General features: G+C 42.5%; 4 protein-coding genes across 14 annotated transcripts; 2 read left to right on the top strand and 2 right to left on the bottom strand.

Moving 5' to 3' along the window:
- The first annotated feature begins 11966 nt into the window (after positions 1-11966).
- Positions 11967-27320, top strand: LOC108938529 (speckle-type POZ protein-like A). 2 transcript variants are annotated; one of them, XM_018759118.2, is made up of 12 exons: positions 11967-12230; positions 15097-15202; positions 18552-18687; positions 19779-19900; positions 20097-20248; positions 20431-20558; positions 22013-22190; positions 22679-22734; positions 22887-23009; positions 23398-23540; positions 24316-24369; positions 24993-27320. In XM_018759118.2, exons 2-12 carry the CDS (start codon positions 15144-15146, stop codon positions 25135-25137), a joined length of 1296 nt encoding a protein of 431 aa, XP_018614634.1. In that variant the 5' UTR covers positions 11967-12230; positions 15097-15143; the 3' UTR covers positions 25138-27320. The 2 variants fall into 2 exon arrangements, with proteins under 2 accessions (XP_018614634.1, XP_018614640.1); XM_018759124.2 differs by lacking the exon at positions 11967-12230 and having other exon boundaries at positions 15097-15263.
- A 4996-nt stretch (positions 27321-32316) lies between these two features.
- LOC108937904 (neurexophilin-2-like) lies at positions 32317-46796 on the bottom strand. Of its 2 annotated transcripts, none has more exons than XM_018758125.2 (3): positions 46559-46796; positions 45944-46093; positions 32317-33998 (listed from the first exon to the last, which is right to left on the bottom strand). In XM_018758125.2, the coding sequence occupies exons 2-3, from the start codon at positions 45989-45991 to the stop codon at positions 33258-33260; spliced, it is 789 nt and encodes a 262-aa protein (XP_018613641.1). In that variant the 5' UTR covers positions 45992-46093; positions 46559-46796; the 3' UTR covers positions 32317-33257. The 2 variants fall into 2 exon arrangements, with proteins under 2 accessions (XP_018613641.1, XP_018613650.1); XM_018758134.2 differs by lacking the exon at positions 46559-46796 and adding an exon at positions 46297-46313.
- An 8817-nt stretch (positions 46797-55613) lies between these two features.
- Positions 55614-74280, top strand: tab3 (TGF-beta activated kinase 1 (MAP3K7) binding protein 3). The gene is made up of 7 exons (XM_018758322.2): positions 55614-55807; positions 65036-65201; positions 65492-66740; positions 69126-69286; positions 69517-69610; positions 71591-71674; positions 72280-74280. The coding sequence occupies exons 2-7, from the start codon at positions 65100-65102 to the stop codon at positions 72426-72428; spliced, it is 1839 nt and encodes a 612-aa protein (XP_018613838.1). The 5' UTR covers positions 55614-55807; positions 65036-65099; the 3' UTR covers positions 72429-74280.
- A 482-nt stretch (positions 74281-74762) lies between these two features.
- dmd (dystrophin) lies at positions 74763-280579 on the bottom strand. 9 transcript variants are annotated; one of them, XM_029256738.1, is made up of 80 exons: positions 279890-280579; positions 223235-223296; positions 208594-208686; positions 206825-206902; positions 206388-206480; positions 198035-198207; positions 197439-197557; positions 192300-192478; positions 189876-190010; positions 188040-188228; positions 179572-179753; positions 179185-179335; positions 178953-179072; positions 173840-173941; positions 166076-166183; positions 165180-165359; positions 164157-164332; positions 163477-163600; positions 162992-163079; positions 162246-162487; positions 160675-160855; positions 157976-158121; positions 157486-157698; positions 155501-155614; positions 155175-155330; positions 154900-155070; positions 154088-154270; positions 152613-152747; positions 151512-151661; positions 150240-150401; positions 149084-149194; positions 148701-148874; positions 147592-147747; positions 146591-146761; positions 146162-146341; positions 145180-145302; positions 143845-144015; positions 141978-142100; positions 141740-141874; positions 141259-141411; positions 139467-139643; positions 136874-137005; positions 135643-135815; positions 135219-135354; positions 131096-131271; positions 129987-130134; positions 127756-127905; positions 125052-125216; positions 124479-124580; positions 124185-124290; positions 123705-123889; positions 120781-120898; positions 119912-120123; positions 118716-118870; positions 117435-117624; positions 109927-110099; positions 108995-109151; positions 108511-108631; positions 105622-105890; positions 104770-104916; positions 100772-100850; positions 100048-100108; positions 97476-97526; positions 87502-87563; positions 86960-87034; positions 86474-86675; positions 86195-86280; positions 85758-85915; positions 84914-85083; positions 84682-84793; positions 84317-84453; positions 83911-83949; positions 82691-82756; positions 81836-81901; positions 80919-81077; positions 79627-79870; positions 79131-79254; positions 77872-77964; positions 77533-77558; positions 75443-76976 (listed from the first exon to the last, which is right to left on the bottom strand). In XM_029256738.1, the coding sequence occupies exons 1-79, from the start codon at positions 279969-279971 to the stop codon at positions 77536-77538; spliced, it is 10983 nt and encodes a 3660-aa protein (XP_029112571.1). In that variant the 5' UTR covers positions 279972-280579; the 3' UTR covers positions 75443-76976; positions 77533-77535. The 9 variants fall into 9 exon arrangements, 8 of the variants coding, with proteins under 8 accessions (XP_029112573.1, XP_029112574.1, XP_029112575.1 ...); XR_003798034.1 differs by having other exon boundaries at positions 76915-76976; positions 77533-77619; XM_029256737.1 differs by lacking the exon at positions 77533-77558 and having other exon boundaries at positions 84914-85080.
- Positions 280580-288358: the final 7779 nt, after the last annotated feature.

The following is a 288358-nucleotide window of genomic DNA, read 5'->3' as shown; positions in this document are numbered from 1 at the left end:
CCCAGGCTCAACAAGGGTCATTTCTCCTAAATCATATTTGTTTGGGTAGCTGAAAGAAACTAGAGTTTACTATGGAAACCCATACAAACACAGGAGGAACATGCTAACTTCAAACAGATTCAAACCAGCACCGCAAGACCTGTAAAACACCACCATTCCAACCATTATGTTTAAAACATATAATTAGATTTTTTTAAAGATGTGATTGAACAATGAATAAATGTTAATTTATGTAATTTTATCAATCAATTTTCTAATTTTTTCCTACTTTTTACTAAATGAATTAAAATGAATACATTAGACTTCAAGAGAGAACAACTGTCCATTAGTGAGGATGGCATGAGTGTTATCTTTCTCAGCCTACCGGCTTTTCTGGAGTGGCTTCACAGGCAAAAATCCAAACTGTAAAATAATAGCTGTAAAACGGCTTGACTTTTTGTCTGGTTCTGAGCCTTACACTTGACTAATATAGGCAAGCATCTGGGATCACCACAATTTACTCCGGAGAGGAAAAAATGAATTCAACCCGCACTTTATTTGAAAATCAAGCGGAATAAAAATGGCTCATTCTAGTGAAATTTGTGTCTCATTTCCGTGTGGAGTGTCTGTAATGGGGAGCTTGTGTGCCATTTCTCTTTTCTCTCTTTGGGAAATGAGCTATGAAGAATGATAGTAATTGTCAGTGGACATCTTGTAATAAAGCATCTGCCCTTATATTTCACGCTACATAATCACAACTGTCATAATCCAAAAAAACGAGAAGGCACTGACTGTGAAAAGAAGAAAAATGCTAAGTACTTAAGTATGCAAGAGGACATCTAGTGAAATTTCTCCTTGTTAACAGTTTAATTTCAATTACTCTCTACATTCACCTTGCCTTTGTCAGCATTTTATTATGCGGCCTGACTATTAAGTTTAATCGTTTATTTTTAAATGTAAAATTCTTGCAATTCCCAGTTACTAAATAAAATTTCTGTTTAAAAAATTACCAGCATAAGCAGTAACGCATAAACATGAAGTTTATGATGGACAGGCTGTATCTGGAGGCTTCCTCTTGGTGCTTTCTCATCTGCAGCTGTTACTGGGCAAATAAGAGCAAAAAAATTCTATTTCTCATATTTCATAGACTATTTACTTTACATTTATTTATTTAGCAGACGCTTTTTTCCAACGTGACTTCCAATGAACTCTATATAGTTTTGTTAGCCCGCACACCTTATTCACCGCGGTGACTTACACTGCTAGATACACTTCTTACACTGGGTCGCTCATCCATACATCCATCAGTGGAACACACACACACTCTCTCTGTCACTCACACACTATGGGAGAACCTGAACAGCATGTCTTTGGACTGTGGGAGGACAGTGTTTTGGTGTTTTGTGAAGCTTGTTGGACTAAATTGTACGCAGGTGTTTTTTTTTTTTTAACTGTTTGCCTGTGTTTTCCACTAATGCACACAACCATAACTTTAAAAGTTGGAACTGTAAAACACAAGTCATTCTCTGAGATGCCAGAGCAAACTGCTCATTGCACACGAAGACTCAATAGACTCGATGCTCTTTTTTCATAAAAGAACAGGGTCATGCGCTAACAAGAAAAAGGGCTTTATTTGCTGTTCCAGGGGAGTCTATCCAGAGCAAAGAGAATTCCCAGTCCCACTCAGCAGCCTGGGAGCTTCTGGGCCTCTAAGAGAGCCAACACTCCTAGGTACCAGACCGCTTTTATTTAGAGCACTTGACCTTTCTCCTGGCATTTTACTTAACACACTCCACAGTTTGAAAGCATCGCATTTTCCCGTTGAGCACAGGAACCTGACAAGTTGGATTATCGAGGGCTAAGAATAAGATGTTCTTAATATTCACACCCGGTTTTCGGTTTGACATTGTACTATGCAGCTGGCACATTTCTTGGAGATTAAGAAGCCACACGCTCAGAGGAGGGAAAAGATACGGATTTAACTTGATCTAACTCATTATATATGCAATTATTGCGCAAACCGAAATTGGTGTACCTCTACTCACATCCACTCAGCCAGCTCACGCACAAGATGCATTGCACGCATATAAGAAGCCGCTTGGCTCACTCTGATCCAGTTGTTCAGATCATTGCCGCTACACAAAGAAACACAATTGGACCATGCATATCCAAATCTCCACCCATTTGCATTCGCTTGTAGACATATTCTGAAACGCAGCATGCATATTTATCACAATATGTTTATTGCAAAAACGATTTAAAATGCGCCTATGTTGCAGTGGTAATCTGTTACATTAGTTTGAATTGGAATCTGTAGCAATTATGGCTAAAGAGACAACGTAGGACAGGCATACCTTATTTGATTGCATGCTGCATGATGTGTATTTCAAGAGAGGATATAATGGGTGTTGAGCGCTGCTCTCATCTTTTCTCTTTCTCTCCTTCCCTCACTCCCCTTTCTACATTGCATACGTTCTCTCGTTCTTGTCAGCCTCCCAACTGGCAGTGGTGTGCAAACACAAAGCAGCTTTGAGCAAGCCATCCTGAAACAATACTCCATAATGACACACTGTAGGTCTGTGATAACAGATTCCCCCTCTGGTTTAGGACGGTTGTTCTACTGCTTTTGCTAAAATGGCTGTTACACTGTCAAGATTAGTGTTTTTGTGAAGAACATTTTTGAACACTATAGCTGACGTACATCAAGGGGGAATCATCACATACTAATACGTAGAATTAAGACTACCATGAATAACACAGTACTGTGAATGTGAATTTATGCGTTTATGTTTTGATAATTAACCTTCATGCTAACTAGAAACATGGAAGTTAAAATTATTTTAATTAAATCAGAAGGTGAGAACAAAGCACTCAAAGTTTTGTATTTACATTTATGTATTTGGCAGATGTCGTTCCCCAAAGTGAAAGAGTACACAAAACTTTATTGGAATTAATTTTGTTAATGTAAAAAAATGAAAACAAGTAAAATAAAAAGTAATAAAGATTTAGAAAAAAAAAGAAGCTGAAAAGTGGGTAACATTTAATAATGTATCCTTTTCATATGTAATCAGTGGGTAGTGCTGTTAGGGATATTTGAATGTAATCTGAGTGTTGCTGGGTCAAGCCCCATTATCATCATTGCTGTAGTACCCTGATATTGTCATTTAATAACATCATAGCAACTGCATGTTAAAATCAAAACAAGAACTGTAAATGAGCAAATACACATACACTGAGTGTTTATGTATGTGTTTATGAAAGTCAAACACATGGTAAAAGTAATATAGCATAAGGTGCCATATAACAAAACCTGTACAGTGGAAAAAACATACACGATGCAGTAAAGAATAATATGGTTAGCATTAAAAAAATACATTGGACTTTTTCTAACTCTCAGCATTATAACTGCATTTTGAGCAACAGCCTATAAATGAAATATTGTACATACATACATTCAAACATTGAATACAAACTTTCTTTGGTCAATTAACATTTCTACGCATTCAATGAATGGATGGATATGCTGTCAGACAAGTGGATGCATTTTGAACATATCTGAAAAGATATACAACATTGCACTTACTTGAACTTCCCACTTTGCACTAAGTCTTCAAACATTTAATGTGGTTTGTTGCTTTGACTACATTTATTGCCTCTAGACATGCTGAGTTTAGAGTATTTGGAACATGTGCACGGCAGTGAAATTACTTGATAGATATCAGCTTCCAGAGAGAAGATGCAGCCAGTTTATGCCTCTAGCCCGTAATATCCTGACTACAAGACAGGGTGCCTTTATCAGAAAAAATACTGCTCTTGGTTTTTTGAAAGTGAAAAACATGTTAATATTATTATCTAATTGCCATTGTATTTTGGAAACCTTTTCAATCAATTTGTTATAATACACTTTATGGTAATACGCCGGTTGTGTCTGTCGGACCATAAATAGCAGAACTCAGTTAACCTAGGAATAATTGAGCTGGTCCAAAAGTACTATTTCATTTCTGACAGTATCATGCCAGCATACTCCTCTGAGTGTGCTAAATGTTCCCTCCAGCCTTTTCACTCTTAAATGTTTCACTGTTCTCTAATATTAACAATCAGCATTGTTAATTAAAGTCATTGTTAGGGTTTAATTTTCTAATTTCAGGCTTCCAGGAATGATAATGAGTTTTAAAATCATTGGCAGTTAAATTTTCTTCAAAGAGAAGCAATCTATTTAAACCCTGTGGTCCCTATAGCTGTCAAAGTCTATACTCCTGCATATTTTTCTTTTAAAACTTACTGTGGGGGTTGTTCTCCTTTCAGAGATTAATAATATATTAATATACAAATTTTGTAACTTTTCCTTTTCCAGATTTTTTTTTTAGTAGCCAATGGAAGTCATCGGATTTCATTTCTTTTCTAGGAGATTGACACATTCAGAGCTTCTTATTATCTTTTGGGGAATGCCTTTGTATTTATTTGATTTTCACGTTCTCTTAGAATTATAAGCAGAGAACAAATTATTCTTTATATGTATTGTTCTGAAATGGATGTGAAAACATGCAAGTCTTTATAATAAATTCTTTTATATTTTGATTGCTGTTCTAAAAAGTTTAAGCTTTTATTGTGTAAAAATACAAATGCTATTTAAACATAAACATCTACAAAGGGGTCTCATCTTTTTGTACCCCTGCAGTATTAATTCTTTGTAAGTGAGGTTGCCATGGAAACCCCTTATCAGAGCAGAGCACACAAGTACTAATACTGAAAGGAAGAAAAAACTTTTTTGAAAACAAATTATTGACCTCAGCTGACCTTATTTTATTTTTTATGTTTTAATAATTTTGTATATTTAAATTAGTGAGGGGTGCGGTGGCGCAGTGGGTTGGACCGCAGTCCTGCTCTCCAGTAGGTCTGGGGTTCTAGTCCCGCTTGGGGTGCCTTGCGGCGGACTGGCGTCCCGTCCTGGGTGTGTCCCCTTCCCCCTCCGGCCTTACGCCCAGTGTTGCCGGGTAGGCTCCGGTTCCCCGTGACCCCGTAAGGGACAAGCGGTTCTGAAAATGTGTGTGTGTGTGTATATTTAAATTTACTCATTTAGCTGATGCTTTTCTCCAAAGTGACTTACAATGTTAAGTTACCTACAATTATTTTCCCATTTATACAGCTGGATAATATTACTGGAACAATGTAGGGTTAGAGTTAGCAAAGGCAGCAGTTCTAACCGCTACGCTAAAAGCACTTCCTTATAAATCATGAAGACTAACTGTTCAAATTATCACTTTGGTGGTAAGAATGTTGCGCTTTATTGACTATGGCTCCCTGACTTGACTAAAATTCAATGTTGGAAAATAAATTGTTGACTCTTGACTTGTTGATAATTTCAAGGTTTATCATGAAAACTGACTGACAGAATTGAAATCCAAACTGTCAGAAAGTTTTAATGAAATTAAAAGTATTCAATTCACACATTGACTGAAGCCACTTGTCCCTAGCAGGGTGGCAGCAAGCTGGAGCCTAACCCGACAGCACAGAGGACGCACCCAGGACGGGATGCCAGTCCATCGCAAGGGACGCCAAGCAGGACTTGAACCCCAGACCCACCAGAGAGCAGGCAAAACCCAAACCCGATGCGCCACCCTGCCCCCCCCCCGATATTCACTTCAATTTATTTTTTATAGAGTGCTCTTCTCACACAGTGACACAGAGCGCTTTAACACATTCATAAAGCAAGAAAAACAAATACGTCAGATAAAGAAACAAAGAAGACAGTTGCCTACCGACTTTCATAATATAATGCTTTTATAGAGCTATAAGTATGCCTACTGACCATGGAGGAAAGGAACAAAAACTCCCAACCAAAAATCGAGGAAAAAAAAACCTCTGGGGGTCCAAGGGCCAGTGGTTGCCCACCCCTCCTGGGCATTCTAGATTAAATAACAATTTTAAGACAGTTTACAAGTAATAATGATATCGTTGCTATATGTTAGCTTGAATTCCCAGCTCAGCATGGTATATCTCATCCATCATGGCAGCTGGTCGTCATCTTCAGTCAGTATGGGGGTGTGTCTGTGACCGTCGGCTGGCCTCCTCAAGTCTTATGTAGGGAGACAATGCTCAGGAAGAAGAAATAGTTAGTAAATTGTAACTTAAACAAGTAAAATTAATTTGCATTGGTATAGAGGTGGGAAAAACAAACACATGCAAGTGGAATTTCATTTCGAGGTGGAATGCCTGAGTAAACCTGTAAATCTTTAGTCAACACATCCATCTTCTTAAAATTATTTTGAAGCAGCAGGGCCCAAAATGCTTACAAAAACTAGTGGCCTTCAGATATGATTATTCACACCTTTGATATTAGTAGACTTTGACTGAAATAATTTGTGAGAAAATGATTTAGAAAGGTGTAGTGGAATGAATTGCTCTGATTATTGATAGCATCCAAAACTCAGTCACTTGGTGGGTGGCCTTTCCCTCAAAGGAATTTAATTAAATTGAGCATTCAGATCTTTTCCAGACCAGAAGCAGCCTGTGAGTGCTTAAACAACTTAAAGGTCTTTCTGTCCTGGTGTTGTCCTTTGACTGAGCTCTGATCAGCAGCCATCATGTCAAAGAGCAGTGGGACACCAACAGACACAGGATCTCAACATCTGAATTAAAATTACATGGAGAGGATTTTAATGACCACAGCTGTTACAGAGAGGTATGGTTTAAATGGATGCAATATTTAGTTTTGGCAAAGGAGAGGTTATGTTTTCCTATTGTGGTACAGAATAAATATTGTGAATAAAAAGATATGGCTCTTATTCAATAATTTTCAGAGATTAATTTTAATTTAATTTTTCAAACCCCTTATTATGTAATCACATCCATCATTATGTATTCATTATTATGTTAATGCTGAAGTATAGGCCAGAAATCACAAATCATTACCTGTTACAGATACTAATCTACATTACTTGTATTTATCATGGAATTTAGCATGTAATTAGACAAGATATATTACTGAAGAAATTAGAACCATTAGAAATGGTATCCATTAGCCATTTAACGCAACAGTCCTTGATCATATGCTAACATTTGAAAAGCAAGGTTTTGCACAACAGTACAATCTAAAGAATTGTTTTGGATGTTCTGTGTTTCATCCAGAATGGTGGCCTTAACACTCACTAAGCCCCTGCTCCCTTCCTTCCAATTGATGTTCACTCCTGACTACTGGACTTTGGGTGGAATCCTCCATGCATCGTGAGGATTTTCCACATCTTGATATTGGCAACTTCTGCTTCCTACATTGGTCAGCTCACTATACCAGCTGGTACCTGATGACCAGTAGGGCATAAGTGTTGATTGGTTGGATCTTGTTTTTGCCATTGAGCTGGTTCTTCAGAACCTGTCTCACTCTCAGGAGGTATTTGGCTGTTGCTGTCTTTCTTGCCTCTTCATCATGGTTCCCATGTGACTGTGGGATCCCCAGGTATTTGCAGTTCTCTTGTATTTCTGCTGTGTTGCCTTCTGGTAGTTCAATCCCTTCAATCTCGATTATCTTCCCTCTTTTTGCTGTCATGCATCCACACTTCTCCAGACCAAAGGACATGTCCTGGCTTTAGATTCTTGTAAAGTGGATCAGTGAGTCAATGTTTCACTAATTCTTCACCATTTTTCGCGTACAGCTTGACGTCATACATGTAGAGGAGGTGGCTGATGGTAACTCTATTTCTGAATTGATACCCATATCCACTCCTTGTGATTATCTGGCGGAGGGGATTCAGGCAGAACAGCAGCAGGGATAATGCATCACCTTGGAACTGTATATTCCACACTTGATGGTTATTTGTTCTATTGCCTTGGAGTTGTTTCGAGTGTTATTTTCTACAGTCCCATTGAGTTCCTTATTGTTTTGTTGACTTGTATAGTTCCAGGGATTCCAGGATCCATGTGTGTGGCATTGAGCCATAGGTTTTCTTGTAGTCAATCCAGGCAGTGCTCAGGTTGGTCTGTTGTGACTTGGAGTCTTGGTGGACTGTTCTGCCTACCAGTAGCTGGTGTTTTGAGTCTCTGGTGTTATTTCCAATCCCTTTATGAGCTATGTACTGACCCAGATGGTCATGCAGCTTGGTGCCTATGATTCCTGAGAGTAGCTGAGTAGCTTCCATGTTGTTGAGAGGCAGGTTATTGGTCAATAGTTTCATGGTGCTGTTTCATTATCTGGGTCTTTCATAATTAGCACCGTCATGCCTTTTGTTAATGCGTCAGGGTGGGCACCTGCAGACAGTAGTTAGTTCATCCGTGCTGCTAGGCTCTTCAACCAATAGGTGTGGATCATATCAGATCTTGGGCCGTCCAGCTCTTCATCTTACTGACATGCTGTTGGATATACTTAAATGTAATGGTGACTGCTTCCTGTTCTGGGAGATTGTGATGTTCTGCTCTTAGGTCTGCTACCACTGGGTGTTACATGTGGGTGTTGCTGGGTGTTGCCTCTTTCTGCCATCTGCTCTTCCAGTACTCTTCAGTTTCAGCTCTTGGTGGATCTGAACTCTGGATGTTCCTCTGCTGTAGATGGAGTAAATCTTGGATGGTTCTTTGGTGAACAGTGTGTTTATTCTTATGGTCTCTGTAGTCTTGTAGATAGTGCAATGAGCCTTTGTTTTACAGTCTCCAGGGCCTCAGCTGTGGACATTCCATTTTATTTCTTTAGCACCCAATGCCTCTCCTTCATCTTAACACCATTCTGTACTTGAACCAGTCTACTGATGTCCTGCCTTTATCTTGACTTTTATCCTTCATCTCCATTAGGGGTACTACCTGCCATTAGATTCCTTTCTGATCTGATAGCCAAGTATCTCAAGGGTCACTGTTACATGCATAAGGTCATTGTTTTCTGTAATAGTGGTGAGGATATTGAGCATTGCTGCATTGACATCTGCTAGCATAGCATCTTATGGTTTCTTCTTATCCATCTTGGGTAGTCTGACTCAGGACCCCATGGTAGTTAGCTTAGCTATGATTTTCCTTCTGGTATCAGCAGGTGCACCATGCAAGGTCTGTGGTTCATGCAAGATTGGCATAATGTCCCCAGCATGTTCCCATGAAGGTTGTAGGTTGGTTGGGGTATGTTGTTTCTTGCAGCCTATGTTACTGTCTGGTTGTGACAGTAACATTTTATTGACAATGTTGAAGTGCTGTGTTGGTAGTCATTTTGCAGTTACTGTTGATTTCGGTCTTTGAGCATTCCAAAATTCCCACATGCAGCCTCTCACATTGGGCTTGCTGTTACAGTAACACTCCATTAATCCCAGGTTTTCTACTGTAGTCCATGAGTGGTTTGTTCCAGTAGTCAACTTTTTACCAGAGGATCCTGGTCCTCCAACATCTGGCACAGACATTGTTAAGCCTGGTGACATCCAAGCCAGTACATCTCTCGTCTAGAGGTAGGCAGGTGCAGCATTAGGGGTCTTGCCATCCATCCATCGTCAACAACTGCTTGTCCTCAGCAGGGTCACAGCAAGCCAGAGCCTAACTTGACAACACAGAGCTCAAGACCAAAGGAGGACGGGACACACACAGGATGAGACGCAAGTCTGTCGCAAGGCACCCCAAGCAGGGCTCGAACCCGAGACCCGCCATACAGCAGGCATCGACAGAACCCGCCATGCCCCCAAATTGCAGAAGGACCCAAACGGGTAGGTGGTGCTGACCAGGATTCAAACCCCAGTCTCCCAGGTGTTATCTAGTATCATTACCACTTCACTTTCCAGTTGCTCATATATATGCATGTGTGTATATGTGTATGTATGTATGTATAGTTGCCTTATGATTCAATTGCTTATTTAAGTACAATACATTTTAAGGCTTGACACATCTCTCACTACAAGTAAATCCTTATGCAGTAATGGGATTCAATTGTTAATCTTTATGACATATAGGAAATTATTCCAGTTTTCTTCAGAAAAGTATGAATATCAAACAATCATTAAGCATATTACAAGTAGGTCTGGGTGGCATAAATTCTTAAGCTACAAAGCTGCAGAAAAAAATATAACAGACTGATTTTAATGTGTTTCACACAATTCTATGGCATGTTTTGAGGGAACACCAGGTAACATACTGGTTACAGCTATTACCTTCACCTGCAAAGAACAAAGTTCAAATCCCATCCTGTAATATCTATGAACAAAGTTCTTACACTGAGTTGCTCCAGTTACAATTTACCCAGTCAGGTAAATGGGTCTAAGGGTGTGGTGGCGGCGCAGTGGGTTAGACCACGGTCCTGCTTTCTGGTGGGTCTGGGGTTCAAGTCCCACTTGGGGTGCCTTGCGACGGACTGGCGTCCCGTCCTGGGTGTGTCCCCTCCCCCGCCAGCCTTATGCCCTGTGTTACCGGGTAGGCTCCATGACCCTGTATGGGACAAGTGGTTCTGAAAATGTGTGTGTGTAAATGAGTACATAATGGTACAAATTAGGGTGACAGTGCAGCCTATCCCAAGAACAATTGGGCATGAAGCATGGTATATTTTGAACAGTCCGTCACAGGGCAATAACATAAATGCATTAATTTACTCACACAGTGACGTAGTAAGAACAATTCATAGTCACTAATTTACATGAAACACATGGCATTGAGCTGTGAGAGGGAACTAGAGCACCCAGAAAGAAACCCATGTGAAAACAGGGAGAACATGCAAGCTTCACAAGACAGCGGAATTGAAACTGATGTCCAAACCCAAAACCACACTGTGTGTCAGAAGTACTACCCATTTCACCATTGTAAGCTTAAGTGAAAGAACAAAAGGTGCCTCCATGGGGTGTGGGAGGATCTTCGTCCACTGTCTCACTGCATGGACAGCGGTGGGGGAAATTCCTTATTTTAAGTAGCATAGTAAAATATGCATAACACTGTAAATTGCTGAGGACAAAGGTGCCAGCTAAAGTGTATGTAAATCAAAAGGTGCTTAATCTCAGAAACCATCATTAACATTAAATACTTTACTCAAGTATATACATTGTTTTAGAGAAAAAAAGCCTGACTGATGAATGGACTTTACATTTACATTTATCTATCTGATGCTTTTCTCCCAAGTGACTTCCAATGGATACTATGTAGTGTTACGAGCCCACGCCTTATTCACCAAGGTGATTTACACTGCTAGATATATTACTTACACTGGATCACTCATCCATACACCAGTGGAACACACTCTCTCTGTTCCTCACACACTATAGACTGAGATGTACATTGCTTTGGAGAAAAGTGTATGCTAAATGAAAATTTTATTCTACACTAAACTTATTCATTCAGCAGATGCTTTTCTCCAGAGCAACTTCGAATAAAAACTACCAAGTAGTGTTATTGGCCCACACCTTATTCACCCAAGGTGACTTACACTGCTAGATACACTAACTACAATGAGTCACTCATCCATACACCAGTGAAACACACATTTTCTCTCTCACTCACACACACACACTACAGGTGACTTTTAGATTCACCAGTCCAAAGGAACAGCATTTCTTTGGACTGTGGGGAGAAACCTGGAGGAAACCCACACAGACGCAGGGAGAATTTGCAGACTGACTCCCCATAGACTGAGGAGGGATCGAACCCGTTCCCTCGCACCACCACTCACGATGCCACCGTGCTGCCCGATTCTAAATTTAATTTAAAAATCAAGATCCAAAAAAAAAAGTAATTTCACCAGGCTGATAAAAACTTTAATTTTGAAATTTTGAATTAACTCCGAGAAGCAGCTTTAATTAAAATATGGATGCAATGAAAACATGGTTGAAGTTGGTCTTTAATTTTATAACCCATTATTACATTACATACGTTGGCCCAAAAAGGCCAGGCTAGTTGCAGAGACTCTAAAGCTGGCAGCAACTTCACTGATGGTCTGTGGCAGCGAACAGCGAGCGTCACACCGAAAACGACGGTACTAATAGCTGAGGTCACCGACTGCGAGGCCTCTGCCCAGTGACGCTCCAGCTAACCAGGCAGCCGCAAAGAAGCAGGAAGTTCCCCAGCGCGAGCCCGGAGTGCGCCGCGCATGCGCAGATCGCCGTGGGGAAGATGAGCGGAGCCGCAGACGCCGTTATGGGTACAAAGCAATAGTGGGAGAACTCGAAAACAGCGCGTTTTGTCCACAAGACAGGCAGCGCAGAGCGAACGTTGCACTGGCACAGCGGTGAGACAGAGATACAGGCACGGCGAACGCCGCGGCTCGCGCCACACACTCAGGGATCCGTTCCCGAGGCGAGAGTCAGAGTGGAGCACAGGTTCGTAATTGAGCGTCTCTGTTTTTCTTTATTTTTGCCCCTGTTCGATGAGAATGCGAGGGCGCTGCTCTATGTATCCTGCAAATTTCCCACAGTTTATTTATTTTTTTTTTTTTTAAAAAAATTTCGTCTAAAATATGTAATGGAGCGTTGGTGCGTAAGCCGTGACAGAGAGATGTTGTGGGCCTTTGTCTCACTCTGGCTGGGAGCTGCTGCTGGCAGAGCGGGCTGTGTGTGTGTGGGATGAGGAGGAGGAGGAGGATGAGGATGAGGAGGATGAGGCCGAGCTGTGGCCCCCGGCCAGGCCAGGCCAGGCCAGGCCCGCTCCGCTCGGCTGTGCCGTCTGGCCACCTCCACACGAGGCCCTGTGTCTGTACTCGTTGCCTGGGACGTGGAAGCCTCGGCACGGGCTGTGTCTGATTCACAGGATGGATGTACTCTGTGTGTGTGTTGCTAGCGATAACAACAACAATAATAATAACAACAACAAAAATATAAACAGAAGGCTTGGCTGTGTAAACGGTCCCAACGTATGGACTAATGGAGTAAGTTTCCAGACAGTCAGTGTGCTCCTCTCTTAACCACTTAGTCTAGTGTCCCACTCGGGCACAGGGCGATACAGTTTCATCAAACTAAGTATGTGTGGCATTGAGAAACTCTGCTTCTAGCCCCAACCCCCATCCCAGGCACGTTGTTGTTACTGTTAACCTTAGACGATACCATGTCCAAGGGGACTTCGAATGCTAAACAACTTTTACTGATTTACAGAGTAGGGTATGATTTTTGTATTATTCCTACGCCATGATTGATCAAGGGTACTGGAGCAGGGGGCTGGAATTTCAACTGGCAGCCTTCGGATTACCAAGCAGCAGCGCAAAGCACTACGGTACTTGATGCCCGTTAACATGATGCCCATTAAATATCCTCTTGCCCGCTCACCATGTTGTTCAGCTAGCTCTTGGACGTCACGGTCTCGAGGTGGAAGGAGGACAACACTGAACGTGAACAGCCCACGGTGTGCCTTGCTTAACCGCAAACACTGCACGCTGCTGTGTCATCTCCTCTGGGGGGGGGGGGGGGTAAACGCATGAAAGTGAACATAAGGGCTCAGGTTGCTATGAAGAATTTTCAAATTTGCTTGCTTTTGTTTGGAATACATTCACTTTTAAGTTCTTTTTAAGAAATGTTTTAATATTTTCTTTAAAAAAAAAAAAAAAAAAAAAAGTTGGTCCTGATAGCATTCACTGTGTCAGAGAGATATGTGTGTGTGTGTGTGTGTGTGTGTGTGTGGCCTTTGATTAAAATTTCAGACTTCTTACATGTCTGAAGTTTTTAAGAATTGAAACGCTGCATTCTAAAGAATTTTCAGCTGGTTGCTCTGCACTCCGGAGGCTAAACACCCCTCTAGCTCGGTGGCAGTTGATTTACACAGCATCGTTTCTAACTGATGAGCGTGCGCGCTTGCGATCCAAATATAGCTATGCCCTAGCGACCGTGACAACAACCAGTAGATTGTTAATAATTACATTGCTGTGTTCCATGGAATTTGCCATGTCTGATGATGATGCAAAATGAATTGTGTGACGTAAGAATATATTTGTGGGACATTGCAGCAAGTGTTCCTTAGCTTTAAAAAAAAAAAAAAAAAAAAAGGTTACTAGCTGCTGTATTCACACACCATGTTAAGGCTGCAAATTTTGTGTTTATGTACTGAACTCTGTTTAGTGCTTGAACAGTGCATGGACTTTCTGTGTACGTTCACTCCAGTCTATGTGACTTCTGACGTAAAATGTGCAAGCAGCGGATGTTCCTGAGAGCCTTGCGCATTCACTTCGGTGTCAATCTGAATTTCTGCCTCTGGTTTCTTTTCGCACATCTGAATTACAGAGGAATTAAAAAATATGAATCTGAGGCAGTCACTTTTTTTGGAAAACTTTGAACGGAGAAATTTTAAATACTTGTAACTTTACTTTGAGGCTGTTGGTGATCATTTGTTTTTCCTGTTAATAAAGTTTTATGTTTATTATCCTGTAGAGGTTGGAGAGAGCGGGTTTGGCCTGGTCCTTCTCTCTGGTGGGTTTGGGGGTTCGAGTCCTGCTTGGGGTGCCTTGCTACAGGCTGGCATCCTGTCCAGAGTGTGTCCCCTCCAGCCTTGCGCCCTGTGTTGCCGGGTTAGGCTTCGGTTTGCTGCGACCCTGCTTGGGCCAAGCGGTTTCAGACCGCGTGTGTGTGTGTGTGTGTGTGTGTGTGTGTGTGTGTGATTATCCTGTAGATGGTCTGTCAGAGTTGGAGATAATCGTTGTTAGTGTTTGCATACCTTAAATATGTATATGACACGTTCATACTGTTGTTGCTGATTACACAAGTTCACTATGAGGCAAAGTTTTAGACATGTCACAGTCTACAAAGGTATCATTTGCTGCCGTAATCACTCCTCTTTTGCTGAGCCGTTAATAATAGCTTCCCATCTGTCAAATGAAATGAAATAGATGGCCAAGGAATGACAAGAGACAATATCTTCCTGGGTTAAAACTGTTGATATTAGCCCACATATAAATATGATTCATTTACTTAAATAAGAGCCACAGCTACATTTTATTTATACACTTATTTCGGAATGTTTTTCATGAATCACTCTTTTATGTAAATGTGTTTCTGTATGAAATGCAGCAGAAATCATAACCATAATTGCATGGATGTCAACTCATTTATGTGAATGAGGGACACATGTTTCATTACATCTGGAAACCTGTGCAAAACATTTAGTAAATTTCTGAATTTTTTTCACTTATTTCCTGCTGTTTGTACAACAGAAGATACTTATGCATTAACCAATCCATCTACTGTTATTTATCTTTTCTTGAAGGTGATGGGTTCAACTGAAAGGATCATCAAGCATGCAGTTATTACTTAATGGAATTCTGGATTCCTGACTCAGTTGCCTGGTCACGTTTTTGCCCACTTCACAAGAGGTGACTTTTTAATAATGCCATCTACAGTACTATGAGATATATGACTTCTACAAAGTATTTGGTAAGTAAGTTAACAATTACTGATCATTGATAACATGTTTAAGGATAAGCATTTAATTTATTTTTATACCTGATGTTTATTATGCGACATATCCTTTCTGACTTCCATCATTGGGGCCTTCGAAGAAGGTACTTTCATCTTCTAGCTAGTCACATACATGAGTCAGTGATGTAATCATTTGTCAGTCATGAACATACCTGTTGTGGAAAATCAAACAAAAGTCACATTTTTTTTCTGTATTTAATGGTGAGTAACATGGCATAAAGTGTTACTGCACTACTCTGAATGGGTGACTTAGAGATGTGATGAGTTACTAGAACATGGCACTCATAGCTTAAGGCTGCAGTGAAGTGTTCTCAGCCGTCTGTTGTGAAGGGGCATTATGACCGCCTTCTGCTTTCACATGTTGATATGGCTGTTTGAATTCTGCAGCCAGTCTGCTCCTCTTACTGCAGTAGGCTATGAACAGGTTTGCACAAACTGCCAATCAAGATAGCTCTTTGTCACACTTGCACTCTTCTTGCTTTGTCTAAATAGCATAGACACATTTTTAAGCCTTTGTTTTATAGAATGCCCGTGTTCTTCATGTAACTTCTTTAGTAACTTATCTGCATTTTAAAAAAAAAAAAAAAATCACATTGTTTTCAGTGGCTTATCTGGGATTTTATTTAAATCATCTTACTTCACATAAATGTAATTTCATTATTGTGTCCTAAATAATATAAACAAATGAGGACATCTCCTGTTTTCTCTCCAAAGCCTTAAAAACATTGAATCTGGAGTGTAGTTCTGCATAGGTCAAAATGAAAGTCATACGGACAAAAATCAGGGACTTGTCCTTTTCTGTTGTCATGTACAGTTAGGCATTTTGTTTGACTCAGAGCAAAATATATTTATAAATTGTCAAGATACAGCCTAAAAAGTTATTTTTTAATCTTCAGGTATGCATTTATTTTTATGGCTCTCACCTTTTGGTATGGCCATTCAGTCCACAATGGCTTTTCAGTGTGGCCTTGACTTTCATTCTTAGTACTTAAAATAATGTGTAAAATGTAATAAGAATTACTTAGCATAAAGTTCCAGTGTTTTGCTTGCTGGCTGTTGAATGAATGTCTAATTTTAAACTAAATTAAGGTGCTAAACCAGTATGTAAGTGTGAGTTATAATCTGCGTTTGAATTTTACTTCATGTCGAATCTGAATAAAATGTGTTGGTGAGTTTGTGAGCATTTTCCAGAACTGTGTTCTGTATCACTTTTTAGAACTGTTAAATATTTTCTTTATGGTTATTTTGCAGTTTTTAAGTAGGGTGTTACATTTCAGAACAAATTTAGAAATGTTTCACAATCCAAGTAAATCACTTTGTTTCCCCTTTAGTTGAACCTGTTTGATATTTCTGAATTTGTCAGAAATTCAGTATTTCGATTTTTGATCCCCCCCGATGTGGTTCTAATTTTACCTGTTTATAGTAGTATGTTATGTAACATTAGTAGACTCCAGGTGTTACTACCATTCGACTCAGAATTTATTTTTAATTAAAAGTAGACATTTTCCAATCCAAGTGTTTTCTTCATTCTATTTTCTCTTTCTTTTTGCGGGGTGTGAAAACATCGATTTCTGCATCCAGCCATTGGCAGTGAAATGTACAGAACTGGAGTGTGGGGCTGATTTCAGTCAATTTGCTCCTCACTGTATAGAGCTTTTGTCTGCTGTTTGTCAGTTTGATCGGTAATAAGGTGAAGGGTACACAAGTTTATGGGATGAATTGGTGAAATTGCTGTTGACTAGGTCTTTGTTTACAGAAAATACTTTTCAGTCATTTTAAATAGTTTTAATGTTATTTTAAGTTAATAAGAATGTTAATCTGAAGTCTTACAAGTTAATTTTATTATTGCTATTCAACATTTTTTAAAATCAAAAAATGATAGTTGCAAGTGACCAAAAGCTGACAAACACTGGTCATGTTTGTATGATGTCTATCAAGTTTGTGGCTGCGAAGGTTAAGTTATGAAGTTAAACCTTTAAAATTATATTGATGGAGGGACACAAGTATATCTTTCGTTGATATGACTTGGTGGTAGAAGTGACTGGAGTTACAAACAAATTGAGTTACAAAGATTTCCAGTCTCAGTTGTTTGTAAATTGACAAACCAAGTGTGTAAAGTAATACATTTTTCTGTACAACTTGCTGAAAAGGGGGAAAAAAAAAATGTAAAAACCAAATTAAAATGTTTCCCTAATTCTTTGGAGCGCAGTTGACCGGAACTTGTGAAATCACATTAGAAAAGGCCATAACTAGTTGTGCTGAACACAACGGGGTGATCGTCAGTGGCAGGGGTGGGGCATATAACGTCTGCAAAATTGCAAAAAAAAAAGTCAGTTGCACCATGGAATGACTAAACACTGCAGTGAACCATTGAATTCAAAAGACTGGCCTGTGTATGACATGTACTCCCTCCCGATGTTGACATAGTTGGGACCTGTAGTTACAAAATGAAAAGCACCCATGCTATTTATGGTGCACTCTACAAAAACTCTCAAATCCATGTAGCAACATTTACATTTATTTTTTGCTGACTCTCTTCTCCAGAGCAACTTAGCGTTGGTAAGCTACTTGAAGTGATTTACCCATTTATACAATTGGGTAATTTTTACTAGAGCAATTCAGGGTAAGTGCCTTGCTGAAGGTACTACAGCAGGAGGGGGGGATTCAAGCCTGGCTTCTTTGAGTGCAAGGCAGCAGCTCTAAGCACTACACCACCTGCTGCTCTATGATATGGATATTGTAAAGGACAAATGTGGAACATGAGGGGTATGAAGATGGTTTCTGCTTGATGGTTTCAGCATGAAGCTAGGTAACATCCACCCCACTGTGCTGGGGGCAAGTACAGACATGCAAACTTCCAAAAGACTGTCAGACACAGGGAACAAAGCAGAGCAAAAGCTGAACCCTAACATGTTTTTATATTTCACCTTCCTGAAAGACCAGTTTGGATTAGTTCACATCTTGTGCATGTGTGTGTTGACAAGTAATGATTTAATTTTAAAAAAGGGCCGAAGTCTCAGTTAGCTCAGATATGTGCTATTATGCTCAGTTCTTTCCTCTCCATTACCACGTCAAGGCTAATTTGAAAGGTTTGACGGCGTGTGTTAGAATACATTTGATATTTTTTCCAGTTACAAACTGCTGATGAATTTTATTTTTTATTTTTTCTCTCTCCTTCTCTCTGTTTTGTGTCAGGATGCCTCTCAATTTTTGTTAATGTTCTGTTCTTTTCTCCTTGGCTAGGCTGTGTGCTGAAGTTCAAAGGTGTAGTTGGTGCTTCTGCCCGGGGCTCGGGCTGGCGATGTCACGAGTCTCCAGCCCCCCTCCTCCCGGGGAGATGTCCAGCGGACCTGTGGCAGAGAGCTGGTGCTACACACAGGTAATTTTTCTACTAACATGGCCATTGCCCTTTTTTTTCTGCATGTTTTATGTGTGTTACATTCCGTGTAATTATAGTCCACTGCAGCAAGGTCAGCGTACATCTGACAGTGTTGCTATTATCCAGTTATTCAGTGCATGTTGTGTAGAGACTTTAATCGTTTGGAAGACTTAAAAACTACTGCAAGGCCAATACTATTCCTTTTACCAGCATATGAGTTTTTTTGGCAATTAACTTATCTAGGGATTGTCCAGCTGATTACTTTTCCTCTCCTGCCTCTTCCTTTCTTCTAGAAGCAGGGTAACCAGTGTTCATTATGATTTTGACAGGAAAAGAAAAGCTATGTAGCAAGATCAGACAGTACACAGCACCTTTTTATTGAACAGCATATTATTTTATAATCAGTGTCAGCAAACTTTCCTTCCCACAAGTAATTATATGAAAGCCATCAACAGATTGTTCCATTATGATGTTAAGAAACTAATAGAAAACACTTCTCTTCTAGTTTACTGGCAATTAAATTAGCAAAAGCTGATTGCTGCTTGTGGGGGGCGTAGTGGGTTGGACCAGGTCCTGCTCTCCAGTGGGTCTGGGGTTCGAGTCCCGCTCGGGGTGCCTTGCGACAGACTAGTGTCCCCTCCCCCTCCAGCCTTACGCCCTGTGTTGCTGGGTTAGGCTCCGGTTCCCTGTGACCCCCGTATGGGACAAGCGGGTCAGAAAGTGAGTGTGAGTGATTGCTATTATTTGTAGCTTATGATTTTGTGTCCAGCGCATATGGACATTCCTCTTTCAAAGGGTTTTTTTTTTTTTTTTTTTTTTTTTTTTTAAAAAGCTGATAGTTTTTCCTCCCTCTATTTATCTTGAGTAACGGTAATCTGTCTTAAGTTTTTGTTAGATCCAGTGTTGCCTGTTCCTGATAATGTGATGAAGCTATCATGTTTGTATTAGGAGTTCATAATTTAGGGCTACTTTCAGTCATATCCATTAAGGAGTAAACTTGTTCAGTGTTTTGGTTATGAAGGATAAATAGTTCTAATTTACCAAAAATTACTTTCTGTAATTGCTGGATTTCCCCCCCCCCCCCTTTCTAGGTTAAGGTAGTTAAATTTTCGTACATGTGGACTATAAACAACTTTAGTTTTTGCCGGGAAGAAATGGGGGAGGTGCTGAAGAGTTCGACCTTCTCCTCTGGTCCCAATGATAAGATGAAATGGTAAGATACGGAGTTAGTCAGACAATGTGCAGTGTGTCATTTGAAACAAACTGGAAAACATGCTTTCACTTGGTTAAAGTAAGACTACACACTTTACCATAAACGTAATGAAAATATATTGGTTCTACCTTTTGACTAGGTCTGTCCCTTCACTGGTTTTTCTCTTTGATTTTAACCATTGCTCTTTTTTTGCTAGGTGCCTACGAGTGAACCCTAAGGGACTTGACGACGAAAGCAAAGATTATCTGTCTCTCTATTTACTACTTGTTAGTTGTCCAAAAAGTGAAGTTAGAGCAAAGTTCAAATTTTCTTTACTCAATGCAAAACGAGAAGAAACTAAAGCAATGGGTGAGGAGTCGCAAAGCAATGAGGTTTATAGCAGCTTGAATGTCCCTGATAGCTTTGGTAGCGTTTCCTAAAAATAAAAACAGCTCTTATCAGCATGTCTGACAATGATGTTTTGAAAGCTCAGTTCTTGCTTATACTGATGGACAGTTTTAGTTACTATATACCTGTTTTCTTTCCTGTAGAAAGCCAAAGAGCTTATCGGTTTGTCCAAGGAAAGGACTGGGGCTTCAAAAAGTTCATAAGGAGAGATTTTTTGCTTGATGAAGCTAATGGACTCCTACCAGATGACAAGCTGACACTGTTTTGTGAGGTAATTCTGTGTGTGTTAGTGCTTGTCATCTTTGCTTGGGAAATTTTCAAGGTAATAAGCAAATTCAAAACCTGTCCTTGTTTCTGTGTTTAATATCCCCTCCATGGGGGATATTAAAATGAATTCACTGCTAGAAATGAAAGTAAGTCAGGATATAAAAGATGAATTGGTATGTTTCCTCAGCTGATAACCAGACTGAGAAGTAGAAATCTGAAATGTAAATTGTGTTTGTGCTGCTAGCCTTTGGCAGCAAAATAAATTCATCATTTGCTGGAACTCAGAGTGGTGAATGGGGCTTCACCACACCGCTGCAAGTTTTAAACAGTACACAGCTGCCAAAGTGCATTTATCAAGGACCTGGCACAATCATGCATTTTTAGCTCATCCCAATTTTGTGTAGATTAAAGCATTTACTCCAGAATGTGTTGAACTCTTGTAAGATTAAAAAGTCATTATGTGCCATAAATTGGAGATGTTAAAATAATTTAAAAGGCCTCCTTGAGTGTGTCAGAAGAGGAAAAAGTGTATCCTAATGTCACTTTAGGGAAGACAGGTTAAATAACATTTCTCGGTAAATTTGAAACAAACACAATTATCAGGGTGAAAAACAAAACCTGCAAGAGGCAGCGCTTTCCCTGACAAGGTTTGTCAGATGGTCTATTAACATTTGCAGAGAAATTGGCAATTTCTTAAAGCCGATTAGCTACAAATTGAAGATGGAATATCTTTCCTCATTAATTAAACATTTCCCAGGGAACAAAATTAATTTCCAGTGGAATCGGTTTTGTTGTGGGTTTTGCTCATGATTTTGGGGTTCAGTTTTCCTGTTGGTTTTGTGGAAATGCTGTTTGTTCAAAGTGAGGCTGTTTTCCCAATAAGGATAGTGTGTAAAATTGTGCAGTGTGTGTGTGTGTGTGTGTGTGTGTGTGTGTGTGTGTGTGTGTGTGTGCGTGTGCGTGTGCGTGTGCGCACGCACTAAACTTGTGCAGTAATTAATATTTCCATGCATGAAAAGTCACTTGGATGTAAATTTCAAAACACAAATATTCACTAAGCATATTTTATTAGCATGTCAGTGTCGTTTGGCAGAATTTTCAGGTCACCGGAAGCATTTGGTATAGTTGACAGTTTCCTTGGTTTCTTTCTTTTCTTTTCTTTTCTTTTCTTTTCTTTTCTTCTTCCCCCTTCAAAACAAGTGTAACAGTTATTGCTGTAGTTCTAATGGCAGGACTATTGAGCTCCTGAGTCTAACTATCCATACATCCCACAAGATCTCTTTTAAGACAGTAAGTTGAATCAGGTGACTGCCACCAAAAAGATCCTTGAGGACCGTAGCTGAATAATCATGACTTGTACAAAGGTTTCAGTGTCCATTCAAAACCCCAGATATGCTGGTTTCATTTAATGTTAGTGTCCTTACAGTTCACAATCTCATTGATTCGGTTTAAATTTAGGTGAGTGTTGTCCAGGACTCCGTCAACATCTCGGGGCAGTCTAACATGAACATGCTGAAGGTTCCGGAGTGCCAGTTGTCGGACGACCTGGGGAACCTGTGGGAGTGTTCACGATTCACTGACTGCAGCCTCTATGTCGGGGGACAGGAGTTCAAAGCACACAAATCCATATTAGCAGGTACAGCTCCTCACACACATCTTTAGTTTGTTCCCTCTTGCCCCTGTAACTGCCCTGCTGCCAGGGTGACTAAAAGGATCTGAGCTAGGGGGCATGTTTCCTGTCCATTGTCAGCACTGCTGTGCAATTAAATCATCCGCTGTAGAGACTATCACCCAGCTGCCCCTGTCACATGCCATGATACGGGGGTGGGGAGAGAGTCTTCGAGTTGTCATCTTGAGGATCTTCGTTTTCTCAGGCTATTTATAGGATCACTTTGAGTAGTTATTACAGTTAGCATAATTGAGAGATGCAGAAATACTATGGTAGTACTTGACAGTTGAAGGGAGTACTGTGAAATTCATTTTGCATACTGAAGTTGTTTTGAAGATGTTAGTTTTCCTTTTATCTTCAGATGTTTATTTCATGAACATTTATATTGAGCTGTAAGTTTTTAACTGAATTTATTTGTTATATGGAAGTAAAATGTTTTTTTCTTTTTTAAACAGCAAGGTCACCAGTGTTTAATGCTATGTTTGAACATGAAATGGAAGAGAGTAAAAAGGTATGTTTGGTTTTTGTAATAGCACAAGGTGGTGTGGTTGAGTAGCACTGTGTACTCATTGACAACAATTTCATGCAAATTCATCATTATGTTAAGAGTCTGAACACATTAAGAACTCCATAGCTTGTTGACCATTATTTTTCTCCATCCAGAATCGAGTGGACATAAGCGATGTTGACCCTGATGTTTTTAAAGAGATGATGGGCTTTATTTATACGGGAAAGGCTCCGAACCTGGAGAAGATGGCTGATAACTTGTTAGCTGCAGCAGACAAGGTAAGCCGTGCCGAAATGGACAGAACAGGTGTGTAATTTAAACTGACGTGAGCACAAATTTATTATCATAACATCTACTTGGCCCAAAAAGGGAGGAAAACTGTCTTAACTTTTAGAACTGTAATAAATTGTTGTCCTTTGGACTTCATAGATAATTTCAAATACTATTAATTTCATCTGAATGGTTGGGTTCCCCCCCCCCTTCAAACAGTGTCAAAATATGTCCAGTTTGTTTAGCAATGATTTCAACTCGTTGCCATGTCTAGTTCTTCGGAAGTAGTAAAGATATTTTCCCAGAAAGCTTTTAAAGGTGGAATTCAGCAGTTTTACTGTATTTCCCATGTGGAATATGGAAATGTGCAAAACTTTAGTGTGCTTCAACCCACAGTATGCTTTGGAACGTCTGAAGGTCATGTGTGAAGAAGCCCTGTGCAGCAGCCTCTCCGTGGAGAATGTTGCCGACATTCTCATACTTGCAGATCTGCACAGTGCCGAGCAGCTCAAAGCACAAGCCATAGATTTTATCAACAGGCAAGTACTCCCAGACCTTCTCCATGATGAATTCCTACCTTATTCTTCTTCCTTTACTGTTTTCCATGTTTAGGGCCCAAACTGCAAAGCTGCCAGAGCTGTATTGTAACTGATAGTCTTTTTTGTTCTTTATAGTAAATTTTTGGTGCCAGCAATTTTAAAAGTTTAACTGGACTTGTGAGCTATAGGCTCCTGTGCACAGCAAGTTTAACAGTAGATATATATGCTTGGTGGGACTATTCTTGCCTCTTTGAACTCTGAAATTTCTGACATCAATACATTCTATTCTGTACATTTCTTTCATGTGGGCTGTGGACCAATATATTGTAGTTACTTTAAAAAAAAAAAAAAAAAAAAAACATGGCTGCCAGGACATTATAGAAATGTAAAACAGGTAATGACTGTGAGCTCTTGTTAAGGTTATGAGACTTGATTGATTGTAAGACCATAGCAAAGAACTCAGTTTTGGCATCATGCATAGCAGTTACTTCATTGTATAAATTGTCAGGTCTTTTTTAGGTGGCGACTCTGTTTCAGATAGTTGAAATTTTCCAGTTTGGACTGATGGGGCACTTTGTGAGAACCAGAATATTCAACTACTATTGTCTCATTAATGATATGGTGTCAGTTTTTTAAAAAACTGAGGCTAGACCATGTCAGCTGTGACTGTTTGTTTGCTTTATGAAGTCGCACTCATAGACTTCTGCTGGAGTTATAATGCATATGACCCCACTGAATTCCATATGCAGCTATAATTCATTTTTGTTTTCCATAGATGCAGTGTCCTACGACAGCTGGGCTGTAAAGATGGCAAAAACTGGAATAGCAAGTATGTAATTACCTGATGTATATATGACACACCATTAATAAAAAGCTTATCTCCACCATTGAGATCCATTTGAATTCATTTAACAAAAAAGGGATGGTATTTGTGACAGGTGAATTGTCCATCTCTGAATCAATGTCATTATTGAAACGTGCTTTAAAGATGTTATTTTACAATTGCTCTATCTTGCTGTGTTTATCCTACTGAGATCTTCCTTTCTTTGATAAATAGCACTATTGAAATTTCAGCCATTTGGAACCATATGGAGTTTTTGCCTCTCGTCTTTCTCATATTCTGAAATGTCCACACACAATTTACCGAGTAACTGTCCTCATGTAAGGGCAGGTTTTTTTTTGTTTTTTTTTAAATTTCTTATTTTTATGCATGACACTTTTTTTTTGGAGTCGTCTTGACTTCATTTTTAAAACAGCAGCTTTACACGTAGATAATCATGCAGCATAAGCAGAGCTTGTTACTGTTGTCATTCAGACTGATGTGAAATTAGATGAATAAAGTCTAAAAACTAACTTATTTTGTCATTATCCTGCAGGCATTTTTATCTTAATTGCTTATTAATGAAAATGGTTTGGATGTGTTTATAAATATGCTTCCCTGTTTCTTTACAGTCAAGCGACAGATATAATGGAGACTGCCGGCTGGAAGTCAATGATCCAGTCCCACCCTCATTTAGTGGCTGAGGCCTTCCGTGCTCTAGCGTCCGCACAGTGCCCTCCCTTTGGCCTGCCCAGGAAACGCCTAAAGCAGTCCTGACTGGTGATTTTTATTTATTTTTTTTTTTTATTTTTTTTTAAAGATATAAAACAGACTCCTTCAAGAAAACAAATTGCAAAGGATGGTTATTGGAGGGTGGTGTGCATGTCACCCCAGAAGTTGCTTGTAATAACAAGAGTAGCTGTCTGGTTCTAAGGCAGTTGAATTTGCTCTTCAGGGCTGAGCCAGTGCATAACACAAGGGACTTGTTCAGATGATTGAAGATTTTTTTTTTTTTTGTTTACTTTTGGTCCTTGAGCTTTATTTGCGACCTTTTTCAGTAATTCACAATGGCCTTAATTCAATGCCATTGCTCCAGAGTTTCTATTGTTATTTCTGTATTTAACTGTGTGCCTGCCTTGTCACAGAGACCAGGCCTCTCCAGATTGCACTAGTTCCCATAATGCTCTAATTTTAATATGAAGTTCTGTAGGAACTTTTCACAAAATATGTAATTCATGGGAAATACTGTATAGCCTCTTCTGTGACTAGATGTTAAAGTTTGAACATTCTGAGTGCAAAGTTACTTCTCTGTACTGTTTTTGAATATACGCCCCATATTGATGGCACTGTTCATGTAAAGACAAGCTTAACATTTTCAAGAGACCGGTGTTAAAGTAGAACAGATAATACTTGTGAAAAGCATTATGAGAATTTTTGTAATGCTGGATATGAAATGTCATTAAATGAATTCCCCCTTTCTATATTGTGTACCTCTGTATTCAGGGTAAAACTAAGGATTTGTTTACCAGAGGCTTTGTTTCTGGCGGTTTGTCACACATTGATATTTTTCCGATTCAATATTGATTTGTTCCTCTCATATTATTTGGCTTTTTATATTTTTATCAAGTTATTCAGGTTCCAAATAAGTGCTTCTGTTCCAGAATCAATATTCTGTTTAACAAAAAGTTATGAATTATGAAAGGAAGGGGAAAAATTTAAACTGTAATGCATGACTGTTCTGTAGAAAGAAATCCATGTCTTTTTTTGGTTTTGTTTAGTTAAACAATGACTTATGTGCATATACTACATGTAATAGAAAAAGTTGAGTGGACATCATTTGAAACCCTGTGCAAATAAACATGGCACAAATGTTTGCTGGAAATGGGATGCTGAGCATCAGTTTTCCAGTAGCACAGTTAAATGTTAAGCAGAATTGATATTTAAACCCATCACTTGGTTTTTAACTAACACAATTGTGACAGCCAGATTACTCAAAGCAAATATTAGCCTTAAAATTCATCTGGTCTCTGTATTTACTTATAAAAGTCTGCATTGTTGCAAGATTGTTTTACCGCTTATCTGTGTGAGGATGTTTGAAAAGTTTTGTGGCAATTGTTTCTTTAACTTTGCCTATGTTAAAACTCAATGCACATGCTTAACAGATTACTCCATTACATAGAACATTTTCTAGTGTGCTCTTAGTCTGTATATGTTCAGTCCTCTGTATTCATAGTTTTTCCGCAGTGAAGTAACTGTCAGTCATAGCTGAACCAAAGCAAACATTTTTTTCCACAAGAGTTGCTGCTGTCCCTTGGTTATGACCTGAATGATGGAACATTTGTCTTGATTTTCACACTAACTCGCATTGCACAAAGCTCTTACATCTAAGGGTATATTACAAAGACTGTTTTCATTAAGCGGGCATTTATATATTTTCTTTCAGACACAAGTTATTTTGATACCCTTTTTATGAATGAGGTTCACACCTGTCTTCATATGGTGTCTGGAGATCTATGCCATAGTGTTAGTCTCCCAGAAGTCTGCAAGTTGCCAGCTATCATTGTTGAAGCTGCTGTTAAACATGTTGAAATTTCTTATTTAAAAAAATTAAATTTGAAAATTGAGTTCACTTAATTTGATGTTTTGACAGTGAACAATGAAAGGGTTTTTGAGTTTTCAGGTTTAGTCTTATTGTCTATTTGAATACATCAACCTCTTAACACTGAATGGCTGTTAACATTCACAGATGAATGACACGAAGTCAGCAGAAAAGTAAATGCACCAAAAAAGTTTGGAGTCACTGTGCTATAACATGTAATTTAATGAATTTTGACAAGATGGTTGTACTGTATTGTTTTTTCCTAAGCTGTTATCATTTACATTGAAATTGATTTGCTGTTGGCAAATGTATTAATATTTTGTAAATCTTAGGTGTTAAATCCTTAAAATGTGTTCCTAAACAACTGTGTCAGTTTGTAGCCTTTATTTTAGTAGAAACAAGCTTTTGAGCTTTAGTTTTAGTAAAATATCCTTTCCAGGTTTTACCAGACTTTGGTTAAAAAAATCTTGCTTCACATTAAAATGTGTACATATATAGTCCAGTTGTATTTCTTACTTCTGTTTTGATTATCAGGCACTTTAGATCAGCTGAAAGGTAACACTATAGGTCAATAAGGGGTACTGTACTTTGCAACTTATGGACAAGAGTACCTATGAAAATCAGATTTTCTCCTGAATTGGCAAAGATTTAAGTTTCAAATGTATAATGCTTTTACTTGCCTACAGAGATTAAGGAGAGAAGGAACTTTTCAGCTTGGTCCTTTTGTGTTTTCGTTACTGCATCCGATTGGTTACTACATCTGATTGTCTAAAATTCCACTTTGGGATTTTAATTTGGAACGGAGAAACTGCTCTGGTTTTATCATCTTAATGAGTACCGTTCCTTATCTCTATCATAGGATTACCTGAAATTATTCTATACTTTGGACACAACGCTGACATGGCCTTTGGATAAGGGTCTACTCTGCGTGTGAACCTTTCATGTTCTTTCAAAACCACTGCTCCAGCCAAGAAGAGTTGCTCTTCTGGGCATTTAAGTACATAGTGGTATAGTCTTTTTCCTGGAGCTTAAATGTGCTCCTTGTCTATATTCATGTAATTATGTCACAGATACAGTAGTACAGTATTTTAATTGAGGTTATAGGTTGCTGGTTGTTTTGATACTGGCTATACTGAGTATATATTACCAGAAAATAGATGCTAAGTTGCTTAGATGGCAGCATGCAGTGTTCACCAAAATAAACCTGTAACAAATGTTATTCTTCAGAATTCAATGCATATGGACATTTTTCAGTTCAGATAATGTGTTTGAGCACTGTCCAGGAGCATTCCTAAAAATCTGCACTCAAAATGTAAATAATTGTCAGATATACAGATTTCTCTGATATAAATCATATTTCCAGAATTCAGACTTACAAGCACATGTATTTTTGTACCCTAATATTCACATAATGAGCTATCAAGACAAGAAACACTTGAGAACAAACTTGACTTCATAATATGAATCTTGCTGACATCAGGCACCACACATGGATGCACAGCATCCTCCTATGTGCAAAGTGGCTTCTCCTGCACATCTCGGTTGTCTTGTAACCATGTGAGTACTATAAGAAATGATGTATAAGATAAATTATGAAATCTATAAGGTCTTTGAAGAAAGCTCTATAGGTTACAACTCACATAGTCTACAACCACTTGTCCCAAGCATAGTTGTGGCAAACCAGAGCCTAACCCATCAACACAAGATGCAAGGCTGGAGGGGACACACCCCAGATGGGACACCAGTCCATCACAAGGCAACCCAAACAGGACTCAAGCCCCAGACCCACCACACAGCAGGCCCAGGCCGAACCCACTGCACCACCACACCCCCCCAGGTTACAGTGATAAAATTATTTAAAATAAATACCACAACAGGATAAAACACTGGAAATAATAGTAAAATAAATGGTAAGAAGGAAATGGGGAAAAGGATAGAAAAAGCCTGAAAATGTGTCATGTATAAGTGAAGTTAAACATGTGGCTCTTAAGCCTGGATTTAAAGGTACTCAGAGCAGGATTAAGTTTCCCAAATAATTTTCTCAGTGTTTAAAAGATAAGGCAGAAATACTTCATGCCTAGTGAAAAAAAATGGAACAGCTGCTAGCATAGTGGTTAGCGCTACTACCTTTGGAGCTAAAGGTTGCAGGCACCTTTGGCTGTAGTGCTGTTGAGCAATGTACTTACCTTAAATTGCTCCAGTTAAATTGCCCAGCTGTCTAAAGGAGTAAATAATTGTAAATACCTAAACATTGTAAGTGGCTTTGGAGAAAAGTGTCAGATAAATGTAAAAAATGGGTGAACCTTCTGTGATTCAGGAAAGCATTAAGTTCTTTCTTCACAAATTCTCCTTATGAGCAGATCTTCAGGCATGAGTTACACTCATTATGACATTGAAGCCTGTATTTCTGTAGTGTGATTTCTGTTAGGACTTTGATTGAGACATTGAGTCAGCAACATCAGATTTCTTATAATTCGACTATTCTGGTACTCTGCAATTTTGACATTGTGCTTTGAGTTTTCAGGATGAAACATGAAGTAGTCCTCATATGACTGAAACAAGTGTTCTCTGTTGCATTTCAGTGCTAATGATTGACATTAAACTGTACGGTTAAAATCTAGTCTTCTGAACGCAATGATTTTTGCCGTTCTCTAGAATGCAAAATAACTGAATGTAGTAAAATCCCACTGTTCTGTTTATAAACTTAAAAACTTATACACTGTCAATGTTGTCTCATGTTATGCTTAACTAACACCTCAGAGCAGATGTTGCAGAACTGATTGTGGAATTTGAAATTACATCATCAAGGTGTGATTTTTACATACTGTATTTGACAGTATATATTTCTGCAAATGCTACTTGCACAAAATTCATTCAGATATGGAGTTAGTCTCTGACTTCTGTCAAAAAAGGGAACATGAGTCTTTGTCTTTGTAAGGTAACAATAGACAACACACTCAACTGCACTATTAGAGTGTTAAATGTGCAAGGCTGGGTGCTAAAAGGATGACATTCATTGACAGAGCATAATTTTAAATTTGTTTTGCATGCCTGTACTTTTTTTCCCCTAAATGCCTGCTAATTAAAGAGAATATGCACCCTGGGGCCTAGAGCTGTCAAAAACGTCATCTACACCAACAAAAATGTGTGTTCTGCATTGAGTCCCCTTTACCAGCTCCCAGGAAGATACCAGATATCATCTCTGCATTAATGAATACTGTTTGCTTTTCATCTTAATCACTGCCCCAGCCTTCTGCATGGAACGAGGGAACAGGACCATTTTGAACACCAATACAAGATCAAATAAGATGCTTGTTATGCTTGTACAGATGGCTTGAAATATCAAAACACCCATTTTCTACTCTCATAGACCTTCCCATGTTCTAATTAGCTATCTAGGGATATCCCTAACCAGTTGCTCTACAGTGATCTTTACTTAGAACAGCTTAAGTTCTCATTTTGTACAAGAAAGGGAAAGAGAGACCACTTGAGTATGTGACATACTTAGCTTTTTATGCTTTTTTTGAAATGGTTCAGAATTTATCCATGCAAAATTATTCATCCACATTCTTAATCTCCCAATCATTTAACCATTTTTTGAATTAAAGTCCTTAGAAATTCAGAAGTTAATAAATTATTTTGATGTCTGCATTTAGAAAAGGACTTAATTTTGTTGTTCATTACATTCAGTTCATGTTCCGTTTTCCTTACATCAATTCAATACTCTTATTTGTACACCCTTGTGTTTGTATTTGTCTCTTTTTGTTAGGAGAATTATGTTTTGTCTTGGGAGCTGACTATTGTTAAGGCCATGTGGTCTCTTTTCAACAAGAAGTTGTCTGTTCAACTATCCTTCACAACGTCATGATTTTAGTCAAAAGGAAAAACAAATAATCACTTCTAAGCAAAAAAAAAGTCTTGCTGTACTTTAAAATATTAATTACACACAAAAGAAAGGATGCCTCAGTGATACAATACTGTATCCCAACTTATTTTGCATTATATGGCAATGTTCAAAGACTGGGCCTTATATATTTTTACACTGTACATGGTTTTATATGCTTTATAAAAACTGAGCGTTTGTATTTTGTGCAGAAACTCCAGATGATTTTAATGACATGATGACAAAGAACAGATATACAAACAAAACTTTAACATGAACAAAATTAAATCTTTTTAGGAGTAACACTAAAATACAGTGCATTCTCCACTGCCTAGAGCCTACTTGAAAAAAATACTAGGCTGAATAGCTGTTTTCAATTAAATTACAAATAACTCATTTAAAAATAAAAATGCAGCATGTACTGTTCTACATGGACATAATAACGAGAAAATAATTCAGTTGTGAATGTCATATTACACCATAAAAATGAATGATGACACTAATGGAAATTACTCAAAACGCATGTAACACAAGGGTTTTAACATCTTACCCTGTGTATTATTGTATTACAGAAACAATGTAAATAAAAATTTAAAAAGAATGAACAAAATAGAGTTTTAAACATTATTTAGTTTGCAGTTATTAGTGTAAAGTTTTAAAGAATTGTACAGTATTAGCTTAATGACAATGATTATGAGCTGATTAATTCATTCTTTCAGTAATAAAGGGAATGGTTCATGTAGTGAGATCCCCTTGGTTCAGATCTAAATTCATTCATTCATTCAGTGTTGGTAAACTGAATCAAACTGGCATTGCTATGACATTCATTATTACCAAGACCAAATTTCCAGATCTTATGACCAGTGTTCAGAGTGAAGAACATTATCACCTGCTTTATCCTTCTTGAAAACATTCAGCCCCGCTTTCTGAAATGAACAGAAATAATAATAATAACGAATTTAACCTGTTCATATCTTGGAATCTCCAGTGCAATGAAACATGTTAACTATCCAGTAAGTTTCATACAGCACATAAATGTGTGATTTATCATTTGAAAGGTTTGAATTTTTATATGTGTTTATCACCATTTTTTGGAATATACTGAGCTGAAAAATCACATTTTTCAGTCCAAATAAATCATAATAAATATGACCGATAAGTATGAGTTACATATATATTTATACCTTTCAAAAGTTGTAACTTTGACTTAAATTCTGTATCAATCACGGACAGTCTGTTAGGATTTAAAAATTATAATTAAACATTTACACTGCAGTATTGATGAAAGCACTGCTCATTTGAAGCACACACACACTTTCAGAACTGCTTGTCCCATATGGGGTCACAGGGAACCGGAGCCTACCCGGTAACACAGGGCGTAAGGCCAGAGGGGGAGGGGACGCACCCAGGACGGGACGCCAGTCTGTCGCAAGGCACCCCAAGCGGGACTCGAACCCCAGACCCACCGGAAAGCAGGACTGTGGTCTAACCCACTGCGCCACCGCACCCCCTCATTTGAAGCAATTCAGATTCAAAACAATAACCCATATACACAGAGTCCATGTATTTTTAGACTAGTAAACGTTTACATACATTCAGGGAAAATGTATAAAAAATTGCCTAAAGTCTACAGTTGCAAGGTTAAATGAAAGAAAACCTTAATGCTGCACTCTGCTGTAAACATTGTGGTTAAAGATACTAAAAGAAACAAGTCCAGAACAATTGCTAGAACTCAGACCATGCTATGAAACATATCTCCTGAAGATGGTTTCTAATGCTTCAGAAACTCATGAAACCAACGCCCCAAATGTAAAACCCTTCTGAAAAGATGTGAAGAGAAGTGAACTAAATCAGCACTGTAACCACTGTTGATGGAGAGGTGAGGGGAAAATAAGACTCCTTTAACTGACACATGCAATGGGAGGCATTTAAAAACATGTCCTTTAAAGCCAGATACTATCTGTCAGGAAACATTTTCTAAAACATATTGCTTGTCTTTGTTTTAGTTTTTGTATTTGGTGGAAATGTCAATAGGTAAGTCATATTATTTTGAATGAGTAAAGATTAGTAAAATACATAACCTTCATGCCAAAAATGTCAACACAATGAGCATAATAGGATACAGGGAAAATACAGAAAGAAGTCAAACACACTTTTAATTCCCTACGTACAATTTTTCTATATTGACGAAGCTGTGGTTTTTATAATTACTTTCCGCTTGCAACGAGAAAAAGCCAGTTTTATACACTGTCCATCGAGTCTGATGGCATTGCCTTGCAGATCTACTAGCATCCAGAAGGAATTGACAGAATGTTTGTTATTTTAGAGTGACAAAACAGGCCATCCCAAGTCTCATATTTTCTTTTTTTTTTTTTTCACTTAATCTTAGAGATGAAAGAACATGCAGCTGTGGTGTCACCCTGTAGAGCTATAAGGAGTGTCTTTGTGGTAGTTGTAGTCTGGGCAGACCTTCTGTACCAGTTTGTAGTCAATGCTGTAGAAAGCAATGTAGATACATATGACTTTGAAGGGCTTTGAGCACAACCAGGAGACGTGGGTCTGTGTTTGCTCCTGATAGCACACCATGGACGGGTCAAGGCCGCAGAAGGTTGTTTTCTTAGACCGATCCGTCTTCTCAAACTCAATTCGACAGTTGAATGCTTTGGAGTCTCTGGTCTCCAGCGTGGACTGCTGGGTGATCTCAAACTCCACAACCTTGGTTGGGGGCACCAGGCTCACAGAGACATTTCCCAGGCCAGTGGAGTTGTGGCGGAAGAACACGCTGAATGTTCCATTCCCATGGTCCACTATCTTACCTCTGATGAGAAGGTTCAATTTTACTGTCTTGATGTTTGAATGGAAATCGCCCCAACCAAACATCTTTTTGAACTTCCCTGTTTTCACGATAGGTCTGCGCTTAGTTCTCGCATGAGCATCCTGAACATCTGTTTGATTAGATAACCAGTCCCAGAAGTCCTCCACATTTTCTAAATATGTCATTCCCCTGATGTTCTGCTTGAGCCCAGGAGATCCTTTGGAAAACAGACGCAGGGGGTTTAGAATCCGAGGGCTGGCCGCATCAGGGGACAGATTGTCTTCATTATCCTCCCATTCAATGAGCTCTGTTGTTGGAAGGTGTTCTTTATTGCTGGTTACCTTAAAATGGAAAACAGAAAGAAGCATGTCACTGGGAAGAGAAGTTGAATTCCAAGAGTATAACATTTCTTTTTCAAATGGCCTTATTTGCAATGAAATATACATCTTTTTTTTTATCATTGTAGCCTAAAAGTGATATAAAATATCATTAGTAATAGCATCAGATAAGCATTTATTCTGCGGAAAGAATTAACTGTTGTTAGCAATACCTCCCGGTCATTCAAGATCAGTAATACATTATTCTCCATGTGATCGCTGGTCAGGAAAGAGGAAATAACGCCACTCCAGGCTAAACCTACTGCAGCCTGATGTTTGCAGAGAGATGCATAACAGTCACTTCCGCTAATTTCTGGTGTAATTCACACTGATTGCATGTATAATTGTCTTGCAGTGACCTGACACCCTGTCCCTGCATCGTGCCTTATGCTTCTCTTGTTAAAGTTAGTTGCAACACCATACAAAGAATTCTAGGTTTTTCAAAATTCCTTCCCTTTCGGCATCCAGCCATCATCAACAACTGCCTGTCTCGAGCAGGGTCACGGCAAGCCGGAGCCCAACCTGGCAACACGGGGCGCAAGGCCGAAGGGACACGCCCAGGACGGGATGCCAGTCCATCGCAAGCCACCCCAAGCAGCACTCAAACCCCAGACTCATCACAAAGCGGGCACTGCCCAAACCCGATACGCCACCATGCCCCCCGTTTTGTAACAGCATATGTTAAAGGTTTTAATAATACATTTGCGTATCTCAGCGATAGACCAGCAATATTAACTTTTTCTTCAAATAATCGTATGCTGCAACCATAATCAAAGCAATACGTATATAGCAAAAAGTCCAGATCTCAATCAGCGTTAGACTGAATTTACTGTTAAATTGTGTAACTGAAGAACGTAACAGATTTTTTCCTTTCTTTGGAATAGACATAGCCATGAACTGTGAACAATGTAAATATTATTTGCGCTGACACCCTGTAGTAAGAACAGAATGGACTGCAAATTAAAAAATACACAAGGCATAAGCAAACACATGACAGAAACACAATGCGATAGCTAGACTAAGCTCCGATGAGCTTAATGAATAATCAGTACATCTCTTACAAATTTATCTTTCATATGGATATATTTATCTTCATAATTAACAATCAAGTACTTTCTCACCACTTAAACATAAAATATGAGCTGTTGGACGATGATCCACACTAAATCTGTGTGTTACACTGGTAGCAACTGGAGCATTTAAAAACATTTGAACATCTGTAATCAGGAGATTTCATCTACTAAATAGTTATTTTCTTAGTTAATCGCAGTTCGGAGTCATTTACATATTTCACCAAACAACAGTTCCAGAAAAGTGACATGTTTTACATTTTTGCGCAAAAATGCAGGTATGAAATGAATATCCTGTGAGATTATTAAAATGCAAATGAGAAAACAGTTTAAGTATGATGAGCAACTGAGAAAACTGTCAAGACCTAACGGGGTTGGGGGGGGGGGTATGTATTATGTATCATGTCAGTTTAACTCAAACGGGGAAAAATGAATTTTAAAAAACTGAGTTGACAGAACATCTTTCTTTTTTCACCCTTGCCTTTTCTCCCGAAGCACTGGACACCATTACTAAAATCTGTACTTTAATAAAGTGGACTCTAGGTGTTCAAGGCTATCTTGATGCTAGACAACCTTTGAAACACAAGACATAACTTTTACTCTTCTATGTGCCAGTTACAGTCCATTTTATTTCTAACTTCTGAACTTTGCTACGGTGTGTAGCGAGAGGCCCGTAGCAAAACTTTTCGCTTCCCCTCTACCACTACACTTCCAGCTGTCCCTCCCTGTTGTGAATATTTCAGAAATACACAGGCGCACACAGTTACACACCCGGGCTGATGAAAGAGGTAAATTCGTTGTTGCTATACTGCCACAAGAGGGGACGTGGTGACACAGGGGGTTTGGCCAGAGCCTGCTCTCTGGCGGGTTTGGAGTTCGAGTCCCGCTTGGGGTGCCTTGTGACGGACTGACGTCCCGTCCTGGAAGTGTCCCCTCCCCCTCCAGCCTAATGCCCTGTGTTGCCGGGTTAGGCTCCGGCTCCCTGTGACCCCGCATGGAACAAGCGGTTTCAGATTGCGTGCGTGCGTGTGTGTGTACTGATACAGAACGACGTACTGCGGCTCAGTACACACTCAGGAAAGCCCAACCTCAGTAACCCCATCACGGCATGTCCAGCTCTTACACTCACTGCTAGTAAGGAATCCATAAACTGTTTATGTGCGGTATGTCAACAGAGAGTGTCCACTAGCTCTTAGTGAGCCAACTGCAATACTTAGACAGATGCTGCACACAAAAAGCAGGATGAATCATATCTGACATTAGCTTGTAATGAGCATTATGGAGCTGCATGACTGCTCATCCCCAGGGCAGACATTTCTTTTCAGAGCCTGACATAAAGGTAATTGCCAGAGTGACCAAAAGTAGCATATAGAAAAGTATGAAGAAGTCAGAGCCAAGTGGATGGTGGATCATGTGTGAAGATATTGTTACTGTCTGAAAAGTGCAGTGTTGCTCTCATGGGTTTCCTGCCCCAGGCTACTATACGGCTGGATATCAGAGAAAATCTTTCTTCCGTATTTGCTTCTTCATACTGTACTTGCAGTTTGCAGTACTGACGTGTGTTAACTGCACTGAGTCCATTAAACAGAAATGTCTGCATATTTCTGGGTTCATAGCTATTTTATGCCTGTTTGTTGTATTGCAGCCAGCACAGAAAGCTCCTATTTTGTTCATTATATTATATTTTTCTTTATTGGAGAATGCCCACTTCCTTTATGTATTCTGAACATCCTTTAATGCCCACAGCTTGGGTTAAAAGAAAGTTTTGTTTGTTTTTTACTGCACCACAATAAATATATACAGCAATTTTGTTTTTAAAAATATTGTTACAAATATATTTCTCCTGTTAACTTTTCAAAGATTATATGAGTGTACTCCATTAATCAGTTTCAGACACTGAGAGTAGCTGGAACATTCCAGGATATTCAAAATGTAAAACCAATTTACTGGCCAACTGTAGGTAAATTATTACCATGTTGTTTGTTGTTTTTTCCCTTACTTTTTCCTCTTGCTTCTACTCAGCAACGGAACAACAGTTGCCCAGCGTTTGCGATAAAGCAGTAAAATAGAGCGCACTTGCAGGTTTCCCTGGCACCAGTACTGACCGGGCAGGAACCACTGTTTCCTGCGTGCCTGCAGTCACCTGTATGTAAATGCAAGATGACACAGTACTGCTGGGAGATTAGGCTCACCGCAGGCCTCTCCCTGTCAGAGACTATCTCACAGGGCATTTCATTTTTAATAATTCACTCAAAGGACCTGATCTGGGAGTAAACCCCGACAGGCTCGGGGCACAGTGCACCCCCTCAGCACGCCTGATCCCAGGGAAGGGATTGCTGCACTAATAGACGGAACGGCCTCACAGTCACAGGCTGCCTTTCCTCATCACGGGGGGGGGGGGGGCGGGGGGGTGCACAGCAGGTGCTCGCTGGATGCAACCGGAGGGGAACGCAGACTCCGTGGTGCACGAGTCATGATTTCTCCTGTTACCGTGCTGCAAAATGATTTGCTTCCTGTAGCCAGCAGCTGACCTTTTATCAGTGATATGGGGGAGGTCCTTCGAGCAGCCTGTAAAACAGTGAACACACACACACACACACACACACACACACACACACACACACTGAAGCCGCTTGTCCCGATCGGGGGTCACGGTGAGCCAGAGCCTAGCCCAGCAACACAGGGCGTAAGGCTGGAGGGGGACGCACCCAGGACGGGATGCCAGTCTGTCGCAAGGCACCCCAAGCAGAACCCGAACCCCAGACCCACCAGAGAGCAGGCACAGGCCAAACCCGCTGCGCCACCATGCCCCCCAAACAGTGAATGGCTCAGGCACAAATGTGCTCTTGCTGAACTCTTACTTAACATGTTTAACTAAGACTGACACCGCAACAGGCTCGTTTACTTTACGAGATTTTATTCAGAAGCTCCTATTCGAAATTATCAGAAGCTGCTGCCTTTAAAATTTTAATTTGCACATACAGTATGTGCCATATTTGTCAGATTATAATAAGAACTGGAACGTGTTGTGGTGACTGCCGTCTTTGATTCAGCTCAAACGCTGTAGGTGTTCTTCCTTTGAACTAGGCCTCTGCTGACAGATGTTTTAGTAGATGAGCTGGATCTGATGCAGATATCCAAATAACAAGCTCTGAATGATTAGTAGCTATGGATTATGGGAAACATGAAAGGACTGTTCTGTGGATTGTTACACCACAGTGGTGCCTCCACTTTTGCATGACAAAGCTTAATAACCATCTACTAAAAGGAAGGATAGCTGTATTTCTTCCGCATAGTTTAATTCTATTAACATTTTTAAACAAAATCTTATTAAAATTCCTGCCTTCTTAGAAGCCACTACTCTACCATACTCACTACTACTCTGAACACTAGTGAAAAGTCGTCCCCACATTTACATTCACACCTTTATATTATACAGCTGGCAAAATCTTCAGAAATTAGTACTGTTTTCTACCAAATCCAAACATTATCAACATTGTTTTAACATTGTTTATTCTCATAAACATCCTGTGTTGGTATTTTTCTGTGAGCATTTTTTTCCTTTGGGACATGACTCTCCCAGCATACAATGTTCCGTGAAACCCAACATTTATACGACATTGTCAACAGCACAATTCCTTTCATTTTGAGCAACATTAGCATCATCTTTTGTTTCAGGAAATGTGACGGTTGCTGACCAACGCTGACCCTCTACAACCCATTTTGGAAGTATACTCCATTATTCAGTAATTATCATTGATTAATAATCCATGGCAGGGGGCGTGGTGGCGCTGCGGGTTTGTCCTGGGGTCTGGGGTTCGAGCCCTGGTTGGGGTGCCTTGTGGTGGAGTGGCATCCCATCCTGAGTGTGTCCTCTCCCCCTCCAGCCTTGCGCCCTGCGTTGCCGGGTTAGGCTCCGGCTTGCCGCGACCCTGCTCGGCACAAGCGGCTTCAGACAATGTGTGTGTAATAATCCATGGGATCCTGGGTTAGTGGCAATTGTCCTGTAATCTTAAGACTCCTAATTCGAGTCACAGTACTATGGTAAGGCACTTGTCCTGAACTGTTACCTTCAACATTATTATTATTAATATTATTATGATTATTATTAATATCTCGGTCACAAATGAATGCAGTGTAGTGGCACTTGTTTCTGTGTTCTCACAACAGCCTAGGATGCGATAGTTTTTTTTCATTTATTTTTTACTCTATATGCAGTTCTTTTTAGCAGCAGTGAAGGATGAAGCAACACTCTTTGTCTTTCTTGTTGGTCTCAGAAGTGCACAGGTGCTTCACAGGGACATGGACACACGGAACGGATGATCACTCTTAGGTCAGACAGGCCCTGACAAGCCACCTGAGAAGGCTCAACCATGAAGATGCAATGTGAAAAAAGAAGGTCTAGTCAAAGACAAGATCATACTGCTTGTTCTCCAGCAACCCAGTCAATTGAGGTAAATGAGAGAAATACACATGTAATTACTGCGGAACATTTGAATCGACCGATTTCATATTAACTCTAATAATAGAGTTAACAATCAGAGAATAACAGCGGCCCATGTGTGGATTTTTAAATAGATGTACTGTACCCTCATCCAACTCTGGGCTCCTGCAGGAGCTCTCAGCATAACAGGAGTTACAATTTATGTAGATAAAGTACAGAAAAATAAAAACACAGATGAACTAAAAAAAGATAATCTATTTTGTTAGTGGGGGGAGCGGTGGCACAGCAGGTTTGGCTGGGTTCTGCTCTCTGGTGGGTCTGGGGTTCAAGTCCCGCTTGGGGTGTCGTGTGATGGACTGATGTCCCATCCTGGGTGTGTCCCCTCCCCCTCTAGCCCCATACCCTGTGTCGCCAGGCTAGGCTCTGGCTCACTGTGACCCCGCTTGGGACAAGCGGCTTCAGCCAGTGCGCGTGTAATTTGTTAGTTTATCAAAATTGCAATCACTGCAACCCCTACCAGGAGAACCAAAAAAAGGCTGAGAAGAGATGACCTGACACCAGAGTTTGCTGGAACCAGGGAAAGACCACTTCATTGAAAAATCTGGAAAAATCACATGATGTGGGCTCCTTGCCAAGTCTTTTCCAATTTTTCAACTAGAAATGCCTTGTAAACATATCCACAGGTACTGTGAAAAGTGCTCAACATCAGGCACCCTTCAGGGTGAGACTTTCCGGTCCCGCGGTTGTCATGTAGGTGTGGACCGAGTTTTTCACAGCCAGGAGTGTAAACAGTGAGCCACATGGTGACAAGGAGGGAAATAGCAGGACAGATAAGAGGCAGGAGGTGAACAGCAAGGCAGGTAATGACCACACATTCCTTGCTGCAGGCGACAGAATACACTGCCCTGCTCCCTGTGCCTGGTACATCCATACCAGAATCACCAAGACCTACATGTATGCCAGGAGGGAGGACACAATTAATAAGATCTCCATTTTCTTACAAAGACAGAGAATTAGCAGAAAAAAAAAACACTTAAATTTCAGTGCCCTCTCATTATCCAGTTTTGCTTGCATTTCATTAGCTATTTCAATTTTTACCATTAAAACGACCAAAAGACAAAATGAATAAATGACAAAATGATTAGGCATTGGAAACATGTGTTGACAATTATACTGACAAACTGGTCAGAGATTAATTAGCTGAGTTTGAAATACAACAAAACACTGCTAAATAATTTTAGAAAGGTGGCTCTGAAGATCTAAATGCTTTTAAATACGTTTTCACTCCATTAAAAAATGGCATAGTTTCGTCTGCAGCATCTGTTACATGACAAATCTTTCTCAAAAGATGAAATATTCTATTCTGTTCTATTTATCAGAAAATAAAAATTGAACCACACTTTGGATGTTAAAAATTGTCATTTTAAATTGTAAACATTTTCAATTTATTGGGAATTATTTTTCCAAACTGCTAAGAGCTTTAGATCATTTCAGGTTTTGGTAATAAATGAAAACACTCAAATATAAACATTAAAGGTCTTTTAACAAATGGAATATGATTAGAGAGTTCGTGGACATAAAAGTCAAAACTGCAACGGAGACAAATCTTTGGTTTTTTCCCCATAAAAAAAATTAAATATAATATGGAAATATACATAAAATTATGATCACCTGATCTGGACGGTAATTTAGAATATGGTATTATTTCTGAGAACAGACTTAGACATTGGCAGTTGATCACTTTTGTGAAACATTGTAATCTGCTCGCCTTCATTTACATTTGCAGTTGTTTTTTATATGATAACTGTATGTAAACTACTCAGCCTTTAATCTATTGTTAAAAAAATTACGATGAAAGAAGTAATTTGCCTATTACTGTATGGTCGGCAGTAACTAATAGTATCTCAGCATATATCTGAACATTGTTTCTGAAGAGCTTTTAAAGAGGCTGAGTGTTGCAGTGGCAGAGCTCCAGACTGGAACCGTCAGACAATCTTGTTTACGGAGGATTAAAGCCGTTGGCATTCTTATAGCAGAATATGACCCCAATATGAGCACAGATTCCCTTTTAGAGAAAATAAGCCCCCAGTGAGTCCCAGCGTTCAGACCTGCTCCCACATTTATAGACAAACTGTCTCCAAATCCGCGGTTAATAAGTCCCGGGACGAAAGTGTAGGTTACCAGCCTAACTGGTACATTTCATTATATCGCTCCTTCTCCACCCGACACCCCCCATCCCTGCCCCCACCCCCACCCCACCCCCCCTTTCCACACATTTTTTTGAGACCATGTAGGTTTCTCTCTCACAAGGCAAATCCTGCGAGAGCGTTGATATGGAGAGTCGGGTTTCGGCGGGCCTGAAGTATATAAACAGCGTTTTTATTGTCCGGAGGGACAGGACTCTGAAGGCAGCGATGGCCTTATCGCAGCCCGGCAGCTCTGTAATTCGCCGCGATGATAAAGTGCTGGAGCGGGAAACCTTACAAGGCTGGCACAATCCAGAGATGGATTAGTTTTTTTGACATAAGCTTCCTGAAAAACTAATCAATCAGTCCATGGCGTATAATCAGAGGCATGAGATTAAGGCCCCATTCCTAATCCTTCCACTGTACATTTTATTACACTTTTCAGAGCTAGTTTTCCTTTAAATGTACCGTAAATAAATAAATAATGAATCCGGAGCGTAATTGAACTCGGCAAAGGAGAGTCGGAAAGGGACCCCAAGAGACGGAATTCATTCTGCTTTATTTTGAAGACTGAGCTCAAGCTGTTGTCCCAGCTTAAAGTCCTTTTAAAGTTTGCAGTACAAAGTGCTGTCTGAGTAAAGTCCCTTTTTTGCGCATGCATTTCTGTGTCTTTGCCTTGAATGTATTTACTGTTTGTTGCCAGAAGAGACTTGTCCTCTTAATGAGAAGGCCAAATTTGGATTACATATTTTATGTTCCGTCGAGATCAGCTGCGTTCAAGACAAAAGCCTACAATGAAATCCATGCAAGAAAGTGTTGCTGGCTGCAAGTCAGAGCTTTGATAGCACCATTTCAAAACATAACACAGGCTGCAGGGGGTCCAGTCTGTGCAAATATCGTTAGTGCTTTTGCAAACTCAATGTTTTTTCATTTCCAGAAATTAGACGATTTTACCTATTTATAAAATTGCATGTTTTACTACAGGAAATCCGATGATGAAACCTTCAGGTTGCCACTCCACACTCCCTGTTTCTCAACACAGAGACTGCTCCCTTTTTCCAGAATCTTCCTCCCAGCTAGCAGTTTTAACGAACAAACTAGACGAGAACAGGGTGACTGCTTACGAAGGACCCTTGCGATATTATTCGCGTTTTCAGCCACTCTACTTTGTGTGATTTGATGTGGAAAAACACATAAGAGGCACGAGACGTTTATAGGTAAAGTGCCTCTCCCTCACCTCTTACCATAGGCACCCACCCACAATCTCCAATCTGTTTCTCCACTCAGCCGTGCCCTTTAGTTCTCAATTGCCACGCTTACGTGGAAATGTCACCGCCATGTCCGTCATGATGTTTGACTGCAGCACAGTAAGACAAGGACTTTTATCATGCAAATCACTTTCGCTAATATACGGCAAACATATATACCCATAAAATAAGAGCCAACCTACATTTTCAGCAGTAAAATAAGCCTCAAATATTGGCATGACGGTGTCATCGCTTGCCGTGAAAAGAACGTGCTGTGTAATACGTTAATAATCCATATACGTAATGTAGAAAATAAATTTGATATGGATTTATGGAAATAAACTGCATGATGTGATGAAGAGGCCAATATCTCAGGCGTTAGAGTCACAGCAGAGGACACAAGCATCAGTGCACTATGGGCGAGGAAGATGTCCAGTCTCTTTAAGGTGGCCTTTGGAAAGGTGCCTTCTGCCGACCTGTCAGGTACCTGCAGAGCTTGACAGGTGTCAGCAATGAGAGGTGCACCACTTCTCTGATCATCAATAACACTCCTGAACTGCAGAGTGTGATGTGCAGGGTGTAAGAAAGTAATCAGTTTGGCAGCAAGTGTTTCTGAAGAAGGCTGACCGTGCGGGGTGGGTGGGGTCACAGCACCACAAGGCTGCCACAGAACTCAGGTGAAAACTGGACAAAAGAAAACGTACACTTCACTGTAGATTGCTGTAAGTGTGAGTTCGTAGTTCACTGTCACCTGTGTTCAATAAGCTGTAACTTCAGGCTTTGAAGTAATTTTTGACTTATTAAAATACATTTTAGCTCCTCCTGGCAGGAATACCTTAAATGAAGAAATTCTGTACCGTAACCCTAATGTCCATTACGACAGTTTTTCTCTGCAATATGCATCTAATTTCAGGGAAACGGTTTGACACGGATCAAACAGGTTCTCGCAATGTAGCACATAAAGAACATTTGTCATATTATAAAATGTATGATTTGTTGAAGCGAGTGTTAAGAGCAGCTGACTGATTGTAGCTTTTCATTTCTCTGTTAAGAGAAAGAGCTTAGATCTTAGAAATGTGTTCCTGTGGCTTTTTTTAAAATCCAACTAGCTCGGTATCAGTATCAGTATCAGCGACTGACAACCGAAGAAGTGATTTTAACAATAATCTGTCCGTTCACGGTGTGGAGTCACAGACGCGGAATGTATTATATACACTCTATATGGTAAAGATGAATAAAGATCTTTCCACTTAACTGTTATCACTGTATTTATGCTGTTCTTAATTAAAATTTCAAAGAAGCCCTGAGATATAGAAATAAAGGCAAAACACAAACAAAATGGGCTACTTTCATGAAACACAGTGAAACTTTAAACCGCAGCCCAGAACAACGGATGGGTGTCAGTTATTTGGAGGCAGCTCAGTGTCCTCATACACTGGCTCTTGGGTTCAAGGTACGAATCGGCCCCTGGTGTACGAAACACATGTTTAGCCATGTTAGTGTCAAAATCATGGCGCATCCGCTCCACCATATTTCCCTGGAGCAAATGTGTCTCCCAGACAGAAGGGAGGGTTACAGATTCGAGCCAGAGCTGTGGGACTCGGTCCCACTGGAAACTGCACCACAATATGAAGATTCCCATGAGTGTTGGGGAAGTTGCACGCACACAGATACACACACATGGATGCACCAAGAGTAAAAATAACAGGAGAGATTAATTAAAACACAGCACTGTGCACCAGCCTCGATGAACAAATTTCTCATATTCATCCACTTTTCTGATTGTCAAACAGTGACAGTACATTAAGGACTGTCCTATGCTACCCAACCTTGGAAAGGCTTTAAAAAAATACTGGATCTATTTACTAATGAAAGAATTCCATACATATTACAGGCTTTTTAAAATTACTTGCAATAGTTGAAAATAAAAATTATATGTAAACGCTGTCATTTTCCTGTGCTTTAAAGTTCTGCTTTTAAAAACAAGCGTATTTGAACGAAGCACCTTTGTGTTTCCACGGCACTGCACAGTAGCATCCAGGGTGTAACAGACACATATCTAATTGACACAATTTGCAGATATACTTGTGTTTTGTGCAAATTTACAAGTACATTCGCAATCAGTGTAACTCTCTGAAAACTGCCCGAAACAATACTGTGAATTTTTAAATTATATTTTCTGACTACCATTTATAGGACACTCCATTTTTTCAGGCAATAAAACATCTACTATTAATAATATTAAAACATTTTGCCGCTTTAAAAAAAAAATGACAGCACTTGCAATTATGTTTGTTTAAAAGTGTTAAATTTTAAAAATAATACTTTTACTGATTGCAACTGCTGTTACTTTGTGGTGTTCGTTAGCATATAGGCGCTTGCAAAGGTCATATTTCAAGGTCATCGCTCCAGTTTTCCTACAGTAAATGGGACACGTCTAGTATGGAAGGGTTTTCATTTCTCCGCTGCAACTCTCCGGTACAAAACCCTCAGTTATTTATTTCTTGGACTTTTATTGCCCCCCCCACCAAAAAAAAAAAAAGAATATGCACCTAGAGAGCAATTTAATTCCATCACTCCGGCTGTTGCCTGAAACGTTTTATTGTCCTTCCCAAGAACTTGGGAAGAACTTGGTGCTCTATGTGTGTGACAGGAGTGAAAGCGCGGAGTGCGGTGTCGCGTGTCTGAAATCACAGTCAGATATTAGTCAGAGCGCATCCACTCGTGTGTTTATTTCGACATGAAGCCTGGCGTCTCTCTTCTCTATAATATTCTTCACTATGACAGGACAGCTTAAGGAGAAGGAAGGAGCCAAAAGCTGAAAGCAGCCGCTACTGATCCGTGCAAAGGAGTTTGGTTCGGTGCAAAATCATGCAGAGCAAAAAGAGCCCATTTTCCAGCCGCTCCGCGTTACGCCGCGCTGTTCGCGAGCGCCACGACTGCGCGAGGGACTCGAACTCACCACGTGCAGGCAGAAGAGCAGCAGTACGGAGCTCGGGGTCCTCATCATGGTCGCGCGGCGCTCAGATCGCTGCCCTTGGCACAGCGCGCTCGTCGTGCACCGCGGGGGGGAGGCTGCCGCGCGCGGACCACTGTACCATCGCTGTGGACACTGGTGGCGAGCGGCGAACATAATATGCAACACTTAGCCATGGAAACAAATAGCAGCGAACGCCCTGCGTGTGTGTGTGTGTGTGTGTGTGTGTGTGCTCAAAATGCGTTACTTTCCACACTGACTGAGACAGTAATACTAGTCATTCACTTACATTTTGCTGACGTTTTTCTCCAAAGTGAACTACAGTGTAAGTTACTTACAATTATTTACCCATTTAGGAAGCTGGACATTTTTGTTTCACTGGAGTAATTTCTTAGGATAAGTAAAGTAGTACCAAGTTCTGCTCGGTACTAACTGTAGAGCTAGAGGTGGGATTCGAACGTGCGGTCTTCGGGTCCAAGGCAGCAGCAGCTCTACTACGCTAACATATCAGTATGTTCTTTAAATGTGCGAAGTTCCAGCAGTTTGTTTCACTCGTTTTCTCGTGCTGATGATGATGAAGATGATGATGATGCTCCTCACCCTTCCGCGGACTCCTCGCTGTGTCTCCTCCGCGGACAGACAGAGCTGCGCGCAGCAGCTTCTCTGAGTCTCAGAGTCCGCGAACTGCCCGTCGTCCGCGCGCCACGCGCTCACTCACTCACTCACTCACACACTCACACACACACAGTGACACACACTGAGAGATAGTCTCTCTCTCACACACACACACACACGCGCACACACACACAGTAACAGCTCTCAGCTGAGTTTGGGTAAAACACGCTGACACGAGTGAGAGTGAGACTGCCTGCGGTGCGGCTCCTCTGAGCCCCCCCCCCCCCACACACACACACACACACACACACACACACACACACACACACACACAGAGTTAGCACGGACACTTACACCGCAAACGTTGTACCATTATGGGAACAGACAGACAGACGCGCAGAGAGCGGGACAGTGAAACGCCGCGCGGTAGAGAGGTGTGTGTGTGTGTGTTTAAGAGACAGTGAGAACATAGGGACTGAAGGCGCGCACACACTCCTCTCCTCGTTCCCGTGTCCGGACCCAAGGACTCCGGCGCTTTGAGACGCGTAACAACTTCATTTAACGCGTTAACGCCCCGCTTCGTTTTGTCTGCACGCAGTTGGTTTGTTCTGAGGAGCGACTTCGCAAAGTTATAAAAATGAAGACGACTGGAAATGACTAAAACAGCTTATGAGGGCAGTACTTGCATAATGAAGAGAAACGCAACAGAGTTTAATGAGACAAAGTGACTGCCAGAACACGTCGCTCCCATCTGAGAAAGCGGCACGTAGGGAGGAAACTCGATTTGCAGAAATACTCTGTTATGCGATTATTCATGCGATTAGTTCCATAAAGCCATTTCACTTGGTTTGTTTGCCTACAATCAAATACTAGTGTTTCGCTTCACGAAGAGAGCGTATTTTACATGAAACAATCAAATTAACCGATATGTCTTGTACTTTTTGTAATGCTTTTCTATTTAGTCGACACATCATGTTTAAAAAAATGGCTTATTATAACTATAAGCAACTTTGATTTGCCCAGAGCATGATCTTAGGATAATTTAAAATAAAATCTGACACACTATACTGTATATAGGCGAAGCACATTTTTGTTTTCTTTAATCGCTAATAATACCAGAACTCGTGTGTGTGTGTGTGTGTGTGTGTGTGTGTGCGCGTACAGTACCCTTCACAACCGATGAACTGACGGCCCTCCAGATGGGAAATGACCACAGTGGTTCTTCAGCGCCTCCTAGCGGTTGACATAGTTGTGGCTTTTAACGTGAATTGATCAAAATCGCTCCTATCGTGGACCAAGACGACAGGAAACCCGTCAATGTTCGTCATTTTCTATTCTACTGGATACTGAGGTGTGTTCTGTTTCAAGATAGAGGTGCATGTATTCGGCGGTCATCTTTTACATCAGTAAAATGTAAAAATACAGGGTTTTGAATTCATTATTCTTAACTGAAGTTTCCTGTTCCTCATCTATTTGTGAAATGACCGTTTGTAGCAGTTTTCATTAAATTATGGAATGGATTAATAATGAAGTAAAGTTAATGAACAGACTTAGAAAATAGTGGGATGAGTTTCGTAAAGGTCCCAAGAGAAAAATTTTGAAAATAGCCAGTGTAAAGGTCAATATATAAAAGCAAAAAGGAAAATTGCAAAAAATATATATACAGTGGAACCTCTGAACTTAATTCATTCCAGAGGGCATTCGAGTTCTGAAAAATCAATTTTTTCCATAAGAAATAATGTAAATTGAATTAATCCATTCCAGACCCCCAAATGATTGCCTATTTAAACTATACATACACACCTGATGCACTGGAAGCCTCCCCACTCCTCACCACACTATGAATGCCACTTCTTTTCTTGAATTTCTCGAAGCACCCCCTACTAGCCTTGAAAGGCTCACTATCATCACTCGTTCCAGGGGTGTCTTTAACGAGGTCAGCATGCAGTATCCAACATCCTTGCTTTTTCACATATTATTGCCTCTGATATATTATCACCGGCTAACTGTTTTTCGTTTATCCAAATTAACAGGAGTTTTTCAACCTTATCAATTACCTGTGGTCTTTGCTTTGTAATAGATTTCACTCTTTTAGCAACATCAGCTGCTTTAATGGTCTCTTTATTTTTCAGTATAGTGCAAATTGTAGATTTAGGCATTCAATGCTGTGCAGCCAGATCAACTGCTGTCTCACAGCGCCTGGGTGGTGCGAGAGAACGTGGGTTCGATCCCCGCTCAGTCTGTGTGGAGTTTGCATGTTCTGCGTGGGTTTCTTCTGGGTGCTCTGGTTTCCTCCCACAGTCCAAAGACATGCTGTTCAGGTTCACCCATAGTGTATGAGTGACAGAGAGAGTGTATGATGTATGGATGAGAGACCCATTGTAAGTAGTGTATCTAGCAGTGTAAGTCACCTTGGTGAATAAGGTGTGTGGACTGGTAACACTACATAGTACCCATTGTAAGTTGCGTTGGACAAAAGTGTCTGCTAAGTGAATAAATGTAAACCTCTATCATGGCTCTCACTATTTTCCTTTTCGGCTGATTGTTTTACCAGTAACCTTCTTAGGACCCATGATGGCTTATTTAATATAAGATATAAAAAAGAACAAAAACACGTGGAAATTCACAGCACAATTCAGCGAGATGTTCACTCCGCGAGTTTTCAGGCCAGACTGACTCATACCGGGACATGCTCGTTATACGCACCCTTTGTTTTACGGAAAAAAAGAGGCGTCACGTGTCCGACAGGTTTTAGCCTGAAAGGTTCATCAGTTCGAGTGCCAAGATATTTTTTTCTCAGACAACTCGTTCGAGTTCCGAATTGTTTGAGTTCCGAGGTTCCACTGTATATATTGTGTACCAGTGGTCCTCAACTTAAACTGCATTATGTCTATATCTATCCCTACACTGGACCACAAGCCATTCTTCATGCATCCATCTTCACACACTGCTCATGCAAACTGGGTCACAGTGACCTTGAAGGCAATTTCAGGCAGCACACTTCACACACACAGAAAGCAGGGCTTTGAACCTCCAGCCCTCAACATCACTGTGTCCCCAACCACTTCCGCTTCCATCTGCAATGCTTCTCATCTTCTTACAATTTTCTGCTCATATTTATTATAGCTGGAAATGTATTTCAAGAGAAAATTGAATTCCTTTGTTGGAATTCTTTGAAGGAATCTTTATATTCATTGACTCCAGCAGCAGTTAGTGTCACTTCATCATTACACGTAGTTAAACGCAACTAGACTTTTTTCCAGTGTTAAATGAATCACGGTACCACTGCTATGCGTTACTGTGTTAAATAATTTTTGTGATCTCATTTTTGTCATGCTACATATGAAAAAGTGTGGAAGCCATAAGGGTGAATTATATGTAAGTTGCTAATCCATATTTTTTCTGTCCAGCTCATTTCAGCATACAACACATTGTTCTGGATCATACGTCTGTTATCCAGACTCTAACATAGTGTCAGTTGCATGTTTTTCCATTTCTAAACAAGTTGACTGTAATTATTGGAGAGGAAACTAATGTTTGGCATTTTGTATTTTATGTATTACTTGCGGGGGCGCGGGGGCGCGGGGGCGCAGTGGGTTGGACCACAGTCCTGCTGTCTGGTGGGTCTGCGGTTCGAGTCCCGCTTGGGGTGCCTTGCGGCGGACTGGCGTCCCGTCCTGGGTGTGTCCCCTCCCCCTCTGGCCTTACGCCCTGTGTTGCTGGGTAGGCTCCGGTTCCCTGCGACCCTGTAAGGGACAAGCGGTTCTGAAAATGTGTGTGTGTGTTACTTGCAGGGGGGCATGGTGGCACAGTGGGTTGGACCGGGTCCTGGTCTCCGGTGGGTTTGAGGTTTGAGTCCTGCTTGGGGTGCCTTGCAATGGACTGGTGTCCTGTCCTGGGTGTGTCCTCTCTCTTGCACCCTGTGTTGCCAGGTTAGGCTCCAGCTCCCTGCAACCCCGGATGGGACAAGCGGTTTCTCTTTGTGTGTGTGTGTGTGTGTGTGTGTGTGTGTATGTATTACTTGCGGTTACATGATCTCACCATTATTATATTGTTTAGTGCTAACAATTCAAGTCCAGGTGTTGCTTCTGGACGAGAGTCTGACACAGACATACAGTAATGACCCCACGTGTATTTATAAGTACACGATGCAAACACTAAAGTACAGTGTAGAGGTGAAACGATGAACACGGGACAAAGAGACACAGTGTAGTGTAGTGTACTGTACCGCATTCTCACAAAGGTGAAAAGCGACACCCGAATCTGCGAGTAGGACTCGAACACGGAGGTGTGACGAGATGGAACACAAAAGGCAGGAGTAGACAGGACAGGCACTCGGGACCGGAACATAAACACTTATGGAACAAAACTTGGGAAACGGGTAACTAACGATCGCCGAGAGAGCACAATGAAAAGCTGATTAAGAATCCACGATCTAGCCATGGCTGCTTGCTCCTTTTATACCCTTCTAACCACCAAATTGTGGACAGGTGCATGGGTCTGGTCTAGTGGCACCAAATGGCGCCTCCTCTGGCCCGTAGGGGTATTATCCCTGTGGGTCGTGACAGTAGGCTGATCTTTTCATTTATGTGCAATACTGTGTTTCATTATATGATTGTTATCTTGCCAATTTGTAAGCCTTTTATATTGTGCCGATCACTGTAAGTTGCCTTGGGCAATGCCATCTACTAAATAATAATAATAACAATAATATAATAATAATAATAATAATAACAATAATAATAAATTAATAAAAAATAATTAATAATAAGAATTAATTAATAAAAGAATTAATACAGATACGGTAAAAAGGTTTATTAATCAATTAATAAAATAATAAGAAATTAATAACGAATTTATCTTTATTATTATTATTATTATTATTACAAATGTTAGCCAGGTAGGGCAGTTTTGTACCAAGCTCATCCATCCATCCATCCATCCATCCATCCATTCACCCATCTACCCGATTTCAGTAACGGCTTTGTCCTGAGCAGGGTCACGGTGATCCGGAGTCTATACCAGAAGCACTGTATGCAAGGCTAGGAGAGGTGCTCTGAACAGGATGCCAGTCTGTTGCAGGGTATTGAGACACACACAGTCACTCACCCCATTTACACACTAATGGCAGTTTCCAGTCACCCATTCACCTGAACTGCATGTCTTTGAACTGTGGGAGGAAACCAGAGCACCCACTGGAAACTCACGCAGACATGGGGAGAAAATGCAAAGTCCACACAGACTGAGCAGGGATCGAACCTACATTTTATGGCACTATCAAGGCGCTGTGAGTCAACATCGCTACTCAGTGCCCTGTGCACTGTACAAAGTTTTATACATCAATTTGTCACTTGAAAATACTTTTCAATTTAAACTTTAGGTTGAACTTTCTTTTAGCTTTCTTTGAGTTGGCCAAGTTGTTTTCAAGAAATAATGTTTTTATATATATATAAAGTTTGAGTTAAGCAACAATAACCTGGACAGCATAACTTTTAGATGACATTATTAATTCATATGTTTAAACATAGCCAGGTACCTTTGGCTTTGGGGTGAATGTTTTTGTGCCAATAGGGGAGTGTGGTGGTGCAGCGGGCTTGGCTGGGTCCTGCTCACCTGTGGGTCCGGGGTTCGAGTCCTGCTCGGGGAGCCTTACGATGGACTGGCGTCCCATCCTGGGTGCGTCCCCTCCCCCTCCAGCCCTGTGTTGCCGGGTTAGGCTCCTATTCGCCGTGACCCCAATTGGGACAAGTGGTTTCAGCCAATGTGTGTGTGTGTTTTTGTGCCACTGCCACATAATTTTGTTAGTCATATGGGCTGACACCTACAAGAGCTCCTTGTATGTCTTTTAGGACATTAAACACATATCTTTATGTGTTACAGCAAAGTTCGCATCCATTGCCACTCCCTGGACCTGGAAATAATGACAGGAACTGAACTCAATGCCATTTAGGGAGGGTGCAGGACAGGGTGCTCCCCCTCACGCGTCCCTGACACAAACAATGGGTCCGTTTTAGGCCATACGCCATCACACTAGTTACTTTGGCAGCTGAGGGGATCGGAAACCAGTCTAATAGCTGTGGACTGACCCCATAAGCTCTATTGTTCCAGAACATGAGTTAAGGCAACAAGGATTAAACATTGTCTTTGTAGAAGCGACGATAGCAATTCTGCTGGAGCTGATCTATAGCTGATATATACGCCCCTATGGACAGTCCCCGTCAGCTGTGATGGTCACTGCTGTAGTTTACAATGAGCTGCACACTTACAATGGCTTTCCTGAGTACTGATCACTTTAGACACTATTATACATAGCAAAAGTAAGAATCACTGTCATATGTAGAACTTTGATGTCCTTGTGTAACACTTTTCAGTGTTGAGTGGTTAAAGAATCTGCTGTCCTAACTGGTGACTAATGGGCTCAGATAAGAACTAGGAGAGCGTGCAGCCTGTACGGTCACATTGAGGTGTGGAAGCCACCCGGGGGTGGACACGGAGTGCCACGGTCATGGTTCTTAAACAGGTACAAGGCCTGGACTTGGCAAGAACCACCTGAAATCCGGGGCGCAGGCAAATCAGAAAGTGTGAGCTTACGTGTCCCATGAGACACAATTGTGTTTCACTAAACAATAACATTTTTTCATCTAGCTGACACTTTTCTCCAAAGCACTTTATACTGTCAGATCACCTCCGCTTTACCCATATACTGTTGGACAATTTTGTTGGAGCAATTTAGCTTGTGCACTGTACTCGGGGCACCACAGCAGTAGCTGAGACTCGAACCTGCAACTTCTGAGCCAGAGGCAAAATCTCTAACCATGACGTTATCAGCTGTGCAACCATGGAGTGAATTTACATTGCTTTTAATTTGTTCATTGATTTCGTGTATCTGAGAGGTGCACTTATCTTTGTACCTGCATTAGTTCTTATTTAACCACTTTCATTCAGTCATACTCATTAGTTCCTTAAACGCTACTGATAATTTGGGTATTTAAAGACTGCTTTTCGAGAAGGATGGATTGATGTTGATTTAACTAGAGTTTCATAGCACAGAGGTGACATTTTCACAGCTACTGCACTTTCCGGCAACATAGCACGTAAGAACACAGTCTAGTCATGCTGTCTCCTTTGTGACAGTTATTGCTTTGCAGGAGACGAAACTGAAGTCGTACGTCTTTTAATGAACGCTACAAAACCTGATGGAAATGCAAGGAGAGCTGGCATGAGCTGTCTTACAAAATTCTTTCCCCTCTCACTTCATTAAAAACTTCAGTTGCAGCGAATCAAAGCTCTAAAATATTTTTTCATATTTAAATGCCAGGGGCAGCTTTCCGCCTCCACATTTCAGATGCAGGGGGTCTGCTTCAATTACACTAATCGCGTATTAAAATAACCATTTCCTTTGGAACATCGACATAAGCATACAAATACACATGCATTACCAAAATTTAATCACAAAGCCTTGACTGTGATTTGAACAATTTATTGGACTAATACAATAAGACATACATATATATACTGTATATGACACAGGCCCAAAAGAGTACAGTCCTTAGCTTGGAGAATGGCGACATGTTCGACTGACGGCCCAAGCCAGGGGTGATGGACTCAACCCCTGTTCATGCTATAATATGGCAGTATATACTTTAATTTTACACAGAGTACACAGTTGGGTACACAATGCATCTGAATGTTTACAGTCTTAAACTGTAGATGACAAATGAATAAAGCAGCAGTTTTGTACAGACCGAATTAACATAATTGTATCATTCTTTAGGAATTTTACATTCACATTTACATTTATTCCTTTAGGGGACCGCACATACAAAGGGACGTGCAACTATCATTACTAAGAAGTTCAAGTTACCCTTTAGGTGATGTGACAGCAGGCACAGGCTGACACAATAGGAGGTTTGTACAGCAACAGAAGAGAAATGGATGGATGGGATGGTAGGGATGCAGCAGCAGGGAGCGTGGACTAAGTACGAACAAGCACCTGAACATGATGTCTCATAGGCGTAGTCCTGGATCCACAGGCAAAGTTTTAATGCATTAAGTTCTTGATCCATGTGGTTTATGATGTGATGCCTAGTCCACCCAACCAGTCTAGCTGGGGAAAAACTGATTCTCCATTATGCCCATTATTTTTTGGAGACAGCATCACTGGATCATCAGTGTGGGGACAGCAGACAGCAGGACCTGCTGGCTGGCAAGACAGTATAGCATAGCATAGGATGAAGAAGCCTTGAGCAAGAATTGCTCCAGTAAGAACACGATGCACTCTGCAAATGGGTAAATAATGGTACATCCCATCAGCTAAATAACACATAAAATTAATGTAATTTATAAGAAACCGAGCTTTTGGGTAGTCGGGAGATTGTGGGCGGAAGGAAAAGAAATGTCTGGAATGAAGACGGGAGATGAGCCTTTATGCAGCTACTCACTTGATTGGTTCATATGGTGGATTGTGACAAATTAACTGTGCTTTAGAATCATGTGCCTGCATCCCAGTCTCCCTTTCTGTTGCGCTCATTGTGTTTTTTTCTGAGATGTACGTTGCTTTGGAGAAAAGCATCTGCTAAATGAATAAATAAAAATGTAGGAGAATCACACGTCAGCCCGTTCATTGCAATTTGATGGAAGAAAGGGAGTTTCACAGTATTAAATGACAGGGAGTATAATGAATTAGGAAAAAAGAGTGAACAGAGTTAGAAAAACTTCATTTTAAAGAGTGTCAAGTCAAGCATCTCAGGTTAAGAAAAAGAAGAGGTGACTGTGAGTTGATGAAGCAGTCACTGCAGTTTAAATCAAAACTCTGTTGCAGGTTTTGATCCAAGCTGATATTGGATTAAAACTCCAGTGATCCGCGACGAGGTGTTAAAGGTAACTTCAGCGGAGAACAATTGAAAGGCACCGAGCTGCAGGTAGAGCTCTAGTGCGAGGCATTTACAGTACACCTTTACGGGCCATTGCTGAAGGGGCGCAGTTCACCCTCCGACCGCTAGGTGGCATCAAGCCCAGAAGAATGCGAGACACTGCCTATGAAGATGAGAAGAAGAAGACGACTCTTAGACGCCATATTGCAAATGTGATGTTAGCGCACACACAGGCTTTAGAATTGTGGATAAACGTTCAATTAGTCATCGGTGACCCGCTGCCAGGCCGACGCACTGCCTTAAACCGAAGGCCGCAGGCGGGTCGGTGCTATGGCCGCCGGCTGGAGGGAGTGATCGAGTGGTAAGCACCAGAGACCGCGAACAAGAACGCCGGGTTCGGCTGCCTCAGGTTCTAGTTTACAACTTACATCCGCCTGTCTGCCAGTCTGGTTCTCGTTGTTACAACACAGCTGATGAATGTAAGTGGAAGGCACTCTGCCGTGAAGGTGTGTATTTTGGATGACCGTTGCCCTGAGTGCAGCTGCTAGGAGCGGAGTGGCGCTTGGCATCATTTCAATCAGAGCGAGCCGAGTGTGGCCGGAGCTGCAGCGCAGGCAGAGCAGAGCCGCAGTGCTGACATGGACTAGATGCACAGACACACACGGATACACAAAGCTGCTTTCGTCTGCTTTGTTTCCTTGGTCAGTGTCAACGGCTGCGGGCGCTGCTACACACCTGAGCTGAGGCGGCAGGTACCGGCTCGCTCATTTTTGCACGACCGCTGCCGGAGGAGCTCTCGTCGTCAAGTTTCCTCCTCATGATCCTTTCTGAGTGAACGGCAATGGGATAGCGCTGGACATGCATGTCACGTGTAGGACCTGTCTCCGTTGGCCAGCGTCTCGCCCAGTAGGCAAGCGTTACGTGTCCCACTGGCTTCATTGTTCCAACTGTGTCGCCAGGGACTTTGCTGGTTTAGGTTATGAAACTGGGCAGCTCGGCTGCGGGCGCTGTCTTGGACGTGTCGTTGCGCAACAGACGTATCTTGTGATCGGGGCGCGAGCGCTGAATTCCGCGGCGCTCCGTGGAAACGCGGCTGCCCGAGAGGCGGTGTCTGCCGCACGACACGTTCAACGTGTAACTAACCCTAAAAATCATGCGCAGCCGCGCGTCTTTTTCCACTTTTGTCTTGCCCCTCGTCTTTCTCGATAAGGGGCTACGTGGTGTGTGTTTTGAAGGGTTTACAGCGCGGCTGCGTTGCCTTTGTTGTTGTTTGGCCGCATTGTTGTGAGCAGTAGCGTGACGTACGGTACGGACGCGGCGCCGCGACCGACGTAGTTCTCTCTCTCGCGTCGTCCTTTCCGGTGGCGCGTGATCACACTGCAGCAGTGCAGGTCAAGAGTGACGGATAAGGATGGAAACGCGTCACCCCGCGAGACCGCGCCAGGCGTGTTCCCGCCGGGGTCCGTCGTGTCTGGGATGCGAGTCTATATAAGAAAACAACAGTTGTGACGTCATGAAAATGCAAATATTTGACACAAGTGAAGTTTCCCCAAACATTTCACGTTGTTAAACGCAGTAAAAATGTGCCCCCATCATTCAATACACGTTGCGTGTCCAGCGTTAATCATAATGATTTTTAAAAATTATTTGTACCTACCGCTGCTCACGCAACCATAATGGTAATAGCCACGATTTAGGGGGCAAACAAACAGTAAAAGCCGAGAGAAGGGCCGGTGTCTTGCCTTCTACTTTGGAAGCTCTAGTTAACTAAAGATAAAGAATACAGTGGGTAAATCACTGCAACTCTGCTATAACATTGAATGTCGGCTTCTGAAGAGGTGTCTGCAACCACCAGGATCAGGAATAAAGATAGTAGTAGCTGTAATGTGGACGGTGTTGACAGCAGCAGGTCAGTGCTTTCTTCTGTTGTTGGAGTGTTTTTTTTTTTCTTCTCCCCCCTCTCTCGGGAAACTAGTTTTGGGTTTTCTTTTGTATGTAAGTGTGTTTTGGGAGCGTTAGCTTTGCTCTGGTGCGAAAGGAAGGTGGCCCCCCATAGGCGTGAAGATGCGCTCAAGGTGTGCAGCACAGTTTTGGGTGCGGAGCTCGAGTCGAGGTACAGGGGTGGGTCCAGCGGGTCCAGAGTTTAGCCCTTCACAGTCGCTAGAACTCTACTTGGCTACGTGAGGGGAAAAATCTCTTCTACATATCTTATTGCACTCTGCATACCTCTTTGCTTGAGACTGAGAGGTAGCTTTGAAGAGCTTATTTTACGGTTGGAATATTGTGCGTGTTTTTAGTTTTTATGCACACCTTTACCGACTAGTTTGGGCTTGTCTTTTTGTTAGCTCTTCTTTAAAGTGGGGTGTCACTTCCTCCTCGTTTAACTCACTTATTTAATTAGCTGCATCATTTGATACCGTAATCTTATAATAAGCAAATACATTTTAAATATTATGCCTGTTCCACTGAGTATACATACCCTGCTTAAATAATGGTGACTTGATCTGATTAAGCGAATATAATTGGCAGAACGTTAGAAAGAAGAGAGCACAAGGCCTGCCGGGGTCTTATTTTAGTAGGAACGTCATGTTTTGTCTGTAATTCATCCTCTGTGTTCTGTCTGGAGGATATGTTTTTAAATGTAACTCAAACTGTAAGCGTTGCAGTGTGGACTTCTGATGCACCTTTTAAAGGACATTTTTTCCTTTTAAATGACACTACATCATTAGGGATGGGGCTTGGACAACTTTCTAGAAACATTTTAATTACAGAAACCTGTTTTGTCTCAGGAGGCTTAATGAATCCCAGTACACTTAAGTGTATAAAAAAATCAGGAAGCTGTCCAGACAATTTTAAATGGTGCCGCTTAATAGTTATGAATAACAGTATGAATACACATCTACAGGGAAAGACCACTGTATAATAAATGTTTTCCCTTTGAGTTTGACACTGTGCAACCTCAGCCTTAATATTGGAATACCTAATATTACCCAGGTACAAAGTCAATCTCGACCCCTTTGTCTGTTTATGTGGAATTCATGGTTGGTCTATAGAAGCGTATCATGCACCTATGGTTGCTTGCTATGCTATTTCCACCAGACACAGGATATGGCTTGACTTACAGTCTCGTATCAGATCTGCTTACTTGCAGTATGTTAATTGTGTTTGTGGTGGTAGGATTTCAGTATAAGTATGAGGATTAGTCTGCTACATCCAAGTCAAGGCAAAGTCTTGGAGAAATCGCACTGTGCGGCAGGCCTTCTGCAACATTTGTGTCCAAACCGTTGGTGATTTCAGGGTTAAGAAAATTATAGATTTGTGTTTCGTGAGTAAAGCAGCGAGTTTATATTTATTTACATCAGATAAGTAAATTGCAGTTTAATTGTTGTGGGCAGCTTGTACCACTATCTAGATGTGAAGATGTGGCTGCAGAGCAGCGTGCAAGTGCCAACCTAAATGTTAAGAAACAGTAGCACAGGGGCTAACAGCAGTTTGTGTTACTGGGCCACAACATTGAACACTGAAACCGTGCGATTTTTGCCAACAAAGATGAAGTGCTCTTAAACTGTTAGCTGTTCATATAATTTGCAAAGTATTTTACTGTACATAAATGAATACATGCAGTAGTTATAAAACATCAAATGGTGAAAATGAACATTCTCACCTATACTAGGAATGCAGTGTGGGAATAAATAAGAACAATTGCTGTCTGTTTCTGGACTGATACAGGAAAACAGGTTAGCATTGGTACTGCAGTAAAAATGTAGTAAACCCACAACGCTGGAACACAAACCACAGAATCCAGTGGCAGATTGCCACTACGAACTGTAAATATGCAATGTCTAGAGCATGGTTTCTGTACCGAGGTGTGGAAACATGCATAGTTTCTTGCCAGAAACGGTCATATTATCTTACTGCTTAAGTGGTGAAGCAATTAATTTTTTCTTTAAAATTGTTTTATGTTTGAGGTTTAACATTGCAGTTTCATAACTGGTGGTTCCGTATGAGTCTGTGTTGTATCAGTAAGTATACTCTATAAAACTGTTTTAAAATGCATAAATAGAAATAGTGAACTTCTTAAATATTTGCTTATTTTTTTTTTTTTTTTATTTTTAAAAAATCTTGGGCCTCATTTATTGCAAGGTCACCATTTCTCTCATTTTGTAACCAAGACAGATGAACATGTTAACATGTCCTAAAATCCTTAAGTGTACTTAGTATCAAAACATCAAATGCTATACAGAGAAACCAGATAAATTTCATCACTATTTGAACCTCTCCTCAGTCACCATGTTCAAATCTTGATAAGTGACCCATGTAGCAAGCTAAGCCTGTGATTCTTGTAAGATTTCTGAACTGCTTCATATTTCACTGTGGAGGTATAGCCTGAGAAACCCAAGACGTGGTATCATGTGAAACCTGTTCATCTGATCGCTCATGTGAACAGTTTGACTGTTCTGAGTAAACCAAATGTCCAGATATTATTTTAAAGGAAATATGTCATGATATTGTTTTATGAATATCAGTTTAAATGGCACACTGTATTGGGAGTAAGTAGAGGAAATGATGGCCAGTCCTACTTTTTATATTTTTTAATGTTTTATTTATTTATTTTGAGGAAGTTCTCTTGAGTTCCCTGGTCACGGAGCAGTTCCTCTCCTTCTGGTACCTGAATGTTGTTGGCATCGATCATTGTTCACATAATTATTTCCTGAACTTGTTCTGTTATGTTTCCCAGGGTTAGCACAGCAGCTTCCTTTTTGGAATTTGAATCAAGAACCTCTTCGGTTTTGCCCGGTTTCATAGCCGCAGTGCCTCGCCTTCTGGAGGGTCATCTTTAGCACATGTCGGAGAGGCATAGTAGTACCAAGGCTTTCAGCGATCCGGTTGTGCTTGCTTTTCCACGAAGCACTGCGAGCCCTGGTCCTGGTGCCCCCCGGATGTACACCAGCTCCTTTTCTGGGCTTCAAATGAATCACTATTGATTGGACTGTTCGCCGAAACGATCGCAGCATTCAAATAACATTTAGCTGAGAAGAAAACTTCTCAGTTACATTATACCTCTCCTGTGGACTGTTCTTTGTGGAGATGGTTTTCACTAATAAAATGTTGCCTTAATTTCATTTGTGATATGTGAATTAGTGTTGAACTGGGAAATAAGAACATATTTGCCTAAGGTTGATGCAATACACATTTACTTTATTTAGTGGTTTATCAAAGTAATGAGGTATGTATTGTAGTTTTCAGGACAGAATGTATATTCATGTTTGTGTATGAATTATTCCACCAATTCAGTCTTCTCTAACGAAGGTAAAGCCTTCCTGAAAAACCCTCTGTAATGTGAATTATCATAAGACATGGTGACTAGTAGCTTCAATGGCAAACATTTTACCTGAGCTCCAAAACTAACAGATACTTATGCTAAAATATGACCGAATCCTGCTAAAATGGACACGATTAAAACAAAAGTTGAGTAGGTATCATAACAAAGCAGATTCCCATTATTAAATTAGTCTGTAATACTTTATTACTGTCTGCCCTCGTTCTGCTCTTTGGCGCAGTGTACTTATAAAACGGTGGGTTATCTCCACTCCAGTGGGTGCTCTCCCACAGTCCAAAGATGTTATGAGTGGATTGGTGACTCTAAATTGCCATTATTTTTGTCTGTCTCTCTGCCTGACAGCTTAAAATGATCATGATGGCATCTTTAATTCCTGGGGCATTAACATGAATGTTGCACTTTGGGTAGTTTGAAGAGAACTGAATTATATCTTAAGCCACATTCAGTGTTCTCTGTATATGTGTGTGTGTGTGTATATATATATATAATATACACACACACATTTTTTTCTTCTGATAGACTGCTGTCAACTCAAAGTCTGGTCATAAGCAGAACTGCCAAATTAAATGGCATTATAGTTAGTTGTTTAATAATAATAACAAATAAATAATAAATCACAGGATAATAGCAGCCATTTCAGCTGTTTTTAATTTTCAGTGAAACAGTGCTTAGTTGGTTAGTGAAATGGTCATCCTGAGCCTGCTGTTTACATGCTGAGAATGAGCTTCAAGACATGCTTAGGAAGCTTTGATGTGATTACAAGTGTCACCTTATACACTGCATCAGAGGCCAGCCATCTGGATGGTACCAACAGAACTTTTGGATGCAGAGCTCCTCGTGGATTGACCCTGTACTTGCCTGCAGATTCAGTGTGTCGTTACTGTTTAACTTCTCCATGCTGTTAGTCCCAAAATTGCCATAGTATCCCCCAGGATTCTTTGGGGTGTGTGTTGATCCCTGAGCCTGCCAGGTACAAGTTACTGAGCTGGAGTGAAGCAGTAGGTCAGTAACCTCAGTGTGTTCTTTTTCCTGGTATGTTAGCGAGCCTGACAACAGTTTGTTGCTGTACCTTTTTTTTTTTTTTTTTTATTTAAGAAATAATTTCATATTGCGAAGGGTCGCTCTGCAGGAGTATCCATCACCCTTGCAATATTCATCTGAAGTCCTTTGATAAGCCAGACCAGGCTGCAGGCACAAAAGGGCACACCCCGAAGCAGCCGTTTCACACACAGCCCAGGTATTTCGTCATTTGACTGCCTGCCAGAACCTGTATGTCTAGCAAGCTCCATTATTTGTCATGTGGAAATGGTAGAAAAGACTGATCATCATGATTAAGATCTCCACAGCTGCAGTTAGTTTGTTCTGGGAGTGAATAACCAGATGATTATAATGGTCTATATAGCAGAGTAAAAGTGTAGTGATTATATGTGTACCTCATAGTGTATGATGATGCGCTTCTTGCTGCAGCAGCAGAGGAATGTGGAGCTGTGTGCATTTTTAAAATCCCTTTTCTTCCATAGGTCTAAGTTTAGCCTGGAGTGCGGAGTTCATGTGTTAATAGGGCTTTAGGGAGGGGTGACCGAACTGGAGAGAATCGCACTGATCCTCTGGCGCAAGAGCAGCGGTTGCTCTTTGACGGGAAGGGAGGGAATTGGTGAGAGGGCCGTGCTCTAATTTCCTTGTTTATTCCTAACCAAAACACAAGGCGGGTCATTTGCTGTGCCTGATTGTCAGAAACAGTAGCGAGCCACTATGGAGGGAAATTGTGGAGGGTGTGGTGCACTGCTGTCCTCCACTGGGCCACTCATGATCCTTTTTCAGCAGCAAATAGACCCTTTGGCTGATACAGCATGAAGTAGTGGATGAGTTACTTGAATGGTTACTGCTGAGTGCTGGCTCCAGTGCTTCTGTGTGCACAACAAGGGGCTCCGAAAAGCAGTGTGTGCGCTGCATGTTCGCTTGGACTGATTCCCATCTGTGTCCTGGGGCCAAATACAAGAGCAGATGGGCCTCTTGTGGCAGCAGAGGATGGGTGGAGTGTCTTAGTCAGGATCTCCAGGTTGTGTGCGACAGGCTTGGGCTGTAAAATGTGATTATGGTTGAAAAGATGCACTTTTTTTTTTTCCCCCCCCCCCTCTCTTTGTGCTTTTGTGCTCACACAACACGTGGAAATCAGTTACAAAATTTACACTGATTCATTGTAATATAAGAGCTGGTATCGGTCCCAGGGTACGTGTTCCGATAGGTCAACGTGCAGCACGTGCGACGGTAGCACTCCAGCTTTTATCACTGCTCTTGTTTGCAGTTCATAAACTGAGAATATGGCCATTAAAATCCCTCCTCCTCCTCCTTGCCCTTAAACTGTAAAATATTGTTTTCTCTCTCTCTTGCTGTGTTCATCATAAGAAGTACAGGAATCTATTAAATATTGTCAGGATGTTGCCTTTTATGATTCTAAAGTCTATTGTTTCACATGTTCCTAGAGAGTTTGTCTGCTAATTACATTTATTAATTTAGACATTACCTTTTGCCATAGTGATGTATGTCTTGGAGTAAAAGGTTCATTTGGAGACTTGGTGTAATTTTATTTTATTTTTTTTTTGGTCTTAGAAGTGCAGCAAATGTTCTTTAGTGTGTCAAGGGTGTCCACCACAGCTACCTGCAACTGTTTCTTGTTTTCATTGCTTCAGTCAGGAAATGCAAAATGTTGTCTGACTTTTGACAGAAACAAGATTTTCCACATTGAATTCCAGTTTCTGTCTTCTTTCAGTTATTCGGGCTCAAGGGAACACCCTGTACTGTACTCTCCTAAACAGGAAAAAACTAGCACAGCGATAAAATGGTGCCAATAATAGTTGTATTATGTAATTGAAACTAAGTGCTCAGATAGTAATTATGCATATAATTAGTTTGTAGGAATGCTGTATTACTAGACTTAGCAAAAATGGCATCAAGAATTTAGCCTGACAGACATTGCAATTACAGCTTTAGTGCTGCAAACTGTAGAGAGCACTTTGCAGGAGCAATATAGATTTTAAGAAAGCAGTTTCCTTTGAACAGAAAGCAATATTCTTTTCCAAATTATAATTGCTATTGATAGGTTGGTGACACAGCAGGTAGTGTACGGTGAACATGTCCTGGGATGTGTATTTGGACACGTCCAGTTCACATCTGCCTGCATGTAGCATTTTACCGGTCCTTCCCTGTTTGTGTGGGTTTCCCACAGTCCACAGAAATGTACAGAAGAAGGCAAATAGTAAACCTTTCCAGTACCTTCCCTTACTGGGAAAACGACGCCAATGGGCCAAGCTATCCCACCACTGAATGTACATGTGCACCGTGGTGTTTCTATTGTCTTTTGCCTGACTGACAGCACAATAGAGAGAATAGCGCAAAGTCGAGCTGTACACGTTTCACTCTCAGTAGAGTATAGCTGTGCTCATGGGTCTTTGTGGAGCTTTGCAGTGTGCAGCGGTATGAAGAGGGAATGAGAGGTGCAGGTGGTCTCTTTCCATACGTTTATTACAAGTCCAAATCAAAGACCGTACTATGCCTTCTGACCCAGAATTATACTGCACTTGGGTCTTGAGGTTTGCGCTCCATTCAACAGCAACCTCCACATTTCTGCCGTTTACTGGTACGGGGGCCGTCGTTTCCTTCTGCTTCCCGTTGCAAGGAAGAAGAAGGCCCGACTTTCACGCTCTGCACAAGGTTGTTTCTCCCGGCTGGGTCTCGTTGACATCCGTCAATAATGTCCCACTGTGATGACAATGAAAAAATCTGTTTCAGCTTCCTGTTGTTGTGTTGCCTCTCCATATATGGCAAAGAGGTGTGTTTCAGAGCTGCCCTGTCACCATCATTCATGCTGTACTTACATGAACATGTTCACAAGTAATTGATGATTTCTCACTCCTCCAGGCCATTCATACAGATGTACTTCAGAGAAGTATAGTTAAGTTTGTAAATTGCGTAGTTCAAATGGTGAATGACGCAATTTGAAGGAATGCCTTGTGTATACATTCTTGATAATTGTCATGATGGCTCAGGAGGGTGTCGGGAACTCTGCATGTGATGAATACGCAGGAATTTGCTGGAACAAAGCAAATGTAGTGCAAAAGTGTGTGCAGGCTTTTGTCTAGGTGTTTGTTGTAAAGTGGTTTGGAGCTGACATTGGGACAGTGTGCATATCTGAGGTCTCTGTACTAAGCACCTCTCTCTTTGCTGTCTCTCTCCCCACCTCTGCGGCAGAGGATGAGAGGAGGGCAGGTGGAGAGACTGCAGCGGTGGGGCCAGTGACTTTCTTGCAGCGGGGATGGCGCAGGCAGGCCCCCAGCTCGACTACCAGCTCCTGCACGACCTCAAGCAGCGCTTCCCTGAGATTCCGGAGGGTGTTGTGTCTCAATGCCTCCTGCAGGTACACCCCAACAGACCTCAACCTGACCGCACCCTGACCCACCCCCCTTGGTGCACATGCCCATAAGCTCCTTCTTTAAAAACGGCACTGTAACTGTACAGGCTCCCACCTGGATCCCAAACGAAGATAGACTGGCTCTGGTCTGAGTTCCAATGTTTCAGCCCGGAAGCCCTCCTTATGTCAGTGATCTGCTGCTATATTTTGTCTGTGTCTAATAATAGCCCCTGCAGCAGGAAGTAGCCTGACATTGCTGAATGCCGTTCCTTTTGTCCCAATGCTTTTCTTCACAGAACAATAACAACCTGGATGTCTGCTGCCTCCTGCTGGCCCACGAGAGCAACAGGTACCTGTATGGGGAGTACCATAGTCCTGAAGAGGGCCGTCAGAACCGGAACCACATGCTGCACATCAGCCTGGGTTACCCCTCCCCAGAAGGGCCCAAGGCCAATGGGGCGGGACGCACCCTTGTGCACAGTTCTAGTGACGGGCACATTGAGCCCCAGAGAAGCGGCGCTCCGGCCACTCAGCATTCGTTGGTGTTCCAGGAGCCTCACTCTGCCCCTGCCACCATGGCCCCTTCACCTGGATACAACCCCTTTTTTATGAACAATCAGGGCCGCTCTGCTGGCACCCCTCCACCGGGCCCCACCTACCCCTCAGTCCCTCAGTACACGATGAACCCTATTACTGTTACTTTGTCCCAGAACATCCCGTCTGCCCCCCAAGCCCTGCAGATTCCAAGCTCCCCATACAGCACTGGAGGGAATGCTCTGTACGTTCGCCCCACCCCATCCCAAAGTCCTCAGCCGTCACCTTGGCCATCACCTGGGGTTCCTGTATACCCTCCCTCACCCTATTCCCCATATCCCACTAAACAGATGCCCCAGTCAGCTTACCACTCCCCACCTCCTTCCCAATTCCCCTCACCATATAGCTCACCACAGCACCAGATCCAGCAGACATCCCATGTCTTCCTGCCCATCAGCTCCCCCACCATGACTGGCTTGGCCTACCAACAGCAGCAGCCTATCTCCTATGTGCCCCATATGTCCTCCAAGGCTCCCCTGAAGAAGCAAATTGAGATCAATTTGGAGGGAGGCCAAAGGCCTCCAACTCCATCCCAGCGCAGCAGCTCTCCTGGCATTGCCCAACCAGGTGGGCAACGGGGGCAGAACTCCCTGTATATCAACACCAATTCCTCCCCCAGTTCCCCATCCCGTGGGGTGAACCTTGCCGGTTCTTTCCTCCCTGCAATGTACATCCATCAGAGCCCTGCTCGGCCCCACCCAGCCTCCTCCCCCCAGCCTGCGATCCCCTGTTACATCAAGGGAAAGGTGTCGCCTGGCCGGGCGCAGCGCCCTCTAGGGTCACCCACTATAGAGACGGATTCTCTCCTAAACATGGTCGATCAGTCGGAACACGCTGCTACTCCCGCTCCCATCCTGCCCATCTCTGCGTTTCCTGGCAGTGTTGCCAACAAGATCGACAACGTGCAGCGCCGGTCCAGTTCTGGCTGTGACGACTATGCTTACACACAAGGTGAGTGAAAATGTCTGTTTGTTCCAGGGAAGGGTTGTTTGAAATCTGCCTTTCAAAATAATACCTTTGTCTTTCTGCTTCTGTCGGAACAGTGAAAATCACAAAACAAATCAACAGTCGTAGCAGATATGCAACGAAAGGGAATTAGTGCGGGATAAAAAGTTCCTTCGAGGTGTGTTGAAACCCGTTTTGCTGTTGTCATCAGCCGTTTTACTTGTGCATACTGATGTATCTTTGCTACCAAAGTATTGTTTTAATTTGAAATCATAATACTCTAAAAATGACAAAAAAGATGACGCAACTATTTTATGTACGTTTTTTTATATAGTTTCATAAACAGATTGTTGAATTGGCATGATATTTACCAGACTGTTGGGGACTGATTTTTATTTTCTGTTTCAGAGCCTGCTTTTTGTTTTAAGAGGACTGGAACTTTTTCTACTCTAGTCCATGCACTGGCTATAATGTAGTAAAACAATACTGAAGTTCTTGCTGAGGTGTAGTGTGCTCATTTTATGATTTACCTGGCCCAAAGAAAGAAAAATAAAACAAGATCCTTTCCTATTAAAAATTTCCCTTCTATAGCGGGTGATGATGATGACGATAATTATAAATTTATTTCAACTGATAAAATAATGGGTTCCTGAGCACCACCCCCCACCTCACATGCAAGGTTCCTGCTTTGTCTTTTAACTATGGAAAATTTAATTGAAAACAAAAATGAGAATATTCCCAAAAAAAAAATCAAATTTTGTCACATACACAACCATACACAGTACAACGTGCAGTGAAATGCTTTTATACAACTGTACTGCATAACAATCTTGAAAGAACTCATTTGGACACATCCAGGTTTATGAACCACATATTCAAAATCACCTCTATGTAACAAATTTGCATGTTGCCTTTTTATTCATTTCCCCCTTTACCTCTCCTTGTTTTGTTTTGTTCTGTTGTTCTTAGGCAGCACTGTTGCACAGTGGGTAGTACTGGAGCCTCAAAGATATTGGTTGAGTCTCTGCAGAGTTTGCATGTTCTGTCTGTTTGCATGGTGTCCTCTGTGGTGCTGGGTTTCCTACCACGTGCCGTTGATCTTTCATGTGAATTGGTGACTCTAAATTGCCCTTAGAGTCTGTCTGTGTGCGCGTGTGTCTAAGATTCATTCAGAGTGTGCGATTGTCCTGCAGTGGACTGACATTCCAGGGTGTACCCTGCAGCACACCATAAGCTTCCAAGATATGCCCTGCTCCACAACACCCAAGCCTTGGACAACTGGTTTTTACTAATGGGGCAGCAGTTGGCGTAGTGGCTACAGCTGCTGCTTTGCACGCAAAGGACCCAGGTTCAAATTGAAACTGTTGATCTTGATGTTGTACGCTTGAGTGAGGTACTTACCTTAAATTGCTTCGGTAAAAATTACCTAGGTGTATACATAAATGAGTAAATCGTACGTAGCTTTAGAGAGGAGTGATGACTAAAATAAATCAAATCCTTTGCATTTATTTCCATTCATATTTAGAAATGAATTCAACATATTTTTGGCTTTAGGATTGTAACCCATGTATTGTTCTTATTTACTGTAAAGCAAGCACTAAAGAAGCTGTTTTTAAATGTATTATGGAAAATAAGGTTTGCATTATTAGCACACTACCTTACAAGGCTATTCTCAATGTATTTAATGACTCGTAACACTCAGAAACCCACTCTGCTATAAGGTAAAGTTTAATTTCCAATAAATTCATAGTGAGTTGAATTGCAAAGTCTTCAGTGATAGTCTTTTGAGACAATTCTGTACGATCATTTCGAGCTTTAAAGTAAAAGTTAAGGCTTTCCTATCCCTTTTTTCTTGCACTTTTTTCCATTAGGAATCATTCTTCTGACAGATGATGGTTTTACGCTCTGAGAAAAGGAGTCATGAGATTTCTGGGCGATTCTTTGCTAGCAGGCACATGGCTGTGAGGCAGTAGAGATGTGCAGGAATAGCCACGCCACCTGTTGTGGTTGGGGGGTGGGCTGCATGTTGTGTGGAGCTCAGTGTCACCAAGGCATCTGTCTTGAAATTTCTGTTCTCATAAGGAATTTCCTGTAAGTGTGAGTTGATGGTTCATATGGGAATTTTAGGGTAGAAATAATGTGCAGAAGCCTTTCGTAAGTCACACTGCTTACTGTAACGTATGTATTCGTCATGCAAGGGAAGCCTGTGTTTATTGCACCATAAACAATATGAACGCTTACATGTTTTTAATGATTAACCAGTTGAGTACAAGGTTGATGCCTGTGCTTTTTTTTGAATCTTTGTGTAATTAACACTGAGACTTGACTGCATTTTGTGTATGCATGCATCTGCGTTTCCTCTCTTATTCATGTGTCAGTTTCTGCCTGCAGCCCTCCTGCTCCACCAGCGTGCGAGGATGGAGCGGCTGATGAAGGAGCTTCTCCTGGAGAGGCAGAAGCTGGACCAGCTGAAGGGTGAAGTGAACGAAATGGAGTACGACGCCCTACAGCGGCGCTTCCGCAGGGTCAACAGCTCCAGCTTGATACCACGGGTCAGAGTTCAGAACCACATGTAAATGCTGTCCTGTGGCCGCAAGCTATTGCTCGTGGTTTATGAAAACACAAATAAATGTAGTGACGGCCGAAATCGTTGTAGGATTTTATATCTCAATATAAGGTCAGCTTTACAACTGCTTACTATACTCTTGTGTATCTTTGCACACATTGTTGAGCACTGTGTTCACGTGCCGCACAATTGACATTGCGAGTTTGTGTCTTCCAGCCTGAAGAGATGACTCGTTTGCGTGGCCTCAACCGACAGCTCCAGATTGATATTGACTGCACCGTGAAGGAGACGGACCTGCTTCAGTCCAGAGGTACCGTGTTCACTCTCAGCTTCTTGAAGCTACATGCTTCCGCCGACCTTCATAACGCCTCACAGCTTTGTACCATCACCCAGCTTCATTCCATCCCGCAGCCTGTCTTTCCCTACGTGGCAGCTGGGCTCAAAGTTTTGGGATTTAATACTTTGCCACACTCTCGTTACAGATCAACTTGCTGCTTAGTGCCAAAGTGCTACTTCGCTTCATGGCTCCAAGTGGCTCTTTGCTGCTTTCAGGATCAGGTCACAAGCCTTGTACTGAGCTAGTCAGCTGAGCTTCTGGAAGAACTTGATGTATGATTAGATGTAGTGTAAAACTTTATGCCTTACACATTTGGCTTTAACTGAGCAAACCAGGAAATTAAGGCTTAATGTGTCTGCTCTAATTGAGAGGGAAAGCACCACACTGTCCAGAAAGCATTCAGATGTATTTCTTACGTCTTCCGTGGGTCTCCATCCTGACGAGGTCCTGGACTGAGGCATTTACAAATGGAAATAAACATAATTTTCAGTAAAATGCATGTTGCTTCTAGCACTTTAGTGAGGTATTGTCTGACTGACAGGAAGAAAGTTTTCTTTATCGGAACAGCTGTAATTTGTGACTAAGGCTCTTGGTTTTATGTAGCCAGGAAGCAGAGTATTTAATGAGTGCCACTTGATGTTAAGTAGGTGATCACTGAAGTTACAGGATATTCTCCATTATTATTCTCGTGTGTTTGCTCTTCGCTAAAGATATAAACATATACTGAGTATGCAGATGTACAATACTGAGTGCTCAGCATTTTCAAAAACTGAGAAAGGTATCAGAAGTTACATTGTGTACATTTTGTGTTGAGAATATTCAGATCTTTCCCAAGTTACTGCATTTTCTACCCTAAAAGTCTGAAATAAAGATCCAGTAAATAAGTATAGATGCTGATTTAATTATTGTAAGAACTTTGCAATTGAAAATGAAATGCTTGAATAGTCTTTAGAGAAATTAAAAATGAAAACCTAGAAATATCGATTAGCCCACACACCCCTTGATTATGGATTAGCACTGGTGTGAATGGTCTTCAGAATCACAGAACTAGCTAATGAATCTTTAGTGGGTCAGTCAGAGCCCCGATCAGAGTCTGACTGGGTGTCAGAGGAATATATCGATTAAAAACCAATCCAAGCACAATTGTTAAAATTTAAGCAAAGGGCTGTTTGTAATCTTATCTACCCCATGATTCTAGGCTTGCAGTCAGATGCAAGTAAATGTCAGTAAAACACTTAATTTTTACTGCTCTCCAATAGAGTTTAATTCAGTTGGTATCTAGGGTTTGAGTGCATTGGTAATCAATAACAAGGTGACTAATATTATGCATTTTAAAAGGATGTATTATTTCACACTCTGCATTGGAAAGGTTGTTGTGGACCTGAGTTTTTATTTCAGTCATGAAATAAAGTTTACATTTAAATAAAAAAAAAAAAATCTGTTTTAATTCAGCTTGAAATTAATACTTTAAAATAAAAAATCTTTACAGAGTCTGGTTTCATAATCATATCCAAGATTTTTTTGAGTACAACCTTTAAATGAGTGATGGAATGTCTATTAGCCTTTCACTGGTAGTGACCGAATATTATTATTATTATTATTATTACTACTGCCCTTTTGCTTTACTATATTATGTATGGTTATGGCCACAAATTTGAGGTGGCCTCTGATGTTCTATGGCCCATATTCTCTGGCGGTCCCTACACAAGTGTCAGCTCTGACACGTTTCCATGTGTATCATCGACAGAAATCCTTGCAGGTTCCGTGTTTCCAAGATAGTTCAAAATCTGTATTCTCAAGATTTGTTACTTATTATACTTATAATCATATCCTGTCAAGCATTATGGGATCCACTTATCTGACAGCTTCTTTTAGGTTCTATGTTGATTGCTTTTCACAACTCCTCTGTGTGGTCAGTGAGTAGAACTGAGCTTGAATGTGCTCTTTCTTCAGGGAAATTTGATCCAAAAGCCATGAACAACTTCTACGACAACATCCAGCCCGGCCCAGTGGTCCTTCCCAAACCTCGGAAGAAAGGTAACCCTCAGCCCTCATCGTGGTGTTTCCCGGAGACGAGGCGCAAACGAGAAGCAAAGTTTGAACTGACAGCTGCCAGAGCTGCTTATTACACGTGTTCACTGACACTTGTCTTATTCAGTGTTTCTCGGGTTCTTTGTGTATGTCCTCTGAGGTTTCTTTTTTTTTTTTTTATAAATGCCCCCAAATTATGGTAGGTAATTGTTGCTCTGTTAAGGTTATCCATCCTTCTGACTAAAAGCTGAATGAATCGGGGTGGGGTCTGGGCGACTCATACCATGTCTTTGGAGGTACAAGATGTAAGACAGCACTAGTCCTTGAGACAGTACCTTTTCTGATGGCAATGATTAGGTTTTATCTTTTTTTTTTTTTTATTTTTTATTTTTAAGTGCTGACACTTTCATTTTACACCCTTAGCAGGGAAAGTGAATGGCAGCTGTGTGTGACATTTCTTATGTAAATTTACTGATACCTTGTTTGTCACATTAGTGTCGTCTTGCTGTGTGTTTGGATCTATCGGTCAGTGTCACGCGATTTCTCATGTACCCGTGATCCCCATGTACCGGTAGCACTTTGCTGACGGTGTCCGTGTCCCCGTCCCCTAGACGGAGGCGTGAGCTCCATGCGTGCCGGGAGGCCTGGTCCACAGGACGAAGACTTCGAAGGGGCGCAGTGGAGCTGCGAGAGCTGCACCTTCCTCAACCACCCCGCACTGAACCGCTGTGAACAGTGCGAGATGCCCCGCTGCACCTGAGCCTAGGGGTGTGTGGCCCCACTCTGCCCTCCCCCCACCCATGTTTGCACTCCCCCACCCCCAGTCTCCACAGGAGAAACCCTTCGCATCTGCATCCTGCTGTACCACAAGAAGCCCGAAGGAAGCAACAAAATTCTGTCCTTGGGAATCTGCACGTGTCCCGAGCCCACCGGCTTCATGGGGACACCCCCGCCGCCAGTTTCTCTTCCTTGTTGCTCAGTCTGCCTGTGCGACTCAGTGTTTTCCTTTCAGTTTGACACAAAAAGGACATGGACCCCTTATAGACCGCAGTCTCTGTTCAGGTAGGTGCGTATGCCTCACTTACAGGGTTATGGCAGTAGCTGTGTGGGGCTGTGTTGTTCACGCTGGGGCTACTGGACAGTTCATGCATGGGGGGGTGTCCTGGTCATGGAACCCGAACTACTTATCGACACGGCTGCATCGCCTCCCTCCTCATGCCCCCCTACATCCCACCCTTTGGCCTGGACAGTTTACAGGTTTCTGTTGGCCCAGAGGGGGCACAGGAGCTTTGCTTGAACTGACTTGAAAAGCAAAAGTGAGCGGACTGTGTGGCTGGAGCTCTAGATTGTACACTGTATGTGCTCTGTAATGACACTAAGGGACTCTCATATTGAATATATTCCTGGTACCTTTATGCATATTCTGCTACACTGTAATCTGAAGATGTTTCTCTGTGTGGATGCTGTATTTAATAAAGCACTTGTTCTCTGTGAAACTGCTGGGCTGAGAGGGACACGCTGTGTGTGTGTGTGTGTGTGTGTGTGTGTCTGGTGCACACTGTAAGTATGGCTTTGGATGTATATTTGTCCTTGCAAACAAGGTCATTATGTTTGTATAATTTAAAACGATTGCAAATTTTGTGACATTTGGGGACCACTAAATAATATTGACTGTAGTTTCATCACCTTTGAACTGGTCTTTTTTCCTTTTGTTCTGAAAAGGGGTGAAGGATGGCTGGTATATATCTGAAAGGTAAACCACATGAACAGTATTATTTCAGTAAAGGATTTATAAGGTACTAAATATGCTAAATCTAACAAATTCCCACATTTAGTAATTTGAGATGAGCTCTGGACACAGTTTAATGTACGACTGTTTTTTTCCACTCTGCAGTTCACACGTGTTCAATGCTAATGCCTGGTTTGTTTTCATCTTGCACCGGAGGCAAATGGGCTTCAGGTAACTAAAAACGTTTATTGGTCACATGACCTGGTAGCCATATTGGACCAAAAATGTTGACATTTGCATGTTTGATGTAAAGCAATGAATTGAGAATGTTGGTTCCTCTATTGCCCAGTAACTACCACTTTGACAAATACTGAGTTTTCTGCTGATTCTGATCTGTTTTTAACTCAACCTTCATAATGCTTTGACTTTTACAGAAGATAAATATATGAATGTGGCACAATTAAGTGTTTAATATTGATTCCCTTTTAAAATGCACAAGTACAATTCAGTTGCTGTGTAAAATGACAGTAGATAGTGAGACCACGATGGTAAGTTTTGCTCCCAGAGGCAAGAGAAAGAGAATCCCCCCCGTCAGAGTACACAGGGACATTGTGAGGATCGCGGTGGTCCGTGAGCTCTGAAGGTGACGTGGATTCCCCTCTGACTGTGTGTGACCCTCCACCTTGAGCATGTTGATGCTGCACTGTGAAATCAATCCCAGATGTTCTGGCTCTTGTCACATGATCTGGTTGCTTTACTTTCCTCAGTAATTGATTCCTGTTGTTATATTTGTACTGTATTATTGTAAATATAATCCCTGTGCAAAATCAAGTGCCGTTTTAGAGCTGAGGTCGAGAGCCCTGGTCCCTTGGATTGGTAAAGGTGTGCAGGTTTTTTTTGGGACATGGTTTCCTTTTAATTGTGCTTTTTAAAAAAAAAAAATTATTATACTAAGAAATTGATTATGTTGGGTAAATTATTTTTTTGGCAGATTTTTGGAACATTTTTGAATGTGTCTAACAAGGTTTAGACTGGAAGAGCCTGTGTGCTTTAATAGCTGGGACAGAGGCTGCAGACTTACTTTTTCCTCTACCACCGTTTTGCTTTCATTATTTAACGCCAGTGAGCCACAGCACCGTTCAAAGCCCTGTACTCCTGTCCTTTGTAAAGCTCAAATTGGCCTGAATGCCACATTGTGTAAATTTCCATTTTAATTTGCTGTGGAAATGGTGTGCTTTGTAAATAGCTGAGCTCTTAGAGTTCTTTGAGATTTGAATGGTTTTGTGGTCCGAGTGCATCGCTCCTCAGGAATACAGACTCTCAGGGTGCTTCTCGGATGACGGACATCGCCGTGGCGTGCATCTGTCATTCGGTCGCTGCTGTTCGCTGTGCTGGAATGGGCAGAACCCTGTATTGCAGACCTGTGTCCACTGGAGAGCGCTATCTTCCTGCGGTGGAACAGAGTGAGGTTGAATGAACCTCCCTTGTTTCCGTTGAATGAAGCTTCTGCCTTACTTGCAAGAATTGCTTTGACAGGGGAATGTGACATCTTTTTTTAATTGACCTTTACATTGTTCAATGCTTGAACTAAAGTCTGCAAACAAAATTTAAACTGCTTTACTCCAGTAGAGCCCTCAATGGTGTTGAAATGTGCCACGGTCTGTAACTCCATGTCAGACATTTTAAATGTTTTGTGAACCCTATGAAAGACTGAAAAGATGAAGGCAGTTTAATACACTTTGTGCAGGATAGTATAAATAACACTGTTTAGTCTCCAACTTTGCTTTGATTGGTATTGCTAGAGCTGGAATAAAACTGGCACTGATGGAAAGATTTACTGTAAAAATGTCTACTGTACTCTTGGCTAGTGACAAATTGCTGCAGTAGCAGAGGAATGTCACAGCACTGATACCATTTCCTTCACATGACTGGCTTATTTTCAAAGCTAGGTAGAAACACATGACATATAAATATGTGATGTACCATACCTCACACACTGTACTGGTAGGATGGCATCTGGCCCACGGCGATTCTGCATGAACAAATTAATAATCAATAACTTTGTCTAAAGGGCTTGAATCAGGGACCTGTACAACAAAAACCAGGACAAATGTTAGGATAACTGCGTGCTTTATTGATATACACAGTAAAGCAATATATAATACAGTAGTAAGGCATATATTTGGTGGAACTTGATGTAAAGTAAAATGTATAACAATCATTGAAAAATGAGTACGATACAATTGAAGTTAGAAATTAATATCAGATGTTGAAATGTCCTGAAACATGCTGCCATAATGTGAAAAGTGCTGTTTCAATTGATTTATTCTAAATGCTAAAACATGGTTATACAAGAAAATGGTTTGGATGAATGAAATAGACTAAATACATGAGGTTTCCTCCAAAACACTCAGTAGCAAAGAATTTTTTTCAGAACTCACCCATACTAATTTTCTACGTTAGAAAAATCATTTCCGTCAGCTCTAGTAAGTTACCAAAAATGTATTCCTAAAAAGGAGTGGGGCAATCGAATACATTTGAATCTCTGTGCAAAACTCCACCTGGAGTTGCTAAAATTGTTCAGATTGTGTGTAAATGAGGAGGGTCACTGTCCAGAGTACCTAGAAAGTAAAGTGAGGTAGAACTTGCGTAATTAGTACATAATGATACATAAGAATCTTGTCTAATTGGTATGGAAAGAGCGCTGGTGGGCTGCTCTTCAACCAGTGAAATAACTTTACTGAAAAGAAAAAAACTGCTCTGTTCCAAACCACCACTCCTTTACAAGTCATGTTTTTGTTTAAAAGTTAACAGATGTCATTGCCATTAGAAAATATAGCACTCGTCGTTCACAGCCTTTAAAAACAATACATGAACTCGATGACCTCTTTTCCAATGGTAGTTCCCCTTTGAAAATTCCCAAAACAAAAACTGTAACCTCTAGTTGCCCATGACTAAGAGCGCAGGATGGTTATGTTTAAGGGCGGTCAATGACCTGGATGGATCATTTATAACGCTGATGTTCTCATCCAAATGCAACCACAACACTGTCATTGTGAACGCAGCTCACACCGATGCTGAGCCAAACGGTTACACAATCAATGCATTGCCTTTCAGTCATTTTTTATTATTTTGTTTTTTATAAATAAAACTATTATATAAAGCACCCTTAAGTTTACAATCTTAATTGTTACAAATGTTATTTTTACAATCAGAAATGCGCTCAATACATAGAAACAGTAATTTCACACTATTTTCACACAGTTTTTTGTACAATTGCATAGTACTGTAAAAACCTGTCTTTGTTAATAAAACCATTTTAGACTTAAGAAACTACTGAAAACTACAAGTCTGTAACCATGATCCTTCACAAAAATATATATATAGTATTTTTTCTTTTCTTTGTAAACGTTTCCAGTCCAGTTATCGCGACTATAAAAGCATGCTGTCGGCAAGGGGCGCCAGGCCATACTGTGCCGTGCTACGGGGGCCCTTGTTCCTCCGTCATCACGCTGACCAGGGACTCGACGGCGCGGCTCAGGTCCTCCGCCATGTGGAAGAGGCTGCCCACGCTAGGACCTGAGGAGGACGGGGCGGGTAGGGTCAACGCAGCAGGGTTTTGCCACCTGGGCACGGAATACGCAACTCACGCCACAAAGCAACGCCCAGCAGGACGACGCGACACAGCTGTGTCCAAAGTACACCTGGGTAGCGCTCGCACATACAGTAATGCCAGAAAAAAATAACCGTGCAAGCAAGCACAAACATACACATAAAAGCTGTTCTACTTAAACCATTCTCTCTCAAATGTTTACATTTACTCGGCAGTGTTAACATTGCTCCATGACCCTTTAGTCCTCCAGCTTCACTGACCTCTTTACACACACACACACAGTCTCTGTAGGTACCTTTGCCCAACTGCTGAATGGACAGCGACAATGACACACAACAGCAGTTCCACTCAGAGCATACAGCATGAAGGGAGCTAGAACACCCGAAGAGCCCTAATGTTGGAGAGGAGATGCTGCTACACTACATAGGTGTGTGTGTTGGTACTGATCATAGCTTGCTGGTGAGGGGAGGGAAGAGGACTGAGACAGGTACAGGTGCAGAGGCCAGCGTGCGCCTCACTAACCTCTCACTGGGCTCCCCGGCGCCCTCCTTCCTCACACAAACACAAGAGGTGCACAGAGGGAAGGCAGAAAGAACAAGAGTAATCAGTCTTTCCAGGGAAAAAGGAAAAACCAGATGTTACATGCACAGGGTTCACTGACAGGTTCTATCAGAAAAAAGATGGTGACACTGCACGTGTGTGTGCACTTGTTTTATTTGTGCTTGTGAACATGTATGCATCATGTCAGTTTATCTGTAATAGATGGCATGTGGTATCCATGACTGCAACAGTGCAAATGCATACTTAGGTTTTTGTTGACATCTTTAAAAAGAAAATTGAGTGTCTGCATGCGTGTCTCACCCTGGCTGTGGGGAAATGAGTTGTTGAGCTGCTCCATCACTTCCTCCAGTCCTGTGCTTGTGTCCTGGGAGGGGCTGGACAGTTCGTCATCGCCTGGGTCATGGGAGTTCAGTTACAGCCTGAAAGCCTCACTCACCCCGGGTCTGATAATCCGCAGATCAGCAGTTAAATTGAGGGTCAAAATTAAGGACCTTTTGTGTTTCACCTGAGAAATGGTCCAAATAATTCTACGGTTTATCATTTTTGGCCAAAGAAATTATCTAGTTAAAATATGTCTATTACTGATACAATTCAGGTTATGTATAGCACTCTGCCCAAAGGGACAACAACAGATATCATCCTTACACTTCACTTGTCAACCCTCTGGCTACAGTGCACAAAAAACTCGATACCTATAAGTATTTATTAGTATTTCATATTACTTTTTCAGTTTCAGTCTTATTAGGTTTCTTTGCTTTGTTGGTTCCTGAGTCTATCAGCCTCTTTTTTCGCACCTATATGAGAGTAAGGAGACTTCCAGTATTGAAAAATATTCTAAATCAGGAGCACCCATTTTGCCATGATGGGGGGGGGGGTTTGAACCGAGAGATGGATTTTAAAAAAGTCTGATGGTTGTAATGTTCATGAGGTTTTGTTTCGACATGATTTTTGTCCAAGTATTTTTTTCTTTGGTTGCTCTGTAGGGCATTTCCCTCTATTCTGTCTTGTTAAGCTAATAGACCTTTTCTTTTACACTTTGTGTAAAGCTTTTGATTTTACTTTTCCATTGTGTCAAACAAAATTATATCCCATAATTCCAGCTATTGATGCCTCTGAGACCAAACACATTTGAGTGTCAGAGTGTGGAAAAGACTAAACATTAAATTTATTCATCTTTAAACCTAAAATGCCCAGCAGTAGAAATACACTGGTATAGCAACCCATCGTCCTGCTGCACTTGTGCCCTCCTGCAAACGAACCCAAATTTGTCAGCTACTCAAAACAGTGTGTAACCTGTGAGGTGAAGGGTTTACTCCACTTTTCAGTGTGTTAAATGGAGTTTCCATGCTGTGTCAGCACACCAGGTTTGTGCTCCTGGCCTTTGTCCTGTGTGTCTTTGCTAAAGGCTTTGACAGTAGCACTGTTACGTGTGACTCGTGTGGTGTGTGCGCCCATACCCCATGCTCCCACCACAGGACGTTAGAGATATCTAGCAACGCTCACCAGTGTAATTATAGTTCTGCTGGGCGCGATACACTACTCCAGGAGAATGGACTCACCCATGGTCTCGGTGGTCTGGCTGGCTACCACACGTAGCAGGGGCAGACTACTGTCTGAGCGCTGGGACGAGCTTGAGGGAGATGACAGGGCTGTGGTGCCATTGAGCCTGGTGTTATCCTGAGGCTAGAAGACACGGCACAATGTGAGGGGCTCCTAGCACAAGGAGCCTGTACCACATGGTCCCTTTGCACCACTACTCATCTTCAAAAAAGAAAATAAGATCCACATCTGATAGAGGAAATGTTATGACTAAAGGAGAACCCAGTGATCATGTGGCTATGAATATAAAAGTGGATTTTCCACTGCGCTACTGAAATGTTTGTTTCACGACTCCAGGCCTAATGGGGAAAAAAAACAGACCAACTGAAATCATTTCATTATCTCAAGTGTTCACAGCTCTACCTCTGCTCTCACCAACACTAACTGAAGATGTGTATTTCCTCACATGCACGCCAGTGTGCATCTGTCCAAACACGAGTATGACCCATCACTCACCTGCTCCAGCAGCTGTCTCAAGCGCTGCAACTGGGATTCCAGCTGCTTGTTGTGGTCCTCCAGGATCTGCATGCGTGCCTCCAGACGGCCCTTGTGTTGGCGCAGAAGCTTGGCCTCAGCGATGAGCTCAGCATCCCTGGAGCTCTGGGGGGACACGGGCAGCATCTCGGGAGGTGAGGGCAGTGGTGAGAGGCCCTTGTGGTCATGGGCTTGCTTCAGGCGGTCGTACTCGGCCTGCAGGTTCCTGAGGGAAAGAGTCCACATTAAGAGTGTACCCCTGGCCTGCAGCATCTGCAGGCAGCCAGCATAATATCAACAATAACCTGAACATACCAAAGCACACACATTTTCCTAATGTTTAGGGTAGATTTTTGACCCCACAAACACAGTTAAATTCTGAAATACTGAAAATGCCTTTGTAGAGTACGTGTAGAGTTTATATGTTCTCCCCATGGTTGAGGGATTGCTGCATTTACAGCAGTTTCTTCCCACAGTCCAAAGTCATGCGCTTCAGGTGAACTGGTGACTTAAACTGTCCAGTGTGTATGTCTGAGTGTGTTACACTACAATCATCCACCCATTTATACAGATGAAGAATGCATCCAGAAATGCAAGTCATCTTGGACAAAGGGCATCAGCCAAATACCACTTAATACCAGTTAACAATTGTACACTGTTTTAGAGTAAAGCATCTGGTGACTGAACAAATGTAAATGTATAGTGCCATGAAAGAGTATCGTTTTCCAATTAACTTTTTGCAGCTTTTTCAAGTAAAATTTCATCAGACCTTTTTTGTTCTAGTAGCATATGAATGCAGCCTGGGAGAGAAAAAAAAAATGACACCAGTATTGGTTTTCTCTCATTGCTTTGGTGTCAAAGTATTCTAACTATAATCACCTTAATTAATGTAGTTTGAATCAGCTGTTTGAATACTATAGGCCAGATTTTGCCTGCCCTATCCAATAGGTATCATTTTAAACTACTTAAACCCTTAACAGCAAAACTCTAGTTGGCAGAATACAGATTCATGGAGGCACATCATGCAATGCTTCAAGGAAACTTCTGAAGACCTCTGGAAAAAGCCTATCAGTCTAGACAGTTACACATCCATTTATAAGGCTCCAGACCTCAGTCAAATCACAGTCACTAAAATAAATTGACTGCACATCTAATTATCTTCAACATCAGTGAAATGCAATAAAAACAATACCTGTGATATTCTTTCTCAGGTTCTGTTCATATACTACTTGAACTAACAAAAAGATCTGATCATATTTAGTGTTTCTGTGTACCTGTTCTCCTCCTCCAGGTCACTGAGGACCCTCTCGAGCTCACCCCTCTCCTCTGTTTCCAGAGAGATGAGAATCTGGGCAGGACTGCGTGGTTGGCTCAGAGGGGATTCCTGATTCAGGCTCTGGCAGTAATGCTGGATCAACAGGTGTTCGTCATCACTGTATTGTGAATGAGACAGGATGTGAATTCCAACTGCAACAGGCAAATCGTGAACAATGCCAGCCGGTGAACCAGTTAGCACCAGTGCAGTAACTGATCAGCACCACAGTATCCAGTCAACACATCAGTGTCACTATACAGGAGTGAAGAAGCCAACGTGCAGAAACCACTGAAAAGTACACACATTAATGAAAAGCCGGGCAGGCAGACAGTGTGATAAGAGTGAAGAGGAAAAAAACATTATAAACACGATCACACCTCATGTCTCATACACTAACCTACTCTGTCATCTCTTGGTATGTGACCATCAAACTTCCGCAGTTACACTGCAATTTTATGCAAACCTTTCAACATTTACTCATTCAGCTGACTCTTTTCTCCAAAGCAGTTTATAGTGTTGAGCTACCTACAATCATTTTCCCATTTCTACAGCAAGGTCATTTTTTTACTAGAACAATTTAGGGTAAGTACCATGCTCAAGGGTACTACAGCTGCAGGTGGGATCCAAACCTGCGACCTTTGGGACAATAGGTGGTAGCTTCAACCACAATACTACCAACTTCCCTAAACACAAATTTAAACCTATATGCACACACACCAAAACAGTCATGTATTCAGGCAACTTATTTTACACACATACTAAGAAAAGAAACTTTCACACAAACAGATACACAAATCTTCACACATGCTCCCATCCCCCTCAATACTCCCACTATCACAGTTCAAGCAATGCAGGGAAATTGAAAGCAGAACCCACATGCTCTCATTAGGTGAGATGCTATCATTGATGTAGGATCCATTGCGAGTCTCCATTTCGGCCAACCTGTGAAACACAAAAATGGCAGTCACATGTAAACACACTTTCAATAGCAAGAAAGAGAGGATATCTTACAAAACTTCAGGTTATTATCATTCTGACTGTGGTTTTCACTAAAACCTTTTTTATATGAGCACAGAATTGCAACACCTACAAATACTATTAACTAGTATTTAACTGATGACTTTGTGCAAGGTCATTTCCAATGAAGTATGTACTCCATACAAAGCTGCTTGGAAGTGCCTACACATCCACACAACGGAGCTGTTTAACACACACACAGTCATGTTTTGAGCAGTTTAGAGTCACCAATTCATCAGAAACAATTTTTGGACTCTGGAAGCTACCTACTCTGCTGCTGTGACTCAACAAATTTGAGTATAACTCCCTATTCATAATTCTGCTTCAATTTATTATGTATCCTTCTAATGCGTTACACAGCATATATTAAATACATTTAATTTATTTTCCCTGTCAACCTCATATGAAGCTTGGTACAAAAATTCACATATTTGTCTGATTTCTCCCTATGGTTATCTTGATGGATTGTGGTCACCAGAGTCAGCTGAAATAGTCCCTTCTAAGGCTGTGCAAACAGCCTTTGAAAACCAAATACTCAGTAACTATGAAAAACAACTTACTGCTTACAACACTCCTGTGAAGCCCCCATCCTTACCTACGGCATTCCAGTATGTAGCAGGCCCTAGCTTAAGGTTACTGCATCTTACACTGTATCTCACCGAGTACCAAGTTATTGGATTAAAAGTGGGGACAGCCATGAAGGGCATGGCATACCTGCTGGCATAATGCTCGATTCGGGAATGGGTGTCATCGTGAGACAGCTGGGGGGAGGAGGTGGGCCTAGACAGGAGACAAAAGAACAGTGGACAAAAAAAAAAAAAGATTAGTTCTAATTAGTTCTCATAGTCCTTTCATATTGATATTCACATTGTTCAAATATGTTAGATAACAGTACATCTTGTCATATCTTATAGCTACTCATACAGACACAATGCTTGAATCTTACTGACAGAATTTGAAGTGGTCCATTTACATGCAAACAGTGGTGTCCACATAATTTCAACACTGGCTCATTTGTACTGGTGCATATATCATTCACACATGTAAAGATGTCCACACAGCTTCTACACACCAAGAAGAATTTTTCTATGTCAGCCACTGGAGAGCAGTATTACACAGAGACACGGGCAGGTCAGATAGCCTCAGAACCTCAGAACACCAGTTCTTTAACACTGTGAAGACTTTGCGAGGACACCGCCGCAAGTACTCACCAAACCTGTACCAGTCCTAAACACAGTCCCGTTACAAATCCATAAACGTGCCCGTTATTTAATGACTGTTTCTATCATCTGTACAGCCCAGCTCCGACAAAGAAGAAATTGTCCATTAAATTTGGTTTAAAAATGGAAGGAGACTAACAATGGAGAGCTACATGCCAGACCTAGAGGACTACTGTTTATCTGCAGTTCTGATGACCTCGAGACAATGTGAACTCAGTCCTCAAAAAAGGTGACTTTAAACAACCTGCAAAGGAACAGTGATTGTGCCTACACATTGTATGGCGTTGAGCTCCAAACTGTGAAGCAGAGGTGAGAAGGAATATAAAATAAAACATAACAATGAGGCGGAGGTTTGTCAAGCAGGTGAGTTGTACTAAGCAGTGCTAACAGGTGAGGTTCTCAATGTGAAGGTCTATATAAACACATGTGGCTACATTAGTGTGTATATGTGTGCATGCATGGCAAAACAGAAGTGCTTAACTGTGACTGTGTCGGGGTGTGTGTGTGTGTGTTTATATGTTGTTGACTATGTATTCATGAAGGGCTGTGCATTTACATGCATGCGTACATGTTTTTTATCAGTAGTGTTACTTTAGCATATCTGTGCACTTGAGAAAGTGTGAGGGATTGTGCGTGCTTGCTTGCATGCGTGTGAGTGTGTGCGCGCGCGCGTGTGGAGAAGCAGCGCCCGGAACAGCTGCTCGGAGTACTCACGCATAATCTACAGGCCAGAAGTTGATCAGTGTAACAGGACTGCAAGACAAAAAACGTGAGATGAAGACAGAGGCAGCAGGGAGCAAGTGAGACACTTTTACAGGAGCAAAAAGGTATTAGCATGATGGGAACTGAATGGACAGCAGGGGGCAATGGAGAGCACCCACCCAACCCAACCTCCTCCATAACTTGCACACATCAACACGACCTTCACTGATACCCCGTAGCCAGTTAACCACCCACAGTACGGGTGATTTATCTTATAGCCAAAACATGTCTGGCAATTAAACTTGTGTTGGGTACGAGCTGGCATCTCCAGATGAACCTAGCCAAGGATGAGGGGGCGAGAGACACGCTGTGCACCAGGTGGGGAGACAGGCAAGGGTGTGGCAGTCCCGTCACTCACGTCTCCATGTTGTCCCCCTCAAGCACGGTTTGCACAGGGAGGTAGCCCATCCGTGGATGCTTGGCAAAGTAGCGCTTTGTCCTAAATTTGTTTTTCAGCACCTTGGCAAAGTCCCGCACATCTTCCCCTGACGTTGTCTATAGTGCAAAAAAAGAGGGAAAAGGGTAAAAAAAAAATTAGACCCTTTTTCCAAAGCAGTGATACTCAAGCGCACACACATGTACGCTTCTGACTTTCTTGTGTACTTTACACCACTTTATTGCTGAGGTTTTCTATAGAGCGCAACTTCCTTTTGAGGCATAAAGGCCAGCAAAACTGTGACAATTTACAACAGGATGTCAATTTTACCCTGATTGGTAACATACCGGGGTGCAGTACTCCACCATGGGGTATTGCATCTTATGGCCCTTAGCAACACGTCCAGAAAAGAAACAGCTTTGGCAAATGTCATAGTTGAAATGTTTCAGGCTTCTGTATCTGAGTGGGAGAAAAACCCAGAGTGGTGTCAGACCAGGCATGGCATCACATTCTATATTACAAGCCAGCAGTGTACCATATTTGGCGGTCATTTTACTGCAGCACAGGCCATGAGCTCACCTGAAGCCAATGATGGGGCACTCCTTGCAAATATTGCACTTGGCCTGGTGCTTGGCTGTCTCGGCGGCTGCCACGCGGTGCAGCACCGGCAGCCACACCATCGACTGTGGCTCTAGACGCATCCAGTCCAGGAAGAGTGCCGCCTCCAGCTCCGGCTTGTTATTGGCCTTCTCCCACAGAGAAACACAAAGGGTGGACTAGTGAGAGGGGCGTGGAAAGCACCAGCCATGTGGTTCCATGTGAATAAATGATGAGCTAGCAAGACGTGAAACTGGAGGGTCTTTAGCAGTGTGTGCAGCCAAGCAAACATAGTGAGCCAATGGGGCACTCAAACAGCAAAGCGGTCATTTGTCTCCGTGGAAACTGGCCGACCTTGGGGTCACTAAAGGAATGTAACACTTTGTCCTTGCATATCAGCAGTTTTCACTCTCTCACACACACACGGTACCATATTTTGTCTCTGGGTCCTATCGGTGCAAACAGAGGAGTTTAAGTGGCCCAAAGAACTTTCTTGAGATGCACTTTGCCAAGAAAAAGATTAATGGATTAATAAAACATTCCTCTGTACAGCCCCCACAAAAAACTCATCCTTCACTTGTTCCAGCCCTCTTCAATCCCCCTTTCCTGCCTTCCTGACTCTCTCACGCTCTTTTGCTCTCACTACAGGGGATTACAAGTGTCAGTGTGATGGAGGGAAAAAAGCATGTGGCGCTGTGTGACTGAAGATGCAGGACTCATAGACTGAATGGATTGTACATATGTGTCTGCATGTCTTACGAGTGACTTGCATGTGTGTGTGTGTGTGTGTGTGTGTGTGTACCCCCCAGGGGTAGCAGACACTTACGAACTGGAAGCAGCTGCGCACGCTCGGCTCGATGTTGCTGCCCCCAAAGGAGGCCACCTCTCCCAGCTGCCGAGGAATCTGGATGGCCTCATGTAGGAGAAGACCCAGGCGACGCTGGTCACAAAAGCCTGTTGGACTGGCCACCTGTCTAAAGAGGACTGGGAGCACAAGTGTGTGGGGAGGGGGATCAGTACACACTGACACTGACGATGCATGCACCTGCAGAGACACACTTAAACATCCTCTCCTCTGCTCAGAGGTTCACAGTTCCAGACACACATTTTATCACCTTAAAGTCAGAGTCTACAGTGAAACACCTACAAAGCATAATTTACACAAAAGCACACACCCAGAAACATGCCTGAGAACACACACATTTCTGAAGAGAAAGACAAAGTTATACACACTCATAACAGAAGAGCAACAAGAGTACTTACATCTGTACTTGTCCTCCAGGTGTGCTTTACAAAGTGAAACGATGCCAGTTTTAAATGACAAGGTGCGGATTTTCCCAGTTCGGCCCCTGTGGAAACCACATCTGTTACACACATAGCTCCAGCACACAAACAAGCAAAGAAAATAAAACTCAAGAAATCCTTTCACTAACACAGAAAAAACAGTGCCTCTCACATAAATCACACAGAGCTCCCATGTTCACATAACCATGTCATGTGTTCACGTGTGTGTGAGGGCAGGCCAAAGAGGAGAGCACGTACGTGTCGTAAACATTCAGCAGCCAGTTGAGACACATGTCCACACAGAGCGGCACGTTGACCAGGCTGCTCTGCTGCTGCTCCAGACGGTCATAAATGCTGGTCAGGCAGTTGATGACCTGCATTATGTCCATCAGCTGCTCGTTCTGCTTCAGGTTGTGCTGGTCAAAGGCCTCGCAGGCAGCTGACATGCTGAGCAGATCCACTGCACACACAACAGCTTGTCACACTACAGTAAAAACAACTCTATGACATACACCACCCAGAGCATAGGACTAGGGTTCAAGGTGGGATCATGGCACAGAAAGGGGAGGAGACTGAGTTTCAGGATGGGGGAAGTGAGTGAAAAAGCATAAGGTGAAACAGACAGAATTTGAAGCTGGAAGGTGTGGAAAAAGAACAGGTGGAGACTGTTTCAGGGTAAAAGGAACCATTTGACATGTTATTGAGAGGTGAGACAAGGTGAGAGGGTGACAAAGTAGCGCTTACAACAGAGGGCCTTCTGCAGCCTGCGCAGCTTCATCGCTGTCCTGTAGGCGGAGAACCGCACGTTGTTCAGGTCAGCTGCAGGGGGAGAGGGAAGAGTGTTACCATGGCAACCCTGGCTGCTCTACCCAGCGACACTGCAATCTCTCGCTCATTAAAAAAACACAAACAGATACACAAGAACACCAACACTGCCCTCCCAACACACACATGCACACACACCCCATCTTTATCTTATTTATGCTTAAAGACAGAAACATTAACATAAAACAGTCCCATACAATTGTGCATTTGCTTATTGACTTGCATGCACACTCAGACAGACACACACACTCTCAGTGAGAACAATAGGGGGTACATGGGAGAGGGAACCAGATGAGTGGTAAACTGGGAAAGGAAGGCGAGAGCAAAGGGATTTAGGAGACTGGAGTACAGCAAGGCAAAGGGAGAAAGGGACTGGACCAGGAGAGCAGACCCAGAAACTGTCAGAACTGGATACGATCTCTGGGTGTGTATGGAACAGACACACTGAAGACACTGCTCACCCAAAGACTGGTACAGCTCCGCCATCTTGGGGTGGTCCCAGCAGGTGGTCTGCGTCTGGTGACTAAGGAGAGATTGGAGGTGAGCACACAGCAACACACTGCGAAGGTCATTGGAATTGTACTCTAAGTACACTATGCCAGCAGTCCAGACTTCTGTATTCACACTGCCTGCTGGTACATTCTGTACATTAATATTCACATGTAACATTTAAGTAAAATTCCTGTAGTTTTCACTAGGGTACAAACAATGACTTACTATATACTGTAAAATAGCTTAAAATTACATCTCATCTTGTATTTTTGCATTGTTTAAAATGAACTGCTATAATGTAATGACTACAATCAGTAATAAATACTGCCAAAGCAAGCAAAAGCTTCAGGGCTTCTTTCCTGAAACTGCCATTTGAAATGCTACGTAGCCAAAATTTTAACAGTGTAACAAAAACGTGACAAAATTCATTCCTTCAAAGCCACAACATATCTAACAAGGAAAGCCATGTTCTGTAGGAACAAGGGTGTCTCCCTTTTAATCCAGTAAGGACATGGTGACTCTTTGGTGCCTCTTTGATGCCATGCCATGTTGCTGCGGCTAAAAATGTTGCATGGGAAATCTTTGGGGAACGTGAGATGACAGCAGATTTTCTGCACATTCATGAATAATCTGGTTTTGTTCCCCCCCCCCCCCCCAAAATGAATAATACAACTATTAAACATGCTACTGCACCTTTCCACATTCGAATCATGGTTCAATGTAGGTAACGTCTCTACAATACTACTGAGATAGCCCAGATTCCAATGCTTGCTCATGACTGTATAAAGAGCCCCTTCAGAATGTATCTCAAACTACATAAAACTCTGCGGTCCATGGCTGTGGAACATTGTGAAAAACAAAGTTATCCAAATTTAAACTATGGATCACAAATTTACATTGCGTATAGAGAAACTTGGCACAAAACATGGATACAGAACATGGATATAAAACATGGATGTTGTTCTCAGATGAACTTGAAAGTATAGTACTGATGTACAGCACTGATGAAGAACTTTGATATAGTCTAAGTGAGGAGTGTGGTGATCAGGAACTTGGCTGCAGAACATGAATGAGCTACGGATTTACTATAGATACACTACAAATGGTTACACACATTTTGAGATGCAGGAGGTCAAAGGACCAAGTTCAGAACTCAATAAAACATTAAAAAAAAAAAAAAAATCTTCAAATTGATTTGCACTCATTTGTGTCTCTACCACAGCTGAATACAGAATTAAGAGTCTGAAAAGGTTACATTATTAGTTTCTTTCCATATGCGTTTAACCACAGAAACAAGGCTACCACTCTTGTCCACAACTAAACTACTCTGTCCCAGAACTGTCATTGTACCACTGTTACCACTTTATGAGAATGATCTGAACACATAACCATGCAACACAATTTTCACATAAAAATCATTGTCATGCTATATAGTATTTAAAACTCCTCACAACATTTCCTACAGAGGTTTTCCAGAAGTAAAACATTAAAGAGCAGTACTGCACTAACAAACTACATTTTTAACACAAACATTGTACAAAATTAAGTTCTTACAAGCTAATGCATCCTGTTTCAAAATGACATACCACTCACAGACCCAAACTAGTGGACCTGAAGTGGGGCTGGTACCCCCAAACCAACACTTAAAAGCAACACTCGAAAACAAAGTTTTTATTTTTGAATAAATAAAGCATGCAGATGTTTTCCAATGATGAGAAAATATACTGGTGTGCATTAAATGCCACAGAAAAGAAGATTGTTTGCTTGCTGCACCTCAGCTTCATGAATATGTAAATGACCTTAATACATATGTAATTGTGCCCGTTTTGGTAGCAACACTGCAGAACGTGGGAGGGATTGTGGAAATTCATACCTAATAAGATTTACAAAAGCTGGTGACAACTGCATGAGGTTAAATTCTTGGATTACTTTAACATTTTTAAAAGTAGGTGATAGCTACCTGGGACACAACTTGGGGAAATGGTGAATAACTTGAGTTAACCGTGAAAAACTAATTGACTGCAAACAAAATGTTTTCCCAATGCAAAACACTCACATACATACAGACTCCACAACATCACTGCAATTAACACATACATATCACACCATTATCATCAAAGATAACCAAGCAAAATCCACTAATATTTTTTTCATTTTATTTTCCTTTCCTATTTTAAAAATGTTCTATTTCTTTATTCTGCTTTAAAAATAATTTAAATATTCAGAGCATGAAATCAACCATGCTCTCAATGTTTTCAATTTCACCTCACAACATTAAAAAAAACAGTTCACCTTGCAGTGTTTGGGTAAATTAAGAATAATGTAAACAAAAGTTCAACAAACTTACCTGAAGTAGTCATTCTGACCTTTTACGGTCTTAAATAGAGGCTACACAACAAGACTCCTTTCACATATTCACATATACACACACACACACAACCATTCCTCACATAATAGGGTTAATTCATTCTGTAAAACCACCCCATTGGGCAAAATCTCATTTGAGCGTAGTCATACTGCCATTATTTCTAAAGGAAAAACAGTCCAAGACCAAAAACATGTCACTTAAAATGTGTGAAAATACCAAAAATAAATCGTATTTTTATGCATCACAATAACACCAATATATTCTGCAATATTTATAACAAAAATGGCCTTTTAATGCTATATTGTTTCATTCATTCATTCATTATCAATAAATGCTTGTCCAGTGCTGGGTTGTAGAGGTCTGGAGACTATCCTGGGACACTATCCTGGTGTGAGACAGAGTACACCCTGATCAGAGAAATTTTGATAATTTGGCTCACGAATGTTTATGATATGAAGAAATAAAGTTCACAAGTTTGCTCCCTTTTATTTCATTGTGCAAAGCACCTAGACACTGTGCCTTTAAATGCACATTGCAGTGCTACTAATGACTTTTTAATGCTAGATCTTGATTTCATTGTAAGATTAAGGCTTTATCTACACTAAGGGTTTTCATGCTATTGAAGCTGTTTATATTATTTAAATAACAGTTTGCCTTGCATGATTATATATTATTTCTAATAAATAGGCAATGTTCAGCAGTTAGAACTGCTGCCTTCAATGACTCAGGTTTGAATCTCATACCTGCTGTAGTATCTTTGAGAATGGTATTTACCCTTAATCGATACAGTAAACAAATATATAAATTGTATATCATTGCAAGTAGGGTAGCATACAAACCTAACATGGTACATCTCCTTGGAAAGAAACGTCTGATAAATACTGACAATGGTAGAACTTTCACTTTTACAGCTCTCGACAAGGAAACCCTGAACACGGCACGATGAGAGCTGCACGTGAGCCTGAAGGTCGAGCATTTGTGTGCGCGCTTCACATGCTGGGGGCCATAAATCCCACAGCATGTCCGTGTGCAAGGGCCACAGAGTAATGAAGCCTGAGCGAACGGAGAGGCGTCACACTGCCGGGTCGCTGGGCCTGTACTCCCGCTGTACTTCCTCCTGCACAGAGGGAGAACACACAGGTGTGCGAGTTGCTCGCACCTTCATACACAAAGAGGCCTCTCCCCGCAACACACTTACCACTTCCACAGTCACACCAGACAGCCATGATTTTTCCTCCAAATTAATGTTTGTAGCTACTACTCACATTCTGTCACACCTGAAATGTACCACTCACCAAGTTTTGCCTCACATATTAGCTCAGATGTGTTTTCCTCAGGGAGATGATGTGTAACTAAACAACTGAGAACTGAGTTGTGTTTTAACAGACCTTTCTTAGGGACACCTTGCAGGGTTATATGAAAGTACAGTCCTTGCCTTGTAGGGCGGTTAATGTCTGACGTACAACGAGCTGTTGCGGGAGAACCTTAGGTTACGCCTACCTACCTGCATTTCCTCAGAAAACTTAAAAGAAATGGAAAAGCGGGACTTCTGTTCAAAATGCGTCAGGCGTTTCAGCGGAAGGAAAAAAAAAAATCTCAGGATACCTCAACTCAGCAAGAAATGACAACAGGAGACTTTGCAGTTTTTTCGCACCATATGCCGCGCAGCGAGCAAGTCCGGACAGAGACTGTGGGGCCGCGAGCGATGAGCCGCGGAAGCGCGCAGGAGCGTGACTAACCACAAACTCTCGGCGGACGCGGGAGCCCGCAGTCGCGAGCGCGTCTCGTGTGAGCCGCGCGCGCGCGCGCACAGCCCCGAGATAGGACGAGATACGTCTGAAGCAGGAAAGACCGCCTGTAGATATTTAGCAAATAGCGCCGAGCCATTTCGAAAATGTAACAATTTCATACACAACATTAAGAGCTCCCTCGATAAAAAAAACTAACACAGTGAGTGACAGTTGCTCATCTTGACTGAGCTCCTTGAGAAACGGCAGATTTACACGGGAAAAAGGTCACTCCGTGTTACTGTTTATTCGCAAGGTCGCTAACTGGGTCGTCATGATGCAGCCGTCAGCTGGTCACTCAGCCATCGGCTGTTTCCTGTGCTCTTATTTTGTCTTTAGTCAGTTTATTTGTTCGTGGGTGGTACCGCTCACACCGTGAGATCGCGCCGAACACAAGCTCTCTGTGGTGTTTTACACCAAGAACGAATCCTCGAGAGTTTTGTAAAAGAAAGGTTCCTGCCGGCCTGTAGGGTGTAAGTTGACAAAGGATAATTGTCATTGGTTATTTCCTAAGAGAAGCGGGAACCGTTATTGGGGGCACTATGTATAACGGGGGCTTTTGCGCGCGAACGCAGATGAGGTTCCGCGGTGTGAAGTGAGTTTGTGACGCGAGCTACTGTTCTTAATAAACTCTTTGTTTGCACACTTCAAGTGTTCCAGTGCTTTGTTTCAGGGAAACCTCCAAAGAACGGTGTACCTTCCTTTTCGGACACCACACTCTCCCTTCTATAATGTTGTCTTTGCCAATTCATTATGCCATGTATGTATATACATAAAAGTAAGAAGCAAACCGACTTCCTCTGTTTAAGTAGTTACATCTGACAGATAATCTGTTCTCTGCGCAAACCTTGGATCCTTCGGAAAATCACAGCGCCAAAAATCATATTTGAGTCAAAGTGATACAAAAATTACAAATCGAATGCAAACCAATAAATAACGTGTTTCCACAAATAAGTGGCACTTGTCATGAGGGAAGTCAATGGCAGTGCTGGATCAATGGAACCCTTGTTGACACGGCCACCAACGGGGGAGTCCACTCCTGCCTGGTCGGGACAAAAACAAAATCAGCTCTAAATTCGGCCCTGAAGCAAAATCAATTCTAATTCATCTCTTTGGACACATCCAAACCACACTCGGGATGCCCGCAGCCACTCGAGCCGCACCTGCACCGCTTGCAAATATGTCCGAGTTACTCTGACACGGGTCAGTGGTACTTTAACCATGAGAGCGCGCGCACACACACACAACCGAACCGCTGATAACTCTGACTGCTGCAAAAGCCAAATTAGTGACATGACAAAAACCATTAGTGAATAGAGGAGGATGAGTGTGCAATCTCAGATCTGTGTATAGCGTGCGTTTCTGATGAATCTTCACATTCTTGCCAAGCTCCACACTTTGAAGTAAAATTTTGCATCAGGTATGACAAAGGGAGTGAGAGGACAAAGAGAAAAAGATATACACAGAAGATATATGCCTAGGTATAGACAGTTCACAATCTGTTCACGTTTATTCAATGAGCTGACAGTCTCTCCATTAAAACATTAAGAACAATTCTTTATTGTACCTGAATGGTGCCCAAAAGATGAACACTAACGTGATGATGAAAACACTGACTGAATTGTTTTCTTTGCACATCCAAGAAAATAAAACCAATTGAAAATCTAAAAATAAGGCATGACCCATCAAACGCAACCAACATAACCATTAAACATCAAAAATCACACTCCACTGAAGAAGCGCGTCTTTGTTCACCCGAGTCAAACAAACAATTAGATGCAAAGATAAAATATTTCTGAAGTATGATATGACTGGACTGCCTTTCTGTACAATTCACTGGCCTCCTGTAACTGCATGTTACAGGCATTGCTTTACACGTCTGGGGACTAATTCCTGTCAATGTCGTACACGTTCAACTGGCCTGCACTAAAATAAGATTTATATATAGCCTCATTTCTTACCTCCGTGTCCTTGTCTAAAAAAACTTGTGGTGCCAGTAGTCGCTGAGGAACGCAGAATGGACTTCTACTTCTAATACTGAGAATTTAAATAAAGAGAGAGATAAAACTTGTGCTGAACTCGAGCCAGTAGTAAATGCTCTACACAGCGGATGTACAATCCCAGACATCACTCTTCGGTGGTGTACATCATGTGCGGTCCATTCCCAGTCCCATACCTCTCTAGATAATGTTCTCCACTCTGTCAAATCAAAATACGGAGGGCTTAAAGTGACTACCAGATTTAATCTTTTTACCTGATGCCAGCATTCCCAGGCTCATTCCATCTGGGACTTTGTGTCCTCCCCACATGTAATTTCTTTTCCAATTCTACAACACCTCCTTTGGACATAGAAAATAAGCAACAGTAGTAAACACTACCTGGCCAACTATATTTTTTTGTATTTCTGGCTTAGCTGTATTTTGTGGCTCATGCAAAGACCTGGAGCTCACCAGTAGTTTCAGTGCCACAGTGAGTTCTGAAAAACACAACGACCCTGGTGTTGTCAAACACTTTCCGAACAACCCAGCTAGTCTGGTTTGTGTGTCCATAACCTGTGTGTGACCCCTGCCTTTGTTATGCAAACAAGAAAACTGATGTCTTATGTACTTTGCATTTTTTATGCAGTGGTGCCATGTGTGAACGCAGAAATACCATGTCATACCACCCACACAAAGGAAGAGTTTTTCTGGAAGAACATCTGTTTTGGTACAAACAACAACTGCTCTTTCTGTCTCGACCTAGCTACACAAGCACCTCAGTGATTTACCTCACTGTTCCTCTGTAACAGACTTCCTTTTAAAGCCACTGACATCTGAAGGTGAACACAACTGACAACAAACCCGCCATGTCAAAGCAATCAAAGACACTCCTTCTTTCAAGCAAACTTTCTTCCTCTCCAAGGACAGATGTTCAGAATTTCAATATGCATCTGACATTGTTAAAGACACATGCATATTTCATCATCCAGATACACCTTCTGCAACACCTACAGTGACTATAAACTAGTTCAAGAAACACACTAACACCCTTAGAATCTAAATATCCAAACTGTCAGGAAGGATAGCAATTCTACAAACAAATGTTCAAATAAATCTAATAATCAGATACAGTTGAAAAACATCTTCAACATATTATTATACATAACAATACAAAAAGATTAGATTTTATTTAGACTTTATCTGATTTACTGTTTCATCAGGTGGTACAATCTTTTGGGTTCACTGTAACAGTGCAATACATAACAAACAAATGTGTGCACAACTGAAGTATTTTCAGATTTACCTACCAACCCCATTTAGACTGACAGTCACACTAGATGTACAACAGAATCAAGACTATCAATGTCCAAACTGTCCCACATCTAACCCACACAGGGTCACTGTTGTTGGGTGAAGCCATGAGGGATCTGATCCAAACACCTGACAGCAAAACACCTTGCAGGCGTTGGGTTCGTAACCACAACTCAGAAGCTATTAAGATTCTCTGATGATTATTTTTTGGTGTAATGACCCATCTTGAGACAATCTGTCATATAAAGGGTGTTCAAATCAATGCATTACTACATACATGGACGTTTCATAAGATATTCGCAGGAGGATTTGCGTCTCAATGGATCGTACAAGGAAAGATGGACATCATGACACCATCAACACCCTGAACATCCGAAAACATCTGTCTTCAAGCCCACTCCACTGCTGTACTGTCCAAGCACCAATGTGCGCACCGCAGCCAAATGCGCAAAGCAGCTCAGACATGTCCGTACACGGAGGAAGATCCATCATTTCATCTTTAGTTTACATGACGAAACCCCAAAGCCCGCGATGTGACTGCGGCGCGCGGTCATAATGCAGAAGGACACGGTGTAAAACTAAAAGGGACCAGATCTGGCAGATGTTCGCCCTTGCACACCCGAACCTCTCCGGATTAAGGGCGGTGAAACGCTCCGTTAGTTACGCGGTTCCACTGCGGCGCGCACCACGTCCACGGACGCTCGCGCTGGCGTTCGCTGTGGAAACGAGGACATGCGGGGAATTTTAAATGAACAGCAGCGGCTCTCCCGGCAAAGAGCGAGCAAGGCGAGCCCTCACGCCGAGACCGTACTGTAGTACAACGAATGATCTAATCGGCCCCGTTCTGCGCTGACCGCGGCTGTTTGCAGCTCGGCCACCTGCTGGGGTTTAACAAAACACTGGCAACATCTGATCTGGTGCCGCTGGCGCCGCTCCGCGTCCCCGCTGCAGCCCCCGTCGACCGTCCGTCCGCAGGAGCCCCCACCGCCGAGCCGCCCCGCACCGCACCGCCCCGCACCGCACCGCACCGCGCCGCGCCCCTCCGTCCGCGCACAAGGTCGGCGGCCACTCACTTCCTCGTCTGCTCTCTCATGGTCGCCGCGATCTCAGATGCTTCTGTTATTCCTGTTTTTTCTCCGCAACGGATGTGGAGAGCAAGCGCCGCGCCACAACGCCGCTGTGGCAAACCGCGCACGGAGGTGGAGAAAGGAGTCGACACGATCTGATCCGAGCCGAGCCGAACCGAGCCGAGGCGAGCCGTGTCAGTCCCCCGACGAGAGGAGCGGAGCGCCGTGCCAGACGAGGCGGAGCCAGAGACCCGCTCCCTTCCCCCAGCGCGCTCCCGCAAAGGGTTTGGACTGTGCAGGAGAGAGGTGGGGAGCGAGGGCTCTCCGTGTGAGGAGGCGCAGCTCGCACTCACACACACGGTATGCCAAGTGTGTTCGGTGTGTGTGTGTGTGTCTTAAGCGCACATGCCACCAGTGTGGCCCTTGCTTCTGTTTGCGAAGGAGAGCCCTTTCGCCTGCGTTCCACCGAAAGCGTGTCTGTGATTTATTTTTCATTATGTCCGCACGAATGCAGCGGGCCTACTGATGCACACTGTAGTTATTCTGATGGTTCATCCTCATCCTTAAGATGTTCGTTATCGTTTCAAGTCATATATTGCACGCACGTACACGGGCAGACCTTTGTCAACAATTCACACACGTGTACACCCATGGGCTAACTGGAGTGAAGAATGGTGCTAATGTGGGTGATAACGGTCTGCGGCATTGTAGTGGTTAAAAAAGATTCGATTGAGAAAGGAACGAGGAGGTGTGTGAATGAGACTGAGATAGAGAGAAGGAGACAGTGAAGGAAGAATGAGGGAATGGTGGAGTTGGAAGGACAGAGTGCGAAGAAAAAGCGTGAGACGCAAGGGAGGGGGGAGAGAGAGAGAGAGAGAGAGAGAGACACTTGCACTGCATCCCCACGCCACTAGTCTCCTGATCACGGCAGCACTGCAGTGTTTAGGCAAACTGTCTTAGGCTGCACTACTGCTGGTTTAGTCTCCATAGTCATGAAAGGTGATGATCAAACCTTGTGAATTAATCCTTAAAGCCTGTCCTTTGGACTGGATTCAGCAGGAGAGAAAGATCCCAACCTATACTTATAACCTATTTAAAAACCACAAGTAAATGTTACTAAAAAGCTTGTGTCTGGGCTTAAGCAGTATTTCTGTGTGCCATAATGCAATATAACAACCTTGGAATTAATTCCAGCAGATTTCACTTACTTTCAAATGCTTTCAAGTTTTTTCACTTGGTTAATCACTTGTTAGAGTCATGATTAGGAATAGTTCTAATAGCTGCACAGTGAGGGGGCCCTCATTGGTGCAGCTATTACATGTCAGTACACGTGTAATGTATTAGATGTCAGTACACGTGAAGAGTGTATGGAAGCCTGTCAGCTTGGTCAGTGTTTGTCAGCGCCTTTGCATCCTGCTCTCTTTCACTCACTCAGCGAGGGTCTGCGTTGTTTCCTCGGGTCCTGATTTCACCTTCTCTGTTCTGCGCATAAAGAGGGAGATCTGTCACTCAACACGCTCAGACACACACCTTGCTCCTGCGTATACGGTGAGATCTCTTACTCCCCACACACACACTTCTGCAGAAGAGATTTATCTCGAAACAAATATACATTTGTTCACAAAGAGATGGAGATCTGTCATTTCACCTACTCTCACAACACACATTTTTGCACATGGAGCTTTGAGATCTGGAAATTAACACATTCGTGCATAGCCATTTCGGTGCACAGACAGTAAAACCACCACACACAGAAACACGCAACTATTCTGTGCATTCGGAAGGAGATCTTGCAAAACACACAAAAAACACCTTTGTGCACATAAGAGGTGGATCTGGTATTCATCAGGCACACACCCCTGTTCAACACATATGAGGAAAAATGTTGTACTCAAAGCACACACATGCACACAAGTGTCTGCCTTCTGTAGATAAAGTGTATGCTCATCACACACAAACTCACACCCTTCCTTTGTATGCAGAGAGAGGTTGGTATGACCTCCTCTGACAGGTTTTCTCCATTACATGCATTCTCATTTTGAGTCATTAGTATTTACATGCATTCAATAATTCACCCTTTTAATAATCACTTTCGTAAACTTGAAGGCACGCAGACAAAATCACAGCAATGCAAGTCAAAGACTATCACATACGGCAACCCCATTGTGCCAGTCTCTTTGTTGAACATGCACTCAACACTATCAAGACCTAGACCACAATTCAGCACCAGAAAAGCCTGTGAATTCAAGAAGACAATGGAACTTCAAGAAGGACCTCAGGACTTTCTTTTGACAATAGACTTCCCAGCAGTACTACAGACTCTCTCCTCTTGGACTATTAAATACCCAGCAGGACTTCCTGTTCTCTGCAACATAATGGGGATCTCAAAAGAATTTCCAGTAAAACTGCAGCAACTCTGGGAGCACTTCAGCACAGAGCTGCCGACACATTTAGTAGTATCTTAAAATTCCCAGTAAGGGTGCAGAGTTTCCAGAAGTACTACGTAATCCCCAGTAAGACTGGAGAACACCTAATTTAATGACTGAATTCCAAATAGGGCCACAAATATTGTAATAGGACTGTATACTGTTGTAAGAAAGTGCAAATGGATCTTAGACACAACAGGTAAATAAAATCATAAATAAAATAGGAGCTTAATAATCTATTTCAACAAATTGTTTTATTCTGAATACACATTTCCACAAAAACACTGTAAATGTATATCTTTAACACACTTATTAAAAAAATAACAATAATTATATTATTTTTATTACATAAAAGTTTTTATTATTATTATTATTACTACAACAGTACCTTTGACAGTTAACCAGTGTATGTTATCAATTAATTTGTCTCAATATCAGGATTGAGCTTTTTCATGACCAACTTCTGCACTCAATTACACTGACACTGACTTGTGTTCATGCTCTGATACTCAACTGTCATCACATCATGTCTATTCTATTCCTATAACGGTTTTTAAATGCTGCAATTTTCTTGTTTAATACTGAGCACCTTCTGAACTCCAAAGTTAATGGCTTTCACGGAAAAGCAGGACAGTAAGTGACAAGGCTCATTCACAAAACTATTATGTCATCTAACTATGGAGAGGTTCAATTTAATAACAATTCAATGTTAAGCAAAAAACTCAAAAGTTACATACCAGTGTACTAGTAGTGTATGTTAATGGGACAACACATTTTTTGAATATGATAAGTTACTATATTAGACAATTTGCAGAGCTGTCACAACTTGAAAGTGAGCACACGTGTCAGTGGAGAAGAATAAAGAGCCAATTTTGAGGTGTTAAACATTTTTCACTTACACATTTAATATGTATATTAGAAAACATGCTGTTATATAGGTTGTACACAGAAATTATTTAAGAAGCTTCAACTATAATTTGTTTAATGCTACACAAAAATATTTTAACAGCAGTTGGGAACGCACAATTTAAAAATGCTGTTATGTACGAAGAGAATGCAATATTGTCTTTCCGCCCGTCTTACTCAAATCTGCTGCTTTCCTAGCAAAACTAAATCACACTTTTTAAAATGTACATCTTTCCTCAGAAATTTTATTGCATCTTTAGGTTTTCCCCTTGGACAGTCTCTAAGTGCAGCAGATTATCACTCTGGTTGTTTAAAATTGTACTGGTCCTGCTTCAGATAAAGGTTGGGAGCAAGGAAACATGAGCAAAGAACATGAAAATGCTGTTCAAAGCTGAAGACTCATACATGCCAACTGCATGTATGTGGCGCAGCAGGGACTGGGACTGCTGTATGGATATTTACGCAGCTTTAAGATGCAACATATTTACTTTATATTATTCACTTTATACACTAAAACAATGAAAAGTAATACTCTTCCTTCATGAAATGCAACAGAACTGTGTTAAACTATTCATTTGGTGCAATAACGGGTTAATTTTGTTTCTGATGCCATATTAGAGTTTATCTGAAATAGATACTCACTTCATGTAATACCAGGGTAAGGTACTCACTTGATATAATATGGCACATTGTTGGGAGAGACGGAACGTTCAAACGGACGTTGAACAGAAGCTGAAAAAGAGGACAGAAGTGTGGAATTATTGAAAGGATTTTCTCTTTCCTTCCCTCTTAACTGTGCTGTACACCACAAACCATCCTGTGCTCACCCACTCACTCCTTCCTGTTCTGTCACGTACAAGATCCTTCCCCGTAGGCATCTGAACCACAGCTGAGGGGAACAAGTCCCCTTAGATTTCAAATTTTCTCTTTCCCACCACCCCCCATCACCTGCTTGTAAGACTGGTTCTTAATTTGACAAGAATTAACCTCTTTAAATTATTTGCTGTGTTCTTCACACCCAATTTTTAGACTACACTTAGGAGAAAGTGTGTAGAAATGTAGCATTTCCAACTTCGCACTGACAAATTCTTCAGTGGCATCACCCCCACACCCCCAGTAAGCACACCCACACCAAAAAGTTTTCTTCCATTCCTGCTATCATCACAACGAAAATCAAATTGAGTTCTTCTCATCTGAAAAAACATCACTTGCACCTCATTTCATTATTCCATTAACAAATCAATGCATCGATTTTCAAATGATCCAAATAGGGTCACAGTGATATGGAGCAATTCTTGGGTATTATAGGCTATGGAATATTATTTCAGGAGTGGTAAACCCTGGATGGGACATTGGTGTACTCATGCTTGGACAGAGGGATGGAGAAAGACTTACGAAGGAGGAAGTGCTGGGATTGGGGTCCAAAGTCCCGATGAGCTTCATTCAGCTGTCTGAGATGCTCCTCAATCGAAATCTAGAGTGACAGCAAGAGAGCGTCATGTGGCCATGGAGAAGACAGAGGAGAACTGATCCCAGATGAAGCGCAAAATAGGCACTGCTCACCTCCAGATCACCCGACACATTATATGATGAGGAAGAAAAGCACCTCCCGTAGAGAGCTCCAAAATCTGCTCCACATAACTTATTACAACAATGTGAGAGTAATGATAAGCCATGTTGTTTGAGTGTTCCTGGTGTGAGGGAGGCAAACAATGTGTAAATGATGGGGTGAAGTCCTCTGCATGTGACAGAGAGAGAGAGATGGCATATGAGCTATGTGGAGCTGATATGACATTGATAGATGGCCACCATATATGAGTGACAGAGGAAGGTGATGGGTGATGCAGAAGGACGGTGTGCGGATGGAGTCATCTGAGCAGCGGCATCTGACTAATGACCTGGATATCTGAGTAATGGAAGGTCTGGTTGGATGGTCCTTGACTACAGCACTGGGTGCTGTTAAATGTACACATTACCTTGGATATATCTCCCACCTCCTTCATTTTCCCTGAGTTTCTGCAGGTTTCCATGGAAACCTGATTAGGGTTACGGAGACAAGAGAGCTCAATTGTACCTTTTGGGCATTGCAATTGTCAGATGTGTAATTACTCCTACTTACTATTCAACCAATATCCACCTGCCCAAAATACCAACATACATCCAAATAAATTTAGTATCCCTTTACCTGATATAAGGAGGGTGCACATAGCGCCAATAAAACTCTTGCCCATGTGTAAAAAAACTGTATCTGATGCTACTGGGTGTATGACAGTACCTACATTTGTATGGAATAAAAAAGCCGGTATTACAATGGAGAGTATACAACCGGCAGGTGTACATGGGTATATAACGGTACCAAACATCTACAACAGCAAGTCAGGTGGATGGGTCCGTAACAGTACCCCTCCCACAGAGGAGAGACTAATGCGGAGGACGAAAAAGAAACAAACAATACCCGGTGTATATAACGATAACTCACATCGTCTGAATATACTGTATAACACTACTCACTGCCTATAACAGACGGTGATGTTGGTGGATATAGTGAAGTCACTGGTGAGTATCAGTATCAGTATTTTAAATATTAACTATTAAACATTGCTGGCTCAATGTAGAGTAGATCTGACAATTTGCTGGCAATGTTATGATACACAGATTAAAAAAGTACTGCAATGATTTGGATCACTTTAAAGTGTTCTTGCATAAGTTGAAGCTTCCCATCATTTCATATTGAATCTAAAGCATCTTAAGAGGCAAGACTGAAGATACTGGAAGGATGTTTGGAACTCATAAGCACAAACCACACAAGAAAATGTCACCCATTCAACTTAGTGTTCATACTGTAATTAGATTCTGTCAGTAGCAGTATTTGCCTTGAATTAATGTATTCACACGATGTCTGTGCAGCAGCCTCATGTGCAAAGATTTAGAACAGATATACACATTCATCAGTTTTGAGATAAGTGTGTATTGCTAATAGGGATATTACAATAAGTTATTTTGCACATTGATGTAATAAGAATTTCACAAAACTACTTACAGCAGAGCTGCCCTTGTCTTGGTCTGCCTCAACAATATGAGATAGTTTGCATTAAGATGCAGTAACCGCACACTTTTACACACACGCAGCGCACAGACGAGCCCAGAGACACTACTGCACATACTGTTGCCCTAAAGCTTTCTCCACGTTCTCTTCCAGAGGTCAACAACTTTGGTCCTTAGAATCGATGGAAAGAAAATTATTCACATTAACATACACAGCATGTCGGTTTCAGTACGAAGGAAAAAAGTCTGGACAGGAAAGCTAGGAAAATATTAGTCAAAATGTCAAGAAAATAAGAGGTAATAAAACCCAGTGTGACTCCATGGTAATTGTCACAATGGTAAGGAACACATGTAATCCTGCATGCACTTCAGTCTGGCCAAAATCTAGACTGAAAAAAGATACCTACGTCACTACTCTAAATTCTGACAAAAACCTAAAATATACGAAGTATGAAAGTGCATTTTCAATAGTCTGCAACAGGCAGGCATACACATACACACACACTGTCTGAACCACTTGTCCCATACAGGGTTGTGGGGAGCCAGAGCCTAACCCAGCAACAAAGGGCACAAGGCTGGAGGGGCAGGGGACACACCCAGGATGGGAGACCAATTCATCGCAAGGCACCCCCAGTGGGACTCAAACCCCAGACCCACCAGAGAGCAGGACCTGGTCCAACCCACTGCGCCACGATGCCCCTCATAACAGACATACAGTGATGGCTCAAATCACCTACCAAACAATTTTACTTTCATGCATATTATTTTTACAGTTTAAAGAAGGCAAATCTGTTTGTAAGTCTAGAAGTGGTTTATTTCAAGAACGGGGATATGTCACAAAAAAGTGGCTACTTCTTGGAACTGTTACCATGAGGTAAGTGATTTTTAATGAGGCAGATTGGTCCCTTTTTCACACCACCTTTCCACTGTAATTACCCATATTCCCTTACACTTTGTTGTGACTTCACTGTTCCATTTTCACTACTGGCTCCCATGTTTCACTCTTGTTCAACACAGATATGTTGTTTACATTTATTCATGTAGCTGCTGCTTTGCTCCAAAGTGACTTACAGTCATGAGCTAATTACAATTATTTACCCATTTACACAGCTGGGTAATTTTACTGGAGCATTTTAGGATAAGTACCTTGCTCAAGGGTACTATACAGGAGGAGGGATTCTCTTTGGGTCCAAAGGCAGCATCTCTAACCACTACACTACCAGCTGTCTCAAATTTTATTTTGGTCATTTGGTATTATTACAGTTTATCATTTGGTAAATTTTACATTTTACAATAACTGTGTAACATCTACTGCTTTTTCACTTGCGCAGATGTAATTTTTATTCACCTTACGTCTGCCTGAATTGTTTTATTTTTGCTATTTTATAAATAATTAGATGACAGTGATTTTCTTTCTCTAGTGTTAATCTGTGTCTCTTTGAAATGACATTCATTGCCCTGAATCTTCCATCATAATAACGTTTCCTGCCCCCTGTGTCTCACTTTAATGATGCCACACACAAGCAGCATGCTCTATGTCCCTGTGTAACAACATTACAGGACTGTGGCGAGGCTGAGAGGCTGCTTTCATGAAGAAATACTTCAGGTGTCTTATTGTGTTCACTGTGTTCAGCCATTTAAAGCATGCAACTATTTCGGAGCACGTTTCACTGGGCATATTACAAGGCCCATACACACAAAGCCGATATACTTTACCTCTGCTATATTTATACAATCAGATTTGCTTTAGCAACAACTCAAAACATAACAAAGAAAACAAAATAATTATGTTGCATTAACATTTTCAGTTGGTTTACCCCAACACCCTCTTAACCTGTCCTCTTCATTACTGTGAAGTTCGACTATTTAGTGTTTAGAGGTACTTACTGCAAAAACTAATTTCATAATGATCAGTGTTATGCTGTAATTTATACAATGTCAGCCTTTAGTCCTCATGTCACCCTTAAAAAATAGATGCTATACCAGTCCAGATAGTTTCATTTATTGTTTACCTTTGAAAAGCTCTTGATGATGACAATCCTCAGCTAAATCCGTTAATAATGAATGCAATGGAGCATAGCAATATTGTGTATATGTTATGGCGTTGTCACTTCTGTGACCTTATCATTTTTAGCACAGCCTCAGTAATTCATTTGTCAGTATTAGAGTGTACCTGTCAGAGTCAGGGAGTACTGAACTGTGTCAATGCGGACATCGCCGTCTCAGCATAAACATCATACACTATTTTTACATTGCAGTCCATGTCAATTTAGACTTCTACACATAATTTCCACCGCAGTCAGCAGAATCGGGTTTGTGTTACTTTGAGGTTGATGTCAGCAGTATACCTGCAGTAGCCTCCATCGAGTGTTGAGATCCTCTAGCCTGTTGAGGTTGAACTCTGACAGTTGGATGTCCATCGGGCCAAAGGTAGACGCAAGACCATTCACCTGAGTCACGTTCTCCTTGATGGGGGCAACTTCTGCTCGAAAGGCCTGCCAATGTGCAGAGACAAGGGATTACTTTCCTCATTCCTGGCTTTCTGAGCTACTAATTAGTGCTGCAGGCAGTGAAGGACATGGACTTGAAACCTTGAGGCTACCAGCTGAAGTCCAAAGATGACTCCTACTGTTTTTGTACCCTTGAATATTGAACTGAATTACTCTAGAAAAATGTTCTGCAGATTTCATGCAAATCACTCTTGCTAAGAGTGTACTAAGGAACAATACAACTGAAATATTACTTTCAAAGGCAAACCAGAAGTGATTGTCATCACCCTCTTGAACAAATTGCAACTATTAGTCTTCAAGTGCTATCCAAGCATGACCATTGCACAATGTTCTTACTACAGACAAAGTTATTGACCACTTCCCATTCTGAGCTTCTGTTTACCCTGCTCCTTTCATGAGCATTCAAGCCTGAACAAAAAAACAAACTTCTGCTTTGCAAAGCATTGAGCTGGTGGCAATGCTTCTAAGCCCTGGAACATTTTGCTTGAGGAATGTTAAGGCCTTTCGACACAAGGTCCGGGGTAATTACCTGGAGAATGCAGACTGGCCAAGATTCCTTCCCTGCTTCAAGTGTGTGTTTATGAGTATATGTGCCTGTGTGTGGCCTATGTCCGTTTGCATGAGAGAACTGAGACTGAGGGTGTCTGACGCCTGATCAGCGTGCAGTCAGCTCACCCACCCCTCACTTACCGTCACTTTGTCGATGTGATCTTGAAGGGAGTCAATGAGTAGGTCACCCACTGGCTCCCAGGACTGCTTTACCATCTCCGCCTGCCTCAGCTTGAGGTCCAGCTGCTCCTCGGCATCCTGCAGCTCCAGCAGCCGCTCAAGGGCCTGATCCAGCTTTCGCTGCCAGTCCACGGTGTGGCTGCATAGTCGATCCCAGCCCACACGTACATCCCCTACCTCCTTTCGTAGGACGCGACACATGTTCTGAGTTCGCTCTTCAGGACTGACCTCTGCAACAGAAACACACGTCTATGACACACAAAACACACATATGATGCACACCAAGCATTCACTACAACATGGACAGGATCCCTGGTCTCTGCATGACACAATGTATGACGGTGTTTGTTCCAGATAAGCACTTAATTAATCAGCCCTGATTGGTATTTTGATTAAATGTAGTTCAAATCACATTAAACCAAATGTGCTACTTGGGAACTCACTATACTTTCAATCAAGTTAAATCAAATATTAAATAGACAAAATATTAGAAAACTGTTTTAGGTGCACTTTTGCTAATAAATTGTTTCTGTTAATTTGTTCAATTAAAAATGGAATAGAAGAAATCTTTATTTAATTCCTTTAGGTATTTCATTATTCAACAATCAAGAAAATTAAGCAGTAATTCAAGATTTAAATACACACACACTGAAACCACTTGTCCCAAGTGAGGTTGTGGCAAACCGGAGCCTAACCCGGCAGAACAGGGCGTAAGGCTGGAGGGGGAGGGGACACACCCAGGACGGGGCGCCAGTCCATCGCAAGGCACCCCAAGCGGGACTCAAACCCCAAACCCACCAGAGAGCAGGATCTGGTCAAACCCACTGCACCACCGCGCTCCCTAAGATTTAAATAAATTACATTAATTTTTATGGGTGAAAATAAAATAATTTTGAAACATATTGCCTTATATTTTAGCCATTAGTATGCAGTTACTCCTCAATTAACATGTACTGTGTTCAACGCAACTGGAAAATCAAAGTTGAGTACTTAAGAGTGCAGGTGGAATGGAAACAGGTATAGCGTGTGAGGGTGGTTATCTTGGACTTTACAGCTAAACATCAGCATCCATTGGTCATCTCGCAGCAGAACTGACCAACACTGAGAGGGCATCAGCAATAGGGACACACACATTTTTAAAAACAACGTTTCACTGTAAAAGTACAGTGCTGCAGCATTACAGACTGAGTTATACAGACCAAATTCTCAAGTTCAAGTTGTTTTTATTGTCATTCCTCTATACAGCTTCTGTACAGTGGAACGAAATGTCGTTTCTTCGGAGACCATGGGACAACACGGAACATATCACAAGACAATAAATAAATGCACAGGATTCTTTCAGAACATGTAAAAGTACCAAGCTCAATTAGCACATTATTGCTTACTCTCCCTCTGGGAATTTCCTTGAACAGCTAACTTGGCTGTGCAAGAACACATCTTAAAAACTCGTACTGTCAAGAATGTACATATTTAAAATTAGACAGAAAGAAATGCTAAAACAGTAAATAATGCAGCAGCCTGAGAAGGATGAGTAGAGCCTTCCCATCATCCCTTGAAATTTAGTTCTTATTGTATGTATGTTTATTAGTTTTTTAATGTGTCAGGTTGATGCTTGCAGGGTTACTGTAGACTGGAGTTACTGGATTTGCTGTCTTCAGTTACTGATGGCGGTGCTTTTGTGCAGACGGTCAATGTGTGTAGTGTTATCATTCATGCTCACCTCCAGTTCGCACTGTCTATTGAGGATGGGGTGTTATGAATTCACCCTGAGTGGTTTTCATGGTTTTCAGGGGAGTGCAGGAAAGTAGTTTATCATTGGTTTCTGTTACGCGTATCTCTGGATTACAAACATGGGAAGAACATGCAGATGAGCTGAATTCTATCCTAAGCCTAAACCAGCAACTCTGACACTGCGAGACACAACTGACCAATTCTCAGGACAAGAATTACCCATCTATGTCCCTCAGAAGCTCAAAGATATTCTTCCTTTGAACATTGCCTCAACAAACAGCACAGTAGAATATTCATACAACCTCCCTCAACTACACTACCGCCACAGCATTACTGACTAACCCTCCGTCACAGTTCTGATTCGCCGCTCATGCTTCTTATCTAGCACACTCTATACATCTAAACTAGAAAACGATCCATTCAGCTGGACTGACTAACAGTGACTCATAACCCCTCACTGATATCAGTGAAGTGCTCATTCTTCACAGTGTTGTGCTTGCTATTACTGGATTAAAATCTGCGGGGATTTCAATGCATTTCCTGGTGAAAAGCAGCTGTGACAGCTGCTGTCATCGGCTTTTGTACAGGCCTCATTCACCCACCGACTGAAAGTGCTGCTGTGTTTGATTCTCTGGAATGTACAGGCATGTCCACGATACAATCACAGTTCATTACATCTACATTCTATCAAAGCTCATAATTTCATGAACCCTTTGCTGAAAGTCTCAATCCTTGGACTGAACTGACTGATGAATTAATGAATTCTGCCACATTTTCTACATTCTGTTTACGTTTACAAGTACACTGTGCATTCAGCTCCCTGTGTGTCCGCACTGATGTGTGTGATACGTGTGGTGTGTGAATGTACTATGTTTGTGCGTGCGTGTGTATTATGTGCGTGTATCGGTGAATGTGAATATTGTGCGTGCAGCCACACATTATATCTAAATCCTTGTCTGTGTGTGCAACATATATGTGCATCTGAGTGGGGATACTTTATGCGTATATTTGTACATGTGGGCATGTATGTAATCGTATATTTGCGTCTGTGAATCTAAGTGCTGAGCGTGTAGTGTGCACCATTTGCTGTGTGTGTGAGACAGTGGATGTATCAGGTACCTCTTTGCTCTGCTTGTGTCCTCCCCAGGCTCTCAGTCGGCTGCTCAGCCAGAAAACTGTTGGCTGCCTCCAATGCGCTGGTCACCGCAGGTTCTTTGGCTTTCACCTCCCTCCTAAAGGCCTGCAACACAAAAACAGGGAGCTAGACACATGATCACAGGACTCCTTAGACAAAAACACTATGGGACAAGTAAAAGCAGCACTCATAACTGCAGAGCTAAAAAGCCATACAAGACCAAAATACCAGGACATTTCTTATTGTGGTCTACACAAATAAGTTTAACATAAACATTCATAGAACATAAAACCGTCCTCTGATGCTGATACCTACAAACACATACATTTCACCTTACAATCGCACACTTTTTGTGTTACTGACAAAAAAGCTAACAGCTACAGTTTGCCATTGGATGAGTTAAATCTGAATAGGTCTAGCTGAAACATTCTGGATCAACTGCACATCCCGTCATCCCACTTCTCTCACTCTGTGTGCGTCGAGCTGCTGCTGCACTGCAGGAACATCGCCTCCAATGGGTGCCATCTCATCTAGCTCCTCGTTTTTCAGCTGTAGCCAGGTGAGCAGTTCCTGCAGGGACAAGTGCAGACGCTTCCACTGGCCTGTGCTGGCATCTAGATGAGACCTGTTGAGGGAGGTGTGGTAATAGCACCTGTCCAACTCAGGTATGTCCAATTCCCACCACATGATCTAACAATGCCTGCTCTCCTGTGTGAGATGCTGTATAGTCCTAAGAGGGGAAGTGTGAACGGAATGAATTGCCCTGATTTGTCCCAGTCCTTCTGGGAGAAATAAAGTCACTCTGCTCCGCAGCTGAAAGTCTGTCATTGTTTTCAAAGCCTTGTCTTTTCCAGATGGCCTCGAAGCCCAACTCCCACTTAATGATAGTTAAAAGAAACAATTCAAGCCTATTCTCATTTCTAGCTCCACTGTCATCAAGCAGAAATCAAAGACAATTAATGAAGACCCTCTGAATACAACACATTTTGACGACATTCACAAAACAGGAGGGATGTGTGGAGACAGAAGAGGAGAAGAAACTAAGAGCAGTATGAAGTATAGGGGACAAGTTGAGGTTGAAGGACGTGTGGGGTACATGGTGTGAAGCAGAGGATCAACGTTGTGTAAGACACAAAGTGTGAGGTGGCAACTGAGAAGTATGTTGAATACAGGATGTGAAGTAGTTTGTGGTAACGGGTGCGAGGTGTGTGGGTACAGGTTTTGGTAGAGGGTTGGAATGCTGAGTAACAGTTAGGATGAAGATGTTGACTGGTGTGTAGCAACTAGAATGTGGCATAGAAGGTGAGAAGTATGCAGGGTACAGAGCATGAGACAGAAGGAAAAGGCTGTATGAAGAACAAGTGAAATGAGGACACACGAGATGAGTGCAAGGCACTGACCTGATGCTGAGCGACTTGCTGCGCAGCTCGTTCCAGCGCTGGCCCATGTTGTCCAGCCGTCTCTGCAGCAGAGTCGCGTCCTCTGAGCCCTCCAGCGACTTCAGGATGCGTTGGCCGTTCTCATCGAGTGTGTGAAAGACCTCCGTGTGGGCCTCTATCTCTGCCTGGAGGTCCTGCATTGCAAAGCACAGTGAAGCATACGCTGTGTACAAAGACCTTATTCCCACACAGATTATCCTGAGAACCATTGTCCATTGCCTTCACTTTGAGTAGACTTAGTAGGCAGTAGTTTTTTTATTCAACATAAAAATAATTTATTTTTGACATAATATAGCAATGATATTACTAATGTCATGTGAGGCCCATCAATGGTACAGAATACATTTTTTTGTTCTGTTTGGAACATCAGCAATACATACTTTTTGTTGAGTGTGTGGCCCACTGTGACACGAGAAAAGTGGTCTGATGGGTAGATTTGAATGATCATTTCCATATTTTGTATTTCAAGATGTGGTCACTGCCAGCTAAACTGCTGATGAGCCACAAGTGTTGATAGTCATCAGCCTCTCACAAAAATATTATTTCAAGCACCAAAAGGCAAAATATTAATTAAAAACTATTGAAAAATACTGATGGTTAAAGTGCATCTGAAGGTGTTAGAGTGGAGGAGACAAAAACCCTCACTGAGTCAAGATCTTTGCTCTTGAACTGGTCAAGATTTCCACTTTCCTGTTATTTTTATTTTTCTGTGAGGTCAACATAAACTCCACGTGCACACACACATGCCAACAACCAAAACAACGTGCAGACAATTTACAGCAATCTAGTTTGCAACACAGCGTGTTCAGTCAATCTTTTTTAGCTGAATCATTTTTATTCAGGTTTATCAAAGCAAAAATCAGCATGATGGCAAGTGTAAAAATAAATGTCTAGGTCAAAGTATGAGTTGAGCTGATTCACAGCTTATCTCTTTCTGACATGCGCACTGTCTGATTTTTGGTGATAAGTGGTGATTGCTTTGCTTGGCAGAAATGCTATGCATGTTTGTATTAATGTTGAAGGCACAATCTCAGTTCTGTGCACGATTCCCTGAAAGATTTATCTCCAACTAGGTTTATATGGAAGTACAGACGGAAAGAATTGCTATGGCTTAAACATTATGGGAAAAGTAAAACATGCACATGTCTTATTTTTAGGCAAATAACGTGTAACAAATGTATAATGAATTATATTCTAACACTGATTTATCCTTTAATTAAATATTGTATTAGATTTCACAAATTTTTTCACATTCAGTTAAATATTATTCTGTAAAATGTGTTACTTATCAAGTCAAGTGCTCTAATGAAAATTGACAAATCTGTAAGTGTCAGAGGAACAAACGGGCAACTAGTGCGTGTAATGGATGCAAGGAATTAAGCAAACAACCAGCTATTATTAATCGTTATTTACGCTGCCTTTGCCCAAGGTGACTTACAATGTCAGGTTAGTACATAGCTATTTATACAACGATCTACCCATTTATAGAGCTGGATAATTTTTACTGTATCAATTCAGAGGAAATGTAAACTGCCTAAATGACACAAAGAGATTAATTTCCACAATGATAAAATGCTAATTTAACACATAAGCAGAAGTTTATTTTTTCTGGTATTAAACATTTATTTGTGCACTGCAGAATATCATCTTTTATCACTTTTTCAGGGCCAGATCGACATCGCAAAGAAAAGACTTAACAAACCTTGGCAACAAGGCCCACTTGATAACGTCTCTACCAAATGGGTGGCTCATGGTACACAGACCTTCAGGTTTGATTTTACAAAATACAGGTTCATATGTCACTATCCTCCTCTCAGTAAAATTATTCTTAATGATTGCATTTGAGGAAAAATTGAACTTAATAAGTCCCGAAATGTGTGCAAGTCAGTCTCCTTATCTGGTCAAATATGAATTCCTTCTTCCCCTACCATGACCAAAAGAAGTGGGATTTTAATTTGGAACATAATGAGCTAGAGTGAATAATAGTGTCATCACATTCAATCACTGTAGGTTGATTAGGTCGCAGGGCAAAATAAATTAAATGCTATTTTAACACTGGAAATGACGACTTCTTCTTTCACGGTTTTCATGTTGTGAAAATGAGACCTTAACGTGCCCCAATCTGCCTCTGACAGTGTTACAGGTATAGCTCCACCAAGACTCCAACAATAATTCTACCTGAAGTACCAGAACACTTTTCTCGTCTAGGGTTACAATTAGCTTGATTATCTTTTCTTCCACTGACAAAAGTAAGGAATACAAAAGTGAAAACACATTGCGAGGGTACTAAGTATGGTTTACATCTACTTTGGTTCAAATTTATATCTACAGTGTTGAGCATAGGTCTGATCCTAATATTCCAACGTAGTTCACAAAGTGTAAATCAGTGCACCTGCAAGAAACTTGGTTGGCAATTTGAATAACTACCGATAAAGATGGTACATGGTAATGCCATTGTTCCAAAGGTACCATAATGGGCAGCGTTATGGCCTTGCAAGCTGAAGGAACCCTTTTCAAATCCCTCCTCCTGCTGAAGAACTCTTGATCAAGATACTTAGTCTGAACTAGAACTGGATGGATGGATGGTTAGATGGATAGATGGAGACTTGTCCCTGTTCCTAGTCTAGATGGAAACTGTATGAGGGTACACAATTGTAAGTAGCTTGTTGTACTTGTCAGCAATGCCTTATATAAAGGCATCAGCTAAATAAAGAATAAACATAACAAAAAATTACTTGTGTCAAAGAGTACCAAAACCAAATTCCACACTGGTTTGACCACAAGAGTTTTCCCAGAAGGATGTTATTGCCCTGTGTTTACTCTTTCCAGAGTGCTGGCCATTACAGACATCACTCTCATTACAGAAGACAGGATCCAGCTGTGGCACCTCAAATTACTGGGGAGAGACTGTCAGACATCAAGCCTTGGTTTTGGGTTACATTCACCATTGCTGCTGTATGTCCTACCACAGCCAACAACAGGAAAAATAACAAAGCTAAAGCAGCAGTTCACAGCGGAGCTTTATTCTAGGGGTTGGCAGTTATGGTTCTCAACAGCTGCAAAGTGTATTGGTTTTCTTTTTACCTCAGCTCTTTATTGCATCACTAAAAACAGTTTTATATTTTGTGAATTCAGGCAGTGCTTGACATGAAAGTAAAGCAGTAAATGAAATATATTCTAAGACCTATAGGACAGATTATGATGGAATTGTTCTATCCTACAACAAATCGACCAGGACAAAACTAGAAAACACACCAAGCACTCGCACCTGAAACCCCAACCTGGAATCACATATTGGGTCAGCTGAGGGCCAATGCCTTTGGTAAGACACGAAAAGTGAAGATGATGCTAGCAATTCTGAGACACTGCTGAGACCTTTCAATCAAGTATTACTGCTGCTTTCATCCCAGTGAGCAGAACCAACAGTCCAAATATGGGCAAGCAATCATCCAGCGCTAAACACGAAATCAGGAATCCTGTGTCCACTCACATGCTAAACCCGCTGTCCCAAAACAACAGCCAATAATGAGCTTTGGCAAGGGAATTCTACCGAGGAATTTTTAATTTGGAAAAGTCGGCTTTCCTTTAAAGTCTAATTGTAAGAAGAAACCTTGACATGCTCTGGTTTGTCCATTCCGTTGCACCTAGGTCGTTAACAAGAGCTCCTGTCCTTTTAACTAAAGCATACTACAAAGTTCAAGCCTAATAAATTATTAGCTTTAGTTAAAACTGAACATCTTAAAAGCATTTTTTCAAATATTTACATATGTATATTTATCCTGGCTCATTTACAAAACATGACACTACTTCAGGATTCACTACACTTAAGCAGAACACATTCATGCAAAACTTTTGAATTACCGAAGACAGCAGGGAGTACAACCTAATTTCAAACGCAATCAAATCATTAGAGACCTCCCGTTCATTTGGTGATTAAATATCTGAGAAATGTAACAAATCTCGAAAAAACAGAAATTAAAGTATGAGGACACAAGCACACACACCAAAAACAGCAAGAAGAAACAGTGCGTGACCTCTGACCTTCACATGGTATATTTTCCGGCGTAACATGTCCAGTTCAAAGCTCGAGACACAGTTTGGATTCTGGAAACATGGTTCTTCGTTCCTCACTGCACCCGACTACACACACCTCCCTCTCCAGATGTGTGGGCATGCACTTCTGAGTGTGTGACAGATGCACAGATATAGGGCAGGCATACTGGCAGAAATACATGGATGCATTGTTAGCTGCTGGGGTAAAGAGAGCAGCGCGTGGGCGCTGTTGGACAGAGGCACCATGTATGGCCCCTTCCTGAACAGACCCCTCTCTTCATCTCTCACAGCAGAGCGGGGGCATCTTTCTCCTTCGCTCGCCACAATCAAATGACTTTTCAGAGCTGACGCCAAGCAGGCATTCCTTCCATACCAGCAAGGGCAGGCCAAGTTGTCTGAGCGATTCAGGACAGAGGGAATAATCTGCCTTCCCTTGATACAGGAAGTCAGTTAAGTACAACTGGACCCATCACTCTGCATCTCCAATGTTCCACAAGGAATCTCAGAGGTATTCAAACCCGTTTTCACCAGATGTGCCCTCAAAAACAATCTCTGTAAAAGTCCCTAAGCTAAATCTCAAATGCTGTACTACAGAACAAATCAGAATTAACAGTATAATCTGGGACAATGTCTAACTACTGTACCCTGACAGAAATCACATACATTCGCTCAAATAGAAACAGTCTAAGGGCAACTTAGAGTCACCAATTCATCTGATGCTTTGGGCTGTTGGAGGAAACCAGAGCACCCAGAGGGAATCCATGTTAGCACAGTCAAATTATTAAAATGCACATTGTGTAAATCCATCGTTCAATAACATGTGTTGATCAAGAAAGAAAGATCTAAAATTCTGTCTTGAAGCCAAATTAATTTTGCTTTGAGCTCTGGGACATTACAGCAATCGGTGTAAGTACATGACATGTTGGTATTGAGAGGAGCTGCAGCAGTTATTCCCCTGATAGGTGTGAAGGAAGGACTGTGACAGTAGTAGATCCAGCTTGGAAGAGAAAGACAATGCTGCATGCAGTAAAACAGCAGAGAAAGTAAGGAGCCTAAAGCCCTTTGTGTTGTCAGCACCAAAACCAGAAAAATACTGGGTTAATTCCAGCACTTTTTTGACCACATACAGTATCAAACTTAACAACATCTAATGGAACCAACCCTTTCATTCCATGCTTTATTTGTAATGTATAATTTATTCGGAGGAATGAAAATCGGCTAATGAGAGGCTTTAGAAGTTGCAGGTGTGCTGCTGGTGCAGACGGACGATTAGCTTCCAGTTGAAATAACGTAGTTTCTCTCGCAGAAAAATTGAATAAAAGAACTGCACAGACTTGAAGAATAATTTTTTTTGAGTCCAAAGACCCCCTTTTGAGAACAGCTTAAGATGGATCTGGAGAGGGAATGCAGTAAAATCTTCAGAGTTAAATAAACTCTGAGATTGCACTGGTCCCACTGGAATTATGTGGGATCAAATAACTCTTTCAGAGTTGATTTAACTCTGCCGATTTTGCCACAAGAGGCAACGACTAAAAAAAAAAATAGGATGAATACGACAGGCCACAATGGCACGGATCAGGATGAAAGTAACAATGGTGCATCTTAGGTGGATCACGACTTTTTGTGCTACTTCTACCAAGACCCTGAAAAATTAATGATATTAGAAAAGTGGACTGCTCTGACAGTCATAGATTTAAGTAAGGAATCCAGGTTTTGAAGGTTTCGGAAATTTAAAATGATGAAAAAAATTGCAGATCATCATGCTAGTGGACTGTCTAAATGAGTGCAGTTAAGACTATGAGCTTCTATCTTTACAGGAAGAGCATTCAATGGATTACCTCACTCTTAGTGGTATATGAAAACGTGTGATATAGGAACACAAAACTTCATGAAACACAACTGGTCAGTTTGAAGTCTGGCTCAGCGTTGGGGTGAACTGGACTTGGATAGTAACCTTGTGGTTCAGATTGTAATTATTTTATAAAGTTAGTTTTGAACATTTAGGTTGGCTTATGTTATGACTCTCACGAGAGGCAGACCTGTTAGTTACTTCCTGGTAAGGAAGGGAGCATGGTTGCCTCTGGCAGAAGAGATGGTAAGGAACTGAGCCCGTGCGTAACTGGCAACTATGGACATGCAGTAAACTGTATGGAAATAGCATAATGGAACAGAGCACTCCTGAAGGTGTACATGGGGGCTTTTCTCACATAGGTGTATGGATGAGTGACCTGTTGGAAGTAGTGTATCTAGCAGTGTAAGTCACCTTGGTGAATAAGGTGTGTAGGCTGATAACACGACATAGCATCGAATGAAAGTCACTTTGGAGAAAAGCGTCTGCTAAATAAATAAATGTAATATAAATGTAAATGTAATGTAAGGCGTGTAATTGTAGCGTCCGGACGAAAGTCCGACACGGACACACGTTGCGGTAACGTCGGAATATGGACAAAAAGTATGACCCCACGTGCAGAGTGTATTTATAAGCAAACGGTGCAAACACTAAAGTACAGTGTAGAAGTGAAACGATGAACACGGGACAAAGACACACAGTGTAGTGTAGTGTACTGTACCGCATTCTCACAAAGGTGAAAAGCGACACCCGAATCTGCGAGTAGGACTCGAACACGGAGGTGTGACGAGATGGAACACAAAAGGCAGGAGTAGACAGGACAGGCACTCGGGACCGGAACATAAACACTTACGGAACAAAACTTGGGAAACGGGTAACTAACGACCGCCAAGAGAGCACAATGAAAAGCTGATTAAGAATCCACGATCTAGCCATGGCTGCTTGCTCCTTTTATACCCTTCTAACCACCAAATTGTGGACAGGTGCATGGGTCTGGTCTAGTGGCACCAAATGGCGCCTCCTCTGGCCCGTAGGGGTATTATCCCTGTGGGTCGTGACAGTAATACATCAGGTCAAAGCCTTAAACTCTTTAAGTGCCTGGTAGCCTCTCAACAGTCTATTATTTTTAAGCTTCAAAGTTAAATATAATACACACAACTGTTCATGCAGAGTGATATTTCGTAAAGCATGTGCCTTTGAGTCTGCTCGAACAGCCTGCAGTACAACCACGGAAAAATGTGTTGCATAGCAACAGGTGGGGCAGTGCCTACAGAACGACTCACACTTGTAACCTGAAGGTTGTTGGTTCCAACCCTTGCTGTCGTACTGTTGTGAAAGATTCTTAACAGAATTGCAACCAATTCCAAGCTGTGCGAATAGGTAACACGTACGTTTTTTGTCTTTTGGATTAAAAAGAATAGTAAGACTAATACTACCATGAATAAAAATAACAACAGTAGTAATAATAAAAGTAACAATAATAATAAAAACAGCTATTGCAGAAATGCTGAAGCAGTGACCACGGTCTGTGGGCAGCCTTCAGTGCCCCGTCTTCCTGTCGCCTAACCTGCCACTGCCTCAGGAGCTGCCGAGCAATTGCTGGGTCTTCCAGCAGCCCCTCCTTGTAGGTGGCATCCTGCAGGACGTTGGCGGTGGTCTCCGCCTCCGCTAGCCAGTTGAGGAACTTCTCCAGGTCGAGGTAGAACTGCTGCAGGAGCCGAAGAGCTGCCTCCAATGCTGCCTCCCTCTCGCCAACTCTATCGAGGTGATCAGAGGTGAGAGAGGTCAGAGATCATTTGCTCCATGTGTTAACGGGGAGGAGCAGGCACAGCACAGGTCTTATGCATACGGTCACTGAACACACTCCCCATTATACAACTGCATTATTTACGCAGCGTTGCATTAGATTAAAAACTGCTCAAGCACACATTGCTTGCTTTAAGCTACAAGATACAGTACACGTCCCAAGAAGGTTCCTGGAAAACACAGGAAGCTCCTAGGCTCATGGTCCATGAAACAAAGGAACAGGGCAAAACCCTCTCATAGGAAACGAAAAAAAACCGTTTCCTTGGAAAGAGAAAGCTGAGGGTGACCAGATAAGGCATGAGTGTCTGGTCAGGGCTCCCACACAGCCATGCGCAGGTACAGCCATGCCCTGAGGAGGAAGGGCACACTGCCTGGACGTTCTGACAGAAAGCACAAAGTCTCTGAGGCAATGCCTGTTAGATGTTTAATATTCCGGTGTCTGAAGTCATTAAAAAAAGCTTGACATTTATTCTTTCCCCAAAACACCAAAATCTTTTTCAATGGGGTTCCTTTTCATACAGTAGTCATTTTTGCAGGACTGGCATCTGTAGCGCTACCTAAATGAGCATCGATGTTTGTTCTCTGATGAAAGTGGCTGGGATCACATCTAGTGGCCACGTTACTTTCTCTTACACTGTCAGCTTACAAATTCATCCCTGCAGAGGCTGTCAGGAAGATATTTCTAGATTTGTATTCCACCTACATGTGGATGTGCCACACAGTTTCTACAATGACACACATAAGTTGTACTGTGCTTGCAACCTAGTGCTGTAAACCTACTCTTGTCAGGTGTTATCCCTCACAATGCCTTGCAGACAGCTGACAACTATTTCCACTCCTTGTCATCTTGAGAATAAGATGCAGCTGGTGTGGACCGCGCAGCCCTAACACATTCGCGGGTTGACTTCACTGGGGTTGTGATCCGGCTGGGCCGTGAACCACTTCTTTCGGTTTGTTGGCTCAACTGAACTCTTCCTTGTTTACAAAGAGATGGCACTGCTGGAAAACCACGCTGCTGTGTTTGTGTCTGATGGCCACTCACTGCTTGTTGATGCGGGACCAGGCAGCATTGGCGCTGTCTGTCAGGAGCTTGACTTTGTGAGTGTCGTCAGCGGAGTACTGGACCAGCAGGTTGCGGGCCAGCTCATTGGATTCATCGACCTGTCTCTGCCACTGCTGCAGTTCTTTTACAAAGTGCTGAAAAACACAGGAGATCCCAGGGGGCACCATACTATTATACATTATTAGTATTATGAATTACTTAGCCAATCTTTTGTTGAAAGCAACTTGCATTTTATAAGATAGGGTACTGTACTGCAGCATTTCAGGTACAAGTACCTTTTCTTCAAGAGTGTTACAAGAAAGTCCTCAAAGAGACTTCAACCAGCAACTTTCAGGTTATTAGGCCATGTCCTCAACCACTTCTGTACCTGATACCCCATATATACATACACAATGACAAATCTATACATGTATGCCACCTACTAAGAACCTGGAGAGTAGAAGAGAATTGCTGCTAATATCTCACATTAAGATCTTTCAGTTCTGTGTTGTTTGAGGATGTTCAGTAAAGCCTCCATTTAGTGGTTTTTTTTTTTCAGTTCAACTGCTGCAGCAGCATTTCTTCATGTTCCCCCGTTTCACATGTGCTTATTTCAGAACTCAATTACCTTTCATTCTGTCAGCTCACCAAGCCCCCATTCTCCCCCTTGTTATAAATTTAATTCTGTTTGTTCATTACAGTCCTCCTCATATCCACTGCTCCTCTCCACTCCACAATCCAAGCACCTCATCATGCATTCAATCCTTCGCTTTCTCCCGGTCGCTCCAAACCCCTCCCCCACCCCTCACACCGTTTATGTTAATGTGTCACTTTGGCTGATCAAGAGACACTTGTGAAATCATTACCCAGTAAGTCTTCACAAATACAACACTTCATTATTGTCCATTGTGAAGGAAGAGGTAGACATGAAGAGGCAGAGGGCCACGGGAAATATGAGAGGGGGTTGAGTTCTGAAATAACTTATAATCAGGATCTAAACCACAAACAGTGAAGTTTCTAAAGTGTTTGGCCATGTCACAGAAGCAGCATTCTCTGCCAGAGTGTCACAAAAACTGTGTTGTATGACTGAGGTCTGGTGACTGGTGTGCCCATGGAAGATGGGTAACCACTGATTGACACATGCCTTGTAAACTGCAGCATTGTTGTCCTGGATGATGCCTCTCTTGGAGTCCTACCTTGAGGTCAGCATTCTGGTTTTTAAGTGCATCCACAGTATAAGATATCTCCTTCCACGACTCCAGCTTTTCATTGGCTCTTTTCAGCAGAGGATCCACCTCCTGCTTTGCTTTTAACCAGCGGCCTGAGTCCTTCAGCATGCGCTGCAGCTCGAGTCCACGTTCTGTGAGGCGCCCGTGCACCTCATCCCACTGTGTCTGCAACCTATCAACTGCAAAGCCACAGAAAGAGGAAGTCATAGACAGACAGGCAGAGCGAACAAAACACAGACACAGAGCAAGCCACAGACAGGTACAAGAACAGTCAGAGAAAGAGAGGGAGAGGGAGACGGAGCCAAAGGAGATGAACAGCCCGGGAGAGGAACAGGCAGGGACAGGTAGAGAGATGCAGAAAGAGGCACAGTCATCAAGATATAAAGTCAGATGTACCACAGATATGGAGTAATTTAATAATACTTTATTAGAAAAGTGAATTAAAAAAGTGAGAACTTCAATCAACCGAAAGAAATTTCAATAAATGTTTTGAGATTGAAAAGTATATATTTGTCACTGAAAATAAAGTTTCATTTAGAAGATAATGGTTATTATTTTTTCAAGAGATTAAGATAGACCCTTTTGAGACCAGCAACCTGTCTTAAATGGATAAATTATCATTTTATGGGGACTTACAGAGTGATTATTTCACATTATAGTAACACTTAATAAGCCAATTGTTACATTTGGAAATTGGTAATCCTGTCAAGGAAAGGTAATACTGAAAATCTATTAAACTCCCAAATATCTTTAACCTCCTGTTATTGGATTAGCTGTAGATTTAAACTGAATCTCACACACCTCTGTGATCCTTAAAAGATTTCTATGTGACTTACTGCGGTCTGTGATGGTGGATCTAGCCTCCTGGTTGTTGGTTTTGTTCTTAAGGTTCTGGGCTGCAGTGATCTGGCTTTCAAGCTGAGGACGTTTGTGCTCCAGGTCTTGTAGGGTAGCCTGAGGTACAGGAAAGGGTAACAAACCTCATGCCCTGTCAAATTCACCAAGATAACCACAAGCAGTGTTGATGTGGATCTATACAGCATGTTACACTGGACTGCAAACACACCGCTGTAGCGCTTCTTTAGCCAAGGATCTATTCAGTTTTGTTCCCATTTGTTTAATCTCAAAACAACATTTGTTCAACAGAAGCACAGAGGGAGTCACAGATGCAGCAACACAGAACGACACAGCCCAAACACAGCTGTGTAGGGCAACGAAGCACAGACACAACAATGCAAGGCTGCATAACACAGACAGAGCCATTTTCACACTTTCAGCAGAGGGACCAAAAAAAAGAGACGCCTTTAGTTTAGCTGAATTAAAAAATATGTTTTTACTAAGTTCTGTAAGAATTTTTACATGGTGATGGATCGCATATCAATCGGTGTTCGTTAAATTGTAAATTCACATACAGCTTTAAATGACAAAGTAAGTTATTGAGCATTATTTTAAAACTTGCAATAGTTCTGCAAAGCATTGTACACATATGAAACCATGCTGTCTGTGACAGTACAAACTGTTCCATTATGCTACAAAAACCAGGAGCTAATGTTGCCTGTAATATAGGAAAAACTCAGTGTTTGCACTGAGGAATCATGCACTTACATGGTGTTTCTCGCCATGTATTCACTAATGTTGCCAAAACCTGAACCCAGAGAAGCATTTTGGGTACTAACGATGAGTAAAGACAGCGTGATGGTTTTGTGGCAGAAAGCTCTAACATCTATTTGAACCAAGAGGCCACATAATAGCAAAACAAATAAATAGGTGAGCGAGCAAATAGGTTGTCTCATCTACTGACATCATGTACGCAAGAAAAATCATGAACTGGCTACACTATGAACATCTATAAAAAGAACTGACTTCAGAAGACCCTTGACCACAGTGCAAAACATGTATGAAAGAAGTGCTCTGATTGAGAGCCGGGAGCAACTGCCTGGCCCTCCTGGAGAGCAGCTGTCATAGTCATAGCTGCTCCAGGAGGACAGCCGGTATTCCCAGTGTCAGCAAAAGGAGGTTGAAATCATTAGTGCTATCTTTTTAATTCCATAGCAGCAGGAACACAGGTGGGCTTAATCTCCTAAAGAGAAGGAAGGAGTCGCAGAAGGCAGCGCGTCAAAACACACATCTGATTTGCACAGCTCAGTGGATAGTGATCAAAACTGAATAGACTAAAATTAAAAACATTTATTTTTGTATATACTTATTTCAATAAAAAGCAACAAAATGTTCATATTTTACATAAACATATGGGTATGGACGCAGCTGGCAGCAAAGTGGTTAAAGCTGCTACCTTTTGGACCCAAAGGTCGCAGGTTCAGCTCAACTCCAGCTGTAGTACCCTTGAGCAAACATACCCTAAATTGTTCCAGAAAAATTACCCAGCTGTATAAATGGGTAAATACTGTAAGTAGTTCAACATTGCAAGTCGCTTTAGAAAAAATGGTGAGATGAATGTGAACACTATATATAACAATTCACAATTAAGGGACTGGGTATATGTGTTTTCAAAAAGGTCAGCACAACACTGAAACTGAAAGATACTGAGGGAGAAACCTAGTGATAAATTACCACATACTGTTCCATCTTGTATTTCTACTTCAGGTACAGACAAAATATCACTCAGTCACCACAAAAGAGCACCTTAAATTCATGAACTGGATTGTTAGGGTTTGTTTGGGTTCTGAAAGTCTGTTTTTTTCTCCCAGGAGAGAAAAGAAATAATACCATATTTATTTTTGTGATGGATCACTGGTGCCACAACACTGCAATGGCTTTAAAGAAAAAGACAAAACATTTCAACATGACAATGTAACAAATGGAAATGGTGCCTCAACCAGAAGACATCTTTACATAAGAAAACAAAAAGTTTCTTTCTATACTTCCGGCCCACTGACGCTGATATATATTCATGCATCGTGCCTCTGGCATGGCTGGCATGCCTCTGGCATGTTTTCCTTGAGGACTGATCATCACCTGTGACTTGGCTTCTCCAAGACTAAAATCCTTTGCCTCTTGGTGGTCAAGAGCTCTCTGTCTCACTGCACAACTCACTGAGCTCATCCTCACCAGTCATCAAATGCCTGGCAGTAACAATTGACCCTGGTCTTTGCTTCTCTCAACACATCAGAACCATAACCCAGTCTTGCAGACACATCCTCCTCAACATGAGTTGAATCCAACAGTTCCTCACATCTTACTCTACTACACTCTTCCAAGGTCCTGGTCCATGCTATGGTGATATCTAGCCTGGATTGCTCTAATGTCCCATCTGATCTTCTGACCTCTTTTATCAAACCTCTTCAACTGTTTTAGAATGCTGTAGCACAAGTTGTGTTTGACCTGTTGCACCTGCCCTCCTCGTTTCTCGCTGTTGGCTTCCTGGATCAGCATGCATCAAGTTCAAGACTCTGGTTATGGCCTACAAGACAGTCAATGGACTACCACCCTCAGTACCTAAAGGACTGAATGACTCCTTACAAATCAACAAGAGTACGGTTCCCCTCAGAAAGTGCCCATTATCTAAAGCCCATCAAAGTCCATGATGTGGTGGAACGAATTCTTTCTCTCTCAGAACTACCGAATCCTTTTAATCTGTCAAAAAGACTCTTCAAAACTCTTCTCTTTCCTGTTGTAGGAGGTCTGTTCTGGGATTCATTTTGGAGAAAAGCATCTATGAAATGTATAAATGTAAATGTAAACATCCCAGCATAAAGACATGTACACGCTATGGTGTGTTGAAATTTAAGTGAATTTTTACCTTTTGTTTTACGATCATGTCATTGATTTCCTCCAGGTCTCCCACTGTTACTCTCTGAGTCTGAATCATACGATCAAGGAGTGAGAGCCAGTCAGTGAGCTCCACCCAGGCCTTGTTGAAATGCACCAGAGCAGGCATCTCCATCAGGAGGGAAGAAGGCATCTCACTCAGCGATGTACTTTTACCTGAAGTAGCCAGAACAAGGTTGAGTCCTACCATGTGTATTTGCTTTACACAAAAACTAAATAAACCTTACTACCCAGCAAAAGCTTACAAACAATACCTTGACCAACATTTCAGTACTTAACACATAGGCACAGAAAAAAATCTACACAAATACAGATAGATTTACCACCTTCACACACACTCCAGAAATCAACAGAAAATACCTGCAAAAACTACATTATGTACAAAACAGTAGTCATTTTTCATGTAGTGAGAACAATTGCTTCAGAATTGTGCTGATGATTAGAAACTCACTGGCAGTTTCACAGATTGCAATAGTACTGGGCTTGGCTTTTGATTTCAATTCTTTCAGCAGATCTTGGATGGCTCTCCAATCTGCACTGAGGCCATCAAACTTTCCCTGCAATGTAAGAGAAAGTGCAGTAAAATCAATGTCCATGTAAGGTGAAAAGCCAACAGAGAAATACAGCGAGATATAAACAAATATGTTAATGAATGCACTGTCTGTGTAACTGATTCAGATTAGGCTTCAATGTTTGAGGCTATAGCTTTTAAAATGATGACGCAGATGGCAAGAGTGCTGTTAACCTTCACAGCCTGACTTGGAGGCCTGTCTCTGAACAGGAGCTGACCCTTATTCAGCACATCTTCCATGTCCGGTTGTTTCGCCTGGACAGCAGCTTCCATTTCCTAAAGTCATAAAAAAACAAATAACAACTGCAACCAACATCTATAAGACGTACACACTACCTGATTATCATTGGCAGTGATGATGCAAGACTGGAGAGGTGACTGCCAGGTGCAATGAGAAAGTAATACACTAGGATGAACTGAGGCTTTTGGGTGTGTGAGGAGCTGCAGATTAGGTCCAAAGGTTCACACCGAGACTGGGTGACAGAAGGCACAGGAGAGAAAGTGAACTCAGTGATAGGAAGCAGCAGTAATTGCTGGGCTGTCAGTGCGGGTGTTCCGACAGCTGTGACGATGGATGTTGAGACAGCGACTCAGATAAAAATATAGATGTTGGGAAAAACGAGAAATGTTGGGAAAAGACCTAGAGCTGTTAGTGTGGGTTTTGGAACGGGGATTAAGGGTATAAGTGTGGGGATTGAGGGTTCAGCTCTGTGTGAGTGTAATTGCAGGGACAGGTGAGACAGGAACCTTTGTGTCCATTGCCCCAGGGCTGGCAGCTTGTCTGCAGAGCTCCAGCTGGTCTTTGGTACTGGAAGCCCACAGGGCGAGTTGCGAGAGCTGCATCTGGTACTGAGACAGGTCTTTCAGCAAATCCTCAATCTGCTTCTGCTTCTCAGGCAGATCCTTGGACATCTGGAGATGGCAGAGTAAGAGGGCGCTAAAGAACATGGTTCTTGGGTCCACAGGAAGAGTGTCAAACATCTGAAGCAAGGCAACATCCTCTCTCACGAATTGCAATTAATCAAAAGCACACAAACAAATGCATACATAGGCAAACACATATGGTCCAAACACCCAGAAACAACATGAATGATCCTGTATTATTAATGTGTTTATGAGGTCACCTTGTATTGAATTGAAATTTGTGATTTTCAAGGACCCTTCCCCTAGCTGGTCAAAAGCACTTAACACCAGTAAGGTCAAAATTTTAATCTTTCCAACTTGTAACTGCATGGAGTAAGACAGTAAGTTGGAATGAGTAGGAATAAGACATTGTAACAGAGTAGGTTGTGACTGCCAGCTAAACACTGCTATTTGATGTGATGCTATTTGATGCGATGCCTCTCCACCAAAGCACTGCAGCCAGACCCCACATGACCTTTTTCTAAACATCTTTTCAGAAACAATCATGTGTGAAAACATCGTAACAAAAACTGAGTGAGAAACAATGAGGTCTTGTATAAGGGATCTCCTACCATGCACAAAACAAGAAAACAAATCAAAACAAAAAAAAAATATGCCATTGGTAGGAAATGATTTGTCACCAGCAGCATCCTTTGGTATCACTATACTGGCCTTTCCTGTAATCTTGATGAACATATCAATTTAATTATTTTGGCCTTGAAGTCCTCTACAGCTCTGTCTTTACTAGTAATCCTGGCAGTCTACTGCCTTCTACTAAAAGCTTTGCAAGTACTTAAAACCCATTTCAATGGGTGTCTGCTGGTTAAATTCTCAGAAATTAGTGTGAAATATGCTCTGCTGCCTGTCTTATTAATTCCTCTTTAAAATTTAAACACAGTCAAATCGAAGTGCACACCATTTTTACTCAACCTAAACTAATTAGGAGCTTTCAGTTTCTCTTGTAGCTCACCTATTTTGAGCGTAAATGTAGTTTTGTTGCTCTTTTCAGTTTTTTTTCCTGGAGATTTAATTTAATAACAAAGCACAAATAAAATGTTCTAAGTGCCTCAAGAATTAGTAACTTACTTAATAGTATAACCCCCTTTTACTTTTATTCCATGCTGATGTTGTTTTTCCTCTTTTTTTTCCTGTTTGTCTAATTTACTCCTTCCGAAGAACCTTTGGTGGAGCTAGATCCTCCAGGTTCAGGTCTTTTATTGCAGGGTATGACCTAACATTATACAGAGAATAAAATCAACTTGACATATTAAATTTTACATTATCATTTTCATCATCAGTCCCTAGCTCTCAGATAACTGACCCTTTTAATGATCATTTACATTTATGCATTTGGCAGATGTGGTTCTCCAAAGTATCATGAAATGCATTATAAACAAAAGCACATCCCACAACAGACAAAGGGATGACACACACTGTGAACATTGATGATCAATGGAAGCCATGGTAGCAACTAATAATTCAGCCATCCATTATCAATGACCACTGGGTCCATCAGAGAATTATGGTGGTCCAGAGCCTTTCCTAGAAGTAGGGTACACTCTGGACAGAATGCTAGTTCACAGTCACCCACACACTCAGTCACTCACAGAAACACACACTAGGGGAAATTTAAAGGAACCAATCGACCTGAAACCTGTCTTTGAACTGAGGGAGGAAACTGGAGCATCCGGAGGAAACACATGAACTTTGCATAGCCAGATTCAAACTCACATCTAAGCCCACAGCCTAGGAACTGCGAGACTCCAGCCCTACCCGGTGTGCCACCATGCTGCTGAGGAGCTACTAATGTATACAGAAGATTATTTTGATGGCGGAGGGGAGGAGGGCAAACTAGTGCATTTTTTAACAGTTTTACAGCTCATAAGAAATTTTAGGGGCAGGATTCCTATTCTGTGACAATGTCGGTCTGGACCTAGGCAGCTTTGTGCCACCTCATCGGCAACACAGTCCCCAGTAATTTCACAAACAACGCAAGAGGAGCGTAACACCCAATAAAGTGATTGTTTCGCTGGAAGAAGCTAGAGACAGAGGAGCTGGCTGACTTCACTGTTGCACTTGCTTTTCATCAGCCCTTCGGATGAAAATGAGACTGCAGCTCCCAACCCTTATATTAGTGCTACCTACCCAGGCTAGAGGCCACAGAGGGCCCTTTTCAACAGATACATTTGCTTGTGACCTTGCCTTGATGTCTGTAACTGATTCTCTTTTCTGGTCTCAGCTTGAGCTCATTACATGTGCTTTACCACTCCACATTACTCTTTACTGCAGGGATTCAAAAATATTTACTGAATAAATTTGTATTAAGCAAGCCAATATCTCATGTGGGAGATCAACTCACAACCTTCTGGTTATAAGGCAAATTGTTCATAAGTGAGCCAACCGCATGTGTAATTGGTCTAGTGTTTGATTTGTTTGTACATGCATATATGCACATGTTTGAGTGTGTAGGTCCACATTTGTGCATATGAGATGGAGCATGAAAAAAAAGGTGAGTGTGAGGGCTCGCTCGGCGTCTGTGGATTTATACCTTGGTCCAGCGAGTGTTGAGCAGCTTTAAGTTGCCTTCCAGCTTCTGGAATTTGGCAGCAGGAAAGGATGCACTGCCCTGCACGCTGCCCCCTCTTTCATTCAGCTCCTTGAGGGCCTTCTTGCGTTTTGGCACTTCCTGTACTTGAGCCTGGGCGTCACAGTCACAAAAACAGGAAAACCAGGGTGAACAACAGAAAAAGAGACCAAGAAAAGTTGTCAAATTTCTGTGTGGCTTACATTCGATATTTAAGCAAAACTGATATCTTTCACTGATAAAAACATTTAATGATTTATCATATTACAACCCAATAACCAAAAATAGCAAAAGTGTACATCTAATAAATCTAGCAGTCCTGAATTTGTTGGCTTATAGCAAGTTCTATGAATTTATGTATAGAAATCATAAAACAGTTTACATGGCTTTTGTGAAAAGCCTTACTGAATTCTGATGGAAATTCATAGCACGCTGTATACCCTTCAAGTAGTTAAAGTCAAGAGACTTGCTGCTTTCAAGAGACTGTAACATCCTGAAAAAGTTTTACAGTGTACTTTTTCTTTGAAAACTTGCACTCAGTATTTGAACTGAAGTGCTGAATAGCAGGGTCCTTGTGTACTCCAGCTGTTTTTTTTTTTTTTTTTATATTCAGTGTTAGTATAGTACTCTTGGGGAATTAATCAGCCAAAGGAAAAGGATAGTGGCTGCTGCTAAACAGCAAGACTCTGGTGGCTAAGATTCACATGGAAGGGTGAAGATAGAACAGCATGGAAAATGTTTGCTGCTGATCCTGATGCCTGATGAGCTGCGTGCTTGCTTCTGTGAAAGAACATGCTCAGTACTGCTCCGTTATGAAGGTAATGTCAGGACAACGGTATAATCTTAACTCTATGAAAGCTACTTAGGATTTCGGTGCAGGGAAGGATATAAGAGGTGTGTGATGATTTTAGCCAGGTTGGTCAACGCTATTTCATTGGTGCTGTGATCCAGTCACTCGAGAATGTGCCGGCTTATTGGTTCACTGTTTGTGTTTGGTGATGAAAATTCTGAAGTTCGCACTGTTTGACGTTATGACACTAATTTCTTCTTCACCAGTGGAATAACTTTCTAGTCTAAAATTTCATCTCATATTAGAGCGTACAGCATTACATATCACCAAAATAATATACCGTAAGTATTGCACATTAACAGTATCTATTGGAAGAAGGTTGCTCATGGAATGGTTGTATATGGGCATGGATGAATCATTCCACACTGGACCCTGAGAATATAGAGAAAACACATCTGTTTCTTTTTTATGTTACTGTTTGTGATTACATACTTGCCTTGCTTACGTTTCTTGACAAAAAATATCAAAGGAAGAGAGTCTGCATTCCTGTCAGCCACTGGCTATTTGTCACGCTTTATGGCCCAGCGCAACAGAGCTCATGTCGACTGGAGGCACCAAGCAAATGTCACTGCAGGCAAATGGCAAATCGCAGGTGCCCAGAATGCCCCACGGATCTGTTTATGCAGCGGTCTGCAGAGATACTCCGGCCTTCATAAGCCCTTACCGTCCCCAGTGGAAAGATGGCAATTATGTTCTGCGGCTGTAGAATTCCCAGTCTCAATCAGTGGAAGACAGAGCGCGATTCTAAGGCCCAAGTCGCGCTGTGATCTACAGGACTCAGCACGCATGAAGCCGGGGCCACTGGGGAGCCCAGGTTTAAACCTGTTTTAATGGAGTACAGTGTGGCACTTTCCTGCTGCTTCCACAGGAAGCTTGTGAAGTCAACAGGGCACACTTTGAAATGTTTATATGCAAGGGCACCATAGTAGCTTTGCTGTGGCAAACACTGGTGTCTCACAGGGCTGTGGGTTCATACTCAGGCCTTAGTGCTCGCAGTGAGGAGTTTTCATTTTCTGCTCGTAATGAAATATGTTTCTTCCCACATTCTTACTCAAGAGATGTGAGAGGCCGTGTGGATTTAGGTGTGCCCTGCAATGGGCCGGCATCCCGCCCAGGGTGCACCATGCAGTACAGCCTGTGCTTCTCAGGGTAGGGACTGAATCACCACGACCCTGACTAAATGAGGGAATGTGGATGAAAATGAATGTGTGGATGGATCTGTATTGGACCTTTTCCGATCTGGTGCATTTAAATCTGCCTAACATTACAATGGATCTTTCCAGTAGATAGACAGCTTCACAACGCAGCGTACATATCTGAGCCCCATGACACACTCTGGATTTACCTGCACTTTTTCTAGCAAAGAGCTCAACTGCTCGTGATCACCATGCTGAGGGACTGTGGAGATGATGCTCTCAACACCATCCAGCCAGGATGAGAACTCAGCCAGGTCATCCTGCAACTCATGTAGGGCCTGTCGTGCATCTGCCGACCTGACGGAGACATGAGGAGCTTTGATGGAGTGTTGTACGCACATAGGCTGCATGGATCATGTGTACAGACAAACAGATAAAGAACACACAGTACAGGCATGCATAAATGTTAACTGGGTACATACGTAATACCAGTGGATAGTCTGAGCACACTTTCTGGAAACTATTTTTTTGTTCTCAACGCATTAGGTTAACTTGTCTGATCAGGAAATGAACAGGTCTTCCCACCTCTTCTGATGCAGTTCCAGGGATTTATGACACTTGTGTCTTGCTTTGCTTTCGCTCTTTTGTCCATTTTGCCTCATACAATTATTGTACAGATTGTGTGTACTCAGACTCTTCCCTGGTATTTTACACGGAGGCAACAATATCTGTACATCACAATATGTACAAACTTTACATTTTGTATGTACAGCTGGGATGACAATTTTTGTATGCTTCTGTTTCATAATTTTCAATACAGTATTAGTTATTTTTAAATCCGTGTTGGACTTATTTGTGCAAAATAGCTCTCAGCTGGCCAGAGAGCACAGAGCAATGGATGTGTCCTCAGCCAATCACATGGTGTCATGTAGAAAAGTGCCAACTGGAGCAGCAACACAACCTCCACCGCTGGCAACCAGCAAGTTGCAGGCGACTGACAGGTCAGTGAAGCTGCTTTATGGTATAGGCTGCCAAGACATCCCAGCCAGCTGAAACCCTGCCTCGCTTGGCAAAATGACGCCAATTTGTTCTGCTGCCAGGGAAGAACCAGCCTGCACCCAGGAAGAGTGATTGAACTGACTGAGTCATTCGAGGGCCTTTTGGGCATGTATTAGGCACACCGATGCATAGCACAGACAAAATATATTACCCATGCAGTGCACATACACACCACTACTTACAGAATACTTGCAGAATACACAAAAGTACACATAAAAGAGTATGTGATCTCCACATCTCCTCCGCCCAGTGGCCATACCTCCTCCTCCTCTGTGCAAGCTGGCGGCACACATCCTCCCAGCGTGTGTTCATGGACCTCAGCTGCTCCTTGAGTAGGATGCCCTCCTCCTGGCTGCTCTGCTGTACAATATCCTGCCCAGTGGCATTGAGGAGTGCCACTGCTTCTTCCTGAGTCCCCACTGCATCCTGGAGCTCCTGCAGCATGGATCAAACAAGCCACGCCAAGGGCAAGGTCACATCGAGACAAGATGCTGCCCAAGCACAGTTACATCACTGGAAGTTTCACAAACCACAAATTTAACTGTTCCAGGGCAAAACAAGTGTTAAAGTATTTTTAAAACGATCAGATGTGGAATGAATTTAATATATGCATTAAAAAAATGATGTATAGTATCTTCCCATACAGTCACTGTGCTCTTCATAATACTCTTTCACCTTTATATGATTATTTATATCTTGTTTATACTTCATACTTAGAGAAGAGCTTTCACTTGTAACCTTCTTGGTCACATGAATAGTTTTAGAAGTACGGTATAGGTTTAGAGGGGGGCGCGGTGGCGCAGTGGGTTGGACCGGGTCCTGCTCTCCGGTGGGTCTGGGGTTCGAGTCCTGCTTGGGGTGCCTTGCGACGGACTGGCGTCCCGTCCTGGGTGTGTCCCCTCCCCCTCCGGCCTTACGCCCTGTGTTGTCGAGTTAGGCTCCGGCTCCCTGCGACCCCGTATGGGACAAGCAGTTCAGAAAGTGTGTGTGTGTGTGTGTGTGTGTGTGTGTAGGTTTAAAAAGTGACAGATCACGGGACGTGTACATTTGATGAACAACACCAACCATCACATTAATGTACCTTAAGTGAGGTGATAAAATATAAGTTTTTGAGATGTTCCAAAGTACACCACTGTACCCATTAGCAGGTGAGGCTAATTCATGTGCATAATGACAAGGCTGAGTATGCCAATTAGACACACGAGGTGGAGTTCAAATACATTTTGCAAATTTTAGCCAAAAAATTAGTATAATCCATCTGATATGCAAATAAAGGTTTTAATAATCCCGTTGAGGCAATTTATGAAGCTTTTTAACTGTACTACAGAAAACATGATCCTCATTTTCATAGTAACAATACAAAAGTGCTTAGAAAAACCTGTCTGTATAAGTAGTGTTATCCAACACCTTTTAGCTGCAATCAGAAGGCTTGGTTTACAGATGTCTGCTTAAGCCCCAGAGAGTAAGTGCAGAGCATCACTCATTAGCATTTCAAGGAGGTAGCAGGTGTCATGGTATGGGCAGGGAAAGGAGCCCTCTTCAAAGATAAGCTGCTGTGTGCACAAAGGGACCCTCCCCTCTTCACATCAAACCGGGAGCCTTTGTCCCGTGGCCCTCTGATCACCACCCTGCACCGATGGAGACGCCTTGCAGTGCTCTTCCCCTTCGCAACACAGATGTGGGGAGCGCTGGGATGACGGCCCCGCTAAGCGGACCGGACAGGGAACAGCTGGCCATGTGCACACGCCAGCACGGCGAGGCGCCAGCCCCTATCAGCACAGCGGACAGGTAGCAGCTGACCTCGTGCACATCTGAGAGCCAGCTAGTTTGAACTGCATACAGGCCAGGCTGCCGGTCAGCTTGTAGAGGGAAAAGACAGATGTTCGCAATGCATTGATCAGAGCAGGTCAAAAGTCAAGGCACCAGTGCTGAACGAATGACGGACGACTGACACCTCTTCAGCTACTGCACGCTGTACAGCTTTCCTTGAACTGAGCATCGAGTCACTTACAATCGTGTCACTACTCTGTTTTAAAAAGTGCATCTAAACACTGATACTGATGGCAGCTGAGCTGCAAGAATGCTCTCTAACATTTGGAAACATCATACCAAAAAATGGTGCACAATGCAAACCCAAAGATTCTCTTAATTATTTCAAGCTGATTTTTACAAAACGCTTGACATTTACTCATTTAGCCGATGCTTTTCTCCAAAGCAACTTACAAGGTTAAGCTACCTACAATTATTTACCCATTTATACAGTTAACCAGTTAATCAGCTGCCCCCGAACAACATTTGCAGTTATGCCCATTCTTCCATTTAGCAGTGTAATTATTATGCTACTGGTTCCACATGAAGAACCTGCACAATTGATTTTCTCTCCTTTGACGGTCAGCCTTGTACAGTGAAACCTATGGTAACCAGGGAGAGATGGACCAGACAACATTGCAGAAGAGGAAAAACAGAGCTGCTCATGACACGATCCCAGAATTCAGCTGTCAGCAGAGAGATCCGGGGTCTGGCCAGGCGTCACAAATGAGAAGCATTTATGATAAACTATTGTCCTCTTTAAACCGTTTCCTGTTTCTCCAGGCTCAAGCATGGATCTGCGAAGGATGTCTCATCTGTTCTGAATAAGGACACAAAAGTGGGATGTGCTGTTGAACTAGGGCCGCCTGCTGAGAGTGATTACATTCATTTAAAGCTCTTTACTTCATTATGACTCCCTCACTGTACAGATTGGTCGAGGAGAATGGGGGTGTATGAATGGGGGAGGGAGTGGTCATAAATTCTAAGGAAGCTTGCTTTACATGTATTGTAATCCCATCCCCTGCAATGACTTTCAACAGCCTGGGGGAAAAGTACCGCCAATCTGACGCTCCCAGTCGCCTGGAGATACCATTGCTCCTGCTCCTGGCATGGGGTTGCCATGGAGATAGAAGGAGTCATCCCATCGGGAGCATCCTATATCGCCAGACCTTTCCCTTTTTTTTGTTGGGCAAAAACTGCAGGCAGCCACAAGCGAGGTGTCACGTGACCACCATTACAGAACAGACGGAGCGTGCTTCCAGGACGCAGCAGAACATGCCACTTATTCCACATTAAATCATCGGTTTCAAAGAGAATGATTACTTTTATGATGAATGGCCTATGATGAATGGCCCAGTCCAGTGCATTAGCTGTGTGAATGTGTTTCAGCCACTGCACCGCTAATATCTCACTGAAGGAAAGGGAACATAGAGACAAGCATCTCCCTCGTGTATTATCAGAGCTATGCCTCAGTCATGAAGGCAGATTGTGAAGTCTTTTTGACTAAGCTGTAACCAGTTAATTTGTTAAGACTGGTCAAGCCATGTAATGTACAGAGCATAGGGATCTTTCTGGATGAACGCAGAAGATCTGAGAATTTTACTGCAAGGCAACACTGAGCTCTCTATCATATACCAGAGGTGAAAAATATGTACTGTGAGAGAATGTAAAGCACAGATTTCTCTATCAAAGAGCACATAAGCACATATCTCAGTGTCACACACCAAATACACACAGATTAACCCACCACATATCATATAAGCACAGATCTCTCTATTGCATTTCTATCACAGATATCACCATCACAGAAAGTATAAACGGAGTACCACACAGTTCTACATTCGGCACAACTTTACACTGGACCGTATTTCCATTTCACTTCTAACTTCCTTCACAAACGGCAAGATGCGGGTGACTAAACTCAACTAAAAAGCTGGTTTTGCCCTGCTGAAGCTGGGAGTCCCTGGAGAGCACACGAAAGCAAATTGTGGCATGGTTAATTAGAGCCTTTCATTCTGAAGCAGCCCTGCATGTGATCCAAGAGCAGCCGCAGCACAACTCCAGTGGCCTGAGCCTGTGTCTTCTCAATCACAAGTCCAGCACTAACTGTCACGCCTTCATCGGCATAGAAGGACTGCGTCACAATCGCACATCCCACTGTCTCATGCTGATTTATTTCCACGAACATGGCATTCAGACACACATACATCCGTTTGCGCGCTGGGAAAAGCACGCACACAACACGCACAGGCAAGAGGGAACTCAACGAGCTGTATCGGCAAATCTATTTATATCCTTCTCCTGCTGCAGCCACTTTGCGCTCTCAGTCAATTATCTATCCATTGAAGTAAACCTTCTAAGGCTAACCCTGAGAAGCACACATAACATCCCTAGTAGGAGCAGCCTAGGTGGCTGCCTTCAAGATTCTAGGGATTCAGGTCTGAGAGAAAAGGCCAACTGTTTGAGCGGAGGCTGTCTGTCAGCAACACTGCAGGCACAACTCATGGGGTGACAGTGACCTTATAATGTCCTTTAGTGTACTGCTGGGACAAGGCCAGGCAGGTATCGCTAACCTTCAGATGGTCTTTGGCACGGATAGGGTCCTGCTCCACCTGCGCCAGCGTCCGCTCTGCATCGCCCAGCCACTCAGTCATGGTCTTCAGGTCCTTGTTGAAATTATGTAACTTTCCCTGGGATGACTTGAAGCGACTAAGGAAGGAACACAGTGAAGCACAACAAACTGCAGTACAACACAGTGAAGGACACACATCCAGTACTAATAATGTGCATAAGAGATAAACATAAAAATTTATGCAGAGGACATTAGAAGTATGGGACAAGAATGAATATTTGAATCAACTTGAATATTTCAAGCCATTAGTCACAACATAGCACAGTTTTACACACTTTTATTTCCATTCGACCCTGGTCATTTTCATCTCTATTCTAATAGTACATGCGCAAGGCAGTCCAAGTGCAGTTCAGCAGGACACGTACGCAAGGCGATCGTGGTGCAGCTTGTTGACCTTCTCCCAGTTGGTGTTGAGCAGAAGCAGAGTGTCCTGGATGAGACGGGTCTCTGCTGGAGAGACGCGGCTGAGAACCTCCTCCTTGCGGCCCCGAGCCCTCTCTACTGGGGCCACCAGCTTGTCCAGGCTCAGCTTGGCATCCTGCAGAAACACAAACACAATTCATCAGACTCCCAGCAGCGCATCGATTCCGCCAAGAGGCCCTGTAACGCAGTTGTCTAATCCACTCACACTCGCATTGAAACATCTGTTCCGCCAACACCTCTAGTAACTGATAGGGCTAATCCATTGGCACTCCACTGGCATTGACATCGTATTGTTCTTCTTTGATTTACCAGCACAATCCCACAAATGTGTTCTGTCCTCCGCCAGCCCAAAATGTTCACTTTCTTCTAACATGATCTTCTTCTAAACCTTTGCTTGTCTGGCCAGCTTGAAGTCCACTCATTCCTTGTCCCCAACACTGACTAGTGCTACTGAATCTAATCCATCTGTCACCCTTCAAATCCTGATAATTCACTCATTCACTCCCACACCCTGAAATGTCAGTCCTTCATTATATGGACTCTATCTCTCTCTATGTATATATTTAATATATATATACTTTTTTTTTTATATCAAGACTTCATCCAAAGGTCTATGATGCAACCTTTACCTCAAATAAATGAAATTCTGTGTTTTCCTGGAGACATATAAGACATCACAGACATAGACGAATGCAGAAAATTAAGAACAAGGAAAACACACACTATGTCTACAACTGTTTGTCCCGAGCGGGGTCTCAGCGAACTGGAGCCTAACCCGGCAACCTGGCGGAAGGTTGGAGGGGGAGGGGAGACACCCAGTACGGGACGTCAGTCCATCGCAGGGCATCCCAAGCGGGACTCAGACCCCAGACCCGCCAGAGAGCAGGCCCTGGCCAAACCCGCTGCACCGCTGCACCCCCACAAGGAAAACAGAGGAAAAAAAAACAACAAAAAAAGCAAAAATGGAAACATGGAAACAAAGAAAATGGAAACAGGGAAAACAAACAAAAAAAAAAAAAAAAAAAACAAAAATAACTGTTTTCTTGTCACTAACAGTTTTACCTTGACTCAAGTTTTTTTAAAGTAATGATTTTAATCTCTCCTCTCACACACACACACACACACACACACACATACACACACACACACACACACACACAGGCACAGACCCACCTGAAGGCACTTTTCCTGTTTGGGCAGCTCATAGAAGACTCCTGCCCAGTACTCTGGGGAGTTCAGGAGGAACTCTGTCTTGGCGATGGAATGCAGGAGATCCTGCAGATCAGACAAGTATGCTGGGGCCTCCTGAACACAACAACAACACCACTTAGTTGGAGAAAAAAGCAAGTAGACCTGAACCTTAACACCTAAACCAATCATTACTTAGGATTCTCCAGTACCAGTAATACGTGTCTACTCCAGTAGAACTTCAACCAAAACCCAGAACCTTAGTAAATTAAAAAACTGGTTCCAACCTTATTCTACCACCGAATATAAAAATCAAAAAGCAACTTTGAAAATTTACCACTCTACCTTTAACTCAAATGAAAATGTGTATTAATAGTGTTAACTGTTGTCCTATCTTTACACTGCTTCAATGTGAAGACTGCTCTACTCACAGAATCCCCATCTATTCCAAAGCTGCAGACACCACTGCCAATTATCTATTCATGTCGCCCAGTTGCTATCACTCTACCATAATCTCACCAATTAGTTTCAGAACTTCTCCCCCAGTCATCTAACCCTGCTCTCCATTGATCCTTACTTCACCCATCTCTGTACTCTGGCAGCATTCACTAGTCTCCAGCCCTTCATATGTACACCACCGGACTGCCAATTACTAACGAGCAGCAGGAATCTGAGCGTTACAGAGGAAAAGCTTCAAAAAGAAAAGACACATACTCATTATATCTGACAGTGTACTGAAATGTTATAATTCCATATGTCCATACCACGCATTATTTTCATAACATAACCACCAAAGTTATTTTCCTGCCAGCTGCAAAGTAAAAAATACTGCAGAAGCACTATCAATTTATTATCAATTAATTATAAAAAATAGTACTTTATTATTATTGTTCATAATGTCAAATATGAGCATGATGCAGAATCAAAACATGGAATAGAGGTAATGCAGTATAGAGCTTATGTACAATGACAAGGCATGACTCAGAGGTAGAAACACAGCTCTTTGTTATTTTGATTCAGCAAACACATTTCAGAGAACAGGATTGAGATGGAGAGCAGGTCAACTTACCCTATTAACCGCACCTCGAAAAGCCCATTAACTAACCCATTAACCGAGGCAGCCCTGTCCACTGCCGCTGAGACCCCTGCATGTTCCCCTTTCATAGAAACACCTACCTGTCCACAAAACAGCAGCCCAAAATTAGAACTTTAACTAAGCTTGTGATATAAAACAGGATCTCTTTTGGATATTCTTTTCAGTTTTTAAATAAACTGAGACAAAGTCAGAACCTTGAGGCCTAGGGAAATACTGCATTACAGTTTCCACCACTGCACGGGAGTCCCATTGGAACAGCATAGTTTTGGTTCCAGAGCATTTAATTTATTTGTGTAGGTGACATTTTTAGTAAAAATGGGTGGCACTGGTTATAGTTTTACACATTTCTACCATTTTTTACCCATTTGAATAGGGAAAAGGTCAATATGTTGGCAACTGCTGGCCTGTGGAACAGTCGCCTAACCACTAGGCACTTGCTGTCCGATATCAATAAGTTTAATCATGGTAAACTGACAGAAGATACGTAAAGAAAAAGATATGAGAAGATATATCCCACAAAGCAGTTTCTGAAAAACAGTAATTTTAATAATTGAACTTGAATAAGTCAAAGCAAAATGGGGGCTGTTTTTCAAAGTATTCAACAACGAGATGTTAAATGGGTTTCGAATTCTCAAAAGATAATAGATTAGCATATTTTAATAATTATGTATATATAATTTATGAGGTCCAAATATATCCTTACTTTATTAAAGTAATTCATGGCATACAACAAATAACATCCAAAAGTGTGTAGTAACCTAAAACAAGTTTTCCCCGTTTTTTGAAAGTTGAATACCATAGTGAAGCCTTTTTGATTTCAGTGTTGTACAGTTCAGAGATTGAAAAATGTTTTTATTTAGCAATACAGTTTTGTTTTTGACATATGTATTATAGTCTACAAATAATAATTTCATATAGGTTTTTATTCACAAGTATTGTGAAAAAAATTCCCACTTAAGATATTCATTACCATTAAGTTTCCATGTTTACTTGTAATTTCTAGTGTTTTTAACGATTTATAAATCATCTCAAACATATTCATAAACTACAAAAACTTGAGAAGCTTTGATTTATTTATAGAAATAATACTTTCAGTGCTCAGTGCTTATTCTTTTTTAAATATGGCCCAAAGTGCACAGATATAGGATGATTGACAGCATGTGCTGCAAGCAGGGGTTTAAAATAAATCACACAAAGACCAAACAAACAGAAAATCACATTTCAGGGGAAGAGCAGGCTTAAACACTGAACAATGGCGCGGGGGGGATTAATGATGCAACAGAAACCAACATCTCCTCCTGCTCCAAGGTTTCATGGAAAGTGACGGACTGATCCCTTGATCGTGCTGTTTGGTTAGCCACCCTCCCGAGAGCTCCTTGTCTCAGTCTCATGGTTAGTTGCACCGGGTTAGTGGCAGTATCTGCAAGGCGGGGGGTTAAGGGGGCCAAGAGGGCCAGAGGCATGGGGCGGGGGGGAACTCACACTTCTTATGGAACGCTGGTAGGGAGCAAACGCGCTCTCAACCTCTCGCCAGCGTTTGTTGAGCTGGGCGAGGCAAGGATCCACGAGCTGCGCAGCTCCCCCATCTGACAGCACCTTGGCCTGAACCTGCAGGTCACCCAGCTCCACACTCTTCTGCTGCAGCTCCAAGTCAATCTCCTAGTGAACAGAACCATCCACAATCACAGAGGGAGTGACCAGGCACACGGGGACACCACTGTCACACTCGGGCCAGGGGTTGGCGGGAGGGGGGCAATATACAGTCACACAGAGAGAGCACATCCACACAATGACACAGAGCAAGGCTTAGACACAAGCACTTAGGAAAAGGTCACCCTCCACCCAGAAGAGTCTCACACTCAGTCTTGACCAAGGGAGGAGAAACGAAATCAGCATAGTGTGAGAGAGAGAGAGAGAGAGAGAGAGAGAGTGTGAGAGAGAGAGAGAGAGAGAGAGAGAGAGAGAGACCACCCACACAAAGGTAAAAAGGATGGGGGCACACCTTTCAAACACTGACATAGAAAAGCCACTCACCACCAAGTCACCACACTGAGAAATCTTTTGATTCAGTCAAACAGGGCAAATAAAGAAAGTATGATCCCTTTGAGGACTCAGCATATGAACTTTATTATGTCTGCCGGTGTTGTTACAGTCCATTGTTCTTCCACAAACACTTTGTCCAGGTGTTCTGAGGCTGAGCTGTGACACTATTTGAGAGGCTCTGCGCATCATGCAGACGAAGAGGTGTACTGCATATGTATCAGCCTTAAAGAAGCTTTCCTTCCTAAGTATGTGCTGAAAAATGTCGCCAAAAGGGAAGGGCGGGTCCTGTGTTTATCTGGAAGAGGAGGGTGCAGCTCTCTGAACGCCTACAGGCAGCTGAGGGATCTTGCACAGGCCGGCTGGCAGACCTAAGCATGCCTTTCTCTCTCTCGGCAACTCAGGACAGAAAAGAAGCGATGGAATGAGTGAAGACACACAGACAGAGGGTGTTGTGTGCGGACATGGGGAAGGCAGTGTGCTTGGACGTGTGACGGAGTGCTGCGGGTGCAAGTGACACTCAAACGCAGGGAGCGAGCATCCGTTTAGCGAAAGGTCATTGTGATTATCTGTAACAAAGACACACACAGTGGAGTTAAACTTTCTGGAGACACATCCTGTGGACAGAGCCTACTACTCACCTACTACTAGTCTACTACTACCATCCAGAGATGTGCACATCCTCCGTGTTATTGTGCTCTCCCAGCCTGCTCTCTGCACATGTGAATGGGAATGTACTTTTATATGCTTATGTTCTTTTGATCCAAGGTTATGTCGCTGTTGTACTGAAACGTCCACTGTCCATTGACAAGTACACAGGTGTGGTGTGTGATGTCGTTGTTTTGCGCTTTACATACTTACCTGGTGAAAAAATGCTGTCGCTTTGTCCGGTAACAACCATCCTGCTGCCTGTAAAACTGCCTTCCTAAATCATGCCTACTGATTCACAGGGGACTCTTATCCGCAGTGAAATGTCCTCTGTCCCCTCTGACACCAGCGGGATGTTGTTGTGTACGTTGTGCAGAAGTTCGGGTTTCTGCTTTATCAACAATGCTTGTCTGTACTGATTATTTATATCGCGGGCACTTGCGTGCAGTATGTTTTTGTTTATGTACGTAGTACATGTTTATGTGTATGTCTCTATGGCTATGTTAGTATGTATACATGCTTGTGTGGGTGAGGTTCTTTTTCTGATAAAGAGACCACTTGAGCAGACTGTCTCTGAGGGACCTACCTTTACCCTCTGTTCCCGCGGTGGGTCGGGCAGCTCTGCCACACTCCTCTCAATGTCATCAAGCCACTGCAGCAGGTCATCTGACTTCCTGCGGTACTGGTACCACTGCGGTGCGATTGCCAGGGCCTTCTTCTTCCTCAGCGCTCTCAGATCCTGCAAGTGCAACATACCATATGAGGGTCATAGACCACGTGTCTTCTTCATGTCCTTTTTGTATGTGTCACTGCATTAATATTGGCCTTTAATTTACGTATCTAATGACATTTGTATGATGGCTTCACTAAGTCTTGATTGAATACTTTGATACTGTTGTACCACAAGTGTATGATTGCTTGTGTGCCATGTACAACTCCATATTTGTGCAGACATTTGACAGCATCCTCAAGTGTGTCTGGGGATGTGCTGTACCTGTATGGTGTTGTTCTCTCTCTGTGTGTGTGTGTGTGTGTGTGTGTGTGTGTGTGTGTGTGTACTCCAGTACCTTCACGGTGTTGTACTTGGTATTGAGCTGATTATGTTTGATGCGGATCTCCTTCCTTTTGTTCTCATCAGGAACTCTTTTCTGCAGGTTCTCCCCCTTCTCTAATAGCTCTTTCACAGCCCCCTCCTCACAGTCCTGCAGGGAGACAGCAAGCAGCATGGCACACTTGGGCCCTACTCTTTACTCCAGTACAGTACCCTCAGATCCTACCCTGTACACCAGTAAAGTACACTCATACCCCATCCTGTTGGAAGTCCTCTTCTTTCAGGTTCTCCCCTTGCTGCACCTCCTCATCCAGCAACCTTAACCATATCATCGCTTCACTGTGGTACTGCTCCACTTCCCGCTCCGAGGCTGCAGCCTGTGATTATACACACACACAATCTTGGTACTCTTTCACCTTTGACAAATACATGTTTACATTACTGTAAAGAGTGGCATCTGGTATCTGTAGTATTAGTGTCTCCATCCTGCACATACACACTAACCTTAGTGTAGCACACATAACAGTAATATTAGTATCTCCAGCATTCACTGAAAGACTTCAGATATTCAAAATATCCTCCTGACAGCACACACACAAACACAATTAATGCACACATACACTGTAGTACTAGAGAGATTTGAGGATGAGAGAGCAGTGATAATGCAATTTCACTAGCGCACAATCAAAATACGGTTAGACTGTGGTTTGACCGCCATTTCATCAGATCTCAGCTAAAGTGCAATTAGAGTGCTGTTTCATTCAAGTATGGTTATTGTATGATGATAGATTGATTTCCCAAGATATTAAAATGCATTCATTTAGGCATTCATTAAACGGCAGTTAAATTGTAATTTTAATGGAGTGTGGTTTAGATTTGGTTTCAATAGGGAGTGATTAAAAGTGGTTTCAGTCAAGAGTAATTGGAGTGCAGCTTTTCAGAGTGTGATTAGGATACAGTTTCACTGGAATGTGACTGAAGTTCAGCGTCCCTGAATTTTGGTTTATCCAGAGAGAACATGCGGTGCACAGGAAGAAATATTACACTGCGAGTGGATTATAGTTTCAGCCGTGTCTTACATGGGTGTTTTGCGGCAAGGAAAAATGGCTCTGGCTTAAATTTTACTGTATTAAGACTTATAGTAACTGGCGCACTCTTTTGCCAGAGCAGGTGGAAAGATGCTGGGATCAGTTCAAAACAAGGCAGTTCAAGGCAGTTTAGAATGTGCTAGATTAACTTGCTGGGGAAGGTTTAAAGACCTGTTGTATAGGACCCCTGAACTCAGCAAAGAAGAACTAGCTAATTAACAGCAGCACAGTGGCACAGTAGGTAGCTCTGGTGCCTCGCAGCTCCTGAGCAATTATTTTGGACAAGAGTTTGCGAGGCTTTTGCTTGTTCTCCCTGTGTTCGCACGAGTTTCCTCCCACAGTCTAAATATGTATTTTGGGTGAACTGGTGAGCATAAGGGGGGTGCGGTGGTGCAGTGGGTTGGACCACAGTCCTGCTTTCCGGTGGGTCTGGGGTTCAAGTCCCGCTTGGGGTGCCTTGTGACGGACTGGCATCCCGTTCTGGGTGTGTCCCCTCCCCCTCTGGCCTTACGCCCTGTGTTGCTGGGTTGGCTCCGGTTCCCCGCAACCCCGTATGGGACAAGCGGTTCTGAAAATGTGTGTGTGTGTGTGTGTGTGTGTGTGTGTGTGTGTGTGGTGAGCATAAATTGCCCTTTTTTGCATGTGTGTGCGTGTGTGTGTGTGTGTTACATTGCTCTGCTGTACAGATGAATGAATTACTGTAGGGAGTTTAGTGTAGCGTGCATACCACTGTAAGTCACCCTAGACAAAAGAGTCAACTAAATACTAGTTATCAATGTACACTGCTTTGGAGAAAAGCATCTGATAAAGGAATAAATATACATGTAACATGGACAATTAGAGAACTGTATGCTGCACGGCAATGTATCATCAAAGAAATTCGAGAATCATGACCATGGTTAATGGCCATTCAAAGACCAGAAGGTACAATGAAAAAATAAGCACTCAGTCAAAGGTCCACTACTAGTCTTTGAGCGAGATGTAAACAGGTGACCAAACTGTTGGATCACAGCAGTCTTGGAGTACGCAGTACCTGGCTAGTCTTGATCCGCCGAGAGATGGCCTCAAAGCGCTGGTTCAGCTGCTCCAGTTTGGGCTCCACCAGAGCCCGGCAGTGCTCCCCCTGGTTCTTCATCATGTCCTGCGCTTGGGCTTGTACCGCCTCTACCTTCACACGTATGTCCTCCAGCTCCGTCCGCAGAACCTGCATGGGAGGCAAGGTGCAGAATTGACTCAGGTGCCTCCGATGCACAGTCGCTCTGTTGCACCAGCAACATGGATAGACACTGAGCTGCTGCATCCAGTGGATCTTAGGCTTGTTCCTTACCACAGTAGAGTAAAGTAAATTCTGAAATTCACCCTGGTGCCACTGAGTGCAATGAAATGGTCAACTTGGGTAAAGCTCTCTTTGCACACATGGGACTCATGTACAACTCAGCCGGCTGACTCCAAAGAGAGCACTTCCATGTATTACGTATAGGATACACCTAAAGTAGGTCAGGGTTGCTTCATGAAATATTCATGGTAAACTCGCTGGTACAGTTTTACATATGGCCCATTTCTCACTTTCATTCTTACCTGGAAAAAAAGAACTCAAGAAACTTTTTAATTGTCAGCAAAATATTGCTACCTAAAATGTTCAAACAGAAATAAAAATTTTAAGGGTAAACATATTTATGTCAGGTCAACTTTCTCACCACCAATGTGAGCTAAATGCCACGACTCAGTAATTGGGTCTGTAGACAACCCTTTTAGCGACAGTTAAAGATGCCCTTTTGTGTGCTGAAGGCTAAAGAGAACATGCATCTCTTCGGTTGCATGTACCATCGTCATTCTCTCTGCTGAATTTCCTTATGTAAAGCAGCGCAAAATGACAGCTACGAAAAGGACTGTAGTTGTTGTTGTAAAGTTTAATCTATCAATGAGTTCACCAATTAATGCTGAGGGTTACAGGTAGGAACCCCTGGAGTGGCTGTCAAGAGTAAGTATGCAAAGATGGGAGTGCAGAAGGTGTCACAGTCTGGAACTAATTAGCTAAAATATTACATTCATATCAATACATTATATCTAATTAGATTTTGTCCGCAAACTAAAAACATCACAATCCATTACAGCACAGTTGGAGGGAAAAAGTGCAGTACAGAGTAATTGTTTTAATCACTATGCTGAAGTGATAGACACCTTAAAGCAATTATTGAAAATGTCAGAATATCAAAAGCGAATAAATACCACACAGAGTGAAACCCCCCATGAACATAAAACACACATTAAAATGATGTCCACTTGGCTGTGCAACTAATAATAACAACAACAACAACAACAACAACACTAGTAGTACTAGCAGTAGTAGCAGCAAATTAACAACAACCTTGAGCACATGGTCCCTGGAGCCCTGGGTCTCTGACTCATCCAGCATGATCTCGGCTCTGTACATCAAGGCAGTGATCTGGGCAATGTTCTGGTCCAGCGTTTCCACCTGCGTCTGGTAGTCCTGAGAGGGAAAGAGGGGTGTGCTTGGGGAGAAGCCACCGTATGAGCACACCTGATCCAGTGCACCATCCATCACAGCCACTCTGTTTTTCTGACCTTCATTCTTGGACAACCCCCAACAAGCTGTGTACTGGCTGTACAAAAACACTGATTAAAACCAAAAACATATTTCCCTGGCCCGAACAGCAGCCACACTGAAGTTCCAGCCACACAGCACTAATGAAGACTGTTTATGGGTGCAGTCTCAGTGAGCGTGTGGAGTGCTGGCAGAGTAACACTGGTTTCAGTGAGACCGTCCACTGTGGCTCCTGGGAAGCTGATGAACGGAATGATGCGACTACATGACTGCAGAGCTCCATCTGCAGGACCTCAGGTCTTATTGCAGCCAGGATGGAGGGACAGTAGTGGTGCACCTGCAACGAGCTGCCCTCATCTCTCAGCATTATGGTCTCTTTGAGTAACGTGTACAGTGTGGAAGTGTGGGGACATCTGCTCTCCATGCAATCATTTGATCAGCTGGAGAATTAGATGATTTTAGATAATATCTAGGCACATCCTGAAGTAGGGACAACAATTAAATAAATGCACACATACACACACACAGAGTCTGAAACCACTTGTCCCGAGCGGGGTCACAGACACACCCAGGGCAGGACACTAGTCCATCGCAAGGCACCCGTAGTGGGACTTGAACACCAGACCCACCAAAGAGCAGGACCCGGCCAAACCCACTACGCCACCGCGCCCCCCTCAGTAATAAAAATAATAATCCGTCAGGGAAGTAGAAATGGCCCCCCAGCTCACCGACACAACATGGGAAACAAGTCCCTATTCCTTGCAAAAGAGACACAAAGACTCACCAGTAGGAGGCGGAGCCACTCTTCGCTACGGGACGTCACTGCGATCCAGTTGCATTTGAGCAGGCTGACCTTGTCCTCCACTAGACTCTCCTGGCCGTGAAGCACCGCCTTGAGGGCGTCAGCCAGCTCACCCACACCCCGCAGCTGCTGCTCATGTTGCTCCGTCTCCTTCTGCTTAGCCTGCGAGTGACAATGAGATGGGTGGCCCGAGAGCCGTGAGCGAGGTGTGTGTGTGTGTGTGTGTGTGTGTGTGTGTGTGTGTGTGTGAGAGAAAGAGAGAGATACACCTGAGAGAGAAGTGTTTTATCTCCAGGGCAGGGAGACATGCATGAATGACAGGGCTGCACTGGAATATATCGGTTGGCAGGACAGATGAACAGACAAACTGGGGCCTGAGAGAGGACAACAAGCTCGCCACAAAGCCACTACCTTGGCCCAGGCCACCTCAGCATCCAGATTTTCAGGCATGCCGTCCACATCGGACCTGCGCGTCAGCTCGGCATCCGTGACAGCCAGCCATTCCGTCAGGCTGTTCACCTCCTTCCGCAGCTTCCGTGACAGTTTCAGGCTCTTCTCCAGCTCCTGCTTCCTCTCTGTTACCTGCACACAGAACATTCATTCAGAATTAACCCAGCCTGCGAATACAGACCACTGCCTTTGACAATAGTCAGTGTGTAGCTCCAACGTGACAAGACAATGGTGCCGCCTGCAGGAGATGTCAAAGAATGCCAGAAGCAGAGGGACAGGCCAGTTTGTGACCCGCTCCCTGAAGGCACCTCGAATCCTGAGCATTAGATTTTAACGTCAATAAAACATTGGTGCGTCCTCCCCTCCAGCTTTGTGCCCTGTGTTGCCTGGTTAGGCTCTGGCTCATTGTGACCCCATTCAGGACAAGCAGCTTCTGACAGTGTGTGTGTGTGTGTGTGTGTGTGTGTAAAACAGTGGTTAAAAAACAGAAACTTTCCATCCATCGCTATGGGATTGTGTGTGATTCGCAGTGTGTGATGTGCATGAGCAAAGGATGTTGAGAAAAGGAAACGAGGCAGTAAACACTGAGGGAAGTAAGAAAGTAGAAATACAAATTATGGGGGAAGTACAAAATGAGGTGGAAAAATTATTTCCATTTAAAGTTTAAAATGTAATTGTTTTTTTTTTTTTTAAGTTTACTAGGATATTTATGCTTAGCAGCTGCTCTTTGTTAGTGCAACTGCACTGTGAAATAGGGTCAGAAAACTTCAGTTATAAACTAATTTCCTTTTAAATTATGCTGTTGCTGGTGCTGCTAAGTGGCCTCTATTGCCATTTATGGAGACAAAATTAGAGAGCCAGTGATTAGAGCACCAATGAGAACAGAAATGGGTAAACAAGTTGGGGTGCTAAATGTGGCAATCGGCAATAATGAGGGCCAAGCGTGGCCCTGAACCGCTGACCTGGGCTCCCAGCTCATTATACAGCAGCTTGAGGGCAGTTAGCCGATCATCCAGCTCCTTGGGGTTCTCCGTCTGCTGTCGCTGGACGATCTGTCGACCTGTCTTAATTACCGTCTCCACCTCCACCTTCACTTCACTCAGGCTCTTGTAAAATTTCTGTCGGGAGAAAAAGTAACGTGAGCAGCAGTGTGCCGCACAGCCCTTGCTCATTCACTTTATCACCCCATCAGTCGCACGGATGCACATTTTTGCAGTGGATGCCGTAGCAGTTATAGCCATTGCCTTGTACGCGAAAGTCCTGTGTTTGAAACCGGCCTCTTGCTGTAGTAGCCTTGAGCAAGGTACTTACCCTCCATTTCTCCAGTAAAAATTACCCATCTGCATTAATGCATAAATCATTGTAAGAACTTTTATGAAAACCTTTGGAGAAAAGTGTCAGCTTAATCAAAAAATTATAACACAGAAGACTTTACTGTAAACTCACCACAACCAGCAGCCCCTTCTCCCACTGTCAGATGAATTCTCCTGTACACCTTTTCCTGACTCGTTGCTTACAAGCTGCATCTTCCTATTCTCAGTCCCTGATGAATTACACTCACCTCAGGCCCCTGTGGACAGTACACGCTTTTCTCTCGCTTATGAACTTCACTATCATAAATCATACTTTGTCCCACCACATTTTTTTATAAACCCACTCACATTCATAAGGTACAGAGTCACCTTTTGTTTAAATAACTCAAATGCACAGCTAAGAAAACACTGCACTTTCACTTGGCACCCAGTGTAGAAGAACACAGGAACATCTGGTTGTGTAGAGATAAGGCTACGACTTGAAGTCCAAGGGTTATCAGTTCAAGACCCCCCACTGCTGTAGTACCCATGTCCAATGTACTTACCCTGAATTGGTCCAGTAAGAATAACCTTTTGTATAAATGAGTCAAATACTGTGTTGCTTTGGATAAGAGAATCAGCTGAGCTAGTAATAAAAGCACCTCAGCCTTACAACCGACGAAAATGGAAATCTTAGCTCAGTTAGTGCAACTGAGCTAAGATTTTGCTCAGTTGCACTAACTGACCAGTAGCTAGTGATACCGGGTGAGAATACCCACCATGCACTGGTCCAGTTGCGACTGCACTACGTCTTGCTCCACGCTGCGGATGCCCAGCACCCCAAGCTCAGCCTTCACCTCGTTCAGGATGCGCTCGCACACCCTCAGGCGCTCGTCAAAGTTGGCCGGTTTTTGAAAGAGCCGGAACTTCTTGAGCACCTCCTGAAGCTTTTTCTATAATAAAAGAAGGGAGGAAGTCGCAGAGCATCCTCAGAAATACTATAACTAATATCCCTCCTGCTATAAACCAATTTCAGAGCCAAGCATTTAAAACACTGCCTTTTCTAATGTGTGCGTTCACTTACTCCTCTGGAGTACGGAAAGACACCGGCATTACACACAGGTGTGTTGTGGGCTATACCTGTATGAAGTGCACATCTCACCTGCGTGAGATCTATCTGTGAGAAAAGCCTGTCAGATGCATCTTTGTTTTCACTCTTCTTCCTCATCTCTGCCAGAGTCTGCTCATGGTTGTTCAGCTCTGTCTGGATTTTCTGTAAAACATATACACAATTTATCCTATTATTGGCTTAAGCCTGAGCAATTCAGTTTGCTATAAAAGAAGGAGTGAGCGTTCCTAGGTGCGCTATGGAGTGAAAGTAAGTTAAATAAATAGAGTGTGAGATGTCTGAGCAGACATTTTTTATGTACAAGCAACCGCATTCCAGTTAGTTTGAGGAGTGTGTGTGTGGTATGAGAACGCATGAAAAGGAGCATGTATACACTTGTGAATGGTGCAGGAGTGGCCGAGACTCTCAGCGCATAAGACTACACCCCAGGCACGACTGCCCCTTTTCCACAAGGGGGCGTACGGCTCACGTGGGAGGGTCTGCACGTACGTGACACTAGAAATCACTGTTAATCTCTGATCATTTCTCAATGACTTGCTACTTCGGGAGTCATTACATCACCCAGCCATCATCTTGTCTAATCAGAACATTCTGTTATGATTTGATTCTTTTAACTATAAGATGCCATGATATAATTGCTGACAAATGCATGGATGGGAGTGCTAGGTGGGTGAAATGCTCTGTGTCATGTTTTATAATGAATTCATGCCTTGTTTGTGTTGTGAGAGTGATGAACTGACCCCCAGGGGACTGCAAACACAAATCTCTCTCAGCCCTTAATTGCGCCCTGCACTTGAAGGCCAAAAGCTGGCTTTGGTAAATAAGCTCATTTCAGCACGGAGTGCTGACAATGAGTAATGGCTCTTTCCGACAAAGAACCGCCCTCACAACACAATTTCAATTACAGAGCTGCACGCTTCTCACTTTCCCCCCAGCAGAGCCACAGAGCCCAGCCTGGCTGACAGACACAGATCCCTGCTGAGCTGCCAGGTTCTGATGCACACTGACCCCTCTATTACTTCCTAAGCCAATCTAGCAGAAAAAAAATACAGCTGGCCTCTTGCAAGGCTCCCACAGATCCAAAAACCAGACTGAATAACGTCTCTGAAATGAGTATCAGCTGCTTTCCTACAGCCTTCTTCTTCCTTCATCCTGTACCTCCCTAACCCTTTTGTTTTCCCATGTCCACCTGTGCCTCCTGGGGGATCTGGCCTGCGTCGATGTGGTCAGCAATGTAGGCGGACAGGTGGCGGTCGGTAGTGAGAAGTGACTCCTGGATGAGACGCAGAGTTTTGTCATTCTTCTGCGCTGACTGCATGCTCTTCTCCAGGTCTTTCTGCCTCTGTGCCGCCTGCAACAAAAGGGAGAAAACACCCACAGCGTCACACACGGAGCTCCATCGCCCACGTGCCGTCATGCACCTGCAGACAACAAATCCATACAGCTATTGCAGCACAGCACAGACAGCAACAAAAACCACACACGGTACCACAACATAACCGCTACCCATGGCTATCCAGCATCACAGTTCAAAAACAAATGTCACCTATATGTCCCCACAAAACTCAACACGATACAAGGAAGCCATAGATGTAGCAATACTGCCATACTGTCACCTGGAAAATTCTGATAAACTCGAAATGAGACAAGACGGAACAAAAATCGTACATATGTCCCCAGCATTGCGGCTCCGTTGGACTCCGCTGGAGCTGATTGCGACCAGAAGCATGTCAGTGCTTCTCACCCTGAGCTCTGAGCCTACAGTTACATCACCATACGACCACTGACAGGAAGCTGTCAGGTTCACCAGTAATCCACACAGTAATCCGCTATTTATATATCTGGCCGACTGCAACAATCTGTTTTTAATTCTTTAAGTCCTCACACTTAGGATGGCATCGTGGTGCAGCAAGTAGAGCTGCCGTCTCACAGCACCGGGGCTGTTTGGGCGTAGGTTTGAATGCGACTCAGCCTGTGTGGAATTTGCATATTCCCCCTCTGTCTGTGTGGGTTTTCCCTGGGCATTCCAGTTTCCGCCTCCATTCCAAAAAGGAGCAGTTCAGGTGATTTGGTGATCCTAAATTGAACTTAGCGTGTCAACGAGTGACTGAGTGTGAGTGGCTACCCTACGATGGACTGGCCTTGTGCCCAGTAATTCTGAGAGAGGCTGTGGACTGCTGTGACCCTGACCAGAGGTTAGCAAAAGTGCATAAGTCTACACACCTAACAGAGCTCTCCCTAAAGGAAAGTTGGCCCTGTACAAGGCAGGTCAATATTGCAAGATTCATAGGAACAATTGTTTGGATGGACTGAACGAGCATTCATTTCCTGCGTACCCTTATTCCTACAATTTCTTTTCCCCAAATATTCAGGTGGAATGACAAATACCCATCATAAACTCATCATTTATACTAAGTGTAAAAAGGTAGAATTTTCCTAAGCAATCCACATCAGTTCTCACCTGCTGCATTAACTCGTCCCAACGTGTGTTAAAGGCACCCAGCTTTTGGTTGATGAGCTCATCCAGTACACCTCCATCCATGAGGGTCTGAGCCAGCTCACGGATCTGGTTCCGATTGTCTTCTGGGTGGCAAAGCAAGCTCTCCAAAGACTGAGAAGAGAAAGACAGATTTTGGATATGTTAAGTGAAGTGTGAGGGATGTCAGAAAGGCAACTTCAGGCTGCAGAAGTCCAAAATGGGAAAAATAAGTACTTTACATACTAGAATGAGTCCATAAAGAGCTTCAAATATAGGGTGTACTGGTAATACACTGGCTCCTCACCTTACAAACAGTTTTAACCTGAATTCTCTGTGTAATTTGCTTTGTTCGTAACTCCAAAGTGACTGTTGCCACTAATGAGCAATGACTAAAACTTTACAGACGTCCCTCACGTTATCTGCAGGTGCAGGTTTGGGCCTGTAAAACCTCAGAAATTACCAGGAGGGGAAAAAAAAAAAAAAAAAAACACATTTAGTACAAACTATTGGTCACAAAGACTATTTTGGTCTGTTGACTGATTCATCCCATACATGTGTGGAATATTTAGTACTTGTTACTGATCAGTAACACTCAGGAACACCAGACAGGAGCTGTAAACACTAGAAGTGATTTGAATTAATCCAACGTCACATTCCAGTCCTGTTTTGGGTGCGTTTTAGTACCATCTATCAACTGGATTCTGAACACAGGTTGCATCTGGTCCACAAAAAAATAAAGCTTAGGAAAGTTACTGGTGAAGAAAATTCAATTAAAGTTAACTGGATAATATTTATATCTTCAAAAATTACAGACTCAACCACTGGTAATACGTGGAGACAGAGAATCACCAAGTCAACATGAGTCGATACAAGGGTATACACATTGTGTACACGTATACATCAAAGCCAGCATACGGGCACAACTGAATGGTGTCTGCATGGTGTTGGACATGGCCACAACACAATAAGCTTGGTATAGGAGAAGAACCGTTTTAATAAATGGGTACGGCAAGTTCAGCTGCAAAGGTTAAAAGTGAGTTGACACAGCCTACTCCACAGGTACAGTGCTTATAAGAGACTCACGTCCAGTGCTTCAGAGATCTCCTCAGCTTCTCCTTGAATATTCTCAGTCTCATTCAGCTTCTTCTCCAGCTGGTCAAGCCAGCCATTCTCCAGCCCCAGGTAGGAAAGCAGTTCACACCAGCATGCCCAGACCTCCTGCAATACGGCAGAAGAACGAGGATACTTTATGGTCCAATGTGCAGAGGACAGAATTTTTGCCAAAGCACATCTTTCTACCAGCCAAAACATACTCCATATGCATATGGATGCCACGGCAGCATCTGTGAAATTAAAGAAGCCATAAAATCATAAATACAGGCAGTCCCTGGGTTACGAACGTCCAACTTACGTACAACCCATAAAACCCCCCTCCTTACTGACCGAAAGTTAATTTTTCTGTCACCCATAAGTAACAATCAAATATAAAAAATTTGAGTTACATACAATGATTCGTAATAACAAACGGGCGCTACTTTGCGATGCGCATCAAAACATTGCGTGTCTACAGCGGTTTGTCGGCTTGTGGGCGGGGTGCATGAGCCCAAGGTAGGACAGACTTCCTTCTTTTCCCGTTAACAGTGTCTCGTGTGTTACTGTATTTGTCTTTAACTTTTTTGTTTTTATCCTCCTAACCATGGCACCAAAGCATAAATGTGATGCAAGTGATGGTGATGCATCAAAGACAAGGGAAACGATCACGATTGAAACTAAAGTGGAAATAATAAAGCAAAAGGTGAAATGCCAACGAACAATGGAAAAGCAAACAAAGTTTATTTAATGTTTTGCACATGTGTGCGCAGACACTTTCTGTCTCTTGCTTCCTCTGTCTCTCTCTCTCTATTATAAATACTATAGTTGTCATGACCACGCCCCGCACCTCAACCAGCAGCTTCAGTCGGACCACTCAGCTATAAAAGACACTTCTCTACCTCTTCCCAGTGGCGGAATATCACCCGACACAACCCCCCCTCTACGTTATCAAACCTAGCTCGCTTTGCTCTTCCAAATCCTGTCCCTCATTATTCCACAGTCCCGCTCCACGTCTCTTTGATAACGACCACCCGTCTTGTCCCTCGACCACAATTTCGAATCCTCGTCTCTGTTAGTTTGTCGATCGACCGACTATTCGCTCGACCCCAACCACGAGAACATATCTAGGCCTTTGATTCTGAATAAACGATCCTGCACTTGGATCCCGCTTCCTCCGTGTCCTCTGTTCATCATGACCATGGTAACATTATCTCTTTCTATGTCTCTCTCTATTATAAAAACTGTAGTTACTATTATTAATATTATTACTGTATTGTTATATTAAAGATGTTTTAGTGTATCCAGAAGTGTTTCTTTAATGTTTTGCTGTTCCGACTTACATCAAAATCCGACTTAAAGACAGACAGAGGAACGGAACTCGTTCATAATCCGGGAATTTCCTGTAAAGGGGCAGTTGTGACCAGGATCTCTGTGCCTGTATGCTTTGGCTAAAAGGTCCACATTACCTCTAAGGTTTTGCACTTCCCATCGAGACGGCTGCAGAGCCGCTGGTAGTTTGTGGTCAGGACGTGAAGCTCGGCCTTCAAGGCCTCATGGGCAGCTGGGGGGGCCTTGGCGATAAAGCTGTTCACAGAGTCCGTCAGCAGCTTGACCTTCACCTCCTTCTGGTGGACCTCCTCCTGGGCCCTCTAGGAGGCGGAGAGAAAGGGCCGCTGAATCACACATGACACAGATGTCACATTATACAGTTCTGACACTGACATGATACTTATCACACTTTCTGAAAATGTGAAGTTAACCGTGGCTAGTCTGACATTCAGGTGTCAATGGATGCAAGAAAATTAAATAACCATTGCTGCCATTAGTAAAAAAAAAAAAAAAAAAAAAAAAAAAAACTGCTCCAGAATGCATGCTTCTCTTATACATGTTTTCATGAACTGACTTTTATGTTATGATATTATGATGTGACCACTTGAAGGTGTTATGATGTAACTACATGACGCGATGATGTTTGTTTGGGTAGCTAACGCAGCTGCTGTGGTTACTTTTTAATCTGCATGAACAAATCCACTTATTTCACATGGATAATTTCAGCTCAACAAGGGCTGCAGCAGGAATGACACATGAATACTGAAAAACACAATATAAACACATTACAGAAAATCTGTTTCTGTGTTGAGTTCATGTATAATAAAGTATACAGTTGAGGCAATACTTTGTTAGGGGAGAAAATATAGGTCCCTGGCTCTGACCGTCTGCCCAAATTTAGTCCAGAATGGCTTGGTCCTCAGGAGGTAGAGGTCAGCAACATACAGACCTTCAGCTCTTCCACAGCTTTGCACAGCTCCTCAGGAGTTTTATACTGGAAGTCCCGCTCCAGAAAGTCCTCCTCGGCCTGTGTGATCCACTCCTGCATCTCAGAGAGATCTTTCCGCAGGCTCACGGTCTTGTCCAGACCTCCCTTCAGGGCAGACTTCTTTGCATAGGCCTGTTGGAGACATCACTGCGAGTGTTCTCTCACAAGAAGACCAGCACACTGGCACCTTCTGCATGTTGTACGAATAATCTAAACAAAGCAGAGTGATGAAGGACCTGTTTGCAAATGTTCTCCCACTGGGCATTGAGTTCAGCAATCTCTTTCTGCAACTTGCTGGCAAAAGCTGGCTCCGCCTCCTTCTTCAGGGTGTGGCCTACTTCATTGATGCCGTTCAGGCTTGGCTGGATGGTGTGGATGTCATTCACCAAGGCCTGAAACATGCAAAGAATGACATCCATGTTCGCACAGTGAAGAGCAGTGCATGGAAATCAACGAAACACTCCATCCAGGAGTGAAGTGATTAAGAGGGACATGAGACATTTAGTTTTGTTTGCACCCTATGCCCTGATGCAGCTGTTCTCTCTCCCTGAGCTGCCCTCACCGTGCACTGCTCCAGCTGTTTCTCCAGCGCCTCTGAGTCACCTAGGGCTGGCCACTCTTCATTCAGAAACACGTCCACCTCCACCATCCACTTGCGCAGCGTCTTCGTGTCATTCTGAAGAGCAAACGGCAGGGAACGAGAGCGGGGGGACCAGTCAATATTTCTGAACCGGCCGAACCTCGTACATCAAACATGTGTATTCCTCAGATTCCAGCCAACACACTGATGTCATCAGACCACCCTGCTTTATCTGCGCTCAACCTGACCTTTACCTCCACTGCACTGCACAGATAGCCATATACTCTGCAGCACAGAGATAAGGGAAACAATTGAGAGGATCGAAGGATGGGGCAAAAAAGCTTGTCAACTTTGTTATAAACCAAATCAAGATGTGGCAGAATTTATCTTTATAAAGTTTCTTAACACAATAAATGCTCAGGAAAACATTAAGTATCTTTCAGGCACCTTTTTAATTTACAAGGAAAAAAAAAAAAAAAACTTTGAAAGTCATAAGTTGTTTTAATCCCCTATGCAAGGAGTTCCACACGTCAACTTTAATTTAGAAAGTAGTTTGCTTACGCTCTGAGCACACGACATTGCAAGGCTTCTCCCTCACACTTCCGTCACTGGCATTATTAAAGCTTAGCAAATTATATTCCTTGAGTGTATGAAGTTGATACTCACTGGCTTTTCAACTCTAGTTGCTCAGTACCCAACCCTTCTTTCTTACATTCAGATCTGTCCCGCCTCCAGGAACCTCTGTAACCCTTCCAGACTGCTGCTCTTCAATTTCAGTGTTCCTACTGACACTATGCTCCTGTAGGTTCCCACTTAATACCAGATCTGTCCCCTTCACCACCACCTGCTTCACAAACCTCATCCACACCTTCTTGTTTCCTGCTTGAACTGCTGTTATTTCCTGATCGCTGTTCTATCAGCCTGGGCCAGGAAATCTCTGCCTGTCATTCAGAGCAGCGCTGCCAATCTGTTACTCATCGTTGTCTGCTTTGGCGAGTCCCCATCTCTCCTTTCTTCTCCCTTCCAGCTGGCTCCCAGTCACAGAGGGCGCCCATTCCAGAAACCCAGAGCTGGCTTTCTGCTCTAAGCTTCTCCTTTCAGACCTTGCTTACAAGTCAATACCCTTTGCTTTTCAGTAACAACATGGCTTGCATCCCCTTCTTTCTCTATTATCCTGGACTCTGGTTTACCTGCTTCTCTGATCTTAACCTTGTCATAACAGAGCTTCTTATATTAGCTTGCTCTTTCATTTATATCCTAAAGCATAACCTTTAAAATATTAAACTGTTCTTGACAGGATCATCTTGACAAACTAATAGATACTAGTGATTCACCAATGTATATTTTGTAACATTGCATTACCAAGCTGGGGAAATGTTGGGTAAGACAGAAGAATGTGAATCAAAAACATTTGCTAGTAGCTGGTACAATTTAATCCATTAATAACAACAGGGACAGCTAGTAGTATAGTGGTTAGAGCAACTCCCTTTAGCTCAAAAAGTTACAGGTTCAATCCTGACCTCAGCTGTAGTACTCTTAAGCAAGGTACTTCCCCTACATTGCTTCAGTAAAATTACCCAGCTGTGCAAATGGGTGAATAACTATAACCTTAACACTGTAAGTTGCTTTGGAGAAAAGTGTCTGATAAATGTAATAATACCATATATTGTCAGATCCTAATATTTTGCATACGTTCAAGTGGCTCTGAATAACAGTTACATGTAAAAAATATGCAATGATCAAAAATGGTAAAGCCAATTAAGTCAACAAAGCAAATCACTTTTGTTTGTTCTTGTTTTACCTTATTTGTTATGTTACTCTTGCCAGCTGGACATACTTTGATTATTTTACATATTTATGAGGCACTTCTCGGTTCTCTACAGAGAGAAAAGTTCTCTATATACAGAACCGTTCACTTTTTTGTTGTCTCCAGGCAAACGGACACAGGCATAAAAAGGCCACAGTACCTGGAACTGCTGTAGTTTGCTCATCAGGTCCTGCAGCTTCTGTATCTGCTCTGCCAGCTGCACCGACAGCTTTCTCCACCGCAGCAAGATGGCATCAAGCTCTGAGCGGTACTTATGGCTGATCTCGTGGGGAGCCTTTTGGCACACCTGCTCCACTGTGACTGTCAGGTAGTCCAGACTGCTCTGGTGCTCCTGCAGGGATACCTGAAGAGCCTGTAGAAAGACACACAGACATTGGGTGGAGTGGAGGACAGGGGTGCTTGAAGGCCTCATTGTTGACATATCAGAAACTCAGAAGCTTCACAGAGACAGATGAAGATGACAGTTCACAAGACACAAACACACAGATTCCACTAGCTCTTCACTCATAAATAGACCTTACATTCTTCTGATCACATATGTGTAGTTGTGAACCAGCAGAGAGCCTTTGTAAGGTTGCTTATTCATGAAAAGACACAAGTCACATTGAAAGTCTCGCACATAAACAGACCTTGAGGTCTTTGAGTCTCTGCTCCATGATCGGGTATTCGGTGACAGCGGTAGAAGGGATGGACACTTTGGCCTCACATTGCTGCATCCAAACAAGTAGCCTACTGGTTGTCTCCTTGTAACGGACTGGTGGTAGGCTCTCCTGGACTACACAGAGGGAGATGGCTGTGTAAATTGTGTGCATACCAGAGTTCTTTAAATACTTCAAAAGTGTTAGAAAAAGTATTGTTTCCCAAGAAGCTCCTGGGTATGGGTCAGGCTGTTGAAGAAAAAGGAGAAATTCTTAAAAAACAAATACATACAAATAATCTGCAGCTGAAGAAAAGTTGTTATAACCTCAAGGAAGAGGAATGCAATGGTCAGAATCTTGAATGTGACACACGTCAGCAGCTGTACAAATGAGTTAACAGTGACAGACTGACGACTCCCCACAGAAAAAGAGGTAGCAGGGAGAGCAGCAGTTAAGGATATAACCTTTCATCCAGAAGGTTGCCAGAAGAGCCATTGTTGTAAGGTACATCATTTGAATTGTTTTGGTAAAAAATCAATCTATTTAAAAGGCACGAATTTTACAGTTCCCCTAGAGTCTGTTTTGGAGACCTACTGAGAGAACTGTCCTCTTCCAGAAAACATGCATAACACCATTGCGATATTTCAAGCAAAAATGCTTTCTTCAGGAAACGCAATAAAAATTAATGCTGGGTAAAGAGAAACTGAAACAGCACATGCATCTTTAGTAGCAGCAACATGGTGAGCACACAATATGAGGGGCCTGAAGCCCAGAGTCTGCAGCAGCTTGTAGCAGAGTGAAGGACACAAAGCACCTCACTCACAGCTCTCCCTCACCTGATATGGAAAGTATAGAATTTCCATGATATTGCTACAATTTGGGATAATTTCAGTTATTGTTCTGCATGTTTTATATTAATTGTCTCTCACAAGGGCCATTTACTTTGAGAAGCAGATCAAAATGTGCCATGAAATTCTTGCACTATCTCCAGTTCTCTATTTATGAATGTGTCGATTTCTGCGTCAAGGTTTTCATTAAAGACGTGGTAAAGTACTGTAATGTTTTCAAATTCTGAGACAAGAAGTAACTGAATTTTATATATCTAAAACAGAGAAATTTTCTATGTAAGAACATTAATGTGTACCTGAAGAATGGGAAGGCTATGCACTTATGATTACTTGCTCAAAAGTGATAAATGTATGCTTTGTCAGTGATCTTCTAACTGGTCCTTAATGAAATCATTAACATTTACCATCAGACAACAAAAGTCACAGTAATCAATGGGTATCAATAAAATCTCTGAAAAACATAAGATGTATCTTACCTTAGCTGCTGCACAAAAGTCACACTGCTGAAGGTCACACTGCAGCTGGCTACAGCTCCTCCCAAACCACAACCATCCTGCAGTCGCTCCACATGAAGTGAGGCAAACACACAGGCGAACCCTCCTCTCACGTGTCACCCAGCCCAAGCAACATGCCCTAACACCCCCCTCCTCCCAATGAGGGATATATAAAGACCTCAAACTTCACTCCTCATTACCATCAACATCTCAATACCCCTAGCTCTACCGTGAAGCAAATGAGATTGAAAACAAGTATAAATGCATAAACGATCATCAACCAACAGACACATACTTATTGTAAAGGCCCACAAAGCAAAGACATATACTTGTTATTTTGTTAAAAAACACAGGGTCATGGGAATGCAAGCACAGTATCCTACTGGCAGAAAAGTCATAAACACAACTACACACCCTACAGTGACGAAGTGACAGCTGAATGGCATCTTCAAATGCAAGACACGAACATGGAGACCGCAGACCCCAAGACTCTCGCATGAGTAACTAATTAGCCCTACACCTGATCCTCATGACATTGGATACAGCTGGCGTTTCTCCTCATTCCATAACCTGGGGACAGTCCAGAACAATGCTACTTACACCATGAATTAAAATCTCATTGAGGAGAACAAAACAAGCACATGTCCTCGAAGTCTCAAAGCCTGTTTAAGCCAAACAAAGACCCAGAGCAGTCTAATCTTTTAATAGACCTAATCCTGGTCACACTAACTTAGTCTCTCCAGCTCCAGATACACTATGCTAACTCAATCATGGTGCATATTCATTATTAAATAACTGTTACCAATTTATATACACATTCAAGCAATTCAGATTAGCTCAGGAGCACTATTTCAGTTCTGGCTCCAGTGTGGCAGAATTACATCCCTCTCTCACTCAGAATTGCTGAATCCCTCTCAACATTCAAGAAGTATCTCAGAACACATCTCTGTACTCAGTTCTCATTAGACTAATTTCTCCCCTGGTCTTAAATGTTCTATAAACCTGTACTATACTATCTTTTTAAAAAAAATGTACATGCAGGTACTCATGTAATGTATAGTAATGTATAATAGTTTATACCATGGTATGAGACAAATTGACTGTACTCAAGAATCATGTGTCCAGGTCTCTTTGTCTCTTGGTGTATTGCGGCTTTTGTGATGTTTTTTGAGATAAACGTCGTTTGAGAAAAGCGTCTGCTAAATGAATAAATGTAAATGTAGTACAACAGGGTCTTTCAAAAGATGCGAACTGTCAGGGCAACCCTGGCAACCATGTTTTTCCAAGTGGTCTTCTTCCATATGCTTTTATTTCACAGAAAGCCCAGTGGGCCACCCCAGTTACTCACCCAGCTGCAGCTGTTTCAGGCGGGCCTGGAGGTCCTCCAACACCTGGTGGTAGTGATCTGTCAGCGACCGGATGTCAGCATCGAAAAAGACAGGAGCGTCCTCCTTCTCCTGCAGCTCCTTTGCCTGTTCTTTCAACTGCTTCACCTGGGGCTGCAGAGCTGAGAAACGGGTCACCTCGTCCTTGGGAGAGCAAAACACAAAGAGGACAGGAGAAAAACAGAAGGTGGGGCAGAAAAAGAGAGAGCAGATGAACACAAAAACTGAAGCGTAGTGAGCATTCTTCTCTGCAAGGGGAGAAAAACAAAACCCACAGCGAGAAACTAATAACAATTTGGTGAAGAATTGAATGAACTTGAATTAGTGAAGCATTCAATTGCCTCAACAGGCAGTGAGGTGTGGAGTCCACTTTGATGAAGATACTAGAACAAGAGACAACCATCCAATGGAGAGACCAAACAGCTAATACTGACAGCTGTCTGACAATAGCAACAAACTTCAAAAATAAAGAGTCTCAATCCTTCTAGCCATGACATTCTACTAAAAGCAGACTCTGTCCTTCCAAAAGACAGCAAAAACCATTGTTTGGTTAATTGGTCCATGGGGACAGTATTATTAATCCTGCACCCACTGTCTCCTAATCATGGATAATAGAAAAACGAAAGTAACAGCGGTGCTGGTGTGTCAGCTTATCAGAACGTGGGACTTTCATCGGCACTGTTTAATTAGCTTCATTCCCTTTATTTGATTAGAGTTTATGGAGTGACACACGAGAGCCTCTGGCTGGACTATAGCATTTTTTTATTATCTGTTTTTCTGAGCAAACAATAGGAAACGGTTAAGAAATAGGTATGAGGTACAAGGTGGCTTAGTGTTTGAGACTAGGCAACTGTAAATTAAATATAGCCATCTTGAGTCCCAAAAGGGGCCCTACTGTGGAACATTACTGGAAGGTACAGCACTTCATCTGAATTAGATCATGGAATTAATATTTAGCACTATAAATCTGTTCATTTGTGAGTTGCTTTGTTTCTCAATTCTTCGGCAAAGTGACAAAAAAAATAAAACGATCAGTACTTCATTGGATTTGATTTTGCCCTGGGGTGGAGTAAAGTCACAGATGCTTTCCAGGTACTTTGGGCAACGAGATCATATCATCCACTGCAATCTCCTAGTGCTTCACCTTCTCACTGGAAACTTGGCCTCCCCTGATGCATATACTTCTAAATGAACTGTTAGCATAGTTTTCTTTGCACACTGCAGTGGTTATGAGGTTCTGAACTGTCTGAAATCTTTACACAAAAGCATGACAATAGCAACATGGTTAAACTGATTACGTCACACACATCAAATCTGGACTGTATCGCTTGTGATTTCAGAGTTTCACTTTGATTTTACAGTCCTCACAGCCCCAACATCTGCTCATCCTACCTAGGCATTCAATTACATCATGAAGTGCAAATAACACCGAGAAACATACACATTGACACAGAGAGCAATTTAACGCTGACAGACTGACACCCAGTGTAACACAACACAACACTTAGGGGCACACCAGATGAGGGGCGTCTACCTTGCAGCGCTCCAGCTGAACCCGCAGCGGCTCCGGCTCAGACGCGGGCGGCTGCTGGCCCTTCAACCAGTTCTCAGCAGTTACTACGGCCTGCTCCAGCTGCTGGAACTGGTTATAGAAGGCCAGCACCTTAGTCTGGTAGGCCAGCCAAGAGAGCCTCTCGTCGAGCAAGGCACAAAACTCCACCCAGCGGCTGTTAAGCTGCTCCGCAGCCTGCTGGATATCGTCCGCCTTCAGACCCTCTACAGAGAATAATTCAGAGTAACTACACTGGCTCTCTAAAAGACGTAACATTGAGTAACTAGACAAGGCCAATGTAAGATGTAACATCAAGTAGTGAGTCAGGTGCATGTAAGATGCAGCACTGAGCAACAAGACCAGGCCTCTGTAATATGTAATGCTACAAAACTAGACTAGATCTCTGCTAGGTAAGATGTAACACCAAGCAATTACATCACGCCCATGTATGATGTTAGACTGAGTAACTATTTCGGCCCTGTGTAGGAAATATCACACAGCAAGTACACCATGGGATACAATAAAGAGCACTCAACCAAGTCCGTTTGAGAATAAAGCAAATATCATTGATGAAATGCTGAAAATGTGAAAAGTGCAGCTAAGGAGACAGCAAAGGACACAGGAGCCGTTATGGGGACAACAGCAGAGACAGAGACAAGGGTAGCCATGGCAACAGTCAGAGGACAGGCACATGTGTTGCCATGGGTACAGGAAGGAGGTATGTTTACCACTGGCCAGCTGATCCACCAGGGCCTGTGCTGAACGACTGGCTTCCAGCAGCTTCCTCATCTTCTCTGGCTTCTCCCGCTCTATCGCCTAGCAGAGAGGGAAAGAGCGAGGGAGAGAAGGAGTAAAGAAAAAAGTGAACAATTTGTGTGCTGTGTAATGCAAGGCATGCTTTTTGAGATTAGTCAGTTGAGTGACTGATTAATTATTTAACTAACTGTGGCTCATTCAATGCACTTTATTTGCCACTGTATTCAATCGTGAAAGCTGTTTTGAATATAATCATCTTTATAATGTAATGGTATACATCAGAGACAGTGTGTGGCTGATCTGTGACAAAATCACGTAGAGGTGTAGCGGCAATGTAACGGCACATGGCTGAGCATGAAGAATACGACGAAGAGATTTAAATGTATGAATATATTTGTGGGGGATATGATGTGAAAGGATGCTGACGTATGGCACACTGAGAAGTGGTGAGGATTACCAGCACTTTCTCTTGCAGTTCTGACACACTGCCCTCTTTGCGGGACACGTTGAACTCGGGGCTCTGGAGGATGGCCTCAGACCGCGTCATGAAGCTGTGTAACTCGGTGAAATCCACATCCAACCTTTAGGGGAAATAAAGGAACAATGCCGCTGAGGGTACAACCCACCCCTCACCTCCCTCTCAGACTCTTAACACACCTCTGCATCCCACAAGTCCACACGAGAACACCTCTGCACAATTCCCAGTGACAGTGTTCAGCCTTCAGCGTATTTGAGATACATTTGAAGGAAAAAGAACTACAGCAACACATCCAACACAATTACATGTACCATTAAGATGTTTATATCATATTCATCACTTTATAGTCTGACAGAAATTACATAACACTACACATGCACAGTAGCAAATCACTTGTAACACTGTCAGCTATAGAGAATTTTTCAAAAACGGCAACTGCCGTGTCAGCACTGAAGAATAGAACTGAGTCAGCCTTGAGCTCCCACATGAGGGTTTGAGTCTTATTTGTTTCACTTTTTATCTCCTGCATCCATTTATTCTCCTCCTGTGTCCCAGGGTTCAAAGTCAGACCTCTAATCGCTTTACAGTTGGCACTGTGACATTTCCTTCCACTGCAGAGTGCAGCCGGTCCAGCCCAAGCCCACCTGAGGCAGACCCACCTCTTTCGGAACTCGGAATCTACAACAATCTGCCTCTTCTTCTGGGGGGGTGGAGGAGGCGCCTCCTCCTTCACATGCGTCCCTGTAACCTGCCCCCGTGTGGTCACCTTAGTCACCGTTGACAACACGGTGGTTTTTGTCTGTTCCGTCTGTGACGTGGCAGCAGTCAGGGAAATCTGGGGACAGCGCAAATGTGACCATGAACACCGTGTGCATGAAAATGAGCTGCAGCTGAGACACAAGCTTTCCTTCTGTTTGGTAAGAATTTGCAAGTCCTCAGGCTGTTAACATGTGATCAGCATCATGGTTAAACAGTGGCCCAGTTGTGCTGGTCCAAGAAACAACACCTGAGGTCATTACAGCTTTTTTTATTTGTACACTATCTGTCTAATAGGATTGATTGATATGTTCTGAGATTGACTAAACAGCCCGTATCCCATGTGTGCTGCAGCTGTGGAGTCAAGGTCAAGGCCTTGTAACCGTACACCAGTAATAGGACTAATTTCTGTATATTTCTTCAGTTGTTAGGCCCAGTTATTTAATCCCTGTTTTGAGATTACACTCAATCCCAAAACAAAGATGCACAACTGAATTTTGTGTGTAGCTTGAGAAAAGTGGTCAAGTATTTTGAAAATGTTTAAATCAAGTATATAGAACAGAGACAAAAGAATTTGCAGGGAATAAAGCTATGGCTCCTGCCTTGAAGATGTCAAAAAATTTGTGGCTGCATGTCTCTGAGAAGTTTTTTGACAACTACAAGAAGTATATCGAGTATGAAGGAAAGCAATTTGAAAAGGAAAAGGTCAACTCAGCGAAATCAGATGCAGAATTACAGGTTTAGTCTCAAAACTTTTCCATCAGCCTATGTCTCTATATAAGTATCTCCAACAGAAATGAGATTCAAAGATGAGCAATGTTCTTAATTTACAATTCCTACAGACATCAAGCCCATACACAATTTTCAATGAAAGCCTCACTGAAAACTGAAAGCGCTCTCTATGTGAAAACACAGCAGCATTTTACCTGGGAGCTGTTCTTCTCCAGTGCTTGGACCAAGCTTTCCCAACGCTGGGCTAAATTCTCAAGCCGCGCCTCCAGCTTGTGGGCTAGATCTTTGTTCTTGACACTGGACAGCAGGTCCTGGCTGAGGGAGCACAGTCTGTCCATTGTCTGCTTCTTCACCTCCAATTCGCCCTTGACAATCTAAAAGGCAAGGAATGCCAGCAAGTTTCTATAGTGTACTTGCAGCAGCCTAAGCCACTCCCCCAACCGATGACCGCACTTGAACAAAGGTTTACTGAAGAAAACAAGGAGATGTGGCCCTTTAACACTGACTGATAACTCTTTTTAAGAGGTGATTGTGGGGCTAGATTAGAGAGCTGACTGCTTTTGTGAGTCTGAGTAGTCCTTTTCTATTGTGCTTGGAAAAGACCCAGAAGGACTTTTCATTGCTTTGTAACTGATCCAAAGGCATTTTTCTTTTTCACAGTATTTATCTGATATACTGTCGCTGATTTTTTTGTTTAATATGGGGCCAGTCCAAATTTAAAACCCATTTGTCCATCCTCCTTCAACTCGCGCCTTATCATTCCTGACCTCGGCACACCTCATTATGTCACAACATCAGTTTACCTTTCATCTGATTAATTCATCACTGCATCCTACATCTTGCAAGATCAATCACAACCTGCTCCTTAAGAAAAAAATAATCTAGTACTCTGTTATTCAATATACATTTCCTAAAAAGGCTGACACAACAACAGGACCTCCAGTGATGACAATCTTTATATGAGCTTCCTCACCTATCCTCAGATCCCACAGTTTTTCTCAGCCCGACCGAATGTCCCAAAACCTCACTAAAGACCATCACTGGTTGTAGCTTCTTAATAGTTCAATTGAAGCCGTCCACTATTACTCACCGCAAGCTTTCTCAGGTTGGCCACCATCTCACTTTGGTCTTTGAAGCCACTGCACTGGATTGTGCGCACAAGATCCTCCTTCTCACTAAGCCAAGAGTCAAACAGACACTGAGAGACAGAGACAAGAAAAACAAGTGTTTTCTTAGGAGAGCCAAGGCTATGGAAATGCATAACAAAAGGTTAATGGTGGTGAGTATACATTTTCATATGATGACGGAAAATGTAATGTATGAAAAGTACATTTAACTGATGTAGATGCAAGCATTATATTCTTTGGTAAGGTAAATGTGCATTTCTCATTTAATAAGGCAAGCAGACGTGTAAAAAAGAGCCAAACATAAGAAAGAAATGGTGAGCAAAGGAAAAATAGAATTTATGATGTATCACTGTACAAAAATAACTGATTTCATGTTAAAAATAACACAGTAATTACATTTACACAGAATTTAATCTATTACTGGGGTGTTCAGAATCTTAGCTTTTGTTCCATTGGTCATCCATACTGATGCAAAGAATATTAGGTCTTCACAATGAAACTTATAAAAGAAGAAGTTTATTCTGATGTGCAGCTAAAAGAAAATGTCAGAATTTAACTGTCTGGTCCTTTACCAGTGTTATGCAGAGAAGATGTAATATACAGTAGGCCACACTCAAACTGATTTTTAAAAACCTGATGTGCATCCAAAGAATAGTTTTTATTAACGACTCCAAAGATTTCTGGTTATAATAAGAGGGACAGTTTCCATTCCAGCTGGTGGGTATCACCAGTCTTTTCGAAAAAATATGACAAACACATATCCTTCCTGATTGCTGGGAGCATTGCACACGATGCAATTTTATGATCATCCACTGCAGGCTAGTGACTTTCCAGTTTTTAGCTTTCTTAGCCCAGGGTTGTTAATGAAATGACAATTTCAAAGTGACTTAAAGTGGACCTAGAGCAAACCTCAAGTATGCCACTCCGGATTCTTGCGTCTTCAAACTTATCAGTTTACTTTCTTTGAATGAAAAATGAAAGTAAGATGGCTGCAGTCAGACCTCTGTACAACAATCCAAAGTTTGGGTGTAATGTGACAACTATAATCCTGTCTCAAACATTTATTTTCTATTAAAAATTAGTATCTGATTAATTTTTTGTGACCACTTGTCTGAAACGCAGAAGCATGGAGTGCGAGGAGGGGTACATCCTGGACAGGACACCAATCCATCACACATTCAGTCTCACACAATTGTGCACTACAGGCAATTCAGTCACCAGTTCACCTGAAACAAATGTCTTTGGACTGTGGACAGAAACTAGGGCACCTGGAGGAAGTGAATATGAGCACAAAGAACCCACACAGACTGAATCTGTCTCAAGCCCAGATTTTAACCCACAGCCCCAATGTTGTCAGGCGTTTGCACTATCCTAAATGCCACTGTCCTACCTACAAAAATATACATGTCCACAAATATTAGAGAAATTTCACTCTGGTTTTTACCCTAGTTGCAGCACCAGAACTAAAACTGCATTAGCCATCAATCACACTTACATTTACCCGTTTAGTTGGAGATAATAATGGTCTACTGTGAGCCTCTCATGCAAGTACTTCTACTATACCACTGCTTCTAGACCATAGTGCTGTTTTTGATAGTATTATTCTTACCAATCTCAACAAAAGATGGATTCCTGTGATGGACTGTCTGAAAGCACTTTTAAGATGCTTGCCTAGTATTGAGATAATTGTAAAACTGCTCCCCACTGACATCATCAGTTAAACAGAGTTCCACAGGGGTCAGTGCTGGGATCTATACTCTTCTCTCTTTGTATGATACCTGAACAAAAAATTGAGGCATAAAACTAATTTTAATTTCTGCTGATGATACACAAAATCTATTTATTGATACAAACAAATGACACCATGACTGTAGCTGTCACAGCAAACTGCTCACTTGAGGTAAAGAAAAATTAAGAAATGCTGTCTCTAAAATGAAAAATAAATCAGAAGTCTTGTTACCTGAAGAAAATAAGGCAAATATTACTTTACTGGTAATACATATTAATTTTAAGGTTTTAAACTTCACTTTTGCATACTAAATTAGAACCTCAAGCACCATTGCTGGAAGGGATATGTCTTTAATTACTTATGCTAATTCTCTACCTAAGATATGCTATTCTCCAGATAAGGAACGTTGCAAAAGAAGGACAGTTGCTTTCTGTGCAAGACATGGAAGAATAAGAGAATACATCTCACAAGATGATTGCAATGCCTTACACTTAGGGAGTCTAAACAGCACTCCTGCTACGTTATAAATTCAGAATGCTACAGCAAGATTTATTACAAGATAACAGGTTCCAGAATTTATTAACACACTACACCAATACTTATGTCCCTGCATTCCCTCCCAGAAAGGTTCAGGACAGAATTTAAAATTTGAATCTTTACATACAGACCCCGAAGGGGTTAGACTCTACATACAATGCTGTCCGTTAAGTATTTGAACATTGACTTTTTTTTTTTGGCTTTGCGGTGCAACACTGGATTTGAAATAAAAGGATTGCTGAGGTTAAAGTGCACACTATCATCTTTAATTTGAGGGTACATCTATACTAGGGACTACAGCCTTTTTTACACATAGTACTCCCATTTTAACACACCAAAAGTAATTGAACAAATTAACATAATCTTGAAAAAATGGTCATGTTTAGTACGTCGTTGCAAATCCTTTTCATTTGATTAGATCTGGAAATCTGCTATCCATAGACATAACCAGATGACACATATCATCTCTTGTGATGCTCCGCCAGTCCTGTAATGCAGCTGTCTATGGTCTCTGCTAATTCTGGTGGTTTTTTGCCTTTAGTCTTGTCTTCACTAACTGAAGCATATACTTAGTGGGATTCAGGTCAAGTGACTGCCTTGGTCACTATCTGGCCCTTAAAAACTTGTAGTTTCTTCCGGGGCACTAATGGAGTACCCTTAGTTGTGTCATTATCCTTACTGACTGCGTTGTATATGCCGTAACACATTTTTATGTATAAGCTAGAACGATCTCTTCTATCACAAAAAACAAACACTTTCTTCTTGATTCCTGGAATAAATTCTGACCTCTAAAACTCAGTTATGAAGCCCCTCAACTGTGGGACAGCGAAAAATACAGTGGATGGTATGATGCATCATTCAGTAAATTCACATGTAGACATGAGGTCCTCTGGGTAAAGCTCTTGGTCCATGCTGCCATGTAGCTGTGACAATTTGTAGTAATCATACTTATCTGTCATTCCACTCTCAAACTGTCACAGCATATCCAAGGTCAACCTGGCTAAGTTAAGACCTGCAAGTTTTTCCACACTTGGTCTTCCAGACCAACTGAATATCACCTGCTAACCAGACAGAGGGAGTCTGGACAATCATCTCACTGCTCTAGAAACTCCTTAAAAAATGGTAGTGTGCAGTGTTAGCATGCCAGGAGAGGCTGGGGTGGCCATTTTACCCTGAATCCCCAGAGGTTTTTTTTGTGTCCTATCCCAAATTATGAAGTGTCAATTCTTCTCCTCTGGTGTCTTCTGGCTTTCTTGCACACCTGTTGTTTTGTATTTTTACTAATAATTATACTTGTTTCACGTCATTCTGTATTTTTGTACAAACCAAAGCAAAACGCTTTAAGGCAAAATGTAGTGTGGTAAATATATCTAAATAATCTGAATTGAACTGAGCTGATGTCTTCCCACAGTTCTTTACGGACTTTAAAATTGACTGCTGAATTGTAGAAAGAGAGTGATGGAATAAGTGATGGAATAAGGAAGCGGTACACTAAAATCTTGGGCAATCAGTAGACTTTGATCACAAAGTAACAGAAAAAGATCAGAAGTAACGCCAAGGAATAACAACTGGTGGCAAAGAACTTGCTTGCATTGTTATGCTACTTGCATCTTGATGCTGATGCACTGGAAATGAAGACATGACTAATGTGCCCCCAAGAACCTTGAAAACCAACCTACTGCTTGATAGAAACGAACACAAGGAAAATACAAATGTAGAAAAAAAAACTTAGAGGTAGCAGAAAAACTAGCTAATTTTGGAACGAATGAAGGAAGAAAAATTGCTTCTATTAAGGAAAATGGCTGTTTGATTCACCTGCATAAATGTATAAGCGTAGACTTGAGGCATGCATGCATTAAAATGACTCTGATCAGCACTATTTGGAAGGTACACATACTAAAGGTATATATCAATATAATTATTTTTCAGAATAGCATAAGAACCCATTCAGCTGCATTCTGTTAAGTCAGGTATACTCTAGTATATGAGAGGTACTGAACTCGGCACCAAAACACAATCAGCTACATCCACCTGGGTCTGTCAAGAAGTGCTTCAAGGAGAATTAAAACGGTAATGAATGCAAAGCAACAGGCACAGGGGGGACTTTACAATAAACATGAGGCTGTATATAAAACGCAGTCTAATGTATTAAAAAAGTGAATTAAACTGTTCTTTGTGGTCACAGAGTACATCTCATTAAAAAAGACCAGTTTCAGGGCAGTGTCAGTTACAATTATATTTAGTAATAATTCACAAAAAATCTAATTAACTATTAACTTCCTTATTACTATTGTAAATATGATATTGTAAACATAACGAATTCTGCGTGACGTGAAATACACATTTTTGGCCGCACGGGTTATTTATTCTGTGCATAAAACACACATCTGAGAAGTGCTTTAAGGCAGCAGGGCAAATAGTAATTAATTACTTGAAGCAGCCACAAGGGCTATAGCTAATTCAATCCACCAAGCAGAGTTACAAGCAGAATAAGCTGTATAACTTATCTGGGCATTCAGCTGAGACTCAAAAGTGTTTGAAATACCTCTTGGTCTTTAACCACTTTCAAAATGTCAATTACAGTTGGAGATATTAACCTCCAAACTGAAGCAGGTCACATGAGTCACTGTTCACATTCACAAAGAAAACTGTCTAAATAATAAGACAAAATGTGTTTGAAAGTGATTACCATTTCAAAACCATCTCATTTTACAAGAGAAAGGCTTATGTGAAGTGTCACACTTTTCTAAATGATTTCAGTTATTTTAATTCAAAAGCAATGGAAACCAAAATAAAATATTTCATAAAAACAAGAATTTCTCAAATTAGTAACAAGAGCCTTTATTTTGGAAAAGGCTGAATTTAAATGTTTAATATAAGTTTGGAAATTGCTTTGATCAATGCAATAACAGAATTCAGACGGACTTGATTTAAACAAAATGTTTTGGCCTTGAAAATCAGTTTAATTCAAATTAAACCTCTGCGGTGCTCTGCACTTTCACGTTAAACTTACAGACTCTAACATACTGAGAATAGTCAGCGGCACTGAATGAAATAAGTGAAAGGACAGTCCCTTGTCTGAAAAATACTGCTGAAAAGATAGAAGGTAATTTAAAAGGCCATTTAATATTAAAAACAAATGTGCAGCTAAAGAAAGCGTGCGATAAAAATAATATTGGAAACTTGCTTCCAAAGAGGAGTTTAGGAGAAATACAATCTCATTTTAGTTTGTGTTGTGACCCATCGCAAATAAGTAATTCATAAAAATAGCTGTGTCAGAATAGGACAGGGCTTTCAACGCGTGACGTGAATGTACATTTTGTGTGAAGATTCAGGATAGAAATTAATAATGAAAGTCAATGAGAAAAAGGTAACAAAGTGGGCAACGTGGTGGCAAAGTAGGTAGTGCTGCTGTGTAACAGTGCCTGGGCTGTCTGGGTGTAGATTTCGGTTCAGTCTGTGTGGAGTTTGCATGTTCTTGTTTCCTCCAGGTGCTCTGGATTCCTCCAACAGCCCACAAACAAGAGTAACTTTAAATGGCCCTTAATGTGTGTGTGTGTTGGGGGCTACCCTGCAATGACCTGATATACCCCTGCTAGCCTAGAAGCCAATGATTTCAGGGGCTCTAGACCACCACAACCCTGACAAGGGCAACAGGTTAACAAATGTGAGTGTAACAAAGTTTTACACTTCAAATTAAAAGTTCTGGAAAAACTGACAAGAAAATTAAACAGAACAGAAAATTTAACAATGTGTACATTATGAAATCGGTCCAAAACGTGCTAAATATATCTGGGACTGACAGGAAGGCCTGATGTTGAAAGAAGCCATAGCTCTGTACACTGTATCTACACACTGAGCCTATCAGGGCAGTGAGATAAAGCTCTATCTGTCTTTCATGGAGCGCTGATACTCTTCTTTCATAATGGAGGCTGTGTGCTCCAGTGGGCTGAGACAATTTGAATATATGTATAGTGCCATTGAGATTCCTCCACAATAGAAAAGCTTCTCGATATTGGATATGGTGCTGCAGAAATCAACCAAACAAAAGGGTAAGGTTGCTTCAAAAGATGTAAAACTAACTTTTTTGGAAGAATGTAACAGAAGCTTTCCTGGTAACTCAGACCTACCTCATAAATCCTTTACCAAAAACCTAAGAGAAAACTATTAGGGAAAATGTTAAGGTCTTTGCTCTGTGCTGCACAGTTCCCTAGACAAAAAAAAATAATACTTTTGAGTGCAATTCCTATGCAGACCCCTGTCCTGCAGCATATATTGGGCTGAATGGTACCAAGAGGGCACCACTAGTATCAAAGGGACTTGCTCATGAAACATGATTACCGCTTAACGAAAAAAACATACATTTTGGGCATTGTCAGCAAAAAGATTCTGGAGCTGATAAAATGTCTGGCACTCCTTCGACAGCATGCTATGAACAAACTTTTACAAAATGCTTACTTTAATCAGAGTATAATCAGAGCTTTATATTCAGTGACTCAGATTTCAAATATGTAAAAATGTAAAATGCTGAGGGACTTGGACAGAAAAAGGTGAAGAGGAAAAAAACTGATATTCTTAGATACTACAATCAGCAATACATTTCAATTTCATAAACAGTAACCTTTGCAAAATGTGGTGTGCTCCTTACTGCTTCAGTAGTATCAAAGTAATATTATTCAAACTAAATATAAATATTCTTTGTAGTACAATGGAGTAACTAATGAAGAATCTGGAGACGGCTCTGCATTTAAATTGTGTAAAACATATTTCATATGAAATTAGTTCTGTGAATGTGAAAAGCTTCTATTATAACATATTTGAGAAATCCTCCTCTAATTATTTCAGACTAAATAAGTAATTCAGTTACTATTACCTGTTCATAATCAGTAAACTACATTTAATTTGGGGCACACCTAGATTAAAAAGCCATACTAGGAAATCAGAATTATGAGATCGGTATAATATACAGTATATACACACACACACACACACACACACACACACACACATATATACGTATGATAGCCTTGAATATTTTCAGTTACTGTTTAAACAGTGCTAAATAAATTTTGTATAGTTCAGATACAGTAAAATGGATTTCAGTTAGGAAATTTCTAAAGGAACATGAAAAATTAAGATGTAACCGGGACAAATTTTTTTGTATATCAAAGTCAAAAACATTTCCTGAATCTGCCCACTCCAAATGAATCATGCACAGCAGTCAGCTGCCCAGGTGTTGCATTTTTTTTTTTAATAATTTTGAGGAGATACCCTCTCTAGCAGATGAATGCTCTATATATTGACCTGAGAGGATGAGATATTTTCACCCTATCAAACAGATGCTTACCTAGCTGCTCCTTAATACATCTGTTCCCTACAATGGTACTATGTTATACGTTCAGAAGAACCAGTTCTTCCTACCAGCTCTTTAGTCATTTAGCCGAGCCAAAATGCCACCCACCTGCTCCTCTGTGAAATGTTGCCACTTGAGGAGAATCTCTTGGAGTAGAACCCAGCGGTCCTCTGTCCACCTGCAGATAGCTGCCCATCTGTCCCCCAGTTGCTGTAGGAACAACACATACATGTCGGTAGTGCACTTGCACTCATCTGAACACAGTCAAACCTCCCTTTGGTACTGTGGACACGGGGGCACCTGTCTTCTGTAATATAGACCTGTTCCAAGTTTTCCAAGGTTGGAGACAATAAGTGCTAGCTGAGATCGAAGAGACAATATTACGTTGGATTTAAGTTTGAGTTAGGCAGCATAGGCTTGATTACCACGGCAGTCAAAAACTGGGTGTAGCAGCCAAAAGAAAAGGAAGGAAGTTAACTAATCGGGACATAAATATAACCAGACACATTGGTTACAGTACATGGTTAAATATGGTTAGAGTAACTCCAGGAATCCACAGGGCCTTTATACACTTCATGGAATTACAGTCTGTGCCTCAAAGACTGTACCTCATCATTTTCTCATAGACTTTGTCATTACTGAAATTATTTAAATCTTGTTTCACCTTGGACATTATGATTGTATATATATTACAATCACATCATAGCCTAGCATATGTGCAATGGCCATTATGGGCTTGCCGCCTTCATGGTGGGTAATATCTTGAGTTTCTCCTCAAGAGTAATTGTCCTCCTCTTCTTCTTCCCACCAGTAGCAGGAGACACAGACTGGTGTTTCTGTGATATCATGGATGCACAAAACACAACGTAGATACAGGGGGGTATCTATATAGCGACCGCGTGGCAGACAGAGATGCGGATCGCTGCCGCTGCCCAGCATCACAAGAGAGCATCGCGCCGCATATTGCTTCCCCGGAAAAAAAAAATTCAAAATTCAAAATATGGTTTCTACTGAATGTCTATCGCCAGCTCACCATTGTAAAGTCGAAAAATCATAAGTCGAACCATTGTAAGTCGAGGAACATCTATATATATTTTTTCAATGGTACTTTTCAATGTCAACACACTGATATTCAATGAATATAATTGAGATATGTAATCTTTTTGCATTGGCAGTGTTACAACATGAAAAAGTTCATATAGTATGTGAGCAATAACAAGAATTAAACAAGAGACTACCAAGCAAAGGAGAAGGGGATATTTTTCATGTTAACTGTCTATGTGCCAGTTGGAACGTGTCCCTGAGGTCTTCTGGGATGAGGAGCACTGGCAAGATGGTAGCCATTTTTTGGAAAGTTTGCCTGCGTGACTATCAACTTGATGAACTGTTATTACACCTTAACGGCAGTTATAATAATAAAAAAAACGATAGCTGGCACACTTCTAAATGTGTACAATTTAAAACAGTACCTTGTGATGGCTGATTAATACATAACTATGTAAAGGACTGTTTCATCAGGAAATCTCCAGAGATAAAATCTGACCAAGAGAGAAACTATTCCTTTTGGAAATCTCCTACACCTTTGTGTTCGTCACGGTATTACTAATCAGTGCACAGGATTGCGTAAGTTTCTTACAACTGCTACTTTCACACTTGTCTTCACACAGCCACCCAAAAGTCAGCAACCCATTAGTACCATATTGTTAAACAACTCATTACATTTTCTCTTTCTTTTACTTAAGACATTGTATTAACAATCTTAATGCATAAATCATCACAAACCTTCAGCACCACCGCAGAGGTGATGATATTGCTGCACAGCTCCAGTGTATATGTCACGGCATTACTAAAGCATGCTACATTAGTTATCACATTACCACATTATCATATTATTACAACAGTGTCACCATGTATTTTTCAACACAATTCTCTTACTCCTGTTGTCTAAATGTGTGAATTCAAATGTAAATTTTCTGCTTGCTCCCTGCGCTGCGTTCCTTTCAATGACGTGCACATTTGAAATTTTAAAAGAGCCTAATAAATGCACAAAGATGTTTACAGCAAAAAATGAAAGAACTGAAAATTAATCCTGGGAATATTAAAAAGGAAAATAAGTAAACATAATTAAAAAAAAATGAAAAATTAAAAAAGAAAGGTTTCACAATTCAAGGAATTTTTCTTTAAATTAATTAAGGTATTACACAAAATGTTTCAAACCGGTAATGAGCTTCGTTCCCCAGATTTTAATTCCCCATTACTTTTACTGGATTCAGTCATCTGAAATTCTCCTGCGGCTAGGCAGTTCAGAGACATGGTGTGAGCTCTCCATGAGCCCAGTCAGGGTGATGGCCTTCTTTAAAAAGTCCACTTTTAGCCCAGTCCACAGTGCAGCAGACAGAAGAGGTCATCCATTTGGAGGAGCTTCTCCTTTTTATGCCTTGTCTGCCTACTGGCAGAATAAGCTTCACCTACCATTCAGGACTCTGAAATCCATCACACTCTCCAGGAAAAGACTCAAAACCTACCACTTCAGACTGCGCTGAAAGCTTCCTACTTACACTCTGCTACTTAAACCTGAGCACTTTGTTTATGCTCTTGTATATTTTAAATCCCCTTAAGATATTTTATTCAGAACTAAATGACTGCTACACTGCACTGAATTTGCACTGTACAAACCGAATCTCGGCTCGCAGAGATGGCCAATGCGGTTTCTGTACTGATTTTACTTTTATCTGATAAAACTGGAGGTCACTTGAGATACAAATGTCTGCTCTAACTTCAGCCACTGTTCTGCCAGGGATGTTTGTGACGCAGCCAGTCGGGATACCTTGACCGTATGAAACCCTCCCCTGCATGACAAAAACTTTTATAGCTGACGTCCTATCACAGATGCCAAGTGACACTGTGAATAATGCTACAGAAAGAGACTCAGAAATAGCGCCTTCTCTCCAATCCATCCATCCATCGGGAAGCTCCTACCTGTATTAACCGACATGCAGCATGTCCAGTTAACTCGGCGATTGCCCTCGATGGCTTGGTCTAATTGCGGCTAGAGTCGCTCTTTCAGCACTCCTGAAAGCCCTGCAATTACCCAGCTGTACCAGAGTGGCAACTTTCATTCGTCATTTATAAAAAAAACTAATCAACAAACAAACTAATCTCAGCTCATTTTGTACAAATCCAATATTCCATACAAGCATTCAGAGTATAAAGGAGATAGGGGCCCTTGAATTGTGTTCCTTTGCAGCTTTTGTGGGCATATCTCATTAAACCTACAGGAAAAAACAACACTCCTTTCTTACCGAAACTAATTCAGAAAAGAAATACACCGTGCCCCATTACTGTATCAGAAAGACGCAGCCGCCCTTTATCATTATGCACCCAATATTGTGTGAGTGTGCGTGTTCATGTAAGATTGTGTTTTTTGTGGCAGACTCCCTCTCTATTTCTGGCCAATTACACTATCAAATGCCATATAAAACGCAAATATTTTACAGCTTCAGTTTCCCTCGATATTTACTTACAATAATTTCAGCCTATTTCAGTATAGTTAATTGTGTAAAAAATGTGTTTATGATCCAGCTTTTACTGTTGCCACTTGTTGTCGGAACTCTCTTTATTGCTATTATTATGTGTCCTAGCTGACATAAATTTAAAATTTGCCCTGTGTACAATGGTGGATTTTTTACTTGGACCCATTCAGGCTAAGCACATAGCTTGAGGGTGGTACAGCAGAGCCCACAAAGGGACTTACGGGACTTAACATCACAATCCACACATTTGCTACTCACAAAAATCAAACTGAAAAGTTCAATCTAATGCCTCAGCTAACTGACTGGAAATCAGTTGGCAGTTGTTTCCATCTAACGTTCCAACGTGAGATATTTGGCACAAGCACATATTGTTGTGAAATATTCTGCTGGTGCCCAAAGTTTTGCTTGGGTATTATCAGAATAAAGAATATAGATTTTGACAGAAAATTGTTTGCAGTTCTTGGCAAGACTTACTAGTTCACTCCTACCCAAATTCCCCTGTAAGAGATCTATAAAAGACATCTTGACTGAAAAAGTTTTACCCATTTTAAGGTAACTTAAAGGCCATTTTCATAGCAAACCAGTCTGCAGTCGCAATGAACCTGCCAAATGTATTCAATCCACTGGAGAAAAAACCTTAATATGTTCTTCCTTGACAGGGGGCGCAGTGGTGCAGTGGGTTGGACCGGGTCCTCCTCTCTGGTGGGTCTGGGGTTCGAGTCCCGCTTGGGGTGCTTTGCGACGGACTGGCGTCCCGTCCTCGGTGTGTCCCCTCCCCCTCCGGCCTTATGCCCTGTGTTACCAGGTAGGCTCCGGTTCCCCGCGACCCCATATGGGACAAGCGGTTCAGAAAATGCGTGTGTGTGTTCTTCCTTGCCATTTCCTCAACTGCTACAGCTGAACTACATACACATTCACCGCTATAAGCCAGTCCCATGTTAGTAATGAAGAGGGCCAGTTATTAGCATGTATGAAATATTTCAGCTCATTTTTGAAGAACAATTGCATTAAGCAGACAAGAAACCCAACGATTAAAGAGATTAAACTTTACTATATGAAACTTTAAAGACAGATTAAACTTTATATATGAAAATTAAATATGCAAATCAATTATATACCATAGTACAAATTAATGTTTGCTTCAAAAATAAAAAATGCATGTTTTGTATTATCTGATTATGCCTTTGGGCTTTAAATATATGCCTCTCAGAAAGCTTGAGTGACTGTTTATATAGGTGTGCTGACCTACTCTCCTCTTGTATGAAGGTTGATAAGAAAATTTACATAACAACTTCATAACACTTTGAAAATCTGACATTTAACAGGTCTATAAAATTCCTCTCAAAACACAATTTTCAAGTACAGTTTTACACCCCTGTTAAACACTGCTTAGCAGCATAATTTGGTGAACATGTTGCTGCCCCCTAATTGGGTGTCAGTTTACTAACAACAGATCGGACTGGTAGCTGGTGATCTCTAATGAGCTTATGTCAGAGAGTTTACTGAACCTCAGACTCAGAGATTCTCTGTCAGTGTTTTAATTGCATATTGTTCAAAGTCAGGAGCGAACTTTCAATATGTTTTCGGCAATATTATGTCACTATTGCATAGCTGAAAATCACAGCTCCATTAATTTTCACATGTGCATAATTAAAATCAATCATATAAACCACTGGCAAATATCTAACCTGCAGTTTCTCCTCCAAGGCTGCTGTGGCGCTGTCCCCACTGGTTTCATCCACCACCACCACCATATGGGTTAAGGAATTCACACGCACCTGCTCCATTTCCAGATCTTCTTGGAGCAGCTGCAATGTCAGAGGAAAAACACATTCAAAAGGGGTAAATGTGGGTATAAACACAATTGCAGTGAGAAGAGGAGAAGTAAGAGCCACAGGCAGGCACCAGGAGATACCCTACTTTATGCTCCTCCACTTGATGCTTTATATCCACCAGATCAGGCCCGAGTGGCTGTGCCCCTATCCGCCTGATCCGGTCCTCTGTGAGCTCCAGCCAGTCAGTGAGTTGCTTCAGCTGCTGGTTCTGCAAGTCCATTAGCACCTCGTGTAGCCTGGGAGAAGTTCGTGGGGGGTGGGGGTGTGACAATGAGCAAATGGCTTTGAAACCCAGCCACACTGACCTCAGAGCCTAAGAGGAGTGCAATGAGAAGGTTCCACGGAGTGCACAAAGCTGACACACTGCTCCTGTTCTGTGCACATGTCAAGCACTGACTATGATATAAACTGCAACTTTGACTATTTATGGGTAGCACCAGTGTGTTCATGTGGTTCGGTGGGTGCTTCATACCTGCTCTGCCGCTCCATGCTGGCCACCCGCAGGTGCTCCCAGCGGGAGTTGAGCAAGTTCATCTGCTCCCGGATCTCATTCTCTTCTTCCTCAGTGAGACGGCCATCCAGCAGCAGAGCACTCCCTGCCTGCAGCACCCTTCCTACGCTGCCTTGGTGGGATGTCAGTTCAACCATGTAGCCCTGCACAGAGACCAGACCGCAGTTTACCATCCTGTGCATATATGCACAAGCAAGTCTACAGACATAACAAACTGAACAGACAGTGGACGCAAACCGAGTCACTTTGGTACTAGGAGCAGCTACAGAAAAGAGGTGGCTCATTTCCTGCTCAAACCTGTTAACCAAATGCCTTGCAGACGAAAACCAGTCTCCAGCAAGTGTACTCAAACTTTTGACTGGCATTGTACACACAAGAAACACTTCTAAAGCAGGTGGGTAAACCGCTGCATTATGTTTACGAGTGGCTGATGAAAGTAATATTAATATTCTACATGTCAATTTCTGAACAGCAAGTTCAAGTTTTCAGTTGTAACAGTAATTGAAAAATAACTTGAAGTTGATAAAGAGAGGGTGCGGTGGCGGAGCAGGTTTGGCCGGGTCCTGCTCTCTGGTGGGTCTGGGGTTCAAGTCCCACTTGGGGTGCCTTGCGACAGACTGGTGTCCCGTCCTGGGTGTGTCCCCTCCCCCCTCCAGCCTTACGCCCTGTGTTGCCAGGTTAGGCTCCGGATCACCGCGACCCAACGTGGGACAAGCGGTTTCAGTGAGAGTGTGTGAAGTTGATGATTTATTTTAAGCACAAACTATTTACATCCAGTTTAAAATAACAATGAAATTATTTTTGTCCAGCATACTGTAGTCTGAATGAAAAGTAACTTGAATGATTGATTGTAATCACAAATTATTTACATTATATATAAAAAATGTACTGTTATTCTTTCAGCATAGCTTTGCTGCATGAACAGGACTGAGTTATTCAGTTTTGAAAAATATACTTTTAAACACACACAAAAATCAGACTTCAATGTGGATAAGTATTTGGTGATACATACCTTGATTCCAGGTTAAAATTTCATCAACGAATATAGCCAGAGATATTTAACTCATCAACACACTTTGTAAATAGGTCCAACAGAAACAGCCGAGATGTAACAGAACCAACAACCTTGAAAGCTCAGTCACATCCCCACTATTCCAAATGTGTTGCATAAATTAAAACTAAATTGTGACAAGAACATCTAATTTAGTACAAGAACTGATTTACTGAAGGCTTGTGGGCATTAACAAATTTATGTGGGATGGTAGGGCACATGACATCTGGCAAAGAAAAAAATTATAGCAACCATCTGTCATATTATGGTAGTTTTGTGTTGCCTATAAAATATGGTTTGATTTTTGTCCCTCAGGACAAACAATGTCCATGTATATGGTGCCTACTGAAAACTGCCCTCTCCCTTGAAATGAAGCACAATTTATTTACTTATTGTATATCAGCAACTTTTTATGACATTGCATGAATTATCACATACTGCTTGAGTACTCATAGCAGACAAATATTCTCGGGATTTCTTCTAAAGCTATGTCATTTCCTTGTTCAAAAGTCAGTAACTACCTATGAAAAAGCCAATATAAAACAGCAGTTTATTACGGTTATTTATCAAGTTAAATTACAATGTATATAACCTAAAGTAAATGCAGTTAAATATAAATAGCATTCAATATTTGTTTTGGCAAAATTTCACTTACATAAATATATAAATGTCAATATATGTCTATATTTAGCATGTGGTTTGGGGTATCATGCACCTTTTCTGACAAAACAAATATATAACCTACCATTTTTATGCCATGAGTTGACTCTTTAGTAAGAAAAATGTACAACAAGCAGTATGTCTCTGTTCATATAAATACACAATCTCTTCTTTTTCTAAACTACAAAACAGATGGCCTTGTCATCTGCTGTGTATGTATCAGCTACAAGAATACATTGTACAAAACAAAAATAAACAAGCTATGAAATGAGTCATGTCATGAAATATAAACACAAACAAAGCTCTGTATATTATGACTACTAATCTCTATTTGTCAGACCCAGCAAATATCTAAATTTACCACCCAATAAGCTTGATTGTATGAATTTAGGCTATTATGAAGATTATTACATGTACAGGCAAATATTCCAAACCTAAGCAATTTAAGCAGGCAGCCTCAGTACAACTCAAAGCATACATCATTAAAAGAAACACATAATCAATGACAGAGAACATAAGACTCCTGAATGAGAGAAAGACAAAGTAGTGCAATAAAGCTGCAATCCACAGGATATATGATACAAGCAATTTCAACAGATGAGTAAAATTGTCTTGGTGGTCCCGTTCATAACTTTTATAACAAATTTAGTTATACAAAAGTGAATCTAGTCTTCTGTTCCTGTGGAATTTACTTAGTTTAGTATTAGATCATTTTTACTTTCCAAAGATGGTTAACAGAAGCACTATGGCTGCTACCAAAGACTGTAAACATCACAAAATGCTTGGAGACAATGTCTTCAGTACTAATCTTGAAGCATAATAGAAAAATTTAACATAGGCATTTTTCTTTCCACCTTGGATTAAAGTTTGTATTTATTTAAAACTAAAAATTAATATTGGTTTATTTCCACACATGAAAATGCATGTTACAAAACTATATATATAAATATTATGACTTCGAAGTGGAAGTTGGTATTATCTAATTTCCTGGTTTAATGTATCCAGGAAGAAGTTCAAGGGTAAAACAAAATGAAAGAAAGAGTGCTCTTCACTCAAGTTTTCCATATAGTACATTGTGCTGCATCTCTGCGATTGCCCCTGAATATGGGAAAAGAAAGCGCAATCAGTTAGGTTCTTTAACACATCGGCACAGCAGCTGAGCGCTGAGCGCACTCCTGATACAAGTCCACGCTGTAAATAGCCCACTCCTTGGCACTAAGCCTATCAAAGGACCCACAATCATAAATACCTGCTTTTGTGTTTACCACATGTGTTTTAGTGACCTTTCTCCACACAAAAAGATTTCTGAGCAAGATATAATCTTACAATTAAGGCTAAAATACAACCGGGAAAAGCACTGCGTAGGAAGGGTCAACTTCAAAGAACTGATTACAGTCACTTACTGCTCTGAAACTGCTTTCATATAAGACGTCATCCTCAAATACAAAGATTAAAAAAACAATGTTGCTGTGTGACCCCAGGGGGACAATATTTCAATTTCATATCCGTGCCTATTAAAGGATTTCTAGCACACTGGGGGGAAAGATTTGAAGAGACAAGAAAAACAGTTTTTTTTTTGTTCTTCCCTCAGACTAAATCCCACACCTACATGGCGAAACTACCTGCTTCATTTAGCCTTATTGCTGTTATTATTATTCCTGTGATTATTACACTGATCAGCCACAACATTAAAACCGCCTGCCTAATATTGTGTAGGTCCCCCTCATGCCGCCAAAACAGTTCTGACCTGTCGAGGCATGGACTCCACAAGACCTCTGAAGGTGTCTTGTGGTATCCGGCACCAAGACGTTAGCAGTAGATCCTTTAAGTCCTGTAAGTTGCGAGGTGGGGCTTCTATGGATCGCACTTGTTTTTCCAGCACGTCCCACAGATGCTTGATCGGATTGAGATCTGGGGAATTTGGAGGCCAAGTCAACACCTTGAACTCTTTGCCATGTTCCTCAAACCATTCCTGAACAATTTTTGCAGCATGGCAGGGCACATTATCCTGCTGAAAAAGGCCACTGCGATCAGGGAATAGCGTTGCCATGAAAGGGTGTACGTGGTCTGCAACAATCTTTAGGTAGGTGGTACATGTCAAAATAACATCCACATGAATGCCAGGACTCAAGATTTCTCAGGAGAACATTGCCCAGAGCATCACACTGCCTCCACCGACTTGCCTTCTTCCCATAGTGCATCCCGCTGTCACCATTTCCCCAGGTAAACGACATACGCGCACCCAGCCGTCCACATGATCTGACAGAAAACGTGATTCATCAGACCAGGCCACCTTCTTCCATTCCTCCATGGTCCAGTTCTGACGCTCACATGCCCATTGTAGGCACTTTCGGCGATGGACAGGGGTCAGCATGGGCCATCTGACCGTTCTGCGGCTACACAGCCCCACACGCAGCAAGCTGCGATGCACTGTGTCTTCTGACACTTTTCTATCACAGCCAGCACTAAGGTTTTCAGCAATTTGTGCTATAGTACCTATTCTGTGGGATTGGACCAGACGGACTAGCCTTCGCTCCCCACGCACATCAATGAGCCTTGGGTGCCCATGACCCTGTTGCCGGTTCACCGGTTGTCCTTCCTTGGACCACTTTCGGTAGGTACTAACCGCTGCATACCGGGAACACCCCACAAGAGCTGTCGTTTTGAAGATACTCTGACCCAGTCAGCTAACCATCACAATTGGGCCCTTGTCAAAAATCGCTCAGATCCCTACGCTTGCCCAGTTTCCTGCTTCCAACACGTCAAATTCAAGAACTGACTGTTCACTTGCAGCCGAATATATCCCACCCATTGACAGCTGCCATTGTAACGAGATAATCAATGTTATTCACTTCACCCATCAGTGGCTTTAATGTTGTGGCTGACCAGCTACAAGAAAGTTATTGATGCTTTTGCACAAAATGTAGGTGTAATTCTGGCCAATCGCATAATGTGAAATTTTGCTTAAATTTCGATGATGTATCTGAAGGCTACAGTCGCAGGGCCCTGTCTGAGAACGCAAATAAGCAGCCTTCAGGTGTCAAGCCTGACATGGTGAAATGCTGTGCAACAGAATAATAAACTTCTACTTACACCAAGTTACGTTTTGTTTCATTCCTTAGCTCATTTTATTCGAGGTGGTGCCAGCAGTAGACCCCTGAGGACACTACATATGGCGGAGAGTGCAGACATTTCCCCCAGCATTATCCTCATTTAAGCCACACACCGGGTGGCACAAGAGCAAGAACAATAAATTTTAAAAAGGATCTTGCAGCTACTTTCCCTGACATTTGTCGTGTGGTCAGTAATGGACCATAAGGAGTCACAGTAATATGAATTTCCACTATCAAGAATTAAAACTAAAAGTGTCTGCACCAAACCTTCCCTACTGCACTGAACGCAGCCTCTTCCTCCACCTGCAGAAATGGCCTCCTTTCCTGCTTTTCGTACATTTGTCTAAAAACATCAATGTTTTGTTGCCCAAAGTCACAATGGCCAATTGAGAACAGAATGCTCTCTTTCCTCTGCAACAGAATATACATTGTATTAGTTGTAATGTACATTAGTTGTTGAAGCAGGACACCCTAATGTCCTTGAGGACTGTAATCCACTTACAGCCCAAATATTAAGATATATGGGAACATCGTATTACAGCCACAGGCTATTTTTGTATTATCAAGACTAAGACAAAAGAGGGATTCTGAGCCGTGCTTTATCACGGCTTTATTGATACCCTGCCAGACACAACAAGCAAAACAAACTAGCTTTCTGAGCAGCATAATAAATGGAGTGAAGAAGAGTATACTGCAATGTTTGAATAGCAGGCTTTTGTTCGTGTAACAGCAATATTGTACTTTACAAGTTATCGTGTCAAGCTGTTTGAAGCCTCTTCATGGTTACTGGTTCAAAACAGAGGTACTGTAAATTAAGCAATTGTGCAGTACGTGGCGCACCAGTGTGGGCACGGCTACATAGCGCCAATTAAAGAGAGGTCACACTGCAAACTTTTCAACCAGCCTATATTTGCAAATTGTCATCTGTAAATTAACATGTATTCACTCAGAGTAAAAAAAAAAAAACAAGTAATATTATCCAGCACAAATCCAAGAACACGATTTAACATTTTCAGTAGCTGAGCAATAAAAACGCTCCGATAACTCAGATAGCGAAAAAGTTCAAGTGGTTCTAGTAAAAGTGATTAATCAGACAAAATGCTGACAAAGTGAAAAGCCAGACTAAAGCTCAGTACATATATATGGAGGAAGGGGGTGAGAGAGAGATTTACACCCACCAGAACTAAACATTTGAAAAATAAACTATAACTTACACCCACCAATACACCATTTATGACAGATATGACTGAGGTTTAATAAACTGACAGCATTCAGCAGCACAAATTTAGCATCTCGGTCACTTATTGAACTCTACGTCCCAAAAATTGCACACATCATGCGTTCTGATACGAATGTGCACACATAACAGCTCACTTCTGTAAACTTGTGTTTGCTTTGAATGACAGCTACAGGAATATTTCTGCTTTGAAACACTGAGAGTATTACTTTCCAAAGGCTTTTTAAGTGTGTTATCACTGGGTCACCCCAACCACATAACAACAAAAGAGCCTTCCTTTAGCCACATGTTCAGAGCCGTCAGATGTTGAAGATTATCATCATGCCACACATTCACATCTATCCTACAAGAGGGTAGTTACAGGTGCTCAGGCTCAGGCATATCCTTGTGCCATACTCCTAGGGTTATTCATGTGCAACTTGCTCAAGGCTATTCCTCTTGCAAATATTTCGGACTCTCCTCTTCTTGCATATTCAGTGCTATTCTAATGAGAGTGTTTTCACAGCAATTTCCAAATATTCTACTTTTTTTCTCGCATTTTCCACTAAGATTGAGGCACAGAGGTTTCAGACAGCCTCTGTGCTAACAAGCCAAACCCCGCTGCTTGTTGAAAGCATAAATGACCCATAGACCTATTTGGTCTTGTGCAAGCCCCATGTCCATCTCTATTTCCTGTGTAGGGCGATGAACAAATATGATCAGGCAGTCAGGTGGAATCTCATCAGCGCAGGCTGGGCAAAGCAGTGACAGAGTTTAAGCGCCAAGCCTGAAATCACAGAGTAGCAACCAAAAATACAAACATTGTCTAAATTTTTTCATTTGAGCAAAATCAGTTTAAAAAATACTCAGAAATGTCTTGTATTCAGTGAAAAACATTTCAGCATTTCTTACATTCTGTGAGGTACGTAAAGGTTATGGAACATGCAGAAAATGTTATAAATGCTCCTATGCATGCCTTCAACACAAAACAGACAAAATTAGGGAGCACCCTTCTGGAGAAGGTGTGCTTGTTCATTTTAAGAATTGCTGTTATTTACAGATGAATATAGTAGCGCCTTGTGATTCCAATTCGTTGTGGGCCTGAAACATGCATCTGTTTTATTCACATTGCCAAAGCTTATCTGTACGCTTTCAGTAAAACCAAATGGAATAAACTTGAACTGAGAGGGAGTATGGAAAGAGAAAGGACTCCAGAGCTCACTCAAGGTTTTGTTTTCACACACTAGAGGTGTCATTTTGTAAAAGCTGCTTCCATGTTGTTGGGAAGCATGTGTATGAAGTTTGGTCCTTCTCCAGGCAGCATCATATTCTTATTCAAGGTCTGTTCCATCTGCGCTAGCAGTGTGCAGCCCTGCAGCCACAAAGTCCCCATGCAAAATCTGTTATTTTTAATCACGTACAAAATGCCAGCAGTTAACATTTTGTATATTTACAAACAACACACAGTGTAACAAATACATGGTATTAATGGGCACAGCAAGAGCCTTCTGCATAAAGGCAAGGTTTCTTAATTTTTATACTGCCAACAATATACAGAGCAAGAGTACTGGAGTTATGGAAATAATTATATGTTCTTCAACAAATGTGATCAACAAAATTATTTGGAACTCTCAATTATCTAAAAATACAATCCAGCAAGCACAATCAGGTGCCCAGTTACCATAGTGTGCAAACTTGTACAATTTCAAAAAGCTTACAAAGGTCTCCTACATTATCTCTGCGTAAAGCAAACAATCAGATGAATTCATCACAATGGATAACGTCTGGTCTTTATATATTCTATAACTAAAAAGTTTCCTCATAAAGCATCTGCGTTCACATACAGTTTGGGTACTTTAATTTTGAGGCAACAGAATTAAAACAGAAAGAAATTAAATTATGGAACTGACACATAACAAACTGGTATGTATTTAAAGAGAGTAAAAAACTGTGATTGCATTTTCATAGTGCTTTTCTTTTCTGTAGATTATCACAGTAAGAAAATATAAAGCCAATCATTCATAACAGGAGTTTTCCACCTCTATGTCCTTTCAGCATGTTAGAATTTTCCTTGCCCTCTCCATAAATAGACTTACCACCTCAATCCCTTTCTATATACAGTATAACGTATTTACAACCAACCACTCCCTGCTCCACCTCAGATGGTTATCGCCCAAAATGTTCTTGCTATTTCTGGAAATCATATCCTTCTCCTTCCAGTTTTTTCCACCAAGATAGTATCACAGCTGAAACACTGCGGCAGAACAAATCCTGCTCCTTAACACCTGTTCTTGCTCCCTAAGTTCGCTTTCATGCCACCTGTTCCACCCGACTGCACCCAGTGGCTTCCTCCACACCTCTCCTTCCAGCTGGCCCCATTGTCTCGTACCTCATGAGTGTGGAACTGTTCCTTCACCACCTCCACGTGGGAAGAGATGGGGGGCTGGGCCTGTAAGGTGTCTTCAGCAGAGAGCAGCCAAGTCAGCACCTCCTCCAGAGCAGCCTGGTACCTGTCCAGATGAAGTTCTCCCCGTGGCATGGGGCTGCTGACAGACTCCTCTGCCAGGCTGTCAGGGGACTGGGGAAGGGGAGAGAGAAAGTCATCAAACTGGCCATTACCAGTGAGCATCCAGGAACCTCACGTGCAATGCAGTTTCATTGTAATATCAAAATCCAAGCCACATCCAGCGTTGAACATACAGTATCTCTCTGCATAGCACTACACACATACAGAGCGTGCATAAAATAATATAGATGGTCCCTGCTATATGTTGTTTTGCAGATATTTGAACATATCTGACTACAAGAAACTTTAAATCCACAAGATACATCACAAGACCCAAACACTGATGCATTTTAATTCAAAATTGAAAGCTACAAAAAACAAGTATGTTTTACAATTTGAATGGAAAATTCTTTGTACTTTATGATCATAAAAGATGTTTCAAGAAAATACTGTACTGGTACATATCTTTTACAGTACAGTAGTACACATGTTTTCTATGGAAATAAGGTACAATTGCCTCCTGCTACGACTGCAGTCGATTCACTGTGCTACCATAATGTATCTACAGCATCATAGAAAAATACTGTATTATTTAAAATTAAATCAATAACTGAGAATAAGCATGGAAATGCAGTAATGATTAGATAAGAAGTTTAATAAATATGAATTGTAGCTGATTATATTCAAAACAAAAACAAACAAAATCTTTAGAATCTCCAGCAAGAACACGAACAGTTGAATAGGCCTTTACGCTTTTCAGGCATTTAATTACATCACATCAGTCCACATTAATAGTGTTTTTGTTATTACTTATGGGAAAAACGGTCAGGTTGTATGTTTCTTCCTAACATGTTGTTTTCAGTGCATATTATTGTGATGGAGCAGCAAAAATTTGGATAGCATGCAGCTGAACAAAACACAAAACTCTAATTATATATATGAAGATAATAAAAGTTGAAAAAAGATGAAATTAACATGCACTTTTAGATCCAAAGCGGAAAAAAATCTATATGATGCATGCTGGTGTGTCACGGAGTATGTGAAAATATATTATGCAGTGCATGTATAAACATGTTTCTGTGAAATGCTGGTGTGTTAGCAAGCTTTGCATTCTTACAAGCATAAGATACCTTGAAAATTAAATTCTCTCTGTTGAATTCTCTCCACTACCTACAGTATGTCATTGGTGTGAGAACAGAAACAGTATGGAGGACTACCGAGTAAGACTGACAAGAGGCCTTGAAACGCATATGTTTGATTAAAGGAATACATTGGTATTATGCCACAATGAAGAACATACATGGAGATGTAACTCTTATTGTAAAAATGAGCGCCCCGAGTCTTCGTGCGCCCTCAACCCTCACTGAAAACCACATACATACATTGTATTAGGAAAACAACGTCCTCGACTTCGTAACATGTTGATGTGAGTGAAATGTTTTAAAAACACAATATTCTAAAATGTATTAACATATATTGTTCACAACGAGGATACTGAACTCAGGAAACAGAGTGGCACACTCCTACCACTGAGTATCCACCCTCATAACCTGTATACATTTCCCCAGGGACAGGAGTGTGGCAGAGGACACCGAGGACACTGAGGACACTGGTACTGCGGTTCAGTGTAACATGAAGGACAGAGGCCATGTGGTTAGAAACAGGAAGTGATCGAAGAGCTCATGTGACCAGAAGCAGGAAGTAAGCAAAGAGACAGACCTGTGAAGTAAAGCGTCTCCTCTTTTGTTCAGGTGACTTGACATAAGCTGCTTGAGTGTAGGCATAGCTTTTGTAGCGTGGTTTAGGAGTAGGGGAGGGGCTGCGAACTCGACCCTGAGCCACACTCACTGTAATCTGAGAGATTAGGAAAAGAAAGAGAAAAGGAAGGAAAGATTCGTGGGCGGAGTGAGGAAAAGTCTGAGGGAAATGCATCAGACAGAGTAGCACTATGAATCCAAAAACACTGGCCCACTTTGAGTCCAGTAGAGAAAAGCAGGGTTTTTTCCCTTTTATCTAATAGATGGCATACAGCTATGATTCTAGGACCCAAACTCATTCTTGCGGTGTTGTCATCAAGTCGAGAATGTCTTTTGGACATTCCTACTTTTAGTCTAACAGTTACCACACACCATCATTCAGGTAAAAGTAAACCAACCATGTACCATCATCCAGCCGATATATGTACCAACCACATAACTTCAACCATTATTCCATCTTGTAAACCTCTAAAATCATACATTCTACAGCCCAGCCACAATGTAGCACCATGCATCCAATAGTCCTCCAACCCCTGTAACGTCATCCATTGTACATCATAAAACCTTGCTAAGGCATCCAGTCTATAGTTCACCAACAATATAAAACCTGCCAATCAACGCACCACCAGCCATGTAACGCCACACAGTCTGCGGACCACCAGCAATGTACCACTATGAAATCTAAAGACTAGTAAAGTAGCATCATCCACTGTCACCAGCCAACTGTGCACTATAATCTAAACAACACCCTTCCAAATGCATAACATCTTCTAGTCTGCAGTCTATGGACCAACCTAGTTTATCACCTTTATTTATCTATTGTACCTTAACAGTTCGTTGACCGACTCTGCTGTTGTCTACCAGCTGTGTACTGGTACCACAGTACTGAACCACCATGTGACCTACAGTCCGGTAACATTTTCAGTATTTTAATATAATGACTTCATAACACAAGGCCTAAAACTACGAGCGCAATATTACAAGCCAGTGTACACCTAGTCCATAGTTTCCCCGTAAAATCTACTATTCAGCCCTCATTCTGCCAGTATTATAACATCTAAGTGTGCAGTCTACCAACAATAAAAATTGGTTATTAAAAAAACAAGAGATAAAAGTGAAAGAAGAGAATAAGAATTTGAGATTAATTATTTTCTCATATTCTCTTTTATCTTTATTAGGGTCTCTTTAATCATGACTAAACATTTGAATAATTAATTAACCATTATAGGATTCTCTAGAATTGCAGAGCTGCGCTGTTCCAGAACATAGGTTAAGCCCCATAGTTAAGACTTTAATTTAATTATGATTTATGTCATTTGCTGGTTGTGTCAAGGGCTTCCATAGCAGTCTAACAAAACTGAACCCATTTCCCCAAAGGAGGAAGGGTTTAAACTGGCTATCTTGGTTGATAAGTGCCTCCTTCAAATATACTGGGCATCTGAGGAACCACAGTTAGAAATGTGCTGCAGTGGGAGATGTGCTGCTTCACCAGCTGTGCCTGCTCTCTCGCACACCGTGTCCCGGAGCCTGCAGCATGGAAAGAAACCCGTGGGCTGGCATTCTGAGTGGCTCTGCCAGTAATTGTTCTTTTCCCAAGGAGAGGTTGAGTCGCACACCTCAAACTAAGGTTGGAGTCTGATCAATGCCATCTGCTGGGAGTTCTGCAGTTGTATAGCATGAGTGAGTTCAGTCATCTGTAGGCAGCAGGGCCTGAATGTGCCAGGTGATCTCAGCTGACTGCTACACAAGTGCCCCCTAGGGACAAGCTGGACTTCTGCAAGTTGCTGGTTTCCTGCCGTGACAGGAGGTCTGAGTCTAGTTCACTGTGTGACAAATGGCCACGGGCTGACAGGCGTGTTTATCGACCTGAGTGCACATACTGTGCCCTCGAGGGAATGGGAGGTGGCAAAGTGGACAGCCAAGGTTAAGAGATAATTGGCAATGAGTAAATTGGGGTGAAAACAGGGAGGAAAAAACTTCAGTAATGAGACAGAACAGGTAATGCCATCCCAGTCAGGGGGCTTCCTGCAGTAATCTATTGTAAAGGAAACCTGGGAGCAGCAATGCAAAGCAAGATCATGGCAGTGCTTGGAGAGGTATGTACAAACATGCACTGCATAGCCACAACATTACCATGGCAACATTGCCAAAATGCCATGTGATCCAGAGGTGGGGCAGCCACATTTTTCAGCCATGCGTGTGGACAGATGATTGCAGTGAGATGACAGAGGAATCACAATGCTGCTGTGATGACTGTACTGCGATAGCCATGTGGTGTCTTTTGGATGTCTGTGTGTTTGCAGCTTTATTTTAACGCCTTATATCAAAGATCCGTGTTTATGACGCTGTGTTCGTCTGGAATCAGTACTTGCATCAGGCGACTGACCTGTTGGGAGAAGCGCTGCTTGCTCTGCATGTGGACGTGCTCCTCCAAAACCACCGGGCCTGAAGGCAACAACTCCACCTCTTGGATGGCCTCCATAGTGACACCGTGTGGCAGGACTTGGAAGAGCGAGGTGACGTACATGAGGATGGACTTCTTATCTGGGTGGGCTATGGCCACATCTAAGACAAAGGCAAACTGTTTTATTAACTGTTTCCTAATTAGGACAACTGGCAACATTCAAAAAGGACCAGTGAGGGCAAGCTTCACGTTACTACATTTTGTGATTAACTGTGTAATTTTGCATGGTTTACAAAATATAATTTGTGCCATGCCAGCAAAACACTCTGATGCTGAAGAGTTCATGTACGTATGTGTTCAGAAGACAGGGCACCAGAAGAAGAAAGGAAGAGTGCAAGCGAGCCTATCAGTAGGGTGGTCATGTTGCTCTGTGCGCTATTTTTAACTCCCCCTTTATTGCTCCTTTCTGGCACATCAAGAACCATAATAACCCACAGAGACAGGAAGCATTTTATTCATCATTAGTTCTGATGAGACTCTGAACACTTCTGCATCTCTGCTCCCTCCCTCACACGCAAACAGAATCGCACGAAGGGCCACGCACAAATAGCCGCGTACACTCCCTCAATTTGCACTGCTTCACTTCTCTTTCATACCCCCCCAAAAAAAATAAAAAATTTGACATACACACAAAAGGAACATGCACGTGCGCACACACACACACACACACACACACACACACACACACACACACACACACACACACACAAATGAGCAAAGGACTCAACATTACTGTACCTCCTCCCTTGTTAAAGGAAGGATCTTAGTGTTGCTCAGGGATGCTGCAACACACTGCCAAGATTTGTTTTGCTTTGTCTTCAGGAAGGAGGACCTGAAGCTGTGTTCTTCTCAAAGCTACATTTAATACACAAGCCACAGTAGCAGCTCTCTGCTACACTAACAGCCCAGGTTATTCCCACTGTTACGGAAAGCATTGTGTAACACTCATAACGGTTGCCACTGTACTCCAATTACACCATTTAGTCTTCTGCAATGCCATGTGAAATACTGGAATGCATTTTTGAAAATTTGATCTGGTATTACATGTATTCAGCGGGTGCTTTTCTCCAAAGCAACTAATAGTGTAAAGCTACCTAAAATAATTTGCTCATTTATACAGCTAGGCAAATTTTCCAATGGAGCAATTTAGGGTAAGTGGCTTGCTTAGGAGTGCCACAGCAGGAGTTGGGATTCTTGCCTGTGTCCTTCAAGCTACAATGTTACTATTACTTGTAAATTGACTTAAATGTCTTTTTTAATCTAGAATGCCCAAGAGGGTGGGCAGCCACTGGCACTTGGACCCCAAGAGGTTTCTTCTCTCCATTGAGTTTCAGTTGGGAGCTTTTTTGTTCCTTTTCTCCATGGCCAGTAGACCTACTTACAGCTTAATAACTACATGGATAATGTATTACTCTAGTACATAGTCAACTGGTTAATTTGTTTATTTGTCTTATGCCTTTGTTCGGCACTCTGTGTCACTGTGAGAGAGGAGAGCTCTATAAAATTGAATTTAATTGAGTTGAACTGAACTGAAGGAGGCAACTCTAACCACTGCGCTACCTGCTGTCCCAGGTATAGTCCACACGCTGCCATTAAAATATCCATTTTCAATGCCTTCCATATTTGTCTGGTGTTTCCAAATAATACATGCAACTGAGCTGCCACTTTAACTGGGCGAGTCACTGTGCTGAAGTGACTGTCCTGGGTGTAATGGTAGTTCCTGCACATTCATGCAAACCAGTTACTTGCTTTGTGGCCAATCGAGCAAATAATTACTTTGCTCTTCCTTTCCGCAGCTCAACTCTCGCGTCACAACATTACAGCACCCTGGTGTCATGGAAGCCTCTTCCCGCTGCCTCCAGCACACTGCGGCCCTGCCACTGCTGGCCCCCAAACAGCAGCTTTACGTGTTACACCTCCATCCCCACTCCTTCCACTATTGTGTTTTCCACCGGCTGTGTCGCGGGATACAACCGCAGGCACACATTGACACGCACACTTCAGATCGAAACGTGCGGTGCAGGTTGAAATGCAATAGCTTTGATCCAAGTCTCAATTTCAGCAATGCCTAGAGACTGCCGTTTTCAGTTATTTTCCATGATTCAACCGATTATAAGTCATAATTGGGATAAATCAACTGCTCCTGTAAGTAAGGCTCAGTAAACAAATTTTTCAGACCCGAAAAAGGTCCAGTTCTTTCTATATTTCAATTAGCCAAAAGAATACTTACAGTATAAAACAAGAAAAATATATTCTCATGTGATGTATACTAGTTCATATGGTGGAATGTGATGTTTGACTGTTCTTCAGAATCACACATCTGCATCTAAATCTCTCTTTCTGGTAATGTAATTCACTGATTGTTTTTGTTTCTGTGAGATGTACGGTGCTTTGGAGAAAAGTGCCTGCTAAATGAGTAAATGTAAAATACATTCTATATATTCTACACAATATGTACTCTATGGAAGTAAATCTCCATGTGCAAATACCTGTGGCATAACAACTTGTCAGGTATGGAGGGACCAAAAGAACATAACTGACAAAAGTACTCATTTAAGTTTAGATAAATATTGCCCCCACCCCATTACACCTATGGCAAATACACACAGCCCCTTAATTCACACTTACAGATACACTAATCTTATCTCACCGTTTCCAGTTACAGCATCATTTACAGTGGCTCAGACTACTTTTTCCACTCAAAATCTTTATCAAAACTCTACGGCTTCTCACTCCGATTATCGTTGTGCGACACAAATCATGTTTTCTGTCCTTTCTGACACTAGAACCATATCGACACTCATTACAGCACAATTCTCCATACAATACAAATGCTACAGCTATATTCCCAGAGCCTGACTCTACAGCTTCATCGGCACTATCTCCAATGCATCTTTAATGCAGATCTCTACATAGTTCCACTGAGCATAGCAATGAATGGCAGAGGGGTAAATAGGGAGCAGAGTAATGGATAGCAGGAAGGTAAATGGAGGCCAGAGTAATGGATGGTAGGGGGGTAAATAGAGAGCAGAATAATGGACAGTAGCTGAGTAAATGGAGAGGGCTGCACTTGGCAGTATCTGACTCCAGTAAATACCTCCCCTATATTCCAGTGTAAGTCCTGACACTGGCCTGTGAAATAAATGATGTGCACTTCCCACAGATTTAGTTTGCAGCCCTGTCTCCGCTGATTCAGCCTGTTCTGCAGAGTAACATCATTCGTTATCCATTACTTTTCACCATGACCGTGCTGTAGATCAGTGGTGGGTCTGACTGTTTTCAATATAACTCTGGCGTGTCCCAGTGATCGCCATGGCTCTTATCGCTGTGCTGCTCTTGTGTCTTAGTACTGGACGAGAACGTGTGAACTGCAGTGAATCATGAGGTATTTTACATCTACATCCAGCAGCTTGCAGGAGTAGAACCCAGAGGCGGCAGTGGCTTCCCACTTAACGTATAGTGTTGCACATAGAAACCACACCATGTAAACACAAAGTGGTTCTCATAATACAAGGAAAAAACCAAGACAGGTCCAGCCTTCACCAAAATACACTGTTTTATACAGACTATTTCCACAAGTCTGAAGTTAGGTAGGTCACAATCTGACATGGCAGTCTTCACCAGTTAAGACCAAGTCTGTTTTACCTTCAATTAGCTTACACCATTCATCCAATTACAATAACTGCTTTGTCCTGATCTGGAACACAGTGATCCAGAATCTATCCTAGAATCATTGGATGCAAGGCTGAGAAGGGGTACACCCTGGACGAAACAAGAGTAACATCATTCGTTATCCGTATGTTACGTGTTATTCGTATGTTACATGGAAGCCACATACACAGACACAGTGGCTCACCCACTGACACTCATCAATTGACCTGAACTGCACTTCATTGGACTGTGGGAGGAAACACCACACAGGGAGAACATACAAACTCCACACAGACTGAACAGGGCTCAAACCCATGTTCTCTCACACCATCCAGGTGCTGTGAGGCAGCAGGGCTACCCACTTTGCCACCGTGGCACCATTAGCTTATACCACATAAAATACTTTTACAAAGAAGGTCTTAATCTCGCCAAAAAAATTGAAATTTTGCCTGATTTATAGACAAAAGGAGATTCCAAGGTAGATTATCCCATAATTATAGAGCTCACTTACAAAAGGCTTAGCCACAAGATTAACTTTAAGCTATTGTTGTGTGTAACAAAAGCCGAGCCACAGCAAACAAAGCAATCCTGGAGGCTTGTATGGGACAAGAAGCTCCTTCTGAGAGCAGTACTTTCTTCCCTGCGAAACGGCTGCTATTGTACAACGTCCACTCTTTCCTCCTTAAGAGCATGACAAAAGAAGAGGCACCCAGAAAGCTCAAATGATGGAGAAGAGCAGAGGGCACTCACAATGGTTCATATGAAACACGCATCTGCCATTGTTGCGGTGCTAATGGAATGGATGACAATGATGTCAGCGAGACAAGGAACATCTAGTATGACAAAGAAAGGCACTATAAAAAAATCCTAACCAAACGCACTCGTCTCCATTTTGGCCCTTAAGGCTCTGTCAGGCAAACGCATAAACTGTGCGCTAATACAACTGTCTCAACTCTGTGATTCTGAGCAGATGGGATACCACGTAGGGTACTGACCTTCACGCTTAAAGAGGAGGGCTCTCAGAAGTCTGAATCAAGCAGTATGTCAGAAGTCTGAGCTACATCATGGACACCAGCCATATGGAGAGAGGAAGTAGGCAACTGCCAGTCTTTTAGTTCACACACAGAGCCCGATCACTGTAATTCTCACTACAAAATTTGTCCTCTGCTCTGTCTTCCTTTTCACCTTTCCACTGACTAAAGTCGGATTCCAAAATTACAACTTGGCTTGGCTTTTTTTTCCTGGTGGAAGGAGGCCGCACATTTGCATCGCTGAAGCCTTTTAAACTACTATTTGGCTTTTCTTGAAGCGAAGCTGCAATGTGGCATGGCAGGGACACCATGTTAGTTCGCTGTAGTTTAGGCCGAACTTGCCTCAGACTCTATCAAGCATGCCCAAGCACTCTCTTACCCTCAGGGTCCAGCAGTTTCTCTATGCCCAGGTGGTTCTTGGCAACGCTGAAGGCGTGGTCCAGCCTCTCGATGGATGTCTGTTGCTGTTCCACATCACTCCACTCAAACAATTCCGGCCTGGGGGAGACCAAGTGTTGTTTAATCTCATCATACCTCCCTTTAAAAGAGGCAGGCTGCATTTGCAGCATACTGCCCATTAATATATGCTTTAATCTCACCTAACCTACTAACAAAATATAAACTAGCCCCATCTGAAACATCTCATTAAAGCATGAAGTACACTCATGCAATGAGGAGCAAAGCGCTGTTTCAAGAATTAAAATCCTAAACTGAGGAGCAAAACTGTACAGCCAAGAATTAAGAAAACTCAAAACTACAGCAGTGTATTATACAGAAGAGTCGTATTATACCTTGCTGCCACTCAGTATGAGTGGTCCATTCAGAGCAGGGAAGGGTGATAACTGAGAGGGTGGTGAGCAGTACAGCATTATAAGACAGCAATAGCAAGAGTTCTTGTGGTGCAAAGGCTGCCAAAGTAGTATTAGAAAGTATGTCAAGGTGTGTGCCCTGTGCCAGTGGCCTGCGAATTCTCACCTGTGGCTGTGGATGAGGGCATTGAAGGCCAGCCCATCAGACCAGCTACTGGAGAAATTGACCACATTGACCCGCGGGTAGTCCCGAGAGGACTGACGCACCCAGCTCAGCAGAATCTTTTCACTGTTGGTTTGCTGTAGGTCAGCCATCACATCTTTCATCACATCCTTTACCTGGGGAGTGATACGCACACACAGACACAAACACACACACACAAATACAAAAGTTATACAACTTTGAAATTCTGAAAATTTCTGAGGCACAGAGGCATTATTACACACCCTTGCAAGAAGGCTTATATCACCATTCAATCCTTTTCTTTTTGAAAAGCGGGGGGAACAAAGTTCACAGAATGCACATAAGACATGATAGAATAAAACAGAGGATTTCAGTTAGAATGCTATGGCTAAGCAGTATTGCAGAAATAAACCCTGGGAATGGAAACAGAATGTTTGATTGACAAAGATGCACCTCAAACATGATGGAACCTTCATTATTATCTGGATACAAAGCTCAACATTGCCAACTGAATAGGATCAAGGCCTATGATAAAGCCCTCAGATATACTTCAAAAAAGGGAAATGGCTTAAGTGGGTATAGTATTCAGTGTTTTCCTGGAAATACAAAGAGTACATCAAAATCTAGATAGAGCATTTCCACCCTGTTAGAACAGAAATTCCAAGATGTATGAGATGCACCAGACTTTGCTCTTAAAAGTGTTCATCACTGAATGTATCAATGTGAACATTTAAAATTCAGAAACCATTAATTTTTCACATAACACTTGCACACTTGTTTTTGCCTATATAAAGTTACAGTGCCCAGAGGGGATAGAGTACCCAGCTGCCCTTTGCACTCCAGAGATCTGTATGTCCTTTTCTGATGTTAAAAATTTCATTCCTAGCCTCTCTTACAATGTGTCTCTTTTCCACATCTTCCTTCAAACTGTGTAGTATTAATTTCTTTTGCGCCATTCTGTAAATGTCTTCCTAATTTCGTTTATACTATATTTATAATATTGCTAAATCTTCTGTTACTTGGTTGATATTACTTGATAACAACATTGGCAATGGAGACGCAAAGAATTCAAATAAATTCAATCCGATTAAACTAATCATAGGGTCAGATGGAAAAATTACCTAAAAAAACCAAGAAACAAAAGGAAGGAAACAGTCAGTTACTGCAGGTAAATGTAACTAAATCACATCAATTCCAGTCACACAACATGGGGACCCCAGAGCACTCTTAGTAGTCAAGCAAGGAAATCTTTCAACGATCAAGAGAAGCCTTGAGTAGGAGAGGGAAGGACAAGCCCACAGACCAAAGGACCAGAGAACAGTTTGATTTGAACACCTTTATTATTGTTATGTTAAATCATGTTAAGCTTTTATCCAAAACAACTTTGCCAGTTAAAGAACTGACTAGTTCCTAAAAATCTGGGTTAAGCACCTTGCTTAGGAATACGAAAGCAGAGTCCCTTCTGGAATTAGAAATGACAGCCTTACAGTTGGTGCCCTTTACCACTTTCCCACCTACTGCTGCAAAGGACCAGAGTCCATGTCACTATATCAAGGAGTAACAGCAGTTGCCAATTCAGCAGCTGTAGAAACATGGCCTCAAGTGAAAAATATTTTCCCATGAAGAAATATGGGAAATGTCCCTGAAAGTCTGCCATCACACTATGACGTCAGTACGTGAATAACCATTTACGAGCCATAGATGCTGTGACAGATCAATTTTTTTCAGAATTTCAAGCATAACTTCAGAAATTGCCAGTGGGTGGATCCTGCACATGCCACCAGGTTGTCAGGAAATTAACATTCACAAAGAAAGTTACATTTTAAAAGAAACTGAAAGAATATTTTATATTTTAAAAACATAACTGGACATTTCTTCTTTCAAAAAGATATTGTTTGCCAACCTGGTAAATCCTAGGACATCTGTTATTCAACAAACCATGTTGACCTACCAATTTCACTGTAATAGCTACCCTATAATACCTCAAACAGATCATCTTTAGGAAATTACATTTTGACAGTATTTAACGTTATAACAGATAGGTTCTCATTAACTTGTCTTTTTTTTTTTTAAGTAATGTACATGCCTATTAAATAGCTGTTGCTGTTGACATGATTTTATATGCGTGTTGAGCACCGTGCAGTTTGCTGGCCACTTCGTTAATCTCGAGATTATGGGAGGGGATTTAACAGCCGCGGACTCTGAGTCTTCGGGGGGGGCTCACACTGTGAAGACGCCCTTTCGCAGCACAGTCTGCCCCCTGCAGCTGTTTGAGTGCCATCCATGTCATCCAACTATTGTGAGCATAGTTCCGCTGAGGGAAAAGTGAGGGAGCATAAGTTCTCCAAAGGCTTAGCTATCCTCCACTGTGTTTTGTGAACCTACGGTCTGTGTGAAAGCATTTGACTCAGCAGAACATATATCACAGAACAGCAGAATCATATATTTTACTTTAAGTGTGAAACAAATATGTAGGCCAAGGAATTAATTGAATCAAACTGGATGTAAAGATAGCACAAAAATACACACACACACACACACACACACATTTTCTGAACTGCTTGTCCCATACGGGGTCGCGGGGAACCGGAGCCTACCCGGCAACACAGGGCGTAAGGCTGGAGGGGGAGGGGACACACCCAGGACGGGACACCAGTCCGTCGCAAGGCACGCCAAGCAGGACTCGAACCCCAGACCTACTGGAGAGCAGGACCTGGTCCAACCCACTGCGCCACCGCACCCCCACACAAAAATACACACTGAACCCATTTGTCCCAAGCAGGGACTGCGGTGAACCAGAGCCTAACCCGGCAATGCAGGGCGCAAGGCTGAATGGGGAGGGGACACACGCCGGACAGGATGCCAGTCCAACACAAGGGACTCTAAGCAGGACTTGAACCCCCGAGCCACCAGAGAGCAGGACCCAGCCAAACAAATTGCGCCATTGCACCACCACACCCCCCACTAGCACAAAAATTGTTCAGTTTAAACCTAAAGATCATAAAGAAAGTAAAGAGATGAGTCATGAGTTTTTTGCTATTAATGAAACTTCTTATGAATCATTAATCACCGATACTGTGCTGATGATGGAGGTTCTCTTATTACAGTATATGTTCAATCAACAGTTAATATTTGATAGGAAGGCAACCTGATGCTCAAAACAAGTCATAACTTATTAAAGACTCTAGTTATCAAAATTAGGCTTCTAAGCATGAGATTATTCAATAAAATATTAAATAATGAAGATCAATAAATTATTGATAATACTTACTTGATACTATTACAACACATTGCACATCCCCCATAAAAACTCTGGACTTCAAAGATACAAGACAATGTTGTATTAGAAAATCAGAATCTTTGGTTGTTTAAATACAAATGTTCAACAAGTTAAAATAGCCTCATTCACCTGGTACTAATAGATAATGTGCTGCCTGCCTCTAACCACACACAGTTCACCTGTTACTTGTAAGTACACCTACATTTATTTGCTTAGTAGATGCTTTTCTCCAAAGTGACTTTCAATGAACACTATGTAGTGTTACCAGCCCACACACCTTACTCACCATGGTGACTTACACTGCTAGATACACTACTTACACTGGGTCACTCATTCCTACATAAGTGGAACATACACACACTCTCTGTGTCACCCACATACTACGGGGGAACCTAAACAGCATGTCTTTGGACTGTGGGAGGAAACCCACACAGAGAAAACACATAAACTCCACACAGACTGAGCAGGGATCGAACCCACATTCTCTTGCAGCACCGAGGTACTGTGAGACAGCAGCACTACTTACTGTGCCACCATGCCACCCAGGTAAATATGTAATTCTACACAATCCTGCTTAACTCTATGTTCTTCATTGGGTCTGGTGAATTTTAAATATCTTTAGCTATGTAGCAGAAAGAATTCTGATATTACATGTCTTAACATGTTTATTAGAATCCTGAATTCTTCAGTAAGTGTGTGAGGGCGCTACTGTACCAAGCAATTATTTCTTTGTTTCTTCTGGGATTCAATCAATAGGCCCGTGGATAGTCATCGTATTAACTGACTGAGCTGTTCACCACTTTTTCTCACTGCTTTCCTTTTAATGCACTCTAAGCTTCCAAGATATTTATTTCTGAAAATGACTATCTCAGTAGATTTTTCTATGCAGGATTTTTTATGTAATATGCTTTATGGGGCAATAAGTTAAACTTTCTACGCATAAAGTAAGTCTCGAAAAATCTGCACAATCACATTCTGATGACACATCTAACATTACACTAAAGTTTAATTCTAAAACTATTTCAGAATTTTAGAGAGAACTGAGAGTAAAGGCTCAGATAAGGGAAGAATTGCTCTAGGTTTTATGTCCTCATCAAAAATAATTAGGAACTCATTATTATCATAATTGGACAGCACAGTGGCACAGCGGGTAGCGCTGCTGCCTCTTAGCATTTCCGCTGTTCAGGCTTAAGTTCGTGGCTTATCAGAGTTTGCATGTTCTCTCCATGCTCCATGTTCGCATGGGTTTCCACCACGTGCTCCAGTTTCCTCATACAGTCGAAAGGCATTTGTGACTGTGTAGCCACCCTGCGATGGACTACTGCCCTGTCTGGGGTGTACCCTTTCCATTCTTGCATCCTGCGTTTGTGAGGTAGGCTCTGAACCACCACGACTTTGAACTAGACAGCACATGCCTTGACTCATGACACTGAGTATTATCAAAATTGAACGTTATTAGCCTAGTCAAAACTGTTCTTTCATTGGTGATACCTTGTACATCATGCAGAAACTCAACTGTGAAATTTCAAAATCAATGCTTAGAATCTAAAGCATTTGGGGTGTTCTCTAAAGCATGATTTTTACAGACATGTTATTTACAAAATGTATTTTACCACTTACTCTGCGGTAATAATTTCAGAATGCTGCACAGAGCCTCTGACCACACTAGGTCATGTTGTGTCCCATTAGCAACACGCACTCTCTGCAACGGGTGGTTGGGCACTAGGACAGAATGATGGCACAGCGAGTAGTGCTGCTGTCTCACAGTGCCTGGGTGGCACCGGAGGAGGTGGGTTTGATCCCCGCTTAGTCTGTGTAGAGCTTGTATGTTCTCCCTGTGTCTGAGTATCCTCCCACAGTCCAAAGACATGCTGTTCAGGGAGATTGGTGACTCTAAAATCACACATAGTGTGTGAGTGACAGAGAGAGTGTGTTCCATGGATGTATGGAAGAGTGACCCATTGTAAGGAGTGTATCTAGCAGTGTAAGTCACCTTGCTCAATAAGCTGTGTGGGCTGGTAACACTACAGTTTTCAGTGGAAGTGGCTTTGGAGAAAAGAGTCTGCTAAATGAATATATTTCAATGTACTACGTTCCAGCACGTAGAAGCCACCTTTTACTACGTTAACTTGTTTGTTAAGTTAAATGCTACATGAAATACGAAAATCATTTGCAGGTACTGGTTTATACAATCGGTAATATGCAATGAGTGAAGTTACGCTTCAGGGGCATTAAAAAGGAGTTTAAGGTCGCATGACAACACAGGTAAGAGGAGTGAGCTACCGCTGGCACCTTGATCGGGTGCTCAAGGCTGTGACAAAGTCTATCAGTGTAGGGACGGTGCATAGTAAGACGAGCTGGCCAACAAAGCACGCCACCGCATTCATCGCAGAACATCTGATCAACCGAGGTCCAGTTGCCTGGGCAAAGTTTTCTTGTAGTGAAAGATCCAAAACACAGTGACTCCAGGCTACATCACTGATGATGTGTCCAGGTGCCAGTGAGATGTATGACATAAATATATATATATCTCACTCACACACACACACACACACAGACCACTGACTGAAACCGCTTGTCCCGAGCAAGGTTGCAGCAAGCTGGAGCCTAACCCGGCAACACAGGATGCAGAGCCGGATGGGGAGGGGACACACCCAGGATGGGACGCCAGTTCACCGCAAGGCACCTCAAGAAGGACTCAAACCCCAGACCCACCAGAGTGCAAGAAGAGGCCAAACCCGCTGCACCACTGCGCCCCCCCATAAATATATATCGCCTCTCAAATATTTTCACGTCTAAGGTTTTTCTTTATAAATACTTCTTCTTATGCAGTCAGCTATGGTATTTATGCATAAACACAAATTTTATTGGCTATTAACGGCTTATACGGAGCTAGCCGTTTATTATCAAAACAATTTGCTTTGCATGAGGAGGGTGTAGTGGAGCAGCAGGTTTGGCCAGTGCCCCCTGTGTAGCGGATCGGAGGTTCGAGTCCTGCTTGGGGTGCCTGGCAATGGACTGGCATCCCCTCCAGGGTGTATCTCCTTCCCCTTCAGCCTTACGCCCTGTGTTTCCGGGAGAGGGTCCAGCTTGCCACGACCCCTCTCAGGAGAAGCAGTTGTTGACGCTGATTGGTTGTTTTCCATGTGAATGTCACCTGAAACCTCTATCCTGCATAGTTAATTTGCAATCCATCCATCACTATCACTTTGGCTAACACAGGGTCACCGTGGTCCAGAGCCTATCCAAGAAGCATACTGCATGAAGCTGGGGACCCAGTGGATGGGGCAACAGACAATTGCAGGGAAGCAACACACACTCATTCACATACACACACAAAGAGAAACTGTAGTCACGTGAAGCATGTGTGAACTATGGGAGGAAACCAGAGCACATGGAGGAACATGCAAACTCTGTAGAAACTGAACAAAATCTGAACTTATGCCCATAGCCCAGGGGCTGTGAGGCATCAGCACTATCCACTGCACCGCTGTGCTGCTATTTAGGAATACATGAAAAAAACAGTTGCCTAGATATTGATAGCAGAGTGAGGAATAGCTATGATTTAAAAGATTCTTTAAAAAGATAAAAAAAAAAAGTAATGAGTTATTCTAGGGCATGGTGTAATGGTATAAGTTAAAGGGAAGCTATCAACGCATTTGTTCTCTCAACTGCAATATATGAACAAAAAAGCTTCTCATAAGCTAATTGGAGCAAAAAAGACTGGGTGAATATGGAAATGGAACGGCATGTGCGTTACCGCTGAAAGTACATCTAGCATCGCTTCAGTGGGTTGTGTAGCTGCCTGCTTCATGTCTAGCAGAAACAGCCCAACTGTGGCGCATGTCTGTATGAAAAATATGCCGTCTGGGGTAGGAGAACATTTTCCATCTCACACTGGTGAAACTGTAGCAACAACAAAATTCTGCCAGTAGGAAATATTAAAACCTCAATTTAAGAAGGGGAGGCATCCAGCTTCACCTCTGTAATAATTATTGAGCACAGAAATATTAGATAGTCTGCAAAGGAGTTTTTATCCTTTCATTTCGTTAGTAAATAATTTCGTGTGACTTGTCTCCACCTCACACATAAGCACTTAGACATATTTCTGACTGTACAGCTGCAACTCCTAACTCTGCGGCAGCTCGCACTTCTGTCCAAACACCCTCCAACATCTGCTGCTCTGCTGCTTCTTCTCATGCTGATAAACGCCATGAAGAGGCTGCTGCTAGAACCCAACTCCAAAAGCAGAACAAGCGCTGTTTTAACAATCAGTGCGTGTCATTCCTCTGACCTCACGTAAAGTTCCGTGTGCAAAGTTTATTCGTGACACAGGCTTGTTTCACACTAGAGACAGGATCGACATCACAGACCGGGAGGCATTTTTAAAACTCTGAATTTGTAGCAAGTTATGTTATATTTCACACTAAAAATGAAGCAAATCTAGTTACAGAGCCATCAGCTTCGAAATTCTCAGATTTTTATTCTTCAATAGCCATTCTTTCAAAATTAGGTTCATTACAAACCTCAGTCAAAACACAGTCACTTCTAGTAGATATAAGGTCTTTGTTATGCACTTAGGATCTTTTGTTTGCAAACGCTGATCACCCAGTCGGCTCCTCTCTGCTAGCCTTGCTACTTTTGGCTGTGGGCCATCAAGGGAATGAGCTAGCTCTGAGAATGTGTGCATTTTTTGGCCACATTTTTCCAGCAACAATCCAAACATCCTTCATCAAAGAAAGAAACTTACTGAGCTGAGCACCTAATATCTGTTTCTAAAGACAGCTAGAATGCTATTATTCCTTGGAAAAGATCACCTAGACTTCCCTCCCTTTATCCCTCAGAGGCCATCACCTGCGTGCGGCGTAACGCCTCTTTTAACAGCACACACTGGACCTCACACAACTCAGCACTATCAGCTCTGTGCCAGAACATGAATTCAGAACAGCAGAAGGAACCCCACAAAGACACAGGTTCTAAACATGAAGATATTCACTCATACCCCTGACAGAGGTATGGTAATACTGGCACCTTCACAATATGGTCCACACTCACCTGCCAATGGAGGATGATGCTCCAGATGAGGCCCAAGGTCAGTTTGTGATTGCCATCGACAATGTCCGCTCCACCTATATTCACCAGTTCGACCTGCAGAAAGAGCAGAAGTTTGGGAGGTGTTTATGTGTCTATCTCTGTATTTCTCTATATTTCAGGAGAACGAGTTGACTACAGTGCCACATGGGAGGTGTGTGCGATCACAGAAGGAAACATACTGGAGGAGTAAATATTAGTTGTCATAGAGCAGGAAAAAAATGCATCACACTAATTGGAGTCTGAGAGAGCATGCAGTTATGGTAGAAGCTGTGGGAATTCACTGCAATTATTATAAATGAATATGAATTAATATCCTTGGCTGTTTCTCATTCCACACTGATCGCATCCAAAACTAAACCCACACCAGGCGACGCTGGCTACAGCCGTGTTGCACTCACATTGTTTTTCTGTAGGATCTGCAGTGCTCTATTGACATTGTTGAGCGAGTGGACGCGAGTGGAGCCCTTTTCTTTCACCTGGGAAAAGGGAAAGGCAAAAGTCTCATAAAGGGCAGGAGTCTAATTGTAGTGCTTTCTAAGAAACAAGGAAGGAGAAAATGCATTATGCAAAATTAGAAAGCAGTCTATGGGACCACAGTGACAATGAGAAAGAGAAAAGCACAAGGAACAAACTAATGTTGTCATCAGAGGATTAACCTCACTCAAAATGCCAAGAAGGCACCAATATTCTACAATTTTATGTTAAAGGCACTGCAGCATATATAACACCTAAAGTACTCAGCATAAAACATACTGTGGTACATCCAAGGGCATACATTAGCATAACTTAATTTTTTAAACTCTCAATTATATTTTCCACTGAATTTCAACCAATTTTTCAATCCATTGTCCCCCAGATTTAGTCATTTCCAATTCCATATTCAACTGGCTTGATTACACCTCCAGAGCTTCTGTGAAGCAATTGAAATGTTTCACTGATCCATGTTCCTGGCAATTTTATTTCTTCTTCAGACTGTGAATCGCAAGGTCCCACGCAGTACAACTAAGTGCTGACCACAGTCCACACTACGGGGAACTTGCAGGTGCAGGACACGCCACTGAAGGACATTAGTGACGGCCAGATAAGCAGCCCTGACTGATTTAAACACTCCCCAACTCAGCGGAACACTGCCAATTCGTTCCACCACCACAAGACCGCGTCACAACTGTTGAGTGACATACAGGAGCTCAGATTAAAAGTGTGAAGTCTGGTGAGAGAGAAAGGTGACATTCACACTTTGGGCTTAGACTCAAGGATGATGATTTTTCTACCCTACAAGCACTGGGCTCTCTGAATTATACCTGTAGGCCTTCAGTGGACATATTCAATCAGTGTTTCACACACACACAGAGAAGCCACTTGTCCTCAGCAGGGTCACAGTGAACCGGAACCTAACCCGACAACACAGGGTGCAAGGCTAGAGGGGACACACTCAGGACGGGACACCAGTCTGTCACAAGGGACCCCAAGCAAGACTCGAACCCCAGACCCACCAGAGAGCGGGACCTGTCCAAACCCCTCTACACCACCGCACCCCCTACTCAACCAGCGTTTCTTCATTTCTAATTCATCTGAAGAACATGAAAAGAGGAGGTGATGAAGGAAGTACAAATCGCAACATGTGTACAAAACACATGGATATCTTAGACGTTTCCTTACACAGCGGGAGCCAATAAACATTAGTCTGCACTTGGGAGGGGAGCTTTAATTGACCAAGCTGCTTGGGAGGCTCCCAAATATAACCATTTTGAATAGCTGCCAGAACAATTATAGATTGGCCCCTGCCTTTCTGAAAACCTTGAAAATCATAACAATTTACTGTTTCTCAAAAAAACTGGTAATAATTAAACTTTTATTAAGCTCTGCAATACCATAACAAGTATGAAAATGTGCTAGTAGGACTGCAAATTTTTAACCACAAGCAGGGAACCAAGCTAAAAACCAGTGACCTAAAAGGAACTGATAATGCTTTGTTTTTACTCCATTGATAATTTCATTGGTCACTGTGGTCACATTGCTCAGACACTTAAACGGTGTAAACTATCGGTATTCTTCACTGATGAATTCCCCTGCAAATATTCAGTCACCTGTAAAGAAGGAAGGCCTTCAGACAAGTTGACAAGACAGCATGTTTGAGTTGCATCAGTGTTACATCAATGTAACTCACCAGTTCATGGCCTGCCAGACCCTCGAGCAGTTCCAGAAGGCGCCGCCCATCGCACAGGTCAGTAAAGAGATCCCGGATGGGGGGCTTCCCAGCCTGCAGAGAACCGTTAAGAGAGAAGGTCACACAAATTCTCTTACATTTACATCACTTACATTTTTAAGCTACCTACAGTTACAGTATTTATCCATTTATACAGCTGGGTAATTTTACTGAAGCAATTTAAGGAGAGCACCTTGCTCAAGGGTACTACAGCACGAGGTGGGATCTGAACCTGTGACCTCTGGGTCCCTACAGTACAACTTACACTACCTTCATAAATGCTACACTGTAATCTATAACTATACAATTAAAGTTGGGCAAACGGCAGCAATTCTTCCTACGTGTGACCGGATATATCCCAGAACAACCAAAAATTTCCCCTGCACAAAGCCAGAAGCTGCTTAAATGATGAAGCCCTTTTAATGAGCACAGTTCAGACATTAGAGAGACATGGAGAAGGCCCACTCAAAAGAGGAGCTCCCAGCATTCAACAATCTACGCAAACGTTGCTCAGGCAAAGAAGCTTCATTATTCCCTCTGTTGCTCCGGCAGAAGAACTCTAATGAAGCTTTGATGTAAATGACTGTGCAATTCTGCTTTCTTTTATGCATATCTCACTGCAGTGGGCTTGGGAGCAAAATACAAAACTGAATAAACTCCCCGGTTAAAATGCTTTCATCTCCTGGAATGTACAACTCTAAGTATTTATGTGTTAGACGGCCTTCGCTCACAATGCAGAAGGAACGCGTTCCGTTTTTTAAACCTTAGAGATGATGGCAGAGTTTGCCGTTGCCTAGCAACTGCAGGGCACTTCCTGACATGCGCTTCATGTCAACAGGGTGCTTGCGGTCACATTTGCTTTGCGGTCGCATTTTCGAGCTGTCCTCCAAGCCACGCTGTCACTCCATGACCACAGAGCCATCTTTCAGTGCAACTTTTGAAAAACAAAAAAACCATGTCACACTTTTAAGCCGACAATCAAAGTTACTGTGACTTTTTAATAGCTTCCAAAAAAGCCAATGTAAGTTTCAGGGTGATTGCTCTCTGGATGGTCATATGGGACCTGTTACCCAACCAAGAACAAAGCTGTTCAGACAAGAGGAATCATATCTAGCACTCATAGTGCACACTCTTTACTGTACCGCACTGATAAGTTTAAATGGCCGCCAGCCATGAGAAATGTTTAAAGTCCACTAATTAAAACTCACTAGACCATTAACGGTGAAAGCGTGGACATTTGGCATGTCAGCTGCAGGTTTTCAGCACACCAAAATTAGGACCAAAGGCTGTCAATCCAGCTAAAATGACTTCTACACTTAAATTTACAGCTATGTTCTGCTGTCAGAAAATCTTTAGCTGTGCATTTAATGAGCGCTGTGATTTGGCATTTTATGGTGTTCTCCGTTCAGTGTGTTTCATTTGGTACAAGAGCTTCTTATTTTAGCACCGCTATTGTTCTGTCAGTGCATGAAGTTGAGTTAATGAGGAATGATTGAGGTATTATATTGACTTTCACTGTATGCCTTCTTGAAAATGTTTTCTCAACCACGGAAGGGGTTGAGCTGATGACTATACAGCAGTTTTTGGTGACAACATTTTTTACTTTACACAAATATGCTGAATTTACACATAAAAATGGTCAGTGGTACGAGCCACTTAATCCAATTTTTTTAAGTTATATTTTTAAAGGTCTTCATTATTCTTTTCTACTTCTTTCAAGGTACATGGTCAAATTTTAAATTATACCAAGCATAAAATGAATCACAGTCCAGATACTGTAAATGATTTTTAGTGAATACCCAAATATATACAGTATGTATAGCTGATCAATAGATACATTTACTGTACATGTTCTTCAGATCTCCATATTTCATGTTAGTTAAACTTGAAGCAAACTGATAACCTTAGAATGTCATTCAAAATGAATAACGACAGACTCGATCATTGCAATAAAATGTACATTAATCAAATTACGTAATAAAGCACGAAAAAAAAATCCAATGCATTATTTGTTAACATCCTAACATTTGCACGACACTTGATTACGTCTACAAACATAATAATAATATTATGCGGAGAACTGTGTGCCAGTAACCTGCAATAGGTAAACTAAAGCCACTTATGTTACTTACTAACATAAGGTGCACACTAAGTACCATCAGCTCCCACACTATACAAGGAATATAAAAACATACATCATACATATATATACACATCGCAATGCTGCCCGTTCCATTGAATCAAATTTCCCCTCACTGCTTAACTCCATTATACTTCAGTCTTACTTGCCTGGTTGCATGAGAACATATTACTGTACAACAGTAATACCATCAAATTCAAGCCAGATGGAACAGATGTGCATGTGCTACCAATGTAGAAGATATATCGCTTAATGTGTACAACCTTATTGTGGTTCAAAGCATTCATTTCACACTGAGTATCAGTAACAGATCCTGCAGAATTACATCGCAGTTGCAAATACTATTGACAGGTCTGCCATATTATTCTTTCCTGTAAACAAACATCACCAGTTGTGTACATGTACAACTAAAATTCTTTCATCTTCACCACGCTCTCGCTCAAACACCCCTGGCCTCCATTAATTTACAATGCACGGTTCAAAATATTGTATTGAAAAGTCCTGAGCTGGGCCCTCCGAGGCAGAATGAAAAACAGCCCAGTCACTGCCGTGGTGCTTCGAAAGAGGCCCACCGGGAGCGCGGGATATTGATTACAGCGGGTAAATGACTCGCTGACACATTTAGAAATCTCGATGCAAAACAAATGCAGAAAATATGGACGTGGCCCTTGACTGCGAATAAGAGAAGCAAACGCGTGAACCCCAAACAGGGGTGCGAAACGTGGAGGGACAAATATCTGGCCCTGTGGAACGTAGCGCCATCAAGTCGCCACGGTGTACATTCGCCGCACAAGCAGGATAATATGCGTAATAATATCAGACTTATCAGATGCTAAACCACTTTAAGGCTGGGGAAAAATCTCGTTCCTGGCCGGAACCCAGGCCATCCGAACCGCGATGGCTCAGAGGGGGCCTTCGATTCCCCCGTTCACCCTTAATTAGGCCCCAGGAGAGCCCGGCCTGGCTCGAACGCACTGTCACTAATTGAGCTTCTCTCTGCAAAACTGCGGTTTTTTTCTTTCACATGAAGAGGAAGCGCAGCACCCTTAGAACGCGGAAATTGAACACTCCTCTGTCATTCTGCCTATCCATGTGTGTCGGGGAGAAAGAGGGAGAGGGTGCCATCTAATTGCTGAGCATCAGAAATTCCAGCAATGTGTGCAGCAGCAAGACAACAAACACTTCCTACTTGGAAACAAAGCGCATTTTATCCCATACATTGGTAATTGAGAAAGAAATATTCCGCTCTTCGGTGAAGCGGAGTGGTGGATTCATGCAACGAATGAGGAGGGAGGATAGGAGAGGGGGGAGAGAAGCAGCCGATGAAAAAGAGGAGGAGAGCGAGCAACCGAATAGCATTAGACTCAGCTCCCTCTCCTTGTCATTGGCCTTTTCTGCGCTCAGAATCCCTTCGCCAATATGTTATGTATTTTATTAGAAAATCTGAAATATTCTTTGCTCAAAGCACATGATGGATGTTTATTTTTTTTGTACTTCTTTCAGTGCCGCTTATCTCGTTAGATCCGTCTCTTTGTACAGCTGTAGCAAAAAAACATTCACCTTGCAACTGCAATTCAAATTCTAAGGCAACAAGAGCCAGTAACATTTCAGTTCTCACATTTTTAGCATTAAAGCCAAAATAAAGCGAGCCCTATTCATAAAAATATTATTTTTATTATTATTATTTTACTGTTATACTAGCTAATCGCGTTAGAAACAGTGGAGCATTTGAGGTACAATTTTAGATATTTCCCAGTTTATTTGCATTTCCTTCACTATGTTAGGAAATCTTCTAGTGCGGAGCGAAAGCCACCTCCATTTCTTTGTCTAGCCATTAGCTGGCAGTAACACACACTCGGAAGAGAAAGAGAACAGCGCTGTGTGGGATCACTTTCATTCAGCTCACTTCCACAGTGTTCGCAGTCTGTGGAGAGACTGTGTTCCTATTCTCGGTCATTTTAAATTGGATTTAATTTTACTGTAGTCCAAAGATAAAGAAATATATGTTGAAATGAATTCAAAAGTATTCAAAATATTATGTACTCTAGATCTATCCAAAATTTCTGATTAATTTTACCAGTGAACAAATTAAGGCACATCTGTTTTATTAAGCTTGTATTGATTAAATTACCGGGAGTGCGGTGGCGCAGTGGGTTGGGCCACGGTCCTGCTCTCCGGTGGGTCTGGGGTTCGAGTCCCGCTTGGGGTGCCTTGCGACGGACTGGCGTCCCGTCCTGGGTGTGTCCCCTTACGCTCTGTGTTACCGGGTAGGCTCTGGCTCCCCGCGACCCCGTATGGGACAAGCGGCTCTGAAAATGTGTATGTGATTAAATTACCTTTACCATCTTAGATTAAGCTACAGTTAATCTACATCTTTAATTGTGTACATAATAAAGAAAGCTGAAAGTGGCGCATCACGGACAAACACTGGAAATACTTATGTGATTAACTGGAAAACAAATTAAATATTAGCAAATGAGGCTTTTTTCAGTAATTTTTAAACAATTTATTAGTAAATCAGGCTTTTTTAAAAAATTTTTAAACATGTTTTCTCTAATGTCACTGGAAGTTAATTTACAAAACATAAGTGCTACACTAGGAGGCGTGCGGTGGCACAGTGGGTTGGACCGGGTCCTGCTCTCCGGTTGGTCTGGGGTTCGAGTCCCGCTTGGGGTGCCTTGTGATGGACTGACGTCCCGTCCTGGGTGTGTCCCCTCCCCCTCCGGCCTTGCGCCCTGTGTTGCCGGGTTAGGCTCCGGTTCTCCGCGACCCCGTATGGGACTAGCAGTTCAGAAAAAGTGCTACACTACGATGCAGTGCTCATGTCCAGGGGGGACCCTCCCTCATGCCTTAAGCTTCGGGGATACACAAATCCACTGCAACCATGCAATGGACAAGCAATTATTAATGAGAGGTGGATGGGAGTGTTATAGAGTATTTTTGTCATCATTATAGCTTTGTCTAAGATTTTTACAGAATGTAATCCATTAATAAGTGGAGGGACAAATGTTATTTAGCATTTACTGATTCTGTCTAGGAGGAAAAAAGTGACTTTGGAGTTATGAAGAAATCGCGTTACAAACCATTTTCCATTTCCAGTTGTGTTGAGTTGAGGACGTAATGTATCATTATTATCATCAGTATTGCCATCGTACTCAATGAAATACTGAGCCTTCAGAACCACTGGCTCCCACCCAACAGGATTTGTCATTCCTCTGTGTCCCAAACTGTTCTGAAGTTTGGTAAGATTTGTATTATTTCAGAAGTGTTCTGCTCCCCTACATCCTCTATATTTATCGCATTTTAGAAGAAAGTGCTGCTCGGTGTGAAATGCCTGATGATTGCAGGGTTGCGCACATTCTCTCCTCCCCGGTCTGCCGGGTCTGTCTGTGTCAACTGGTTTCAATAGCGAGCCAGTGCTCATAAAATCCTGTTTCTTATTGTTTTTTTTTCTCCCATACTTTTATTTTTTCATTATTTTTTCCGTCTCTCTCACACACATATGCACACAAATAGCCTGTGCAGGACTGCTCGCGCTTCACGCTGCAGGGACCCTCGAAAGTTGGCGGATAAACAGACTGACGCAGACTGCACAGTCAATAGCAATCTTCAGCAGTACAGCACAATGAGAGGGCCATCTCCGTGCTGTATAGACCTTCATCTGTTCAGAAAGGACCAGTTTCGCAGAGTTCCTCCTACACAACAGACACGGGACCGAAGAAGAATTCTCAGGACTGAGGAGTTTCCCATACACACACAGCAAACTTAGCATTAAGGGTTTCCCCAGTAGATTAAGGACAGCCCACACTTTGAGTATGGAGGATGTTCCGCACGACAGCAGTGTTACCACTTACACAATCCCCGCCACTGATACACTTTAGTAAATCAAGCTCAGTAAAAGAAGGAAAGAGGAAAAAGCTGTTTGCATAATTGCTTTTTCACATGCATTTCAGTAAACAACTGTTGCCCCTCATTTTAGCAGGTCTGAATATGTGTGTTAACCCTGGTGCTAGAGTTGATTAAACATCATCATCACCCAAATCATTGTCCCTCCTCAGCAGGGGCTGGGAGCCCCACTACTCCAAGGCCACTGCAGCAACACGTTTTTTACTGCATTTCAATTAGTCATCCATTAAAGCTGGGGCACCAAGTGAGGGTGGCTTCTATCCAAGTACAGATGCTACTCGACTCACGATGGTTCGACTTACGATTTTTCAACTTTACAATGGAAAGCCGGCGATAGACATTCAGTAAAAACCATACTTTGCGTTTTGAATTTTCATTTCTTCCCGAGCAAGCAATATGCAGTGCGATACTCTCTCACGATGCTGGGCAGCAGCAGCGATCCACATCTCCCAGTCTGCCACGCGGTCGCTATATAGATACCCCCCTGTATCTACGTTGTGTTTTGTGCATCCAAAATGTCGCAGAAACACCCATCTGTGTCTCCTGCTAGTGGTGGGAAGAAGAAGAGGAAGGCAATTACCCTTGAGGAGAAACTCAAGATATTGCCCACCATGAAGGCAGCAAGCCCACAATGGCCATCGCACCTATGCTAGGCTATGATGTTCGGTAGGTTAGATGCATCAAATGCATTTTTGACTTACGATATTTTCGACTTACGATGGGTTTCGCGGAACGTAACCCTATCGAAGGTCAGGGGCCACCTGTAATCCGTTCAATGAGACAAAAAAATAAAAAAATAAAAACATTAAATGAGGACACACGCCACGCTCTTTGAGGACGGGAGTTTTCCAGCCCTTCCATAGAACATGTTCAACTGTTGCTTGCACTCAAAACACTTTGGCCCAGATCCTGATTGTTGACCATGTCCTATGTCCCATATCCCTACACCCCCACCCAATTAGACTGCACATAACAGACCATAAGTGTACCACAACGATGTCCTTGTTCAGCATATGCTTCTGTTTTGCTTCAGCAAAATATTCAAAGTTTTTAATGCCTAAAAAAGTCCAGACAAATGAAGCCTTCGCAACAAACATAGCTCTGTTCACGTAACACGTTTTTGCTGTTGCCATTACATCTTTCCAGTTGTTCTTGATCAGAGCAATGTTTCTTCATGTGCTCGTAGGGGGGTTAAAAAATGCTTATTGTTGCTTCTGCCACCTTTGCATGTGAAATGCCATGCAAAATAACCCAGACTCATCCGCTGCCACACACACACACACACACACACACACATACACACACACGCAAAAACTGTACATATGAATGTGTGTGACACTCAGCCTCCAGTAAGGACAATCAACCACTCATCTCCCGTTTCCATAATTTCCCATATTCTTATTATGAAATTCTGACACCTGGGTAGGAAGATCTAGAGCTCAATCTGGCCTCTTTATTGAAAACAGAATATCAAACTGGGTGAGAGAAAAAGAAAATACCTTGTCGCTTTTTTTTTTAAAGGGCAGGGAGCCTGAAAATGACTTCTATACATCTGTCATATCAGCCTGAATCCATCAGTCTTTCATCTCATCCTTCCTCAGATCTGTATTTCTCTACACCATCTCGTTCTCCCTCCCGCCTACTGTCTCTAATTCTATATCTCTGTCTGCCTGTGGGAGAGCTCTCTCTAACTTGTATTAGAATTCAGGATTTAATATGTTACCGTACAGTTTCTCGTGCAGGGTTGAAGGTAGCGGCAGCAGGTTATTTCTCTCTCCATCACTTGTTCTCTGGGAGATGAGGGCAGCAATATTTGCGTTGCTCTAGGCACCAGTTTAGAAGTCAGCGGCTGTCTGTGTGAGTAGGTGGGCCTGGGGTCAGTATAGGGACCTTTGGGTATCTGTGTGTGTGTGCATGCGTACACAGATATTGTAACCTGTGTCTGGGATTGGGGTCAGAAGGTCTGTCAGGTTCTGGATCACTGGACCGCTTTTCGTTTGGACTTTGGCTATCCTGGTAAGGGTCATGGGATGAGTCTATGCATGGGGTCAGCATGGAGGTCACAGGGTGGTTTTGTACAGGGGACTACTGGCAATTAAGAGGCTGGGGAATTCTGGGCTGAAACATATTTCATGCGAGAAGAGACACACATGGGACCAATGTTTGTGAGTGAAATCTGTTTTGAAATTCATATTACCACTTCATTGATTTATTTAAACAGTCTTTTTCTCCAAAATCTGCAATCGTTTTGTACAGCAGTATATTTTACTTGAGCAGGGGGTGCGGTGGCGCAGTGGGTTGGACCACGGTCCTGCTGTCCGGTGGGTCTGGGGTTCGAGTCCCGCTTGGGGTGCCTTGCGACGGACTGGCGTCCCGTCCTGGGTGTGTCCCCTCCCCCTCCGGCCTTACGCCCTGTGTTGCCGGGTAGGCTCCGGTTCCCCGTGACCCCGTATGGGACAAGCGGTTCTGAAAATGTGTGTGTGTGTGTGTATATTTTACTTGAACAGTCTAGGCGAAATGTTTTTTTGTCCTGCTGTATCATTTTTTTACTAAAGCAATTATGAAAATACCTTAATCAGAGGTACTACGGCAGGAATCTTCCCACGGATGTGAAACAGTAACCTCCAGGTTATTAGTCTATAATTCCTTAACGTTACCTTACACAACGCGTCTAACTTAAGGGTTATACAATATTTAGAACTGATATGATAGTCTATCCTCATTTTGTTCCTCTCTACTCAGTCCTGTTAACAGTAACATATGTTACTTTTTAGGCAACAAAATATTTAGGCAATGTCCAGTTCTTTGTTCTATATGAAGGCTGGGTTTACAAAACCAGCCTCTACTTGACTAGTGTATTCATATTATTCATAGTCAACTATTCATACTCTATAAAATACCAGCAGGCAGGACCAAAAAGTATCAAGCAAGGAGCAAACTAGTATTTAACATTTTGTGGAATAATGTGCACTCATGCAAATTACTGATGTGAGTAAATACCAACACATTTGGAGCAGAAACATTAGCTAACCAAGGAACGACTCTGCAGTAAGCCGTTTATTTTGCAATCAATACAAAATTAGCCCAAAACAAATAATATCAGCAAACTTTTTGTTAGGTTTTTAATACAGAGGTTTTTTTAGTTTGACTAGAAAGCTAGTTTTTATGGGCTATTGTTACTCTCCCCATTAAGGCTGTATTTACATCTTTCATTTATCATTATCTAGATCTATCTATCTAAAACCATACTGACCTGTTCCAAAGAACCTATTTCCCCTATATAACTAAGTAATTACTTAATATTGGACATGGAGGGATTATGTCAAGTTGTGCTTTGCGATGTGACACTCTTCGTTAAACTACAATGTTATAGAGGTATAAAGTTAATTTGTCTTCCTGATCGCCCGCTGTAGAAGAAACATAATATCTGGACGAAAAACTTGGGAGAAAATAAAATCAGCTGACAGCTGAAGTTCAGGTGCTGCAGCAAGCATTCTACACTGATGCGGCCCAGTTAAACTGTGTCTGGTTTGTGGTCGTGTCAGTGTGACCAGGGCAGCGCTCACCATCACCATCCCTTTCTACTCGGGGCCTCTCCTCCACTCAGACATAAACAGAGACTATATGCAATGTCACCAGTAAGGTCTGTTATCACCCAAATTCAACAGCTCAGGTTTCTAATATGTAGGTTTTATTAAAAACCCGGACACCGGAGCCCAATTGGTATTCCACACAGCTCTTAATGAATTTATACTGCCACACTTCTCGTCAGTACATTAGAGTTTTGCCATGAAAAGGGTAGGTAAAATAAAGATCTATAATCAATGTACACGTCAGAACTTTTCCCAGAAAGCAAAGTTAACACTGGCATAGGTCAGGAATGATGCAGTTTAGAAATGATGAAAGGATGAAAGAGACAGACTTGAGAAATGAAATATGTTTTACCATGTGTTTAGAGTTACTACTGGGACAACATCAGCTATTCCTAACAGGCTCCTCCTGTGTTTTCAAAAGAAGACAAAAGGTGAACAAGGAAATTAAATACAGAAACCATTACCCTAGTAAGTCAGGGTGCTGTTCAGTCTGCTGGTTGTAATTGTGTGCATAGTCATTCCAGCCAGGGCTGTAATGGCCTTCCCCACTTTGTCCTTGAATGAGTCCAAGTAAAAAAATGCTGGGTTAAAAGAAACCCATGCTGGGTCAGTACAGTACAGAACACACACTGGTTTACAAAACAAGGCAGAATGCTGAGCTATAAAAACAGCCTAGCATGATGCTTTATGGCGGTAAATACCTTACCAGTGGATCAAAAAGTACACATGACTAATGTTTTGTATAACTCAGCTGCAAATGGTTCTGTAAAAACACAGGAAAATGACCTTAAGCTGGACCCAAACAACCAAGCATGTATCGTGTTCCATATTTTCCCATGGATGCATTACATCAGTCCACCCGTTTTATAGTATGTCTGAAGTGGTTGAAAGCTCACAAGGTGAGACTTCATTCAACCCCTTTGGATCCTGGAACCCGATTCCATCGTGAGCTGCTGAGTGGTCAAGACCCATCTGTGATAGCTGTAATCATTGTTATTTGGCAGAGAGCTGATGGTGTGACCTGAGTTGACTGTGGGTGCAAAAGACATCATTTTGGAAAGAGCAAGTGGTGTTAAATTTACTGTACTGCATCACTCCCAGGCCACGGGTTGTTGCATGTCTCACCAGGGTTGAGGGTTGCTCTCATGTACTGTCCTGCTTCACACTGAAACACATCTATTTCTTTGTTCACACAATCCGTTTCACTGACTAATATTCAGCAGCTCTACTTGGAACTCCATGATTTTTCATTCGGTCCTCTACACAACAGTAGCATAACAAACAAATCAACCTTCAGGACAGGCACAACGTTATTAACGCAACATATGAAACAGACACAATTCAAAAGAGGTAGCCAAATTGCTCTCCCCATTAATTACCAAACTAGCCAATCATACATGCTTCCCAGATGGGAGTCATGGTGCTTCAAGGGCACCCATATTGACACACTTATTGAAATTTCCCTTCTGATTTCCCCTCCCTTGTCATGTCAGAATAGAACTGGGCCGTCTGCTGCTTTCATTAGTTTGCTTTTGTCTCGACCTGTTGGGTGATGAGACGGAGTCAGTAGAATCCTCAATACAACAACCCGATCCATGGTAACCATGACAACAGCACACCTTAAACCTCCAGTAATCCTTCGGAAGATTAAAGGGGGACAATTTTCTGTTCAGCTTGCAGCCGCATTCTTGTAAGTGTCTCTCTGCCTCATTTTCCCAATCCAGGAGACACATATCAAAGAATTTCCATCTGCTGTATCAGCAGTCTATGGGTTTGAACATGTATATGCATGGAAGGGTACACTTATGATATCCACCACCAGCTTTTCAGAAGACTGTTAATTTGAGTGTATGAGTAGTAGAGGGATGTTACCCCGGTGATACCTAGCATCAGCTGCATCAGCAGTCTATGGGTTTGCACAGGTATACACTGTACATGGAGGGTTACACTTATGAGTCCTGCCCTTAAGTTTTTCTAAGGTGCCTTTCTTTTTGGTTTAACTTGTTCTCTATGTGTAAGGTGCAAGAGAAAAAACAAATCATATCAATTTTACTGCATGTAATGCACAATTTTGACCATTGAAACAGTGGTTTCGAGTGTATTGTTAGAGCAGCAGAGGTCAGGTATTTCACCCAAGAATGCTATAATTGCACTCTTCCTGGGAGTAGAGCTGGAGGCTTTGAACGTCCTCTACCACAATGCAACCTGCTATTCCACCGTGTTTGATTTTAAAAATTCTGCACATTGTCTCGTCTAAATGTTTATGTTCTTTTGTCAAGGGTCATCCATTCTTCTTCCAGTTATTTTGGCTGCTAAGTAACAGATCTGCTTCTCATTACCAAATGGGACAGTTGTGTATAACTCCATAATCAAGCAAAAAGCAGTAACATATCGTGCCAGGTATTTTCAAGCCCAACAGTCAGCTACAGAACAGTGTGCTGCAGAAAACTGAAACAAACTCACAGTCAATAGGAGGGTTAGACATGGATTTGCGTTAACTGAATTGATTTGAATCTGAATTGAGGCAGCAAGTTGGGCAAGTCTCTCCCGACCTCCAGACGTGATCAATGATTGGTCTTGATTGGTGAAAATATAGAGTTGACTCATACAAGTAGGCTGAGGCAAAATGCAAAAGAACGTCTATTGTCGTTCCCGACAGAGCGGGGCATTCTGTGCGAACCTGACAGCGAGAAATAAGCAAGAGGTTTTGACTCAAATTTGAGCAGGAGTGCTTCCTGTTATTGCAGCCCATTTCTGCTTTATGTAAAGGAGAACAGACACTGGAAGTGGTACAGCATCAGGGGGCTGGCCTCAAGAACAAGCAGCTCCAAAGATCCATTCAAATACCGTTAAGTAAATTGTCTGATGGGAACGTTATTCCACAAGCTAAAAAAAAGATTAATCTTAATTTAGGAAAAAAACAACATCCCCCTCCTCCCATCTATTTCATTATTGCAAGCTTTTTTTTTTTTACCAAACACCTGGTGTTTCCAAACTATTTTTGCATTTGATCTGCCACTTAGTTTTAAAAGTGCAAAGGGGCAAACAGCCCTACACAATAAAAAGCTGAAACAACTCCAGTGAAGATACAAAGGTCAACCACGGTAATTCTAAATGAAGCTTAGAAACTGAGATTTACTGAAATGACAGAGCACTGAATCCGAATCATTTAAATTCAAAATAAATGCTTGTATGTGCAAGAACAACCTAGCACACAGAGAGCATATATCCGTTAACAGAGGTAATCAGAGTCAGCACTGCAGTTCTGCCAGATCACTGTGAAGGATGAGAAGCTGCAGAGCTGGCCTTACTCATGCCCCTGTTCACACTCAGCAGGATGCTCTCCCTCTACTGTAAACCCCTGCTCACCTTCTGCCTTTCTGCTGTATGCAGTCCCATCTCTTCTGCCACTACCCACCTCAGTCTTTCCGCTTCTGCTACTGCACCGTAAAAAGGGTTTACCACTACATGTCTTTGGACCGTGGGTGAAAACTCACGGGAACACAGGGAGAACACGGTAACTCAGAGAGCCAGATTTGAATCCAAATCCAAAACCACAGCTTTGCGCATTACCCACTGTCTCACTTTCCCCCTGCTGTGCTACCATAAATATTCCATATTTCTATTACGACAATAATCACTCCCATGTCATATACCATGTTTTCCCTCTTCTGCTTACACTATATTGACATTGTCTCCTCTTCTACTATTTTTTCAGTTACACATGTTGCACTATTGTGGTACTCTTTTACACTATATTTCTACAGATTTTTGTCTTTTAATAGCACCAAGTTTAAAGGATTCCCTCTTCTTTTTGCATCTCTGTTAAGAGCCTCTCCTCTTACTCTTTACATATATATTCATATTACATAGAGTATTCACACCTTTACTCCTTCTCGTACGATATTTGCATTGTCTCTTATAGTTCTCTTCTTTAACGGATCAACAGGTCTCACTATCGCCATCGGCAGCCCAGCGTCCCTTTAACTTAGAACTGATTTAATCGCCTGTGGTTTCAGCAAGCTAAGTGACCACTCCACTAAATCCTCTGAACACACAGACACTGCTGGTATCACTAACACTGTGGCAGTTACTCAAGTGTTTCCACTCGCAGAGCCATGAACTCATGCACGTTTGCCGAGCCCAAAACAGCCTACCTTTTTCAAATGGTCTTGCACAACAGACAGTTAGACTGCTAACACAGCCTTTTGTAGCGCAGCACGCGTGCAGCAATCCACGATAAAAGGGAAACCGGGACGGTGAGCGTCACGAGGGCCGGCCGCTGACGAGCAGACACTAAACACAGCCCTCAGGAGCTGTAGGAACCGTGATTGCCGGTTGCTCTCCTGTCATACATCGCTGTGATTACTAAAACGGCTGTCTGGTTTAAAGCTGTAGAGTGTCGGAGCGCTGAGTAATCTGATGAGAGAGTCCGAATCCTCATTCATATTCACCGTGCAGCGTTAACGTTAAAAAACCTTCTTCTGCAATAACAGTCCACGCTAATCAATTCCGCAGCCACACTGGCAGTCCTCTGCTGCATTTTAGAAGTGCGGCCCTCCTTTCTCCTCGTTAAGGCCTTAATTGAGTTAAACAAGCTTGGCAGTGGAAATGTACTCAGGGCCCATCCTTGCCACCCCTCCCACCTCGGCTCCCACCCCCGCTCCCACCATTCCGGCCACCATCGCTCACTCATCACACTGTGACTGCGACGTGGTTTGCCTTGCCTAGGTCCACCGTGACAGCGACGTGTCGTCTCGGACACACAGCGACAACAACGCGGCCAAGTGTCCGTCACAGTGCTTTATAAACCTGAAACACAAGCAAGCCTCCATCTCCAGCTCAACATTTCTGCAGCGTCTCCTACGTCCTGCCCAGTGAATCATCCCAGTCAAGAATGTGAAGACAAATCCTTGATCACAATAATGCACCTTTGAGAACGCTGCTAGGTTTCACACCTTACCTTGGCAAACTGAGAGTTTATCCATTTTGTGAACGTTTTCTTTTGAACATCTTCTCTTTCATCTGCAGAAGAAAAACAAAGCAGAAAGGTTTATTAAAGTGTGGCATGTCCTGAAATGGATATGCAATGATTTATGAGAACCAGGTGTGTTTTGAAGCTAGACTAATAGACATCGTACTGCAAGGTTATTCAATTCATGGTCTTGGAGGACAAAGTCCAGCAGGTTTTTTGATCCAGCCAGGCAGTGAACCATCTGATTCAACTTAGGGACTTGACTGAACCCATTTAGCTTCCATTCAGGTCTCAATGGTTTAAGCAAAGCTGGAGAACCTGTCAAAAGCAACCCCTGAATGACTTCAATTGCCCTGCTATGTTGTGCTGGGTCTTTTTTAAAAAAGGCACACCGAACCTAACAACTTTCAGTGTTTGGAGAGAAGCCTCCAGGACAGCAAATGCACACATTTTTGCGTTCACTGGGTGGAGAATCGACTTGTTTTTTCGTTGTCACTGACGTCCTCAAGCCTGAAACTTTGCGCGATGAAATCCCAACTCAGGAATAACAGAGAAATGTTCCCCAGGTCTCAGTATGCGTCTCACGTGCGGAATCAAGATAATGCAGATTAGTCACAGCACGGGCACACATCGTTGTTGGCGCTGCTGCATTGTGGGTTCACCAGTGACCCAATCAGGAGACTAGTGTGCAGCAAAAAGGGCACGCACAAAATAGTATAAATATCACATAGCAAGATCTGGGAATCCAGCCTGCGAGCTCACAGCTCACATCACGGGCATAGTCGAATCGATTCCGACTTAAAATACACTTAAAGGTATAATGGATGGCACACTAATCAATAACGTCTATTATACCTTTCAGCAAACCCCTAATGCATAAATACAGAGGAGCACAAAGCTGCGACGTGCGAGATGGAAGGAGTGCGCTCACTAGTCACAGCCACTTCTCTCCTCGCTGCTCCCTCAAGCCTATTTACGTTCAAGTTTTCAACATTTTGCTCAGCGCACGTGTATAAAGTATAAAGCTAAATGTTAAGGGCATTTACATAAACAGATCTCATTTCATTCTTTTTTCTTTCCTTCTACGCTGGTAAAAAAAGAATACTGCACAGACAGGTGTCTAAAGTATTTGGTAAAAAACATATCTTGAAATAATTGAAAATGGAGTTTTAACAAGTTTTTTTTAGTTTTTTTTTTTTTTAACATGCATCACTGTTATATACCAGTGTCAAGGTTTCCAGACACTTCATCTCCCTCTCCTCTCCAAAGTCTCTCTTTCTTCAAGTATCTTTCACCTCTCCCTCAGGTTTCCCTTCCTCTCCACACATCTTACTTTCCTCTCCCTCTGGTCTCTTTGTCCTCTTCAGTCATTTTCTCCTCTTCAAAGTGTATTTCTCCTCTCCAAAGGTCTCACTTTCCTCTCCTTGGTTCTCTGTTTTCCAAAGTCTCCCTTTCCATTTCCTCCAGCCTCTCTATCCCCAGCTCTCTCCGAGAAGACTTTACCCAGGGATCTGCTGCAGAAAAGGACTAGCAAGATGAAACCAGGAGGGAATAATGAGACATCAGGTCATTGCAGGGTGACAAGCTCCCGTACACGGACAGTGCTGCTGTGACCTGGCGCAGTACAGCTGCTGGACACCCCAGTCTTGCCCTCCGTGGCACGAAATCCCACCCTAGATCCTCTCTGACCTGTGCTCTGAACAGCTCAAATTGCAGCAACAACAGACTGCAGCCCTCTGCACAGATTCTACAGAAGGCCAAATCTACAGGAAAGGCATCTGTTTATAAATAATAAATGAATATAGATCTTTTATATGTCTGCCAAAAAATTTGCAAGGATTACTATAGAAGGCATTCACGTGGATTGCTACATTCAACATACACCCCTTTACGCACATTTCATCAACATTAAAGCAATACATGACTTTCACCCCACGCGAAACCAGTGAGCATAATACATTAAGAAGTAAGTGTTAAGTAAGTGGTTTGAAGTAATACGTTCAAAACCAATTTGACTTCTTTGTAAAAAGTTGTATTGGAAACGCGTTAACGTCATTCAGTCATTTGGAATGAAGGTAACATTCCAGACATTTACAAATTTTGTAAAGATTTCACACAGACAAGATGAGGCTGTCCAGCTTTCACTGAACCTGTGAAGACATGAATGGGAAAGCAGTGCTTTGGGGGGCTCATGGGCTCATTGCAGAGAGACAGTGGTGAACCACCAGGGCTAATCCACAAACGTGTGGGCTGTAGGCAGAGGAGTGAAAGAGGAGAGAGTCAGGACCATTGTCATCTACAATCATGGTTTAACCACAGTAAAAAAAAAAAAAAAACACTAACACAACAAATGTAAATAAAGACCACAGTGGAAGAAAGATACACCACGGCTTTTTACATGTTCACTCGTCCGATTTTTTAAACGCTCACCCTTGCTCTCTCTCCGTCGTCTCCCTCCCTCTCTCCCTTTCTTTCTTTTTCTCTCTCTCTGACTGATTCTTACCATTGGGAGAAAGCAGTCTATTTCAGATTACAGCAGCTGGAGAGATAGCAGCACCCCTAGAGGGACAAGCTTACTATCATCAGGACTTCAACAATCAACACAAGAAAACTTCATTATTTAAAGCTAATTAGAGCGTATAATTTTTAGTAAATTATTAATTTCTACCTCTTTCTAATGTCTCCTGTTGTCAACTGCGTTTTTTTTTTATAAACTCCCCAAACATTTGATTTTGGGCCTGCATAATCTGTTGGTGTCCTTGTTCATCAAAATACCTATATCAGCTACATGAAAACACGAGGGTTTATTTAAGGCTACATCATAAATCCCCCAATGCGCTACGTTTCTGTTGCATCTTCTGTTTCTTTTTCCCATCCACCACCAGAGCTGGATACAAAGACTGCCAGGGGTGAAAAGTGATTCAGGAATGACAGGCCAGCAGTGTTACGCCACTTCCTGACATTCCTTGAGAGTCTTTAACCATTTTTGTACGTGACCCCCAGTGAGTTCACCGGGTCACTTTCCTGACAGATCTTTTTCGGTCAGTGGTCCAGAGAGATGCTCCACTGTAAACTATTTCAGGGTTTGTGTTTACGCGAAAAGTCACGCTGAAGCGAGGACGAACACAAATATTTAAATTCCATTCAAGGTTACCCTCTAAAGCTGGCGATGCTTTGATAAAGAACTTAAGGTGACCCCTGCTAATTCCCAATGGAATGACAGCAAATAATAGCAGGTTCCTTAAACTGATTTAAAAAATACAATGCATGTGCTGGTTCCAGCTCCAGTTTTAGTGCATCTTCTTACTGTGCATCACCTGTAGGGGTGTTTACCACACTGAACAGCTCAGTTTCGGAGGTGAGCTTGTCAGTCATTCAGGAAGTCACTCAGAAAACTCTGCTTTCGCAGAATGGCCAGGCTCTTCAAAAGCAGATCCTCGCAGTTTGCCAAGCTCCTATACACAGTCCCTCACACACCAGGCCCCTGTCCCACAGTGTAGGTTCCTTGTGCTGGAGGAACGTTTGTCTTGGGGATTCCAACGTTGTATTCTCAGAACCTGCCGTTCACATCCTCCAGGAAGGCATACCAGTTGGCACTGAGGAACATTTATAAAGGCTAGCTAATGACAACTAAAGCGCATGTGAAATGCAACAGGCTTTTCAGCTGTAGTCTTATTGACAAAGCAGCGTGATTCTAATAACACTGGCTTTGGCAACAGTTGCAGTTCATTTATGGAGAAGTTTGGCCTTCCTATGAGGACAGAGAGGGCCTTTCCTTATTGTCAGACAACACTGTTTCCACCGAAGATGGCGTGCGTGCAGACATCAAGTCACCGTCCACATAAAAACAGAACAAGATGTATTTGATCCACATGTAAACAGAGAGACTGTTGCTGCCATCCACATCTAAACACAAGGATCACCACTTCATCCGTGTCTAAACAAAGAGACTGCTTTACCTCCTCTGGTTCTTATTGTCTGGTAGGGAAACCCTGCACAGCTGCCGGATCGGGAGCTGCCCGTGGAAATGCTGAGCCCACGATAGGAGTGAGATTTGCGGTTTTGACAGGATGCAGCAAAAGCCAGGGTGGGGAATAAAGAAATCAATACTCTATTTAAAAGGCCGTTTCACTGCAATCTGCTGAAGCCAGGCAGGTTCCTGATGTAAAAAAGATGTTGTGTTTAGGGTCATTAAATCTCCTCCAACACTAATTTTACTTAACCGAATGTGAAGCTGAAACATGGGAAAAGGACATTAAACAGCCCGAGTGCCGTGTTTCGTTCCATTTTCCTGTCCCGAAATACCACGTTTTATGGCATCATCCATCTAAGCAATCTGCAGTTACTCTGAAATTCAAATCCATTTACTTTCGCCCACTGTTTCGTTTTAAATCGGAGGTCTCCACTCACCCCGTAGACATTTGGGAGAGGGAGGCCTGCCATGCGCTATTTCCACTGCGAGCCTGGATTTTCATCTTTTACCATTTCGGTTTTTTCCTTTGATTATTCATGAGAGCATCCCATGCAGGACATGCACCTGAATTACACAGACATGCTCTCAGAAGCATTACATTTACATTTTACATTTACATTTACACTGCACTCAAGGACAGACGCCTACATTTATTCATTTACGTTCATTTAGCAGACGCTTTTGTCCAAAGCGACGTACATCTCAGCAAAAATACAATTTTTACTACCCTAGGCTCACAGTCCATCTGACCGAGAGACATGTTCACATGCACATTTATTTACTTAGCAGACACTTTTCTCCAAAGCGACTTCCAATGAACTCTATGTAGTGTTATGAGCCCACACACCTTATTCACCAAGGTGATTTACACTGCTAGATACACTACTTACACTGGGTCACTCATCCATACAGCAGTGGAACATACACTCACTGTCACTCACACAGAAAACAGATGTGAGCATAATCTGTTGGAGGCACGCAGAGCAGCCACAGAGACCCTCACGCAGGCTAACACACCCACCGAACACACCGCAGCACAGTATTCGAAAGTGCTTAGTCGGGCAATTTTACACCCTCTTACTTTTGCTGTCAGAAGAGAGAAAACTATTTTCAAGGTACTTTTGCTGTCAAAAGAGGCCAAAAACCCCTGCCTGTGAAGGTGAGGATAAAGCAGCCTCTAAAGGCAGTGTTTATGAGAGACATTTTACGACCTCACCTTGTGTGTACATGAGTGTGTGCGCACCTCACCTCCAGCTCCTCGGATAATAACTCTTGCTGCAATTCACTGAGCATGAAAACTCTCGGATTCGCCACGTAATGTGAACAATCCCCTGCTCCTCCATCATTGGAAAGCATCTGTGACTGACATCTGTGATTTCATTTATGAATTAAAGTATGGCAACCAGGCCCGGTGGGTTGCTAAGTGATGCCAATGCAGTTCAAGTGGAGTATTTAATGATCAACCTGTTTAATTGATTGACATGTAAGGATCTGGTGTCAGATATTACAGGGAAGAGCATGTCATACACTCACTTACACTGGAATGGTTAAATATGTCCACTGTAGATGACACTGCATTACACTGAGTTTACACTTCCCCAGAAGGAGACTCACGTGACAATTTTTTATGATGATTACACCATAAGGGAGGGAAAATAAGTTCAAGGAGACTTTTGCCTCATAGTACAACACCTTTAAGTTTGCTTAAAGCCCCCAACTTTCCCTAAAAAGTGATGCGACCCTGATGTTGGCCATCAGTCCTTCCTCCCTCTGGCCCCAGCGCTGGCCATCACAATGCCCTAAAATATTCATCAGCCTGTGTACATTTTCTGCAGGTGGGAGGGGGGGTGTGCACTTATTAAAATACCGAAGGGACTCTCCAGCTCCAGAGAGCTCTTCCTCAACCAAGGGTTCTCCATTAATCCCTGTCTAGGAGTGAGCTGAAAATAACCATCTCCGTGGTCCGTCTCTCTCTCTCTCTCTCTCTCTCTCTCTCTCTCTCCTTTTCGCTTTGCCATGAAGATACACCGGGCCGCTCCTTCCTCCTCCAGTCTGGGCCCTGGCGCATCGCAGGGCTGTCACACCGGCTGCAAGTGTGCAGAAATATTCCTTTATAAAAATGCTAAAACATAAAACAATTTCGGGGGTCAATCCTACTCGCTCTAACATGGTGTCCAGAATGTTCCAGACACAGGTGTCCATCTGTCATGTGACAAGAAGAGAGTATGGCCCCAAGAGGAGCTTTAGCACATCTCTATCTAGGAAAAACAAGACCCGAAGACTCTGTGCCCAATTAGAGAGACTCTGTATCTGCTCCGTGGGCATCGACTGAGAGACAGGACACACAGTGCAGCAACACAGACCTAATATCTCTGTATTTGTTATCAATTCTATATTCTGCTCCTCATGTAACATTATCGTTAATGTTTTAACAACCTGTACTCTACCAATTTTATATGTAGATGGCCATGTAATGTATGGTTGTATCAACAGTGACATCAAACTGACTACTTTGATACTCATGTGTCTGCATCTGTGTCTCTCCATCTGTTGGTGAAATGCACTTTTATCCACTCTAAGTTGCACAAAACTTTGGAGAAAAGTGTTTGCTAATGCATAAATGTAAATGTAAGTGTAATACCGTGCATCAAGGTGCGTAAAAACACGCAAAAGCACATGTACAGGCACCGGAGAACCACACAAAAGCACGTGTGTATACACAATCATGGGCACACATACAGCACTCAGGGAAACAGACAATCATGCAGCAGAAACAATGAAACACTGCGTTGAGCTAAGACACACGCATATACGTGAGGATATGTGGCAACAGAATAAAATCCAATCGATAAACAGGTTACATTAAGTCGGCAACCAGAGCAGAAACTGCTCTCTGAGTCCTTGAAGCGAGACAAACACAACTAAAGTGCCATTGATTCCCTTCTGCCTAAAATAGGTGTGACCATATTTACATACAAAAATCAATTTGTAATGCTACAGCAATTACATTGTACAAATTACTGTGTTATATATAGACATCTATTAACAAGAACAGATCGCAGGAACTCTCATTGACTCAGGAACTTATAGAATGACTCAATAAGTTATAACAAGACATGGACCCAAAGGTGAGTATTGACCGGGCAGGACCCAACACCTTAAGAAGGGGAAAGTCCACATAAAGTTTTTGGTTTGCGATTTTGCCCATAATTGACAATTTGTTAACAAATTTTGTTTGCTTGTAAAAAGTCTTTTATATAGTTTTTTCATTGCTATAAAACTTTTGGAAGCAATGCTGTGTTAAACAGTGTAGCACTGCAAACCATAAGGGATCGACCATAACGTGCAGCAAAGACCTTCAATTTTTTGCAATTTATGACGTCTTTAAACTTTGGTTCACTGTGAAACGTTGACAGGGAGGTTTGAAGTACAGTGTGGCATTATAAATTTTAATAGAACAATAAATCCAAGTTATCATCATAATACTAAAACTATTTTAAATGGAAAAATAAAAAGACATGGTAAAGCAGAGCTGTTTGTACTTTAACTACCAGACACTATCCATTAGGTGCAATGAGCACACTGATAATAGAGGATGCAGGAAGAGCTGTCACGTGATTATAGTGAGGGAACACAGCTCTGTCCCCGTTAAGTGGAGGAAGGATTTTGCAAGGGTCCTCGTGTAAAACTGGAATTAACTGGAGAGTCCTGCATGTTGCATACGTCTAGACACAGTCAAACCAGAAGAGAAAGTTGTGATGACAATGGCTCCGTGTCAAGTCTGGGATCTAACTGCACGTGCCTCTACAAACTGAACCTTCGCATTCGGACCAAGAATTTGCATCATGGGAAGACCAGTAACTGCCCCTGTAATACAGTGCTACAGCACTGGTACCATTCCAAAGAACAGACAAAAACCGTTAAACTCCTAACAAAAGAACAGGAACATTCTTGCTGCCTTACAGTGTGGTGTCAAGTTTGATAAATGCCTTCTGCAAAAGGATAAGCTGGACCGAAACACCACAGGAAACTGTAAATTTGTTTGCCAACATAAAAGCAATTAATCACTGCTCAATGGTGTAATCAGAAAATACAAACAAATTTGAAAAAACAACATTAATCTGTATATTGGCACAAACCACCAACCTAATACAGGGCAGCAGTGTTCCCAGGACTGCACTTTGGGAAAGCACAAGGAACCGGTCAATTCCGGGGCTCTCACTCGAACACTCCTGCGCAAAGGACACTTGAGAGCCACTAGCTGACCTGAACCACACACCCATTGGAGTGTGGAAGGAAACTGACAAAAGCTGCTCACAACACAGGCAAGAGCACACACTACATTTACATTTATTCATTTAGCAGACGCTTTTCTCCAAAGCGACGTACATCTCATAGAAAACACAATTTGTGCATGGCATTAAGAAAAAGTGACATAGTTGCAGACGTGATTCTTAAGTAAACCTAGTTTGTTACTTTCCACTTGATGCACCGATGTTCGTTGCTCGAGTAGGTGCATAAAACGAAGAACAGATGAATCCTGATAACCTTCCTACAAAATTCTTTTTTTTTTTTTTTTTAAATAAGGTACACAAACATTCACACAAAATGCAGGAGCAGCGGCTCTGTAAAGACTTTTCTGGGAACGATCATAAAGTTACGGTGCATGAACATTTACACCATACATGAGCTGGAGAGATCTTGGGAGAACTGGGTCCGGAAAAGGTGAGCTTTCAGACCATTCTTGAATGTAGACAGAATTTCTGCAGTTCTGAGTGAGAGGTGGAGATCATTCCACCACAACGGAGCCAGAACCGAGAACTTCCGTGCTTTACTTTTCGTGCGCGGGACCACCAAGCGAACAGGAGTAGACGAGCAAAGGGGTCTGGCAGGGGTGTAGCGTTGTGTAGCGGTTGTGTAGCAGTGTACATCACAACCATAGAACTGTGAGCTGCCAGCCTACAAACTTTCGACCTTAAACAATTCCCAAAATTCTAAGTCTCTCAAAAGTCTCTCAAAATCTGCATCACGTATGTCTGTAAGACAGCACGAAAAAAAATTCAAGTTGGCTACAGTAGGCTTTAGAAGAGTTGAAACAATTCCAAAAGTGTATGTGTTTGTGATGTGGGGTCATGTGATTACAACAAAACTGCTGATATCAGATTTAAAGCTCCATTTTTATTTTAAAAAAGAAAAGTGGATCTCCCCACTGTGTCTTCTGTGCCCTAGCCTGGCATTGATTTACTATAATGTCATCACAAGCTTCAGCCACTTCTCTACTGGGAATGGGGTTTCACTCTCTTAAGTGCCAATCTTCCACTTTCCACTTCTAGGCCAAAAATAACTCTTAAACAGGGTTGAAGAACAGGGAATGGGGGTGGGAACATCATTAGGAATTGTCGATGTGTGGAAAATCATTCCCGTGTCACCACTCTGTGAGGGACAATCGCACAATCACATGCCGTGGCATTTTGACATTGTGGAATTTGGTTGTATGAGGTGATGGTGCAGCACATCCAGTTAATTCATTAGGTGTGTTAAACTGCAGACTCCCAGTTGGGGGTTTTCTGCTGCAGTGCCATTTTGTGAAATGGCATTCGACAGCATTCCGGTCACATCTAAGATTAAGCTCATCTTCGGTTTCAACGACTGTAATGAAAAATGTTTAGAACAGTGGTCTCCAACATGGTGCCTGCGGGCACCTGGTAGCCCTCATATAGTCTGTGAGTTGCCCGCCAATCACGTTCTATAAATAGGCTCAGTTTTAATTATTGATTTTAGTTTTTTATAATACTTACAAAAAATGAAAAAGTGTTAACATTTCATATAACATTGAAACATCAAATAAAATCATCATTTGAAAAATTTAAATATTTAGAAGTTTACGCATGTTATTGTTAACGTACGTAGCGTACGTTTCTTGTAGGCTATTCTGTGAGTTGAGGCGGTAGCGAGCAGAAAGCATAAACAAGGTGAAATCAACTATAACAAAAAAACAACAAAGGATTAATTATGGCTGATGGTGCACCAGGTCCTGCAAAAAAGAAAAAGACTTATTACTTTAATGAGGAGTGGGAGACAGAATTTCTCTTCACAAATGTCAAAGGCAAAAGTGTATGCCTCATCTGTGGGGCCCGGCTAGCATCGCGGTATCCAAGAGGCACAACGCGGAGAGACATTTCACCACAATCCACAAGCCCTTCAATAGCAGTTATCCACCAGGTACATCACTTAGAAAAGAAAAAGTTAACGAGTCGAAAGCAACGTTAAGCAGGCAGCAATCATTTTTTACCGGACTCGCTACGAAGTCACAGGCTGCGACCGAAGCTTCACTTAGGCCGGGTTGCTCATTTTTTGACAAAACACAAAAAAATCGTTCTCGGATGGTGAAATGACTGTGATAGCGAACACACTGTTTAAAGATCACAAGAATGGAGATGAAATCATGTCCGCACTCTCCGATGTTCAACTCGGGGCGAACGCAATCGCACGACGAGTCACGGCTGCGTCAGCGAACGTAACGAAGCAACTGGAGAAAGCCTTAGGTTCGTGCAGGTGGTTTTCCATCCAGTGTGATGAGTCTGTAGGCCTAGGGAAATGTGTTCGGTGCAATGTGAAAGAAAAATTATAAATGGACATATTTCAAGAAATTTTCTTGGAATATTTTCCAGGACTGATTGTTTAATAAAAAATATTAAAACAGCTTGTGAGAAATCATTAACATTTTTTATGCCAGGATATTAAGATATTTCATTATCCCTTTGACATAACGTTGTTAACTGAAAGTTAAAAAAGCACCATTGTGTTTATATTTATTATATTTATAACAAATTATATATTTTTTGCCCGCTTGGGGTGCCTTGCGGCGGACTGGCGTCCCGTCCTGGGTGTGTCCCCTTCCCCCTCCGGCCTTACGCCCTCCGTTACCGGGTTAGGCTCCAGTTCCCGGCGACCCCGTACGGGACAAGCGGTTCAGAAAAGGTGTGTGTATGTGTGTGTGTATATTTTTTGAGTATATCAAACAAGTAGCCCTCTAGACTATTTTATCCCTTCAGGGAGCCCTCACTCACAAAAAGGTTGGAGACCCCTGGTTTAGAACTTTGAACTAAGATATTCATCCTCATCCACGTCCACGTCCATGACCATGAACCATCCACTGTCTGCTGTGTATGGCCACCAACTGCTGGTATCTCGCAGCAGCATTTTGTGCAGTGGTGCAGAAATAATTAAACTGTCCTGCATTTTCACATGAAGCAGGCTGTTTACACTAATGAGCACTAATCATCAGTAAATGGGAATACAGGGTTTTGCAGGACTAGATGTTTAAAAGTGTTTTGTACGAATGGATGTTAGCCTCTGAAATATCACATTCAAGTAGCAGTAATTAACCAGATAATTACGTGGGGAAACCCTTGTGAACTTGAGGAGATCATGTGAGCCCTACAGAGAGAGATCTGACACCAGATTAGATAATCCTACAACCATGGAGCTCTGGGGTGCCAGGGGTATGGTAGAGCCACCGTGCCTCCTGCGTTCCATTTTAGCGCTGAAAACGTTTGGCTAGGTGCCAAGCACTTGTTGGTCACACTGTACGTGTTCATGAACAACGGACTTTCTTCAAATGGAAGGAGTTACATGTCCACACCGAACGATGAAACCCGAGATCCTGCGGTGAACAGCAAGCTAACTGAAGCATTTGTGATGAGCACAGTATCTTAATATCTTGTATCCTCAAAAACTCTTATTCTGTATAATTGCTTTTAGCAGAGCTATTCCCCAATGCGATAACTGAGGACACTAGTCCATTAACTTGTTTTAAAATCCACCCACTTCAGCTGACCTTTCGAATTGTACGCGTATCCCTGGCAAACACCCATCATGACACAAAAGTACGTGTATACGAAAGATTTCCCCAAAACTTTCCCAGAGAGCATAACTTTGTCCCCGGAGACACAAGGATCACCGACAGGAATCAGTTGTTCGCAGATGAGACGGCGATCAGCTGCAGACAGACAGGAGAGTGATTCGAAGAGATCGGGCAAGACAATGAGCAGGTGAGTCATGATCGGGAGGGAAAAACACGAGAGAGGAGTCCTAGGAAGGGGTGTCATGCTGGTAGACAGGCGGGGGTTGAGGGTTAGCCGGGACACCTTCCTAATGTATCATATCAGAGGATTATAGAAGGCTGCAAGGGGCCCTGGTGTGTCTGGAGATTAGCATTCGTCTACAAAGAGCACGTAGAAAGCGTTATCTCCTTCAGACCCGGAGGAACTCGTGAAAAGACTTCAGGATTTCTTTTAGCCAAGAAATATAAAACCTTTGCCAGAAATAACTTGGAACGTTCTCAATTTCAGACCTGTTCCAGGCTCTTTTCCCTGCGGTTCACATAAATATCTGCCGTTTAATACAGTATGCATCGCAGCTGCCTAGTACAGTAGATATCGCTGCAGTCTAATGCTCCACATATCTCCGGAGCGAATACAGTAGATATCGCTAATGCACCAGATAACTCTCTTTGTCCACTGGTTTTTAATGATATTACTTTCCTATTTTCTCCCCTTTGCGTCACATCCCCTGGTTTTTTTTTTTTTTTAGAACAGTCCCTTATAAGGTTGGACTGAAACCAACAGAGTTCGATCGAGGTCCTCTTCCATGAAGCACAATGAGGCATCAGAAAGGCCTGCTGGTGAGCACAGTGAGGGAGCCATCATTTCCCTCAAAGGCACCGCAAGGAGGGAGGGGGGTGTGGAGGGAGTACGGCACCAATAAAACTGCATTTACAAGCGTCGGGCTCCCTGCACTCCCTTTCAACTATCGAAGAAAAAAGTGGGAACGCCAGCAGGGGAGCGCTCCTTGTTTCACATCTTCTGTAAATTAGCCGTGAAGCCCGTGCCACGCCCGCCCTGCTGGCCGGGGCTCCGAGCGTTACCGATCAGGCCTGGATGTTCCATCGGCGCAGGGGAGGGTTTTCCACCTCCTTGAACCGTCCAAGGAATGCTCCATGCTTAAGCTCCTACAAACAGAGCCTCAGTGTCTGGGTGCCGGGTCGCCGAGGACGGTAAACAGAGCGGCGTTGTCATGACGCTTCTTTCACAGGGAGCGGTAGCGATAATTATACTCGCTGGGTCAACTGCAACAAATGTCAAAAGCAACAAATGGGTTTTAACACAGTTCTGTCGCCAAACAAGACTAGTGGGGATATCTTGGGTACTGGATTAACACAAAGCCGGCTTTAGCGGCAGCATAATTGAACTCGCAGTTCAAAAATATGTAGATCAGAGCTGGAGTTAGTCTTGTGCTAATTCCCAGTGAGTCTCACATTCACTTATGATATTTAATTTATTCTTCTGTTACACGGGAAATGTAGAAGTCAATGCAGAAAACTAACCGGACAGAGCTCATTTAAATGACAACACGGTTCTCAAAAAATTCTATTAAAAATTGACACTGATTCTGAGTTACTTGATGAAAACATAAGAAACCGGTTAGTTCATCTTAAAGAATCTTGTAACAGATATACACCTATACATATTCTATAAATGCAGCGTGTTATTTTACGGTGACACACCACAGAGTGCACACTCGTGCAACTGTGACACATACAAAGCTTTTTGACATTATAACACTTAATGGTCAAATGGGCAATACTTAGTCTGTTGTCCTTTTCCAGCTGAGCTGCAGAGGCAGAGAGAAGCTGACAGAAATGAGGCCCTTTGAGGCCTTAGTGCAGCGCTTTGTTTGACAGTCCATTACAGACCTGCGCACTGGCAAGACCTATAAGACCGAAAGCTTTCTAGTACTAAGTGGTGTAATTGAGATCATCAGCTCATGATCCTCTGAGCAACGTGAAGACGCTCACCATCAGTCCCAGCTTGCTGCTTGTTGAAGAAGCCACTGCCTCTGTACACACGGTTCTTCTGCATGGAGAGACCCCCCATCCCCCCCCCCCTGCCGATGTCATATAATAAAATGCAGTTTGACTTTCATGCACAACTCTGCTGTGACAGATAACCCGCCGGTCACAGGAAGAGATCATGGCACCGTGGAGAAACAATGCCGGCACTTATCTTTGCACACTTCTGCGTTACTTTTTTCCTGCAGCCATCCGCATCACATACGGCCTATGAAGTAGTTCCTACCTTGGTGTGTTTGTGTGATTGTCTGTGTGGGTGTGCATGTGTGTGCTCCTAAGTCTGCGTGTATTTCAGTCCGAGTGCTACGTTTGCTCTCATGCGATGAGAGCGTCACAATCGTGATGTCAGCAGTAGGATCTGCAAAGGACCAGCTCTGCAGACCACATTGTGTTGTTCCCACATCTTAATAACCATATCAGTCTGGCTGTCACTTTCTGAGGACCTGCTATCCAGACATTTTATTACACCCCAAGCCAGGCGCTCATTTCATGCATATTAAAACCTTGATCGAGGACTTAAAACCGGTTTTCATAGCTGGGTACCAGGCCGCTAACTGGGAAAATTGTAAAACGTGAACAATCCACCCCAACTCCCCCCCACCAGAAGGGCAATGAATATTTTATCAAGGTTGCAAAGACTTAAACAGGATCCAAACAAGGCCTGTTAAACTGCCTGAGAACATGACCACCAGCGTTTCCTGGGCACGAGTGCAATAGTGAGTTCTGAGCGGAAAAAGCTCACTGCCAGGTCCTCACCTGCATATTGAGCTGCTTCTTTTTCACAGGAAGTGCCCTCAGTAGCAGGAAACTCAACAGCTACAGTATGTTCCATGAGAAAGGAGAGATAATATCATGCTGAACAGCAGGAATGGCTAAACTGCGTGGCTGCTCTCCAGAGACGGAGGTCCGTAATCAAGCAGAGCTTGGAGGAGATCCAGCTTCTCCTTCAGCACCTGTGCAAACACCCAGAAAACACTACATATTCCACATATTTTTATACAGGAAAGTAGATAGTCGCTTACCTAATTTTACCTTAGCACCTTCCATTCTGTGTTCCAGAAGGACCAAACAAAATAAACAGTACTGTGACACAATTCAATGAAATATATAAACATATGACCCATGAACCACCCAAAAAGATAAAGAGTAAGACTGCGTGGAAAGAGAGCGTAAGACAGGGGCTACACCTTACGCATTAAGCTAGTAAATGGCAGAGCACTCGAGCTTGAATACATTCACACACTAAGGGCAATTTAAGAGTCGTGGATTGACCTGAACAGCATGCCTTAGAGATGTGCCAGGAAAGCAAACCCACGTGAACATGATGAGAATGCTGGAGAGGCAATAACATCACCTTCAGAGCAACAGAATATCACCATAGTATTTAAAATACTTTTTTTCTAATGCTGTAATCGCATGTTATTTAAAACAAAGTAGCAGGAGAAATCACGTTGATGAATGTGTGTTATAAATACACTCTGTCGATGTAGAGGGAACATAACCTCAGTTTTCTGCATTAAAGTGAGATTTAATTATTCATGGCCCCCTACCTGTAAAGCAAAAACTGTCTGTGCAAATAAAAATCCACAATGAATCTTGCAGAGGTAAGATAATTTGTTCATAGTTCCACCCAGACTGAAGAGTTCAGTGACGTGAGGATGAAATTTACCATTTCAAGACACTCTTTTTTGCTTTTCGCGTCAGAACAGATACACCACATAGCCTTAAATCTACACAAGGAGGTGGACACAATAATAGAAGTCAAAGCACACAAAATATATTAAAACACCAATAAAACCCAAGCAAGAAACAGAAGCAAAAAGGCAAAAACTTGTTTACACTGGAAGAGTGTAGACTGATATATTTTGCTTGGTTTGACACAAATCCACCCTGCAGATCACTTTATGGCCTCAACTGGTTATTTGTGGGCAGAGGCCTAAATGTCTTCTCCAGTAGAACATTCACCATGAGGCCTCTGATAAATCACAGCACATTCCACTGCAAATTGAAATAACAGAAAATAACATGAGAATGAAGTTGCAACACATACCAACATACCAACACAACACAGCAACCAGATATTCAGAAACCTTAAAATCACACAGGAAATAACTCACCACTGTATACAAATCTGAGGAGGACCATTCTTTCCTAAACAAGCAGTGGATGTGCAAGTATATAAACGTAGTGAAAGAAAGGGCATACACAAAAGACAAGGAGTCAAACGCATCAAACCAGAACACAGGCCTCAGTGATGGAGTAAGGAGCAGTGGAAGACAAAACACACTGCTTAAAAAACAGGCTCAGGTCACAAGTTCCAGAACAAAGAGAGACCTGCTATTGTACCTCTGATTGATGTACATAACCAAAATGCTTAAGTTACCGGTCGACCTGTTTTAAGTACAAAGGATGGGGGGTAGCTGAGTATGCATCAAACGTTGAGAACACTTCTGGAGGAAAAACAATGTAAACAAACTCAGAAAATAATGAACTACAAAAACACGAGCAACTATTAGAAATACAGGACTTCACTGAAGCACAGCTTTTCAAAGAATATAAGTATTAGAACTAAAAACTTAAACATATAAGTGAAAACCTGGTCTCTTCGCTGAGCTATATGAAGCGATTCGGTTGTAGGCGGTGAATATCTGCATAAATGACTTCAGACAGTGTGTTGAAACAACCTATAGTCCTCAAGAAAAACCTTGTCAAAACACAAGACACGTTCTTTCACCAACATGAGAGCAGGGATGCAGTGGAACCTGGCTACCCGAAGAAGCACTCTCAGAGCTCTGTGCTGACAACAAACGAAAGTCATAATATACCAAATAATAAACACAATTTTGAATAAGCAAAACAAATCCATCAAAGTCCTAAAGACTAAAAATGTCAATCACTGCGTTTTGTGGATTAACAATAAATGAATAAAGGAATATGAAGAAAAACACAATCTGGGGGTTCTGTGTGACAAATACAATACTGAAACTCCAAATCAAAATATAGTCTGAAATATAGGAACCCATGTTTCATTCTTTTCGACAAAATGCAAGTTGGATCTGAGAAAATCAGTTTTGCTGGAAATTTTATAAACAGTATGAGGGGGCTTCCAAAAAAATCAGGCTTGTACAGTTCAAGACAAAACACTGAGTATTGCTTTCCGGGCTGAAACAGGCAAATAGCCATGAATAATGAAAATATGGATACATGTTTTAAAAAAAAAAAAAAAAAGGCACTTCCTCCTACTGTAACAAGGCCTTCAAATCCCAGTAGATGAGCTGAGAAAAGAATTCCCAAAACCTGACTGTTTGGAGGCCTGCTGGATTAACCCCCCCTTCTCAAAGGGGAAACCTTGAGACGGCATCACTCATGCACTAAAAACAAGAATCAACCTGATTATCTCATTGCACAAATAGAATTACAGCACCTACTAGGATGCACATAAAATCACAAAGCAATATTAAGCGCTGCTGGGTCCCTAAAACATATCGCGGCACGAACAGTGCGTTCAGAGTATAAACGATAAAGAAATATTATGAAAATAAATGACATGTAAATATAAATGTGGTATGTTATCAAACTAAGAGTGTTTGGGGACCTCATTACATTCACTGTGCCATTCTCTTTAATAGCACCTTTGTATTATTTGCATTTATTTCATTATTTGTCTTTAAGTTGGATTAGCAGGGAGCAGGCTGGCTTAGTATTGGTTTAGCACTTCTTTAAGAGCTTTCCTTTGTTTCGCATTTTGTTTCCCTCATTTACACAACAAAGACTGTTTGTTTTCTGCCTCCTCTCACCTTCTTGCTGCCTGTCTCTCGAGACGCTACCTGGGTAATGCCCGGGAGAGCCAGTCCCGCGATGCTGAAAATCAAAACGCGTAACATCATTCGCATTTTGTGTCGGTCATTAGAGGTCTGCAGCTGGTGTCAGAATACACTACATGAAAAATTTGTCAAATACATCAATTTTATTTTTGGAAACGTTTTCCAGTACATTCTTTACTGGAATGTACAATGGGAAAAACCTCTATTAACCTCTATTGAAAACTCTTTAAAAGCAGGGATTTTCAAGCCAGCCGGAACCTGGTGCTTCCTCACACCATTTGCATCTGAGCTGCCAAACGCTGTCAACAGGCCAAGAAAGAGTCCACAAATTTGACACATCCTGTTCTAAAAAAAGAGGCGCGGTGGTGCAACGGGTTTGGCCGGGTCCTGCTCTGTGGCGGGTCTAGGGTTCGAGTCCTGCTTGAGGTGCCTTACGTCCCGTCCCGGGCGTGTCCCCTCCCCCTTCAGCCTTGCACCCCGTTTTGCCAGGTTGGGCTCCAGTTTGCTGCGACCCTGCTTGGGACAAGCGGTTGTAGACATTGTGTGTTGCTGTTGTTCTAAAACAGGTTTTTCGGAATTTACTTGGTGAAATATCCTTATAAGACCCAGTGCGCCTTGAATAAACCTATTGAAAGGAGGAACCGTTTGATTCCAGAGAACATTGACAGAAGATCAATGATCACTGATATAGACGATGACAAAGGGAGACAGATAACAACGTTACTGGATATATAAAGAGATTCTGATGTTGAGAAAATGGTATTTCTCCTGCCTTGTGCTTCTCAGCATAGCTGAATAAAAGAAACATTATCTGCTAATATTGATGCACTTTGTTGCACTACAGCTGTGATTGCGCTTTTGTACCCAGCGCTCCGCTGTTCAGTTAATATGAGCATTTCTGGGAAAATGTGGCGTTCATTGTAAATGCCACTGCGAATTACGATTGGCTGGAGAGAGCCTGCGCTCTGAATCTGCTTCTATGTGCTCTACAGCCTCCAGGATCCCCACAGTCTCCCACGGTTCTGCAGTCTCTATCAATAATACACTCTCCGTCAGTCCTGCGCAGCCGATAGCAGCTCCGCGCCATGTACATCAGCCTTACTGTCCCACAGAATCTCAATCAGATCAATCAAAGGCACGCTCGTCCTGCACATCCAGCACAACGGTTGCTGGCAGCGCCTTCCATCGAAAATAGCCACAGAAAGTCTAACCCTTCAGGATAACCCATCAATTTAAAAGTCATCTTTCCAGCCAGTCCTGGGAGGAAGACGTAGACGTGTGTTTGCGGAGTCGGTTTTGGCAATGCGCCGACCTGTTCCGGGCTGATTTACTCCAGGTGAGCATCTCCGGCACCAAAGCACAGCGGCACTGACTAATGGACACATGATAGGAAAACCTAAGTGCGCTTGGCCTCGATAACCTCGACGCCCCGTCAACAGACCTCCGGACCTCAGACTGATCCACGCGCTACTGCAACTCAATCATTCATTGGTGCCTTGCTGGAAACTATGACAAGTGCACTTCTTCAAAGGGAGGAAAGACAATAAAACAACAAGCAGGAGGACTGACTGCATTAATCTGATCGATGTTTTTGACTCCCGTGGAGGGTCTGTCCTACAGCCCCTCCCCTACAGCCCCCTGCCCTCCACCCCCAGGGCCCACCCTCCGCTGCATTCCCACAATGCCGAGGCTTTTCGCAAGAGAACCCAAAGACACAGTGAGCACGACAGCTGCTTTCGTGACAAGGAACTGAGCAGAGCACAACCCTTAAGACTGTTGATGTCAGCACTTAACCGGAGTTGTTTCCGTAAATAATAAATATTATTGCAGTTGCTCAATACAAAGCATGGTGAGAGTGTAAAAGTGCCACCCCAGGACAGTTAATGATCCTGCCTAAATGCCTGGGCAGCAGTTATCTTATTCTGAGCCACTTCAGCGAATGTGTTCTGAGGGCCCTCTCTATAAGCATCTGCTTGTCTCCACCCATACTGAAAGAGAGCATACTGAGAATTTCCCCTGCGAAGAGAAAAATGTGTCCGTGCTCATGCTGAACCAGGCTGCCTGACAACAGCGGTAGCATAACAGTTGCCGTTACTGGGAGGAGCTCACATCCAGCTCCAAGTCCAAACATAGCTCCCAACTGTAGAGCATTGCAGATGGTGAAGCTGGCAACAGACCTGAGGACTCCCTGAGGAGTTCAGCCATCTTCAAGGACAACTAAGACAGCAGGAAACCCATTGCTATGGTTATGGTCCCTGCACTGTCCACCCTGTAGTACAATGTTTCTTCTGCAGGGCCAACCCCACTCCATGCTTTTAGAACCAGAGAAAAAGAAGCAACCCTCCCATTTCCAGCACCCCTTACCAATGCAGAGCAGAGGCAGACCCCTCGGAGCAATGAACTCTACGGCAACAGGTGGTCTGGTTCAAAGTCATGAGGTCACTAGTGATTGTCTGTTTCCCGTTCATCCGTGTCAGAAACTATATTAGGAAAGGTGAAATGCTCAGCTACTGTCAGCCGGGTGGACCTCTCAGCGCAAGGAGGCAATCTACGACGCACACTGATTCTGCATGTCAAAGGGGAGGCTGAGAAAGAGGGTCTTAGATTCCTCCATGCATACGGACAAGGCTAATTGCTCTCTGTGCAAGGGGCTGAACATGAAGGTTCCATCTCCAGGTACGATCACCCTGAACGTCGCAGCCCCTTAAATATTTTTTAAAAATAACATACTAACACTGCGTCAACATGCGCAACGCACAGCTGACACACACGTTACGGCACCTGGCTCCAGGAAACAAAGCAACGTAGATCTTTGCCAAAAACCATAAACAAAGATTTGAATTTAATGGACCCGAACAACAGGCGCAGCTCGCTTCAGCCGAATGTCAGTGGGAGGAACGTGATGCCCTCAGCCCTTCTAATCGCCGTACACGCAAGCTCCGCTTCACGGTGCAGCCGTAATCGCCGAATCGCTCAACCTCACACCCTGGGTGTAGTCACTGCACCTCTCTGCACTTCACACTGCTGCTATAATTACTGTCCCCTTTGCCACTTCACACTGCCACTATAATCACTGCAGCCTTCTCTCCTCCACACTGCCGCCATAATCACTACTTTATTATACGCCTCACACTGCTCTTTCATTACAATCACTGCACAATGCCGCACAAAATGGAAATTCTTTTCATTAAGCTACTGCTGCTGTTGCTGCAAGACAGCGCTGTGCTGAAGACACCTATCGGTACGTTGAAAAAGCATGCATCTGTGTACAAGACTGTACCGTCAACTTTCATTCAAGGCAAGCCTGCCACTGTTAATCCAAGGAACTACGAAAGAGCGACAGCAGTATCCAAGATCATTGCAGTTGTTATTTTGTTGATTAGCTGATGCCTTCATCCAAAACAACTTATGGTCGTAATCGGTTATACAGCTCCGTCTTAAGCTGAAACAATTCATGTGAAGCACCTCACTCAAGGGCACAAGAGTAGCTTCAAGCTGCAAGTACCTGTCCTTGCCTGCTGCTCTGCACGTCACCACTCAAAAATGTCTATGTTCCGCAGCATCAAATCCATTCCTTCAACTCATCAGCAGCTGTGTCCACATGTATAATCACAAGGAAGTGGCAGCTGGTTTATTTCAGCTTTTCCTGTCTTTGGGTTTACCGTGTGTTTGGGTTAATTTGGATAATTTTCATTACGAGAGGTTGTTGCATGGTTCAGTTTAAATCTGTTTTCGGCTGCTGAAAGGTTAATTAGCTTTCACTGGTTAGTTTTCCCAAATAGGATCGGAATCCTTATACTCTTTACAACAAACCTTTATGTAAGTCACTCGGGACAAAGCGTCCGCTAAATAAATAAATGCAAACGAGAGAGCGAGAGCACTAAAACACGGCAGCGCTGCTCATGCAGGCCAGCCAGACAGGTGAGACAAACAGTCATTTCTCAGGTGTCCTGCTCTGCCTCACTCAGTGTGGTTTACAGACCATTTACCTGTCTTTGTGATCCACTGTGTCACTGAGGTTGCCATCAGTCCGCACACTGAAGTTGAGCCCTGCCCCATTAACTCTCCTGGAGACCAACAATTGAGGCATAACTCAGAGCTATCCAGAACACTCAGGCAGAGCGTCTGCCCCCCTGAGCAGCGCAAAGCAGAGAGCAGCGAGGAGAGCAATGGAAATCAGCAGCTGGTCCCAAGGAGGCTGGCAGAGCGACGGAGAGCACAGAGCAAACGAGAGACCCGGAGAGACCCTGCAGCGAGACCAAGACATCTGCTTGTGATTCTAAGTAGACTGTCACCTCCCTGCCATCCTGGCTCATTCTTCTCCTATTGCGCATCCGCTGGCAGCTCTGCCCCGGAAGCCGCGTGGAGAGGAGAGCTGGGCCTTTGAACTCCAAAACTCTCAGGATGCTGGGAGAAATGAGCTGGGCTGGAACTGTAAGGACAACTAGGTCAAGAGACATGTGATGGTAACAAAAAAAAAAAAAAATAGTAACAGGAAGCTCTCTAGTGACACTGTGCAGAAGAAAAATTGTGACAGACAGCTGCAAACCTGGGGGAGCAGAAGGAGAGCGCTCGTTCTTAAATGGTAATGCCAGTGCAGCTAAGACGAGTACTCAATTCCATGGCAGTGCCAGGGCAGCTCTGTGCTACTTCCCATGTAGCTAATATAAGCTCTGCACTCAATGATAATGCAGCTGTATGAAATATGTGCTTTCTCTTCTATGGTAATGCCATGTGAGCTAATATATGTTGGGCTCGGAAATAATGTCAGGAAAGTGAAATGGAGGTCTTTCTTTTGTGTACATCCAGATGCTTCCTGCACACAACGCCAGTATTTGCTCGCAAAGGAGAGCAGCATTTACCAGTGGTCCCCATTTAGTGTGTTTCCATGTATTTCTGAAAGCACATCTTTAAGCAAAAATGTGATCGAAGAAGTGCACCACTTCCATAATACATAGGGGACACGCTCTGGAAGACAGTGCATTTGAAGACTTGAACTTATACACGTCAAATATCATTTATGAAGAAAATAACCATCCATTTTAACAAGGACATTTGTCAAAACAAAGTAGATTAAAAACAGTAGGAACTGTACTGATAAAACAATAGTAAATTTCATCAAACACTGCTATTATTACACACACACACACACATTTTCAGAACCGCTCGTCCCTTACGGGGTCACGGGGAACCGGAGCCTACCCGGCAACACAGGGGCGTAAGGCCAGAGGGGGAAGGGGACACACCCAGGACGGGACGCCAGTCCGCCGCAAGGCACCCCAAGCGGGACGTGAACCCCAGACCCACCGGAGAGCAGGACTGCGGTCCAACCCACTGCGCCACCGCACCCTCTCCACTGCTATTATTATTGTTATAATAATTCTCTTGAAATGTTTGTGAAAAATTTACTTTCTGCTGACAGGATCTGTAGACCCTTACGTGGGATTCTTCATTTGACATAGTAAAACGAGACCACACTGCATGAATTAAAGGTCATAAAAGCCATACTACAGAAAGCACATTATCTGATGGTGAGGTGACATCAATTCTGGGACGTTCATGATGTGAAACCCAAGGGAGTCTTAAATTTCTCTACACCAGCACCGTACGAAGAGCTCCTGTGAAGTTGTACTCATATCAGATTGTCATATCGAAAGCAAGATGTCGGTGTCATAGAGCACTCAGAAAGAAATGGGAGAAATACATCTTCTGAAAGTGGATCTCCCCCTTTTCTACGCTGACGAGCGAGGCCAAGAACTCCAGAATGCAGGTGTCCACACGAGAGGGATGTGTGCAGTATGCAGATAAGATTAACTCAAAAACAGTGAAATGAATCAGTGGGAACAAACTGCACTGAGGGATGGAATTGTCTGGGAAAAGGCAGCATGATCTGGCAAGCACAGAGTCCAGACTCAAAAAAACCAGAGTCGCTTTTACCCATCGAGACGCTGACCGCATGACGGCGAGCTTATAGCACACACCGGCAGGTTTACAAGAACACAAGTTGAAAAGATGAAAAGGACAAACAGCTGTGTGCTCATGCCGCCTGCTGCTTGCACCCATTTGTGAGCGTTGAGCGCAACAGATCCGAAGGCTAAACGCATAAGGCCTCGAGTAAGTGGCAAAGCAAGTGCACAATGTCAGTATCAGAGAACCAGGGATAAGGAAGTGCAATTGCATGGCACTGTTTCAAGGTAAGGGCCAAGGGTCGGTTTTTCAATTTTAAATGGAAAAGTTTCACTGCGTGCACACATATATGAACAATACACACACACACACACACACACACACAGTTCTAGTTACTGCCTCCTACCCATATTCATTAACTACAGCCCATTGCTGCTAGAGAAAGATTTTTTCCACTTTAGGATTTTTTTAATTACTTGATTTTTTTAGCACATTACATAAACGTTAAAGAAAACAAAATTAACAAGGGGGAAATGCACAGCTATGGCTCAAAGCAAGCAAATGTGTGTGTCCCAAGTCATGTGGCCAGCACTGGTCCAGCTGCAACTCCCGCTGTCGCTACCAAGTAACCACTGAATATTACTGACTTCCAGTCGTCATATTGAAACAAGAAAGTCTTTCATTAATCAAACAAGCGACATAAAAAAGGCACAGTCCTATTGCAAGGTCTCCCGTCGCACTTCATTCAACAATTGTGTGTGGCTGAGGCAAAGGCATTTTGTGCTTTTGAGAAATGGAAATGCTTGATTTATTTGGCAGTGGACTATGCGTATACAAAAGCAAGCACTCACACAGATACAAAGAGACACACACACACACACACACACACACACACCTGTCTAACTGGATATGTTCCATTCACCTAGCGCACAAGCACCTCCCATGGAAACGAAACCGTGGTCTATTGACAAACAAGCACAAAAACGCCAAGCCAGGTTCCACTGCTCCAGCAGCAGACCGGCACAAAAAAGGCGCCCACCGTGCATCAAGAACAAGCCGGCTGTGTCAGACCTTTAATCCCTTTTTAATCAACACTGGTCTCCCCACTGAGAGCAGCTGAGTCATAAAGATCAGCCGTGACCACAACACAAATACACAGTGTGAGAAAACACATCGAATCAACATTGTTTCCACATCACCTGTCAATGAAGATAAACTTTGTATTAAGACACTGGCCATTTCTTGTATCTCCAAAAAGTAATTAAAATGAAAATGCGACCCTAAGTCAAATTTAGTTACATTTATTAGTGGCACTGCTTTATTAAGACAACAAAAGGCTTGCAATATCTTTGAATACAGCATGTTCAATTTACAAGCTTTTTCAATGCCAGATGTTTGTAATGACATTGATCTGGCAGCATTATAAGTTTGAATCAATGTTGTTTCCTAAAAGTCTACAGCCGAGGAAAGGCAGACCATTAATAAGCTCCACACAGCACACACCAAATACTTCTTTTCACTGTCAATTATGGATATTCTCATTCAAAATCTCCTATATCTAGTCCTGCCTGGTAATATATTTGTTACATTTTCATGCAAGACAAGATGGTGGCAAACAACTAGTAGTTGAAAGTTATGGCCAACCATATCAAATGCTTTCTGTTTATTTCTTTTAGTGCAGTGAATGTGTACTCTCGACATAAAGCACACCTAGCAAATAGCGTTGTTAATGATTGATTGCTGACAGTTGAGAGCAGTGATTATGAGGTCATATTTTTTGTATCAGTAGTCAGTTTTAATGAAGACTAACCAAATACAAAATTACTAATTTCTTCAAACACTGTCATTTCATCATCCCTGCATGACAATAGGATGCACTTTTCTTTGCTTCTGAATCAACCTAAATTATAATTCCCTTGTTTAGAGCTGGTGGTTTCCAAAGCAGCATGCAATTTTTACCCATCCGTGCAGCTGGAAGAATTCCAGCTGGGTACCAACTAAAATTTGTCAAAACCAGGCCTGGAATGTAAACAAGAAATATGCAGATTACATGTGTACATCCTCAACCCTTAACTACCTGAAGCCTAGTATCTTAATAATGTATAATTATAGAAAAACAATTATGAAAGCAAAATAAAAATGATAGTTGTCACCCAAGCGCAGGATCGTGTATGGTGAAAAAGAGTGCCCACCGGGACTGTCGGGGGTTTAGTCAACGAGCAGTTCTTACATATTCCAGGTTCTGGTGGTCGGTCAGGACTAAGAACAGGTGAGTGGCCCCCTCCAACCAGTGCCTCCACTCCTCTAGCACAAGCTTGATTGCTAATAACTCCCTGTTACCAATGTCACAATTCCACTCGGTGAGCGACAGCTGACAGGAGAAGTACGCACAAGGATAAAGCTTTGTGGGGGTTCCCTGTCTCTGTGAAAGGACTGTCCCTACACCCACAGTTGAAGCATCCACTTCAACAACGAAGTGCAATGAGGGGTTGGGGTGTAGGAGCACTAGGGCAGTTGCAAACCATTGTTTGAGCTCCTGGAATGCCTCCAGGGCTTCTGGCTGCCAAATGACCTGGGACCCCTTCCCTTTTAGCAGGGAAGTGAGAGGAGCAGTGATACTGCTGAAACAGCGAATGGATCGGCGGTATAAATTTGCGAACCCCAGGAAGCTTTGTAGGGCCTTTACAGAGGTCAGGCGGGGCCAATCTAGCACGGCCCTGATTTTGGCTGGGTCCATGGCCACCCGTCCAGGCCATGAATGAAGCCCAGGAAGGCTACGCGCTTCTGATGGAAGAGGCATGTCTCACTCTTGACAAAAAAATGATTCTTGAATTGGCTAGGCAGAACCTGTTGCACATGCCCCACATGCTCAGCAATAGAGTGTGAGAACACCAGTATGTCATCCAAATAAACCAGGACACATTTATTCACCAAATCCCCCAGCACATGATTCACAAAGGCCTGGAAAACAGAGGGGCACTAGCTAGCCCAAACAGCATCACCAAGTACTCATCATGACCTAGGACGGTGCTAAAGGCAGTCTTCCACTCGCTCCCCTCTCTGATACGGATCAGGTTATACACACTGCGAAGATCCAATCTGGTGATAACCTGCACCCCATGGACCTGTTCCAGTGCTGCTGTGATCAATGGCAAGGGATGTGGGTATTTTGCCGTAATGTTGTTAAGGCCACAATAATCGATAGAGGGACACAGACCACCGTCCTTCTTACCCACAAAGAAAAAACCCACAGAGGCCAGCAAGGTAGAAGGATGGATGATGCCTAATGTCAAGGCCTCATTCACAAAGTCCTCCATGGCCTTCTGCTCAGGAAGGGACAATGACAATGAGTACACACAACCTCTCGGAGGGGAAGTTCCTGGCAGGAGGTCGATAGGACACTCCCACGGCTGGTGTGGAAGCAGGACAGATGCTTGGGACTTCTAAAGACCCCCACAAGGTCTCTGTACTCCTTCGGCACAGAGAGAAGCTGTGCAAACCCAAGGCTTTCAATGAAGGTGGACCTACAGGGTAGGGACAAACAGAAGGAGGTGCATTGTTCTCCCCGGGAGATCAGCTCTTCTGCGCTCCAAGAGAACACAGGGTCGTGTAAGGCCAGCCAGGTATATCCAAGGATGATCAGGGTGTCAGGAGAGTTAATGAGAAAAAAGGAGGGAGCCTTCTTGTGGCAAGCCCCCACCTGAAGCCCTAATGTGTCGGTACAGCAATCCACTATGCCCTTCCCCAGCAGTTGCCCATCGAGTGCACTGATTTGTAATGTCACGTCACAGTCCCTTGTGGGAATGTTGTGGGTGTTCATAAAAGTGATGTCCAGAAAGCATCCGGCTCCTCCGGAGTCTACAACTGCACACGTGACTAACCGGTGAGCTCCCGCTCCCCAAGGCAAGACAATGGGAATGTTAAGCTGTGAGGCAGGATGGAGGGGGTCACTCACCAGATGTCGCATTCAGGGAGTTCCCGTCGATGTGGGAACTCATTCAGGGCATGTTGCTAGCAAGTGACCGGAGCTGCCGCAGTACAGGCAAAGACCCTCTCGGAGGCATCGCTGTCTCTCAGTGGGGGTCAGAGGTCCTTGACCAACCTCAAGGGTGTCAGAGCAACTAAGAGAGAGCCAGATTCCCTTACAGTCGGCCGGGTGTGTTGCAGGCCCTCACCAGCCAGGGTTGTCCAGGGCAATGGCATTCTTTATGTACTGGTTCAGGGTGCAGTTTTCGCCCCAGTAAGCAAGCTAGGCTTGGATACAGGGATTAAGGCCCTACTGGAAGCATGCTAGTAGTGCGGCTAGGTTCCACTGGGTGGCTGCAGGGAGGAAGCGGAACCGTTGAGCGTAGTCCAGGATGGTCCGGTCACCCTGTTGCAAGGTCAGCAGGCCACGGTCTGGTGTCTTACTGACAGATGGGTGATCAAAGGCAGTCTCAAACTGCTTCCTGAAGAGTTCATATGAGTCGGGCTTGCTCTGCCTCCAAACCGCAGTGGCCCAGGCTAGGGTGGGGCCCATCGCTAGGGACACCAAATAGGTTATCCGGCTGGTGTCAGTGCGGTAGACCTGCAGCCAGCTGCAGAACACCACTTCACACTGAAGAAAAAACCCTTGACACTTCTCTGGGTCGCCATAATAAAGTTTAGGCACGGCAAGCCGGGGGTCTGTTGATGGGACAAGAACAGTGCCTGGTTAAGACGTGGGATCTGGCACCGGAATGGGATTCCTCTTGGTTCTCGGGTTCTTTTCTGTTGAAACAGACATAAGAGCTCCTGCAGGGTGCCGGATAGTTGTTTCAGCATCTGCTCATGGGATCTGAGGGCTGCTCCCTGGCCAGAGAAAACCTGCTGCAGTGGTTCAATCTCTGCTGGGTCCACGTCGTAAGCGGAATATTCTGTCATGCAGAACAGAGGATATGGAGGAGGTAGGACCCAAGCACAGGACCGTGTATTCAGAATTCGGGGATCAGACTTGTTCTCGTGGTCGGGGGCAGGCAAATAATCAGTGGATCGGCAAGGAGAACAGGAGCAAGGAGCTGAACTCGTGGTCGGGGAACAAAGCAAACGGTTGATTACCAGAGGGTCATGGAGCAGGACTGGGGAACACTGGGGAACGATGGGGAACAGGACATGTCATGCATAACGCAAGGTAAGTTGGAGAGCACAGAGGGGACAGTTGTCTCAAAAGAGATTCCACAAGTGGGAAGTGGTCAAGTCGTGGCTTTTACAGCCAAGTGTACCAACTGAAGTCAGGTGCTTTAACTGGAGCCAGGTGCTGCTGGTCGAGGTGCAAGCGTGGTCGTGACAGTAGTTTGTTTCAATTAGAATTTCCATCAACATAAAGATGGAAACCAATAAAGATGGACATCTTCTCTATAGTTTTTAAAGTTTGGCAGCAGAACATCCTTCAGGTGAATAAGCTGAATTAGTTTCACAGCTATGTACTCTGGCGGTCCGCTCAATTCATTTTTTTCCTGTTTTTCTTTCTGAAATTGCAAGGTGATTGGTACATGGGGGGTGCGGTGGCGCAGCGAGTTTGGCTGGGTCCCGCTCTCCTGCGAATCTGGGCTTCGAGCCGTGCTTGGGGCGCCTTGTGACTTACTGGTGTTCTGTCCTGGGTGCGTCCCCTCCCCCTCCATCCTTGCACCCTGTGTTGCAAGAGAGCAGGACCCGGCCAAACTCGTTGCATCACCGCACCCCCCTAATAAAAAGTAGTTAAAGTTACAGTATAACCATATATTGAGGGACCAGGAAAAAACAATTTTAATGCCATTTGTTTTCCTGATGTTACCAGGTCCACCTCAATGAATTTGTTCAACCACTGTTCTTTAAGAACTCAGTAGTTCATTCATCAATCACTGAGATACACAGGAGACTCCACTGTGACACAACATATTTAATATACAAAAAGCTGAAAAGATCACTGAAACAGCAAACAATTTATGAATATCAAGTAACTAATAAAGAATAAGGTCACCTTTTTCCTTTCGAATGGCTTCATTCCGGGGTTGTCATACAAATCCAAACAGTAAGCAGTGCAATATTAGGCCATTCTTTAAGAAAGAAAATCTGCAGCCTTTGAGGGGTGAAAGAGGTGGAAATCGACACTACACTCTGTGCTACACAACTTCCCAGAAATGTTCAGTGGTGTTTGGCTCTGCAGACTGAGGAGCCCATGGAAACCTTTTGATTTTATCCTGGTGTTTATGAAACAACTCCTGAATCAATTTACATTTATTCATTTTGCTGATGCTTTTCTCCAAATCGGCTTGCAATGTTAAGTTACTTAGAACTATTTACCCATTTATGCAGCTGAGCAATTTTAGGGTAAGCACCTTGCACAAGAGTACTACAGCAGAAGATGAGATTTGAAATGGCAAACTTCCAAAGCTCTAACCACTATGTTATCAGCTGCCCCAGTATGAGCATGAATGGAGGCATTATCATCTTGGAATATGGGAACATCATGATGAAATGGCATTTGCACCATAAGGTGCAGCTGGTCACCTAAAATGGTTTCGCATTCCCTTGTCATTATATGACCACGCAGAGCAATCATCGGACTCAGTGACTTGCACAAGATGGTTGTCCATACATCACAGAACCGCCACAATATTCAGCAGCTGACAACAGAAAAAATACTTTGGCCTTGTCCAAATAGAAAGATGAACAGATGTAGGAAAGAGAATAAAAGAGAACTCATCAGACCATATTACCCTTTTCCCCATCACAGGGGTGTGGGTTTGGTGCTCATTACTGCAGGTTTTGCATTGTGGTGTTGTTAATTATGTGACTGCCCTCATCAGTGATATTCAGCATGCAACCACTGTTCCTCTTCGGTGTTGTTTCTCCTTGTTTGCAATATGCCGACATGATATTCAACAGAGTTCCCTTTTCCCTTTTAAATAATTCAGTAGTTTTTACAAACGAAGCACCTGAATTTGTGTGCACTGACTATTTGGCTTCTTCCAGTCTCCGTTTATTTCCATTTCGCTTTTGAAACCCACACTTTAAAATGCTGAACGTCAGGTCTTTCACATATTGGATTATCGACTGTATATGTGTAACTCATTTTGTAACTGTGATTTACTCGAAGTGTGTGTCCTTTATTAGGTGCTGGAAAAGGTTTGCCACGTTGAGTGTCTATTCCAGTGACCTCTTCACGCCTTTATTTGGACATAAAAACTTATATGACATTGGTTAAATGTGAATTCTTCCTGAAAGTTTGTGTGTAAAAAAAAAAGTTTGCTTATTTTTTTACTTTTTGATAAAAAGTGCAACATATTAATGGTATTTGCTGGCCTCTGACAGAGAAGTTCAAAAATTTGAAGTCTATTAAAATATGCATAAAATTGCCTTTTTGCTTAACTCTTGAACTGAAAACACTACAACAAAGACCATTCTGTAAATCTAAAAACAAACCATACTGAATCAAATAGCTGCATAATCAGTCAAATTGGCGTTACACTTCTCATTCTGATTTTCTGTTCTATACCAAATTTAAGACTGATAATGTCTACTTATATTCCAGCTTCTACAGAAGCCATGATACTTATCTGCAAGCACATCTGTAAACAGACTGAGAAGTGAACCCAGCAAAAATAAAGAAGAGTGGAACAGTGCAACAGGTAGTTCTGCTGCCTCACAGCTTCTGGGCTGTTCGTTTTGGCATATTCACTCTGTATGGAGTTTGCACGTTCCCTTAATGTTAAAATCGGTGTCCTAAAATGGCAAACTGGCCCTTTAACATGAACAGTTCAGTACAGATTCACTTACATGATTAATGTATATAAAGTGAAATACAGCAAAATGCCTGAATTGCCCAAACAAATCCAACAGCAAACTGACAAAAGGTAAAAAGATTGACAGGAATAAATATCACACTTCTAATGCAAGAAACCCCAAACAAATTTTATTTTAGGTCCTTAGCACTAACTACGGTCTCTGGCTCACCCAACTGCATGACAACTCTTTTTTGATTTTTTTATTGTATTTTACTGCACAGACCATTTCTCTACACTGGGAAATTGATCCTCTCACTTTCTTAGCAATTCATCAGCAAACACCTGTTTATGGTTCTTACTGGTACTTCAGGACCCCACTCATTATACCAGAATTCCGTATTTAATTTTTAATTTGTGCCAAAAATACAACATACATTGTACACATTTCTGGGGTTTTTTTATTTGCTTATTTGTTTGCTTACAAATAAATGACTAGTTCAACACACACACACACACACACACACACACACACACACACACACACACACACACACACACACACACACACAGACTGAAGCCGATTGTCCCGAGCAGGGTTGCGGCAAGCCAGAGCCTAACCCAGCAATTTAGGGCATAAGGCTAGAGGGGGAGGGGACACACAGAGGACAGGATGCCAGTCTGTCGCAAGGCACCTCAAGCAGGACTCGAACCACAGACCCACCAAAGAGCAGGGCCCATTCAAACCCACTGCGCCACCATGCCACCACACCCCCACTAGTGCAACAGTACTTCTTCAATAAACACAACACACACAACCTAAGTTAATTCTGGAGTCCATTGAAATGAATTGGACATTGAATCATGAGTGAATGCAGTTGCTAGGCAGTGAAGTCACACCTTCCCAGTGTGTAACCCTCTATTAGAATGGAGAGTCATCGCTAGTTCCAGGCCTGGACCACAACAGCGGTCGTTAATGGCACATAAAACAAGCTACAGTTTAATATGAATCCTTTGCTAGATGCATGATTCCAGCTGGTTCGGTTGCGGATTAGACTGTAAATTATCTAAGACAAGAGTAATTACCCATTTAATAAAGAACATATGTGTTTTTTGTCTTTACTTATTTCAGCATCCTCAAAATATTTACTCTATCCCACAAAACTTAACTAATATGAGTGGATACTGTATTTGTGCTATACTGTTATGATGTGATGCATTATAAGCCGAAACAAACTATTAAGAACACCTTATTACAAGTTACACAAGGAATCATCCTAGGACAAACTGTTGTGTTAATTCATGCCAAAAAAAAAAAAAAAAAAAAAACATACAGCAAGTAAGCTCAGCTACTGAAAATAACAATCAGCTACATTTCTAAATCAAATACTCCAAACACAACCATAGAAGCAAGACACGAAAAATAAACCAGGCACAAGTCCAATCTGCTGCTGCACACAGCAACTACATGTGTACCGAGCAAACAGTAAATGTCCCGTGTAGCTTACAGCGACTACACAGACTAGGGCAAAGAGGAAATATGAACAGCTGTTCCAAATAACCAAATCACAAAGGCAAATCACAAAAAAGCGAATGCGAACATCAAATAGCGAAATGCTCCAAAAGGGCAGCAATTTCACGCCCCAATTTACAATAAATGACTGTAGCTAACCTTAATAAAGGAGCGCTCCCCTCTAGAGGGCATCGCGGAGCAAACAGCGTGGTGTTCTATAAAGCGCTGCATGTGAATCGATGGGGTACCGCTTGTTTCCCACGTGCCGCGGTCCTCAGTGTCTCATTCACTGGTTAATCAGTGGCAGATGAGGCTACTTTCTAGCACACATTCCACTGCCAAGTATATTACATACAGCACATATCTATATATTGTAATAATTACTAATAATGATAATAATTTGTGTAAGAATGAATGTCACGCGTGCCTCAATACTTCAAAGGGTTGGGGACAAATGGGTTCCATTTCTCCTTCCTCTAAGAGGCTGTGTTACACGGCGGGGCGTGAAACGTCGCTGTAGGAATACAAAAAGGCAGCCGACATATAAGCGCGATAAAGCGCGATTTATGGGCGCTGAAAGTGATGCGCAATAAGCGCGCTGTCAATACAATGAGCGCATCCCGGGCGCACAGCTTCGTCTAGACTGGATTCATGGCTCAATCTGTCTCGCGGACACGACAGCCTGGCCAGATAAAAAGGGAGGGAGGCTCGCCATCCCTGTAGCCGGAGCCGCGGGCCGGGAGTCGGGAGTCGGGAGCCGGGAGCCGTCACTGGAGATCCATCAGAGTCCACGGCACGCAACGCCCGCGCGAACTGCAAAACACGGCTGCGGGGATTAGGCGGCTTTATGGCATTACATTATAGCGCGGGATTATTATTCCCACATCGGCAACTCAGCCAAGACTGCAAATAATCACAGGGCCTACTCACTTAAATAGTCTGTATAAAATATGCATTGAGCCTCCGTTGAAATATCAGAGTGTCTTCTACAACTTTGCGTCTTTCCAGGAGCAAACAGCGAGTCCCTAATTTAGGAACATAAACATTTTGAGCGCGAAGATAACGCTTCGTCTCCTGTGTGTGACACTTATGACGAGCTCTCCAGTGCAGCCTTTAGTGTTTGTGTTGCTCTTGTTTGTTTCAATCTTTGTTGCTTTGTTTTCTTTCCCGACAAATGTTTACTCTCCACAAGGAAGCGATCAGGGCTAAAGTGCGCGAGAATTAAGACAAACTAACAGTCAGGGCGGGAGATCCTCGTGGGAGGGGGGGAGGGGCGGCTAGGTGACAGGTGGCAGCTTCAGAGCGGGCTTCAGCCCAGGCGGGATTACGGTCGCCCTTGGACGAGGCGGATAAGGAGGTGAGCGGGGCAGAGGCGGCCCCGGGAACGGCGTCACACACAACGCCACATTATTTTTATTTTGAGGAGAAACACCTTTTTTCTTATTTCGAGCCTCGCGAAAACAAAAAAAGATGATAAAAAAAAAAAGCGCGCCTGTTGCCTGCTGCCACTCAATTAAAGCCTTCACACGTTAGCAATTTAACGTTTCCTTCACGGTTGTCTTGGCGGTTTCTGGACCCCAGTGCAGAGGTCCCACACACGAAAAAAAAGCTCCCATTTGAACTTACATCGCCTTGTACTGAATTAACAATAATTGCCTCGTGTGTTTCATTACCACTTACTTAGTCACCGAGACCCCAGTAATGATTTCCGCGAACCAAAGCTAAAGCTCGGGCCCGCTAATCCCCGCAGCTGGGATCTGGGGTAAACTGACAGATCTGTTTTTCACGATTAGAGTCAACCGGCTTTTAAAGGGGAACTTGTCTTCCGCGCCGCACATTCACTGTCTTCACTCACAGCGCCAGAGGTGCAACAGCTGCGCAGCGCAATTCGCGCGCCCGCTTGCGAACCGCAGACGCCTCGCGCTGATGCGCGCGGTCGAACCGTCTATGCCTGACCGTGTCATTCTACACACGCGTCATACTCTTAAATAAATCCAGCCTGGCGTCTCCGTGAAGAATCATTACTGGTAGTCGGGACTAACAATTACTTGCATGAATTATTGCAAGAATCGGAACCCCGACATCCTGATATTATTCTTCCACACGACGAACTGAGGGGCTCGGAGGCGGACTGGGCGCAAGCACATGCAGCACATGCAGCACATCGAGAAGAGCAGCAGTGAAAAACATCCCCGCTCCGTCTCTGTGCTCCCTGCGATCTCTGTGCTCGCTTCCGTCTCGGAGAGCTGTGCAGATCTTGCGCGCTCTCCCCAGACACAACTGACACAGACAGGGTACGTGCCTGGAAAGCCTGCAATTTATTCGCACTCCAAATCATTAAAACACGAGTAATAAACAGCTGTCGAAGAAGCCAATTAAACTGTTCTAGTAGACTGCTCATCGTCGCTCTATGCTAAAATTGTTATATTTTATCAACATTCCATTCTGCCAATTTCCACCCAGTGTCTGCATCATTCTTCAGTTAAATTAATCAGTTTCTGCTCCACGCAACTACGGGCACTCTTGAATGTTTGAAAGCACTTTCGCCAGGATGAAGGATTGTTCCGTTACAATAATAATTCCCAAGGATGAGCAGTAAGGAAAAACAAAAACATAAAAACGAGAGCTTTCGCGAACTGTATGATACTGGGTCGCACTCATAAAAATATGAATATCGCCGAATAACAAGTTGAAATTTGGGCTTTATGCGCACCGTTCTGACACAACGCCGGCACATACCCTCTGAGCAGAGTAAAACCCGCCCTCGTCCAACGCCTGCAATCCGGTCGCCCGCTTCTAATTACACCAACATTAAGTTGAGCCGCTGAGAGCCTCACCTTCCATGCCAGGTGTTTTCTTGCTCACTCCATCACGATCCGTTCAGCCTGATATGACACGCACGCGGCACACGCACAGGCTCTTTTCACAATCTGTCATCTCCAGGGGCGCATCCTCCTCCGAGTGCTGAGGGCTCCACGGAATCGACTTCAGTTCGCGCAGCTCGCGCCTCTCCCGCCGCGTGCTCGCGTGTATGTGATGTGCGCCTATGTGTGCGCGCGTGCGTGCGTGTGTGCGCGCGCGAGTGCGCTCCCCCTCTCCGGCTCTGTCACATGCGCGTCCGCCGCGAGGTCGCGAGCCGCCGCAGCGCTCCGAGTAAGTAAACCGAGGCACATAAAGTATACAGAACGTGACAGCCAGGAAGACAATATGAGCGCTCTTACAGAAGGGTTAGCGTCTCACCAGCTCTATCCTGCGCGTCAAACTTCTCAATCTGACAAAGGTGTACATTTCTAACTTTTCATCTCTGTCAAACGCTATTTGCTCATGACATTAGTGCCCCGTACTATGCTGAGTGACACGGCCGATTTATCTTCGCTACCCTGACAGATCATTTTCAGCTACTGAACGAGTTTCATTTCTACATTGTTTGCAAGAGAGCCTTACTCACCTGAGTCTATTTGGCTCCAAAACTATGATAAGCTGGATAAATTCTAAAATACGTGAAATCAGAGCTCATATTGTCACTTCATCCGTTAAATGCTGTACATATATATCTTACGTACTATTCTCGACATGATTAGGGGTAAGGTCAGTCTTCTGTTACAGAAAATGCGTGTTCAGTGTGTTCGTGGTGCTCTCAGCCAAAAGAAGAAGACTTGCACCAAAGAGACAACGTTTCAGGTCACACAGTCAGTAGTGGATCCACTAAACTACGATATTGAGTGAAATGCGGAAAAACTTAAGTCAAGTTAACATTTAAATGTATTGTGCACCTGGACTCCACAAGCAGCAGTTTTATACACCATAAACAAAAACCTCAAAGAAAATAGCCATTTCAGTCATCTCTGTGTTTGTCAAGAAGGCAATTTTCTTTCATGTTGATACCCATTAAACACTTAGTCTTTATAATTTTAATATAACTAAAAAACACTTTATGGGTAGCACTGGTGCCTCATAGGTCTTAGGCTGTGGGTTTGAATGTGGATTTGAGTCCAGCACAGTCTGGGTGCAGTTTTTATATTCTCACTGTGTTCCTGTGGGATTCCTCTGGGTGCTCTGGTTTCCTCCCACAGTCCAAAGACATGTGTTTCAGGTGGACGGGTAATTCTAAAGTTTTGTAATTATCATTTACTATTATCATTTATAGGGGGCGCGGTGGTGCAGTGGGTTGGACCGGGTCCTGCTCTCTGGTGGGTCTGGGGTTCGAGTCCCGCTTGGGGTGCCTTGCGGCGGACTGGCGTCCCGTCCTGGGTGTGTCCCCTCCCCCTCCGGCCTTACGCCCTGAGTTGCCGGGTAGGCTCCGGCTCCCCGCGACCCTGTATGGGACAAGTGGTTCAGAAAATATATGTGTGTGTGTGTGTCATTTATAAAGATAAAAAGGAAATTTACAGGGTGCCGAAAACTCATCTCCCTCGAATGAGAGTTCATGAACTGACAAAGAACATGTTTAATAACCAAAGGTTTCCACTATTGCTCACTATTCCACAGAATCCAAATAGTTGAAACTGTTCATGGTCATATTACGAGCCCATACAGAGCTATCTTCCCACATAAATAAGGTGAGTTGACCAGTGAAAAGGAGAAGGGTTAATGTGGGCACATGAGACTGAAGTGGAGGATGTAACCTTAGAGATTTTATAATCACTTTGGAGCCCGTGGGCCATCACTGAAAATCTTTGGAGTCTAAGGCTCAGAATATCACTTACCTTGTTTTGCCATTTCCTTCATTTCCTTGTTAAAACTGAATATGAAGTCAGACAAAATTGTTTTCTTATCATTTCTTGTAATATTGTTCCTTTATTTCTGCAAAGCATAACCCATTTGCACAGAATTTGCTGGCAGTTATAAATGGCAAATACATTTGTAGCTGCTGTACATTCATAAGTTGTGATTGCCTTTTACCTCCTTACTCTGCCATTACTGGAACTGAAAAATTTGCTCCACTCTATTTTATTCTTTTGAACTGTAATATCTGGTGCAACAGCTTAAGTACAAAAAGTGCCCTGTGAACATTCATGGCAGATGCTATACTAAATGTTTAACACTGCAAATTCATTAGTTATGTCACGCCTGATTCCTGCTGATAAAAGTAGCCAAATTGTCATTGTTCACACTGACTTGCTATTATACACATCTTATAGTGTCTACTTTAAGACATTCTTAATCCTAATTTAATACATCATTTTCTTCATTTGAAAGTGCATGGTTTTACTTTTAAACTCGCTTATCATTATTTGAAACCCCCATTGTCCTTGTTTAAAAGTCTATTATCGGACTTAATCTCCATCTGTCATCCTCAGTTTTATTGCCACTTGTCATCCTCAGATGTCCAAAAAGATGGCTTTCTTGGGCATTAAACAGATTTTGGTATAACAATAAGCCTTAACATCTTAGTTTGTATTAATCTGGTTATGATTAGCTGAGATTAATACAAATTCTGGCTCACACAATGTGGAGAAAACATAAACATTCAGAGTTTAAGCAGCACTGCTCACATGGTTGTGTTAATTTTGTCATAACACATATCCAATCAGTTTCCTGTAGACTACAGATATTTGAAGTAACATAAAAACCATAAGATCTCACATATATATTAATTTTGTCATTTTTATCTTGAGTCTAGTTTTTCTGGAGAAAATGCATCTCTAATTACCAGGTCCATCAACAGCGGCTTAAGCTTAATGTCTTAATGTCTAGCAGCCAAACAGTGGTGCATGGTGCAGCAGAAGGCTATGCATTTGTGCCTGTCTCTATGAAAGCAACAAGAACAGATGAAAGACTGATTTAATCAGATCTATTCACTGTATCTGTATGCAGAATGTAATAACCAGCTATTGCTCTGCAGCCACCAAAAGAATGCATCAGCAGCAGGCTCCTTAAATTGCAATATCATACATTAGCAACATGGAGACACAGGTCCCCCTTCTTTTTAATGAGCTTTATTCTGATTATTAAAGATTTTTATTTTGTGTTTCATTTTTATAGATTTGTTTAAATTACAGCAAACAGGCAGTAAATTCCTGGTAAATCTTTGCAATGCGATCGAAGGCAGTTGCTGCTTCACTCAACGTTCTGTTCTGCACATTGTGTGGAGCTCCAAAGTCTCCTCCAGTTAGAGCAGCCTGTTCACTTCCATGGGCAGCAACACATTCTTTTCCATTTATGGCTGGGTTGCTAAATCATGTCAGCCAAGGCAGCCAAGATGCTGAAGATGGGGTTACTGAGGTATCTATCCACCTCTTTTCTGCAGATACTTCACACTGCTCAGCAGCACGTCTGCCTTTGACGCATACACATTGCCACAAGAAGACCATACAGTTCAGCTTCTGGATAACTTTTGCTTCATTTGTGCAATGCCCTCACCACAGAACACCGACAGCTTTCTTTCTCCCCGTGCAACAGGGGTCATATGCCAACCCACAAGATGTAAATAGGTACGAGGTGCTGCACATTGACCTTGATATGGCACCTAAAACTTCTTTTAATTGCAAAGTAACTCCTCTGACCACTACGCTTTGACTTATGTGCCATTTATCAATGTACACTATGGATTTTCCAGACTTCTTTCTTTAACCGATAGTAAGCAACTGACTACTTGGATGGATATTGTGGTCATTCATTTGCAAACTAAGAGGAAGAAGCAGGACAAGGATGTAAATGCTTTTTCATCATTAGTTGGGACATTCTGAGACTATAATCCAGAAAGACTGAGGCAGTACTGAATTTCCTGACCAACAACAACGAAGGTGCTGTTCTGTGTCTGACAGGGTTTTTCCTAAATATTTATGCATTATTATTTATTATAATATTTATTATTCTTTTTCCTTATTTCATTCTGTAATTAAGGCAGAATACACAAAACCAAACCTTTAGGACCTATTACCAGCAGATAGTAACACAACTGTATTAAGGATGGTACTGTATACAGAGATTACTCTGTGTTTCCCTAGTTATAGATACTCAAATAATTGTCCAAATGTAAGTATGGGAATGAAGCCTGTGCTACATGAAGTTTTTATAGTTGCTGGGAGACGGACACACCTGTGCTGTTGTTCAGCCAGAAGCTTAATTCTTCAGGAAGAAGATCCATTGTCATCACAGGCACATTAGTTGAATCTTGTACCCAACATGCTAAACTCACAATATTGCTGGTTTTGCAGATTCACATCAACTCAGCATCATGCAACAGAAACCAAACACATATGTGCCTGGGTAGGAAACATTAGCCCCAGTGCCATCAGACTTATTGACCCCAAGGGGGCACGCGCACCTTTAGTTTTCCGTAACAAAAAGTAATAATTCATGGCATGGAAACAATGTCCTTTTGATCTGAATTCCATATATTCCTCCTAACATGGAAGTTAGTGATCTAAGCCAAGTACAGCTCACAGGAGTCATTTTACACAATCCGCCCTATTGTGCGAGCTGTAAAAAAAAAAAAAAAAAAAAAAAAAAACACTTTGGCCCAAATCCTGATTCAGCTGTCCAGCACATTTGTAAGGCATGACAGTATGATAGTGACAAGGTGGAAGTCAGCATGTCACTGATAAAAGTGGACACGAACTGTAAAAATTCCTTCCACTGTTTCTGAAAGTGCAACTTTGACTTCAATAAATGAAATGAAATAATAATTATGTCCCTCAATGATAATTTATATAAAAATAATATCCATTGTATTTTGCATTGCTTGTTAGCCAGCAAGTTATAATAATTGGATCATGCTTCCAATGGACATGTAGGTAGGTAGCCATCTTGCTATTGCTAGAACTCAGCAGTTAGGGCCCAGACGGTCACTGAAACATACAGTTTGACTTACAGTGCCGACTTAATCAGTTTAAGTTCTTTTCTGAGTTCATAGTCATTTAAGGGGATCTGATAAACCTGCTTGTCTCATAAAGTTGTAAAGCCCTATTGCAGAGTATATCTCCTCTCTCTCCCTCAGTGAGAGTAGCCAATAAAGTACTAAGAGCAGAATTTTACACTGTGAATTTCAGCACCATGGAGATCTCCACCTCCAGCACATGTATGGAGACACAAAAAGACTCACTTGAAGAGAATCTCTCTCCATGGCTTCTTTACTGATGACAAGTGCCTAATGCTTACTTCAGTTACTATCAAGAAAATCTCTGCTGTTCATTATTGTTAGAGGTGATGACAGGTTTCCTTGTGTAAAATGGTGAAACATGAGTCTAGGCCAGACTATAGAGCACATAATCTCCAAGGGACCTCTCCGTATTTGGCCTGTCTTTGCTTGCAGACTGCAATCGGTTATGGATTATGACAATCGTTCAGTGTCTTGAATAAAGGAAAAAATAAAAGCAGGTCTTCCTGTTTATGCATCAAAAATACGTGAAAAACAAACAAACATATTCTGCACATCAGAATTCTCAAAATAATACAGAGAAGAAACCAAATTACAAGACATGAGGGAAACATTGCCTTGTAAAAGGCTACCCTTTCAGGAGTGAGCTATGGGCCCATCACTCAGCTTTCAAAGTTGTGAACAGACAACGGCATTGACCAATGTGCCTCTCAGGTGAAGATTGATGACTCGAGTAGGTTGCCAGAGCATTTTGCAGCCTGCTTTCCTGAAAAGATGTGACAAAGTTTTAACTCAGTGTGGAATCCATTTGACTGCCAATCTTAATATCATTCAGATTCCGATGCATCCATGGGTCATTGAGTTGTCTTGATGCAGGATGATATAGGAAGCACCCCAGTCTGCTTTCTGTACAGAACACCCCAAACTTTCAAAGTCTGTCCTCTGCAAGGGCATGGGTATGTCTGCAGACAGTACAAATATCAAACCACCGTGACTGTCAAAAAGGAAAGACATGAAACCAGCCTTCCCAGCAGATACCCAAAAACTGCATCACAACATGCAATCCCAGGTGTCCCATTAAAACCTGGTGAGTCTTGCTTTTAATTATTATTTTATAACAACATTAATTATGCGATATTCGGCAATACCCTCACATTCAGGAAAATGGAAATGTGTTAATTAAACTGCACATTTTTTATTTTTGGGGTGACATTAATTTTCTGGCGTTAGTGTAGGGGGATATGGGGGGTTATTAATATGCGTGAGGAAATTTTGTGAATTGCTGCTACAGGGAGTGCAGAGCGCTGCTGTGACTCACAGTATCACAGTAGAGAATGTAGGTTACCCGTGCGGTTCACTATAAAGAATGTAGGGTATCTCTCTAGCACTCTCCAGGGAAAACGAACTGGGTCACTCCCATGTAAATAGATCTACAGTCTAAGTCAGCCTCTCGTGGTTCAGAGATTTTCCACTTTCTTTTTAAAAAAAGCGGACTAGGACCAACACATCTGACTCACCGTGCACATTTGCTATAAACATTCTCTGTAGACATTAATTGATTCCACTGGCTGCTGGAGTCAAAATTAGAGCATTAGATTGACAGATGGTTGTCTGCAGTGACATAGATATCTGCACATTTATCTGTGGTCTTGAATATGATCCACAAGTGTGTCAATGCGAGGGGCAGTGGGTAGTGTGGCAGTTAGGATTGCTGTCTTGCAATCAAAGAACATGGGTTCAGATCCCTGCTGTACTATCTTTGGGAAAGTTAATTACCCTAGATTGTTCCAGTAGAAATTACCCAGTTTTACAATAGGGTAAATTAAATGTAAGCAGAAGAGTACTTGAGCATAATGCTACTGTTTGCCTTGGATAAATAGTTCAATAGTATAATGACAGACACGTATGTATTTATGCGGTGCTTCCGTTATGTACGTTCTTTCAGTAGTTGCTGGTGTTATTTTAGTTTGCTAACTGTCTGTCTGTTGTCTCCAGCAAATTAATTCTTGTGTTTGTTTGGGCATGTTAGTCAGGGAGGGACTCAGAAGTCTGTGCTATGAGTTATTTGGTTTCGACAACTGTGGTCCCTGCTCCGTGGGTTATTTGTATGCGCCACACAGCACCACATCCAATGAGGAGACAATTATTAACGGCTGCTTAATGAGATGTGTGCCTCATTGAGCATGCAGCCCAGAGACTCCGGGTGTACAGTAATGATGACCTTTTAACCCTGTTAACAATTAAAATTAAAATTGTCTTCTCACACTAACCCACAGAAGACACTGACAGATGAAAAGCTTACAAGACCAAAGTTTTCCTAGACCACTGTTTTTACTGAACACATTTCTCCCAGATCATAGTGTTCCTTCCCGTGTTACAACCACACAACACAGTCTCTTCACAGAAATACGCAAACAGCGGCAGCTCACTAACACCTCATTTTCATATGCTTATAGAATGGACGAGCGAGGAGAAAATGTAAGGTGCATTTCAAACTCAGTACTCATCTAAAATCACTGAGATCCAGGTGTTTTAGTATGCTCTTTGCTATTTATTTCTTCTCAATCATGCTTCTATGGGGAATTAACAAAACTTTAGGTAAGCTTTCATCCCACATGATCAGAGATGCAGCAAATTCATTCTCTAGAGCAGAGCCATTAATTCCAATGAAACACTTCACCTCCTAGCACTCCGCTTGCATCATTATGGGAAACTCCCAAGCCATTACTTTGTCAAATACACTGCTTGTGTTGTGTGCTGTGTATACACCATGCATAACATCCCTGAAATGAGTTAATGTCATAGCAATTCTTTTTTGCATTGCATATTTTACTTAACATTTATTACATGATTTAAAACTGGAGATGTTTGCTATGAAAGACAGATATGGATGATCACAAAAATTGTTCAGAAAAGAGCAAACCGTAAACGAAACTTTCAACACACCTATGTAAATTTGGCCTGCTTTTTGCATACATGATGTATATTTTATCATGAGAATAACTTCTCAAAATTGGACTTTTTGCTTATGTAAGACATGTACAGGATAAGAAATTGAAAGAATTAAAAACTCTGCATATCAAAATTCAGATGTGATCAAAATAATTCAAAAATAATAAGGTTTGAGACGAAGGTACTTTTCAGGTAACCTGTGAAAAAGGATTGTATTTTAAGTCTGGAATCTAATCAAGAGATCATATTTGGGTGTCTGGATATGCATCATGATCACAAAATACCTCTTAAAGGTGTAAAAGCTGAAGCAGTTCCCTAGTTAGATAACACTGCTTATTCTGCAAGAGTCTGCAACAGCTCCATGACCGCCTGTTTCCTTCTGCTATAATCAACGTATCGGCCAGTCTGTCAGCAAGAGAAGGTTTTTCTCTGTTTTGTGACAGCTCTTGTAAAACTGTGTTCACTTGGCCATATGGAGGATGAGGTATATGTCAGATTTGTGACTGCTCACTTCCAATGAGTAATATGTCTATTGCTGTACCTCCCTGCCAGTCCGGACGTGGAGATGTGTGGGAAGGTGCAATTACCAACACATATTTCCTGGCTGTCTCGACGTGTCGAAAAGCTGAACAGCTATACATCACTTTCAATAATTAGCGCTAAGACTGATGCACCTACATGGCTGTTTGAATTAGGACATACGTGACAATGCCTCAATGCTTGTACATTACTGTCAAAAATTAGCGCAACTATTGCCACAGAAGCCTGCCAGCACGAATGGGGAGCTATGCGCCAAGCTAGTACAATTACCTGCTCAACTATTCAGGGCCCCCAAACAAACTACAGAGAGCTACAGCTGTGAATGCTAGCAGTTCCACCTGGATGAGATACTCTCGTAGCTGGAAAAAAAGACCAGTCATTTCTAGTAAATAAAAACAGATGCCAAAGCTCCAGTTCAGCTGCAGGACGGACTGTTTTCAATATTATTTATTATTAATATAATTTTTGAGCAGCTTGGTGGCACAGTGGATAGCTCTGGTGTCTCACACACACCACAAGGGGTTCTGTTCACATGTGATTTTGAATCTCTGTCCAGGGTGTACGCTGTCCCATACTGTGCACTTCTGTGATAGGCTGTGGATTAGCACAACCCTGTAGTGGACAAGAAGGTACAGAGAATGAATGAATGATCACTTAAATTATTTCTTGAAATAAAAACAAAATCAAAATTGGGCTTGACTATTGCATTTATTTACTTAGCAGACATTTTTCTCCAAAGGGACTTCCAATGAATGCTATGTAATGTTATCAGCTCACACACCTTATTCACCAAGGTGACTTATACTGCTAGATACTCTACTTATAATGGGTCACTCATCCATACATCAGTGGAACACACACACACACACACACACACACACACACACACACACACACACACACTCTCTCTCTCTCTGTCATTCACACACTATGAGGGAACCTGACCAGCATGTCTTTGGACTGTGGGAGGAAACTCATGCAGACACGGGGAGAACATGCAAACTCCACACAGACTGAGTGGGGATAAAACCAATGTCCTCTCGCACCACCCAGGCACTGTGAAACAGCAACACTACTCGCTCTGCCACCGTGCTGCCTATTATGTCATTTTACTTTAGCCACTTCACTTTATTTACTTATTTTCTTTATTTTTGCCGAAGAAAGTTCTCAGTTAGGCAGATTCAACAAAGTGTCTGGACAAGGATATCAAATCCATGACTGCTAATGCGGGTGCAATGCAAAGTAAAACTGGGTGTTGGGTGACAGTAGTAACAAGCTTCTGAGTGCTGATGAACCAAGTGGCAACTAGACCTAGAACTCAAAAGGGTACCCTACTGAGACACCCCTGCGTGTTCAACAGTCGGAAAATAGGGTGGAATAATCACAGCCATCTTGGGGATCCAGGGAAAGGAACAGCTAAGAGGCATCCCAGAGCTCAGCTATCTGGTTAACGCACACACTTGGGTGTACGTGAGTTTGGCGACCCCTAGTGGATGGCTTTAGAACAGTTTTTGTCGTGATGCAGATCACTTCCAGGTGGCCATGCTTGTCTGAAGCACAAGTGTTATTAACAAAAAAGCCTTGGGGAAGCAGTGATGATTTGAATGTGAATGCAAAGATGGAGGACCTCCTGGCCAGGTGAAAATCGTCTGCTGGCTTGGAAAGGAGATGAAAATGAGCTGGCCATGAATGAAAGGTGTAGACGAAGGAGAAGGTTTTTAGCCAAAAATAGCCCATTGTAATTGCGGTGCAGACAGTGAGGCATAGAACCTGAACAGGCTTCATCGGGAGTTTCTGGAGAGTGCCAGAGCTCAGGCACAGATGAGCAGCACCAGGCAAAGGAAGAGGGACAGTGCACCATGAGAACAGCGAGGCAGGCGGAAGGAGAGGAAGACCAGGTGGGATGGGTGGGTCATGATCCGAGGCAGGAGGCACAAATCGCCGGCAACATCTGGCAGGACTGGAGCAGCAAGAGGCAGATGCGGCTAACAATCTGTGCAGGAGGAGTAGCAGGATTGCAAGCGGAACAGCGCTGATATGACAGTCGCCTTGATGTCACTTAAGTGCAGCAGGACACAGAGTGCAAAGGCCTTCCAGAGTTTACCGGTAACACTCAGTAGCCAGGTTCTCCACACTGCAAGATGAAGAAACATGGACTGAGAGATGCATTGCTTGACATCCAGTATTTGGTGTCGTAGCTGAGGACAAACATTCAAATCCTGCTATGATACACTTGAACAGAGTACTGCAGGAATTGCTGCATTAAAGTATCGGACTATAAATGAATAACAATTTCTTTCACTTTGTATTGAATTTGTTGAAAAGGCCTTGCTTTTTCTTTAGATTTTGCTGCGATTCTCCCATTCCAGTAAAATATTCACTCACTATAAAATATACACACACACACACACACACACACACACACTTTCTGAACCGCTTGTCCCATACGGGTCGCGGGGAACCGGAGCCCACCCGGCAACACAGGGCGTAAGGCCGGAGGGGGAGGGGACACACCCAGGACGGGATGCCAGTCCATCGCAAGGCACCCCCCACTATAAAATAAAGAATATATAATATATTATAAAAAAAATAAATAGTGGGGGCGCGGTGGCGCAGTGGGTTGGGCCACAGTCCTGCTCTCCTGTGGGTCTGGGGTTCGAGTCCCGCTTGGGGTGCCTTGCGACGGACTGGCATCCCGTCCTGGGTGTGTCCCCTCCCCCTCCGGCCTTACGCCCTGTGTTGCTGGGTGGGCTCCGGTTCCCCGCGACCCCGTATGGGACAAGCGGTTCAGAAAAAAAATGTATTATAAATATAAATGAATATAATCAAGAACCTGCTTGTCCTCATTAGGGTTGCCAAAGCCTATCCTGAAATCACTGGATGCTAGGCTGTGGGAGTACATCAAGGATGGAATGCCAGTCCATAGCAGGGCTGCCACACATTCCTGCTGCACTACGGGTAATTTGTTGACTATTTCTGGTTTTCAGGATAAAGGCTTCCAAAATCATGGAACTAATTCAAATGTTAGTGCAGTTTGTCTAGTGGTAAATGTTGCTTATATTTTCCTGTTGGCATAAATCCCCAGAGAAAATAAAGAAACTGGGGTCTGGGGTATATTTGAATGACTCAAACGGACAGACACTAATAACAAGGATGGGTTGGGGGCAGATGTTTGCAACTGGCCACTGGAAGGGAGCAAGTCAGTACAGTGACAAAACACAGCGGCTGCCACTAGGAGAGAGCAGACAGAAGGACTTGGGTCTACAACAATGCAAAACAATGTATGAGAGATCACTACCTGAGATGTCATGTGGAGCAGGATATTGACAGCAGATAAAATCATGAGCCACTCAGACTAATCTGACATGAAAGGAAGCATATATACAAAGTTTTATACAAACATAATAGACGTGTTTAAATCAAGCCCATAAATATATTCTGACTCTCAAGCACATATATCGTTTTGGAAAATGTTTCTGTACATGCTAAAATTAATTAATACAATATATGTTATTTTCTACATCCCATAGTATTCAGTAGAGCATGACATAGACATACACTGGTCCCATAACTGGTCCCATAACCGTAGCAATATGCCAGGATTCATTCCAGAATGCAGAAGTCTCATACTGCATATTCAACAGAAAATTTAAAAGCAAACTCCAAGATTTCCAATGGAAGCTGTTTGTGCTAACACAGTTCTGAAGTTTAGGATTAAGTTTTGATCATGTCTAGCTGAAGTAATTACCCAGCACAATACAACCATGTACAAAAGCAGGCCCAGAAGGTTCAGGGATCAGAGGAGAGCATAGAGGAGGCATCACTCTGCTGCAAAGTTCAGTGCTTCAGCACCATGTGTGAGATCCAAAGGAGATGAAGGAGTTCACTTTGGTACACAGCTCTGCGCACATCACACCCTGGCAGCACTGGAGTCACTTTCACTGACTTCAACAGCATTTTTACTTCAGCTCATACATATGATGACAGATTTAGCCACAACAAGGTGAGCATTTTGAACCTGGTAACATGGAAAGGGCTATATCTGGATAACTGCAATGTCTATGAAATAGACGTTGAGTACACATTAGCATTAAGTGAAACTTTACTACACTATCTAATGTAATGTACTGCAACTAATCCAAAGGTTACAGCACAACATCTAAGTTTTTCTTTTGTTCTGCAAAGAAATTTAAAATATTCATCTACTTTGTAGGGTACCGAAGAAGTAAATCGCATGATGCAGCAAATCTGAAGGAAGAAATAAACATTGCCATGCAAGAACACTGTTTTTTTTTTTTTTTCCTTCAATGATCATATGCTGTCCAGGGTGGCATGAAGGCCCCACATGTTTGTGTGGGTTTCCTCCTGATGCTCCAATTTTCTCCCACCATCTTTTGCTAAACGTGTTTAATTGTCTCTCTGCTCTCAGAAAATGTTTTGTCAGCCTCATTGTTCATAAAACCTTTATGATATTACACTAATAATTCTAACATGGATATCTGCCCAATAAAGCAGTTGTTCATAATCATTCATAATCAATAAAATGTGTATAATCCAATCCACAGCCAGTCAGTTATGCAATTTCCATATGTAAAGTATGTGTGTAGGTCCATATCTTTACATGATGGTTTGCTTCACAGAAGGCTTTGCCATGTCTATCTGTGTGTGATCTGACTTAAATTTGGGGTTGAGCATATTATGCACTTTCAAATATGTCTATTCACGTACCCGAGTTTTACAGTGTGTTTTAATCTGTGCATGCATGTTTTAGCGCGAGCCAATATGGCTGAGTGTGTGTCTGTCTGTGTGTTTAATGTTTTTGTGTGTGTTCACATTTGTGCACTGGTACAGGACCAGTGTGCTCTGGGGAATATACCCTCCGTCTGCCGAAGTCGGCTACCTCCCACTCATCTTCATTCACTAACCTCTAATCTCATTAATGTAAAATCTGCCTCACACAAAATCTCTTAGTAATCCAATCACTCTGGTTACGCTGTATTTCTAATTCCAGCAGCATTCATATGTAAGAAGTTTCCATTCCAGACAAGAAGTGATTCACATTGTGCTTTCAGAAAAAAAGACTTGTTTTTCATGAATTATTGTTTCTTCTTGGTTTACTATTGAAGTCTGTTTTATTTCTCAAGTTGTTACCCAGTGCTCAGCCTCAGTCTCAGCACTCAATACTTGATAACCCTCCCAACAACACTTTCCACAAAGAACATTCACTTTATCCATCAATATGACGAATATCAAAAAGCCATGCACACTTACCAACATGTATGCAAATACACATAAACACTTGCCGCAAGTAACACTGGTCAGAATCCCACAGAAGAAGGTGGCTTCGTGGTGTATCAGTAGATGACATTTGCTTAAGAGACTACAGTCTTTCACTCCGAAATACATTTTACCAATGTAAGTACCAAGGTTAAGGTACCCTTTTGCACTCCTCACCAAGGTACTCAACCGGGAGTGCTCCAGTGAATCATCTAGTACCAACTATTATTGATAATAAAAGCCAACTGCTGCTGATTAAGAGGGCAATCAAGGCATGTAAAAAGTAGCTTGTCTGAGGACTGACAGAGAAGACTGCTAGACATTTTACTGGAGCTATTCAGTTTAAGTGCCTCAGTTATGTGGGGAAAATGTAGGCCTTCAATTGGCAATTTTTAGGGTTAGTGGTCCAGCACCTTAACTACGTATCACACTAGCTGCTAGCGTGCTAAATGAAACAGTATGCGCTCAATGCAATTAAACTTAGTGTAGACTTTAAATAATGATAATTCTAATTCGGTATATTTACAACTCCATGACTCTGTAACCCCTAAATATACTGTAACAGCCCTCCAATAAAAACACTGCAGAGTTAAGCCATGCACCAGACACAATGCTTTCACTATTTATTTTGATTCCGGATCTTTCTTTCAGCACAGGTGTCACCTCATCTGTCACCTCATAAGGGACAAATCCACCCATCCATTTTCAGTGGCAGCTCATCCAATGCAGGGTCATTGTCATCCAGAGCCTATCCCAGAAATACAAGGTGCTAGACAGGGCAATGTCTGAATGGAAAGCTACCCCATCACAGTGCAATCACACACACATTTAGTCAGTCACTCATACATGCACTAAGGGCAATTTAGAGTCACCAGTTCATCTGAAACACATGTCTTTGGACTGTGGGAGGAAGTTTCAACACAGAGAGAGCATGCAAACTGCACAGACTGGGCTTGATTCAAACCCACCTCTGAAAACATGGCCTAGGAGCTGTGAGGCACCAGTGCTACTGGCTACTGGCGCCATCTATTGGTAATGACTAGCAATTCTGCACACTGGACCTCTCCCCTTCACATGGTTGGGAACAGTTTTCGCATTGTGACCAGGCTCATATGGTTCACTCAAGATGCTATCTTTAGATTTTGAAAGGCCGCAATCATACCGAACGGACAGCTGTGTTATGCAAGGTCGCGCTAAAATGAGAAAGAAATTGGACAACAAGCAACGACGGATCTGTGAATCTGGGAGCAGTTACTGGGCTCAAGCCCTGACCCTTTGTAAGTAAGGACATGGCATTGGAGGGGTTATCAGGTCAACATCTCAGACCCTCCCTTCAGCTGCATAGTCTGTGTGTTGAAAAGTACTGGTGTCTCACAGCTCCACAGGAAACAGGCAAAATTACTCACAGGGAAATCAAGACTGTGCATAAACTGTATGAAAAAGATCAAAGGTTTAATATACTTAAATATTAGTGTATGGCAGAAATCAGGGAAGATAGTATAGCTGCATTTTTAGCCAATAGGCCTCTAGTCTTGTCTGTCTTGTCTGAGTGTTTTCAGAGAGCCGTGTCAAGAGGTTGCTGTACAGGATCCTGGGATCGACTGAGGAAGTGAGCCTTTACCCTACCAGATGACAATAGTGCTGCATCCCTGGGGAACATTCAGGAAGCCCAAGCGAGTAACAAGAAGAGAGCCAGCACTGTACACTCAAGAGGAAAAGGAGATTCTCAGTTAAAAGAGAGAGTAGGCTGGCTAATCTGTATAGGGCAAGAGGAGCCTGGCCTTAAAATAAGCTGACAAAAAAACATAAAAACAGGAGGCAGGACAGTGGCATAGCAGGTAGCCCCAGTTTCTTGCAGTGCCTGGCCAAGGGTATGGATGTGGGTTTGAATCTGGCTCAGTCTGTGTGGAGTTTGCATGTTCTCCTCGTGCTTGTGTCCGATTCCTCTAGGTGCTCCAGTTTCCTCCCACAGTCCAAAGATGTATATTTCAGATGAATTGGGTTTAAAAATTGTTCGTAGTGTTTGTGTGTGTGGCTGCCCTGCGATGGACTGGTGTCTTTTCCAGTGTGTACCCTACCTCATGACTCGTGCTGCCAGCATGTGCTCCAGACCATAGCAAACCTCCAGTGGGCAACTGCTTAATTCATTCGTGTTTCTTGAGAGACAGGGGAGAGTAGACAGCTCTAAATATGACAGAACCAAAAAATTCACAATGCCATCCTGAAATAAACAAGTCTGCCCACAATTCTTCGCAACCCACTTTACGATATTGGTTTTCTCCTTCAAAGACAAGCTGCGTATTTGTCCCAGATACCAACACCTGACATCTTCCGCAATACAAGGTAATACAACTCTCACAGATGGGAATCGCCAATTTCTTAACCGCAGGACTTTGAACCGGAGAGGCCCTGATACAAGATGGCACCCTAATTACCTGGGCTTACTACGTGTCTCTCTTCCAACTTAAAACAGCCCTTTTAATGAGAACCTACCAACCCAATGGGTCCTGAATGGGTCAGTGAGATCCAACTGTCTCAGGAAAGTCTGGTGACTTGTCTGTTTTAATCACTGTGAAAGCTGAAGCTGTTGCTGCATGCAGAGCATGCTGGGTAAGAGAGAATTTGTAATGGATCTGCTGGAAGAAACATGTTCACAAAGTGATGGAATGTCATGAAAATTGACAAAGCACTATTGAAAAAACCTCTCCTCACAATTTAATTTATTTGCAAATGGATGCAAGAAGGTTTCTGGCCCAGAAACATAGTACTGGTGGTTATCCATTTTGAATCGAAAGTTATATGCTGAAATGTGCTAATATATTTTTTGAAGTAGTATACAATGTTGACTTTTTATGCAATGTCATAATGATTTTTTCAGATGAACACCTTGCAAACTTTTTGGAGGAGCACATATTTACAATTTGATTGTTGAAATCCACACACAAACACACCCGACCACCGGAACATACTCTTACCCAAAGACACACATTCATACACACACCCAGAGCAACGAAAAAAGAATCCACGCTGTCGACACAAAACATCACTCTCTTCTATATCTCCCTCGTAATCTAGTTTATAGCACTTCTCTCACTAATCTACTTCATGGCACAGGAGATGGAAACCCAGGCAGATAAAAGCTGCTGAAATTAAATCAGGTGAGCATTAGCTGCCATCACATTTATGGCAGCATATCCAAGCTTTACATATACACACAGGTATCCATTGGGCACTGACACAGGCAAGGCCGTGCACTGAAACCTTTCAGAGTAATTTGATGCAATTGCTGCACTTAAAGTTTAGGGATTTATTTTCACTGATACCAGTTGGTGACAAGAAGCCCTCTAAAGGGCAACAAAACAATTAAAGAAAACGCTATGACATGACTGACTGACATAAAACCACAATGCAAAGTTTACTGGGGTGTTCAATAAAAGCTTTCACCTTTGTTACAGCAGACCACTCATAGCATGCAGCCCCACTGCCTTCAATCAATGGCAACAAATTAAACCACTGTAGTAAACTGATCATCAGACAAATATAGGGAGAAAAATGGAAACACTAACAAAATGTCACTCAATGGGCTATTGAGCTGCAGTGTGTAGCCAGGACATAATGGATATAATATAATTTAGCATGGAGTCAACAAGGGTTTAAGGCTGTGCTACCAGAATCTAGCTGTCCACTCTGATCCATTTAAGTAGCCATTTGCAGAGATTTCTGATGTTGTTTGTGTTTTATGTGTAAAAATGTCTTTGTGGCATGGCGGCTGGGAGTCATATGAAGGATCGGTACAGTACATCCATCCTCATGCTCCTCAAACACAGCATGCACATAGTTTGCGAGAGAAAAGCTTTTCCCAAAGACAGTACCCTCAGCAGAGAGGAAGCTCTGCATTATGGGACAAAGGGAGTCATGCTGCAATGGGCACATATCACGTTACATTTACTTCCCTCTAATAAAGGCCTCTAATGGAATGGAGATCATGGCAGTAAAATGGACAGCACATCACTGTGGAAGTGCCACCACCTTCAAACATTAGAGTCCAGTGCTCCAGGGTGTGGTTATATGTTTGTCGATAACAGGGTGAAGAGTGATCATCAAGCTGCAGCACAGCATCCCTCAGATTACCACCATGCTGAGCACCTTCCTGTTGCCAAATGCTGTGAACAACTTTTTGGGATTCCCCGTGTAACAACCCTGGTTTGACCTCACCCGCAGTTGCTCTTCAGACTCATTTTGCAGCTCTGACTAATTGCCTCACGCTTTTGGAATTTGCAATTCCGCCCACGGTTGCTCTCTGATGATAATGATGTCTTTCCCTCTTCTTCCCTAGAGTGACATTGCCTTGGAGACAATTCCCTGTGACATGGCACCGGCTACTCCCACAGCCTTTGTCCCCGAACAGCTTGCCAAGCACTCATCAACTGCATCCTATTCCCATCTCGGGCCCCTCTTGGACTCTACCAAAGTGAAGGCACAGCCTGCTTTAAAAACTGTCAAGGGGGATGCAACTCCTTACTGTGAATATACCTTATACGGTGATCACACCATTTGCTTTTTTCTTCATCAATAGATACAGTCAGGGGAAAAATGCACCCTATGAAACACATTCTTAAAAAGCGATTCTTCAGAGGTCATGCTTTAATTACCATGGCTACCACTTTGGAAACACTCTCTTCTGTCCTTCCAGTAAAAAATGAAATTACAAACAAGATGCAAGAAGGAAAGAGAGAGAACCCCTCAATCCAGCATCATATGTATAAAAAAAACCTGAGCAGATCAGGTCAACAAAACTAGCAAAATGTCAAAATCACATGACAGTGAAACATGACCCACATCAATCAAGAGCAAAATATTAAACTTGGCAGGTTAATGGTAATCTTAGAAAAAGTTGCATCGCCCCTACATAAGAGCCTTACAACCCAGAGACTACTTGAATACCACAGAGCTGGAGTACTGTACACCTACGGGACCACACCAAAACAGTATCACTTCCTAGCATAAAAGTTCAGTTTGCTCTTATTGAGGAAGGTTATGGTCAGCAAAGCAATTATTTTCTTCTTCTTATTATTAATTATTATTATTATATTTAGCCAGTGGACTTGTTACTAATGGATTGCTATTTCAAATCAAGGTGCCAAATCTACTGACACTTTTTTCTAAAACTACTCACAATGATGGATAAGCAACATTACAATGATTTACACATTTATACAGTTGTCACGCGGAACACAGCGAGCCGGGACGGCTGAACCCAAGTGCAGCGTTTTTCGTCAGAAGTTGAGGGAAGAGGCAAGTTCTCAAAACCAGGGACAGGCGAAGGGTCGGTCGATCGGCGAACAGGACAGGAATGAGGATCCATGGATGTGGCCGGAGAACGAAGCCAGGAGTCAAAAAAACCAGAGATCGTGAATAGAGTAAGAGTGTGTGTAGTAACGCGAGGAAGGGCGGTTGTCCCAAACGAGATTCCGCAACGGTACGGGAGCTGAAGAGGGTCTTTACAGGGTGAGTGATTACTCAAGAGCTAGTGCAGAGTCAGGTGTTGTCGCTTGTGTTGTGGGCGTGGACGTGGACGTGACAACAGTAGGGTATTCTGGAGTATTCTTGCTGTATCAGAATGCAGAAAAGTACCTCGTTCAAAGGTATTACAGCCGGAATGAGGGACTGAACAAGGGACTTGAGTAGCACAGCCATTGAGAGTGACAGTCCTAACTACTTTAATATCCAATGTCTCAGTAATACAGATGGCATATATTTATATACAGATGGTCCCCCACTTACAATGGGGTTACATTCCGATAACTTGCTGCCTTCATCCTGGGCAATCATCTTGAGTTTCTCCTCAAGAGTAGTTGCCTTCCTCTTCTTCTTCTCACCAGTAGCAGGAGACACAGATGGGTGTTTCGTAGACATGATGGATGCACAAAACACAATGTAGACACAGGAGGGGTATCCATATAGTGTTTCTTATTAGAGCAGCAGTGTCATCTCCAGCCCTCCTCACCCATGTCTATGTGGTTTCCCCACCAGCTGGAAGGTAACTACTTTACAGGTTTGTACTGGGACATCCAGCAATGATATTTATTTATCCAAGCAGCTACACTCAACTTTAATTCCTTTGTTTTAGACAGTGTGAATGAATACGCAAAGATGTGAATACAACCATAATAGTACTGACTTGAAAAATCTATTGAAGCTGGCAAAGTATTTAGGTTACCAGTGCTGATGGCATTATGAACGTAAAGATAAAGTCTAAAATGTAATAATATTTAGAATGGTGGAGCAGGCTACCGTCCACTGTCCAGTGAGTCTGCCATTCCATACTGATACTGCCGTTAGTTCCTACCCTAAATGTCATGCCCGCCTAATCCGTCCACACCCTCACCGCAAATTCCCAGAGCTCATCTTTACCATAAGGGTAGAGTAATTATTTAGGAGTGGGAGATACGCTCCAGCTCCCTCTGTACTTCACACCCACGACCTCAGCTTGCCTCTCTGCTCTTTCATTTCTTCCAGATTCTTAAACAGAGAATGCAAAACATGCTAAATTATTATTATTATTATCACCGCGACCATCGCACGTGTTTTGAGAAAATGTATATAATAAACTGCTGTGAAACTTTCTTCAGTGACGCTGTACAAACTAAGTAAGTGTCTGGCCGTCAAAGTGGGACCCGCGAGAGCGCGAACCGCCGCGGTCTCGCGCGCCGCTATTTAGAGCCGCCAGTGACCCGTCCTATTTCAAAGAGCGCAAATAGAGCGAACCTCCACTTTAAATGTACTCCATCAATTATTGAGGCGCTCCGAGGTGGGAAAACACGGGTGACACGTTTTATCGCCACACGATCGAGAGAAAAACCCGTCCATGATGAGCCGAAGGGTGGTTTTCTCTCAAGAGCTCACAAGTCAAGTCAAGAGCTCACCTTCCATCAATCAATCCATCTGCCATAATTATTATTTATTGATACTGTTAAAGTTGCATGCGCCAAATGCGCACGACACGAGCCTTACGCGTTACACTGAATATATTACAGTACTTAAGTTCAGCTTTTAAAGTTTCTGGAAAAAACCACACGTCACGAGCATGACGCGCAGGAGGAGAAGAAAGAACGGGTAAGTTTCCCGCAGAAACTCAAACTGTTCACACGCACAAACGCTAGCGTTAATAGTACGTCGTCGGGGGGAAATATCCTCCTACCTGTTCGACTCCTGATAATCTCCCCAAATTCGTCCTCCGCAGCATCGTCTCTGCGATCTTCGTGGTGTCCGGCGTCGGCCATGGCGGAGCAGCCCAAGTTTAATCCTCACGTGAGCGTGTACTACGAGTGGCGGGAGAAGCGAGGCGAACGGCGCGCGCTACCCGCTCAAGTGAAAGAATCTAGAATGGGCGCTGCGTTGCGCTGCGCTGCGCTGCTCTCCGTGCCCCGGGGGCGGCCGCGCGCAGGAGCCAGGGAACGGGCAGAGAGCGCGTTCTGAAGAGCACTAACAGGTGCTCGGGCATTACCCGCTCAAAATAAAAGCTCGAAGCCCGGCAAGAACGCGATGAACGCTCTCTGGAAACCCGAGACGCGATACGTCAACTTCCATTTCCGTAGCCCGACAGCGTATCGTGTGTTACTGTGTGGCACAGTGGGTTGCTGTGTGGGGCGCTGGGCGCTTCTTGCTCCAAAAGAGGAATGAGGGATTCGTGTCAGCTTAATATCCGCGTCTCCGCTCCGCGCACCTTTGCCAGGAACATGTGATAAACACTAGTCGTCTAGTGCTATACTTTTCCCCACTACGGGAAGCACAAGTTCAGTTTTGACGTCCCGCTCCCGCCCATCGAGCCCGCGCGCGCCCGCTCCTCAGCGGCAGAAGCACAGCGAGGGACGAGCGAGGAGGGCGCGCGCGCGGGCGCGTGTCTCGCTGCGTGTCAGGTGCGCGAGCCGAGTGGCGCCTGTCAGGAAGCGCCGAGTGACACGCAGCCTGCGCTCCTCCGTTTCAGAACACATAGGCACTATGCGTGCGTGCCTGTTCATAGACAAAAGTGTAACCCTAAACGATATAAAGTATGTATGTATGACATGTAAATCTTGTGTATGCATTTCAACAGAAGACGACGTTTTCATTGTGAAAGTGCCTACATGAAGGTGAACTTTTAAGCCCTTGGCTTAATTTAACATTCTCCAGATTACCTATCATTCTGTACACACCAGATATCAATAAAAATCAACAATTATGTGAAGTGAACTTTAGAGACATTACATATACACGTGTGTATCTATAAATACCTGTATTACATTGTATATACTTATATAATGTATGCAATTTAAATGATTAGTCTGAAGCTGTAGGGGGTGTGGTGGCGCAGTGGGTTGGACCACAGTCCTGCTCTCCAGTGGGTCTGGGGTTCAAGTCCTGCTTGGGGTGCCTTGTGATGGACTGGCGTCCCGTTCTGGGTGTGTCCCCTCCACCTCTGGCCTTATGCCCTCTGTTACCGGGTAGGCTCCGTGACCCCGTATGGGACAAGCAGTTCTGAAAATGTAGTCTGAAGCTTTGATTTTGCATGCAACAAAATAAAGAAAGCAAAACACCACACAATACATACAGTACAACATAGTTGAACCATAACTCAGTCGCTCTCACTTTTATTAGCCTCGTGTTCAAGTCTGGGTCGCAGTGGCGCGGAGCCTATCCTATCCCGGAGGCACGAGGATAGTTATGCTACACCCTGAACAGGACATCAGTCCATCACAGTGTTCAAAGTGTAACACAATACCACATTTTCATCTCAGCCTTAAATTACCTGAGATCACACACAGAGTGGCATCACCTGCGGAAGGTCATTTCCAAGTGGGTGAGTGTCAGTCGGGGTAAATCTGGTTCAGTGCAAGTCAGTGCTTGGCGTCTGGTGCACAGCTGCTGAAATGTGATGATCTGTTTACTGACACCACCAGGGCTCTTTTCTGCACCGCCCCCACGGCTCGTAGTTCTTCTGCTGGAGACGTGAGGAGCGGTAAGGCTCTGCGTGAAAACTGTTCCGAGCTTTGACTCTTCCATCCTTCATATTCCAAACTTCCCCCCATTCACCGTGCTCATCCATCACACCCCCTCATTCGTCTTGTTCATCCATAACCTTTGCACATTGCGCCAGACAGCCCATCCTGCCCAGTAGTCAGCTGGTTCACGTTGGACAATATTCATTTTGCAGCCCTTTTGTGACATTTTTAAATTAACGTTTCAAGGGCGAGTTTACATGTGGCATTGTGCACGTCGCACGGATTGTGACATTAGTCAGCATGACATTATGAGCTTGTTTTGCACTTCTTAGGACAAATGTGTCTCCTGTCCTATTTATTCCAAATGATATTTGAGACCTCATAATTCCCTGTGCTCCAGGCATGAAGAGATGGCATTCAAAAGTTCAGAGATCATAAAAAGCAGGCACCTCGACTCCTGAACCACACAGACGGCAGCTAAAAATACTTGACTGTGTGGGAGGTTGGGTTCTGGAAGGTCATTATAGTATCTGCTGCACTGCTCTGGGTTTTCCTGCTGCCACACTCACAGCAGCGTGACCATACTTTTCCATTAATCTCAGATCCTCAAAATAGTGGGAAGACGCTAAAGCAACAGGCCACACTTGACTGGAGCGTTCCGAGGCTCACGTGACACTTCGAAAGTAAACACAGTAGGGTGGTTTGTGCAAAGCTGCACTCTGGGGACATATCGCTGGACACAGGTCACTTGAGCATTGTCTCCTCTGAAAGCTTTGTCTCCCATAACCTGTTCATTTTGCTGAAATCAACAAGGCAAGAAGTTCTCCAGTAGCAATTTCCATCGTCTCTGTTCACCGCACGCAGATTAAATGAGCATAGAAAATAAAGTACCAGAACCTTTTCAAGTATCTTAAAACGAAAATAAAAAAATCATTTTTGCTTTTAGCAGAACAACATCCAGCTAAATGTTGATGGCAGTAAATTTCAGCACACTGCCAGTGCAATTTTGTGCACATTCTCTGTAGTATGTCAGCCCACTGTCTAATTAGCAACCTGGATGATTCACTTGAATTTTTTCCTGAATTATTAATAACTTTTCAAAAAGATCAGCTGCTGTCATGAACTTTAGAAGCAGTTATTCACTTTGCAGAAAGCAGCACTCTGTTTAGGTAGCTGTTCTATAAGCTGCCGCTCTCATTATGTTGTTTATTAATCACATAGACCGGCACTGAACAGTCACAAACGTGTTATTATTATTACCCCTTTTCACATATTCTAATGTTTCATTAGTTGGGGAATTATACTTATTGTATTGCAATATACAGTACATTACACTTTGCTTATATTTTAGAACCTTTCCGCAACAAAACGATACGTTATGATTTTATACGTTTAGTTAATTCTCTTCCCTGTAGGCTGAAGCAGAGAGCAAAACAAATGAACACACGAAATAAAAAATATAACTACAGAAATTTGTCACGCCCCCGACCACATGCCCAACAACCACACCTATGGGAAATTAAGGAGGACGGTATAAAAGCAGCAGCATGGAAACACCTGATTGGGGAACCTCACCGTTAGGAACACGCAACTCGTTCCTCGACCTACGACCCCTGACCCGTGTCTTTTGTTTGCTCCTCATTCTCTCCTCCCGGTCCTCTCTGCTCCTCTCCTCCCTCTCCTTATCCCAGTATCCTTGTTTCGGACGATCCTTGGCTCTCCGACCTACGGCTTCACTCCATCGACCACGGCTTTGTGTTACCTCCCCAAGCAACATTTGCAGATTGCCTGACCCTCGCTCGTCCCCGACCTCGCCTTCGTCTTCCCTGACCGGACACAGCACTTGCGACTGAGTCCCTGGAGTCGGTCTCCCACCATGACAAAATGAAAGCAGAGAGAACATATCTAATCATGGACTCAGTGTTAAGCCACACAGATCTTTTTTGTATGAGGAGAAACCACTAAACAGAAGAAAGAGAGGCTGAACTACGAACCATACACCACAAACCGCCTTCGGTACAGCCCTTTTTTAGTTTTGGCCTGTGTATTTATTGTCCGTACTCGTTTTGTGTCACACCATGGTCTCCGGAGAAATTACTTTTTGTTCCACCGTACACAACTTGAACTTGAAGTGCAACTGACTTCACAGTAGAGAGAAACCGTACATTGACCACAATGAGTGCTCTAAACCATAAATCTGTACGTGACCGGAATTCCCAAACGTCACGCTCACAGGGTGTGAATGACACTCATATTACCAGTGTGACATGTAGCAAAATCCTCTCATTGTCCTCACAGACTGTATCTCTTTAGCTTCATCATAACAGCACTAATGGAAGACATAAGTAGCAGAATTTTACCTTTTCTATTGTATCCCATCATCGCAAAATTAAATACTGGAAATAAATATTTACTCATTTAGCTGATGGATTTCTCCAAAGCAACTTCCAACATTGAAGTACTTACAATTTTTTACCCATTTACATAGCTGGGTAACTTTTTTTTTTAACTGATGCAAGTTGTTGCTCAAGGGAACAATAATTAGAGGTGGGACTCAAACCTGCAACCTTTGGGTCCAAATGCAGTAGCACTAGCCACTACACTAACAGCTACCACAGTATCGCCTCACCTGTACATTTAACTTAAATATAAGTTAAATACACATGTGAGGAGAACTTGTCCGGTGTGACTGATTTTGGAACCGATCTGCGCTACCAGTTAAAATTAGTTGTGTGCAACATGTTCCAATAGCTCAAAATTATTTTCACGTTGTCACTTACTTGTCAGATTTCAGATGTGTGTGAATTCATCAGTGATAATGCAAAGTCTTCTGCGCGTGAGACACTGCTCCTGGTTCTGATGTGTTTGCGAGGATGATCTGCAGAGCTGTGAAGAAAGTGGATTAGAAGGGCTGAAAGGGTTAAACATGTAGTATTAAGGCAATCCATGGCAGTCACACTATCAGCCCTATATAGGTCAGCTGTCTTCTTGGAAACACTCCTGGCCTCCACTGCAGTGAGAAATTCATTACCTCTTTCTACAGGTTTTTTTTCTTTGTCAAGAGATCAAAATTGTCATTAGAGACCAAAACCCCCAGAGTCTCAGCTTTATTCCAGACTGGGGATTTAAACAGTCACTAGCAGTAACAGAATGGCGATGGGCTTGTTTTGCAGAGACCTTAGTGAAATTATTGACGCAATTTCTCCGAGACCTGAGACCCAGGGATCGTTGATCATTTTTCGGTGCTCTGACGGAAACACCAAGGAATCACCTGGACAACACTGTCTACTGCCTTCCTGTCTCAGCTGTCCTGAGCAGCTCAGCATTCACACTCCTCCTCACTCCTGAATGAGTTCATCTGACACTTTTCTCAGAAACCGTTTACAGTGTTGAAGTTGTATACTAAGCTACCTACTGCCATTCTTACCCCTTTGCTCAACTGACCTGGTTTTCACAGGATGAAATTCAGGACGGACTCCTTGATCATGGTACCAACAGCCAGAATTCAGGATTCAAACCCAGGCACTTTGATTGCAAAGCAACAGCTGTAAGTTGTACTCCACTTGTGGAGAACAACTGGAGGTAAGTATAGAGACACCTGGTAGTGCAGTGGCTAGAGCTGCTGCCTTTGGAGCCAGAAGGTTCCAGGTTAGAATCCCACCTCCAGCTGTAGTACCCTTGAGCAAGGTACTTACCTTACATTGCTCTGGTAAAATTACCCAGCTGTATAAATGGGTAAATAGGTGTAGGTACCTGAACATTGTGAGTTGCTCTGGAGAAAAGCGTCAGATAAATGAATAAATGTAAACACGGGACTGCAACAGAACTACAGGAGGGCTCGCCAGCAGTTCAACATTGTTGTATAATGACAGGAGGCAAAAATAGTTTCCAAAGAACAACAGGAGGTAAATCCACCACTAAACGGCTATGGTAAATCAATCAGCACAGTCTGCAAACTGAAGTATAGGAGAAGGACACCACAAAGTGGGACTGTGAGATCATGAAGTGTGGTTTCTTCCATTCTGTCAAATATAAAAGAGTATTTTACCTTTTAAAATAGTTACTCTTTATCGCTTACATTGTTTAATTACCCAATTCCTGAATCGAGATCATCTTAACGCTTATGCCCCTTTATAAAAAGGATATTTACTGGAAGGAACAGTTTGGCTTTAGAAGCTCAGTGCACCTCCAGGTCCTGGACGGTGGTGTGACGCAGAAAAGTGGTCATCAGTCCAGATCTTCAACCTACTCCTGCAAAAGACTAACAGCTAATGAAGACAATAACTATTCATGCTAATTTTAAAACTCCTGATACAATGGATCCGCAGTATGCTTCTTTTTACATATCATTGCACTCACTAAATAAGGCACAAACTAAGTGCGTAATCACTTTTCCTTCATCATTCCCTATAATTCATTCCCTTAATTTGAGTATAGAATGGTTATGTCAGGCTTAAATTTATGCTAATAACCAGAACTATTTTTTAAAATGACAGCTACTCATTACAAATTCAAAGGGGGCACTAAATCTGTGATTTAGCATCACTGGCTCGCTGATATGATATTTATGCTTTTTCCTGTTGGCAAGGCAACAATTCATGAATTTTTCTATTCTTTCTTTATTTATTCCTCTCTTTTCCTTGACAAGAGGTGGTCTGTCCTCCTGTCGAGAACTCTGTGAAACTGGACAACTCTCTCATTTTGCCTACCTCACCGACTGAAAGCCTGGGCGTAATGATGGACTCGAAGTCTCATTTTCTTTCAACCGCTCCAGCTGATCCAGAATACTGCTGCACAAGTTGTTTTAGACCTGCCAAAGAGTTTCAATATATCCCTCTCTTCTCATCTCTCTGCGTTGGCTTCCTATAACTAAGAAATTCAAGACTCTGGTTATAGCCTACAAAACCATCAATGGATCTGCTCCTCAGTATCTACAAGACCTGATCACACTCCAACCAGACTGCAACCTTCCTCCACCTCTGCCCTCTTGTGGTTCCATTCAAAAAAGGTCTAACCGTTTGGGCTCTGACTGGTGGAATGACCTCCCTCTGTCCTTCAGAACTGCTGAATGTCTCTAAGAAGGGTCTCAAAATTAACTTCTTTCAGACTCGCTTCTCCCCTGATCTTGGAAGTGCATGATAAACATATGTTTATGGTTAATAATTTTTAAAAATAATTTGCTTAATAACGGAAAAGTCTTTACGCAGCTACTTGTGTGATGTCTACTGGTTCGTACAGTGGGAAGTGACAAATTGACTGTACATTTACATTTACATGTATTCATTTAGCAGACGCTTTTCTCCAAAGCGACGTACATCTCATAGAAAATACAATGTGTGCATTACATTAGGAGAAAGAGACAGTTGCAGACGTGTGATTTTTAAGTGCAGTTAGTTTCTTTCCACCATATGAACCAACGTTTATCACACAAGTAGCTGTATAAAACTCAGAATATCGACTATTCCTGATCATCTTCCAACTTTTTTTAGAGATACACAAACTTTTACGTACATTACAGGAGAAATGGACTGTACTCAACAATCACGTGTCTACATCCAGATCTCTTGTGTTGGTGTAATGCATTCTTTATATTGTTCTCAGAGATGTATGCCACTTTGGAGAAAAGCATCTGCTAAATGAATAAATGTAAATATAAATGGTCGTGGCGAGAGAGCAGTGTCTCAGATACATGTGACAGAACCCTTGTTGGATGCCGAATTCCTTCTTTCCATCTCTTGTGCCCTTCAGCAACATGCAGAATGTCTTCAGAGGAGAGCAGAGATCAACACAAACATGTTCTCACAGAGCTCTGACTCATGAGGAAAGGTGGTGGGCCCTTGGAGACAGCAGACTGCACACACACACCTTTGTGTGGATGGCTTTGACCATGTGGGGGCGCTGCAGACCAGATGATCATCTTCATGTGAACTTCAGATATGGATCAAACATTCCATCCATATGTGGAAAAAATGCCACCATCTCAGTGTGTTTGTAAATGCTGTATAGCAAATACTGCATTTTCTGGATCATGCAAGGGCATAGAACCAGTGTTAAGACCCATACAGATTAAATTACATTTATTCATTCAGTAGATGCTTTTCATCTTAGAAGCATATAACTCGGAGTAAACAAAAGTGCATTTCACCAACAAACAGAGAGATACAAATACAGACACGCAATTTACGAAGAACAGTCACTTAGTTAAAGTTCATTGTTTTTGTCAGCATGTTACACAAGTAGCTGCATATAGAATCAGAGTCATTTTTTTAAGAGATGTGTTTTGAAACCCTTCTTGAATGTAGAGAGTGTTTCAGCAGTTCTGAGGGAGATCATTCCAGCACACTGGAGACAGAACCGAGAACCTTCAGCCTTTTGGATTGGACTTGGATTTTGGACTTCTCGTGTGTGTGTCTGTGTGTGTGTGTTGGGGGAGGCAGTTAGCAGTCTGGTTGGGGCATAGTGAGTGATCACGTAAGCAGCTTTTGGGAATGAGAGCCACTGACAATCTGGTAGGCAACAGAGGTTTGCAGCTAGGATGGCAATTCTGAACATTTCATATAGAGACTTTGATCAAACAAACCCTAACGGGTGGCACGGTGGCATAGTGAGCAACGCTGCTGTCTCACAGTGCCTGGGTGGTGTGAGAGGATGTGGGTCTGATACCCACTCAGTCTGTGTGGAGTTTGCAT

Source organism: Scleropages formosus, chromosome 12 (genome assembly GCF_900964775.1).
Source record: "Scleropages formosus chromosome 12, fSclFor1.1, whole genome shotgun sequence".
NCBI lineage: Eukaryota > Metazoa > Chordata > Actinopteri > Osteoglossiformes > Osteoglossidae > Scleropages > Scleropages formosus.
This window is presented reverse-complemented; position numbering and strand designations above follow the sequence as displayed.

Excerpts from the sequence above, each read along its gene's own strand:
- LOC108938529 (XM_018759118.2), top strand. The coding sequence starts at position 15,144 with ATGGAATTCTGGATTCCTGACTCAGTTGCCTGGTCACGTTTTTGCCCA. Across the intron at positions 19,901-20,096 it reads CCCAATGATAAGATGAAATG|GTGCCTACGAGTGAACCCTA; the intron begins GTAAGATACGGA and ends TTTTTTTGCTAG. Across the intron at positions 22,735-22,886 it reads AAATGGAAGAGAGTAAAAAG|AATCGAGTGGACATAAGCGA; the intron begins GTATGTTTGGTT and ends TTCTCCATCCAG.
- LOC108937904 (XM_018758125.2), bottom strand. The coding sequence starts at position 45,991 with ATGATGAGGACCCCGAGCTCCGTACTGCTGCTCTTCTGCCTGCACGTG. Across the intron at positions 33,999-45,943 it reads TGCTCTTCTGCCTGCACGTG|GTAACCAGCAATAAAGAACA; the intron begins GTGAGTTCGAGT and ends TTCCATTTTAAG.
- tab3 (XM_018758322.2), top strand. The coding sequence starts at position 65,100 with ATGGCGCAGGCAGGCCCCCAGCTCGACTACCAGCTCCTGCACGACCTC. Across the intron at positions 65,202-65,491 it reads TGTCTCAATGCCTCCTGCAG|AACAATAACAACCTGGATGT; the intron begins GTACACCCCAAC and ends TTTTCTTCACAG. Across the intron at positions 69,287-69,516 it reads GCTCCAGCTTGATACCACGG|CCTGAAGAGATGACTCGTTT; the intron begins GTCAGAGTTCAG and ends TGTGTCTTCCAG.
- dmd (XM_029256737.1), bottom strand. The coding sequence starts at position 279,971 with ATGGCCGACGCCGGACACCACGAAGATCGCAGAGACGATGCTGCGGAG. Across the intron at positions 155,071-155,174 it reads GGGAGAACATTTGCAAACAG|GCCTATGCAAAGAAGTCTGC; the intron begins GTCCTTCATCAC and ends TGTCTCCAACAG. Across the intron at positions 86,676-86,959 it reads GCTGCAGAAGGCCCTCTGTT|TGGATCTGCTCAGCATGTCA; the intron begins GTAAGCGCTACT and ends TTGTGTGTGCAG.